The 232941-nt window shown below is 42.1% G+C and overlaps 20 protein-coding genes across 24 annotated transcripts; 16 read left to right on the forward strand and 4 right to left on the reverse strand.

Moving 5' to 3' along the window:
- Positions 1-20219: 20219 nt before the first annotated feature.
- On the reverse strand, positions 20220-21199 carry ccl20a.3 (chemokine (C-C motif) ligand 20a, duplicate 3). The gene is made up of 4 exons (XM_079284312.1): positions 21066-21199; positions 20806-20914; positions 20625-20699; positions 20220-20507 (listed from the first exon to the last, which is right to left on the reverse strand). The coding sequence occupies exons 1-4, from the start codon at positions 21136-21138 to the stop codon at positions 20459-20461; spliced, it is 306 nt and encodes a 101-aa protein (XP_079140438.1). The 5' UTR covers positions 21139-21199; the 3' UTR covers positions 20220-20458.
- A 2964-nt stretch (positions 21200-24163) lies between these two features.
- LOC306789623 (eotaxin-like) lies at positions 24164-24952 on the forward strand. Its single transcript, XM_079285651.1, has 4 exons — positions 24164-24271; positions 24443-24548; positions 24657-24737; positions 24865-24952. The coding sequence occupies exons 1-4, from the start codon at positions 24208-24210 to the stop codon at positions 24872-24874; spliced, it is 261 nt and encodes an 86-aa protein (XP_079141777.1). The 5' UTR covers positions 24164-24207; the 3' UTR covers positions 24875-24952.
- A 1039-nt stretch (positions 24953-25991) lies between these two features.
- capn10 (calpain 10) lies at positions 25992-33006 on the forward strand. The gene is made up of 13 exons (XM_079284743.1): positions 25992-26141; positions 26640-26879; positions 27285-27416; positions 27575-27771; positions 27881-28107; positions 28191-28332; positions 28635-28801; positions 28890-29146; positions 29231-29433; positions 30686-30941; positions 31261-31454; positions 31557-31602; positions 31978-33006. Exons 2-13 carry the CDS (start codon positions 26736-26738, stop codon positions 32005-32007), a joined length of 1995 nt encoding a protein of 664 aa, XP_079140869.1. The 5' UTR covers positions 25992-26141; positions 26640-26735; the 3' UTR covers positions 32008-33006.
- A 166-nt stretch (positions 33007-33172) lies between these two features.
- eif4e2 (eukaryotic translation initiation factor 4E family member 2) lies at positions 33173-37178 on the forward strand. 5 transcript variants are annotated; one of them, XM_079284971.1, is made up of 8 exons: positions 33173-33302; positions 34059-34161; positions 34258-34413; positions 34700-34804; positions 34903-35055; positions 35160-35300; positions 35877-35952; positions 36053-37178. In XM_079284971.1, exons 1-7 carry the CDS (start codon positions 33283-33285, stop codon positions 35910-35912), a joined length of 714 nt encoding a protein of 237 aa, XP_079141097.1. In that variant the 5' UTR covers positions 33173-33282; the 3' UTR covers positions 35913-35952; positions 36053-37178. The 5 variants fall into 5 exon arrangements, with proteins under 5 accessions (XP_079141097.1, XP_079141096.1, XP_079141099.1 ...); XM_079284970.1 differs by having other exon boundaries at positions 35160-35296; XM_079284973.1 differs by having other exon boundaries at positions 34279-34413; positions 35160-35296.
- A 180-nt stretch (positions 37179-37358) lies between these two features.
- Positions 37359-40372, reverse strand: LOC306789479 (phospholipid scramblase family member 5; the record flags this gene model as incomplete). Its single annotated transcript, XM_079285446.1, has 7 exons — positions 37359-37385; positions 37580-37638; positions 37865-37964; positions 38049-38160; positions 39547-39739; positions 39846-39923; positions 40024-40372. 7 exons carry the CDS (start codon positions 40370-40372, stop codon positions 37359-37361), a joined length of 918 nt encoding a protein of 305 aa, XP_079141572.1.
- Positions 40373-42426: 2054 nt separating this feature from the next.
- On the reverse strand, positions 42427-47728 carry chrng (cholinergic receptor, nicotinic, gamma; the record flags this gene model as incomplete). Its single annotated transcript, XM_079285898.1, has 12 exons — positions 47639-47728; positions 46594-46730; positions 46468-46512; positions 46260-46384; positions 45975-46130; positions 44692-44789; positions 44382-44582; positions 43560-43674; positions 43355-43469; positions 42964-43225; positions 42742-42875; positions 42427-42648 (listed from the first exon to the last, which is right to left on the reverse strand). Exons 1-12 carry the CDS (start codon positions 47700-47702, stop codon positions 42427-42429), a joined length of 1674 nt encoding a protein of 557 aa, XP_079142024.1. The 5' UTR covers positions 47703-47728.
- Positions 47729-61717: 13989 nt separating this feature from the next.
- vwa5b2 (von Willebrand factor A domain containing 5B2) lies at positions 61718-81800 on the forward strand (the record flags this gene model as incomplete). The annotated part of the gene is made up of 22 exons (XM_079284486.1): positions 61718-61837; positions 63734-63923; positions 64473-64688; positions 65576-65801; positions 65916-66073; positions 66308-66439; positions 66515-66639; positions 66728-66904; positions 67018-67128; positions 67754-67956; positions 68989-69103; positions 69630-69815; positions 69897-70113; positions 70201-70538; positions 78397-78634; positions 78720-79079; positions 79165-79302; positions 79806-79928; positions 80006-80056; positions 80518-80629; positions 80817-80940; positions 81039-81800. 22 exons carry the CDS (start codon positions 61718-61720, stop codon positions 81798-81800), a joined length of 4422 nt encoding a protein of 1473 aa, XP_079140612.1.
- A 549-nt stretch (positions 81801-82349) lies between these two features.
- On the reverse strand, positions 82350-86543 carry alg3 (ALG3 alpha-1,3- mannosyltransferase). The gene is made up of 9 exons (XM_079285757.1): positions 86339-86543; positions 85200-85299; positions 84958-85105; positions 84538-84698; positions 84244-84364; positions 83932-84137; positions 83667-83744; positions 83356-83499; positions 82350-83230 (listed from the first exon to the last, which is right to left on the reverse strand). Exons 1-9 carry the CDS (start codon positions 86517-86519, stop codon positions 83050-83052), a joined length of 1320 nt encoding a protein of 439 aa, XP_079141883.1. The 5' UTR covers positions 86520-86543; the 3' UTR covers positions 82350-83049.
- Positions 86544-86619: 76 nt separating this feature from the next.
- On the forward strand, positions 86620-90660 carry LOC306788721 (mitochondrial ubiquitin ligase activator of nfkb 1-A-like). Its single transcript, XM_079284328.1, has 6 exons — positions 86620-86691; positions 87924-88068; positions 88316-88403; positions 88495-88615; positions 89591-89822; positions 89961-90660. Exons 2-6 carry the CDS (start codon positions 87952-87954, stop codon positions 90474-90476), a joined length of 1074 nt encoding a protein of 357 aa, XP_079140454.1. The 5' UTR covers positions 86620-86691; positions 87924-87951; the 3' UTR covers positions 90477-90660.
- A 5586-nt stretch (positions 90661-96246) lies between these two features.
- Positions 96247-97649, forward strand: LOC306789833 (mitochondrial ubiquitin ligase activator of nfkb 1-A-like; the record flags this gene model as incomplete). The annotated part of the gene is made up of 3 exons (XM_079285900.1): positions 96247-96251; positions 96896-97127; positions 97266-97649. The coding sequence occupies 3 exons, from the start codon at positions 96247-96249 to the stop codon at positions 97647-97649; spliced, it is 621 nt and encodes a 206-aa protein (XP_079142026.1).
- An 890-nt stretch (positions 97650-98539) lies between these two features.
- LOC306788722 (mitochondrial ubiquitin ligase activator of nfkb 1-A-like) lies at positions 98540-118576 on the forward strand (the record flags this gene model as incomplete). Its single annotated transcript, XM_079284329.1, has 5 exons — positions 98540-98656; positions 116268-116355; positions 116447-116567; positions 117543-117774; positions 117913-118576. The coding sequence occupies 5 exons, from the start codon at positions 98540-98542 to the stop codon at positions 118426-118428; spliced, it is 1074 nt and encodes a 357-aa protein (XP_079140455.1). The 3' UTR covers positions 118429-118576.
- Positions 98763-115013, forward strand: LOC306789697 (mitochondrial ubiquitin ligase activator of nfkb 1-A-like; the record flags this gene model as incomplete). The annotated part of the gene is made up of 5 exons (XM_079285777.1): positions 98763-98774; positions 98906-98993; positions 99085-99205; positions 114260-114491; positions 114630-115013. 5 exons carry the CDS (start codon positions 98763-98765, stop codon positions 115011-115013), a joined length of 837 nt encoding a protein of 278 aa, XP_079141903.1.
- Positions 118577-123277: 4701 nt separating the features above from the next.
- Positions 123278-123987, forward strand: LOC306789834 (mitochondrial ubiquitin ligase activator of nfkb 1-A-like; the record flags this gene model as incomplete). The annotated part of the gene is made up of 2 exons (XM_079285901.1): positions 123278-123465; positions 123604-123987. Exons 1-2 carry the CDS (start codon positions 123349-123351, stop codon positions 123985-123987), a joined length of 501 nt encoding a protein of 166 aa, XP_079142027.1. The 5' UTR covers positions 123278-123348.
- Positions 123988-124876: 889 nt separating this feature from the next.
- Positions 124877-208837, forward strand: LOC306789835 (mitochondrial ubiquitin ligase activator of nfkb 1-A-like; the record flags this gene model as incomplete). The annotated part of the gene is made up of 5 exons (XM_079285902.1): positions 124877-124993; positions 197638-197725; positions 197817-197937; positions 208084-208315; positions 208454-208837. 5 exons carry the CDS (start codon positions 124877-124879, stop codon positions 208835-208837), a joined length of 942 nt encoding a protein of 313 aa, XP_079142028.1.
- On the forward strand, positions 125100-126842 carry LOC306789698 (mitochondrial ubiquitin ligase activator of nfkb 1-A-like; the record flags this gene model as incomplete). The annotated part of the gene is made up of 4 exons (XM_079285778.1): positions 125100-125111; positions 125243-125330; positions 125422-125542; positions 126518-126842. The coding sequence occupies 4 exons, from the start codon at positions 125100-125102 to the stop codon at positions 126840-126842; spliced, it is 546 nt and encodes a 181-aa protein (XP_079141904.1).
- On the forward strand, positions 167039-175245 carry LOC306789699 (mitochondrial ubiquitin ligase activator of nfkb 1-A-like; the record flags this gene model as incomplete). The annotated part of the gene is made up of 5 exons (XM_079285779.1): positions 167039-167155; positions 167405-167492; positions 167584-167704; positions 174492-174723; positions 174862-175245. 5 exons carry the CDS (start codon positions 167039-167041, stop codon positions 175243-175245), a joined length of 942 nt encoding a protein of 313 aa, XP_079141905.1.
- On the forward strand, positions 176136-180460 carry LOC306789077 (mitochondrial ubiquitin ligase activator of nfkb 1-A-like; the record flags this gene model as incomplete). Its single annotated transcript, XM_079284857.1, has 5 exons — positions 176136-176252; positions 176502-176589; positions 176681-176801; positions 179427-179658; positions 179797-180460. 5 exons carry the CDS (start codon positions 176136-176138, stop codon positions 180310-180312), a joined length of 1074 nt encoding a protein of 357 aa, XP_079140983.1. The 3' UTR covers positions 180313-180460.
- Positions 185143-185852, forward strand: LOC306789700 (mitochondrial ubiquitin ligase activator of nfkb 1-A-like; the record flags this gene model as incomplete). Its single annotated transcript, XM_079285780.1, has 2 exons — positions 185143-185330; positions 185469-185852. The coding sequence occupies exons 1-2, from the start codon at positions 185214-185216 to the stop codon at positions 185850-185852; spliced, it is 501 nt and encodes a 166-aa protein (XP_079141906.1). The 5' UTR covers positions 185143-185213.
- On the forward strand, positions 186743-196381 carry LOC306789701 (mitochondrial ubiquitin ligase activator of nfkb 1-A-like; the record flags this gene model as incomplete). Its single annotated transcript, XM_079285781.1, has 8 exons — positions 186743-186859; positions 187767-187854; positions 187946-188066; positions 190692-190923; positions 191062-191427; positions 194152-194257; positions 195684-195859; positions 195998-196381. The coding sequence occupies 8 exons, from the start codon at positions 186743-186745 to the stop codon at positions 196379-196381; spliced, it is 1590 nt and encodes a 529-aa protein (XP_079141907.1).
- An 889-nt stretch (positions 208838-209726) lies between the features above and the next one.
- LOC306789836 (mitochondrial ubiquitin ligase activator of nfkb 1-A-like) lies at positions 209727-216088 on the forward strand (the record flags this gene model as incomplete). The annotated part of the gene is made up of 6 exons (XM_079285903.1): positions 209727-209843; positions 210093-210180; positions 210272-210392; positions 211368-211542; positions 213141-213265; positions 215764-216088. 6 exons carry the CDS (start codon positions 209727-209729, stop codon positions 216086-216088), a joined length of 951 nt encoding a protein of 316 aa, XP_079142029.1.
- Positions 216089-232941: the final 16853 nt, after the last annotated feature.

Consider the following 232941-nt stretch of genomic DNA (forward strand, 5'->3'; position numbering starts at 1 on the left):
TGGTATATGTATGTAGTGCATATACAGGATAAAACATCACCATTCAGTTGAGCTATATAGCACATACCACCAAGACCGTAGCTTTCTTTTTTTAAACATAACCCCAACTAAGGGACTGTGTGGAAATCATTAGAGGACAAGTGGGTGGGGGAGGTCTGAAAAGGGTTTGACTGAAAGGACGGTAGTAATGGCATTTTTATATAACTATAACAAGGGGTGTAGTTATTGGGGTTTGGGACTGTTGGTTTGGTGGGATATGAATACATCTGCGTTTTTCTATTTCCCTCAGTATCATACCTAAACCACAGAGATTCTACCGCACGGAAAGGCTGAGCAGCTTTCACCACACATTTTGTCACTGCTCTGTGACATTCACAAACTCATGTTTCCTTTTGCTGCAAGGGGAAAACAGCGGTTGTTCCTCGCTGGGGGGCTGTGCTACATCTGCAGAAGACATAAAAGCAAATACGAAAAGAACGCAGTGGAAATAATATAAATTCTACTTTACCATTCACCAAATATTGACTAGATATGTCGCAGATCTTTCTGCATGCACGATGCACTTAACGTTAACGTGAAATGGTCGTTGCCCCGGATCAGATGGGTCACAGAATACGGTGTAACACTGGCACTTGCCATTCTCGGGTTATCAAAAATGCAACACGCTCTTACTTGGAGGACTGCAGATGAATATTTCAGCACAAGATTTTAGTCGGCCCCCCTGGTGTTGTGCGTGCCCTCCAGAAAATATTGCATTTAACAGTTGTTTTGTTGACTTTGGCGAAGTGTGTCCACATGTTTAAGTTAGAGCGGTGTGCCATATTCAGGCAGCCAGTGTTGTTAACAACCCTTTGTTGAGTTATCATGTGCAGGTGTTTTTGCAGATACCTGTGGTGTCAGAAAGAGACAAAAAGGACCATCTAAGAGAGCTTGTGGGAGGTGGGATTCGTTAACCACGGATTTTACCAACCTGGAACCAGATCCAAAATGGAGCCAGAACCCATCCGACGGACAATCAGACATACAACTCAATTTATACATAAATTACAACATCATCTGATCAAACTGACATTTATTCTTTATATCTGAAATCTGGTGTGGGGTTAAAAGCATTATAGCGTGATGTATAAATAAATTGGAAGTTTTCAATGGGGTACACAATTAAACAAGTTGTACTGACTCAATGCGGCTCTGTATTGTTTTTTTTTAGGTATTGGGGAGAAGGGTGTTGCAGTTTTTGAAGTTAAAGAAAGGGTGCAAAACAATACTTATTTTTCAAAAAAGTGGAGCATAAGATACAGATCCTTCCCCACACCAGTAACTTTCGTACGGCCCCTAACATGAAAGCACTCGGGAAAAAAAACCCAACAACACACACATTCACACAGCCTCAGGATCATCCTCAGTTAGTTACATAACGGACTGCCAAACGTCCGTCTTTATTGAGGTCAGCTCCTCTAACAAGGAACACGCTCTCCCAGCAGCTGTGTTAGTCAGCATGGCGGTAAATTTGCCTTCACCTCGAAGCAAAAAGTGAGAGGCTCTGTCAGTTCGGCAGATCGTGACTTTGGACAGCTTCCGTAATGGTGTTTGGCGCAAATGCATTCTGACCTCAGCTTGTTTTAGAAGTTGAAACATTCCGTTGTTTCAACTCAAACACGTGCAACTTCACGTGGCTTATTACCATTGAACTAGAATGCACAGATGTGGGTGTCTGTGCGTTTGTGTGTGTGGTTTTCTGGCCGTGGGAGAGAGCCCCGAGGGAGACACAGAGGGGTCACATATAAGAGGCTTTAGGGCACACAAGTGAAAAAGAGGCCCTTTCTTGGACAGAGACCCACGGATTAGGATGAAAGACGTATATCAGTGGGGGATGCTCTCTCCTTTTTGTATCTGTCTCACAGGCTTGCAGCATCTCTCTCCCACATTCTGCGTGATATCTATTAAATAAAGAAGCAGATACAAAGACAGACACGGCGGAAGATGCAAAGAGGATGATACAAAGCCATATAGATATGATAGGGAGATAGGCGCAGAGCAAAATTTGAATTGAGACCTTGACAGATCGATAGCCTCTTTAGAATTCAGTTGGTGAGAGGCCGAGAGAGGCCATAAAGCACGCTGCTCTTTTCCCAGCCACTTGATTCGTCACACATGCTGAGAGAATTTAACACGCTCGCTTCTGGCGGGCAAATATATACGCTCCACACACATGTACATGTGAAGACACACACAGATACAAGGCCATGCACTCATTCAATCGAACATCCACGTGCACTCGCGGTCTGGCCTCTACTGAACCACTGAATGAAACACCTGCACTACAGCCACGACTGCACTCGGCAGAGAAGTTTCGCATTTCCCCCGCATTCTCTGCAGTTTTGCTGAGAAAATACAAAGCAGCATACAGCTTTAAAGTCTCACGCAACAGCGCGCTTTGTTCAGATTACGTTATGGATGGTTGCAGCTTTAGGTTTGGCCCACATACATTGAGGCAAACTCAGCCCATGCGTGTGCTGTGTATCAAAGCCAAAATAATGCCTGCGATCACACACTGAGGCTAGTTTATGTTGTTGACAAAGCGGGCCAACAGATCTGAGTTAATGTGACAGTTAACTAGCATTAATTCAGGAGCAAAGGTAAATGAAGCGGGCCTGCGGACACGACAGGGGAATGCGGTGGGGCTGGGAAGACGTGTGTACTGTACCACACTGGACCATGCTTGGGTGAGCATGTAGGCCATGCCAACAACAATGCATAATACAGCCTCTGGTGATGGATATGCACACACACAACACCCCCACCTCACACACACACAGACATGCACTCGTACCATCACACACACACACACACACACACAGAAGCGCACACGCATGCACAGACATTGACGGTGATGGGGCATGGAGCAGTTTATGCTCATATCAAGAGAAAGTCTTTGATCAGTGTGACAGGAAGGGCACTCGCCCCAGAGCAATTAGCTAACTCTTGCCTTGCAAAAGAACATCCACAATAAAGCTGGCATGTTTGCATTTGCAACAGAGAATGTCTGATATTTAGCCTCATTAATATGCTAAATGTATGAATGTGATTTGTTCCAGCTCAACGTCCAGAGTAGCATGTCCAAGAGTGGCATGATAACCTGATAACCCTAAAGAGAAGAATGTGCAGAAATCCAGGTTGCGTGTATAATCCTCTGAGTTTAATAGGTTGTTAAGCTGCACAAGCAATTTACATTTGGCTTTTAAATACCCACAACCACCCGTTTTATTTCTCCTGTAGAAAATATAAAATAACACAATAACAGCTTCTGACTGTAACGAATTCAACGCATTGTTTATTTTTGCCTTTGGAGTCTGAAGCTGCAGTGCTTTCTCAAGGATACAGTTAGAATAAATGCTTAGTGGCACCTGGAAGTGCCTCAACATTTTTCCTGGTCCATAGTCTTTACTTCAGTTTACATTCGGCCTGATATTCTTCAAGGCATTATGTTTAATATTTACACAATGTATAGTTGTAATCTAATTTCATTGAATTAATAATTTGACATTGTTTGGAAATACGCTTATTCGTCTTCTTGCAGAGAAGATGGTTACCACTATCGGCATGTTAAATATAAGACTACAGCTTGCAGCTGGTTAGCATATAGCTTAGCATAAAGACTGGAAACAGGGGAAAACAGCTAGCCTGGCTCCATAGTAGCAGACCTAACCTGCCGAAAAACACAAATTGACATTTTTACTCAAAATATTACGTAAGTAAAGAAGATCTTAAATATCTTGCCGGCATTAAGTAAAAAGGCAATTACAAACTGTTGGCTTCTACATCTTCAAGAAGAGATGACCTACTCCATACAACTAGAACATTGGTGGGAAACATGGTGTGCTTATTAAGGCAAGGAGACAGATCTTTCATCATGTTGGTATGTTTGGTATGTGTGCAGTATTATATTTTAAACCTTTTTTCACTCATCAGCCCATATTTGTTTGCTTTCTTGTTTCGTATTTCTGTGAATCTGGGCTATATAGATTAAATTGTCTTGATTTGACTTTGACTTTGTAAATTGTATATCGTTTTGGCCAGTGAGAAAGGTTGATGAGGTTTTTTAAGTCGTCCACCCGTTCATAGATTTGCAAAGCAGAGGAGAAAAGAAGTGACAGAATTCGGAAGAGCGTGGCGCAGAAGAGGAGAGGAATTAAAACCAGCATTGTATCAGAAATGAACAGAACTAAAAGAATAAATGGACCCAATCTGGCAGCACTTGCCGTTAGAATAGCTGCCCGTCCAAAAGCCTGTGCCCAATCCCCCATGTCACTTTTGTCCATCTCCAAACCCTGCGGATGCTCCGCTTGTATAGCAGATGCACATAACCAAAGGATGTGAGGCATGAAAGCAATGGGAAATTCATTACATATTCCTACCCCCCTCCGTTCCCCATAATCACCACAATTAGCAGACATCTGCAGTGACTCCAAAGCTGGGAATGTATTCAGTCAATCAGAGCAGCTTCACCGACAGCACTGACTGCAGCCCCCTCGTGATGGGCCTCATCCTGAAGGGAAGCATTCCATTAGAAACTCAGTGATTAATTGAGACAGAGAATTTGCTCCTGGCGTCGAGCAAGAATGAGACCCGACAGGAGGCATCCGTGATGGCAGAGTTGTACGCGGGGTTGGTGGAGGTGGTCCGGGGGTTGCCGGGGACTGTGCCACACTGTTGATGATGTGAGATAAGGTGCTCACGCCGTGGTTTCGCAATTAGCTGCATGAGAACAGTTACCAGACAACGGCTGTATGAAAATGTTCTGACCCATTAAGTAAACAAAACCTGTGTGTATCTGTGATGATCCAGTTTTATAGCTATTTGCGTTTGTTGGCAAAAAAAGCGATTGGTGTTGATTGCTATTCCTTATATCCCGTTATCTATTTGAAAACAGTTGACATTTGGATTCCCAAATTACCCAAAGCACTATATAGCCCTGAATGGTGGCCATGTGCGCTTAGCTTGTAGATAAATGTAACTCATGTGTACGGTTTAACTGCTGAAACTTTGTAGGAATAGTTTGACATTTTTGAAAATGTGTTTGTGAAGATTGATAATGTGAAGCTACAGCCAGCAGCCGGTTAGCTTAGCGTAGCATAAAAGCTGGAAACAGGGAAACAGCTCTGTCCTAATGTAGCAAAAAACTTAGCACCAGCTAAGCTAACTGGCTTTAGCTTCATATTTACCATAACGTCTCTGGAGTCGTGTCAATGTGGCCTACTGTACAGCATGTGCTCCATCTGTAGAGGATGACAGCATGTTAGACAGCTCATTACTGAAGCAGTTGGAGATGTCCCTCTTACTACGCACAGTGTGGAACAGCCATGGTTTTAAGCCCCAGCTTAATATGTGCTCATAGTGATCAGCAGTAGCATATCGGACACTTTCCATTAGTGTTGAGTCCAGCGTCGACTTGTCTCTGGATCACACACACACATGACAGAAGAGTAAATATGCACATCATGCAAAGGCATAGCTGCACATGGGCCTTATGCTAAGCAGACCTAGACTAAGCAGTTTATTAAATCTATTTAGAGAAGATTTGGCCACAAGTGGCAATTACATGATGGTAGCCAACTCTTGACCTACGACCAGCTACTGGAAACACTACGTTTTGCGGCGCCTGGTTAGAGCGTGCAGGAGGCCGGACATTACGCAAGAAACACAGAGGTCACATAGCCGGTTCGTTATTTGTTCTTAAACAACCGACATATGGCCGTTTCTTGGATTTAACGACTAAATGCCGGCCCTAACAAACAGAAATCCCTGAATCTGGTAGTCTCTCTAGTTAGACACTTTCATTGCTGTCTTTGTGTAAATGACCCCTCTTCTTCACCCTTGGATGTTCTTCTGGTTTTGCGCCAGTCGCATGCAAACGCCTTTAACACGCCCACTCACTCGCTGTGAGTTCTCCAGACAATGAATTCACACATGGGCTCGATCGGACATTACATGGACTTTGTAGCAAGGAGCTGGCAGTCCATTTAATGTCCGGTCCAACATCCGTCCAGTTAAGTTCAGGCTTGCAGTGTGTGTGAATGTGTGAAAGGGACTCTGTTGCTCTAAAGATATCGAAATGACTGAAAGCAAGTGAAATGGGAACAAAAGCGGGAAAACTCCAACATGGTGTGGTACACTTCATTTACTTCATGTATGACTTTTGAGGTAAAACTCTTGAAATCTTGATCTGCAACATGCCTAAACAAACATAGTGTGTCCAGCACAAGTAGAGAGGAGTCATGAAGTCAGCAGGCTGACTCAGTAATATCACAACACGGCATAAAGTTTGTTGACAATAAATAACATTAGGGAAAGGGTGAGGAATGAATGCGATGTTTCATTTTTATGTTATTACTCTTTCAACAGTATTGTTTTGGTTGATAGCATTTGTTAATAATCCTTTATAGACCAGTTATAAGCTGCAATATAAACAACTTTTGTATTGACAGGTTGTGCAAATTCCCTTTGACTGGTGTTTGTCCTTTCTTCTTGGTAATATTGCAGTTACAAATGTTAGTAATTAATAAATGATTGTGGTTACTTTACTTTGCTTATAACTGAAATAAAATGTATAGATCTGTTATAAAGGCTCCCTATCAGAAAGTGGTGCCACAATCTTAAACCTGTGAAGAACCATATGACCCTTCAGCTAAAAAGTATGAATTTAGCAGAATTATAAGGGTTTCACATAATGGCGGTCACAAGCAAAAACTCCACTTAGATTTGTGAAACAGCTGTGATTGAAGCTGAAGCTAAATTAAGAGAAAAGAGAGATTCGAAACTTAAAGGAAATTAAGCCACAGCTGTTATTCTCGTTGGGATGTTTGAAATTAGACTGAATAAATCGAGGTGCTTTACTTCTGAGAGCATCATTCCCACCAGTTATGCAAATTAGCCTTCAGATCAGCACAATAATCAGATTACGTGCTGCTTTGTTGAGATTTGAGCGTGCTATTTTATCGGTTTAATGGAGACAAGAGCGAAGCGTCTTCCAAAAAAAGAGCTAATTTGCGGCGGACAGCCTCTTGACCGTTATAAGAAATTGTAGAGTCATAATGAAATGGGTGTGATTCTCCACTTGGTGCTTCCTTCCTTCCAGTCCAAGGGTCTGGGCCTAATAAAGGCCTGCGTGGTGCAACACAGACTCACCGCCTTTCTTGCTGTGTGGAGAAATGTGTTCAATCACCATGGCTACCGGTCAGAGAAGAGCCCCCGCTGTGGTTATTAGGATTTCTCTGTCTGCTCACAAACTGGCTCAGTATGCAGGTTAATAACCCACAGTCTGTATTGTGGATGTGAATCTGTGTGTGTGTGTGTGTGTGTGTGTGTGTGTGTGTGTGTGTGTGTGTGTGTGTGTGTGTGTGTGTGTGTGCGCAGGAGGCCTGTAGGTCAAGGGTGATTTAGCATCGTACAGGAAATATCCCTTCTCCAGACGGAGTGGTGGCATTTTTAAAATATTTAAATAAGCATCTAGAAAACGCCTAACATGGACTCTGCCTCCCTCCAGTAGCACTGATGTGAGAGTGAGAACACGAGAAAGCTTTGAGCAGTATTGATTCAGCTGAGTACTCTCGGAGCGAGTACCAGAGGATCTGAAGAGAGAATTATCCATGCACCATTTCCTCCCCTACTCCTGTGTGGAAAATTCTGCAGTTCCAGCTGTCTCCTAGCCTACATACAGCAGAAACACACTCTCACACACACACACACACACACACACACACACACACACACACACACACACACACACACACACACACACACACACACACAGAGTGAGAAAGTCACATGCACACACGGCTATTATAGTTGTTCCCTTCCGTCTGGTTAGTCCAGCATATTTAATTATAATATTAAAACAAACATAGAAAGAACAGCTAAAAAGAGAAGTACACTGATGTAATGGTGTACATCTTATTATGTAATATACCATTTTTTCCCCTATGTGAAATTGCCATTATGGGTTTGTAACAGTGATCCCAGAGCCGATATTAAGAAATCTGAGGTCATTACAAACATGAATATAGCTACCACAAACACTCTCGGGTTAAAGTAAGTGCTCCAGTTTGCCTGTTAGTCCACGAGGAGATTATTAGAAGCCATAAACGGTGGTGGATAAGTCCACCAATGAAATCTGACATTTCTGAGACAGGGCATTGTCTGCATATGCCACTTTTGCCCCGAGAATCCTCCTCTTCCACTCCCCACCCGGTTTCTCCTGAATAATACACGACAGCGGCTCCCCCCCCCCCCCCTATACCCCCACCCCACGCGTGCCCCTCCGTCCAATGGCAGGCGCGCATTTTATCAAGCTATCTCCTCTGAGCCAATCCCGGTCCTCCCGGTGATCCCTGTAAACCGGATGCCCTCCCTCCTGCCTCTCAAACAGACGTAATCGGTGGATCAGAGGAGCAGGCGCTCAGTCGGTGGAGAGTTGGTCTCGGACGGAAGTGATGAGTGAAAATACCCACTGTGGCACACTTGAAGAAATCCTCATCGGTCCAGCTCGACGGGACCGCGCATCCTGTTGTTTTACAAGCAGCGGGTGAAGGGAAATGTTGTGAGTATGCCGTCATGTAAAATGCATAAACTATAACCTGAACATAGAGACGCGTTGTTTTTGTTAAATCCAGCAGTGTGTAGCGGACATGTATAAATATATGCCGTCGTTGTGAGAAATTATGCGTCCTAAAAAAAGAAGAAAAAAAATAGTCAGAAGAAATGATGCGTAATCTGCTGAAGGAATGTGAAAGCGTGATAACATGTGACGGGTCTGAGGTTTGGCGCTCCGTGGGCTACTAATGAAGCGGCTTCACGTCTCCAAAAACGAGCGCAAGTGAAACATGCCAGCGGACAGAAAAGCGTGTCTTTCATCGCTCATTTTCACAACGCATCCGTGTGACTCGAGAAAGAAAGAAACCCCCCCCCCCCCCGTGATTTCCGATTGGTCTTTGCAGACCCCCTTTTTTTTCCTGCACACTTGAACTTTTGCAATGCTCCTCAAGACGCATCGATGGTACACGATGTACAGATCCCAAACGCTGTTTCCACTGCTTGGAAAGTTTGACCGATATGTTTAAACAGCTGGTGCAGCCCAAAGGAATCCCGGTGGGAGCCTCCCAAACAATATAACTTTGATTCATTTCACTCACCAGACAGATCTGCTGTTCCTATTGCGCCTGAAAGTCGGCGAACACTGATAGATGGTGGCTATTATTTTTCTGCTGAACAATGCGCGCCGGCTTTTGTGTGGACCATCTGTCATTGTGTCGACGTTACAGCAGCCCTCCTGGCCCCCAAAACAATCCCAGCGAGACACCTGAAGAGCAGAAAGCAGACACCAGCCGCCACCCCGTCTCTCGCCTCAGTCCGTGACTCATGATGTGATCGGTGCGGAACGTAGCCAGAAAAAAAAAGAAATACGCACTGAAAATGTGTCATGTTTTCGTGCAAAAGGCGCGGTGCAACATAATGCATGCACGACTGTTTTGTGTGCCAAACGCGGAGAGACGTTGGAATAGTGCAAGTAGACTGCAAGCGTGGCTTTTGCGCATCCTGAATTCGCGGAAACATTGTGTGCGCATCTGACTTCCCTCCCGGAATTTGGGCCTCCAGCACATGGCAAAAAAAACAGCCAGACTGCCATTTTCAGAATGGGCACAGTTGAGTGGATGCACTGACCAGATAAACACACCTCATCAGAGCGTTCCACACTTTTGGGTCGAATTGGCCACTGGGCTGTTTGACTCTGCAGGTAATTTAAAGCAGCTGAGACCATCTTTCTTTAAGGAGGCTTTAGAAGCTGCTGTGCTCAGTCTCTCAGCATGCTGTGCCAAGCACTAATATGCCTTAAGGTTAATGAGGCAGTCTCCATAAATTCGTCTGCCGTTTGGATAGGTCTAGACGCTTAGTGCAGCACTACATTTTACTGGCTATGTATCGTACACAGCGTGCTTTAATGAAAAATGCATGGCTTTTTATTGAAAACAATATTTTCCGAATACTGACGTTTAACGGCTTGTACTTACATTTCTTGTACAGTTTCTGTCATGTCAATGGAGAAATGCAGAATGGCTGAGCAGTACTATAGGTGCTGATGTGCTGTGATAGCCTCACTTCCGTCCCTCTCAGGGCTGAGTTACACATAATTCACTTTGTCCCTTTGTGAAGAGGAAAAGCAGCATCCTGCTGCTCCCTCCCAGCAAAGAGCAGCGAGTGTCCGCGTGCGTATCTCATGTGGGGCTTTAATTCAGTTTGGAGTTGCTCTCAGAGAGTTGTCGGTGTGTGAGTGGAGCATCGTCACGTGTGATCAGCTTCATCAGCTGCATCCTGCCATCGGAGTGGAGCGACTCGCGACCACAGATCCCTGTTCCTCCATTACTCCCCGGCTCCTTCTGGACGGCATTCATCGAGCAATTCAAATGAGAAAAATAATGTTCCTGTTGTTTTTTGAAGACGTCGTGTCGTTAACAACAGGGGGTCCCATCTCGCGTCTTCAACCATGACTCCCAGCAGACACCCGGTTTTCTTCCCCCGCTGCCATAAAACATTCAGCACACAAATAATGAGGAACAAAATGCCCCCCCCCCCCCACACCCCCTTTTTTTTTTCAAACATTAAAATACAATCTGCAAACTTTTTTATTTCTTATTTCTGAGGCATCTGGAAGACATAAAAAGCGCAGAATTGTTTTTTTTCTTCTTTTTTTTTTTTACTTGTTCCAGCTCAGACTTGATTGTACATTTGTGGATCCAAAGCATAAGATCTGAGAGCAGCTGTTTACCACATACACTTTGTGTTTATGCATTACAGGTAAATGAAGTCAAAGGGGGAATGAGTTCATAACGGCAGGAACATGTGTGTGTGTGTGCTTCTCTTGGGTGTGCGGGTGCATTGTTGGGTAAATGGAAAGGTTAGGTGGTGGAGACCTCCGCACTCCGTCATGCAGCCTCTGGCATCTCAACATTCTGCCTATCTAGTTGAGTGGATGACCTCTGACCTCTTCTCTAGCCAAAGGCTCGGGTCAAGGTGGCTTTCAAGAGCATATTGGCACGTTTATGAGCATGGGATATTTGAGCTTTTTTTTTCAGGACCAAAGGTGTTCTTTGGTTAATTAAGAAACTCTTATGGCTTGTGTGAGACTGCGTGTACTTCTGTGTGTGTGTGTGTGTATTGATATTAGAGGGAAGGTTTTGGATAACAAAACACAATAATAGGTGAGGGAAACATGTTCCATTTTAAACACTCCTCTATGCTTAATAAAGTCAGACACTTGTCCAAACAGTTTGATGCTTCATGAGCTCCTTTTCCCTCGAGGCGCAGACCTAAATGTCTCATATGAGAAATAACGGATCTCCTGGTGAGTTGTCAAGGACCGATTCAGGTCCGCCATTAGACTTCACTCTCAGCTCATTTATCCGAAGTCACAGCTGTTGCGTGGCTTGCTTTAATCATGAAGTACGCGACATGTAAGACAAAAACATTGCATTCGTCCCGATCTTGTCACGGCTGGAGAGAAACAGCCTGCCTCAAGTCTGTCACAACACGCTCTCTATTTCATCGCCGTGCAAGAAACTCCTCATGGAAATTTTGGAATCTTTCCCCATTGTTCCTGAAGGAACGGGGGGCTTTCATATGGAAGTGGGGAACGCCAGGAAATGACAGGCATTCTTTGTGAACTATTTTCAAATAAACTTGTGGGTGCTCGCTTCCCTCTCGACAGCGAAGCAAAAACTAGAAATAAGAAGAGAGGATTATGGTCTTAAAAATCCCTCAATGGCTTTTTTTACTTTCTTATGTTTCCTGCTGAAATTTGTCCACAAAGTATATTTTCTTATTTTGGCGCACTGGAGACATGCCATCAGAGTTTCAGCTAAAGAGCTTTTGTCATGGGCTTTTCACTCTTTTCTCGACAGTCTCTTGAATGGGTGCATTCTTATTTTCCTCCTCATTTTGCCTTATCTTTGCCCCTGGCTTTAAACACAACCCGCTGCTTGAGCTCTGCTTTATGAGGTGTGACAGTGAGGTCTGGTTGCTGAGGCAGTCCGTGTGGACTGGAACTTAAGGCTTTACAGTCAGCCGGCTGCGGTCGGGGTTTTGGAGAGGACTTAAACTCTCTTCACCCCTATACAGTTCCTCGTATACAGGAACTGCTTTCATTCTGCTGAGCTGGCATAAAAGTGCAGATTGGAAGGAGAAAAAAAAAAAAAAACCCAGACCTGCCTTCCTTCAACCTCTGCCCTTAATTGCATACACACAGTTGCTACCTTTTTAATGATAAAAAGGATGAAAGAGGAAGAAAAGTAAAAACAGGTGGTCATAAGCTTCCAAAATCTTCAGTTTCAACAAGTCTAAAATCATTTTTAAAGTGTAGTTTGGCATCAGGTGTTCATAGCTCAACTTCGTCCTCGGTCCTTTCGAGATTTAATAACCGGTTTTATTTAACCCCCCCCGTCTCTCCTCCTCTTGTTGTTTTCCCACCGGGCCAGTGGTAGTTCCCAGGTATTTGTCCGGTGTAGCGTGGTCGGGAGGCTGGTTCTGGCCTGTGAGAGACAAAGGCTGCGCGCCTCAAGGAGAGGGATGAAAGGAAACGGGGCTGTGCAGCCACTCCTTTTTACAATGGGGGAACCTCCTTAGTGAGGTTGTAGAGCAAATAACCACCTTCTCTCTTCCTTTTTTTTAACAGGCACTGAGAGTGTGTATCTTTTTGCAGTAGGCAGAGTGCTGTGTGTGAACATATAGATGTGTGCGCAAAGAGGAACGGGTATCCTTTATGTCTGCGTAAAACGTTTTTTTTAGGCTTTCTCTTACTTCCACCTGCTTAGTTTGGGGCGACAGATGGTGCCTCTCGTTGAAGATGTTTCCGGTATTACGGTTTGTTTTGGTTGTGGTTTAAAAAGTTACACATTAAGGAAAGTAGCACAAAAGAAAGCTTTTAATGATTTAAATGACATTTTTGAATTTAAATTATTGATTATAATGGTATTCAAATATTTTGCTGATGCAAGAGTGGCAATATCACAATTCAGCATTTATTGCTTTCTTCATTTACCAGTGGATAGTTCATGTTGTCACGGTCATGTATGAAGTACCACAGGATGAAAATATTAAAATGAAAGTGCTAGCACCTCAAAAATGTATTCATGTACGGTACTTGAGTGAAACTATGTTGTTACTTTCCAGCTCCAGTTTTATCAAGGATTTATTATTCCATGTCGCATTTTGTCTCTCAGTCGATAACAATATTTTGCCACATTGTTACGGATCAGTTGAATTATACAAAAACATCTCTGGCTGCTCAAACCCGCTGGCGCTCGGTCTGGTGTTGTCATCTCGGGAGGTAGTCAGGGGGAGGGAGGAGAAGCCGCAGGAGTCTTTTATGGCTCCGGCTCCAGAGACAACCTGTTCTCAGCCACTTCTCTTCTGGCTCCTTTTTATGACATCATAAATTCCTCCATTTCCTCTGGATATAAAGGACATACCTGGCCAGTAATTGTCTGTCTGGCCCTCTCATCCGTCAGTCTCCATCTACTACCGGTGACTTCCTCTAGAGCCAGACTCTCTGACTGTCTGAAGATGCTCAGATACTCTTAGATCTGGACGGTGGACCAATAAAAAGTGGTGAGCGAAGGGGAAAAGAAGTTGTTACTGCATCTTTGTTGATCATTTAGGTCAGCGAGGAGAGCTAGCCTGGCACCCGTGTTAGTGGCTTCTCTGCATGCATGTGCACTTTAGACCGACAACAGCGGCCAACTCTTAGACCTGGTGATACCTTGTTGTTTGTTGAAGACTGAGGATAAAGAGCAGAAAAGAACGGATCAGGGGACGAAAAAGGAGTTTCTTTTGGGGGGTGGAAACAAGAAGCCCTCAGCGCCCACATTCATCTGATACACTGCTGGGGCTCCTTAGGGAGGCTGAAACAATACACGCACCAGCACGACAACATTCCTCAGGGTTAAAAAGGTCAAGGGTCACCAAACGACCCCACCCTGCCAATCCGTCCCAGGGCATTAACTTTGTGCCTTTTTGTTTTTGGCTCATGTCCTGCCACTTGTAGAACAGACTCTGCACCTTGTGTTACAATGTGCCCTTTACTCTCTGATAGACTGGGTTGACACAGGGCACTTTCACGCTTTCATAATGTTTGTTAAGTCCCCGTTGGCTCAGGTAGAGATAGTTTAATTGTACAATGTGCCAGTTCTGCTACACAGGAGAAGACAATCAATTTGCTAGAAGCGGCACAGGCCTTCAAATTAAGTTTTTTTTTATTTTTTTAGATTCTTTGGCCAAGTTACACAATATACTTTTTTAGAATTATGTCTGCAGCTCCCAGCCAGATGTTGGGCAAGCCCAGCTCTGTAAATGTTTGAAAAGGAACCACCACAAAGCAGTCAAACTGCAATTATCCACAGTTTGAATAGATTTAAATGGCCACTTCATATAATGAACTCATCAGGGTCAAATATTGGGGCCGCGGGCATTGTAGGTCCTCAGTCATGTTTGCACTCCCTTCTGAAAAATCCTGGTTCGGTTTTAGTTTTTTTTTCCTTCTTTTTGTCTGAACACCACAGCGCACTTCAAATAAAGTCTGAAGTCCGCCATTAAAGTGGAGCGTAGGCATGGAGTGGTGTGTGAGGCCCCCAAACAGGCAGGTCTGTTAGTCATTACGGGTGAATGTACAGTATACACCGGAGTGGACATGCAGCTACATTAAAGTCTCGCCCACGGCCACGTCGGACCACCCCAGAGACGCACCACGGGCACTTCCTTCACCCGCTGCCATCGCTCAGCCTGGAGGGGAAGCTTGTTTTGGGATTTCCGGACATTAATTATCTGTTGATTAGGAAACTTACTACTTGAAATCAGATTCATTGTGAATTTATATAATAGATCGTCAAGATACCCAGAAAAGCTTTCTTCCGTTGTTTCCGTACACTGTAAAAAACCAGACATGGCCTCCTCACCGTTTTGTCTTTGTCTGCTTTTGTCTTCTGCCTCCAGGTTTTCACATTGTGCCTCCTGCTTGTGACTCCATGAAGATCATTTCCATCAGGTGTGTGTGTGTATATATGTATGTATATATATATATATATATATATATATATGTATATGTATATGTGTATATATATATATATATATACCGCACACCATCATTAAAACGGCTTCATGAAATCCTTAAGTTTCTCCATTCCTGAATATCCACCATGTGTCACATTATTTTGTCCTCTTTCTTAGAGGAGAGGCATCACAGAAAGATGACTATAAAGCTCCCTGAATTTTATATCCTGCACACTAAATCTGCTTACAGTCGAGGAAGGAGACATCGCTCTCTATTAGTCCGCACTTAGAAATGAAAGCCTATCTGGCTGCAGCTGTGGCGGAGCTCCAAAGATGGGGACGTTTATTGTCGGGAACAAACGGAGGCCTTTTCATTTTGTCAAGCAGCTGACGCCTCTCCCCTCTCACTCTTCCAAAAAAAAAAAAAAACACTTTTCTCGGTAATGTCGAGCTGCCTGCTCACGCAAGAGCAGGAGACGGCGAGAGTTTCATCGCAGGAAAAAAGATAAAGTGCAGAGTCTGTTGGTGATGGGCTCAGAGAGAGGAAAGGCCCGGCTGTTTGCCAAAGGATGTAATTATCCGCCATTTCAAACGATGATCTCGCTCCATCAATATGGTGTTTAAGTGTGTGTGTGTGAGTGTGTGTGTGAGAGTTTCTGTGTGATTTGATCTCTGGGTAGTACCCCCGGTGTAATGTTGAGACTCTGGCCTGCAGCTTGGCCCCATATTTAAGCTGGGTTAGCTATGATCTCTCCCCCCCCACACTCTAACCCCAATCCCTCCCCCCTGCGTGATCCCACCCTCCCGCACACGCATACACACACATACACTCTCTTCACACAAAAGAAATATTCAGCTGTAGAGAGAGGGGGTCTCTCAGAGGGCGCGACATTGAATTGGGGGGGGGGGATTAAGAAGAAATGGCTGGCTGACACTGGGGTTGCCATGGCAAAGCCCCCCCCCCCTTCTCTCCCTCAACCCTCCGCATATTTATCGTTTTAGGTCTCATTGTGGGGTGAGGCGTGTGTGTGTGTGCGCGTGTGACTGATAGAGAAGGGGAGATGTAATATGGCTTATGAATTGAGTCTCTTATCTGAGCTGCTTCACCGTGAGAGAACAGAGACTTCTAGTTCACAGGCTGCAGTTCAGACACAAGAGGGAAAAAAACCAAAAAGTCACCAAAAACTTTGTGTTTCATGTTATTTACTAAGTGGCACACTATTCATTATTTGGCTACATTTATTTTTATTTTTTTAATGCTCATCCAAATAAATAAATGTAGATTTTTACATATTCATGAAGGAAAGCACGCGGTGAAAGAATGCGGAGGCGATAATTCAAAGACGCAGACAAAAAGCGAACTGTCTGTTCCATGACCTTCTGAATTCTAGCTGCCACACCGCGGTGCATTACTCATTCATTGTAACCGGTGCGTGTGATCATGCTAGCCTGACGTCTGCCTCGCTCAGCAGAGTAATGGATGCAGGTCTCGCCTGCTCAATGACATCAGCGCACTAAGCCGATGAAACAGTGCGATGAATGGCCGTAGATCAGCGTTTACCCTCCTGACGTCAGCCCCCCGGTCTGCGCAGGAGCGCGGTAACACTGTCGGGGAGTTGTTCCCCGGCTCTGCCCTGCGTCTGACAATGGGAGCTCTCAGCCTGTGGTCGGGCGATGGCTGGGGTCTGAAAAGCTTGGCTGCACAGTGGGACATCGCAGCATTGTTCTCCGGACTAGAGAGTGCAGCGTCTATTTATTCTGTTTATTCAAAATATTTATTTCTTTGTGAACCGTCTCTGATTAAAGCGTCGGGTCACTCGAATTTCAAAAACTGAAGCCTGGTGTCATATATATATATATATATATATATATATATATATATATAATGAACGCAAATATTTTTGGTTTAATTTTTCTTGATCACCCCAAAACAATGAAGGTGATTTGAATTTGATCTGCGTAGTTTATTGCATTGAAACATTACTTTTATAAGGCCCTGTGATTATTTAGAGTGGTTGGGACTTTGTTTCTGGAAAGAAACGTGTTTGAATCCTAACATGTTTTCTTAATGCTGTTCCCTTCACCTCTCTTATGGGGTAACAGCAGAAATCCCAGAGACGGATATCTGAAAACCTGAGCAAAAGAAAACCAAATATGTTATGTAGCTGCTGTATCTGCATTTTTTTACAGACAAAAAAAAAAAAATGCCGTGCAACATCAGTGCTAGCATCTTCCTCTTCATCTGTGTTTCAGATGCTGTTCCGGACAATTTTGAAGTGAAGATGAAAGAAGGACCTGCGATTAATGAGGTGGTGGTGATGCAGTAAAGCACATCCTCTCAGTTTATGTTCCAGCTTCAACACGCATGCTCATGTATAACATAACCAGAACCACGTTTGCCTCGTGGACAGTGGACTCATTCTGTCGGTGTCCTGTTGCATTACATCCCTCTGCTGTGCGACCTGGCCTCTGGGGTTTGAATCACGTCCTCGGCTCTGTCCCTGTCCCCTGCCTGTCTGACTTGTCTGTTCTCCCCCCCCCCCCCCGCTACACCCTGCCTCGTCTTGTCAGCTCGGCTCACGGTCACAGTCCTGCTTGCCTCGGTGAACATTCAACGCTGTCGGTGAGTTTTGGTATGGATCACATAAAAACCATCGACCGTTGACTGTGCCCCGAGGCTTGCCTCTGACGACGTCGGGAATGAGCAAAAAGAAAAAAAAAAAGAACAAAAGGGCATGTGGGCGCATGCAGAATCTAGAGAAGAAGACGCACACACACAAACGTGACACTCTGTTTCCGCTGCACCCAAAGACCAAAGGTCACAATCAACATTCATTGCTGTCGCTGGGTTGGACTGTGTAGAAAAGCTCGCTGAACAATGAGTGCAACTGTGGCCCAGATCTGCCTGACTCGCATCTCAGCCAATCAGCCGACCGGATGTGAAACACCGATTTTTTTTATTTATTTATATGCTTCTTGTTTTTCACTTCTATTTTCTCCTCTCCTTCTCCCTCCCCAGCGCTGGATGGTCTTCGGGGGGTGAAAGAGAGAGAGAGAGAGAGAGAGCGCGCGATAGAGATAGATAGAGACACAAATAGACTCCTGGTGGCTTGCATGTCCTCATCCTCCTCTCCTCTAATTGGTGGTTATGTGTGCAGCAAGGGGGAAGGAAGCGGAGTGAATGTGTAATCATTTGGAGTCTCTTCTCCTTCAGATGTTTCATCCCTCTTTTTTGTTTGTCTAATTATATACAGAGCTCGGATAACTGAACTGTGCCGGCAAGAATGAGCGAGTGACAAAGAGAGAGGGAGGACAAAGGGGAAGCAAAAAAGGTGGAAAAATTACAGCACCAGTCAAATTATTATCTCGTTTTTAGTACATTTATTCCAATATTCTCCCTGTTGTTGCCGCTGCAAATGTGCCGGTATACAAGCAATTTGAAAAGCAAGGTTGTTTTCACCGCTCTGACTGAGGATGTCTCATTATCTTTGTTTGAGCTTCATGAGAGACTGTCTGGTTTGTGTGTGTGTGTGTGATGATAGAAGACCTGTCTGCTGATCTCAGAGTGCAATATGTTATTTTCTTTCGATACCAGAGCAGCCTGCTCCCTCATGGGAAAACACAGGTCTATAACCTTGTCCTCCTCCAGACGTCGGGGAGCGGCCATGCTGCTGCCATTTCCCACTGTACCCATCTGTAACAACTCTGCCACACTGTGTCCTTTATCAGTAATTCACGTGATGTAAACACACACGTCGTGTAGGAATGTGTTTGGCAAAGTGTGACTGATTAATTCATTAATAAAGCAGAATCAGAATCCATGCGTTAGTGTCTGATGTGATTATTTACGGTGGGGATTCTTCGTATAACTCATATTCGGTGACTCCAGAATGTGCTTCTGACTCCCATCTTTCCATCTAACAGGATGTACTCCCGCTGTCGTTTAGTAACCCATGTCCCGCTCTCCCCAGTCTCTCTGTATTATTCATAGAAAAGCACTCTGCACGCTGGTGCAGAAGAGTGGAGGTGATGTAATAGTGGCTGCGAGCGTGGCTCCAGACTGTCATTTGGGATGGATTCATGCGACAGGAGAAAACGCTCATTTGTTCGGCTTTGTTGGTGTTGCAAACTCCTACGCCAACAGCTGATGGCCAATGATCGGACACGAAGCACATCCATGACAGAATTATATCTATCTTTTAGCAGTTTAAATACAGAAAGTCACATTTCAAAGACTTGAAACTCTCCCAAAATGTGCAAGTGTTCAGATGTTGAAAGAGAAGAAAGAAAGAGAGCGGGGATGCTGCTGAAAGTCGACATCATTGATTGACGCAGCACTGAACAGCGTCGTGCTGTGGGGTGAACTATGTTTACTGACAAATGGCACTGAAACCGCTAAACTTGATAAAAGTGTTGCTGAGAAATTTCATTTTTTTTATCATTTTACACGACTTCTTCTTTGAAGTGATAGTACCACCACCTAGTGGTCAAAGAGTTTATTACATAACTTCATGCACACGCGGATCTTTGACTCTGTACTTTGGAAGTTACATGAGAAAAGTTTACAGGTCATTAATTTTCACAGTATAACTTATTCTGTTTTATGATTTTAACTGGATCTACGATGTATTTTCTACTTCTTTGATTAAAAAAAACAACTTATACATACATATACTGTGTATGTGAATGTATATATGTATATACATTTGTATATATGCACTACTGTTTACAACAGAAACTCCTATAATGAAACACCAGCAGCATTTCACTTCCTCACAGCTGATGTCAGCGTTTAATTAATACCTGTTCTGCTGCTTCAAATAAACTGCTGTCACTACTTCCTCATGCTGATGTCACAGGTTTTCCACTGCGTGTTTAACTATTTGCTATGTTTTGATTACAGGACACAAAATCTCCGGAGCTGGAATTTTTCACGGCGACAAAATAAACAAGGAAGTTAAGACAAAAGAAATGAGGCAAGAGTGCACCTGTGTTCATTTCAGTTCGGTGTAAAGTTTCAAGAATACATACACAGAGTAGTGTTTCCATTAAGAGACCTGTCACAACTTATTTGGGGTTTTTTTCAACTTTAATGATTTTATATTTAAAAAAAGCATGTGCAAATACAACATTTTACAACAGCAAACAATATGAAAATGTTAAAATAATATGATACAATGCTCTTACAACTGAGCTGATGCCTGTATTAAAATGCTTTTTTTAATTATTATCAGCAGTTTTGTTGTACTAACTTCAACCCGGAGTTCACTGAATGATAAACTGTGGAACATCACTGGTTACTGGATAACAGGCAGATAAACAGTTTGGGCTCCACCATCCATCTTCAAAAAGCAGAACAACTCTACTGCTGCGCTTTTGACGTCTTGTTGTGAACCATTCGGGCTTTATTTCTGCAATGACAATTGAACAAGTTATAATTTCAGCCATTCTCTTGTGTAAATACATTTCACGGCAGAATTAAGCTGTTTCTTTGTTCTATTGCACAATTTCTTTGCTAAAAATCTTACCCCAAACGGTTGATGTACTGCATCACCCAGTTGAGAGCAGGATTCATGCACGCTTTACCCTTCTTTGTGTGGAAACTATATAAAAGGTAAGAAACAAAATGAACATGAGTACACTTTCAATGAATAATGGTGCTGTGTCTTGTGCTATTTATGTTCTGGTTGAGAAGTAGGAGATACTCACATGATGGCATTGATATGACATGTTTCTGTGATGGTCTGGACCGAGTACCCCTTGATCTTAAGAAATGGTATTTTGGCTGTCATGTAACTTCGACAACATCCGTAATGCCCTGTGAAACAAGGAAAAAGATGATTAGATGCGGGAAAAGAAAGAGAAAAGTTAAGAGAACTTTTTCTGTCTATGGCCAGATATCTGAGCATGACATTAGATAATACACCAATGAGTAAAAACAATGGAAAAGAAAGAAACACAGAACATACCAGATGCATTTGTTATCATCAGACAAGCGGAGAGGAGTGTGAGCACCGCCACTGTAGCTTTGATTGACGCCATGTCTTCCTCTGTGTTGGCAGCAGTGACTCTGAGCTGAGCTGTTGTCTCGTCTGTCCTCAGGTGGAGTTGTTAGAGAGCTGGTGGTGACTGAGCTATTGATCCTCCTTTTATATTTTTCAGAGGAACAGGGAACTTCCGCTGAGATCAGTTGAGATCTACACACATCAAGTATTACACCATCATAGAAAACCCCCCCTCACTTTCCCCAATGAAAGAAAATAGGGGAAGATGTGGGGAGGAATACATCACACGCACACACACACACACACACACACACACACACACACACACACACACACACACACACACACACACACACACACACACACAGCAGTATTGCCATTGTGAATAAGATAGTGTTGTGATGATTATTTGTGTGGACATTACCAAATAGATCACATCAATTTGGAAAAATTCCCAAGTAGGAAGGACTGTTATGTTGTTGAACATTTTACGGTGTTTAATTAAAGGTAAAGTTGCAGGGGAAGAAATAAAAAACAACTAATATGAACATTCAGTGTTGGAATTTTCGGGATTTTACCGTCAATATGAATGAATTAATATCACTCGCATGTTGAGTCGACCAAATGTGAATATATAAATAATAGAACATCTGATTATACATGCGTGCACGTACTATTTCAGGTAGAATATTATTTGATCAAAGAAAACAATCGGAGATTTAACATTTAGAGAGGATGAAGAGATGAAGCTCCACTGGAGACCTCGTTGTGCACCGCCTAGATGTGGACCTCCATAAGTAGGTTGCTTTGAGGTTCTTTTCTAGGTCAGAGGAACACGTATTTCTCAAGCAGCATGCATCAAAGTGAAATAGGTCATGCAACACTTTTAATAGCTGTGTAATTGTGCATCACAAACTTTCCAGCAAAACCACACCATGATTGCAGTACACTAATTTCCTGCATCGTGCATTTTTAAAGCATTGAAACTCAACTGTAGTATTGTCTCTGATGTACTTTAGCAGTGAGACAGAGCTTACACGTGATACTCACATGTACATATGTACATAAAGATGTATTGGTCACTGTAATCGCTCCTCCTGTTCAGACTAGACGTGAAGTGTTTCCTTTCCAGTGCGACTCAAATGTGGGTGACGGTGGACAAAATCCAAATTTCTCATTCAGCTGAAGTTAATATAAGGCATCAGAAGTTTGTTAGTGAAATGAAGTGTTCCGCTTTTAAAATAAAAGCTCTGTGAATGTACCTATGAGCAGATGGGGAGTTTTGCTTTAAGACGGGCTTTAAAAAAGTAAAACACAACTTTAAAAAAATCATTCCATTAATGTATGGGATATTTTAGGAATCCAGGTTTCTGTGAGAACAAGACATCAAAAGACACCTACTCACAGAAAGAAGAAGAGGGTTTCAGCCCACAGCTCCGCTGTGATCTTTCAGTGTGTCTTCTCACAGCCCACTCCAAACCAGTCAGAGGAGCTGAGACAAAACACAAATCTGCCAGTGAATGAACCAAAGCAGTTTGAAATGACCAAAGATTCCTTTAGGGCCCTTTTGCTAATAATACGAAGTTGATTGAGCAGACGTTTTGACTTGTCACAGCAGGAAAAAGCACATCTGTCACTCATAACATGAACGATTGTTCTGTCCTGTTGTCCCAGTAAAGCCGTGACAGTGAACCAGGACCCTGAAACTAAAGGAGCTAAAACGATCCAGTCACTCATTTTATACCCACTGAGATGTGTCAAGATGTCTTTTTCTTGATGTAATCATGTCCTTAAATGAATGTTTTGCACACTGAAAAATAAACCACAGTGTTTCGATGAAAGAGAAGATATTTTCCAGTATGTTTGGACCTTTTGTCATACGTGTGTTTGATTTGACTCTGACTTGCTTGCCACTACATTCACTTGGTAATCATATCTGCATCATCTCAACGTTTACAAATTTGTGTGAGCGATGGCGACGTGTTATATTAACCAGTAGTATATTATATTAACTGACACGTTATAAAAATCGCTATAAATGGTAATTTGATATAAGGACAATAAATACAATGAAAATGACGGTCATCATTGCAAACAATGTATTTTTTTATATACGCTGCCTCATCATGTTGTTGGCGTGCGGAAAAAAGGTCAGCAGGATGTTGTGCTGCGAGGTAGGGGTTTGGGGTTCCTGTCAACCTTTGCTATTGCACGTTGAATAATTCTGGTTCCAAGTTCTCTCTTGAGCAATAGATACCGATCTCAATGAGTCCACCATGTTAACAGTTCTGTAAGAAGTATATAGATATTGTACTTGGCAATACCAACGTAAAAATACTGTATTCTAAGTAAAACTATTCTAAAAGTATCATCAGCATATACAGTAAAAACATCAAGAGCAAAAGTACGCAGAACCGCTCCTCACAGAGTCATGCTATTGTTACAGTCAAAATGAACCGCGTCATATACAGTTGGGCAGTTTTAACTGTGGAAATATGTCATATCGTATAAAATGATCACCTGTATTGTGTGACATTTGAACCTGCAAAATAGTGGAGAAGAATAAAGTAGCATAAGATTGAGGGTAAACAAGTACAAATACCTCAAATTTGTAGGGATATTTGAGTACAGTACTTAATGAGTACGTAGTTACATTCCACGTCTGCTTATTACATAAAGTTGTAAAATAATGCAATTTGAAAGGAACTGATTTAATAGTGTTTACATTCAAAGGAATGAACACCGTTTATTGTTCTGTACAACCTTTTTTGTAATATTAATCAAGTCAACATAACAACATGCAGGTATCTTTAAAAAAAGAAAGTGTTTCACATGTACAGTACACTTCATCTCTTAATTGTTCTCTTGTGACCCAGAGAAAAGGGGGTTTTGTACCACTCTTGTGGTTAAAAGTACGCAATGCCCACTCTTCCTTGACCCAGATACATTGCAGCATCGGTATTTCCAATACTTTCTTGCTCTGTGGTGGGACATTACCTTTGGCATTTGAGTATTTAAACTTCACTGAGACTAATGCTATCAGCTCATTCCGTCTGAGAATCCAGATCAGAAAACCGATATCCTGCTGAAGAAGAGCTGCGTGAGGATGGCCAAGCTTACTGTGTGCGTCTCTGTTCTACTGGTGCTGCTGGTGGTGCTGAGTGACAGCAGTAAGTGACTTCAGCAACGATTCACTGCACATGATACATTTCACTTATTTATTTAGGAAATTACCAGCTGTTGCCTGTATTTCTCTAGATTATGCACTGTTTTCACATTAAAGTGTCTCTTTTAATCTTGCCTCTTTTATGCTGAAATGTTTGCAATGTCTTTCTTTGAAGGTCCCATTTGCTGCAGACAGTACCAAGAAAAAGCAATCCCTGTGAAATTTCTGAAATACTACAAAATCCAGAAGGACACAGATCACTGCAACATCAAGGCAATAATGTAAGAAAGATTAACCAGTGCTTCAGAAGAAACACACACGACTATAACAAACAGAGATGTTGGCTCTGCCATTGTAATGCCTTAACTTCTTCTGTTGTCTTAATACAGTTTCAGGACTTTGAAAAACAGACCTCTCTGCGCTGATCCTGAAAGAGAATGGGTGAAAGATGCCATGAAGTCTGTACCAGAGTAAGTTCATCTCGGTATTCAACAAATTTCTGAACTAAAACACAGAACAGGCATCAATATTGAGTCAAGATGCAACAATCTGTGAATAGACTCAATGTGACGTTTTCCTTTTTGTCTCTCCAACTAGAAAACATTGAACAGCATTTTAACTCGTGGGGATCACCTGAGCCAATCAGCTAAAAGACACAAAGACATACAAGAAGAATTAAATGTATTGTTTTCGTACTGTGTGTACAAGAGGTGAAAGCCAATAAAAACTATATTTTTGCATTCACTTTTTCTGTGTTCATCTAAGTACCTGAATCTGATGTTTTAAATAGAAATGATGAAAAACCACAGTACAATTTCTGTATGACCATAGAACAATTACATTTTTTTGCTGAAATGAACAAGCATTAGGAGTACTCAGGGATCCAAAGTAAAAGCCCTTTCTGATCGGCTGAAGGAGGAAAGGAAGGAAAGAATGACGAAAAGAGAAGAAGAAATAATTGAAGGACTGAATACACTGATAGAAAAAAGGGAAAACACAAGAAAGACATGAAAGACAGAAAGAACGATGGGGAGAAAACAGGGAAGTAAAATTGCCAGTAATACGAAGGACAGTGCTTCAGTTTACATATCCTCAGTTGCCACTTAACTATATTGCAGTCTACAACAACAACCCTGCAACAAACCCCAACTTCATGGAGGTTCGCTTCTTAAAACTGTGTTTAATTGCTGCATTTACTGTATTTCTCATATTTAGTCTACACTCACTGATAATAAAAACAACAGGAGGACAGCATATTGGAAGCGTCCCTTTGTATAACGCAATGAAATTCACAACAGCATCACAAACTACATCCTCCAACATCACCATGGAATTCAATTTTTACATTATCATCATTATTAAGGTAGGATTTATTGCAGGGTTGTTATATTATAATATGATATATATAGATAGATATATATATCTATCTATATATACAAAATATATAATTAGGCTGCATTAGTTTTAGCCAGATGTGTCTGATAATAACAATATATTTTCATCCGTACAAACGGCAGTCGACCGTGTGTAATTCCCGATACCGACAGGAGGTGGCGGGCGTGTTCAGCTGCACAGGAAGGATTCACTTTATGAATGAACTCCTGGACGTCCAGGCGGAAGAGACTTTTACGTGTATTTATACTCAGAAAGAATCACGCGCCTTGTTTGTATGTATAACTGTTGATCATAATGACGTCTCTCGTGCTTTTGGGTGAAATAAAACTCGATGTAATCGTGGTTGTGGCTGTGAAACCACGATAAGATGGAGCGATACGGAGATACGATGCTACTACATGTGTGCAGGTTAAGCTAGCTGGAGCTAACGGTTAGCTGCTGTGTTGTGATGAAGAACGAATGCTTCAAAGAGGAGAAAGGTGAGAAACAGAAACACAGGTGCTCCACACAGTTACCTGCAATTACCTGCAATATTACAGTTTGGTTTGGAGACATATTCATACAGCTTTTCTTTATATATCACTGTTATTACGGTTCTGGGTAACATTTAATATTTGTCTTTTATCACTTAAGCTAGGCGAATAACCAAAGTATGTTTCCCCCTAAAACTACATGCATACAATGTTGTTACAATACATATTCATTGTAACATTTTATTATACACATATTTGTGGATTATGAGGGAAGGTGAACTGATATTGTTTGATTTGTTTCCGTCATAAATCAAATACGCATAACACACTTGTTGAAGTATTCACTAACAAAAATAAAGACACACACACAGTCGCTTTATGGTCACAGATAAATACAGTTAAACTACCTATATCTACAGCAGGTTGCATCTTTCTGTTGGTGATATTTGCACCAAACCACAAATAAACAAAATCTCATTCATATTTAATGTAACTTTGTTTTAGTTTTCAGGTGTAATGCATGTGTGAAGTGTACAAAGAGGCCGTGAGGATGGTCACAGCTGGCTGAGGTTCCATCCAGGTTGAAAAGAAGCAGGAGGCATGAAAGAAGCAGGTGGAGCACAGTGTGGAGGCGAGGCTCTGTTTGAGGACCAGGACTTCCCCTCGGACGACGCCTCCCTGTTCTCTGACAGCTCCACGCCCATCGCCCGGCTGCAGGGTGAAATCACCTGGAGACGCCCGCAGGTCAGACACAGTGCTAAGAGGAAGTGGGAAATGCCGTCGTGTTTTCCTTGTGCGTCTTGTTTTGTCAGAGATTGAATGTTGCATCACAGGTTGATCTGTTCAACCACAGAATGATTCCCCTCATCAGGTGGTTGATTGGGTTATGAAAGAGTGCTTACAGGTTACAAAAAGCAAATATATGGAGTAAAAGACATGTGTTTTTGATTTAATTGTTTATTATCTTGCAACCCGAAGAAACTGATTGGGTGACAACCAATATGTATGAGCCCCTGGCCTTCATGTTGACATCTTCTGTTCACTCATTTCTGCACCTCATCTTTTTTTTCAACTCCCCAAATGCCAGAGTTATTGCAAGTCTTCTTTATGTGTGTTTTTCTCAATTTCTGTCTTCTTTTACACCTCCAGGAGATCTGCCAGTCGCCAGCTCTCTTCCCTGACAACGTCAGCCTGGGTCATGCAAAACAAGGCTTATTGGGAGACTGCTGGTTTCTCTGTGCCTGCACCTTCCTGCTCAAGAACAAACAGCTGCTGAACAAGGTAGAGCAACGACTGTATTGTCATTTCGACTTGAATAGATGTGAATGATCTACGGCTCTGGCCCAGTGATTAGACTCGGTTGCATTGACTGTGTAGGTCATGAGCATGTTGTCTGCTGTGTGTCCTTTACTGCTGTGTTGATCTGTGACTCTCTGCAGGTGTTTCCTCCAGAGCAGCCCCAGTGGGACGACAGCAGGTACAGGGGCTCCTTCCACTTTTGTTTTTGGCAGCAGGGACACTGGACAGAAGTGACCATCGACGATTGCCTGCCCTGTATCAATTCCACTCTCTGCTTCTCAGGCTGCCTCTCCCCCACTGCCTTTTGGGTTGCCCTGTTGGAGAAAGCCTACGCCAAGTAAGTAACGCGTGGAATCTCCCATCTTATCTCTCAGTTTAAACCTACTTTGAACAACACTATGAACCAACTACGTGTTTGGTGAAGTTCTCCCTTCCTTCCTCTTCAGGCTTCATGGCTCATATGAGCGACTGTGGGCAGGGCAGGTGTCCGAGGCCCTGGTGGATTTTACCGGGGGCCTGGCTGAACGCTGGAGCTTGGGAGAGGCAGAGGAGGAGCAGCAGAGACCAGAACAAGACAGCGACCAGGTCAGGGGGAGAATCCTGGACCTGAACCTTCTGCTTCCAGTGAAAGACGAGTGTGCGGTTAGCTGCTCCACTCACAGCAGCCCAGGAGGTCAGAAAGAAGTTGTGTTCTTGCAGATAGAAGCGATGTTGATCCTGTGTCACATCGCCTGATGACCTCGATGACTGTTGCAGGTGCCAGTGAGCTGGGTCAGTACCATGCGATGACTGTGATGGAGTGGTTGGATGTCCAGATGGTGTCAGGGAGCAAAGTACTGCTGCTCAGGGTCAGAAACCCCTGGGGAAGATGCTGCTGGGGAGGGGCCTGGATAGGGAGGTAGGCATGTGTGTCATAGTTAAGATTAAAAGATGAGCCTTCAGACCACAGTCATTGCCTTGTGTATGACCTATGCGTTGACAATGTAACTATATCTCAGTGTTATTGAATGATGATGTATGAATGGTTTATCTGATCAAGTCTGCACTAAGGCTCAGCACTCTGAAAGTCTGTAGAAAGTCCAGAGAAAATGCTCTGAAGCACCTTGCAGACATGATTCTACGCACCTTCTAAAATCCACAAGTCTGCCATTTAGGTTCAGCCCCAGTCTGCAGTCACTCGGTCTTCCTCTGTGTCTGCAGGGATTTGGGTTGGAGTTCAGTCGACCCCGTTTCTGCGTTGGACCTACAAGCCAGGGTAGCGGAGGGCGAGTTCTGGTTGGATGAAACCGAATTTCTGTCCCAGTTTGATGATGTCACAGTGGGCTACCCCATCAGTGACGAGGGGCACCTGAAGAGCATCTATACTGGTGATTCCCTTAATTCGCTCAAGACTGTTTTAAACTGACTTTGACCTCCTCGTCGGCCCTTTTTAAACAACGTTCCTCTCTCCGACAGGAAATCTGCTGACACACAACCATCAGCTGGCGGGCCGGTGGATGAAAGGGCACTCGGCCGGGGGCAGCCGAAACAGCAGCAGCTACGGCAGCAACCCAAAGTTCTGGCTCAAAGTGTGTGAGAGAGGAGAGGTGCTGGTGTCCCTGCTACAGCATAGAAAACAGAGACACACAGAGCAACGCGCACAAACGGCACTCGAGGATAGCAACAACACAACACACCAGCACTACCAGGCTATTGCTCTACACATGTGGAAGGTCTGTGCTGTCACTTCTAGGAAAAAAATACCTCGTAAATGTTCGTGTCTTTCCATCGTGTCACTCACATGTTTCTGTCAATAGGTGGAGAAGAGGCGTTTTAATCTGAGCCGGATGTTGAACAAACCTCCCTGTGCTTCTACTCACTGCCATGCCTACGAGAGAGAGGTGGTCCTCCGTGAGCAGCTGGAGCCTGGACACTACCTGCTGATCCCCAGCACCTACCAGCCAGGAGCCGAGGCCCGCTTCCTCATCAGGGCCTTTTCCTCCTCTTCCACGTCCCTCAGGTAAGGACCAGTTGGAGAAAGGCAACAAGCTCGTCTTATCTCTGGAAACATTATGGGGAAACATGCAGCGCATCCAGGTTATGTTTGTTTTTCATAATAAAGTTTGAACTTACAGATCAAAGAGATTTCTTTCCATCTTTAAAAAGTTACGGTACTTTTAGAGATATGTGTAACGTTGTTTCTTTGGAGCCCAAAGGGTGTCATAGAGAGGGGGGGACTAATTGGTTTGCAAAAAATTATTAATTCAATATCTCAAATCAGTAAAATTGGATGCACAAATGAACGGAACTGAACAGAAATTGTGAAACAATAAAAAAATAACACAATATCTGCTTTCATTCGTTGTGTTGTGTTATCTTTAACATCCCGTACATGTACTCGATACAGAATTCAGAGCATATCTATTGGCCAGCAGCGAGCCAATGGCTCACGCTCTCGTGCACTTACATGGGTTAAAAGGCACGCTCAGCCATGTAAACAAAACACAGAGAAGCTCCGATTACATTATTATTATTATTATTATTATTATTATTAACATCATTATTATTGCATCATTACTATATCTTTAAATGGCAAATAGTTGTTTGCTTGACTAATGCTTTGAATATCATGTAGCACCCTTACACATATGTTATCAACACCATTGTTAAATGTCTTCTTTATATTTGTGTGCATGATTTATTCATTTGAGATCACGGTTTATGCTTCACTAGTGCACTGCCGGTTCAACACGTGACTGCTCAGAGAACAGGCCTCCTGTAACCGCTCATACAAACATCCCACGCTGCGCTTCCTTCCGTAGGTAGATCTCTAGTCTCTCAGGTCTGTCTTTACTTCAGCGATTCTTGAATGTGCCGTAGTGAGCGACGGAGAGTGAGCTATACCCAGAATGCTTTTGGGTGGTCCCCTCTCGTTACACCACGCAGTGTGTACATATTGCACTTCTACTACATTTGTCCCGTAGATCTCAAGAGCTCACACTTGACACTTGTACTTTCTTGGGTCCTCAGCAAAACACCCGCCGAGTGTGAACTCCATCGGACGAACGGTTGATCAAATCAAATGACACAGACACAGACTTTCTGTGGTCGTGATGTCCCTTACAAATGAATGACAGCAAGTAAACAGTGACATCTGCTGGTTCATTTCTCTTTTTTTTAAAATGTATTTTCCTACTTCCGTGCTTTGCCACGTGAAGTGCTGTGATTCAATGGAAGTTTTCCTGACATGACAATGTTGGTGTCCTCCTCAGTGCCCTGAAAAGCCCAGCACCTACACTGCCATTGACAACAGATGGAGAGTGGGAGAGCAGCTACTTCCGGGGTTCGTGGGCGGAGGGAAGCACAGCCGGAGGAAGCAGGAATTTCCTGTCTCACTGGCAGAACCCCTGCTTCCCTTTTACAGTGTGCGACGAGTCAGCAGTGACGTCAGGAGTTAATATCAGGATTAACCTGCACCAGAGCCGCCCTGACACGGATCTCCACCCTATTGGCTTTCACATATACAAGGTCAGTGAAACATTCAGGGAGAGTACCAGCATCAGTTAGAAGCACGGGGCCATTCACCTCTGTGAACATTCAACCTCAGCCGTTCAGCGACGTTTAAATAAACATCAATGTGAAAGTGCCAGGGTTAGCTCAGCAAATCATTTGCATTTGTAGTTCTGACACAATTATAAACTGACTTTTAAGATATCTGTATTATTATAATTATGTGCTGTAAAGAAAAACATATGAAATATAAACAATATTCTTAATACACTATATGTTACAATAAAATAGCTAATGGATGTAATTATACAGCATTTGATCGTCACTGTGCATCCAGTTTCCAGAAGGGGAGTCTGAGCAGACGTTACCGAGGGACGAGGATCCGGCAGCCAGTTGTGTCCCTCACTGCTACACCCAGGATGTGAGTCTGGCCTGCTGTCTTTCTCCCGGAGACTACACCATCGTGCCGTCGACCTATCAGCCCGACTGCTCGGCAAACTTCACCCTCAGCCTGGCTCGCAGAATACACAGGTGGGCTCTCTTCTTGTCATTAGAACGGGATTACACAGCTAATAGCAGCTTATAATATTGTTGTTGTTGTCAGAAATAATAATGGACGTGTGTCTGTTTCAGGAAGGTGGTGAAGAGCCAGGAGAGACTGGGAAGAGCCATTCAGGAGGTCAGTCCATTGAAGTAACTTATTATTGTGCAGCGCTAAATGTGGGAAAGACAACACGAGCTGATGAGTCTTCTTCATTTCACCAAATGCTTCATCATTGTGATTTACAGGCTCTGTAAAAACACAACCTATATTGTATACCACAATAAAGCAGAATCTTCATCAGTCACCCATTGACAGATAGACACATAGAGAGCTAAAGGATGCTGCACATTTAATCGACAACAAATTCAAACCATTAATCAAAAACATTCAATCAATCTATCGCTGAATGCTACCTTTTTAAAGCCACATTTTAAAGTCTGTGATTGTGCGCAGAGGATGGCAGCACTGAATAATCGCTCTGTCTTGCTTTTGTCTCTTTCTGGGCGGCAGATCTCTCACATCTCTGTGATGCAAAGCTAGTTCTCTGGGACTGTTGCTGCTCCACTGACGGCTCACCTCCCGGTGCCTCTTGGCCCATGATGAAAGAACCAGTTCTCCCATCCACCCTCACCACGGAGGCTGTGTGTGTGTGTGTGTGTGTGTGTGTGTGCATGTATGTGTATTTATTTGTACCACTAGTGGCTGAGAAGGCAGGCAGGCTGATTTAGTGGGAATCCTGGAAACCTCTTTATTCTGAACCGCTGAGGCTCAGGGCCGATGGGCAGCCACACACTCATCGGCGATTAGGGCATCAGAGGTTGTCGGTGGGCTGGGCTGCTAATGAAGTATGACGGGACTTGGTGGTGTAAACAAACAGCCGCAATTGAAGAGGGCCGCCGCTGCTCTTGCTCATTCACTCACTGGTACGCCTGCCGGCCTGGAACAAAGGGTCCTCTCATGAAGGTCCTCACAGAGGCACAGGGGCGAGGGGTTGGTCACTGACAGCAGAGCCAACCAAACCACACCACACCATAACGTGCCATACCATGCCAGAGCCATCCTCCCGTCCCTCACCCCCAAAACGCTCTACTCCTTACCTAGCCTCTATGGTTTGTCTCAAGACACAGACAGTTTCTTTTTCAGTCTCACCAGACCCAAAGAAGTCCACTTTGTTCCTGACTCCATCCTCCCCCCCCTCCAGCTCCCTGTTTGTCCCCCCAGACTCGGTCCACAGCTCTGCCTGGACCTGAACAGAGCCATGGTTTGAAGTTGCCGCAAGAACAGATGACAAGCAGATGGATGGAAGTGATGAAACGAGGGATGCGGCACATCAGAGGAGGCCGCTTCATGAAAAGAGGCCGCCGGCCCTTGTGTCGAGGCTGCGTATGTGTGTTGGTGTGTCTGCCTGCTCGTAGCCATGTCTGCGTCGAAGTCACAGGGTTTTCTGATGATTCATTAGACCCAGTGTTAACAGAGACTTTTACTAAGCTACAATTAACTGATTAGAGTGGTACAGTGATATGTATTTATTATGGTTGGGAGTTAGACGTGATGAATAAAATGTTGAAAGATAATTTGGTGCTTATATTTCCCATATTTTTTTAATGTGATTTTGGCTTCATATTTGTGTATATTTGGATTTCCAGTGAGTGTAAATGAATTAATTGGGTCAAAACGCTATGTGTCACCCCCACGTTCATCACAACGACTACCGGTAATACACTGCGTGCACGTGAGTCTGCTCTGCTCGCTGCTGTTCCTGCGGAATTCAGGAGACTGTGGTCGGACTCCGAAAGGCTTCCTACCTAGAAAATAATGAACAACAAATTTGACGCGTGAGTAATCAAAAGTTTCCGTGGGATATCTGCCAGAGAGTGGGCCCCCGTCGTGACTGTACATTTACGTGGGAGAATAACGCTAATGAAAGCTGCTGCGTGTAAAAAGAGGTGTGTCAGCTTTAATTGCGTGGTCCTGCATGCTCTGTGTGCTACGTTAGGCTTATAAACCCCCCATGAGAGCGAGGTCCACACATACACACACACAAGTGCGTTTAAAACGAAGGGAAGTAACAACAAAGAGTACATAGTATTGTATAAATGGGGATGTGCTCTGTTGTTAGCTGTAGCTTAGCATTGCGGAAGGCGGACAGGCCCTGAATCCCCGGTGTGGCAGTTGTCGAGAGGCGGTGAGACGAGCGCGCAGTCTCTGTTCAAACTAGACTCCCATGGCCCTAAAGTACGGGCTGACAGCTAACCGTGTGTCGTAGAATATTCACGAGCAGGGTAGATTAAGTACAGGTGTGTACGTGTGCATCACAAACAGTCAACATTGTTTAAGTGTTTCCCATTGTTATACTAATGAGGGCACACTGAATATCATGAATACCTTTGACTAAAACACAACACACTTCAACAGCACCACAAACTTAACACCAGAAACTGACCTGTCTTTCTGTTGCTTTAGACAGCATTGTATTAAGCCAGGTAACGTTGTACCGAATTACTTGTCAACAGAGTTGTAAGTCATTCTTACTTTAAAAGAAGTTGGTGCATGACACAAACATTATTGTTTTTGCTGCTCATCAATTCCAGTCTGAAAGATGATGACAGTGGAGACCACGACCAGGACCAAGGCTCACCGAAAGACGGTGAGAAGGAAAAAACTGAAGACGAGGACCAGAACATCAAGAAAAAGGTATTATTAAAGCTAGAGAATGACTGGTGTGTGTGTGTGTGTGTGTGTGTGTGTGTGTGTGTGTTTTGCAGCTTTAAGGTTAATTGTGTGTCTCAGTCACTTTCTGATGTTCTGCAGATGGTGGTGCCAGGGGCAGGAGAGCACCCTCTTCAATACAACTACACCTTCTGGTACTCCAGACGCACCCCAGGGAGACCAGCCAGTACTCAGAGCTACGAGCAGAACATTAAACAGATTGGCATCTTCGCCTCGGTAAGTCGCTCCACGTGACTTCTTTTAGATGGGGCATACCGGTGTGCGAACTACACGGGAGACCCTCTGAATAAAAAACCCTCAAAAGCAAAATTTGTCACTTGCAATTGTCCCTAAAATGTCTTTTCATTGTGAATACAGAAATGTTTCCACTTATATTGAATACCCAGTTGTTTCTGGTAAGGCCTTCTTACATGGGTGGTGCTGTTGTATTTAGTCTGCAATGAAAATGTAGTTTATCCTGACTGGCTCATTTTGATACAAACATTGTTTCGTCCTTCCCAAGGTGGAGCAGTTCTGGCGTTTCTATAGTCACATGATCCGGCCCGGTGATCTGACGGGCCACAGTGACTTCCACCTCTTCAAGGAGGGTATTAAACCTATGTGGGAGGTGAGTACTGCTGTACTTAAGACCGTATCTTGTAATGAATCGTACATTTGGTTTTATACATGAAAAGCCCTCTTTGAAACCCTGCCTCTTGCTTTTAGGATGATGCCAATAAGATGGGTGGGAAGTGGATTATCCGTCTGAGGAAAGGCCTGGCATCTCGTTGCTGGGAGAACCTGATCCTGGCCATGCTCGGGGAGCAGTTCATGGTCGGAGAGGAGATCTGCGGGGCCGTGGTGTCGGTACGCTTCCAGGTAAACCCACAAACGGACACGCGCGCCTGTTTGTACCAACTGTTTGTACCAACGCTGCCTACTTCGGTTTACTCAGACATGCCTTCTCTGCTTCTTTTCTCCAGGAGGACATCATCTCCATTTGGAACAAGACCGCTGGGGACCAGGCGACCACCGCCCGTATCAGAGACACCCTGCGCAGAGTCCTCAACCTGCCCCCCAACACCATCATGGAGTACAAGACTCACAATGACAGCATCAAGTATGTATGTCTCATCGTTCAATTATTTTCTCTCTCTCTCTCTCTCTCTCTCTCTCTCTCACATAGATGTATACATACTCACAAATTGCACTCTTACTGACTTGCTATAATGCAGTAGTGTGGCTTCAATGATATAAAACAGAGCTAATGTTTCTCACAAAGACAGAAGATTGTGGTGATTTCTTGTTTTTGCTTGTTCCAGCTGTTTTAAATGTGAAGATTCGCTGCTTCTAATTTAAATATTTTTTTGGTTTCAGACTATTGGTTGAAAACTATTGGTTGGGCTCTGGAAACTGATGATTTGGTTTACAGTTTTCTGACATTTTGTAAATTGTACATTGAAGTTAAAAAGTCAACAATATAACCAATAAATCTGTTTTTCTATGATTTGTTGTTGTATGTTATGAAAAGACTATCAAGTAAAATACAACCTTGTCTGTAACTTCAACATGTTTCACGTGCTTTTGATCTAAATTCACTGGTGTCGTGATTATAGTTGTGATTCTCTTTTTGAAAAGACCTAAATATCCAAACGGTTTGTTTATTTTGAATGATGATGTGCTGCATCCTTTGTTGGCAGAGCATGGGAAGACTTCCATGGACTGGTGAATCCTAGTGGTGGACTTTAGCCTCTCACACAGACCACCTCTGCAAGAGTAAGAGCTGCTGCTACGTTGGTGGTTCGGAGTGCAATAAATCGTCTCTCATGTACTTTGTCTCTCGCTAATGTTGTTTGTCTCTGTTCGTGCTGCGTAGGCGTGTGTGTATATGTGATGTGCTGGAGGATGACTGGTCCGGGGAAGGATACTTCTACGTGAATTGGCGCTGTGTAACATGAAGCCGGAGCAAAAGTCAGGAACAGAGGCAAGAACACCACCGTTCCTTCTTTGCGTCAAATTGGAAATGAACAGAGAGGCCTGTCACGGGACACCGAACCAAGCCGAAGAGAGAAACGTGCGTTATTTTTAATCAACCAGAGAACAACAAAGCCTCCAATTTAATTTAATTTTTTTAATGCAAGATGTAACATCTGTCAACTTGCCACCAGAGGGAGGCCATGTGACTGGTGTTTGCTGATCTGGTTACTAGCTGTTGACAAAGTGTACTTGACAAAATACAACAAAACCAATCTGTTATAGTACCACATCTGATTTTATTGCTTAACATCACACCTCCTGCTGTTTCAAATGAATCTCTGTTAACCTGTTTCATTGGGACTCAAACAGGGTGGCAGGTAGATGTTATTTTATTACAGTGCTGTATTTTAACTACAATTTCTCTGGTCATTTCGAGCTAGAATGCCAACTGTTATTGTGTACGATATGTTTGTAAATACAGTCCACTTCAAAGATCACTTTACTGGATCCGCAATGATTCTCCATCTTTTGACTTGGAAGTTGATTCCCAAAGGATGAGGCCCATCCTGTGTTGGGCAGAAGTTTGTATAACTGGCATCTTAAGAATGGACTGCCAAGCTGCCTAAATCACTGTGCCTGGCCTCGAGCCTGACCCTGAACCAGTTTCCCCTTCTGTCTGTTTTGTCTTCATCCCGCCTTGAAAGAATCCAGGGGATGGGCTCTGCTTTAATGTCCTCAACAAATGTGTGTAGGAGTCCTGAAACACTGACCGTCACTCCTTTTGCCATTTTGTATTAAAAAAGAAATGAGACTGGGCCCACGGTCAGGGTCTGTTACAGTTTCTATCAATTCCTTGGGAGCATTTTTTTTGATCATGTCAAGAAAGCGCCTATAGTTTGTTGAAAAACTGTAATGCTGCCCGTGTTTGGTGGTGCGATGATGGGGGCAGGTGTGCGTCGGCAGTGAAGAGACACTATTGGATCTACACCTGATGGATTATAGCAATAAATGTCAAATATGCATCTGCTGCTAAAGCTGGTTTCATGTCATTTTATTTCATAAATTGGAAGTTGTGACCGAACGTTTCAATGGTTGTCTTACAAACACAATTCAACGATGCAGTTTCTTGTACCATGCACTGACTCGGCGGGTGCGCCTCATTTTTGTCGACCACTTTCACCGATGTCCGGTTTACCCTCGATTGATCAGCTCATTTCAAAGAACATGTAATTCTGTAGAGGAAACATGAATTATGTAGACCCTTTTTCACAGCAGACATTAACCACACACACAACACCACAACCCTGAAACTGAAGCAGCTAAATGGGATTAGCCATCTTTAGTTTCACTATTTATACCTCTGCTGTTTCTTTGGCCTATTTTAACACAACACAGGAGCGAGAGTGATGATAATTCACATACTTACCAACAAGAACGTCGCCGCCAGCAGCAGCAGTTTAGTATGTGATTCCATATTGAGTGGAACTAAAAAAGTGACATTAAAATTATATTTACAATATGTTACGACGGTGGTTCCAAACTATGCGGTCTCATGATTACAGAGGATTTGAGAAACCCTCAATGTTCACATGCTACTTTTCATTTGCACTAAAGAAATGACATCCAATTCAACTCTGCTTTGTTTTGATCTTTGGACATGTCGGGAGTAGTTTTGGGACCACTTCATGAGGAATTAGAAAATCATTCTCACCCTCCAACCCAAAATGTTCATGATCCATGTTGTGTTCCACATTAAAGCCGGGCCATTTCTTCCATATTGTGCCCATTTTCTCACCAATGTTGGAGACAATCTAGTGTATAAACAAAAAGCCAGAAATACTGATTGAAACACACTTGTAGAAACACATTATTTTGCATTTCTTAAATGTTTCTACCTGGAATTGCTGGTTGGAGAAGCAGCGGCATGGACAGCAGGAGCCCTGGATTCTGATGGCCGATTCTCCTTCTGACCCACGCACCTCCAGGAGAGGGGTGAACATGCTCCACCTGCAAACACAGTCGGCCATCACACCAACACATCTCCTTACGTAATCATGCAATAAGCAACCTGGGAGATGCACTGGCTAGTACTTCACACACTGGCACAGCCCAGCCTCGATGCTTGGTTGATCACATTTTCAGCTGTCATGATTCTGAAGCACCAAAAACCATTGTTTGCTTGGTTCCACAAGGGTTCAAACTGGGGCATGTTTTATTCAAGCACAGCTGAGAGAATATTTATAAAGTAGGTATCTGGTCACCGAAACCTCTGCCAGATTCATCTTAATTGGGGACAAGTTCATCGAGTGCTGCTTCTTGAAAACTCTAATTTTGACACACAAAGGCACCCCAGCTAAATGAAGACGGAAGTATTTTGGTTTGACTGCGAGAGACTTGTTTCTATTTCATCCATCAGCCAACACTCCCATGAGGGAGGATTCCTTCCCAGCACAGGGCGGCTCTGTAGATGTGTCTCTGTGCAAGCAGCTGTTTTGTGCATTAAGTCTCCCAGGTTTAGACTACACCCCGGCTTGAGTGGAACAGTAAAAGCTCTCACGGCTATTTACAGACGGGCCAGGGCATCTACAGTGGTTTAGGGTGGCCAGAGGCTGGGAGTGACATGGAAAAAGGCTCACATAACAAGCTGTTCAGTCTGAGAATGTGAAGTATCAAGATTGCTGGTATTCTGATGGTAGGGGTCAAAGGGTTACAAAGTAAAAACACAAGTCACATAAAAGGTCCTGATAAACTGCGTGAGAATGAGCAGAAGAAAGGAGTTGAATCAGAGAAGAAGCTGCAGGTGTTTCTGCAGCCACAAGAGGGCAGAGCTCTGCGTTCACGAGTCAACAGTGATGGCACTCAGAGAGATGACACCCTACAAATGTTTGCGCTCACGCGCCGGCTCTAGCCCTTCAAGCATAATCCAATTAAGATCACATATGGGGCGTGGCTGCAATCAGCAGTTCACCTCGGCATGGTTGCACCGCCTGGCCAGAGCGCTACAGGCTGCCTACAGTGGGGGCACGCTGGGTCAGGCTACATGCTAAATGCTAACATGCGCTTCCTGACTTCTGCATTCACTGAGGAAACTTCAGTGAGGTGTTTGAGGACTTCCTGCTGTTTGAGACCGTGGATCCCTGATGTGACAGTAGAGCACACGTGTGCCTATACCACATTGTCTGCTTTGAAAGTGTTTTTTGTTGATTGTAAAAGAAGTTTACATAGAATGTGGATGTCTGAAGTTGCATTGAATAAAATAGGCCTACTATACATGTATTTAAGTAGTGTACTGATATGTATTTAAGTAGTGTACTTGATCAGCAGTACTCGTTTACTTTTCACCACTGTTCAAGCGAGACAAGGGCAATAAAAACGGATATGAGACCATCCTACCTCTGACATACAGTGCCAATTAGATGTTTTTGAGGCGTGTAGGCCCTCATCTCCATCAGGCAGCAGCCAAGGCAGCAGGCGTCCACCCTGAGGGGCCTTTCAAAATAAAAAACCTGCCGACCCTGACAATCAAAGCCCTGCAAGGAACAGGCCCGAGCAGGACCGCAACACTGGAGGCAAACACAGGAGCTCTCTGACAAGAGGAAGAGATCAAGGAGAGACTGAGAATACCTTGAAAAAACATTATAACTCACTCTTTATGAAAGATGGATGTGAATGTTCTCAGATAGGACACGTACCTTCCACAGCCACAAGTAACTGTGACCTGCTGCTTCCTGTGGTGATGCTGTAGATCCTCTGAGGAACACACTGTGGACCTACAATGACGAAGCATCAGTCTTTTAAAACAAACAAATCTCTGCAGTGCAAGAGTTCCCTTTTACACACAAATACACAAACGTAATCCCTCATACTGGCCTTGCAGCTCTGGTCTGGCAGTGATATGTATTTGACTGACTGTTTCCAGCGCAGACATAAAGGGGGATCCTGCTGCACCTCCATGGCACTGCTCCTCCGCTCCTGGACCGCTCACTTCACCTGGTGGCTGTGTGTAGCCGTCCTCCATCTTCCTCTCAGGAGCCAGACCCGGCAGTTGCTCATCAGATTCCCAGTCATGAGGATTTTGCTGTGTTTTTGGTCCAAGTGACTGAGTGTGGCACTCGCACGAAGGCCCACAGCTGTTGTGGAAAGCGCTGAAGATCATCTGGATGTGCTTCTCTCGCTCCAGTTCTCCAAAGGGAAGAGGCTGATTGGTCACTACTGACATGGTGTAAAACTGAAAATATATGTGGAACTCAGCAATGACATAACAATGACAAACAGTCAGACAAACAGTCATCTTGTGTCACAGGTGTGTATGAGACCAAGGTCAGATGTCACTTGTTTGTTTGGATGTAATTATTTAGGTTCCAGAATGGTGCGACACAATTCACCAGGATGTTTTCAGTTATAGAAAAATGTATTGTAAATTGACAGTATTTGTTCTCATTAATAACTAACTCTATTTAATTATATGCCCAAAATTAATTGAGTATCTCTGCAACTACAAGATCTATTTGAATCGGAAAGAAACATCGGAGGCGCTTTGGTTTCCGTTTGTAGTCAGAGTAGCATGGACCAATGATGTTCGAGCAGGCTTTGGTTGGAACAGGTAAAGTTTAAACAGTCTGTGTGGAGAGCAAAAGAAGCAGAAGGTAGTGACCGAAGTAGAATCTTGGTTGGCTATTGACTGTAAACAATGAGCAGTGCACGGAAAAGGAAGTCTTGGCCCTTGCCCCCAGAGGATCAACATCCGATGGATTCCGAGATTGGTATGTATATATGTAAATGATGATGGAACACAGGATCAGTAAAAGATTTCATTTCGGCCTGACAAACCTGTACACACACCACACCACAACTAAATAAAAAAGCGTATATTCCCATTCTAAGATAACTATAACCAGTGCCTTAATGATGAGTGCAGTACCACAATTCATCCACTAGATGGTGTTTTCACAAGGGAGGCTGCGGATAGTCTGTACGATGCTAGAAGGAAGAATGCAGTCGCTTCTTCATGACATGTAAATGAATAACGACGACTGGAAATTGGGGTCGCCATTAGCAGTGATGATGTGCCCTCGAACACTACTAAGTTAAGACATCATTTATTTATAGAAATTCAGCAAAGTTTGGAGGGAAAAATAATATAATTTTGTGTTGCAGAATATTGTTTTGAAGAAGAAAATCCAGAAATATCTCAAGACCCCTTACATTCATCTCGTGGACTCTTATGTTTCTTTTTAAATGAAGACTTACAGTTAAAAAAATGTAATTAACTCTTTGCAAGGACACACAATGTTCCTTAGAACAGGACAGCAGGTTTAGAAAGTTGTCTGGCACCAATATCAACGTTCTTGCCTTAAAGGGATTTCATCACAGCAGCCAGCCTGAGCCTCCTTTTTATTCACATCACGCACAGTTTGTTTCCTTAGCTGCATGCAACACTGCGCATTATCCTCCACAACAAAGTACCATAATGAAGCCCTATGTCCTGCATATAGGCAGTGAAGAGTACAACAGGTGCCCAACATCTTCTACAGCCTTATTATCTCAAGCTTAAGGAATGCAAAGATGTGAAATAGCACAATTGAGCATAAGAAGTCTCTTACTTACCATCTGTAGTCAACCTCCTGGTACCGACTGACTCTAAGTGTGACGGGGTAGAGACCAGGAAAACGTCCATGAGTCGTCATGATCAGGAGGGGTGAAGCACAAACCTCCTTACCACCTCTGTGTGTTTGTGTGAATATTCACGTATTAATGTTTGGCTTTGTGAGTGTGTGTGTATGTGTGTGTGTCTCCTGTCTCACCCCCTGACCATGTTTCCATCCCAACCAGCCGGATCCGTCTTTTGTTGGGTTAGAAAGGCACCACTCAGCCATGTAATTGAAATCCTGCTTCCAGAGGTGGGGGGGGGGGGGGGGGGGGGGTGTCAGTGCTCTCTATGTGCCTCAAAGAAGGCGTCAAACACTTGATTATGAAATGTCTGAGATTGAGCTATCACAACATTACAGTTGTACCTTTATTGATAAAAAGCATTTATGTGGCAAAAGTAAACTTGCATCAAACACTGAGCTGGTAACAGGAAGAGCAAAAACAACATGCTCTTTTTATTCATTTTTATCACCATGAACAAGATTGTTTCTCTTTGTGATAGTCATCATACCCGACATCTTCTTCATTCTCTCTGTGCCCCAGTCATTAGTGAAAGACCACTGATGGACACCGTCAGATTTCCACTTCGATTAAAGGAATCAAATCTGTAGACTTTCTCCTGATTCACCCAAAGAAGTTTGCTCCGATCCCATATTCAATTAGATCTGTGAGATTGTTTATTGGAGGGAGATACTTCTTGGGATCCCCAAGGAAAGGTGAGGATGGAGGCTGGTTGAAATGGCCCATCAGGAAGATCCCAATCGTGCCGATAAAAAACACAGACACCATGACAATAAAGCAGACCCTGTCGATCACCCTGGCGACCAGGAACCACTCTTCATTTTCCTAGGGGTTGGAAGAAAAAATTGGAGATTATAACTGATGTTGATTGATGTTGAAACCTGAGAAGATAAGCAGATATAAACATGTCAATCTTACATTCTGGAAGTTGTTCTGTTGCCTTGCAGTCTCAGCTATGTGTTTGCAAGAGGACACACACTGCTTTAGCTGTGGAGAGGCCTTCACCAGGCTGGCACTGAGCTGCTCAGCTGTGGCCCCCTCCAGCCCATCATCTGTGTACAAAACACACCAGTAAGTCATGACGGGGGGAACACAAACTTTCATGTATACTTTAACATGGAAACTCATTCAAATACCTACTTAGCTTCTCTAGTACTGATTTCATCAGTCCGTTTCTTTCTTTGAGTCTGGCAAACATGAGTTCAGACCGGGCTGTTTTCGTTGCATATTCCTCTGCCTTGGTAATGAGGGTCATGGAGCTGCGGCGTCGGCAGGGGACCAGGAACACACCGTTCCTGTCTGGAGCCAGAGTTTCTCCATTTCTATTGTCTGCGGTGTCCCCGTTTGGTGTCCAGGGTCGCATCTGCATCCTCAGCAGCCGAGGCAGGATGTTTAGGAGGACCTGGGGAGGTCGCAGGGTCAGAGGGTAATCCAGTGGCAAATAGACCCGTGTTTACTTCACGGCACACGGTATGTTCATTCAGTAGCTTCTTAATGGAAATAAAAGGGTTTGCTCTGGCCGCAGTCTCACCTTTCGGACTTTATCTGTCATTATGTGAGTGTTTGGGGTTCTCAGGGAAACGTTGAGGACTATCACACAGTTCATCACCACCATGGTGGTCACTGACATCACAAACATCAAATACCTGCAGTCAAAGGTTCACAAATCACATATTTTTCTCTCTTCAGATCAGCTGTAGTTGAACCGAAATCTGAATGTGATCACACAAACTTACTTTCCAATAAGAGGCACTGCCCTCGAAGTCTCTGGAACCTTCTTGGCGATAAGGAAGAGGAACACAGTCTGGCCCAGAAGAGTGGCAATCGACATGGTGCACTTCTGACCACCCGCTGTAAAACTCAAACCAAGATTCAGAAAGAGTGGTGAGGTTTTGTGTTGATTGAAATGGATATTAACTATACAGACCATCTTGCGAAGGGATCACACCAGCCAAGATGCCAAATTGGGCCAAGGGCGTTAAGTGGGGGGCCCCTACCCCCCTACCTACCCCCCCTACTTCCAGCGCTCTTGCTTGGACAATGCTCATCTTTAAACTCGATACTAAATCTGTCCTACACACCTGTAACGTTTTGTGACTGCATCTTGCACAGTTGTGTCACAATGGCGGTGACTAAATCTGTCCAGATACATGAACAACTAGCAAAGTGCTTAAAACCGCTTCTTTGGCAGTTCCCTCTATAGTATGTGTCTTTATTAGCGCTGCACTAATAACTGAATATTAATAGCGATCACGATTTTGGATTCCCACAATTAAATGAACATGATCAACTGCGAGATTGACTGTTTAAAATGTGTGCTCCACTCATAGAAAAATCGGCTGCAGGTCAAATTAAGCCAAGACCAAGAGCGGTTCACTGACCCTAGGGATCAATGAAAAGTCAATTTGAATACAGTAGTTCAACTTATGACAATACCCCAAGCAATGTTATACCTTTTCTCGTATCTCTTTGCTTTCCCTCAGACTTGGGTGAGGTTAACGTGACAGAGGTCTGACTACCTAAGGTTAGGTTGAGATACACATAGAGAGGAAAAAGACCTTTGGCAGGTAAGAAGTAGACAAGAAGGCCGAGGGAGGAAAAGAGCACACAGGGAGCGATGATGTTGATGACGTAGAAGAGGGGCTTTCTCTGGATGATGAGGAAGAAGACCACCTCCTGGTATTCCAGCTCATCCTTAGTGTACCGAGTGTTGATCACCTTCTTAGCCGGCCTGTGTTTGATGGCCCACTCTCCATTTTCTAACAAAATTAGATTGCAGAAGGACATTTTGCTACACATTAGATAATGGTCGTGCTTCGTTTTATTTTGACTAGATGTTCAAACTCTATCATTTACATGTTGCTATACCTGTAAAAGCCTCCGGGTCAATATCCACCCATTCCAATGTGTGGTTCTCCTCCTCTTTGAGAACCAGTTTGATCTCGTTGGCACTGTAAGTCTGGGAGCTGAACACAGGGAGAAGACATACGGTCTGTTACCACAACAAACACAGCCATCGATCCACTTTACAAGACAGCACGGTGAAAAGGGATCACGAATCAAGGAATCATTGTTCCTGGTTTGGACACAAGTGAACGGGAGAGTCCCATGTTTCCACACTGCCACCCTACCCAATGAGACATTTTACTTTTGTTTCCCCTGATTTGATGAATCTATTTAATTTAACAAATTTACTTATTTGTCTTAAATTACATTTTCTCTAAATTTTACCTCACATGATGGTTTGAACACATGGTCTGAATTTAATTTCAAATTCATCTCTATACTAGATCCTTCTACCAAATCAAATGTAATGTTTTACCTAAACTGTCAAATTTTAAAATGTCTTTTTTTTTATTTTTTAAAATGACTTGAATTAACTTTTAAACTCAACTATGTGTAATTTGTTGATGCGGTTAAAATGTCCTCCACAAATTGTTAAAATCCCCAAATTCCGAGAAACCATTGGGGACAGGACCTCTGTGTTCTCAGTGCTCTGTGAACATGTGAGGATATTTATTTCTAAAATAAGGAAAATAAGTTATTTAGAAATTATATCTGTAACAAGCATTTTACTACAATACACCTGCACCGTCTCCTCCATTATACTGTATGTTACCAGTTTTATATATTACTATTGGAGTAGTAACATATCTTTAACACTATTTTCGACATATTACATATATCACGATATAACAACAATAAAATGACCATTATATAGTTAATATTGCTCTCTAATGTTATTATATTATGTATTATCTTTGATTTCTATTATATATATATGTCATAGTATTTTATTATTGCGGTATAATGCAATATAATTAATTATAAATGTATTATATAATTCTCATTTTACAATCTAATTCAGAGTTCTTTATCTTTTGCCGAAACCCTACCTATCTGTGTGCTGCTGTAACACGTGAATTTCCCTTAAAAGATCAACATCTTATCTGAAATCTGTCTCAGTGACTGCACATTGATTGATTGATTGATGGATTTGTGAGTGACAAGACAACTTGAGAGATGCATGGTGAATCTGAGGCGTTTTAACTTCTTAATAGAGGGATCTAGCTTTTTATTTGTGTATAAAGTTACATGTACTGCTCATTGGCCAGTCATCAAATCCCTACAGATCTCGTCTCTATACTCACCGGAAGACCATGGTGCAGTTCTGCCAGTCAAAGGGAAAGTAGTTGACGGTGATGGCACAAGCACTGCGGTAGATGGCAGGAGGCAGCCAGTACACACAACCGTTAGGAGACACCAGTGCATTGCAGTAAAGTGCCACCTCAAATTGTCCATCCACGCTGTTAACAGAGGGAAAGACACAAAGACACATTTCTTCTACATTGTATATATACTGTATTTATTGTAAGTATACAGTATACATAATACCAACATTTACTATGTGAAAATGTGACGGTTGTTGCACGCACTTGTTCTCCAGTATGACGTCGGGCAGCCAGATGCTCTTGGAGGGAACCCGCAGCTGAGAGGTGATGTTCCCATACAGAGCCCATCTGGGCGGTTGGTCCCATCTGAGCCTGTAGTCGCACCATTGCTACATACAGAAATACTGAGGGTTTCACATCAACGCAAAGCAGCAACAAAAACATCCAGCAGTGGAGATGTGTGTACGGTTACCATTTCTATCCAGACGCTTGTTGTCAGAGCCTCCTGCTTTACATTCTAAGGAGAGACAGTTTGGTAAGTGACGTGAACCATCAGGCCCGAGCAGCCACTGGCAGTCTTCAAAATCACTGAACTCACCAGAGAGATGAGGTTGGTGAGCGTCATCTTGATGTCGACCTGAGTGACGTCACCACTGTTGTCCGTGGGCCGGACGTTCTTGTTGTAGCCTTTCATCAAATCCTTGAACAGTTCCCCTTCAAGGTTGATTGCTGATGCTGCAGACGAACCACACGGGGCAGGGCGAGAACATATGAGACACTAAAACAAGTGATAAGGGACTAATTTAAAGGAGCACTTCCATCAATTCTATAGACTTAAAGTCAGGATATCTCAGCTTCTGCTACTTCACTTCTGACCAATTTTTGTTTAATCTGCCTGTAAGTGCAGCATGAAATTACTGGAGTACCATGTTGAAATGATATTTTCTCTCATCTTTAATCTTCATGAGTAGATGACCCTTTTTATATAATGGTCCCAGCTTACTTTCCAGGAGAAACTTTGTTGGAATACAAACGCATCATGACAGAAATAAAGAAACATTATTTCTTTCTTCCTTTCATTCTTTCTGTGTCATGACATTAAAACAAATGTCTTCATGTAATTGGAAGGAAGCCTACTTTATTACTCTATTTTATAGATTAACAATTAACACACAGTGTTGGTATGGTGCAGCACTACACATTAAGTCCGATTTTTGCAACTTTTTATACATGCCCTGTCAAATAATGCACTACGATTCAGTAACAAAGTATGTTTATCACAAAAGTGGATCCTTGTTTTATCAGCCATTTCCTACTGAACCTGTCACAGTTTGGTGAACGGCAAAGCTTTGTAATGACAATTGTCTCGGGGGTGTAACCACATATAGTTTGAATGTAAGAATGCAAGCTTAATGAATAAAAAAGAAAGCAATATTTGAACTGTTCAAGTATGTTTAAAATAATTAAATGTTACAGTTGGTTGAGCAAGAAGTTGATGAGGTGCCTCCTTTTGTACCCTTTGTCGAAGTGATTTATGTTGCACTTAAGTCAACATAAATCTGACTTTTTAAATTCAAATCTCTCGAGACTAACAAGATACTGTATCATTTTTCACAAATGTGGCGGCGGGTTGAGTAGCCTACCTGTGGCAGAAATCATAAACACCCTCAGGAGGAGTGACGGAGCGAGCGGAGGTCCAGAATCCATTAGTGTGTCTGTTTGTGCTGCGCTGTCCGAGACAAAGCTATGATCACTAATCTGATACACATGAACACTACTTGATGGAGTTGCTGGCACTTAGACTGTGTGTGTGTGTGTGTGTGTGTGTGTGTGTGTGTGTGTGTGCGTGTGTGTGTGTGTGTGTGTGTGTGTGTGTGTGCGTGTTTCCCAGCAAAAGTCGGGGCTTAGCCAGATGGGATGGGTTGAGGTTTAGAGGAATGGTTGGGAGTTGATGATTGTTTGGATTGAATCCAAGAGTTTATTTCTAGTACTGCAAAGCCAGCTGTCACAACGCCCACACACACTGATGGCATGACATGCATCATCAAATTGCACTCTGTATCTTAGCTCTGTTCGGTGCACCTGGCTGTTGTCATTCAGACGTCCTCATGAACAAAGTAAAATAACTTGTGGATTCTGTGAGGGCAAATTTAGCACATCAGCGATCTATAAAAAACTATTTTTTTCCACCAGCAGCCATGGTTAAATGTGTTCTCTACAATACAAAGATCAAAAGATTAGACAATAAAGAGAGAGGGAGGCAGCAGCAACACTGTGCCTGTCTGCAAGCCAGAAAGTTTAAAAAAAGAAGCCGCACAGTGGATCAGAGAACAGGTGATACGTTTTGTCCATTTACAGCACACCCACTGTGATGACTGGCCAGGCTCTGTGTGTGTGTGTGTGTGCGTCACAAAAATACTCGTTCCTGCCATGATTTGGCACACTGCCCACATACACATAAACACACCAGCCAGAGGCAAGAGTGTTGCAGCAGAAGTATGTGTGAGTGTTTACTCAGCTGTTCCCCTCATATCCCTGTATATCCCTCTTTTAGCATTTGGACTGGGCAGAAAACTAGCACAGATTAGTGGGCACATATTAGTTGTGAAGTTGCTTTGTTTTTTTCTGGGTGTCATTCAGCCTCTCATCACCGTGCTCAAACAGTGGCCAAGACTTGGCAACCACAGCGAGGAGGACAAAAGTCAACACACAGCAATGACGAGGCTTGTCTACAAGTCGAGAGTGTCACTTCCTCGAGCAACAGTTGTCTTCACTCACAATGCTCGGACTCATTACAGACAATACCAGAACCTAAAGCTCAGCATAGATATGTGTCCTGTTACAATTTTCCATCCTGGAAATAAGGCATGAAGACGGGGAGGATGTGGGAAGTACTGGTCACCGCAGCACAGCAGCTGCCGTGTTGATGGGAACGCTTACCCTCAAAGGGTCGGAGGACTGAGGTCAACACGGGGTCACAAAAGTAAACCGATCGGCATTGACACCTGTCTGGAGAGAATATGTTTGGGTGTCAGCTGAACTGCTTCACCAGCAGCAAAATACTGTCGGATTAGCAGCATGACTGTCAGTCAATTTGAATATCTCATATCTGAAGTTGAATTTGGAATTACATAAGTACAGATCACCCCAACACTCAACACAACAAGCCATAGTATTAATAACAATTTTATTTATGTATAGTTTTTTACAAAAATACAAATGCTTTTCTCTATATACAAATAAATATGGTAAGAATAAGAATAATATATACAGTCTGTGTGCTTCACAAGAGGCTCAACCTTTGCAAAAGACAATACGAATAACTTATCATTTTATACAGATTCATAAGTTAGACAAGGCTGCGTCTCCAACCCCATAAAATAACCCTGTGGCGTGATGGGTGGCGATAGTTGGATTGATACATTCATGGTTGTGTTTTCATTCAGAGCCAAAGTCAGGTTGTCCGACAGGGGAAACAAAAAAAATGCTTTTCTCAGGAGATGGCAGAATAAGTAAAGTTTGAGTGACTCTCTGTCCCACGACGAGGCTTTTCTGGTGCAAACACGTCTTTTTGAAAGTCTTTGTGCCATCACTTCTCATTTGAGTCTGTCTTTTGTTTTTCATGTCGTCTTGCTTGTTTTTGTTGCGATAAAGTTAAGTCTTGAGTGCCTCCAGTCCCAACGCGATGATCCTCGGCACGCTGCGGTAGAACGACTCATTCTCTAGGCCCACAAGACTGTAGAAGGTTAAAGGTCGTCCTCCCACTACTGCTCTGACTCGTGCCTGATAAAGTCCTCGATCGTTTTTGGAGCTCAGATCAACTAACACCTGAACAAAGAAAGAAACCCAAATGAAGCAAAGAGAGACAAATAAAAGAAATATGAACTGTTTCTTTCTGCTGCTCTTAACTTCTCCATCTAAATTCATAATTTACCTCTTGGAAGTTCATGCGTAGGTTCTTGCTTGGGATGCTTAAGACCCAGCTGTAGGAGTCTCTCACTTGGCTAACTTGCTGCGAGGACTCTCGCACTCCAGGACAAACTACAGGAACAAACAAAAGCATTTCATTTGAGAAACATAAAAGACATGACATGGAATACATTGTGATGGTGTTTTATGAAAGTTTTGTCTGAACTACGTGCTGTACCTACTTTTCCCACTGGCCCCAGGAATCTGCCTCTTGCGAAGAAGGCTCCTGTATTTTCTGTGTGGACTGAAAGTCTTTCCAGCTTGTCTGGGGTCAGCGGTCGTCTCTGCGTGAGCACCCTCAGTGAGCGACTGAACGACAGATGTTGACTGCATTAGAGGCGCTGAGGATTTTAATTCTGTTCTTTCTTCATTCTCAACAAAAGTAAAATCCTCCGACGTTGTGCTCCATTTTTCATCAGGAGAAGCGTTTCTATTGGACGAGGTTTCACTTTGTGACGCATCTTCTGTCACAATCTCATCCTGTGTGCTTGATTTCTGAAATTCATGCATCAGGGCAGTTAGAAGTGAGCAAGGCTCCTGTGATTCCTGGGAGGAGGAGGGACCGCTGTGGAGAGGTGCTCCAGTGGAAGAAGTAGTTAAAGGGTGAGTGTTGGAAGAATCCTCCTGGAGGTAAAACGTGTCCAAGTGCAGGCTGGGAGGAGCAGATCTAGAGTCCAATTTGGAGCGCAGAGCTGAGATAACAGATTGAAATTCTCCATCCAGCTGATGTATTGAGGAGTCCTGTGTCTGGAGATGACATGTAAAAAATACATTTGGCTATTAAGTTTCGAAGTAACGTCAAAATAAATCCACACTTAAATTATTGTTATGTTTAATTGCGATGTCTAGTTCAATCACTGGCATTCTACAATTCAAAGATTGCCGTTCAAAGCCAGAAGTCCTGCACCTTTGGACATTTTAGAAATCTACCTGTAGGAAAAGCTTGTTCTCCTGTGTTGTTGGTGTGGTGGACGTGTCTGTGGACTTGTCAGTGTGTTGTTTGTCCAGGTCCTCAGCCATGCCTCTCAAGTACTTCTCCCAGTCATCCACTGAGGGTCCCACCTCTCTGAATAAGGCTGGGGGAACTGGAGAAGGACCCTGCTCTGTTGGCACCACAGCTCCACCTAGCTGTTCTGCAAGCAACAAACGTGTGTTAGAATCGTGACCGGCAACACAATTTACCAATGCACCAGAGCAAGACAGAGAAAATGTAATATTTGCGTTATCTGTTATCTGTAAGACAGAAGATGAAATAACAAGTTGTCAATCCCGTACCTTTAATCTGTGTGAGACCATGGCTCAGGCCCAGGTCCCTCCTCTCTCTGGTGTGAGTGAAAGCTGTGCTGTAGATGTGCTCCACCAGCTGAGGCAGAGTCTGGGTGAAGAAAGTCAAGTCCACTTTGTCCCGTATGTAGTCCTCGGCCTTCTGGAGCAAGTCCAGCAGTGTTTGTAGGAACGAATGCAACTCTGAATGGCAGAGAGGGAGAAGCTGATCAGAAACCTATAAACCTCAAAGCAACATAAATACATAAATGATAATGAGTGGCTGAGCTTTTTAACAAGAGTACTCACGACATTTCTTAAAGCGGGTGAGGCACTTGTCTTCGGCCATTCGGTTGCAAGTGCTGGCAGACTGACCAGGGGGGCAGGTCAGGGTGTAGAATCGACAGAGCGAGCTGAACTCCGACCTCTGCTCCTCCGCTGTCATTTCTGTTGTCTTCAGAAGCTCCGAACACGTTGGCTCCCTGCTTCCAAACGACTCTAAAAAAAATACAAGCATAGATTGTAGTATTGGAGGGAGTATTTCAATATTTTGAGGTATGTAGTGAGGCAGAATATTTGAGTTTCCGTGGTGTTTTATTGTTGCTTGAAACTCACTCTGTATCTCAGCTTGAATCCAGTCAGAGAAAGCAGACACCCGTGTGTAGACTCCAGGCTTGCCCTTCTCCCCGCAGCCGTCTCCCCACGAGGTAATGCCGTGGAGCTGGAACCGACCTGAAATTCGGTCCTGGTATATCAAGGGGCCTCCAGAATCTCCCTACAGATGACAGAAAGTCCCCCAAAAGTTTAAAAAAAAAAAAGCATATTTATAGTACGTTAACGGAAAAAACGGTTTGGCTGTTGCTTAAACATTTCAAAACAGAAAGGGCTCAAAACTTTACAGAGAATTCAGTCACTGAATTACCAAATCAGACCGAAAAGATCTGAAAGAAATGTGCATTAACAGAAAAATGTTGTTCTGCCCACCTGACAGGAGTCGATGCCTCCGGAGAGATAGCCGGCACACAGCATTGTATTGGTGACAAGTTCTTTGCCGAGGGTACTCTTACAGGTGCTGTGTGGCAGCAGGGGCACCTTGGCCTCCATCACCACCTTGGCAGATGGGCCGTCTGTCGAGATAAATACACACAGAAATGCACCATGTTGACTACATAAATATTCAGACAACTTTGCTGACTTGCAGTCTTCATCAACAGCAGATATTCTCACAAAAAGAAAGCATTTAAGCTTGCTCACAGAAAACTAAGCTATATATAGCTCTGAAGTGAAAATCCATGCCAATTATCTCCCACTCACCCTCATAGAGGGAGCCCCAGCCTGCCACCAGACATGGACTGCCAGTAGGGGGCTCCATGCCAGAGGGGAGACACACCGGAGTGACACGGCTGGACAGGACCACGGGGGATGTCAGCTCCACCAGGGCTATGTCGTTGTTAAATGTCTTTGGATTGAACTGTGGGAGAAGGAGAAAGTTTGATCGATTGAGTTGAAGAATGACAAACTGAGCTGGCTGTTTGACTGTTTGACCAATGAGGTGTGATGGGAGAGATACCATTATATTATGCCGATTACAATCCTATGTACTGTATCCTGCGCTTTGGATTGTTACCTTAGGATGAGGGATGATGCGATTCACTTTGAGAACCTGCTCATCGGGGTCAGTCTTCGTGATGTCAAACTCCCCCACCACGGCTGTCCAGTAGCTCTCACTTCGGCTGCTACAGAGGTCAGAACAATCAGAGAAAGTGAGGGAGAGTGGAAAAAAAATAATAATCTCAACAAATCAAAGATCTTATCATAGTTGCAAAAAAGCAGTGATGCACACTCACCCAGCAAAACAATGAGCAGCAGTGACCACCCAGGAGCTGTCCACCAGGACCCCTCCACACATCAGGCCGCCGTCTAGCTGGAGGTTGACCAGCCAGGGCCAGCTACCTAGAGGCGCCGGCGAGCCGCCCACGATCCGTGAGCGAGGCTGCGTGATGTTTTGCACCGTGGACGACCTCTGACCGCACACTGCTGCTGGGACAGAGAGACGCTGAGGGTCAGAAACTGCAGCAAAATCAACATTGAATGCTTGGAGTTCAGCAAATGAGCCTCACTCCTCTTCAGTGACAGACGCAATCTCTATGAATGCATCTTTTGTGAACACATGTATCACGCTCACCCTGTGCACGCGTCTGTGTAGCAGGTTCCAGGTTCTGCATTGTGTTAAGCAGGCTGCACTGGAGGACACGGGCGCTGCAACTCTCACCCATGATCCGTATGCAGCTCTCTTTGTCCAGTTCTCCAGACGGGCAGCGATGCTGATAGTATGCACAGGCCTGACTCAGAGCCCAACTCCGCTCAGCTTCATCTTGAAGCTTCTGGGCCTTACTGATGACATCACAGCTGGGCTCTGATAAGGCATTGGCAGGAGACACTGTTTGGAGAGAGGGGGGAGTTATGGACGTACTAAGAAAGCTATTCATTGGTAATACAGGACATGACTCGAGATGCTCAAGAATGAAAACGGGCAAGAAGAGTAATATTTTACTTACAACAGGACCCGGAGAGCTGTCCACAGTCCTGAAACAAACAGGGAACACAGCCCCGACAGCCTGCTTCAGCCCGACTTCTCTCAGATGATGCGCGCTCGAGAGAGGACAGGGCACTAGTCATGGCCGCCTCCAGAACCACAGTGCCACGATCAGACAGAGCTGCAGGAGAGGACGGGATGACAGAGAAAAGAGAGAACAATGTGAGACAAGCTAGGGAAGAAGAAGAAGAAGAAGAAGAAGAGGAGGTATGATGAGAGAGTGAGAAGAAAACACATGAGCCACGGCAATATTTTGGTCAGGCAGATATATTGCATCATGCATATGTTGGCCAATTTATGACAAGAACTGGCAGTACAATGGCAACGTTTGTGGTATTGCCTGCATTATAACTGTCCTTGTCAGTATATGTATGGTAACAACTGCTTTATGAACAAATTTAAGGAATTCTTATACAAATCTGTATGAAATTAAAATGGACAGTAGCGGCCTGGTCGGGCTCCCGGGCATAATGTTCTGATACCTTATTTTTTAGGGTACTAGATTTTTGATGAATGCATGTACATTTACTGAATTCTGACAAAATAGGAAGGACATCTAGGTCGTTAGGATGGAAGACTGTCGTTTGCTGTGGGAACATTATGTGTATGTGTGTGTGTGTGTGTGAGCGTTAGTATAAAGTGGTGCAGCTTTCTGTGTGAGTAGCCCCCTTTTTCTCATGCTGATCTTTGAGCTCATTGGCACCGCGTTAGGGAAGCTAGCTCACGCTCAGCACACTGGTGAGGCTTCTGCAGACACACATCAATCGGGCCGCCGACCCTGCAGCCCCCCCTCTGTGCCGGACCACATGACAGGATAGGTCACTAACAACAACAATGCTGATTGAAGACTTCATTAGAAGGCCAGGGCTGAGCTGGCAGAGGCAGGCAGCCCTGGGGTGGCTCGGACCCAGAGTCCCTTGTTCTAAACACTCCAAACACACATTGCCATCACCAGCCGTTTGTATGAAGGCTGTGCTGCATTCAGAACTTCAACCAGAGAAGGCCAGAGGTTCCTCCCTACGGTGCTTTATTGCAGGATTTAAGTTTCTCTGCAGTGACTGTCTGACGAGCCTGCCCGAGAATGTGCAAAAATGACACAAATGTAGGCTGAAGGTAAAAACGCAGGACGAGTGCAGAAATGCACAGTCTGATGAAATGTGTTGTATTCCTTCTTTTAAGGTGCTCATCAGTAACACACTAAAGCATACTGCATGTATCCAATAATATTAGCAATCCTCCAAATCAAATAACAAAGTATGCCCACAGCAACATTTGTACATTTTTTTCATTCTTCTTTGTACATGTGTCAGCTGTTTTGCCAAAAAGCATCAACTTGCACCCGACATTGGGTATGACACTCACGTTTAAGCTGTTAATATTGGGCTATCTTCACGGTCACCAGATAGAGAGATTGTAATGCTTTTGAAGCATCACAGCATCTCCAGTGTTTGAGGACTCACTATGGTGCATTGAATGAAAAATATCAAGAATTGTCTATAAGACAGAGTGAAGTACTTTATTTATGTATATATATTCATATCTAATTGGTTGGCTCCACCACTGAGGATGCAGAAATCAAATTTAAAATTCAAGTCATGGCTGTTGTCACTACTCTTAACACATATTAGTGCCATACTTGAGAGACAAGTTTAGTAAAATGACCTTTAAGTGCGCTCTGGGGCATCCTGTAGACCTCTCGACCTGTCGGGGCTCCCAGCAAGCAGTCGAGTCCCATAAGCAGCAGTGATGTCAGCAGCAGCATGGTGTCAGAGCATCAGACCTCAACGCCACAGTGACAACAAGCACACACAGGCAGGAGACACGCGGAACGGCTGAAGAGGATGCAGAGGTGATGTTTTAGCCTGCAGCGTTTCCAGGTCCTTGTTGCCTGGTTGCTCTCTGCAATCCTGAACTGTCTCCCTCCTCCTGACTCGTTGGGCTCTCTCCCACACTGTGGTGCAGGGCATCTGTCTGTAAGTTTACTTAGAGGAACAATAGGTGCCTGGAGTGGTCTCTGGTATATATAGAGTCCCCAGGGGAACACCAGTAAGAGGGAGGTAGAGAGAGAGGGAGGGGGGAGAAATGCTCCCATGGCCAATACACAAACAGATGAATTCATTAAGACTGTGACAGCAAATCGGGTGCAACTTGCCAAGGCTGGACATTACAAAGAGGTTTGGTTCTATGAAAAGAGACAGAGGGAGGGAAAGAGAGCTGCAGATAGGGAGGGAGGGGGGAGAAGGGGAAGGTGGAGTGATCGGCTGGGCGGCAGGAAAGGGGGTGTTATGCTAATTATTGAATGTGAGAGGAAGAGGGAGAAAGTTATGCAGATAAGGATATGGGCTGATGTGACGCTGGCGTAGAGGAATATAGAGCGAGAGAGGCGTCCACGGGCGTCTGAACCAGGAGTCGCTGCGGGAGCGGAGCGAGCAGGAGATGGAGGGAGGTTGAGTAACAGAGTGTGAGAGAGAAAGAGGGAAGTGTCTGCCATTCTGCATGCCAGGACAATGCCCTCAAAGAGGGCATTGTCCCTCGGCGTCCCTCTGAGGATGCCCACATCAAAGCCGTCCCCCGGGCATCACTTGGCGGCCGCCTCCATTGATCACTTACAGTCTTTTATCCCCTCCATTAAAATATTGTCAGTTCACATCACTTTTGTCTTTCTCTGCTGAACTCTGCTTTTGTTACATAAAGATACAGTAAAAAAAGGCCTCAAGAACATGATGTGTTTTTAAAGTCGCCCCAAAAAAATCATCTGAACAAATTAACATTCCTTTGTTTCAACGTCTTGCATTTATTGTCAACGTTTTGGTCGTGTCTTGTCACTGGACCTGCTGAAACATCAGTAAAACAGACACTTTCAGGCAAAAATGTTTATTGAATCAGGAAGATATGGTGACATCCTTCTGATTAGATAACACACATTTATATTGTATCGATAGAAAAGTGAAAATGCCAGAGAACACATGAGCTGATTTGTCTCAATCATTACATCTAAAAAATGATTAAAGTGTGTCGTTACTGTAGCTTGTCAGCTTTTTACAGCTCAAACAATAATATTACATGAGATACATCAACCTGTGCAAATAATGTCACCGTCAATGTGTAAAGCATGATGACCACCCACTGTTTTAATAATGCTGAATGTAACTTAAACCCTGTCAATGTCCCCACATTCATTTTTATGTTTGTGGAGAAATGGAGATGTACTGTAGGAGGAGAGTAAAGTACAACGTATGTGCCTTCAGAGTGCCATTCAGCATTGAATGATCTCAGATTTGTCATAGTGTATAGTCACTGTGTTGAAGTAAAAAAGTGGTTTCTGTGTGTGCTGGAGGACACAATATGTTAATATGTAATGTGTCAAAATCAGCTAGTTTGCTTAGATCCCGTCACTGTAACTCTGTGTCAAAGCATCTCCATATTTAAGGACATATCTTTCTCTCCCACGACACAAAAGCCAGCTGTGATTCAAATGAGAAAGGCTGAGATTGTGTGACTGTGTTTATGTTTCACTCAACAAGCTTCAGAGACTAAATACAGAGGAGGAAGAGTCAGAGTTTGAGTGAGACTAGATAGAAAAATGCCAAGTCTTCCTTTTGAAGCCTTGGTTTCAGACATTTGTTGTGTGCATTGTGCCCCAGCCCCCCCCCCCCCCCCCCCCCCCCCCCCTCCATACGCACGTGCGGCACAAGGGCCCTGAGATCTGAGAGCAGGCTCAGGCGGAGCGGAGCGGGGACAAACGGGCGGCACTCTTTCATTCCTTTGCTCCCTTCAATCCATTTGCCTTTGATGTCTTTTGATTAATTTGCCTTCTGCTCACTCTTCCTTCATCTTTCCACCAAGCATGGCGCACTGTGGCTCTCATTTCTCCTCCGCCTGCCTGTCTCCATCTCCACAGGCGGTGATGTTTTACCTTTCTCTCGTCCAGCGGTGGCTACACTCAATCATTAACACTGCGAGTCAAAAGATGTGTTCGATGAGCTAAACTTAATGCAACCTGATGCGTTAATGATCAAGTAATGACTTATTTGACTGGACTACGGTACATACATTCATTCTTTTCTGTGCCCCGGCCTTTAATAGAGTACTAAATTAGGTACATCATGTACCCATGAAGGTTGTTTAAAACAATCTCAATTCATAAATACATGTCTGATCTACTTGATGAATATATTCACAGCAGGTCTCTTAGATCATCAGGAAGAACTTAAATCAACTCTACATCTAAATGAAATCATCTGCTGATCTCCTGTGATTTTGATTGATTCATTTATCTACTGTGCTTTTATTTTCCTATTATCTTACAACTGCATTTCTGGTCTTTGATCTTATTTAATTTAATTTCTGTGTTTCATTTCATTCTATTTATTGTGTTTGGAAATGTTTTTCGAATGTATTTCTTTGTCTTATGTTTAAATTGCCCTTTAAAGTTGCCTAAACTGAAAAGTTACACGAGCCAGCAAGACAATTGCATTGCTTAACAGTAAACGAAAAGTTTTTTTTTGTCTGTCTAAGCATTGTGCACAGATTGATCCTCTAAATTAAGTTTGCCGCCGTGAGATTTGACAGCTGTGTGAGATTTGTAAGGTCATGTGGGAAGTGTGTTTGTGTTTGACACAGCAATGATTGGACTAGCTGGGCTGCATGAATTCATCTGTTGAGCCGTCTAGAAGTGATCTACTGTGGGTTGCACCGTCCCGTCGCTGGCTGCTTGAGCAGGTTACATAAAGAAAACACACAATGCTCCGCACAAACTCACACCACAATGAGAACTTTAACAACAGTCGTGTTGAATAACACCCAGGTATTGTGTTCAGTTACGAAACCATTTGTCCCATTGTCTCAGGCAGAAAACAATTGAAATCTAGGTCAGTGGGGTACGCAGCGAGAAGAGGTTCCCAACAATTCAGCACAGACACTTGAAGCTCGTGACAATAGTCAAGCAGAAGCAGCTCGTCTGCTCGGGCCTGTATTGGGTCATTGTTAGGCATGTCGTTAATTAGATCTATTATGACCTCAACAATCACATTAACTGCCATTAAATGCACATTAACCACCAACTGTTCAATAATTAAGTATCCGCTTTATCTAAATGGAGTGATAATGAAGATGTGGTTGATTAAGTTTATGTGGAATCACTGCTTAGATTTTTTTTCCCCGATGATAATTAAACAACACAATCCCTTTGTCTTGTGATACAATGTCATATTTTTATTGACTAATAGTACTTGCTAAAATGTAATTTACGAGTAGCTTGACGAAATACATTTTTTATTTCATGATTCAATTAAACATACATTTGATTCTGTTTGTGAATGTTTATTTATGGAAAACCAAAGGGTCCTTTGTCTTCTCAGCCCAGCCGTAACATGGGGTTACGAGAATGATGCTTTGATGGTCGGTGATACCGAGGCTGTATCTTTGACATCTGGGCTAAATGTGAGGGGTGAAAACCTGCAGTTAATCCCCTAACTGGCCACGTGTCCTTCTGTCCTTACGAGTCCACGAGTCCAGGCTAAGATGTGCCTCTCAGTGTGCCTTAGTGGTTTTGAGCTGGCCTGTTTGCACTTATTGACTCTGTCCACCTGCTGGTGGTTAAGACACAGCCTCACACTCTTTCCACCCAAAGCCACAATGAACAGAAACAGAATGAGCTTGTTATACCGATGCAATTAATCAACTGTTCAACACTGTTGAATTGCCAACTAAAATGGTCTATTGTTAGAAACCAGTGCTCCTGATTCTGTGATCCAGTGGGTTCCCTCTGGTGCAGTGTTCCTGCTACGACAGCATGCCCAGTTATTGCTTTCACCAGCTTCCATGTGCATACACAAACCTGCTCATCAATTCACTCAGCTTCCCTCAGCTCCATCTTTGTATTAGATGCATTAGACAGATGAGGATGGAGAATTTGTAAGTCTGGCCGTATGAAAGCAAAACTGGAAAGAATTTTAAGTGTGAAAACTGTGAACTAAACTTATGCACTATGTGCCATTGACAAAACTACACGTTGACGATAGCTCCTCTTTGGAGCACCAGACAGCTAGAAATGGAGAAAAAGGCTGACATCTAGTGTCACAGTATGGAACTTCTTTTAATAGAGTTCCAGTCCAGTCTGGCAGAGTTATTACCCTCTGCTGGACCTGCTATGCTCTGCATGATTTATTTGAGGTAACACTAGCAGACCCTTGAATGCATGGATATATAACAGAGTGAAAAGAGTGAGTTTTATAGGATCACACATTTGATTACTTGATTCCGGCTTATCTTCTGCTAGATCAGTAATGCCTTTATTAGCTCTTTGCACAGTCAGCAGAATATTGACAGCGAGAGACAGCGAGAGAGAGAGTGTGTGAGAGTGAGAGAGAGAGAGCTTATGTCTTCATATGCAGTCTATGGTGCAAACCCAGTCTTAACTGAACTAGCCAAAAGAGCATTATTTAAAAAGCGAAGATTTTAATTGACTTGAATTCCTTCTCCAGGGACTAAAGACAATAATAGAAATAGAGAAAATGTAAAAGGCCACATGGAGGCAGTATGAGACACAGATTGAAAATACTGACTAACTCTCTCTCCCTCACTCCCTCACTCACTCACTTACTCACGCACTCTCACTCACTCAGTCACTCACTCGCTCACTCACACTAAGAGAGGATTTCAGTGTTATGTCACAACATGAACATCAAAACAGACTTCCAGATGAAATATCAAAAGGAGGAATTACACATCTCCGACCCTAGCTGTCCTTTTCTTTCTCTTTGTCTTCCTGTCGCTTGCACACACACACACACACACACACACACACGCACACACACACACACACACACACACACACACACACACACACACACACACACACACACACACACGCGCACACACACACACACACACACACCTGCAAACCAACCATGTGCCATATAATAAAATAAAGAAATAATCAGAAAAACAAACAATCTTGTGTATTCTGGTTTTAGTGGCCCTTTAATGGGGTAAACTTTTGAATATATTATAATTACCAGTTACTAAAAGCAATATAATAATGATTTACTGCCCTTTTAGATGAGGCAGTTATTTTGGTACTCCTTATGCTAATCTTCTGTTTTACCAGTCAAACAAAAGTAGGCCTTTAACCTCATTGTCTGTCTTGATGTTGAATGGTACCTTCATCCTGGGGCGTACTAAATCAAAGTAATGGAAACTTCCACCGTAAAAAAAGAAATGTTTGGGCAAAATGAAGGAAAATTAAATTAGATATAGCAATAACACATTTAATGGATTTTACACTTCTGCACACATTAACAAGAAATTATTAATTAACAAAAGACAAGTTATGACTGCTTATTCAATTGAAAAGCAATTGCTACAATGATTAATGCAAACAATGATTAATGTAAAGATAGCAGTTAAACTGGCAAACAAAATGTTGATTTTTAATCACAGTACAAGTCCGCCTGATCACTTATGTGTCATATGGGAATTAATGGGAAAAAAATGCTTTTGCTATTCTGTTACATTTAAATATATATATATATATCATAAATAATATATAATAAAGACTATATACAGTATGTTAAATGAGAAATAACAATGATGCTTTGATTACGTTTAGATTCATAAATAAAAGAAGACAAAAAGCAACACACAGTAACAATAGTTATTCATGGTCATATGTCGATTACTTGCTTGCCATTCCATGTGTTTTTTTTTTTCCTTTTTCAAGTTTGTAGCATTGGACCCACTAAACTGGAGAATAGGGGACAAACAGCAGCTTCTTCTTTGGTCTCACCTACACATGCCTGCTGCTGCTCTCTGACTGACCTGCTGGGAGAGGAAGAACACACAACCCCCCCCCCCCCCCTCATCTTTCTGGCCAAGCCATTAGCCATGAATTATGGTGCTGCTACCATCACAGCCAATTGTCTGGATGAGAAGCAGGCTCTGCCTCACTTACCGTTGTGTGTTAGCTTGTAACCGAACAGCAGCTTCAGGATCATACTTTCTGATCAGCTCTGTGGTTCAGGTCCGAGTCGGTAAGCAGAGGACATTTCACTTATAAAATAATGACATTTCCATGCTTTCCAAAACTGGCATTTTAGTATGTATATACTGGTTGCCTGATACTGAAAATATATGTTACATTTACTCCAGTTTTGGCTTTGATGTCTCATACCAGGTTAGACCAGCAATGGTCTTTTAGTGCATGCTAATTATATTCATATTTAGTAACTGTTTTGTACCATATTTGTAAAATCATATTTCTGAATATATGACTCTCTGTGAAATGATTGTTGTCCTTGTAGGGAAAACTGGTGGAATGAGAGAGAGAGAGAGAGAGGGAGAGAGAGAGAGAGAGGGAGAGGGAGAGAGAGAGAGGGAGAGAGAGGGAGAGGAGAGAGCAGTATCTGTTACCAGGAAAACTCCTACCGTTGTGTCACTGGGAGCAGATGTGATGGTGGAGTGATGCAGACACTGGACACAGAGGCAGATTATCAGACCCTGAACAGTAAGTGTTCCTGTATGATTCTTTTGCTTGTTATCTGAAGCTTGTACCATAACATAAGGGGACTGCAGTGTTGCCCAGAGCTAACTCTTGGCCAGCTATGATACTGCAAACACCCAGACAGAATAATTGAAGCTCAGAAATGCAAAAGGTTTTTTGATCTTGATTTACTTTGAATGTTTTACTTCTATTGATAACAGCTGCTATACTTACATTGCAATTTATCAAAAATGTGTTACTGATTGTTGTTTTTTGGTAGATATTTGCATTTGAATTTCAGGCAGAACTTCATGATGTTATAAGGTGCATGTGTACTGTTTACATCGTTCATTCTGCACCATGTGTTGACATACTTTAAGTAAAACCACACACACAACCAACTAATAATGTTTAAAGAAGTCATTATCTGCTTTTTTTGTCTCACTGATGAAGCTGAGCACACTGTCTGGCTTATTCATCAGCTTTGCCAAAGCTGTAAGTCTCAGCAGTCTACAGGGGGGTGTGATGTTGTACTTACTTTAGTGTGTATAGTGACAGCATCAGTTTGTCCTTCTTTAACCAACCAGGCATTTATTATTTGCCTGTTATGAGCTGAGAGCACAGTAGCCAGATGGAGGCTGTTGATCTTGTTAAAAAGGTAGATGTGAAAAAGCCATTACCTGGACCACAGCAAACACACACACACACACACGCACACATGCACATGCACGAACAACTACACGCGTGTGTGCGCGCACACAAATGCACACACACAGTTTTGTGCAGTCTACCATTCGCTAAGCTGCAATCTGCACACTGGTCTTTGCACCTGCTGCACTTAAAGTTATTAAGTGGTCAGTCATGAAGAATTATTGCGTACAGCTTGAGTTGTACGAATGGAAACTCCAAAGGAAATTGGGTCTAGTTGGTGGTTTGTTTTGTTACAAAATTTCCGTTAAAGATCAGAAGAGTATAGTCGATAGTTTATTACTTTCTAGGTTCTTGCAGTTAACTAAGAGTGCAGTTAAGTAAGAGTTAGATGGGAGACGTAAGTTTACATACATTTGCATACAGCTCGGCCACTGATCGCATATGATAGGCATGATGCGTAGTGGAGTAAGTGCTGACCTGCAAAGTTAATGATTGACGAAGCCTCTTGCACTGAAACTATCACAGTTGGTTGCTAAGAGCCTTAGGAGAGGAGATAGCTTGGTTACATGTCCAACAGCTGATGTGTACATACATTATAGCTATCTGGCAGGCGTATGCAGTTTACATACAAAATGTGAAACCAATGGACATTTTAATTAATGCAGCAAATATCAGGTCTGATTTACAAAGATTACTGCTCTGTGAATGGAAAAATGAGAGAATTTAAATGCACACTCACATATTCCTCTTCCTGCCTGCTCAGACCATTTCCCTTAGCTGTGTTCTCGTGCAACCAGCAGAATAGAGGCGTGTTGCTGCCCTGGGAAGATGGTGGGACTGAGAAACTGCTCTACATGGGAACCATTGCTACTCAAGGCCTCCTGCATCAAGTCCTGTGCCAACGGCTGCTCCCTGGGCATCACTGCACACCTTACCTATGCTAATGCTGACATGGAGTCTGTAGAAGGTACATGATTCACTCTTAACTCTCAAGTAATAATCAATAACAATAAACAACTGTATTTTGAATGGAATTGCATTTGTATTTGACTCCATATGTCATCAAATCAGAAAAAGGAAGAAGTTGAGATGGGTTTGAGTTGGAAGAAAAGTAAACTGTTTACTTTAGTCAAGCTTCAAAACAGAAGTACAGGATGTTGTCGGTGTGAGGCAACAAAATGCATTATTGCAATAGAAGAGGCATGAGGATTGATCCTTGAGGAACACCACAAATAACACCAAGAACGGTTGCATTAGAGAATTCAAACATTTATTATATCAAGAGCAAAACAATTAAAGTCAATCTAAGCTGAAAAGTTGTCAAAAGTTGCATTTAAATGTAACCATCCAAAATTGGTCAGACACCAAACACGTTAAGCAAACAGTCAGCAACAGTCAATATTTATCATGCCCGTATAAGATATATTGTACTTATATGTTATGTAGTTTGATTGCTTTCTAAATTAATGCAAAAGGCTGACATTATTTTTTTTGTGTGTCATTTCTGGTCATCTAGGTGTTTTTGTGTACCCTCTCGGGGAAAAGGAGGTTGTGGTCGGCTTTGAGGCTGTGATTGCGGGCCGGTTGGTGGGGGTCCAGATACAGAGCCGAGGGAAGCTTAAGGACTGCTGTTCGGATTGCTTCCCTGGATCTGGTCTTGAAGGCCACTGTGGGAATGGCCGGGAGTGGGGCTGCTGTGGGAGCTCCAGCCTTGACATGCAATGCACCAACGGTGAGGATGGGAGGACACTCCCGGTATTTTCTTTGTAGATAAAAATGGTCATTTGTACGACAATGTAATGTGGACCATGGTCTACTGCTGTAATGATCTGGTGTCTGCATGAATACAAATATAGCCACAGTCCCTTTTCTGTCCTGTTTTATCCGCTCTTAGGACAGACAGTTGAGGGAGGCAAATAGATTTGGCTGCCTGCCTAATGGTGATAGGGCGTTCACTTAGTACAAACGTATATCAACTTGAAGTGGGGAGTATTTTATTGGAAACGGTGATATCATGTGCATGGAATATATTCTCTAATACAGCCAACACAACACAGATTCAAGTAACCCTTTTGCAATCTTAGATTATTTATTTCATTTCAAGGCATGAGTGATTTTATATTTGTCACTGTACAAAATTCTTAGGGGTTCAGTTTGTTTGTTCTTTTTTTGAAGGGAAGGTAGTCAGAAAAATGTGTCTTTTTAATGTTCTTGTCCCAGCGGTACATTTCATTTGATTCATCTCTTGTGGGATTGATTTAATAAAATATCTTGACATGCATGTCAGTGAGTACTGGACTTTAATTTACAAGTAATTAACAAGATAATTAATACATATTTTGTCATTTAACGGTGTGCTCTTTGGAGGTACTGCCGAAATGTCTTTTGATATTTTTATTGTGATATATGTTGTTGATGTGTTTGCCATAAATACATTATTTTGAGATATTGAGAGAGGGCACTGTAGTGTCAAAATAAGGATCTAAAAAATAAAGATGATGGGAGGGCCTTTTATTTTTTTTATAAAATAAAGAAAAGATGAGATTCAGCCCCGCCTCTGTCCACTATGTCTTTTTGAGTTGTTGTATGATCTGAGTAACTGCTGTATTTGACCTTTAGGACATCTCATCCTGGACGAAGACCTTGAAAGAACCACCTTCATCGTGAGCACAGGCGTCATTGGCCCCATGGATATAGTGTCCGTTATCATAAGCACCACACTCGAACTCCCCACATTAGAAAATGGAGCAATCAGCATTGTCTACCCCACATTGCTGACACCAATCGTCACTGGCCAGATGACTCCAAGCAAGAGTGAAAACGGGGGGAAATCTGAAGAAACTGGGTATTTATGTCAAAAAAACACAATTGTACTGAACATTATCCTTTTAAATGAATTAAATGTAACTGACCACTGTATTTTGTTTTCCAAAATACTTTACATTTCTCTCCTTCTCAGACCAACCAGCTGCTTTGGTGCCACCTCAGGAAAACAGGACCGGGCCCTAGACTCTGAGCAGCAGTGTGCCTATTCCATCTTCACCAGTCCAGCTGCCAACCTGGCACCTTATGAACTGAACTTCCAGCTACTGGTCAGAGGGGCCTGCCTACTGGCCGGTACGGTTGACTGAGTCATTGTGATGTGTTAGAATGGTGGGCAATCTCATTACAAAATAAAATGAACGGTTTACAGACAGGGCCTGAATCCAAGCACAGCCAGAACACAAAATCCAAAGGATAGACTGAGGACTCAATCTCCTCCTACAGTAAAAAAAAGAGTAATCATTACTGATCATAAATGCATATAACAATGATTAGCTTTTCTTTATTTCTTCCTAAACTGGTTTATAGGACTGGAGAGCCCCACTCACGCTCTGAGGGCAGATGCAGACCCCAGTGCCCAAAGTGCCTCAGCGACCTACATCACCTTGGCACAGGAGCATCCGTTTGACAGACACATAGAGATCATTCTGCACCTCAGTGGTGAGTAGAAAAGTGTACCCACTTCCCCCCCCCCAATACCTGAATATGACTTCAATTAACAAACGTCCTCCACAGAACCTCACAGCCCATTGGTCATATTAGAGCGAGGCAGGCTTTCGTTCAGCCAGTATGAACAGCAGATCTACTCCCGTCGGGATTTCATTCGCTGCATTCGCAAAGATTCCCAACCTGAGAGGAAGGTTAGTGATTACTCATGATGTGTCCCTATTCATGTACTCTGACGGTGTTACTGCATAAACACATGCTGCTGTTCCACTTGGCCTGCAGCTGGAGTTTGTGAGGAAGCGATACCACAAGGACATTCTGAGCAGCCCCGTCTTGATGCTCAACTTCTGTCCCGACTTGCTGCGTGAACCTCTGGAGCTGCACAAAGCCACCAGAGAGCTGTTGTTCCTTATTGATCGCAGCGGCAGCATGAGTGGCACCAACATCCACCATGTAAAGGTGAGCTGCTGCAGGCAGGATGAAAACATACCACTGGACCAGATTTTAGTCTTGACATTAAGAGACGTATGTTGATCTGGCTCCATCCTGTCTGTCCCTTCATGTTTCCGCAGGATGCCATGGTGGTGGCATTGAAGAGTCTCCCGTCTGGCACCATGCTCAACGTTCTGGGCTTTGGAACCACCATCAAGCCTCTGTTCACCTCCAGCAAGCTCTGCACTGATGTCAGTTTTATGCAGTAACCTTATAGATTGGATAATTATCTGTATCTGTCTTGTTTACAGGATTTTCAGTGAAACAAATCATGTTATTGTTAATTACGTATGAATTATTTTCAGTGAAAGACAATACATGCAGCATTTGGATCATGTTCATGGAAAGCGGATGTTTTTCGCCCATTTTGGACAATCTGTTCTATTTTGTCGAGCTTCTAATCAGGCAATATGCGTTGCCTTAGTAGCAGAGTATCAGGTTTTTTCCAGACCAGGGGCTGCAAGGACAAACAGTCGTTCCACATATTACTGAGCATATGGTGACCTTTCGTGCATTTTCACTAAGGCACGAGATGTCCTTCCATCTCCTCGCCTGTCGGGCATGTTTGTCCAAAGTGTGATTCGAGGTGGTGTGAAGGCAGGTGCTAATGCATGTGTGTTTGCTCTCTCTTTATTAGAGATTTGCCGATTCAATTCTTTGCCACCCTCACAGGCTAATTGGGGAATCTTGACAACATGGGTGATGTTTGCACAGGCAGCGTCTCGCAGTTGGACAGATGCTGTTGGTTGATGCTTGCTTTTCCCACCTTTACTGTAGGTCTGATGGCATCTTTGCTTTTCTTCTTCTCTGCCTCAGGTCACTCTAATGCAGGCATTAGAGTACACCCAGAGGATGAGAGCTGACATGCGAGGCACCAACCTGCTGGGGGCGCTGTCCTGGGTGTACCAGCAGCCAATGCAGCGCTCATATCCTCGCCAGGTCTTCATCATCACAGATGGATCCATCAGCAATGTGGCTAAAGTGCTGGAGCTGGTCCGAAGAAACACGTGCGCTGGCAGGTAATGAGCTAAAACCTATCTGCAGTTAGATATTTGACCCATCATGTGTGAGGAAAGGTACAGCGAGGCACAAGGTGGATATCCAATCTGAGGCAAAAAAACACACAAAATGGACATTAAGTCGAACAACTAGTTACCAAAGATTTATTCTATGGCTGGCATGTGACAAGGAAGCAGAGAGGGATGGAGTGCAGTGAGTGCAGGCAGAATGAGGTGATACATATGAAAGAGACACCATCTGGAGGAGGAAGGAGAGGAAGAGACAAGCAAACAGTGATCTTGATCTTGAAGAACTGAGCCCAAAGCACTGTGAAAGAAAGAAAAGAAAGGGCTGAGGTATTTTTCTGCCCCGCCCAGTAATCCCGTTAAGTGCTCTCCTCTGCAGTAAGAGACACGCCCCTCAGGGTTGTCCTGAGGCCCTTCAGCAATGCACAATAACTCCATTTATCTCTCATTAGTATTCTCCTGGTCGGCTGTCTTTCTCCACTGTGTTTTGGCTGTCCCTTCGCATACTATGTAAATCTTTCGTTATTCTCAATACATTTCATTTCAATGAAGAACTGTTACATGTCACAAAAATAGGCCTTGTATTTAAATCATTGTGTTTTTCTGTCTTGTTGTTCAGTTAGTGCTAACAGTATCTGGCCAACAGACTGACTTGCTGTTTTTAGAGACAGCACACAAGCAGGATCTCAGCCCTTTCAATTATTCTGTCACCTGCTCTTTTCAAACTCCCAATTAGCCAAATGGTTTGTGATCCCTCTGAGTACCAAAATAACAGTTCTTTGTGTTTAATGGCTCCAAATGTTCTCTTTTCTTAGACACATGGAAGCCTTTGTATGCTATTAGGGTTTCACAAATAGATACTGAGTTGCTGCAAAAGGCTCGTAGTGGATTTGTTGACATGGAAACACAAGTCCAGAGCACATTGTACATGTTAGTGCAGGCAGTGCATCAAAGACCACGCTGTAACACAATAACTGAAATTAAATTTAAAAAATGTAAAAATGGAGAACTGTATCATCGATGCAGATGCTTTGGCCTGGGCCTTGGTCCTCGAGCCTGCAGGAGACTCTTGCAGGGCGTTGCCAAACTGACAGGAGGGACGACAGAGTTCTTGGATGATGAGGAGAGACTTCAGCCCAAGGTCAGCAGCAATGCAACACTGCCACTTATTGGAAGAAATATGAATTGCAGAACAATTATAAGCATGAGCTTACATACGAGATAAATACATACAGATTTAGTTCTTCACATTTGCCTTTTTGCGTATCACAAGCCATCAGCAGTGAAGAGTAAAGTACATTTTCTCAAGTACCCTTCTTAAGTATACTTTTCTACTTCACTTACTTACTACTACACAAAGTAGTTAAAGTGGCTACACCTTCAACATCTACAGCAATAAATTACTACTTTTAGTCCACAATGAGGAATCAGTTTTACTACTAATAATGAAATACCACATGGGCAAAAAAAGTACTGAGATTTTGATACTTTCAGTACATTTTGCTGATGATACTTATGTATTTTTACTTGAGTACAATTTTGAATGCAACACTGGAGTATTTCACATGAATGTTTTGGTACTCTTGCACCACTGGACACTATTCAGTTGTAAAAATGAATTGTAAAGCCTTCAATTTAGAAATAATGTGCTCAATCTATCTCCTCAGTTAATAAAGTCTCTGAAAAAGGCCTTTGAACCTGTGCTGACTGACGTACGGATTGACTGGTATCTGCCAGAAAACATGGAAGCTTTTCTTTCACCCAATGAAATCCCTCCGCTCTACCCTGGGAATCGTCTAATTGGATATTGCACTCTATATGATATGACGTATTTCAAAGCAAAAAGGACAGAGGTATACGTAACTACATTCTTTAAAAGTACGTCTGTGTGTGTCTGCATAGGAAAGCAGATATCTAATCTAACTTTTGTATAGTCTCAAGGACGGGGCTATAAAGGTGTACACCGAGGCTCCACGGGTTCAGTCTTTGGACAGTCAAATGATGAGCTTTCACCTTCCCCTGCCGCCGAGTTAATGCCTGTGGTGACATGTGCCAATGGCGCCAACCTGGAGGAGGCGCTGAGGGAGATTTCCAGGGAAATCTCCTCCGAGTTCTCCTGCGCCAAAAACACAGATCCTGGAACCAGCCCAGGTCAGTCACTCATCAGTCGATCTTGTAGTGAGTATAAATCAAGACCTCATACCATTGTGGTTCGTGTTGGGCTTTTATCCACTCTAGGTGTGGGGCTAGACTGGTCCAGTGACGTGAGGAGGAGGATCCAGGAGAGCTCATATATCCAGGAGCAGTACGTCCTTACTCGCTGCTCCCTCAGTAGTGAGCGGAGTCTTCAAACACAGTCCCACTCACACATGCACGCCTCGTCCAACTCTGACTCTGCAGGCGGGGTCTTTCTCCCGGACCCTCACTCCTCTGGTTCAGTGCTGGATACTGGGTCTCTACCCCAAGGCCTTGAAAAGATGCCCCCTCCAGAACAGAGGTCGTCCCTGTCTCGCTGGGCAGACTCTGCATGGCAGCAAAACCTCTCAGCAGAAACCCCCGATAACGGGGTAGAAAAGGTGCAATTGATATTGTATACACATCATAGAAGTACTGTAATGTACAAAATATCACAACTAGATACAGTACAAACAGATAACCCGAACATATTTTAAATTTAGACGTATGTGGTTGCAAGGAAAAATATAATAGCAGTGTAGTGGCCATTTGTCGGCTAAATCAAACTTAAACAAATAATAATCAAACGCCACTGATGCACCGTGGTCGGTATCTTTACGCAGCCAGAAGAGAGTAAAATGTCCAAGCAGGATTCAATTTTGGTGTATTTATTAAATAAAGCAAATAAAACAAGCAAACAAACTAATTAACAAACTCCTGTCGTGCTGTCTCTCCTGTCCTGTGTAGCTGGTAAAAACTATACGCCCACCCCGGTGCATGCTGGTCCTACCTTGCCACTCGTTTAAATAGCAACAGGTGCCCACAGTAATTACCCAAAAAATAATAGAAACAAACAAATTACTATTAAAGAGAAAAATAATCTTAACATATGAAACATCTACAATAATTAAACAATACTACTTATAAATGAAATAACAAAATACAATATCAAATAAATAGCTCCAACATTCCGGCCCCTAATTGTGCATAATATCACAATTATTATTCTCAAACGAGCTATTCCTATAATAAACATGACCTAAAGTTAATCTTCTTCTTGACTCCTACAACAAAAAGAAAGATTAGAGAGAGAGAAAATAGAGGTCGAGAAAACATCAGTCCATGATGTTTAGTCTGCTGCTTCCAAAAGCAGACAGAGCTTCGTCACCGGCCTCTCCAGAATGCTGGTCCTGGTTTGAAGTCGCACAGACCGCACCAGCCCCTTTGTATCTGGTCTTGCCTCCAAAACTTTTCCCATCATCCAAGATCCTCTTGGAGCTGTAGAGTCCGCAACAAGGACAATGTCTCCAGCAGTGAGGCTTCTTCTTGGCCTTGTCCACTTTTGTCTCTCTTGCATTATAGGCAGGTACTCAGAGATCCATCTCTTCCAGAAGAGTTCAGCCATGTACTGTACTTGCTTCCACCTTTTCTTGATGTACAGATCACTTTGAATGAATAGTCCTGGTGGCATGATTGGTTTGCCTTTTAACATTAGAATGTGGTTTGGTGTGAGAGCTTCAAGGTCATCTGGGTCATCTGAGACTTTTGTGATGGGTCTGTCATTTAGAATTGCTTCAACCTCACAGAAAATAGTCTGGAGCCCTTCATCGTCCAGAATTTGCTGTTGCAGAACTGAGGTGAGAACACCTTTCACTGAACGAATCAGGCGCTCCCAGATGCCGCCTTGATGGGAAGCTGCTGGGGTGTTAAAGTTCCATTTTATGCCATCCTGGACCAAAGCCCTTTGAATTTTGTCATGATTCAGAACAGCCAGACTTTCCTTCAGCTCCCGGTTGGCTCCAACAAAGTTTGTGCCATTATCCGACCTGATAGTGGAGACTGCACCTCGTCTACAGATGAACCTTCGTACTGCATTTATACAGGAGTCTGTGTCTAGTGTATATGCCACTTCCAAATGCACAGCACGACTGGTAAGACAGGTGAAAAGCACTCCATATCTCTTCAGAAGACTTCTTCCTCTTTTAACATTGATGGGCCCAAAATAGTCAACTCCAACATTTGTAAAAGGAGCTTTATCAGGCAACACTCTCTCCTCCGGCAAGTCTGCCATCTTCTGTTCACCAAGCTTTCCTCTGTTGCGTCTACAAACAACACAGTCAGATATGACTTTCCTGGCAGCGGAATTTGCATTGATGATCCAGTACTTTTGCCGTGACCTTGACAGCATGTGATTTCTTCCAGCATGTCCCAGCTGATGATGGATATGGCGCAAAATCAGCGTGGATACATGCAGGTCTTTGGACAAAATAACTGGATGTTTGGATTCTGCTGGCAGTGCTGCTTTACTCAGCCGACCACCAACTCTGAGAATTTCATCATCCATTACTGGGTCTAGTTTGTACAGCGGACTTTCTTTGTGGATGTTTTTAAAGCATCCTTTCAGTGAGGCAATTTCAGCTTTGAACTTGTGTCGTTGTACATATTGAATGATTGACTGCTCTGCCTTAGCAAGATCTTCAGGTATTATTCTTTGTCCTTTGAGTGTGGCTTTAAAGCTTTGAACTTTTCTTTGCACTTCATGCTCCCGATTCTTCAGATCGTCCTTTCTGAGGCCTGCAGAAGCACAAAACTCCTTTCTCTTCTGTCCCAATAACAAGAGACGTTCCTTGACCTTCAGAAACCAAGCCACAGATGTTTTTAGTCTAGTCCAAGATGAAAAATAGTAGATCAGGTGGTTGGTGGCATTTTCCAAATCCTTGATGATAGCATTTACCATTAAGTCCCTTTTGACCTCTGGGTCATCTGCAGAAATCACCTCAAGATTCCCATCAAGTTTAGGCCACTCCTTCTTTGACTGATAGAGAAACTCAGGTCCACTTATCCATCTCCTGCCTTTCAGGAAATCCTCAGCTCTCATTCCTCTTGATGCTTCATCTGCTGGATTATCCTTGGAACCCACATATCTCCACTGATCTACATCTGCTGCTTCTCTGATGAAAGAGGTTCTGTTTGCCACAAAAGTGTGGAATCGTCTGGTTTCACTAGAGATATACTTAAGGACTGTTGTACTGTCCGTCCAGAAGACTGACTTCTCCAGCTTGAGTTGCAACTCCTTCCGAAGCATTTTATCCACACGAACTGCAAGAACTGCGGCTGTGAGTTCCAGTCGAGGAATTGTGGTCTGCTTTAGTGGGGCAACTCTGGCCTTTCCCAAGAGAAATGCAACATGTACTTTATCATCAGTTTCCAATCTCACGTAAGACACAGTTCCATAGCCAACTTGACTGGCATCAGAAAAGTGGTGAAGTTGTGCTGTAGCAGGTTCTCCAAAGTCTCTGGGCTTAATACAGCGGTCCACTTTGAACTCAGACATCCTTTGCAGGTCCTCAAGCCAATTAGACCATTGTTCAGCGAAAGAGTGGGAAATAGTGTCATCCCAACCCAAGTTTCTCCTACAAAGCTCCTGCAGTAACAGCTTGGCTGGCATGCTGAATGGGGCTAGAAATCCCAAAGGGTCATAAAGTGAGCTGACCACTGACAAAATGCCTCTTCTGGTGTTTGGCTGTTGTTGTAGTGATGTCCTGAACTTGAACTTGTCAGTTTCAATGCACCACTCTAGTCCTAATGCTCGCTCCATTGGAAGTTGGTCTGTATCCAAATCCAGTTCCACCATTTCTTTTGGTCTTTTGTCCTCAGCGATTGACAGCAGCACTGTGCGGCTGTTGCTGATCCATCTTGAAAGATTGAATCCTCCTTTATGACAGAGCGCATTCAAATCTTTGATTATTTGCAGTGCCTCCTCCTCTGACGCCATGGATTTCAGGCAGTCATCCACATAAAAATTATGTTTGACTGTATTTGTCACTTCTGGAGGGAAATGTTGGACATTATCATCTGCAGTTCTCCTCAAAGCATAATTTGCACAACTTGGTGAGGATACAGCTCCAAACAGATGTACTTTCATCCGATACTCCAGTGGAGACTGCGCAGTGTCACCATCAGACCACCAGAGGAAGCGGAGAAAGTTGATGTGCTTTTCTGAGACACGAACTTGATGAAACATGGCTTGGATGTCGGCCATTACTGCAACGGGCTCTTGCCTAAATCGGACGAGGACTCCAATAAGAGTGTTAGTGAGATCAGGTCCCTGCAAGAGCTGGCAGTTCAGTGATGTCCCTTTAAAAGTTGCTCCACAATCAAAAACAACTCTTAGTTTGCCTTTTCTGGGATGATAGACTCCATGATGAGGGATATACCACACCTTTCCATCACTTTGTTCGAGTTGATCAGCAGGTACCATCTCAGCATATCCTTGAGTTATCATGTTGTTTAGGAATGCGGTATATTCCTCCTTAAATGGAACATTCTTGACAAATTTTCTTTTCAGGCTTCGGAGGCGCTGTTCTGCAACACAGCGATTGTTAGGCAAGACAGAATTTTCCTGTCTGAAAGGTAAGTCAATACAGTAATGGTTTCCAGTTAATACTGTTGTGTTGCTCATAACATTCATGAACTTGATGTCTTCTCTGGACATTTCAATCTGCTCCTCTGATGATCTCTCATTAAAGTCATGGTTATACTGTTTAACCAGCATTCCTTGCAGATGTTCCACAGAGATTCGGTTGGCTGTTACAGCAGGGCAGCCACTCTTACTCCTACTGCCGCGAAGTGGACCATTAATGACCCAACCAACTCTGGTTCTGACCGCATAAGGCCCTTCATCCTGGCTGTTTATCAGCTCCCAAGGCTCCATCACTTTGGGAGCATCAGTTCCAATTAGTAGCTCAACACCTGCGTCAATGTCGTGGAGCTTAACATCCTTGAGGTAAGACCATTGATCAAGATCCTCCTCTCGTGGGACGTTGAGTGCAGAAACAGGCATGCTTCTTTGAGTTAAAACATCAGGTAACTCAATGAAATCGTTTGTGCTCATACCAGACACTTCAAGGCCTGACAGAATATGTGCATTTACGATCTTCTTTTGATTCATTGTTCTCAGCAGAATACTAGTCCTTTTACCCTTCAAGTTCAGTTTTCTTGCCAAGTCCTCTGTACAGAATGTGCCGGAACTCCCTGGATCCAAGAAGGCATATGTCTGCACCGTTTTGTTACCTCTCTGGCTCTTGACTTTGACTGCGACAATAGAAAAGATGGAATTATCTTCATAACCAGCCCCGATATGGCCGCAGGTTTGAGACATGGTGGTTGAGACACTTGGAGGGCTCACAGACTGTTGGGCTTGTTGAAAGGTTGTTCTTTTGTCTTGCCACTCTATGTGAAGGACTCCTGGGTGCTTTTGGTGACACACATTGCAATCCAAGCGACTCCTACAGTCTTTGCTTGTGTGGCCTACTTTCAGGCAACCAAAACAAATACCCTGTTCTTTGATAAAATTAATTTTATCACGATGTCCTTTAACTTTAAACTGTGAGCATTTATCCAATGAGTGACGACTTTGTTTACAAAACAGACAGTTGTGAAGAGAGGAAGACGTCTTGTTTCCTGTGTACTGAGTGATGACTCCTTCTTTCACTGCAGTAACGTTGGTGGCAAAGCTGCTTCCTTTTTTCCTTTGCTTCAAGTAACTAACGTTGGAGACCTTCAAGTTGGTAGGTTGTGAGTCCTGAATGTTGCCAAAAAGTGGATCTGAGGCAATTCTGACTTGTTTTTCAATGAAAGCAACAAGATCCTCAAACAGTGCTCTCTGGCCACGTCGCTCTTGCAGATCACAAGCAACATTTCTCCACCGTTCCCTTAACTTATAAGGAAGTTTCAAGATGATGCTCCTCATATTAGATGGTAGGTCCAGTTCCTTCATATGCATCATTTGCTCTGTTAGATTTGAGCATCCTCGAAGAAACAGGGAAAATGATTGCAATGCTTTAAGATCTTCACTTTTAACAGTCGTCCAGCTGAGAAGCTTTTCCATATACGTAGATGCAATTTTGTATTCGTTTCCAAAGTGCTCTGCGAGAAGACTTTTGGCTCTGTGGTATCCCTGATCTGAAGGTAGATGTTGACAACTGCACACCAAGTCTCTTGGCTGCCCCCTGGTGTATTGTTCGAGAAAGTGCAAACAGTCACTCCAATTAGTTGTCTTCTCCTCCACTCCATTTTCAAAAGCTCTGATAAAAGACCTGTACTGAAGAGGGTCTCCATCAAACACAGGAATGTTTCTTACAGGCAGGACAGAGCACAGATTTTGCTGGACCAGCAGAGCAGCGATGTCATTTTGTCTTTGCATCACATTTACAATGTCATTCTGATGGGGTTGAGGTTGCACAAGTCCTGCTTGACTTTCATTCACAGTTTGTGTCGTTTGACCTGGAGAATCAGTCTTTACGAGCATCTCATCAATTGGTGTGTTTGACCTTTGTTTAGGCCTAACAACCTGTGGTTGCATTATGGGATCAGACACAGAAATAACATCCTTTTCAACAGGAACAAAGGTGTAGGCATGGGGATTTAATAGTCTTGCTTCTTTGAACTTGTTCCTTTCAACATAAGAGTTCATTCCGTCTGAACATTTTGAGCCACGCTGGGATGAATTTATTTCCAAGACATGAAGCTTTGCACTTGTAGCTGCCAATTCCGTTTCAAGTTCCAATTGTTCCTTTTCTTTCTTCAACTTTTCCTTTTCCCTCTCCAACTTTTCCTTTTCCCTCTCCAACTTTTCCTCCTGAGCTTCGATTAGATGTTTCCTTTTTAGAGCAGCAACGCGCTCCATCAGAGCTGCCTTGTCAGCCTCAGCGCTAATGCGTGCAGATGATGTTGATGAAATCCGTGATAGCTGGGAATGTGTCTTTACCGAGTTCATCTTTACACTTAACACATTAGAAGCACTATCCTCAGGGTTTATTTCATCTGCAACACCTTGGTGGTCGAGATAATCTTTATATGGCTGCACATATGGGTGACCCATTTCAGACAGCCAGCCTTTTACCTTTTCAGTGAAGTCATAGAACATTGTCATTTTTTCTTTGAAGTACAGATTTTGCCTTGTAACTTCATCTTGAGGTAAAGGTAAGCTCACAAAAGATGTATGCATGTCATTTGCATCTTGGTAACACTTGATGAATGTAAAAAGCTCAGCATTCACTGAATTTACATTTTTATTGGAAGTCATTAAATCACTTATGTTTCTCAAACACTTTTTGGCTTGTTTGCATTGTGCGGTCCTCTTTTGCTGGTACATTTCCGTGTAGAACTCCAAGCCTTTAGAAGTCATTTTAATGTCTCTTCTTGCTGACGGCCTTTCAACATCCGTCGCCTGAACGTCAGACATTTTGAACACTTCTTCCAAACTGCTTGTCACACATCAATCAAATCCGTCGGACGTGAATGCAGGTAAAGTGCAGCAACAAACAGCAAAGGCGCTTACAGGCCGCTCCTCCAATTCACCACACACACACACTGAAGTCGGGCTTTTTAATGAATGAAAGCCGCCGATAGTGGTGCGCGGGTGTTGCGCAATGTCCATTTGTAGCGATTCAACGCAGTCAGGCTTAAACATCCAGAAGCACGTACATCACTGTGAATACAGACTTTTAAACTCCACTCGTTTCACCGTCTTCCTATACGGCAGTCGTATCACGTACCCGTTTCTTCTGAGATGTTTCAGCGCTGTGTTGATCCGGTCCAAAGCAGTTGTCCCGCTGATATTGAATCCAAGAGTGATGAATGAAACAATCCTCTTTGATCATCCATACGAAATCCAAAAACGATCCAACCCGTTGTGGCTGTGGTGGGATCGGTCCTTTGAGTCCAAGAGCTAAGCTTTTACTTTAGTCCTAGGGCGTAGTTTTTACTTTATGTAGTGGCCATTTGTCGGCTAAATCAAACTTAAACAAATAATAATCAAACGCCACTGATGCACCGTGGTCGGTATCTTTACGCAGCCAGAAGAGAGTAAAATGTCCAAGCAGGATTCAATTTTGGTGTATTTATTAAATAAAGCAAATAAAACAAGCAAACAAACTAATTAACAAACTCCTGTCGTGCTGTCTCTCCTGTCCTGTGTAGCTGGTAAAAACTATACGCCCACCCCGGTGCATGCTGGTCCTACCTTGCCACTCGTTTAAATAGCAACAGGTGCCCACAGTAATTACCCAAAAAATAATAGAAACAAACAAATTACTATTAAAGAGAAAAATAATCTTAACATATGAAACATCTACAATAATTAAACAATACTACTTATAAATGAAATAACAAAATACAATATCAAATAAATAGCTCCAACAAGCAGTCTAAACTACTTTTTTTGAACCCAGTTGCTTTTCCCTCTTATACAACCAGAGTGAGCGTCTGGATGGAGGAGAGGAGTCTCGTAGGAGACATAAAGTACTGGCCCGTTCAACCATGGCAGCACGGAGTTTCTCGTCCCCCCAGGGCGAGCTGGAGATGCATCGCCTGAGGAGAGCTCTGGAGAGGGTCTCCTTCGACCAAACGCTGGGAGGGAGACTGGACGAAAGCGATGGGGAGACAAAGCCCCCATCGAGAGGCACACTGTCCCGCCGAAGCCTCACTGACTCTAGTACGCTATAGTTCTAAGAAAAGCAGGATTGCTATTTTGCCTCCAACACATTTTTCATCTTATTCTTTCTCGCTCCGACCCTCAGATGGACTCCTGTTCCCTGCTTCTCCTCTGGACTGGGACAGCTTCACAGACCCAGAGTACCTCTTCACTGCTGCACCACCGGAGGATCCTCCACCAGGTCAATGCCGCTCGCTCATTCACGGCCTGCTGAGCGGCAGACCCGTGTCCTGGGAGGTCACCATGGACCTGGGGCACCTCTGGACCCCTGAGGTCCAGGAGTCACCAGGAGTTGAGGGATGTGGAGAAGGAGGAGGAGGAGGAGGAGGAGGGGAAGAAGGAAAAGGAGGGGAAACATGGGATGAGATCATTCACCAACTGACTGCTCGCTCAGTTATTCGGGACTTTGAGAAGATGGCAGAGAAGGAGAGCGACTGTGGACACGGTGAGGCTTAACTACTTCAAACGTTTATCTCACGTTACCTTAAGTTATTTGGTATACGCTCTGTCTACCCCTTACTGTTTCTTAGGTTCAGCAAAGCGATACCGCATGAAGGCTATCCAGACCAGTAAGCATTGTAACATCATCTGCATGTACACAGCCTTCACTATCACTGATAGCAACCCCAACAAAGGCTTGCAGGACAGCACGGACGTCCAAAACACAGGTGTGGCTTACTACCAATCAATTTTTAACTGAAAGCCTATGTTCAGAACTTGGTACGTGCAGTTTGAAAGATGTTGGCATTAATTAGGCAGCAAGGGTCTGTTTAAAGATGCTTCAGTGTTGCATTATGGGAATTTTAGGATGAAGTGTTTTTTTGTTTTTGAGCCTGGATTATAAATCAGGATATAATTTAGCCACCGCTTCTTAGTTTTGGACCATTCCTTTATTTATGCGTTTCTCGTGAGTTCCCATCTTAATGATACTAATGCTCACTGGAGTGCACCTTTAATATTTATTTTTGTAAGTACATAGTTTCAACCAGCACCACATAAATCATAACCTTCATAGTCTAAAATCATTTGCAACGCCTGTTGCACAATGTTAAAATGATGAGGAAAATACTGATTTGATCTCTTACACCAGGGTAAAGATATGTGAACCTATTTACCCTTTCAAGAACACAATTTTGTCTGTGTGTCTGTGTCTGTGTGTGTGTGTGTGTAGGGATGCATTTGGGGAACAGTTCCCAATCAGGTAGTCGTAAGCAGAGGGCGTATTCTGTTGGTTTAGGCAGACGGCGGACCAGCAGAGACAGTGAAGAGGTTGAGGACGCCTGGAACTCTACAGGTAGACAGACTGAATGATACCAGCACCCATTTCTGTTTTCAAGACTTTAGGTCATCAACAATCTTTGTATCTCTCAGACAGAGATGACACCCCTGCCTCACCCTGTAGCCTTACATCCTGGGACTCTAGTAAGTATTGTCGACTCGATCAGTGAAAAAACATTGTCGTGCGAGTGTAGTCTCGAGGTTAGAGGTGTCTTATCAGAAAGTTCATTCAAATCTCAAGGTGAGTCTTTACTGAAGGAGAAAAATCTGAACCGCTCTCTCCTGACTTGATTATGCGCACCCGCAACCCCTGAGGTAGTCCTTAAAGGATCAATTTACCCAAATTAGAACAAAAAAAGATATCCGTCTTCACCCCAATGCAAAGGAAGCCGATGGATCTTTAAACTTGCATTGAAAAACTTTAATAGCAACATTTTCTCCCAGAAAAAAAATAGCCCAAAATGTTGAGAGCAAGACAAAAATGTTTTTTAGGTCTATGTCATGTAAAGGGTGAATTGAGCCTTTAAATACAACCACAAACATCACGTTATCACTGCGCTGATGACACAATACTGTTTGTGTTTTATCCCACACTGCTTTCTCAGATGTAGGGGGCAGCGCGTACTCTGCCACAGCGCCAGCAATGACAGGTGCCTCATGCACTCGTTCACAGCGATCTATCGAGAGCAAGTCAATGGAAAGCTTCTTTGGCGCCAGGTAAAAGTTTCACTCCAAATTATAATTCTTGTGAATGTGGCATTACAGTGTGAAGGGGACTTCATAGCAGTGCTTGTGCTCCAGTTACGTCAGAGAGGAAACTTTCTGGTTGGGGTGTGTATTATGTCTACATCCAAATGTATGGATGTTCAAAGGCCAAAAATCCAACCTCTTCTGTATATTCCAGATTTCCATTGGGCAGACTCAGGTCCTCCATCTCATCAGGGAAGCAGGTTCCTCTCAAGTCCCACTGTCTGTCCGCAGAGACTGAGAAGCAACCTGAAACTGAAGCTCCAGACTACCTGCCCTTGGTGAGCTGTGCAGACACGGATAACACCTACACTTAATAAATACACACACAAGTGTGCAAAGACATTTATTAATCTGTGTCTGAATGGTCTTTAATCAGGTGCATCTGCAGCTGGCATCGGGAGCTTTTCTTCTGACAGAGATCTACTCTGACTGTGTCCAGATCCCCCTGGACCGCCTGAAAAGGGCTTCACCTTACAGCCTCCACCGCCGCAGTCTCAGCCCGCCATTCCGCTGCACATCTCCCAGTGCTCCATCTTTATCCGCCTCCAACAAGCCTTCTGGGGCTCCTACCAGCCACCATGTAACATTTTCTCCTTCTTCTTGCTCCCTTGCCAAACCAACTGCCCCTCCTTTCCACCACACTCCAGACGACACTCCCCTGATGCTGGAACCAAGGCTACGCCGAAGACACCCGTCTGACCGAGACCCTGTCTCCTCGCCCCTTGACCTCCCCAGCTCTGAGGAGGGCTCCTTGGAGCTATCCGTCGGACCCTCTCAGAGCCTGAGCCACGGCCAGGCAGATAGCGGTCGTGGATCAGAGACGGATGTATGTGAAGGCTCCTCAATAGAGCCAGCTGATCTCCAAGGGAGCAGCCAGTTGGCTCAAGAGGACCTGGAGGGCTCGAGCTGGGCCACAGCTGTGGCTCTAGCCTGGCTCGAGCACCGCTGTGCCGGCTACTTCATGGAGTGGGAGCTGGTGGCAGCAAAAGCAGACTTCTGGCTTCGCTGTCAGGAGCTGCCCGAGGGAGTGGACCCGGCAGGGCTGAAGGGAGCTGCCAGACAGCTGTTCCTGCTGCTGCGCCACTGGGACGAGAACATCAAGCTCAACATGTTGTGTTATAACCCCAATAACATGTGAGACAATCATATCTGAGGAAACCGAGTCCGATCTACAGATTAGCATAATCATTTGTTTCCGATAATAACGACTCCTAAAAAGGGACGTCTCTACATAGACGAGGAATCCTGTATTTTATCTGCAGGATCAACTAATACTGTAACCTAGTGCCAAATTCATTCAAATATTAAGTTGCACATTCCTTTAAAAAAAAAAAAAAAATCAATTTAAGACTTTATATTTATGTTGAAAGAATAATCTCAAATGACAGACCAAGTGGCCTTTGATCCTAAATCTGTATATTGCTTTATGCAATCACAACAATGCCTTGACCACCTGAATGGGCTTTTTCTAGTCTATATGTAGTCAGCTACTTTGCCAAACGTATAATCACAGTCAGTGTTGAATGAGTATCATTTTGATTACGATTATTTGATAAACTAATGAAATCTTACTTTAAATAATGAATGTTGGGAAAATAAAATAAAAAAAACAGTGGAATTCATACAATTGTTGTAATATGTAACAAAAACATACATAAAAGAAGAAGAAGAAACTTCAAGGTAAAGTGGCATCTCTGTTTAATATAAAATGTCATGTGTTTGCGGTCTCAGTCTATACTGCCAACTGTTCACATTAAATGTGCTGAGTGAAGTGAGCCACTTACAACAGAAGATGAATCAATTATGTAACAGATCAGACAAATAGCCATGATGGTCTACGGCTTAGTTTTACACATTTGTGTAAATTATTAACTGCTAACTACTGGATAATATTTTTGGCCTTGTACTGAAGAATACTGCAACAAGTGGAAATGCTGCAGCCTACTGACCGATTGCAATGAATTTAAAGCTTTTGGTGCTACGTTCAAATTCTGTAACATATCAATGATGTCTTTATATTTTTTTATAATATCAAGTAGAGGAAAAATGACTTGGCCTGTTGAAAGTCACAATCTCCTCTTAGCACTCTACTCCACTCTTGAATCTGAACATGAAACCTGAGAATCACTATTTTCTTTCTCGTTTCATATCTTTAAACTGCAAGGGGACTACTTCATCATGTCGGCATCTCTCTGCCGACCGCACCCACACATGATCTTCCTTCACTTTAATAGCTGAGATGTGAAGCATTAAACGGCTCCTTGTATTCCCTTACAAAACAGTCTATCCCAGTGACCTCACTCTGCACCGGTGTGAGGATCAGAGGAGGGTGGTGGAGGCTGTTCAGCAGCTGATTAGACTTAAATATTGACCAATCGGGCTGTGGCTCACTGGCGCTTGTCCTTGACGGGTGTGTGTTCTTGTGTTTCTGCTGGGGCGGAAGGCAGCGGCGGAGCCAGCCACAGACAGAGGAGGATGATGAGATGACAGACGTGGAGGGCGGCGGAGCTGCTGTTTGTAGAGGGGTAGGTGTTCCACGAAAGCTCGATCAGACCCAGGATAAGAACCCTGAACGCAAGGAGAAAACAATATAGCATTAAACATTTGATCGAGCGTTTGGTGATGTGCTATGCTGTAGGTCTAAAACTAATCAAAAATATAACTTGTAGCTTAGTATATAGACGCCCTCTTACCTGAGCAGGTGGGCCAGCTTCTTGACTCCTCCGCTCCAGAGCAGGTAAGGCAGCGTGTGGAAGTACCAGACGTAGAACTGGTAGTGCAACGAACGACTGAAGCACATGCCAATGAAGTTAGAGCTGAACAGAATCAGCACCATCTGTGATTTTCTGTTAAGGTCTGATACATAAGCCAGGGAATACTAAAAAATATCATTTACTCTCTGACCAATATCATGCAGACACCCAGCAGTAAAAGCTATAATGACAATGCTGATTTGTCCTTTGAGGAACAACACAGGAGTAGATTCAAATGGAACAAAAGGATATGATCAACAGGGATCTTCTGAGCAGGTGTTTTCCTCTTGCTTGGCTCCTTGAGCAGTTCGAAGATGCTTTCTCCTGGCCTTGTAAGAGAAAATAGTTACTTTCAACAGAAAAGAAAATTGTAATTACACCTCAGATAAACTACTGACTGCTGTGTCGTGGAACAAAAACTGGCATGACTTTCATGACATTAACTCCTGATTTATTACAGCTCAAGTCAAACTAGAAGGCCAACGGTAACCTCGGCACAGCCAAAGTCTCTCTCACCTCTTCCAACGGCGGAAAGCAAAGAGCAGCAGGGCTAGCAGGTGGACAGTCAGCAGGAGCAAGTGGAAGTACCGATTCAAGAAGAACCACTCTGGCAGGAAGCGCCAGTTGACCGTCCACTTGAACATGAACTGACGGCCCAGGTCAAAGGCCTGGCTCATGTAACCCATGGGATTCTCCAGGAGGAAAGGCAGACCTAGCAGAAGCTGTGATTTTCAGAGATTTAGAGATGATGCTTGACCATACTGGACATTGTTCATGAAATATGCCAGTTAAACCATCGCTAGTTTTATGTCATAGGTCATCTTTTACCTGTATACCTGCACACAGACAAAGTTTGGGAATTGTCCGGATTAGACCAAACTCAGACAGGAGGAGCAAAAGTAGTCCCGGAGCAAAAAGGAGCACATTCATTTTCACAGACACTGCTAAACTGTCAGAAAGAGAGGAAGATTAGGTTGTTATTACATTATGCAACGCATGGCAAAACAAATAACTGTATGTTTGAATATTTACATCGATACATTACACAGCAGATAACTATTTCCTCCACAGAAAGCCATCACATGAAAAGCTGCATTGTGCTGTTAAGGAGTTCACACTTGCCTGTAAAGGCCGCAGCCCAGAGTCCAGTATCCATCCATGAAGAGGTTGACGGCTGCAAACAGCAGCATCATGGCCACAGGGTCATTAAAGAGACGCAGCACAAAGATGGAGTGTATCCGATAAGAAGCACAGCACACAAAGAAGAACACATAGGGAGGAACCTGGGAAAATTCAAAGAAATAAAGAAATATACAATTATGGCAATAAAAAGGGGAACTACACTTATTGTTGTTTCAACAAGAAATTGGGTATTGGCATATATTATAGACATATATACAGAATATTGAAGTTAAAAAGTACAGAGAAATAGTTTAATGCTAACTCAATGGCCTCACAAGCACAACACTACAGTTTAGTGATGTATCGCAGCAAATTGTATAAGGCCACATGGTAACTGAGGCTTTAGTTACACAGACTGACCTTCTTAGTGCGGTGGTACACCCTGAAGACGAGCAGCAGTGTGATGAGGTAGAAAGCAGCAAATATGTACTGGGCCAGACGGATGTTCACCCCACGGCTGGTAATGTAGTAGAGCGCTGTGAAGATGTAGACAAAGCCAGCCGGGTACCTGCAACAACGAGGTGCTGATTTATCCTGCACTGAAAACCACATGTAACTACAGGGTAGCGAGACCTACATCACATGAAACCTTTGAAACTCACACTAACGGGCCGGTGTCTCCTTTGAGCTCGGTGTAGTCGTAGGTACCATTGATGACTCCCTCTACTTCATCCATGTAGGCTTTCCAGTCTATTTCGGTGTCTGCAGTAAAGAGCAGGAATTGGGGATTGTGAGCGATGGGGAAGGTTACCGTCAGTGCTGTGTTGTTTTATATATATATATATATATATATACATATATATACATATACACACACTGTACCAACATCATCGTTTTTTTCTCTACTGAATATAATACATTTTCTTTGGCTATACTTTTTTTTAAATATGACAAATGCCAATCAAATATCTTGGTCCAAAGTCCTATAACAAATTATTTGACATCCAAAAACCCAAAGTCTTCATCTTTTGATATGGAACCTCCATATCAATAAAACCAGCTCGTTGCATTTGTGAAGCTGCAAATTGGTGGTTCATAATTGACAAAAACACTTCATCAATATCATATCATAAACTCTGTCAGCATGACTAGTGCTGTCAACTAGTGCTGAAATGGTTAGTTCATTGATCAGTGAGCCATATTGTGTGTGAAATATCATTTTAGTTAGTTAACAAGTAGAAAATGTCAAACATTCACTGGCTCCAGCTTCCCAACTGTGAACATTTGCAGTTTTTTTATTTATTTAATAGCTTTAGATTCTGGACTGTTGATGGGACGAACCAAGAAAACAGAAGTTTTGATCACAATTGACATTTTAAAGAATTTATTGATTGATCCAAATGAATTGATGAGATTAATTAACAAATCAATTATTATTAATTGTGAGAGCCTTATATCAGACAAATAAGTACATTTGTCAAAATAAACTATGACATAATCATGCTTGGAATACACGAGTTAACGTATGTTGTCAGTGGGCGGTACCATGCTTCTGCAAATTCACGATTAACGTTGTTGTCATTAAAAGTAGCTTGTTTAGCTGCATGTTTTTGAAAAATAATAAATGGCGTTCAGCACTGTAACAGAACAGACGATCGTATGTGTTCATGGAAGGGCAGAAAATTCCCTTTGACAGGTGGCTGACTAAGTTAGTTTGCTAATGCTAGCTACTTAGCGTTCAGATACGTTCAGAACAATGACAAAGCACCATAGCATGTTAACTAGCCGCGCAGCTACTTACATGCTACTTTCTGTATGACCCACACATTGATCCCGATCTCTAGGAACCACAACACTGAGACGACCAGTAACGTGTATTCCGTCTTGAACAGGACCATATGTTTGTCCTGCCACAGCGTGTGAAGTTTCCCCCACAGTGCGGACGGGGAACCCGGAGATTTTCTCCGCACACCTCCTACCATCTCGGCGGCGTATGAAGCGACCACAGTGGCTGCGACGGAGAGAGAGAGAGACTGCAACGGACATGCGCAGTAATACGGAGTCCTGCAACGTCATCATCTACGTCACGTGACATGGCAACAACACCGGTCAACCGAATATGTCAACTTGAGAGCAGCTTGGTTTCTCTGACAGGTACAAAAACTAATTTATAATTAATCGTACTAGACAGTGAAGACATTTATACACCATGTACTGTTGCTCACATGGTTGAATAACGCTAATGTCATAAAAAGTGGTTCGAGGTCACTACTTCTTCCCCTGTCTCATTGTAGCGTTGGTTGCTAGCAGCTAACTTTAGCGAACCAATATTTTAATTAGTATTCTCACTGAAATACTCGATGTGACAAGCGGTACGCTCACATGATATACAATGTGCCATGTTTTCAAAAGTTCAAAGTTTGCTTTATTGTCAATTCCACAATGTACAGGGGACATACAGGGGAGTTGAAAAGACGTTTCTCTCTAGTCCAACATGAACATATAAAGTGAATACAGTGCAATAGATTAAAAAACATTTAGACAATAAATATAACGTTATATAATAAGAGAAAAAAAAAAAGCTATCAATCTGTATTCAGCAGCAGTTGGACATGGGGAGTCTTAAAAGAGAGGAGGGAGAGATTTTAGAGAGTTCAGCTTCCTAACAGCCTGGTGGACGAAGCTGTTTGAGAGTCTGGTGGTGCGAGCACGGAGGCTCCGGTATCTTCTCCCAGAGGGCAGGAGGCTGAAGAGACTGTGTGAGGGGTGGCTGGAGTCGCGCACAATCATGGTCACTTTGCGGATGAGGCGAGTGTCATATATGTCCTGCAGGGAGGTTTTAATGGCACTTTTAACAAAGGCAGTATCGTTGACTTTACGTTGGGACTGCTGCAAATACCAAGCTAGTTAGCGTAACATAGGTACATTTAATTGCAAAACATGTGGTTGCTATTCCTTGTCAACTGACATATTTTGAATGTCAACACCAAGAAGCTACACCACACTAAACAGCTGACAAATTCATTAATGCAAGGGGTAAATTCAAATTCCATGATACCCAAGTGTAAAGTTTGACATGTATAATTTTCCTTTATTTATTTCTAGCTCTGTTTGCAACTTTGCAATAATTATTGAAGTGTCTGATTCCATTGCTCATCACTTTCCATCAGTAGGACTTGATGCTGTCTGCATGTTCCTCACATGACAGCTTACATGTGCTACATTTGGGGTTGATGATGACCAACTTAGAGCACTATGAGGTGCTTTATAGACTTATACACTGCATTGAGTCCCTTTTAAAAATGCGCAGCAACATGCACTTTTTTGTCATCATTGATAGGACATAAAGCCATCTTTTTTTTCTTTTTTTTTTTACCTTTGTACAGGTTGGCAGCGACAGGAGGTTCAGAGGGAATGGATGGATTTCCTATGGAGGTTACAGAGGCAGTGTGTCTTGGGGCCAGCCTTGCCCTCTCAGGCATCTGTTACTATCTCTATAGGAAGAGCCGGACGACACTAGATAAACTTGACGTAAGTTGTTTTTCATGTGTAATCAATATGATCTTACATGCGTTTTTATTGTTTTATTTTGAAAGTTTAAGTTTGTGTTTTCATGTTGTTCAAGCCATCGGGAGGAATGGGATTAGTTGTGAAACCATGTAAACAATCTTTAGCTTTCACACACTGCTTGAAATCCTTTCTGTCACTACAGTATGTGCACTACATATACAGTTTGTGTACTACATATACAGTGTGTACATGTGCGTTATGTTCTCAGGATGCTCCACACTTCACCATAGATGGAAAACTCAAAGACATCTTGAAAGTTACTCCAGGAGCGTGTCTGCAGTATGCTGTCATTGAAGGTAAACAGGGTGTCACAGATTTATTTACATTGAAAAATGTGTATGGTGTCCTTGTCTCTTATTATCTATCATGTGTATATGCATACTGTAGGTGCTGTGCAACCAGCAGGTGAGCCTCTGACAAGCCACTTCCAAAAAGAATTTGTCGGAGTGTTGCAGAAATTCCTGTTGAGAGAACACAGGCTGGTGTGGAACAGCCTATCACGCACTTGGTGAGAAATCTATCAAGACAAAAATACCAAGCATTGTTATGATAGCATACGTGATACTTCCTCTTTACCTTTACGTGACAGTGGACAGTTTAACGTTAACTATCACAGTGTGAAATAAAGTTGAATTGACGATCGTCCGCTGACAATAATCTGTAAAATATGCGATCAGGACATCGTCATTCATGCTTTTCTAGTCCCAGATCTTTGATAATGTTACATAGTAAACAACTAATCTGTGTTTAAATTCACAAGATGAGAACAAAGGTTCCGGTCAGTTAGATTATGATGCGTTCAGGCGCTGTTCAGTGAAAATTTGTGTTGGACGAAGGTAAATTATAACGTCATCATGATGTATTCACATGTCATCTCGTAAAATGTAGTGTTGCTGAGAAACTTGAAGAAATCCAGTTGTTTGAAGGAGACGTTTTCACAACAATATCAATAGATATTAAAGATGAATTATGAGCTGTTTAACTTCCTAACACTAGCTCTAAGCAGCTTATACATCATTAAAACTACGAATGACAGAATTAGTTTTAATCAATAAAAATACAATCTTTTATTTCTCTTGTCTTTTAATAAAAAAAAAAAAAATTAGAATAATAATACATTTTTAAAATGCGTTAACGCACGATAAAATAATTGTCGGCGTTAATTAATGAATGCGTTAACGCGAAAATAACGCATTAACTTGCCAGCATTAATTATTTTGCCTTTTTTGGCACTTTCGTAAACTGGATATTTTGGAGCTCTCAGAAATATCTGAGCTTCTATGGTTATCCCATATAAGATGACTTGGCTTTGGACTCTTCTGTTTGGATCTGATAATAGTCAAATGATGCTACTTAGTTTCCTCCAATTGTTTGTATATTTATGTTGCAATGAGGCAACCCCAAATTTCCAATGTATATTTTGTCTTTGTCATCGTATGTGTAGACTAAAAAGACCTCATGTTCCTCCCTCTACATGTCGCAGGACGGACAGTGAACGAGTCTTGCACCACAGAGTGAATGCAGTGCCCTTTGTGTTAGTGGGATCAAATGAGACCACCGTCAGAGTCCTGTGCCCTCTGCAGGCCTCCGGACTCTACATGGAGACTACACACGAGAAGTTCCACCAAGTCAACTACGGCTTGGGTGACATCATAGGACAATACCTCAGCGGGGAGAAGCTTAAAGGGCAACTGGAGACCGAGGAAATGCTCAAAGTAAGTTGTTAGATGAGATACTAACGTTGTTAATATCTATAACTCGTATCTATAACTTTTTTTGCTAATCACAAGGGCAGATATGAATAAAAACGGATCTTAATGATACATTCCACGAATATTCCCCTCTTTTTCCAGGTGGGCACAACTCTTACCGCCGTGGGTGAGTTGATACTGGAAATGGACGGGACTCTGAATCTCCGACCCCCTTCAAATGGCTCACAGTACTTTTTGAGCAATACGGACTTTGACACCCTGGTGGGAGAGCAAGTGAGCACGGCTCTGCGGTGGAAGGCGCTGGCCATCGCCTCTGCTTTGGCAGGGGCAGCATTACTCCTCTGGGTCGGCCGACGCTACTACTATCACCTAAAAGTTGGCTGGGAGAGGGAGCAGGAGAGGAGGGAATTTGAGAGACTGCAAAATGAAGGCCCGAGAGCACGTGCTTCAGGACCGGGCCCTGAGACTCCTCAAGATGGGGAAGAGGAACACATAGAAAATGCCTGTGTGATTTGCCTCAGTCAGCCACGTAACTGTATTCTGTTGGACTGTGGGCATGTGTGCTGCTGCCACAGCTGCTACCAGGCTTTTCCACACCGCCGATGCCCCATATGTAGAGAAAGCGTCACGCGAGTGGTGCCTCTTTACCATGTCTGAGGCACCTGTGTGATCACATGGCCTCAGTGGAGCGTCACCACGACACAAACTGTACTACGGCTTTACACCTCAAAGGTCTAAAGTGCTGCACTTAAACCTTAAAAAGGCCAACGGTAACTTTTTGAAAAAATGATTACTGTAAAACAAAAAAAACCCACAATGAAGTTTTTTTTTAAAATATTGTGCAAACACTTTGTCCACTGCAGAGTTTCAGTGAGGTATTTTATCTGTAATTGTATATGAGGAATAAAGGTGTAATTGAAAATGTTGCAGAAATGTTCACTCTCCTCTACATGTCTGTTCTGTGCCTTATTCTGGTCATGTATGTGGCTGCTGCCATGAAGACTGAAGTGTATGAATCTAAATAACTTAAGCCTGGTCAGAGTAAGCTACGCTTTTGTTTCATCCACTTTCAGTCAAATAGTGGACGACCGAGGAGGTCAACGATCAGACTCACCTGCGTCAGGCGGCTCCGACAGATGGTCAGTCTGGCGCAGGCTCGGTCAAGTCTTGCGGGAAATAGCCGTGGCGTTGCCCTTGGCCAACATCGTGGCCCGTAGGAGTGGAGGCGGGCCCTGCGGGCCGCAGCGCTCCCGGAGGCATGGTGCCTGGGAGTGTGTCACTATACACCATGCATAATTTTGGCCTATTTCTTGGCGGCCGGTGGCTAGTTGGTTCTGGAGGCCGCAGTAGCCTTATGGATGGAAGAGGGAAGACCCGAGCGCTCCTCTGCGCTTTACGGTCACCTGTCGAGAGGCTTCTTTAGCTGTTGTAGGAAGTTTTCCACGAGTTTGAACGAGTCTTGCACCACAGAGTGAATGCAGCGCTGGCCATCGCCTCTGCTTTGGCAGGGGCAGCAGTACTCCTCTGGGTCGGCCGACGCTACTACCATCGTCTAAAAGTTGGCTGGGAGCAGGAGAGGAGGGAGTTAGAAAGACTGCAAAATGAAAATGCCTGTGTGATTTGCCTCAGTCAGCCACGTAACTGTGTTCTGTTGGACTGTGGGCATGTGTGCTGCTGCCGCAGCTGCTTCCAGGCTTTGCCACACCGCCGATGTCCCATATGTCGACAAAGAATCACACAAGTGGTGCCTATTTTCCATGCCTGAGGCACCCATGTGATCACATGGCCACCAGTAGCATTTGATTTGTTTAATTTAATTATTGGGAGAATGCAAAGACAGAACAGCAAAAGAGTGAATAATCTCACACGGGCCTTTGGAGAGAGTGAATGCTACTAAAATGCTGTAAATCTGGACCCAGCTCACATCTCGTGATGGGTACCGAAACCACATAAATGTGCACCGGTGCCAAATTATAAAAAAATGTAATATTGATCATCTCAGACGTTTTATCTGTACTTTTTAATGTCAGTGATCATCTGCTCTCTGTGTCGCTCCTCCACACACACTGAGCAAAGTCATCTTACAGCAGATGGTTGAAGATTACTGGAGTTAACGACAGTTACTGTAATGCAATAAAACCTTTGTGAGTAAAAAGCAAATACTTTATCAATACACCTGTTATTTTAATCTGCTCTGTCTCACAGCCTCGATGTTGAAGCACAGCATGCTAGGTCGGCTAATAACAAATTTGTTGAGGATTTAATGTTCTAACTGGAGCCACAATCCACCAGGAAACAAGGCTACAATCACTTGTGCTGATTATTTAACCAGGAAGTTATTTAAAGTTGATTGCTGATGATTGCCACGGTTCTAAACAAAGAAAGAAAGAGATTACAACATCTTGCTCAAATCATAAAGTAGGCCTTTAAATCATGCCACATTAAAGTAACATAAATATGGTCTATGAATATAATTATTACCTTAACTTAACTACTACTTCATCATATATTACAAAACAAATTAGATGAAAGATGATACGTTAATCATCTGAAATACGTATAAACCTAATAATAGAAACAACTGAAGTTAGCCCGCAATTAGCTTGTTGACAAAAACGAGTGGCCATACCATTATAATTCGGCCTTTTTTAATAAACTAATTACAACTACCAACAGTCATGCCTTCAATGACCTTAATGTATTGTCATATAATGTCAAATAACGACAAATAAAGGCTAAACTACGGCGGAATCCGCTCCGAAAGAGTGGCAGCTGCCACAAGATGCTAGTGGCAGCAGTCGCAAACAGTGAAAACGGTCGCGAAAAGTAGTGGCAGGTACCATAAAACAGTGGTAACTGTTGCAACAACTTGTGGCACACTGTATATATATCTATATACTGCGTGTATATATCCAAGTCAATAGGTTATATGGATTGCTATCACTCTAAACAGTACAATGCATATCCATCCAAATTTATAATTTGCATTCCTTTAGTCTGCAGCGTGAAAGTGTTTATCGTTGCCATGGGCAACAGGTATCAACTGAAGTTAGCCCGCAATTAGCTTGTTGACAAAAACGAGTGGCCATACCATTATAATTCAGCCTTTTTTTAATAAACTAATTACAACTACCAACAGTCATGCCTTCAATGACCTTAATGTATTGTCATATAATGTCAAATAACGACAAATAAAGGCTAAACTACGGCGGAATCCGCTCCGAAAGAGTGGCAGCTGCCACAAGATGCTAGTGGCAGCAGTCGCAAACAGTGAAAACGGTCGCGAAAAGTAGTGGCAGGTACCACAAAACGGTGGTAACTGTTGCAACAACTTGTGGCACACTGTATATATATCTATATAATGCGTGTATATATCCAAGTCAATAGGTTATATGGATTGCTATCACTCTAAACAGTACAATGCATATCCATCCATATTTATAATTTGCATTCCTTTAGTCTGCAGCGTGAAAGTGTTTATCGTTGCCATGGGCAACAGGTATCAACTGAAGTTAGCCCGCAATTAGCTTGTTGACAAAAACGAGTGGCCATACCATTATAATTCGGCCTTTTTTAATAAACTAATTACAACTACCAACAGTCATGTCTTCAATGACCTTAATGTATTGTCACATAATGTCAAATAACGATAAATAAAGGCTAAACTACCGCGGAATCCGCTCCGAAATGCTGGCAGCTGCAACAAGATGCTAGTGGCAGCTGCCACATACAGTGGCAATCACTTCCTGTTGCAAGCTCAGCTGCCACGGAAAGTCGTGGCAGCTGAGCTTGCAACAGGAAGTGCCTGTACTAGCTGCCGCTGCCACGATTTGAGCTTGCCCTTTCTCCCGTTTCGGACAAACTCCGCACAGTGTGTTGTTGTAGAGTGTGTTGTTCTTGTTGTTGTTAATGTTGTTGCTGGATGTGCCTATTTTTAAAATGTCTTGTTGTGGCTGAATCTGCTATCTGCTGATCTTTTAATACACAAGTTGACCTACTATGCTACCATAGGCTGTAAAAAAACAAACAAAAACAAATGTGACCCCCCCCCCAAAGCAACGTAAGGCCCCCCCGCAAATCAGTGCCTGGAGCCGGGCCTGCATACCATAACGCTTTGTCCACCACCCTCATCCGTCATTATACGTTACAGGGAAGACAAAGTGTTCCCAAACTTGCGACTGAAATGACGCCGCGGCTTCTGACGTTCCTCCGCTCGCCATGACTTCACCGTTAAATGCTTCTAAGCTGCTCCGGTCACGTGAACACACTACTGCTTTATATCTGTTCACTGACACTCTGCACTGATATTCGGGGACTTGTTACTTGAAAAGGAACAGCAGCAGTAGAACTTTATTACACACTATGATGATTACGCTGTAAAAAAAGAAAAAAAATACTCGATTGATCCGCGGTTCACAAGTGATCCGAACCGTGAGGGTTGATCCGAACCGTGAGGGCTGATCCGAACCGTGAGGGCTGATCCGAACGGATCACGTATCGATCCGTGACACCACTAGTTTTAATCAATAAAAATACAATCTTTTATTTCCTTATCATTTGAATTGTAAATTGTTATGAAGAACAAAAAACATTACAAATTACTACAACAAAGTAAAGGATAGCATGTAACATTTCTGATGGTTTAAACTGACTTCAGAGCGGTTTAAATGATTTTTGGGGCGGTGGCAAAAAAACATAGTCTGGAGCCTCGTAGACCAGCTGCTATAATCAAACAAAGGGATCTGTATCTGCTGATTTGGATCTTCAATGATCGGCAAAAAAACGTAAACAAGGATCTCTAAAAGTTATATTTGCTTCTTTTTTTCTTTTGTGCTGATCCGATTTTTAGACTAGTTACTTAATAACTAGTGCTGGGCAAGTTAACGCGTTATTATCGCGTTAAAGCATTAATTAATTAACGCCGACAATTATATTATCGCGCGTTAACGCGGTTTTTTTAAAATTTATTATTAAGCAACATTTTTAACAAACGAACCAGGCAGCAAGCAGTGAACAGCTGTGTTCATGTGGTGTCACTTCCTTATTCCTTAAAATTATAATAATAATACATTAAAAAAATGCGTTAACGCACGATAAAATAATTGTCGGCGTTAATTACTGAATGCGTTAACGCGAAAATAACGCGTTAACTTGCCCAGCACTGATTATTTTGCACTTTCGTAAACTGGATATTTTGGAGCTCTCAGAAATATCTGAGCTTCTATGGTTATCCCATATAAGATGACTTGGCTTTGGACTCTTCTGTTTGGATCTGATAATAGTCAAATGATGCCACTTAGTTTCCTCCAATTGTTTGTATATTTATGTTACAATGAGGCAACCCCAAATTTCTAATGTATATTTTGTCTTTGTCATCGTATGTGTAGACTAAAAAGAACTCATGTTCCTCCCTCTACATGTCGCAGGACGGACAGTGAACGAGTCTTGCACCACAGAGTGAATGCAGCGCTGGCCATCGCCTCTGCTTTGGCAGGGGCAGCAGTACTCCTCTGGGTCGGCCGACGCTACTACGATCACCTAAAAGATGGCTGGGAGCAGGAGAGGAGGGAATTAGAAAGACTGCAAAATGAAAATGCCTGTGTGATTTGCCTCAGTCAGCCACGTAACTGTGTTCTGTTGGACTGTGGGCATGTGTGCTGCTGCCGCAGCTGCTTCCAGGCTTTGCAACAACGCCGATGTCCCATGTGTAGAGAAAGAATCACACAAGTGGTGCCTATTTTCCATGCCTGAGGCACCTGTGTGATCACACAGGTGAAAATATTCCTTTATGTTCATGTTTCCTTTATGAAACAAAGTAACTGATAGATATAGCTGATCTGTATTATAGCATCAGCAAATTAAGTCATGTTACTGTACTGCATTTGATTCACAACGTACAACACAAGAAGACTGAAGGTTTGACCATTTTCACAGTAGACGACGGTGAGACACATGGCTACCTCTACACTGCCCCTCGACCCTCCTAACCCAAAATCATTTAGATCCGAGATGTTTATTGAAGCCAATCTGTCATTGAAGCCTGTTCAGTGTGTCCGAGTTTGGTTGGTGCAGAATACAAGTACTGTATATCAATACATATATATCTACACCTTAATGTATAATAGTGAATGTATGATGAATTGAAAGCCAATGTATTTTCAAAGCTGCCCAAAAGGATTTTGCAGATGTCCGTCTTTGTGCGTGAAATGAAACTCCTTTATTTCCCCTCACCATTCCGTTTGCCATTTCATCCTCATGCATTTGAAAATCTAGCCTATTTTTTTATACAAGAGTTGAACTGAAACTGCCAAAAAAAAAAAAAAAGAATGTATGCAAAACATTCTGTAATACTTTCTGTTCAATTCACGGCCGGACAGCCATGTTAACCTATGATAAACTGATGTACAACTTTTCCTATTTATGGACCATGTCGTCAGACATCGCTTCTATTCATTTTGAGTGACTGCTCTTTTTGTACTTTGTCCATTTATAAAAATTGTTTAAAATGTTTATACTTGATTTTCAAACTGCCTTTTTTGTACATTTAACTTTATAATCAAACAAGTGCAAGCTTTCCCCATGGTGTCTTGACGACCATATTGTTGTAAAGTCTGCAATTGTGTGCTAGCTTTATGATAAGAAATATCAGCCTATATTGATGGTTACAAATTATTGTGTGGGTGTGCATGTGCAATCCCTTAAAATGATAATAATAATACATTAAAAAAATGCGTTAACGCACGATAAAATAATTGTCGGCGTTAATTAATGAATGCGTTAACGCGAAAATAACGCGTTAACTTGCCCAGCACTGATTATTTTGCACTTTCGTAAACTGGATATTTTGGAGCTCTCAGAAATATCTGAGCTTCTATGGTTATCCCATATAAGATGACTTGGCTTTGGACTCTTCTGTTTGGATCTGATAATAGTCAAATGATGCCACTTAGTTTCCTCCAATTGTTTGTATATTTATGTTACAATGAGGCAACCCCAAATTTCCAATGTATATTTTGTCTTTGTCATCGTATGTGTAGACTAAAAAGAACTCATGTTCCTCCCTCTACATGTCGCAGGACGGACAGTGAACGAGTCTTGCACCACAGAGTGAATGCAGTGCCCTTTGTGTTAGTGGGATCAAATGAGACCACCGTCAGAGTCCTGTGCCCTCTGCAGGCCTCCGGACTCTACATGGAGACTACACACGAGAAGTTCCACCAAGTCAACTACGGCTTGGGTGACATCATAGGACAATACCTCAGCGGGGAGAAGCTTAAAGGGCAACTGGAGACCGAGGAAATGCTCAAAGTAAGTTGTTAGATGAGATACTAACGTTGTTAATATCTATAACTCGTATCTATAACTTTTTTTGCTAATCACAAGGGCAGATATGAATAAAAACGGATCTTAATGATACATTCCACGAATATTCCCCTCTTTTTCCAGGTGGGCACAACTCTTACCGCCGTGGGTGAGTTGATACTGGAAATGGACGGGACTCTGAATCTCCGACCCCCTTCAAATGGCTCACAGTACTTTTTGAGCAATACGGACTTTGACACCCTGGTGGGAGAGCAAGTGAGCACGGCTCTGCGGTGGAAGGCGCTGGCCATCGCCTCTGCTTTGGCAGGGGCAGCATTACTCCTCTGGGTCGGCCGACGCTACTACTATCACCTAAAAGTTGGCTGGGAGAGGGAGCAGGAGAGGAGGGAATTTGAGAGACTGCAAAATGAAGGCCCGAGAGCACGTGCTTCAGGACCGGGCCCTGAGACTCCTCAAGATGGGGAAGAGGAACACATAGAAAATGCCTGTGTGAATACAGTGCAATAGATTAAAAAACATTTAGACAATAAATATAACGTTATATAATAAGAGAGAAAAAAAAAAAGCTATCAATCTGTATTCAGCAGCAGTTGGACATGGGGAGTCTTAAAAGAGAGGAGGGATAGATTTTAGAGAGTTCAGCTTCCTAACAGCCTGGTGGACGAAGCTGTTTGAGAGTCTGGTGGTGCGAGCACGGAGGCTCCGGTATCTTCTCCCAGAGGGCAGGAGGCTGAAGAGACTGTGTGAGGGGTGGCTGGAGTCGCGCACAATCATGGTCACTTTGCGGATGAGGCGAGTGTCATATATGTCCTGCAGGGAGGTTTTAATGGCACTTTTAACAAAGGCAGTATCGTTGACTTTACGTTGGGACTGCTGCAAATACCAAGCTAGTTAGCGTAACATAGGTACATTTAATTGCAAAACATGTGGTTGCTATTCCTTGTCAACTGACATATTTTGAATGTCAACACCAAGAAGCTACACCACACTAAACAGCTGACAAATTCATTAATGCAAGGGGTAAATTCAAATTCCATGATACCCAAGTGTAAAGTTTGACATGTATAATTTTCCTTTATTTATTTCTAGCTCTGTTTGCAACTTTGCAATAATTATTGAAGTGTCTGATTCCATTGCTCATCACTTTCCATCAGTAGGACTTGATGCTGTCTGCATGTTCCTCACATGACAGCTTACATGTGCTACATTTGGGGTTGATGATGACCAACTTAGAGCACTATGAGGTGCTTTATAGACTTATACACTGCATTGAGTCCCTTTTAAAAATGCGCAGCAACATGCACCTTTTTGTCATCATTGATAGGACATAAAGCCATCTTTTCTTTTTTTTTTTTTTACCTTTGTACAGGTTGGCAGCGACAGGAGGTTCAGAGGGAATGGATGGATTTCCTATGGAGGTTACAGAGGCAGTGTGTCTTGGGGCCAGCCTTGCCCTCTCAGGCATCTGTTACTATCTCTATAGGAAGAGCCGGACGACACTAGATAAACTTGACGTAAGTTGTTTTTCATGTGTAATCAATATGATCTTACATGCGTTTTTATTGTTTTATTTTGAAAGTTTAAGTTTGTGTTTTCATGTTGTTCAAGCCATCGGGAGGAATGGGATTAGTTGTGAAACCATGTAAACAATCTTTAGCTTTCACACACTGCTTGAAATCCTCTTTCTGTCACTACAGTATGTGCACTACATATACAGTTTGTGTACTACATATACAGTGTGTACATGTGCGTTATGTTCTCAGGATGCTCCACACTTCACCATAGATGGAAAACTCAAAGACATCTTGAAAGTTACTCCAGGAGCGTGTCTGCAGTATGCTGTCATTGAAGGTAAACAGGGTGTCACAGATTTATTTACATTGAAAAATGTGTATGGTGTCCTTGTCTCTTATTATCTATCATGTGTATATGCATACTGTAGGTGCTGTGCAACCAGCAGGTGAGCCTCTGACAAGCCACTTCCAAAAAGAATTTGTCGGAGTGTTGCAGAAATTCCTGTTGAGAGAACACAGGCTGGTGTGGAACAGCCTATCACGCACTTGGTGAGAAATCTATCAAGACAAAAATACCAAGCATTGTTATGATAGCATACGTGATACTTCCTCTTTACCTTTACGTGACAGTGGACAGTTTAACGTTAACTATCACAGTGTGAAATAAAGTTGAATTGACGATCGTCCGCTGCCAATAATCTGTAAAATATGCGATCAGGACATCGTCATTCATGCTTTTCTAGTCCCAGATCTTTGATAATGTTACATAGTAAACAACTAATCTGTGTTTAAATTCACAAGATGAGAACAAAGGTTCCGGTCAGTTAGATTATGATGCGTTCAGGCGCTGTTCAGTGAAAATTTGTGTTGGACGAAGGTAAATTATAACGTCATCATGATGTATTCACATGTCATCTCGTAAAATGTAGTGTTGCTGAGAAACTTGAAGAAATCCAGTTGTTTGAAGGAGACGTTTTCACAACAATATCAATAGATATTAAAGATGAATTATGAGCTGTTTAACTTCCTAACACTAGCTCTAAGCAGCTTATACATCATTAAAACTACGAATGACAGAATTAGTTTTAATCAATAAAAATACAATCTTTTATTTCTCTTGTCTTTTAATAAAAATAAAAAAAATTAGAATAATAATACATTTTTAAAATGCGTTAACGCACGATAAAATAATTGTCGGCGTTAATTAATGAATGCGTTAACGCGAAAATAACGCATTAACTTGCCAGCATTAATTATTTTGCCTTTTTTGGCACTTTCGTAAACTGGATATTTTGGAGCTCTCAGAAATATCTGAGCTTCTATGGTTATCCCATATAAGATGACTTGGCTTTGGACTCTTCTGTTTGGATCTGATAATAGTCAAATGATGCCACTTAGTTTCCTCCAATTGTTTGTATATTTATGTTACAATGAGGCAACCCCAAATTTCTAATGTATATTTTGTCTTTGTCATCGTATGTGTAGACTAAAAAGAACTCATGTTCCTCCCTCTACATGTCGCAGGACGGACAGTGAACGAGTCTTGCACCACAGAGTGAATGCAGCGCTGGCCATCGCCTCTGCTTTGGCAGGGGCAGCAGTACTCCTCTGGGTCGGCCGACGCTACTACGATCACCTAAAAGATGGCTGGGAGCAGGAGAGGAGGGAATTAGAAAGACTGCAAAATGAAAATGCCTGTGTGATTTGCCTCAGTCAGCCACGTAACTGTGTTCTGTTGGACTGTGGGCATGTGTGCTGCTGCCGCAGCTGCTTCCAGGCTTTGCAACAACGCCGATGTCCCATGTGTAGAGAAAGAATCACACAAGTGGTGCCTATTTTCCATGCCTGAGGCACCTGTGTGATCACACAGGTGAAAATATTCCTTTATGTTCATGTTTCCTTTATGAAACAAAGTAACTGATAGATATAGCTGATCTGTATTATAGCATCAGCAAATTAAGTCATGTTACTGTACTGCATTTGATTCACAACGTACAACACAAGAAGACTGAAGGTTTGACCATTTTCACAGTAGACGACGGTGAGACACATGGCTACCTCTACACTGCCCCTCGACCCTCCTAACCCAAAATCATTTAGATCCGAGATGTTTATTGAAGCCAATCTGTCATTGAAGCCTGTTCAGTGTGTCCGAGTTTGGTTGGTGCAGAATACAAGTACTGTATATCAATACATATATATCTACACTTTAATGTATAATAGTGAATGTATGATGAATTGAAAGCCAATGTATTTTCAAAGCTGCCCAAAAGGATTTTGCAGATGTCCGTCTTTGTGCGTGAAATGAAACTCCTTTATTTCCCCTCACCATTCTGTTTGCCATTTCATCCTCATGCATTTGAAAATCTAGCCTATTTTTTTATACAAGAGTTGAACTGAAACTGCCAAAAAAAAAAAAAAAGAATGTATGCAAAACATTCTGTAATACTTTCTGTTCAATTCACGGCCGGACAGCCATGTTAACCTATGATAAACTGATGTACAACTTTTCCTATTTATGGACCATGTCGTCAGACATCGCTTCTATTCATTTTGAGTGACTGCTCTTTTTGTACTTTGTCCATTTATAAAAATTGTTTAAAATGTTTATACTTGATTTTCAAACTGCCTTTTTTGTACATTTAACTTTATAATCAAACAAGTGCAAGCTTTCCCCATGGTGTCTTGAAGACCATATTGTTGTAAAGTCTGCAATTGTGTGCTAGCTTTATGATAAGAAATATCAGCCTATATTGATGGTTACAAATTATTGTGTGGGTGTGCATGTGCAATCCCTTAAAATGATAATAATAATACATTAAAAAAATGCGTTAACGCACGATAAAATAATTGTCGGCGTTAATTAATGAATGCGTTAACGCGAAAATAACGCGTTAACTTGCCCAGCACTGATTATTTTGCACTTTCGTAAACTGGATATTTTGGAGCTCTCAGAAATATCCCATGTGATCACATGGCCACCAGTAGCATTTGATTTGTTTAATTTAATTATTGGGAGAATGCAAAGACAGAACAGCAAAAGAGTGAATAATCTCACACGGGCCTTTGGAGAGAGTGAATGCTACTAAAATGCTGTAAATCTGGACCCAGCTCACATCTCGTGATGGGTACCGAAACCACATAAATGTGCACCGGTGCCAAATTATAAAAAAATGTAATATTGATCATCTCAGACGTTTTATCTGTACTTTTTAATGTCAGTGATCATCTGCTCTCTGTGTCGCTCCTCCACACACACTGAGCAAAGTCATCTTACAGCAGATGGTTGAAGATTACTGGAGTTAACGACAGTTACTGTAATGCAATAAAACCTTTGTGAGTAAAAAGCAAATACTTTATCAATACACCTGTTATTTTAATCTGCTCTGTCTCACAGCCTCGATGTTGAAGCACAGCATGCTAGGTCGGCTAATAACAAATTTGTTGAGGATTTAATGTTCTAACTGGAGCCACAATCCACCAGGAAACAAGGCTACAATCACTTGTGCTGATTATTTAACCAGGAAGTTATTTAAAGTTGATTGCTGATGATTGCCACGGTTCTAAACAAAGAAAGAAAGAGATTACAACATCTTGCTCAAATCATAAAGTAGGCCTTTAAATCATGCCACATTAAAGTAACATAAATATGGTCTATGAATATAATTATTACCTTAACTTAACTACTACTTCATCATATATTACAAAACAAATTAGATGAAAGATGATACGTTAATCATCTGAAATACGTATAAACCTAATAATAGAAACAACTGAAGTTAGCCCGCAATTAGCTTGTTGACAAAAACGAGTGGCCATACCATTATAATTCGGCCTTTTTTAATAAACTAATTACAACTACCAACAGTCATGTCTTCAATGACCTTAATGTATTGTCACATAATGTAAAATAACGACAAATAAAGGCTAAACTACCGCGGAATCCGCTCCGAAATGCTGGCAGCTGCCACAAGATGCTAGTGGCAGCTGCCACATACAGTGGCAATCACTTCCTGTTGCAAGCTCAGCTGCCACGGAAAGTCGTGGCAGCTGAGCTTGCAACAGGAAGTGCCTGTACTAGCTGCCGCTGCCACGATTTGAGCTTGCCCTTCCTCCCGTTTCGGACAAACTCCGCACAGTGTGTTGTTGTAGAGTGTGTTGTTCTTGTTGTTAATGTTGTTGCTGGATGTGCCTATTTTTAAAATGTCTTGTTGTGGCTGAATCTGCTATCTGCTGATCTTTTAATACACAAGTTGACCTACTATGCTACCATAGGCTGTAAAAAAAAAAAAAAAAAAATGTGACCCCCCCCAAAGCAACGTAAGGCCCCCCCGCAAATCAGTGCCTGGAGCCGGGCCTGCATACCGTAACACTTTGTCCACCACCCTCATCCGTCATTATACGTTACAGGGAAGACAAAATGTTCCCAAACTTGCGACTGAAATGACGCCGCGGCTTCTGACGTTCCTCCGCTCGCCATGACTTCACCGTTAAATGCTTCTAAGCTGCTCCGGTCACGTGAACACACTACTGCTTTATATCTGTTCACTGACACTCTGCACTGATATTCGGGGACTTGTTACTTGAAAAGGAACAGCAGCAGTAGAACTTTATTACACACTATGATGATTACGCTGTAAAAAAAGAAAAAAAATACTCGATTGATCCGCGGTTCACAAGTGATCCGAACCGTGAGGGTTGATCCGAACCGTGAGGGCTGATCCGAACGGATCACGTATCGATCCGTGACACCACTAGTTTTAATCAATAAAAATACAATCTTTTATTTCCTTATCATTTGAATTGTAAATTGTTATGAAGAACAAAAAACATTACAAATTACTACAACAAAGTAAAGGATAGCATGTAACATTTCTGATGGTTTAAACTGACTTCAGAGCGGTTTAAATGATTTTTGGGGCGGTGGCAAAAAAACATAGTCTGGAGCCTCGTAGACCAGCTGCTATAATCAAACAAAGGGATCTGTATCTGCTGATTTGGATCTTCAATGATCGGCAAAAAAACGTAAACAAGGATCTCTAAAAGTTATATTTGCTTCTTTTTTTCTTTTGTGCTGATCCGATTTTTAGACTAGTTACTTAATAACTAGTGCTGGGCAAGTTAACGCGTTATTATCGCGTTAAAGCATTAATTAATTAACGCCGACAATTATATTATCGCGCGTTAACGCGTTTTTTTTTAAATTTATTATTAAGCAACATTTTTAACAAACGAACCAGGCAGCAAGCAGTGAACAGCTGTGTTCATGTGGTGTCACTTCCTTATTCCTTAAAATTATAATAATAATACATTAAAAAAATGCGTTAACGCACGATAAAATAATTGTCGGCGTTAATTACTGAATGCGTTAACGCGAAAATAACGCGTTAACTTGCCCAGCACTGATTATTTTGCACTTTCGTAAACTGGATATTTTGGAGCTCTCAGAAATATCTGAGCTTCTATGGTTATCCCATATAAGATGACTTGGCTTTGGACTCTTCTGTTTGGATCTGATAATAGTCAAATGATGCCACTTAGTTTCCTCCAATTGTTTGTATATTTATGTTACAATGAGGCAACCCCAAATTTCTAATGTATATTTTGTCTTTGTCATCGTATGTGTAGACTAAAAATAACTCATGTTCCTCCCTCTACATGTCGCAGGACGGACAGTGAACGAGTCTTGCACCACAGAGTGAATGCAGCGCTGGCCATCGCCTCTGCTTTGGCAGGGGCAGCAGTACTCCTCTGGGTCGGCCGACGCTACTACGATCACCTAAAAGATGGCTGGGAGCAGGAGAGGAGGGAATTAGAAAGACTGCAAAATGAAAATGCCTGTGTGATTTGCCTCAGTCAGCCACGTAACTGTGTTCTGTTGGACTGTGGGCATGTGTGCTGCTGCCGCAGCTGCTTCCAGGCTTTGCAACAACGCCGATGTCCCATATGTAGAGAAAGAATCACACAAGTGGTGCCTATTTTCCATGCCTGAGGCACCTGTGTGATCACACAGGTGAAAATATTCCTTTATGTTCATGTTTCCTTTATGAAACAAAGTAACTGATAGATATAGCTGATCTGTATTATAGCATCAGCAAATTAAGTCATGTTACTGTACTGCATTTGATTCACAACGTACAACACAAGAAGACTGAAGGTTTGACCATTTTCACAGTAGACGACGGTGAGACACATGGCTACCTCTACACTGCCCCTCGACCCTCCTAACCCAAAATCATTTAGATCCGAGATGTTTATTGAAGCCAATCTGTCATTGAAGCCTGTTCAGTGTGTCCGAGTTTGGTTGGTGCAGAATACAAGTACTGTATATCAATACATATATATCTACACCTTAATGTATAATAGTGAATGTATGATGAATTGAAAGCCAATGTATTTTCAAAGCTGCCCAAAAGGATTTTGCAGATGTCCGTCTTTGTGCGTGAAATGAAACTCCTTTATTTCCCCTCACCATTCCGTTTGCCATTTCATCCTCATGCATTTGAAAATCTAGCCTATTTTTTTATACAAGAGTTGAACTGAAACTGCCAAAAAAAAAAAAAAAGAATGTATGCAAAACATTCTGTAATACTTTCTGTTCAATTCACGGCCGGACAGCCATGTTAACCTATGATAAACTGATGTACAACTTTTCCTATTTATGGACCATGTCGTCAGACATCGCTTCTATTCATTTTGAGTGACTGCTCTTTTTGTACTTTGTCCATTTATAAAAATTGTTTAAAATGTTTATACTTGATTTTCAAACTGACTTTTTTGTACATTTAACTTTATAATCAAACAAGTGCAAGCTTTCCCCATGGTGTCTTGAAGACCATATTGTTGTAAAGTCTGCAATTGTGTGCTAGCTTTATGATAAGAAATATCAGCCTATATTGATGGTTACAAATTATTGTGTGGGTGTGCATGTGCAATCCCTTAAAATGATAATAATAATACATTAAAAAAATGCGTTAACGCACGATAAAATAATTGTCGGCATTAATTAATGAATGCGTTAACGCGAAAATAACGCGTTAACTTGCCCAGCACTGATTATTTTGCACTTTCGTAAACTGGATATTTTGGAGCTCTCAGAAATATCCCATGTGATCACATGGCCACCAGTAGCATTTGATTTGTTTAATTTAATTATTGGGAGAATGCAAAGACAGAACAGCAAAAGAGTGAATAATCTCACACGGGCCTTTGGAGAGAGTGAATGCTACTAAAATGCTGTAAATCTGGACCCAGCTCACATCTCGTGATGGGTACCGAAACCACATAAATGTGCACCGGTGCCAAATTATAAAAAAATGTAATATTGATCATCTCAGACGTTTTATCTGTACTTTTTAATGTCAGTGATCATCTGCTCTCTGTGTCGCTCCTCCACACACACTGAGCAAAGTCATCTTACAGCAGATGGTTGAAGATTACTGGAGTTAACGACAGTTACTGTAATGCAATAAAACCTTTGTGAGTAAAAAGCAAATACTTTATCAATACACCTGTTATTTTAATCTGCTCTGTCTCACAGCCTCGATGTTGAAGCACAGCATGCTAGGTCGGCTAATAACAAATTTGTTGAGGATTTAATGTTCTAACTGGAGCCACAATCCACCAGGAAACAAGGCTACAATCACTTGTGCTGATTATTTAACCAGGAAGTTATTTAAAGTTGATTGCTGATGATTGCCACGGTTCTAAACAAAGAAAGAAAGAGATTACAACATCTTGCTCAAATCATAAAGTAGGCCTTTAAATCATGCCACATTAAAGTAACATAAATATGGTCTATGAATATAATTATTACCTTAACTTAACTACTACTTCATCATATATTACAAAACAAATTAGATGAAAGATGATACGTTAATCATCTGAAATACGTATAAACCTAATAATAGAAACAACTGAAGTTAGCCCGCAATTAGCTTGTTGACAAAAACGAGTGGCCATACCATTATAATTCGGCCTTTTTTAATAAACTAATTACAACTACCAACAGTCATGTCTTCAATGACCTTAATGTATTGTCACATAATGTAAAATAACGACAAATAAAGGCTAAACTACCGCGGAATCCGCTCCGAAATGCTGGCAGCTGCCACAAGATGCTAGTGGCAGCTGCCACATACAGTGGCAATCACTTCCTGTTGCAAGCTCAGCTGCCACGGAAAGTCGTGGCAGCTGAGCTTGCAACAGGAAGTGCCTGTACTAGCTGCCGCTGCCACGATTTGAGCTTGCCCTTCCTCCCGTTTCGGACAAACTCCGCACAGTGTGTTGTTGTAGAGTGTGTTGTTCTTGTTGTTAATGTTGTTGCTGGATGTGCCTATTTTTAAAATGTCTTGTTGTGGCTGAATCTGCTATCTGCTGATCTTTTAATACACAAGTTGACCTACTATGCTACCATAGGCTGTAAAAAAAAAAAAAAAAAAATGTGACCCCCCCCAAAGCAACGTAAGGCCCCCCCGCAAATCAGTGCCTGGAGCCGGGCCTGCATACCGTAACACTTTGTCCACCACCCTCATCCGTCATTATACGTTACAGGGAAGACAAAATGTTCCCAAACTTGCGACTGAAATGACGCCGCGGCTTCTGACGTTCCTCCGCTCGCCATGACTTCACCGTTAAATGCTTCTAAGCTGCTCCGGTCACGTGAACACACTACTGCTTTATATCTGTTCACTGACACTCTGCACTGATATTCGGGGACTTGTTACTTGAAAAGGAACAGCAGCAGTAGAACTTTATTACACACTATGATGATTACGCTGTAAAAAAAGAAAAAAAATACTCGATTGATCCGCGGTTCACAAGTGATCCGAACCGTGAGGGTTGATCCGAACCGTGAGGGCTGATCCGAACGGATCACGTATCGATCCGTGACACCACTAGTTTTAATCAATAAAAATACAATCTTTTATTTCCTTATCATTTGAATTGTAAATTGTTATGAAGAACAAAAAACATTACAAATTACTACAACAAAGTAAAGGATAGCATGTAACATTTCTGATGGTTTAAACTGACTTCAGAGCGGTTTAAATGATTTTTGGGGCGGTGGCAAAAAAACATAGTCTGGAGCCTCGTAGACCAGCTGCTATAATCAAACAAAGGGATCTGTATCTGCTGATTTGGATCTTCAATGATCGGCAAAAAAACGTAAACAAGGATCTCTAAAAGTTATATTTGCTTCTTTTTTTCTTTTGTGCTGATCCGATTTTTAGACTAGTTACTTAATAACTAGTGCTGGGCAAGTTAACGCGTTATTATCGCGTTAAAGCATTAATTAATTAACGCCGACAATTATATTATCGCGCGTTAACGCGTTTTTTTTTAAATTTATTATTAAGCAACATTTTTAACAAACGAACCAGGCAGCAAGCAGTGAACAGCTGTGTTCATGTGGTGTCACTTCCTTATTCCTTAAAATTATAATAATAATACATTAAAAAAATGCGTTAACGCACGATAAAATAATTGTCGGCGTTAATTACTGAATGCGTTAACGCGAAAATAACGCGTTAACTTGCCCAGCACTGATTATTTTGCACTTTCGTAAACTGGATATTTTGGAGCTCTCAGAAATATCTGAGCTTCTATGGTTATCCCATATAAGATGACTTGGCTTTGGACTCTTCTGTTTGGATCTGATAATAGTCAAATGATGCCACTTAGTTTCCTCCAATTGTTTGTATATTTATGTTACAATGAGGCAACCCCAAATTTCTAATGTATATTTTGTCTTTGTCATCGTATGTGTAGACTAAAAATAACTCATGTTCCTCCCTCTACATGTCGCAGGACGGACAGTGAACGAGTCTTGCACCACAGAGTGAATGCAGCGCTGGCCATCGCCTCTGCTTTGGCAGGGGCAGCAGTACTCCTCTGGGTCGGCCGACGCTACTACGATCACCTAAAAGATGGCTGGGAGCAGGAGAGGAGGGAATTAGAAAGACTGCAAAATGAAAATGCCTGTGTGATTTGCCTCAGTCAGCCACGTAACTGTGTTCTGTTGGACTGTGGGCATGTGTGCTGCTGCCGCAGCTGCTTCCAGGCTTTGCAACAACGCCGATGTCCCATATGTAGAGAAAGAATCACACAAGTGGTGCCTATTTTCCATGCCTGAGGCACCTGTGTGATCACACAGGTGAAAATATTCCTTTATGTTCATGTTTCCTTTATGAAACAAAGTAACTGATAGATATAGCTGATCTGTATTATAGCATCAGCAAATTAAGTCATGTTACTGTACTGCATTTGATTCACAACGTACAACACAAGAAGACTGAAGGTTTGACCATTTTCACAGTAGACGACGGTGAGACACATGGCTACCTCTACACTGCCCCTCGACCCTCCTAACCCAAAATCATTTAGATCCGAGATGTTTATTGAAGCCAATCTGTCATTGAAGCCTGTTCAGTGTGTCCGAGTTTGGTTGGTGCAGAATACAAGTACTGTATATCAATACATATATATCTACACCTTAATGTATAATAGTGAATGTATGATGAATTGAAAGCCAATGTATTTTCAAAGCTGCCCAAAAGGATTTTGCAGATGTCCGTCTTTGTGCGTGAAATGAAACTCCTTTATTTCCCCTCACCATTCCGTTTGCCATTTCATCCTCATGCATTTGAAAATCTAGCCTATTTTTTTATACAAGAGTTGAACTGAAACTGCCAAAAAAAAAAAAAAAGAATGTATGCAAAACATTCTGTAATACTTTCTGTTCAATTCACGGCCGGACAGCCATGTTAACCTATGATAAACTGATGTACAACTTTTCCTATTTATGGACCATGTCGTCAGACATCGCTTCTATTCATTTTGAGTGACTGCTCTTTTTGTACTTTGTCCATTTATAAAAATTGTTTAAAATGTTTATACTTGATTTTCAAACTGACTTTTTTGTACATTTAACTTTATAATCAAACAAGTGCAAGCTTTCCCCATGGTGTCTTGAAGACCATATTGTTGTAAAGTCTGCAATTGTGTGCTAGCTTTATGATAAGAAATATCAGCCTATATTGATGGTTACAAATTATTGTGTGGGTGTGCATGTGCAATCCCTTAAAATGATAATAATAATACATTAAAAAAATGCGTTAACGCACGATAAAATAATTGTCGGCATTAATTAATGAATGCGTTAACGCGAAAATAACGCGTTAACTTGCCCAGCACTGATTATTTTGCACTTTCGTAAACTGGATATTTTGGAGCTCTCAGAAATATCCCATGTGATCACATGGCCACCAGTAGCATTTGATTTGTTTAATTTAATTATTGGGAGAATGCAAAGACAGAACAGCAAAAGAGTGAATAATCTCACACGGGCCTTTGGAGAGAGTGAATGCTACTAAAATGCTGTAAATCTGGACCCAGCTCACATCTCGTGATGGGTACCGAAACCACATAAATGTGCACCGGTGCCAAATTATAAAAAAATGTAATATTGATCATCTCAGACGTTTTATCTGTACTTTTTAATGTCAGTGATCATCTGCTCTCTGTGTCGCTCCTCCACACACACTGAGCAAAGTCATCTTACAGCAGATGGTTGAAGATTACTGGAGTTAACGACAGTTACTGTAATGCAATAAAACCTTTGTGAGTAAAAAGCAAATACTTTATCAATACACCTGTTATTTTAATCTGCTCTGTCTCACAGCCTCGATGTTGAAGCACAGCATGCTAGGTCGGCTAATAACAAATTTGTTGAGGATTTAATGTTCTAACTGGAGCCACAATCCACCAGGAAACAAGGCTACAATCACTTGTGCTGATTATTTAACCAGGAAGTTATTTAAAGTTGATTGCTGATGATTGCCACGGTTCTAAACAAAGAAAGAAAGAGATTACAACATCTTGCTCAAATCATAAAGTAGGCCTTTAAATCATGCCACATTAAAGTAACATAAATATGGTCTATGAATATAATTATTACCTTAACTTAACTACTACTTCATCATATATTACAAAACAAATTAGATGAAAGATGATACGTTAATCATCTGAAATACGTATAAACCTAATAATAGAAACAACTGAAGTTAGCCCGCAATTAGCTTGTTGACAAAAACGAGTGGCCATACCATTATAATTCGGCCTTTTTTAATAAACTAATTACAACTACCAACAGTCATGTCTTCAATGACCTTAATGTATTGTCACATAATGTCAAATAACGACAAATAAAGGCTAAACTACCGCGGAATCCGCTCCGAAATGCTGGCAGCTGCCACAAGATGCTAGTGGCAGCTGCCACATACAGTGGCAATCACTTCCTGTTGCAAGCTCAGCTGCCACGGAAAGTCGTGGCAGCTGAGCTTGCAACAGGAAGTGCCTGTACTAGCTGCCGCTGCCACGATTTGAGCTTGCCCTTCCTCCCGTTTCGGACAAACTCCGCACAGTGTGTTGTTGTAGAGTGTGTTGTTCTTGTTGTTAATGTTGTTGCTGGATGTGCCTATTTTTAAAATGTCTTGTTGTGGCTGAATCTGCTATCTGCTGATCTTTTAATACACAAGTTGACCTACTATGCTACCATAGGCTGTAAAAAAAAAAAAAAAAAAATGTGACCCCCCCCAAAGCAACGTAAGGCCCCCCCGCAAATCAGTGCCTGGAGCCGGGCCTGCATACCGTAACACTTTGTCCACCACCCTCATCCGTCATTATACGTTACAGGGAAGACAAAATGTTCCCAAACTTGCGACTGAAATGACGCCGCGGCTTCTGACGTTCCTCCGCTCGCCATGACTTCACCGTTAAATGCTTCTAAGCTGCTCCGGTCACGTGAACACACTACTGCTTTATATCTGTTCACTGACACTCTGCACTGATATTCGGGGACTTGTTACTTGAAAAGGAACAGCAGCAGTAGAACTTTATTACACACTATGATGATTACGCTGTAAAAAAAGAAAAAAAATACTCGATTGATCCGCGGTTCACAAGTGATCCGAACCGTGAGGGTTGATCCGAACCGTGAGGGCTGATCCGAACGGATCACGTATCGATCCGTGACACCACTAGTTTTAATCAATAAAAATACAATCTTTTATTTCCTTATCATTTGAATTGTAAATTGTTATGAAGAACAAAAAACATTACAAATTACTACAACAAAGTAAAGGATAGCATGTAACATTTCTGATGGTTTAAACTGACTTCAGAGCGGTTTAAATGATTTTTGGGGCGGTGGCAAAAAAACATAGTCTGGAGCCTCGTAGACCAGCTGCTATAATCAAACAAAGGGATCTGTATCTGCTGATTTGGATCTTCAATGATCGGCAAAAAAACGTAAACAAGGATCTCTAAAAGTTATATTTGCTTCTTTTTTTCTTTTGTGCTGATCCGATTTTTAGACTAGTTACTTAATAACTAGTGCTGGGCAAGTTAACGCGTTATTATCGCGTTAAAGCATTAATTAATTAACGCCGACAATTATATTATCGCGCGTTAACGCGTTTTTTTTTAAATTTATTATTAAGCAACATTTTTAACAAACGAACCAGGCAGCAAGCAGTGAACAGCTGTGTTCATGTGGTGTCACTTCCTTATTCCTTAAAATTATAATAATAATACATTAAAAAAATGCGTTAACGCACGATAAAATAATTGTCGGCGTTAATTACTGAATGCGTTAACGCGAAAATAACGCGTTAACTTGCCCAGCACTGATTATTTTGCACTTTCGTAAACTGGATATTTTGGAGCTCTCAGAAATATCTGAGCTTCTATGGTTATCCCATATAAGATGACTTGGCTTTGGACTCTTCTGTTTGGATCTGATAATAGTCAAATGATGCCACTTAGTTTCCTCCAATTGTTTGTATATTTATGTTACAATGAGGCAACCCCAAATTTCTAATGTATATTTTGTCTTTGTCATCGTATGTGTAGACTAAAAATAACTCATGTTCCTCCCTCTACATGTCGCAGGACGGACAGTGAACGAGTCTTGCACCACAGAGTGAATGCAGCGCTGGCCATCGCCTCTGCTTTGGCAGGGGCAGCAGTACTCCTCTGGGTCGGCCGACGCTACTACGATCACCTAAAAGATGGCTGGGAGCAGGAGAGGAGGGAATTAGAAAGACTGCAAAATGAAAATGCCTGTGTGATTTGCCTCAGTCAGCCACGTAACTGTGTTCTGTTGGACTGTGGGCATGTGTGCTGCTGCCGCAGCTGCTTCCAGGCTTTGCAACAACGCCGATGTCCCATATGTAGAGAAAGAATCACACAAGTGGTGCCTATTTTCCATGCCTGAGGCACCTGTGTGATCACACAGGTGAAAATATTCCTTTATGTTCATGTTTCCTTTATGAAACAAAGTAACTGATAGATATAGCTGATCTGTATTATAGCATCAGCAAATTAAGTCATGTTACTGTACTGCATTTGATTCACAACGTACAACACAAGAAGACTGAAGGTTTGACCATTTTCACAGTAGACGACGGTGAGACACATGGCTACCTCTACACTGCCCCTCGACCCTCCTAACCCAAAATCATTTAGATCCGAGATGTTTATTGAAGCCAATCTGTCATTGAAGCCTGTTCAGTGTGTCCGAGTTTGGTTGGTGCAGAATACAAGTACTGTATATCAATACATATATATCTACACCTTAATGTATAATAGTGAATGTATGATGAATTGAAAGCCAATGTATTTTCAAAGCTGCCCAAAAGGATTTTGCAGATGTCCGTCTTTGTGCGTGAAATGAAACTCCTTTATTTCCCCTCACCATTCCGTTTGCCATTTCATCCTCATGCATTTGAAAATCTAGCCTATTTTTTTATACAAGAGTTGAACTGAAACTGCCAAAAAAAAAAAAAAAGAATGTATGCAAAACATTCTGTAATACTTTCTGTTCAATTCACGGCCGGACAGCCATGTTAACCTATGATAAACTGATGTACAACTTTTCCTATTTATGGACCATGTCGTCAGACATCGCTTCTATTCATTTTGAGTGACTGCTCTTTTTGTACTTTGTCCATTTATAAAAATTGTTTAAAATGTTTATACTTGATTTTCAAACTGCCTTTTTTGTACATTTAACTTTATAATCAAACAAGTGCAAGCTTTCCCCATGGTGTCTTGAAGACCATATTGTTGTAAAGTCTGCAATTGTGTGCTAGCTTTATGATAAGAAATATCAGCCTATATTGATGGTTACAAATTATTGTGTGGGTGTGCATGTGCAATCCCTTAAAATGATAATAATAATACATTAAAAAAATGCGTTAACGCACGATAAAATAATTGTCGGCGTTAATTAATGAATGCGTTAACGCGAAAATAACGCGTTAACTTGCCCAGCACTGATTATTTTGCACTTTCGTAAACTGGATATTTTGGAGCTCTCAGAAATATCTGAGCTTCTATGGTTATCCCATATAAGATGACTTGGCTTTGGACTCTTCTGTTTGGATCTGATAATAGTCAAATGATGCCACTTAGTTTCCTCCAATTGTTTGTATATTTATGTTACAATGAGGCAACCCCAAATTTCCAATGTATATTTTGTCTTTGTCATCGTATGTGTAGACTAAAAAGAACTCATGTTCCTCCCTCTACATGTCGCAGGACGGACAGTGAACGAGTCTTGCACCACAGAGTGAATGCAGTGCCCTTTGTGTTAGTGGGATCAAATGAGACCACCGTCAGAGTCCTGTGCCCTCTGCAGGCCTCCGGACTCTACATGGAGACTACACACGAGAAGTTCCACCAAGTCAACTACGGCTTGGGTGACATCATAGGACAATACCTCAGCGGGGAGAAGCTTAAAGGGCAACTGGAGACCGAGGAAATGTTCAAAGTAAGTTGTTAGATGAGATACTAACGTTGTTAATATCTATAACTCGTATCTATAACTTTTTTTGCTAATCACAAGGGCAGATATGAATAAAAACGGATCTTAATGATACATTCCACGAATATTCCCCTCTTTTTCCAGGTGGGCACAACTCTTACCGCCGTGGGTGAGTTGATACTGGAAATGGACGGGACTCTGAATCTCCGACCCCCTTCAAATGGCTCACAGTACTTTTTGAGCAATACGGACTTTGACACCCTGGTGGGAGAGCAAGTGAGCACGGCTCTGCGGTGGAAGGCGCTGGCCATCGCCTCTGCTTTGGCAGGGGCAGCATTACTCCTCTGGGTCGGCCGACGCTACTACTATCACCTAAAAGTTGGCTGGGAGAGGGAGCAGGAGAGGAGGGAATTTGAGAGACTGCAAAATGAAGGCCCGAGAGCACGTGCTTCAGGACCGGGCCCTGAGACTCCTCAAGATGGGGAAGAGGAACACATAGAAAATGCCTGTGTGAATACAGTGCAATAGATTAAAAAACATTTAGACAATAAATATAACGTTATATAATAAGAGAAAAAAAAAAAAGCTATCAATCTGTATTCAGCAGCAGTTGGACATGGGGAGTCTTAAAAGAGAGGAGGGAGAGATTTTAGAGAGTTCAGCTTCCTAACAGCCTGGTGGACGAAGCTGTTTGAGAGTCTGGTGGTGCGAGCACGGAGGCTCCGGTATCTTCTCCCAGAGGGCAGGAGGCTGAAGAGACTGTGTGAGGGGTGGCTGGAGTCGCGCACAATCATGGTCACTTTGCGGATGAGGCGAGTGTCATATATGTCCTGCAGGGAGGTTTTAATGGCACTTTTAACAAAGGCAGTATCGTTGACTTTACGTTGGGACTGCTGCAAATACCAAGCTAGTTAGCGTAACATAGGTACATTTAATTGCAAAACATGTGGTTGCTATTCCTTGTCAACTGACATATTTTGAATGTCAACACCAAGAAGCTACACCACACTAAACAGCTGACAAATTCATTAATGCAAGGGGTAAATTCAAATTCCATGATACCCAAGTGTAAAGTTTGACATGTATAATTTTCCTTTATTTATTTCTAGCTCTGTTTGCAACTTTGCAATAATTATTGAAGTGTCTGATTCCATTGCTCATCACTTTCCATCAGTAGGACTTGATGCTGTCTGCATGTTCCTCACATGACAGCTTACATGTGCTACATTTGGGGTTGATGATGACCAACTTAGAGCACTATGAGGTGCTTTATAGACTTATACACTGCATTGAGTCCCTTTTAAAAATGCGCAGCAACATGCACTTTTTTGTCATCATTGATAGGACATAAAGCCATCTTTTCTTTTTTTTTTTTTACCTTTGTACAGGTTGGCAGCGACAGGAGGTTCAGAGGGAATGGATGGATTTCCTATGGAGGTTACAGAGACAGTGTGTCTTGGGGCCAGCCTTGCCCTCTCAGGCATCTGTTACTATCTCTATAGGAAGAGCCGGACGACACTAGATAAACTTGACGTAAGTTGTTTTTCATGTGTAATCAATATGATCTTACATGCGTTTTTATTGTTTTATTTTGAAATTTTAAGTTTGTGTTTTCATGTTGTTCAAGCCATCGGGAGGAATGGGATTAGTTGTGAAACCATGTAAACAATCTTTAGCTTTCACACACTGCTTGAAATCCTCTTTCTGTCACTACAGTATGTGCACTACATATACAGTTTGTGTACTACATATACAGTGTGTACATGTGCGTTATGTTCTCAGGATGCTCCACACTTCACCATAGATGGAAAACTCAAAGACATCTTGAAAGTTACTCCAGGAGCGTGTCTGCAGTATGCTGTCATTGAAGGTAAACAGGGTGTCACAGATTTATTTACATTGAAAAATGTGTATGGTGTCCTTGTCTCTTATTATCTATCATGTGTATATGCATACTGTAGGTGCTGTGCAACCAGCAGGTGAGCCTCTGACAAGCCACTTCCAAAAAGAATTTGTCGGAGTGTTGCAGAAATTCCTGTTGAGAGAACACAGGCTGGTGTGGAACAGCCTATCACGCACTTGGTGAGAAATCTATCAAGACAAAAATACCAAGCATTGTTATGATAGCATACGTGATACTTCCTCTTTACCTTTACGTGACAGTGGACAGTTTAACGTTAACTATCACAGTGTGAAATAAAGTTGAATTGACGATCGTCCGCTGCCAATAATCTGTAAAATATGCGATCAGGACATCGTCATTCATGCTTTTCTAGTCCCAGATCTTTGATAATGTTACATAGTAAACAACTAATCTGTGTTTAAATTCACAAGATGAGAACAAAGGTTCCGGTCAGTTAGATTATGATGCGTTCAGGCGCTGTTCAGTGAAAATTTGTGTTGGACGAAGGTAAATTATAACGTCATCATGATGTATTCACATGTCATCTCGTAAAATGTAGTGTTGCTGAGAAACTTGAAGAAATCCAGTTGTTTGAAGGAGACGTTTTCACAACAATATCAATAGATATTAAAGATGAATTATGAGCTGTTTAACTTCCTAACACTAGCTCTAAGCAGCTTATACATCATTAAAACTACGAATGACAGAATTAGTTTTAATCAATAAAAATACAATCTTTTATTTCTCTTGTCTTTTAATAAAAATAAAAAAAATTAGAATAATAATACATTTTTAAAATGCGTTAACGCACGATAAAATAATTGTCGGCGTTAATTAATGAATGCGTTAACGCGAAAATAACGCATTAACTTGCCAGCATTAATTATTTTGCCTTTTTTGGCACTTTCGTAAACTGGATATTTTGGAGCTCTCAGAAATATCTGAGCTTCTATGGTTATCCCATATAAGATGACTTGGCTTTGGACTCTTCTGTTTGGATCTGATAATAGTCAAATGATGCCACTTAGTTTCCTCCAATTGTTTGTATATTTATGTTACAATGAGGCAACCCCAAATTTCCAATGTATATTTTGTCTTTGTCATCGTATGTGTGGACTAAAAAGACCTCATGTTCCTCCCTCTACATGTCGCAGGACGGACAGTGAACGAGTCTTGCACCACAGAGTGAATGCAGTGCCCTTTGTGTTAGTGGGATCAAATGAGACCACCGTCAGAGTCCTGTGCCCTCTGCAGGCCTCCGGACTCTACATGGAGACTACACACGAGAAGTTCCACCAAGTCAACTACGGCTTGGGTGACATCATAGGACAATACCTCAGCGGGGAGAAGCTTAAAGGGCAACTGGAGACCGAGGAAATGCTCAAAGTAAGTTGTTAGATGAGATACTAACGTTGTTAATATCTATAACTCGTATCTATAACTTTTTTTGCTAATCACAAGGGCAGATATGAATAAAAACGGATCTTAATGATACATTCCACGAATATTCCCCTCTTTTTCCAGGTGGGCACAACTCTTACCGCCGTGGGTGAGTTGATACTGGAAATGGACGGGACTCTGAATCTCCGACCCCCTTCAAATGGCTCACAGTACTTTTTGAGCAATACGGACTTTGACACCCTGGTGGGAGAGCAAGTGAGCACGGCTCTGCGGTGGAAGGCGCTGGCCATCGCCTCTGCTTTGGCAGGGGCAGCATTACTCCTCTGGGTCGGCCGACGCTACTACTATCACCTAAAAGTTGGCTGGGAGAGGGAGCAGGAGAGGAGGGAATTTGAGAGACTGCAAAATGAAGGCCCGAGAGCACGTGCTTCAGGACCGGGCCCTGAGACTCCTCAAGATGGGGAAGAGGAACACATAGAAAATGCCTGTGTGATTTGCCTCAGTCAGCCACGTAACTGTATTCTGTTGGACTGTGGGCATGTGTGCTGCTGCCACAGCTGCTACCAGGCTTTTCCACACCGCCGATGCCCCATATGTAGAGAAAGCGTCACGCGAGTGGTGCCTCTTTACCATGTCTGAGGCACCTGTGTGATCACATGGCCTCAGTGGAGCGTCACCACGACACAAACTGTACTACGGCTTTACACCTCAAAGGTCTAAAGTGCTGCACTTAAACCTTAAAAAGGCCAACGGTAACTTTTTGAAAAAATGATTACTGTAAAACAAAAAAAACCCACAATGAAGTTTTTTTTTTAAATATTGTGCAAACACTTTGTCCACTGCAGAGTTTCAGTGAGGTATTTTATCTGTAATTGTATATGAGGAATAAAGGTGTAATTGAAAATGTTGCAGAAATGTTCACTCTCCTCTACATGTCTGTTCTGTGCCTTATTCTGGTCATGTATGTGGCTGCTGCCATGAAGACTGAAGTGTATGAATCTAAATAACTTAAGCCTGGTCAGAGTAAGCTACGCTTTTGTTTCATCCACTTTCAGTCAAATAGTGGACGACCGAGGAGGTCAACGATCAGACTCACCTGCGTCAGGCGGCTCCGACAGATGGTCAGTCTGGCGCAGGCTCGGTCAAGTCTTGCGGGAAATAGCCGTGGCGTTGCCCTTGGCCAACATCGTGGCCCGTAGGAGTGGAGGCGGGCCCTGCGGGCCGCAGCGCTCCCGGAGGCATGGTGCCTGGGAGTGTGTCACTATACACCATGCATAATTTTGGCCTATTTCTTGGCGGCCGGTGGCTAGTTGGTTCTGGAGGCCGCAGTAGCCTTATGGATGGAAGAGGGAAGACCCGAGCGCTCCTCTGCGCTTTACGGTCACCTGTCGAGAGGCTTCTTTAGCTGTTGTAGGAAGTTTTCCACGAGTTTGAACGAGTCTTGCACCACAGAGTGAATGCAGCGCTGGCCATCGCCTCTGCTTTGGCAGGGGCAGCAGTACTCCTCTGGGTCGGCCGACGCTACTACCATCGTCTAAAAGTTGGCTGGGAGCAGGAGAGGAGGGAGTTAGAAAGACTGCAAAATGAAAATGCCTGTGTGATTTGCCTCAGTCAGCCACGTAACTGTGTTCTGTTGGACTGTGGGCATGTGTGCTGCTGCCGCAGCTGCTTCCAGGCTTTGCCACACCGCCGATGTCCCATATGTCGACAAAGAATCACACAAGTGGTGCCTATTTTCCATGCCTGAGGCACCCATGTGATCACATGGCCACCAGTAGCATTTGATTTGTTTAATTTAATTATTGGGAGAATGCAAAGACAGAACAGCAAAAGAGTGAATAATCTCACACGGGCCTTTGGAGAGAGTGAATGCTACTAAAATGCTGTAAATCTGGACCCAGCTCACATCTCGTGATGGGTACCGAAACCACATAAATGTGCACCGGTGCCAAATTATAAAAAAATGTAATATTGATCATCTCAGACGTTTTATCTGTACTTTTTAATGTCAGTGATCATCTGCTCTCTGTGTCGCTCCTCCACACACACTGAGCAAAGTCATCTTACAGCAGATGGTTGAAGATTACTGGAGTTAACGACAGTTACTGTAATGCAATAAAACCTTTGTGAGTAAAAAGCAAATACTTTATCAATACACCTGTTATTTTAATCTGCTCTGTCTCACAGCCTCGATGTTGAAGCACAGCATGCTAGGTCGGCTAATAACAAATTTGTTGAGGATTTAATGTTCTAACTGGAGCCACAATCCACCAGGAAACAAGGCTACAATCACTTGTGCTGATTATTTAACCAGGAAGTTATTTAAAGTTGATTGCTGATGATTGCCACGGTTCTAAACAAAGAAAGAAAGAGATTACAACATCTTGCTCAAATCATAAAGTAGGCCTTTAAATCATGCCACATTAAAGTAACATAAATATGGTCTATGAATATAATTATTACCTTAACTTAACTACTACTTCATCATATATTACAAAACAAATTAGATGAAAGATGATACGTTAATCATCTGAAATACGTATAAACCTAATAATAGAAACAACTGAAGTTAGCCCGCAATTAGCTTGTTGACAAAAACGAGTGGCCATACCATTATAATTCGGCCTTTTTTAATAAACTAATTACAACTACCAACAGTCATGCCTTCAATGACCTTAATGTATTGTCATATAATGTCAAATAACGACAAATAAAGGCTAAACTACGGCGGAATCCGCTCCGAAAGAGTGGCAGCTGCCACAAGATGCTAGTGGCAGCAGTCGCAAACAGTGAAAACGGTCGCGAAAAGTAGTGGCAGGTACCACAAAACAGTGGTAACTGTTGCAACAACTTGTGGCACACTGTATATATATCTATATACTGCGTGTATATATCCAAGTCAATAGGTTATATGGATTGCTATCACTCTAAACAGTACAATGCATATCCATCCAAATTTATAATTTGCATTCCTTTAGTCTGCAGCGTGAAAGTGTTTATCGTTGCCATGGGCAACAGGTATCAACTGAAGTTAGCCCGCAATTAGCTTGTTGACAAAAACGAGTGGCCATACCATTATAATTCAGCCTTTTTTTAATAAACTAATTACAACTACCAACAGTCATGCCTTCAATGACCTTAATGTATTGTCATATAATGTCAAATAACGACAAATAAAGGCTAAACTACGGCGGAATCCGCTCCGAAAGAGTGGCAGCTGCCACAAGATGCTAGTGGCAGCAGTCGCAAACAGTGAAAACGGTCGCGAAAAGTAGTGGCAGGTACCACAAAACGGTGGTAACTGTTGCAACAACTTGTGGCACACTGTATATATATCTATATAATGCGTGTATATATCCAAGTCAATAGGTTATATGGATTGCTATCACTCTAAACAGTACAATGCATATCCATCCATATTTATAATTTGCATTCCTTTAGTCTGCAGCGTGAAAGTGTTTATCGTTGCCATGGGCAACAGGTATCAACTGAAGTTAGCCCGCAATTAGCTTGTTGACAAAAACGAGTGGCCATACCATTATAATTCGGCCTTTTTTAATAAACTAATTACAACTACCAACAGTCATGTCTTCAATGACCTTAATGTATTGTCACATAATGTCAAATAACGACAAATAAAGGCTAAACTACCGCGGAATCCGCTCCGAAATGCTGGCAGCTGCCACAAGATGCTAGTGGCAGCTGCCACATACAGTGGCAATCACTTCCTGTTGCAAGCTCAGCTGCCACGGAAAGTCGTGGCAGCTGAGCTTGCAACAGGAAGTGCCTGTACTAGCTGCCGCTGCCACGATTTGAGCTTGCCCTTTCTCCCGTTTCGGACAAACTCCGCACAGTGTGTTGTTGTAGAGTGTGTTGTTCTTGTTGTTGTTAATGTTGTTGCTGGATGTGCCTATTTTTAAAATGTCTTGTTGTGGCTGAATCTGCTATCTGCTGATCTTTTAATACACAAGTTGACCTACTATGCTACCATAGGCTGTAAAAAAACAAACAAAAACAAATGTGACCCCCCCCAAAGCAACGTAAGGCCCCCCCGCAAATCAGTGCCTGGAGCCGGGGCTGCATACCGTAACGCTTTGTCCACCACCCTCATCCGTCATTATACGTTACAGGGAAGACAAAGTGTTCCCAAACTTGCGACTGAAATGACGCCGCGGCTTCTGACGTTCCTCCGCTCGCCATGACTTCACCGTTAAATGCTTCTAAGCTGCTCCGGTCACGTGAACACACTACTGCTTTATATCTGTTCACTGACACTCTGCACTGATATTCGGGGACTTGTTACTTGAAAAGGAACAGCAGCAGTAGAACTTTATTACACACTATGATGATTACGCTGTAAAAAAAGAAAAAAAATACTCGATTGATCCGCGGTTCACAAGTGATCCGAACCGTGAGGGTTGATCCGAACCGTGAGGGTTGATCCGAACCGTGAGGGTTGATCCGAACCGTGAGGGCTGATCCGAACCGTGAGGGCTGATCCGAACGGATCACGTATCGATCCGTGACACCACTAGTTTTAATCAATAAAAATACAATCTTTTATTTCCTTATCATTTGAATTGTAAATTGTTATGAAGAACAAAAAACATTACAAATTACTACAACAAAGTAAAGGATAGCATGTAACATTTCTGATGGTTTAAACTGACTTCAGAGCGGTTTAAATGATTTTTGGGGCGGTGGCAAAAAAACATAGTCTGGAGCCTCGTAGACCAGCTGCTATAATCAAACAAAGGGATCTGTATCTGCTGATTTGGATCTTCAATGATCGGCAAAAAAACGTAAACAAGGATCTCTAAAAGTTATATTTGCTTCTTTTTTTCTTTTGTGCTGATCCGATTTTTAGACTAGTTACTTAATAACTAGTGCTGGGCAAGTTAATGCGTTATTATCGCGTTAAAGCATTAATTAATTAACGCCGACAATTATATTATCGCGCGTTAACGCGTTTTTTTATTTATTTATTATTAAGCAACATTTTTAACAAACGAACCAGGCAGCAAGCAGTGAACAGCTGTGTTCATGTGGTGTCACTTCCTTATTCCTTAAAATTATAATAATAATACATTAAAAAAATGCGTTAACGCACGATAAAATAATTGTCGGCGTTAATTAATGAATGCGTTAACGCGAAAATAACGCGTTAACTTGCCCAGCACTGATTATTTTGCACTTTCGTAAACTGGATATTTTGGAGCTCTCAGAAATATCTGAGCTTCTATGGTTATCCCATATAAGATGACTTGGCTTTGGACTCTTCTGTTTGGATCTGATAATAGTCAAATGATGCCACTTAGTTTCCTCCAATTGTTTGTATATTTATGTTACAATGAGGCAACCCCAAATTTCCAATGTATATTTTGTCTTTGTCATCGTATGTGTAGACTAAAAAGAACTCATGTTCCTCCCTCTACATGTCGCAGGACGGACAGTGAACGAGTCTTGCACCACAGAGTGAATGCAGTGCCCTTTGTGTTAGTGGGATCAAATGAGACCACCGTCAGAGTCCTGTGCCCTCTGCAGGCCTCCGGACTCTACATGGAGACTACACACGAGAAGTTCCACCAAGTCAACTACGGCTTGGGTGACATCATAGGACAATACCTCAGCGGGGAGAAGCTTAAAGGGCAACTGGAGACCGAGGAAATGCTCAAAGTAAGTTGTTAGATGAGATACTAACGTTGTTAATATCTATAACTCGTATCTATAACTTTTTTTGCTAATCACAAGGGCAGATATGAATAAAAACGGATCTTAATGATACATTCCACGAATATTCCCCTCTTTTTCCAGGTGGGCACAACTCTTACCGCCGTGGGTGAGTTGATACTGGAAATGGACGGGACTCTGAATCTCCGACCCCCTTCAAATGGCTCACAGTACTTTTTGAGCAATACGGACTTTGACACCCTGGTGGGAGAGCAAGTGAGCACGGCTCTGCGGTGGAAGGCGCTGGCCATCGCCTCTGCTTTGGCAGGGGCAGCATTACTCCTCTGGGTCGGCCGACGCTACTACTATCACCTAAAAGTTGGCTGGGAGAGGGAGCAGGAGAGGAGGGAATTTGAGAGACTGCAAAATGAAGGCCCGAGAGCACGTGCTTCAGGACCGGGCCCTGAGACTCCTCAAGATGGGGAAGAGGAACACATAGAAAATGCCTGTGTGAATACAGTGCAATAGATTAAAAAACATTTTGACAATAAATATAACGTTATATAATAAGAGAGAAAAAAAAAAGCTATCAATCTGTATTCAGCAGCAGTTGGACATGGGGAGTCTTAAAAGAGAGGAGGGAGAGATTTTAGAGAGTTCAGCTTCCTAACAGCCTGGTGGACGAAGCTGTTTGAGAGTCTGGTGGTGCGAGCACGGAGGCTCCGGTATCTTCTCCCAGAGGGCAGGAGGCTGAAGAGACTGTGTGAGGGGTGGCTGGAGTCGCGCACAATCATGGTCACTTTGCGGATGAGGCGAGTGTCATATATGTCCTGCAGGGAGGTTTTAATGGCACTTTTAACAAAGGCAGTATCGTTGACTTTACGTTGGGACTGCTGCAAATACCAAGCTAGTTAGCGTAACATAGGTACATTTAATTGCAAAACATGTGGTTGCTATTCCTTGTCAACTGACATATTTTGAATGTCAACACCAAGAAGCTACACCACACTAAACAGCTGACAAATTCATTAATGCAAGGGGTAAATTCAAATTCCATGATACCCAAGTGTAAAGTTTGACATGTATAATTTTCCTTTATTTATTTCTAGCTCTGTTTGCAACTTTGCAATAATTATTGAAGTGTCTGATTCCATTGCTCATCACTTTCCATCAGTAGGACTTGATGCTGTCTGCATGTTCCTCACATGACAGCTTACATGTGCTACATTTGGGGTTGATGATGACCAACTTAGAGCACTATGAGGTGCTTTATAGACTTATACACTGCATTGAGTCCCTTTTAAAAATGCGCAGCAACATGCACCTTTTTGTCATCATTGATAGGACATAAAGCCATCTTTTCTTTTTTTTTTTTTTACCTTTGTACAGGTTGGCAGCGACAGGAGGTTCAGAGGGAATGGATGGATTTCCTATGGAGGTTACAGAGGCAGTGTGTCTTGGGGCCAGCCTTGCCCTCTCAGGCATCTGTTACTATCTCTATAGGAAGAGCCGGACGACACTAGATAAACTTGACGTAAGTTGTTTTTCATGTGTAATCAATATGATCTTACATGCGTTTTTATTGTTTTATTTTGAAAGTTTAAGTTTGTGTTTTCATGTTGTTCAAGCCATCGGGAGGAATGGGATTAGTTGTGAAACCATGTAAACAATCTTTAGCTTTCACACACTGCTTGAAATCCTCTTTCTGTCACTACAGTATGTGCACTACATATACAGTTTGTGTACTACATATACAGTGTGTACATGTGCGTTATGTTCTCAGGATGCTCCACACTTCACCATAGATGGAAAACTCAAAGACATCTTGAAAGTTACTCCAGGAGCGTGTCTGCAGTATGCTGTCATTGAAGGTAAACAGGGTGTCACAGATTTATTTACATTGAAAAATGTGTATGGTGTCCTTGTCTCTTATTATCTATCATGTGTATATGCATACTGTAGGTGCTGTGCAACCAGCAGGTGAGCCTCTGACAAGCCACTTCCAAAAAGAATTTGTCGGAGTGTTGCAGAAATTCCTGTTGAGAGAACACAGGCTGGTGTGGAACAGCCTATCACGCACTTGGTGAGAAATCTATCAAGACAAAAATACCAAGCATTGTTATGATAGCATACGTGATACTTCCTCTTTACCTTTACGTGACAGTGGACAGTTTAACGTTAACTATCACAGTGTGAAATAAAGTTGAATTGACGATCGTCCGCTGACAATAATCTGTAAAATATGCGATCAGGACATCGTCATTCATGCTTTTCTAGTCCCAGATCTTTGATAATGTTACATAGTAAACAACTAATCTGTGTTTAAATTCACAAGATGAGAACAAAGGTTCCGGTCAGTTAGATTATGATGCGTTCAGGCGCTGTTCAGTGAAAATTTGTGTTGGACGAAGGTAAATTATAACGTCATCATGATGTATTCACATGTCATCTCGTAAAATGTAGTGTTGCTGAGAAACTTGAAGAAATCCAGTTGTTTGAAGGAGACGTTTTCACAACAATATCAATAGATATTAAAGATGAATTATGAGCTGTTTAACTTCCTAACACTAGCTCTAAGCAGCTTATACATCATTAAAACTACGAATGACAGAATTAGTTTTAATCAATAAAAATACAATCTTTTATTTCTCTTGTCTTTTAATAAAAATAAAAAAAATTAGAATAATAATACATTTTTAAAATGCGTTAACGCACGATAAAATAATTGTCGGCGTTAATTAATGAATGCGTTAACGCGAAAATAACGCATTAACTTGCCAGCATTAATTATTTTGCCTTTTTTGGCACTTTCGTAAACTGGATATTTTGGAGCTCTCAGAAATATCTGAGCTTCTATGGTTATCCCATATAAGATGACTTGGCTTTGGACTCTTCTGTTTGGATCTGATAATAGTCAAATGATGCCACTTAGTTTCCTCCAATTGTTTGTATATTTATGTTACAATGAGGCAACCCCAAATTTCTAATGTATATTTTGTCTTTGTCATCGTATGTGTAGACTAAAAAGAACTCATGTTCCTCCCTCTACATGTCGCAGGACGGACAGTGAACGAGTCTTGCACCACAGAGTGAATGCAGCGCTGGCCATCGCCTCTGCTTTGGCAGGGGCAGCAGTACTCCTCTGGGTCGGCCGACGCTACTACGATCACCTAAAAGATGGCTGGGAGCAGGAGAGGAGGGAATTAGAAAGACTGCAAAATGAAAATGCCTGTGTGATTTGCCTCAGTCAGCCACGTAACTGTGTTCTGTTGGACTGTGGGCATGTGTGCTGCTGCCGCAGCTGCTTCCAGGCTTTGCAACAACGCCGATGTCCCATGTGTAGAGAAAGAATCACACAAGTGGTGCCTATTTTCCATGCCTGAGGCACCTGTGTGATCACACAGGTGAAAATATTCCTTTATGTTCATGTTTCCTTTATGAAACAAAGTAACTGATAGATATAGCTGATCTGTATTATAGCATCAGCAAATTAAGTCATGTTACTGTACTGCATTTGATTCACAACGTACAACACAAGAAGACTGAAGGTTTGACCATTTTCACAGTAGACGACGGTGAGACACATGGCTACCTCTACACTGCCCCTCGACCCTCCTAACCCAAAATTATTTAGATCCGAGATGTTTATTGAAGCCAATCTGTCATTGAAGCCTGTTCAGTGTGTCCGAGTTTGGTTGGTGCAGAATACAAGTACTGTATATCAATACATATATATCTACACCTTAATGTATAATAGTGAATGTATGATGAATTGAAAGCCAATGTATTTTCAAAGCTGCCCAAAAGGATTTTGCAGATGTCCGTCTTTGTGCGTGAAATGAAACTCCTTTATTTCCCCTCACCATTCCGTTTGCCATTTCATCCTCATGCATTTGAAAATCTAGCCTATTTTTTTATACAAGAGTTGAACTGAAACTGCCAAAAAAAAAAAAAAAGAATGTATGCAAAACATTCTGTAATACTTTCTGTTCAATTCACGGCCGGACAGCCATGTTAACCTATGATAAACTGATGTACAACTTTTCCTATTTATGGACCATGTCGTCAGACATCGCTTCTATTCATTTTGAGTGACTGCTCTTTTTGTACTTTGTCCATTTATAAAAATTGTTTAAAATGTTTATACTTGATTTTCAAACTGCCTTTTTTGTACATTTAACTTTATAATCAAACAAGTGCAAGCTTTCCCCATGGTGTCTTGAAGACCATATTGTTGTAAAGTCTGCAATTGTGTGCTAGCTTTATGATAAGAAATATCAGCCTATATTGATGGTTACAAATTATTGTGTGGGTGTGCATGTGCAATCCCTTAAAATGATAATAATAATACATTAAAAAAATGCGTTAACGCACGATAAAATAATTGTCGGCGTTAATTAATGAATGCGTTAACGCGAAAATAACGCGTTAACTTGCCCAGCACTGATTATTTTGCACTTTCGTAAACTGGATATTTTGGAGCTCTCAGAAATATCCCATGTGATCACATGGCCACCAGTAGCATTTGATTTGTTTAATTTAATTATTGGGAGAATGCAAAGACAGAACAGCAAAAGAGTGAATAATCTCACACGGGCCTTTGGAGAGAGTGAATGCTACTAAAATGCTGTAAATCTGGACCCAGCTCACATCTCGTGATGGGTACCGAAACCACATAAATGTGCACCGGTGCCAAATTATAAAAAAATGTAATATTGATCATCTCAGACGTTTTATCTGTACTTTTTAATGTCAGTGATCATCTGCTCTCTGTGTCGCTCCTCCACACACACTGAGCAAAGTCATCTTACAGCAGATGGTTGAAGATTACTGGAGTTAACGACAGTTACTGTAATGCAATAAAACCTTTGTGAGTAAAAAGCAAATACTTTATCAATACACCTGTTATTTTAATCTGCTCTGTCTCACAGCCTCGATGTTGAAGCACAGCATGCTAGGTCGGCTAATAACAAATTTGTTGAGGATTTAATGTTCTAACTGGAGCCACAATCCACCAGGAAACAAGGCTACAATCACTTGTGCTGATTATTTAACCAGGAAGTTATTTAAAGTTGATTGCTGATGATTGCCACGGTTCTAAACAAAGAAAGAAAGAGATTACAACATCTTGCTCAAATCATAAAGTAGGCCTTTAAATCATGCCACATTAAAGTAACATAAATATGGTCTATGAATATAATTATTACCTTAACTTAACTACTACTTCATCATATATTACAAAACAAATTAGATGAAAGATGATACGTTAATCATCTGAAATACGTATAAACCTAATAATAGAAACAACTGAAGTTAGCCCGCAATTAGCTTGTTGACAAAAACGAGTGGCCATACCATTATAATTCGGCCTTTTTTAATAAACTAATTACAACTACCAACAGTCATGTCTTCAATGACCTTAATGTATTGTCACATAATGTCAAATAACGACAAATAAAGGCTAAACTACCGCGGAATCCGCTCCGAAATGCTGGCAGCTGCCACAAGATGCTAGTGGCAGCTGCCACATACAGTGGCAATCACTTCCTGTTGCAAGCTCAGCTGCCACGGAAAGTCGTGGCAGCTGAGCTTGCAACAGGAAGTGCCTGTACTAGCTGCCGCTGCCACGATTTGAGCTTGCCCTTCCTCCCGTTTCGGACAAACTCCGCACAGTGTGTTGTTGTAGAGTGTGTTGTTCTTGTTGTTAATGTTGTTGCTGGATGTGCCTATTTTTAAAATGTCTTGTTGTGGCTGAATCTGCTATCTGCTGATCTTTTAATACACAAGTTGACCTACTATGCTACCATAGGCTGTAAAAAAATAAAAATAAAAATGTGACGCCCCCCCAAAGCAACGTAAGGCCCCCCCGCAAATCAGTGCCTGGAGCCGGGCCTGCATACCGTAACACTTTGTCCACCACCCTCATCCGTCATTATACGTTACAGGGAAGACAAAATGTTCCCAAACTTGCGACTGAAATGACGCCGCGGCTTCTGACGTTCCTCCGCTCGCCATGACTTCACCGTTAAATGCTTCTGAGCTGCTCCGGTCACGTGAACACACTACTGCTTTATATCTGTTCACTGACACTCTGCACTGATATTCGGGGACTTGTTACTTGAAAAGGAACAGCAGCAGTAGAACTTTATTACACACTATGATGATTACGCTGTAAAAAAAGAAAAAAAATACTCGATTGATCCGCGGTTCACAAGTGATCCGAACCGTGAGGGTTGATCCGAACCGTGAGGGCTGATCCGAACCGTGAGGGCTGATCCGAACGGATCACGTATCGATCCGTGACACCACTAGTTTTAATCAATAAAAATACAATCTTTTATTTCCTTATCATTTGAATTGTAAATTGTTATGAAGAACAAAAAACATTACAAATTACTACAACAAAGTAAAGGATAGCATGTAACATTTCTGATGGTTTAAACTGACTTCAGAGCGGTTTAAATGATTTTTGGGGCGGTGGCAAAAAAACATAGTCTGGAGCCTCGTAGACCAGCTGCTATAATCAAACAAAGGGATCTGTATCTGCTGATTTGGATCTTCAATGATCGGCAAAAAAACGTAAACAAGGATCTCTAAAAGTTATATTTGCTTCTTTTTTTCTTTTGTGCTGATCCGATTTTTAGACTAGTTACTTAATAACTAGTGCTGGGCAAGTTAACGCGTTATTATCGCGTTAAAGCATTAATTAATTAACGCCGACAATTATATTATCGCGCGTTAACGCGTTTTTTTTTAAATTTATTATTAAGCAACATTTTTAACAAACGAACCAGGCAGCAAGCAGTGAACAGCTGTGTTCATGTGGTGTCACTTCCTTATTCCTTAAAATTATAATAATAATACATTAAAAAAATGCGTTAACTGTAAGAAATTTGAGTAAAAAACTGTAGTTAGTAGATATAATAAAAGTGTTTAATAATTCATAATTAATAATTCATAGTTAGTCATAATCATAAGGGTTTTGAGAATGCATAATTAAGATAAACATAAGCATGAAACTTCTGCCAAGTGCAGAAGTATAACTTTTATTTTGAAGGATTATTATAGAAGGGTTTAAAACGTAACTGACAGTCATTGAATGTGATGATGAACTCAGAGCCAGACAGTAGAATACACTCCTGGAGGATAGCCAATAGGAATCGAGATAAATGGAGAGGAGGTGTTATCGAACAGATGTGGGAGGTTTAATTTAAGCCTTTTTCCTCTCTCGTGTCATGGCTCTCGGAGGACGGACGTGTTTTTCACCTGAGAAGCTGAGTTGAGGTTTTTTGCAAATGGGGTTTTATTGTTTTAATATTTCATAGGAGTATGTACTCCAATGTGTAACTGTAATCGTGCTTACATCAGTGGAATTAAATTCCTTATAATTGTAAACCAGTTTTGGTAGCGTTATTGATGCAGCGTGTCGACGGCACAAAGCCGGCCACATGGCTGGCTCCGGCCTCCCCTTTGTTATGAGGTAAAAATACTACCGTAACAAATTTGGCGAACCCCAGATGGGACAGTCTTGCCGGCCTCGCTGTGTGTGCTGACGGCGGCGGTAGTCAAGCAGACAATCCTGGGCCCACAATATCGGTCGGCAGAGCCGTTTCATGAAATCTGTGAGTTAGCTATTAGGATCTTAGGGGAATCTCTGCTTGGCTAAGCGCTGCTAACGGCTAACGCTACGTTGCCGGTGGGTACGTTCCGACGAGGGAGGCCATGTTGTTCCACTGAGGTAAGTACGATTTACTGTCTGAAGTATGATGAACTTAAGGGATTAGTCAAGAGTATAAGGATCCTAAGAATTAATTAAAGACGGACAGCGCTGTGTAAGTAATTAAATCATCACATTGGTACCAAGCAGTTGATTAGCTAGAGCGGGCTAGCTTTGCATCGCTCTGAGATCCTCCAGCTCTGGGGTGCATGGCTGGGTTTGTGCTGACAACTGTTCAAAAGCAGGTATGTAACTTGGCGGACTGAAATATTGTGACATTCCGGCTTTGGCTTGCAAACCTTGGCGGGTCTCGTGCATGAATTTTCGGGTCTTGAAAACATACGCTGTGTAGAGAGCTAAGCTAGCGGGAGTTAGCTTCTGAGGCTGTGGTTTCAGGAAAGACACACTCGCTTGTTTTGGCTGTGAATGTATAATTAGAGGGTCGTGTGGATGATTCAGAATACGTAGAATAAAGACTTTTGGCGGTACTAGGCGGACTGGGTGAGTAGTTTTGGCGTTGGCAGTGAATAACTCGCGTTTCATATACGTAACAATGACCTCGGGTCTGGAGAAGCTAAAAGCCTGTTAACTGGAGGTTTAAGGGAAAAAAACCGGACGATAAGTCCGATAATACGTGTGACTAGTCTGTGTTTTAGCAGCGTGGAAATACGTTTAAACTGATGACTAAATAAGTCCAATAATACGTGTGACTAGTCTGTGTTTTAGCAGCGTGGAAATACGTTTAAAATGATTGATATTGCATGACCGCGCTGTGGGGAGCTAACGCTAGCTACGTGTAGCTCCGGCGTTGCGGCACTCTGTATGTAAAATAAGTGCTTATAAAATAAAATAACGGCTGGATTGAGAGAGGAGACAGAAGGCGTATGAGTGGAATTAAAGTGTGGGATTTTGGTGATACTTGTGTGTGCGTACGCTTTATCAGAAGCTCCGTTTTTTCGTTAGCATTGCGGATAGCATATCTGTAAAAAAGCCGGTTTCATGACAACTTCCGGTTTGGCGCAGAACAACTTCCGGTCCGGCGCAGACGGCAAGGCAAGTTTATTTGTATAGCACAGCTCAAAGTGCTTCACATAAAACCATTAAAAGCATCAAAACATAAGGCAAAAGAAAAGGAGATTTAAAAACAATTAAACAGAAGAAGGAGTAACTGCTAGTTAATGATAATAATAATATTAAACCTAGTGTTTTGAATCTGTCATTACATTAGTACTAAAAGAGACTGACCTCTGGTGACTTAGAGAGACAATCACAGCATAGTTTTATGCCACCCAGTGGCTTCCTAGATAAATTACACAAAACAGTCTTAGAAATTCATTGTCTATGACCTTTGTGCTTACATCCTGACTTTAGTTTTAATTAAGCATTATAACTTTAGTTGTTGACTTTGGTTTTAATTCAGCATTTTAACAAAGATTAATGGTTTCAGTTGTGTTTCTTCAATTCTTGAACTTAATTGTGACTCAGTATTGTGCAGACCAGAGTGTAAGTGCAGTTCAACAGTTTGACTTACATTGGTATTTCTGGTTGAATATCTTTGAACACAGTTATTGATTTTTAAAGTTGAATTTAATATTTAATTGATTAATTATTCATTGTTTTTTAATTTCATTTTACTTCCAATTTTAAACCTTTCGAATTCTGATTTGGAACTGGATTGTGATCGTGATTCTGATTTAGATGTTGAGTTTGATTTCGGAATTCTAGCTTCAATTTTGGATTCGAGATTCCTTCACATATCCAGTATTGACTAATTTTGGTACATTTACTAATTTACACAGTTCCTAAGAATCAATTTTGACACGGACGGCGCAACATATTTGAGAGATCGTTGACCTCTCTTACACTACAGACGTATGCTAACATTTACTGCTGAACTTTTGGCAGTTCTGTGTTTGTTTCAGTCAAGGTGCGTGGTTGAGCGGATCCCAGTTTTGGAGTCAGCGGCCACACGCCATACAGCACAGAGGGTGAGTTGACTTTGATTCAGGTGATGACAAGCATGCACATTTAATACACACATTTGAATACTCCTAGGCTGCATAATGTTTACATTAAAGAAGCAGAGTAAGGAAGTAGGAGCACTGGTAAGAAGACTAAAATGTGAAGTAACAGAAGTAGAACGCATTAGAAAAGATTTGCAACAGCAGATAGAGGAAAGACGAGCAGAAAGTAAAGAAGACGAGGATATAAAGAGAATGCAGCGGCGACTGCTGAAACTGCAAGTAGCAGAGGTCGACAGAGAAGTAAATAGAAAAGTTCAGGCCAAGAAACAGATGATAGCAGCAGAAGCCCAGCAGCAACAAAATCTAGCAGTACCAGCCCCCACGGTGGTGTACAATCAGCCCCCACCACGATGCAGAAGTGGTGCATCCAACAGAGGGAGAGGTAACGATAAAGGGGGGCGTGGGGGTCTTGTAAGTAAAGGAGTGTGCTACGTATGTGGGAGAGAAGGTCATTGGGTAAGAGATTGCCCACATAAAAGGAGAGGAAGACAGATCAGTGCAGCACCACAACATGCTCCGTTCCCACCACAACATCAGCAGCACCTACGACCAGGTCCAGCTGGACCTCCTCCCATGAGACATCAACAGATGCCCATGCTGTCACCAGGACCATGGGGAGGTTCAGGGTGTAGCCAAGATACATAGATGGTTGCCATGTGATCCCTTACAGCAGAGATATCGAGGTGAAGGGGGAATATGGTAAGGTGTCAAACATTTATGGTAAGGTGTCAAACATTTTTTGTAGATCCACATTTAGAATCGTTTTCAGTAAAGGTGCTACTCATAAATTTTGAGATTTAATAACGTCATGATAAACCACAACTAGACTTGCTAACTCTAGAAATTGAGAAATATACGGGAGCTCTAACTAACATGAGCCGAGTGTTGTTTTCTCAGGTGACAAACGCAGAAGCAGCAGCTGACGAAAGGAAGCAGGCTGATGTGTCACCAGGCAGTCTGGTGTGGATAAAAGTCCACAAACGCAAGTGGAGTGAACCAAGGTGGACCGGTCCATGGGAGGTAGTATTGGCAACCTCACATGACACCACCTCACTCACTGTGCAGCAGCGAAGGTAACGAGTAAGACACTCGCAGAGACAGGATTGAACATCAGACAGGAAAATTTGAAGCCAAAGACACCTCAAAAGAGGGGTTTAGACAGTACTGAAGATGACGTTTTCCCCACAGTTTAAGCGAGGGCGTCCATTAGGAGACTCTAGGGTCAGTGGGTTATGGAAGTCTCTAATTACTTTCTCCCTGAGTTCAGTAGCTTCCCTCTTAGTATGTGGAATTAACCACAGACAGGAACCAGATCACATGCATGACTACATCAGGATTCGACATTTAGCCTCAGTAGCTAATCAAACCGATCTTAGACCACGTAGAGAGGCTTATCTGACGACACTCACCTATGAAAATGTAACTCTCACTCTTACGTTCAAAGAAGGTACAACATCAACGGTCCAGGTCGACTTCTGTGAAGTCGTTTCCGGTCCCAGGTATGAACACATCTACGGGTGGATGTCCAAAACCTTGTGCATCATAACTGACGAGTGTGGGCCCGCCACAAATAAGTATGGTAAGCTGTTATCGTATCATAACTGTGATTGTGAAGATTGGGGATGGGCAACGATGAATACAGGTGGCGAGGGTTTAGGAAAAGACCCCAACCCAGGTCTTAAAGACCGACTAAAGATGTTAAATGCCCCAGCTTCTTATCACGTGTAGAAAAGGGGTGGGTAGATGTAATCCTTTAAGACTTACCTTAACAGACCCAAAATTGACTGACGGAGGACTTTACGTAGTACAGGGAAAGGCTACTGATAGTCCTGCCCCACAAGGGCTCATTAGGATTATTGTTAAGCCTGTAAAAAGACCAGGTTCGACATACGACTGACGCAGAGAATGAGGTAAGGGGTGGAAACCGGAATGGCAGATGGGAATTTATGGTGGGTACAATATACGGCTTCAAGCCAGTAGTACAGATTGTATTGTGTGTTTAGGATCTAGACCCCTAGCAACACCAGTTCCTTCAAGATTCAGACTCCTAAGTCCTGAATTAGTTGTATTTTAACTCTGTTTACTGATGACACTTTGCCCCTCCAACACACTTGTCAGAGGCTGCACTGGCATTACCCACCTGTAGAATATAATACCCCACCTCTGTTCAAAGTTACAGAGGGTCCATTTGATTGTATAGTCTCAGATACCGCTAAGGGCCCAATGTAGGTAGTATTATTGCAAATTAAAGCAAATTGTAGCAACAGTCACCTATATCTTGCCTGTCACTGATGCAACTTATGGAGAACTCATCTCTCCACGCCCACATGCTAACAGAAGATCCAAAAGAGATGCCGGCGGCCCGAAGGGGGCCTTTGATGACCAAGTGTACATAAGATGTCATAAGACTGCCAAGGGGGGTGTCTAATGACTTTCAAGCCAGAAATCAAATAGCAGCAGATTTAGAATCTGTTTTCTCTCAGAGGGTGATGATTAATAAAAATGTCGATTGGATCAACTACATTTACTATAACCAACAGCGTTTTGTAAACTTCACCAGTGACGCCATATCAGGACTGCATGCACAGCTGGCGAAGACTAGTTTAATGACCTTGCAGAACAGAATGGCATTAGAGATGATTTAGCAGAGAAAAGTGGCGTGTGCCAGATGTTTGGGTCTGCGTGCTGCACTTTCATTCCGAATAACACAGCTCCTGATGGATCGGTGACCAGGGAGCTGGAGGGACTGACAGCACTCAGCCAAGAGCTAGCAGACAACTCTGGTGTCACTGATCCGTTCACCGACTGGTTGGGAAGTATGCTTAGCCAGTGAAAACATACATTTTTGGCAATCGTAATTATTCTGTGTGCTGTCATCATAAGCCTCCGAGTTGTCTGTGGATGGGGGTTCCCGTGCATCCGTGGACCTCTACAGGGGTTTATTGTTTCACCGATGAGCCAGACACCAGTCCAGGGCAACCAATTATGTGTCGGGGATGAGGGAGAATTGGAGCTTCTGATGGCCACAGTCTAGATGAGGCCACCAGCGGTGCCATAGCGGAACTTCACAAGCGGTTCCTGACCATCCTCTCGGAGATCCTGAAGGACCTGATAAAGGCCCAGATGGACTTCTAACACATCCGGTGAGATATTGGAAATTTGGGAAATAGACTGATTGTTCTGGATGAGTAATTTGAGATTTTATTTTAATTAATGGGTTATAATGGGATTTTAGGGTGTAAAGATTAAGAAATGTAATTTTGACAGGTGTAAAAGAACAGTCAAGGCTTCTCAGTATGTGTTCTCTAGCCTACAGGCTGTATCCTGATCCTGCCAGCCCCAAGACATGGAAGGCAGTGATTTTCAACGCAGTCGATCTTTTCCTTTGTTACGGATTCTATCTTTCCCTTTTTAAATTTTCCTTTTTGTCTTCCTTTTACGGACTCAATTTTTCCCTTTTTTACGGATTAAATTTTCCTTTTTCGTCTTCCTTCTACGGACTCAATTTTGAAACGAACTGAACAGAAATACTTGAAATGATATCTGTGTGCATGAATTGTTTGCCTCTGTTTAGATAGATAGGAAGCCTCTCCCTGGATTGAGTAGGGGGGAGGTCTCCAGGGACATTTGAAAAACTAACTACATTCGAGTAGCTAACTCACAGTGAACTGTGAGTTAGGGGGGAATTGTAAGAAATTTGAGTAAAAAACTGTAGTTAGTAGATATAATAAAAGTGTTTAATAATTCATAATTAATAATTCATAGTTAGTCATAATCATAAGGGTTTTGAGAATGCATAATTAAGATAAACATAAGCATGAAACTTCTGCCAAGTGCAGAAGTATAACTTTTATTTTGAAGGATTATTATAGAAGGGTTTAAAACGTAACTGACAGTCATTGAATGTGATGATGAACTCAGAGCCAGACAGTAGAATACACTCCTGGAGGATAGCCAATAGGAATCGAGATAAATGGAGAGGAGGTGTTATCGAACAGATGTGGGAGGTTTAATTTAAGCCTTTTTCCTCTCTCGTGTCATGGCTCTCGGAGGACGGACGTGTTTTTCACCTGAGAAGCTGAGTTGAGGTTTTTTGCAAATGGGGTTTTATTGTTTTAATATTTCATAGGAGTATGTACTCCAATGTGTAACTGTAATCGTGCTTACATCAGTGGAATTAAATTCCTTATAATTGTAAACCAGTTTTGGTAGCGTTATTGATGCAGCGTGTCGACGGCACAAAGCCGGCCACATGGCTGGCTCCGGCCTCCCCTTTGTTATGAGGTAAAAATACTACCGTAACAAAACGCACGATAAAATAATTGTCGGCGTTAATTACTGAATGCGTTAACGCGAAAATAACGCGTTAACTTGCCCAGCACTGATTATTTTGCACTTTCGTAAACTGGATATTTTGGAGCTCTCAGAAATATCTGAGCTTCTATGGTTATCCCATATAAGATGACTTGGCTTTGGACTCTTCTGTTTGGATCTGATAATAGTCAAATGATGCCACTTAGTTTCCTCCAATTGTTTGTATATTTATGTTACAATGAGGCAACCCCAAATTTCTAATGTATATTTTGTCTTTGTCATCGTATGTGTAGACTAAAAAGAACTCATGTTCCTCCCTCTACATGTCGCAGGACGGACAGTGAACGAGTCTTGCACCACAGAGTGAATGCAGCGCTGGCCATCGCCTCTGCTTTGGCAGGGGCAGCAGTACTCCTCTGGGTCGGCCGACGCTACTACGATCACCTAAAAGATGGCTGGGAGCAGGAGAGGAGGGAATTAGAAAGACTGCAAAATGAAAATGCCTGTGTGATTTGCCTCAGTCAGCCACGTAACTGTGTTCTGTTGGACTGTGGGCATGTGTGCTGCTGCCGCAGCTGCTTCCAGGCTTTGCAACAACGCCGATGTCCCATGTGTAGAGAAAGAATCACACAAGTGGTGCCTATTTTCCATGCCTGAGGCACCTGTGTGATCACACAGGTGAAAATATTCCTTTATGTTCATGTTTCCTTTATGAAACAAAGTAACTGATAGATATAGCTGATCTGTATTATAGCATCAGCAAATTAAGTCATGTTACTGTACTGCATTTGATTCACAACGTACAACACAAGAAGACTGAAGGTTTGACCATTTTCACAGTAGACGACGGTGAGACACATGGCTACCTCTACACTGCCCCTCGACCCTCCTAACCCAAAATCATTTAGATCCGAGATGTTTATTGAAGCCAATCTGTCATTGAAGCCTGTTCAGTGTGTCCGAGTTTGGTTGGTGCAGAATACAAGTACTGTATATCAATACATATATATCTACACCTTAATGTATAATAGTGAATGTATGATGAATTGAAAGCCAATGTATTTTCAAAGCTGCCCAAAAGGATTTTGCAGATGTCCGTCTTTGTGCGTGAAATGAAACTCCTTTATTTCCCCTCACCATTCCGTTTGCCATTTCATCCTCATGCATTTGAAAATCTAGCCTATTTTTTTATACAAGAGTTGAACTGAAACTGCCAAAAAAAAAAAAAAAGAATGTATGCAAAACATTCTGTAATACTTTCTGTTCAATTCACGGCCGGACAGCCATGTTAACCTATGATAAACTGATGTACAACTTTTCCTATTTATGGACCATGTCGTCAGACATCGCTTCTATTCATTTTGAGTGACTGCTCTTTTTGTACTTTGTCCATTTATAAAAATTGTTTAAAATGTTTATACTTGATTTTCAAACTGCCTTTTTTGTACATTTAACTTTATAATCAAACAAGTGCAAGCTTTCCCCATGGTGTCTTGAAGACCATATTGTTGTAAAGTCTGCAATTGTGTGCTAGCTTTATGATAAGAAATATCAGCCTATATTGATGGTTACAAATTATTGTGTGGGTGTGCATGTGCAATCCCTTAAAATGATAATAATAATACATTAAAAAAATGCGTTAACGCACGATAAAATAATTGTCGGCGTTAATTAATGAATGCGTTAACGCGAAAATAACGCGTTAACTTGCCCAGCACTGATTATTTTGCACTTTCGTAAACTGGATATTTTGGAGCTCTCAGAAATATCCCATGTGATCACATGGCCACCAGTAGCATTTGATTTGTTTAATTTAATTATTGGGAGAATGCAAAGACAGAACAGCAAAAGAGTGAATAATCTCACACGGGCCTTTGGAGAGAGTGAATGCTACTAAAATGCTGTAAATCTGGACCCAGCTCACATCTCGTGATGGGTACCGAAACCACATAAATGTGCACCGGTGCCAAATTATAAAAAAATGTAATATTGATCATCTCAGACGTTTTATCTGTACTTTTTAATGTCAGTGATCATCTGCTCTCTGTGTCGCTCCTCCACACACACTGAGCAAAGTCATCTTACAGCAGATGGTTGAAGATTACTGGAGTTAACGACAGTTACTGTAATGCAATAAAACCTTTGTGAGTAAAAAGCAAATACTTTATCAATACACCTGTTATTTTAATCTGCTCTGTCTCACAGCCTCGATGTTGAAGCACAGCATGCTAGGTCGGCTAATAACAAATTTGTTGAGGATTTAATGTTCTAACTGGAGCCACAATCCACCAGGAAACAAGGCTACAATCACTTGTGCTGATTATTTAACCAGGAAGTTATTTAAAGTTGATTGCTGATGATTGCCACGGTTCTAAACAAAGAAAGAAAGAGATTACAACATCTTGCTCAAATCATAAAGTAGGCCTTTAAATCATGCCACATTAAAGTAACATAAATATGGTCTATGAATATAATTATTACCTTAACTTAACTACTACTTCATCATATATTACAAAACAAATTAGATGAAAGATGATACGTTAATCATCTGAAATACGTATAAACCTAATAATAGAAACAACTGAAGTTAGCCCGCAATTAGCTTGTTGACAAAAACGAGTGGCCATACCATTATAATTCTGCCTTTTTTAATAAACTAATTACAACTACCAACAGTCATGTCTTCAATGACCTTAATGTATTGTCACATAATGTCAAATAACGACAAATAAAGGCTAAACTACCGCGGAATCCGCTCCGAAATGCTGGCAGCTGCCACAAGATGCTAGTGGCAGCTGCCACATACAGTGGCAATCACTTCCTGTTGCAAGCTCAGCTGCCACGGAAAGTCGTGGCAGCTGAGCTTGCAACAGGAAGTGCCTGTACTAGCTGCCGCTGCCACGATTTGAGCTTGCCCTTCCTCCCGTTTCGGACAAACTCCGCACAGTGTGTTGTTGTAGAGTGTGTTGTTCTTGTTGTTAATGTTGTTGCTGGATGTGCCTATTTTTAAAATGTCTTGTTGTGGCTGAATCTGCTATCTGCTGATCTTTTAATACACAAGTTGACCTACTATGCTACCATAGGCTGTAAAAAAAAAAAAAAAAAAATGTGACCCCCCCCAAAGCAACGTAAGGCCCCCCCGCAAATCAGTGCCTGGAGCCGGGCCTGCATACCGTAACACTTTGTCCACCACCCTCATCCGTCATTATACGTTACAGGGAAGACAAAATGTTCCCAAACTTGCGACTGAAATGACGCCGCGGCTTCTGACGTTCCTCCGCTCGCCATGACTTCACCGTTAAATGCTTCTAAGCTGCTCCGGTCACGTGAACACACTACTGCTTTATATCTGTTCACTGACACTCTGCACTGATATTCGGGGACTTGTTACTTGAAAAGGAACAGCAGCAGTAGAACTTTATTACACACTATGATGATTACGCTGTAAAAAAAGAAAAAAAATACTCGATTGATCCGCGGTTCACAAGTGATCCGAACCGTGAGGGTTGATCCGAACCGTGAGGGCTGATCCGAACGGATCACGTATCGATCCGTGACACCACTAGTTTTAATCAATAAAAATACAATCTTTTATTTCCTTATCATTTGAATTGTAAATTGTTATGAAGAACAAAAAACATTACAAATTACTACAACAAAGTAAAGGATAGCATGTAACATTTCTGATGGTTTAAACTGACTTCAGAGCGGTTTAAATGATTTTTGGGGCGGTGGCAAAAAAACATAGTCTGGAGCCTCGTAGACCAGCTGCTATAATCAAACAAAGGGATCTGTATCTGCTGATTTGGATCTTCAATGATCGGCAAAAAAACGTAAACAAGGATCTCTAAAAGTTATATTTGCTTCTTTTTTTCTTTTGTGCTGATCCGATTTTTAGACTAGTTACTTAATAACTAGTGCTGGGCAAGTTAACGCGTTATTATCGCGTTAAAGCATTAATTAATTAACGCCGACAATTATATTATCGCGCGTTAACGCGTTATTTTTTAAATTTATTATTAAGCAACATTTTTAACAAACGAACCAGGCAGCAAGCAGTGAACAGCTGTGTTCATGTGGTGTCACTTCCTTATTCCTTAAAATTATAATAATAATACATTAAAAAAATGCGTTAACGCACGATAAAATAATTGTCGGCGTTAATTACTGAATGCGTTAACGCGAAAATAACGCGTTAACTTGCCCAGCACTGATTATTTTGCACTTTCGTAAACTGGATATTTTGGAGCTCTCAGAAATATCTGAGCTTCTATGGTTATCCCATATAAGATGACTTGGCTTTGGACTCTTCTGTTTGGATCTGATAATAGTCAAATGATGCCACTTAGTTTCCTCCAATTGTTTGTATATTTATGTTACAATGAGGCAACCCCAAATTTCTAATGTATATTTTGTCTTTGTCATCGTATGTGTAGACTAAAAAGAACTCATGTTCCTCCCTCTACATGTCGCAGGACGGACAGTGAACGAGTCTTGCACCACAGAGTGAATGCAGCGCTGGCCATCGCCTCTGCTTTGGCAGGGGCAGCAGTACTCCTCTGGGTCGGCCGACGCTACTACGATCACCTAAAAGATGGCTGGGAGCAGGAGAGGAGGGAATTAGAAAGACTGCAAAATGAAAATGCCTGTGTGATTTGCCTCAGTCAGCCACGTAACTGTGTTCTGTTGGACTGTGGGCATGTGTGCTGCTGCCGCAGCTGCTTCCAGGCTTTGCAACAACGCCGATGTCCCATGTGTAGAGAAAGAATCACACAAGTGGTGCCTATTTTCCATGCCTGAGGCACCTGTGTGATCACACAGGTGAAAATATTCCTTTATGTTCATGTTTCCTTTATGAAACAAAGTAACTGATAGATATAGCTGATCTGTATTATAGCATCAGCAAATTAAGTCATGTTACTGTACTGCATTTGATTCACAACGTACAACACAAGAAGACTGAAGGTTTGACCATTTTCACAGTAGACGACGGTGAGACACATGGCTACCTCTACACTGCCCCTCGACCCTCCTAACCCAAAATCATTTAGATCCGAGATGTTTATTGAAGCCAATCTGTCATTGAAGCCTGTTCAGTGTGTCCGAGTTTGGTTGGTGCAGAATACAAGTACTGTATATCAATACATATATATCTACACCTTAATGTATAATAGTGAATGTATGATGAATTGAAAGCCAATGTATTTTCAAAGCTGCCCAAAAGGATTTTGCAGATGTCCGTCTTTGTGCGTGAAATGAAACTCCTTTATTTCCCCTCACCATTCCGTTTGCCATTTCATCCTCATGCATTTGAAAATCTAGCCTATTTTTTTATACAAGAGTTGAACTGAAACTGCCAAAAAAAAAAAAAAAGAATGTATGCAAAACATTCTGTAATACTTTCTGTTCAATTCACGGCCGGACAGCCATGTTAACCTATGATAAACTGATGTACAACTTTTCCTATTTATGGACCATGTCGTCAGACATCGCTTCTATTCATTTTGAGTGACTGCTCTTTTTGTACTTTGTCCATTTATAAAAATTGTTTAAAATGTTTATACTTGATTTTCAAACTGCCTTTTTTGTACATTTAACTTTATAATCAAACAAGTGCAAGCTTTCCCCATGGTGTCTTGAAGACCATATTGTTGTAAAGTCTGCAATTGTGTGCTAGCTTTATGATAAGAAATATCAGCCTATATTGATGGTTACAAATGATTGTGTGGGTGTGCATGTGCAATCCCTTAAAATGATAATAATAATACATTAAAAAAATGCGTTAACGCACGATAAAATAATTGTCGGCGTTAATTAATGAATGCGTTAACGCGAAAATAACGCGTTAACTTGCCCAGCACTGATTATTTTGCACTTTCGTAAACTGGATATTTTGGAGCTCTCAGAAATATCTGAGCTTCTATGGTTATCCCATATAAGATGACTTGGCTTTGGACTCTTCTGTTTGGATCTGATAATAGTCAAATGATGCCACTTAGTTTCCTCCAATTGTTTGTATATTTATGTTACAATGAGGCAACCCCAAATTTCCAATGTATATTTTGTCTTTGTCATCGTATGTGTAGACTAAAAAGAACTCATGTTCCTCCCTCTACATGTCGCAGGACGGACAGTGAACGAGTCTTGCACCACAGAGTGAATGCAGTGCCCTTTGTGTTAGTGGGATCAAATGAGACCACCGTCAGAGTCCTGTGCCCTCTGCAGGCCTCCGGACTCTACATGGAGACTACACACGAGAAGTTCCACCAAGTCAACTACGGCTTGGGTGACATCATAGGACAATACCTCAGCGGGGAGAAGCTTAAAGGGCAACTGGAGACCGAGGAAATGCTCAAAGTAAGTTGTTAGATGAGATACTAACGTTGTTAATATCTATAACTCGTATCTATAACTTTTTTTGCTAATCACAAGGGCAGATATGAATAAAAACGGATCTTAATGATACATTCCACGAATATTCCCCTCTTTTTCCAGGTGGGCACAACTCTTACCGCCGTGGGTGAGTTGATACTGGAAATGGACGGGACTCTGAATCTCCGACCCCCTTCAAATGGCTCACAGTACTTTTTGAGCAATACGGACTTTGACACCCTGGTGGGAGAGCAAGTGAGCACGGCTCTGCGGTGGAAGGCGCTGGCCATCGCCTCTGCTTTGGCAGGGGCAGCATTACTCCTCTGGGTCGGCCGACGCTACTACTATCACCTAAAAGTTGGCTGGGAGAGGGAGCAGGAGAGGAGGGAATTTGAGAGACTGCAAAATGAAGGCCCGAGAGCACGTGCTTCAGGACCGGGCCCTGAGACTCCTCAAGATGGGGAAGAGGAACACATAGAAAATGCCTGTGTGAATACAGTGCAATAGATTAAAAAACATTTAGACAATAAATATAACGTTATATAATAAGAGAAAAAAAAAAAAGCTATCAATCTGTATTCAGCAGCAGTTGGACATGGGGAGTCTTAAAAGAGAGGAGGGAGAGATTTTAGAGAGTTCAGCTTCCTAACAGCCTGGTGGACGAAGCTGTTTGAGAGTCTGGTGGTGCGAGCACGGAGGCTCCGGTATCTTCTCCCAGAGGGCAGGAGGCTGAAGAGACTGTGTGAGGGGTGGCTGGAGTCGCGCACAATCATGGTCACTTTGCGGATGAGGCGAGTGTCATATATGTCCTGCAGGGAGGTTTTAATGGCACTTTTAACAAAGGCAGTATCGTTGACTTTACGTTGGGACTGCTGCAAATACCAAGCTAGTTAGCGTAACATAGGTACATTTAATTGCAAAACATGTGGTTGCTATTCCTTGTCAACTGACATATTTTGAATGTCAACACCAAGAAGCTACACCACACTAAACAGCTGACAAATTCATTAATGCAAGGGGTAAATTCAAATTCCATGATACCCAAGTGTAAAGTTTGACATGTATAATTTTCCTTTATTTATTTCTAGCTCTGTTTGCAACTTTGCAATAATTATTGAAGTGTCTGATTCCATTGCTCATCACTTTCCATCAGTAGGACTTGATGCTGTCTGCATGTTCCTCACATGACAGCTTACATGTGCTACATTTGGGGTTGATGATGACCAACTTAGAGCACTATGAGGTGCTTTATAGACTTATACACTGCATTGAGTCCCTTTTAAAAATGCGCAGCAACATGCACTTTTTTGTCATCATTGATAGGACATAAAGCCATCTTTTCTTTTTTTTTTTTTTACCTTTGTACAGGTTGGCAGCGACAGGAGGTTCAGAGGGAATGGATGGATTTCCTATGGAGGTTACAGAGACAGTGTGTCTTGGGGCCAGCCTTGCCCTCTCAGGCATCTGTTACTATCTCTATAGGAAGAGCCGGACGACACTAGATAAACTTGACGTAAGTTGTTTTTCATGTGTAATCAATATGATCTTACATGCGTTTTTATTGTTTTATTTTGAAAGTTTAAGTTTGTGTTTTCATGTTGTTCAAGCCATCGGGAGGAATGGGATTAGTTGTGAAACCATGTAAACAATCTTTAGCTTTCACACACTGCTTGAAATCCTCTTTCTGTCACTACAGTATGTGCACTACATATACAGTTTGTGTACTACATATACAGTGTGTACATGTGCGTTATGTTCTCAGGATGCTCCACACTTCACCATAGATGGAAAACTCAAAGACATCTTGAAAGTTACTCCAGGAGCGTGTCTGCAGTATGCTGTCATTGAAGGTAAACAGGGTGTCACAGATTTATTTACATTGAAAAATGTGCATGGTGTCCTTGTCTCTTATTATCTATCATGTGTATATGCATACTGTAGGTGCTGTGCAACCAGCAGGTGAGCCTCTGACAAGCCACTTCCAAAAAGAATTTGTCGGAGTGTTGCAGAAATTCCTGTTGAGAGAACACAGGCTGGTGTGGAACAGCCTATCACGCACTTGGTGAGAAATCTATCAAGACAAAAATACCAAGCATTGTTATGATAGCATACGTGATACTTCCTCTTTACCTTTACGTGACAGTGGACAGTTTAACGTTAACTATCACAGTGTGAAATAAAGTTGAATTGACGATCGTCCGCTGCCAATAATCTGTAAAATATGCGATCAGGACATCGTCATTCATGCTTTTCTAGTCCCAGATCTTTGATAATGTTACATAGTAAACAACTAATCTGTGTTTAAATTCACAAGATGAGAACAAAGGTTCCGGTCAGTTCGATTATGATGCGTTCAGGCGCTGTTCAGTGAAAATTTGTGTTGGACGAAGGTAAATTATAACGTCATCATGATGTATTCACATGTCATCTCGTAAAATGTAGTGTTGCTGAGAAACTTGAAGAAATCCAGTTGTTTGAAGGAGACGTTTTCACAACAATATCAATAGATATTAAAGATGAATTATGAGCTGTTTAACTTCCTAACACTAGCTCTAAGCAGCTTATACATCATTAAAACTACGAATGACAGAATTAGTTTTAATCAATAAAAATACAATCTTTTATTTCTCTTGTCTTTTAATAAAAATAAAAAAAATTAGAATAATAATACATTTTTAAAATGCGTTAACGCACGATAAAATAATTGTCGGCGTTAATTAATGAATGCGTTAACGCGAAAATAACGCATTAACTTGCCAGCATTAATTATTTTGCCTTTTTTGGCACTTTCGTAAACTGGATATTTTGGAGCTCTCAGAAATATCTGAGCTTCTATGGTTATCCCATATAAGATGACTTGGCTTTGGACTCTTCTGTTTGGATCTGATAATAGTCAAATGATGCCACTTAGTTTCCTCCAATTGTTTGTATATTTATGTTACAATGAGGCAACCCCAAATTTCTAATGTATATTTTGTCTTTGTCATCGTATGTGTAGACTAAAAAGAACTTATGTTCCTCCCTCTACATGTCGCAGGACGGACAGTGAACGAGTCTTGCACCACAGAGTGAATGCAGCGCTGGCCATCGCCTCTGCTTTGGCAGGGGCAGCAGTACTCCTCTGGGTCGGCCGACGCTACTACGATCACCTAAAAGATGGCTGGGAGCAGGAGAGGAGGGAATTAGAAAGACTGCAAAATGAAAATGCCTGTGTGATTTGCCTCAGTCAGCCACGTAACTGTGTTCTGTTGGACTGTGGGCATGTGTGCTGCTGCCGCAGCTGCTTCCAGGCTTTGCAACAACGCCGATGTCCCATGTGTAGAGAAAGAATCACACAAGTGGTGCCTATTTTCCATGCCTGAGGCACCTGTGTGATCACACAGGTGAAAATATTCCTTTATGTTCATGTTTCCTTTATGAAACAAAGTAACTGATAGATATAGCTGATCTGTATTATAGCATCAGCAAATTAAGTCATGTTACTGTACTGCATTTGATTCACAACGTACAACACAAGAAGACTGAAGGTTTGACCATTTTCACAGTAGACGACGGTGAGACACATGGCTACCTCTACACTGCCCCTCGACCCTCCTAACCCAAAATCATTTAGATCCGAGATGTTTATTGAAGCCAATCTGTCATTGAAGCCTGTTCAGTGTGTCCGAGTTTGGTTGGTGCAGAATACAAGTACTGTATATCAATACATATATATCTACACCTTAATGTATAATAGTGAATGTATGATGAATTGAAAGCCAATGTATTTTCAAAGCTGCCCAAAAGGATTTTGCAGATGTCCGTCTTTGTGCGTGAAATGAAACTCCTTTATTTCCCCTCACCATTCCGTTTGCCATTTCATCCTCATGCATTTGAAAATCTAGCCTATTTTTTTATACAAGAGTTGAACTGAAACTGCCAAAAAAAATAAAAAAGAATGTATGCAAAACATTCTGTAATACTTTCTGTTCAATTCACGACCGGACAGCCATGTTAACCTATGATAAACTGATGTACAACTTTTCCTATTTATGGACCATGTCGTCAGACATCGCTTCTATTCATTTTGAGTGACTGCTCTTTTTGTACTTTGTCCATTTATAAAAATTGTTTAAAATGTTTATACTTGATTTTCAAACTGCCTTTTTTGTACATTTAACTTTATAATCAAACAAGTGCAAGCTTTCCCCATGGTGTCTTGAAGACCATATTGTTGTAAAGTCTGCAATTGTGTGCTAGCTTTATGATAAGAAATATCAGCCTATATTGATGGTTACAAATTATTGTGTGGGTGTGCATGTGCAATCCCTTAAAATGATAATAATAATACATTAAAAAAATGCGTTAACGCACGATAAAATAATTGTCGGCGTTAATTAATGAATGCGTTAACGCGAAAATAACGCGTTAACTTGCCCAGCACTGATTATTTTGCACTTTCGTAAACTGGATATTTTGGAGCTCTCAGAAATATCCCATGTGATCACATGGCCACCAGTAGCATTTGATTTGTTTAATTTAATTATTGGGAGAATGCAAAGACAGAACAGCAAAAGAGTGAATAATCTCACACGGGCCTTTGGAGAGAGTGAATGCTACTAAAATGCTGTAAATCTGGACCCAGCTCACATCTCGTGATGGGTACCGAAACCACATAAATGTGCACCGGTGCCAAATTATAAAAAAAATGTAATATTGATCATCTCAGACGTTTTATCTGTACTTTTTAATGTCAGTGATCATCTGCTCTCTGTGTCGCTCCTCCACACACACTGAGCAAAGTCATCTTACAGCAGATGGTTGAAGATTACTGGAGTTAACGACAGTTACTGTAATGCAATAAAACCTTTGTGAGTAAAAAGCAAATACTTTATCAATACACCTGTTATTTTAATCTGCTCTGTCTCACAGCCTCGATGTTGAAGCACAGCATGCTAGGTCGGCTAATAACAAATTTGTTGAGGATTTAATGTTCTAACTGGAGCCACAATCCACCAGGAAACAAGGCTACAATCACTTGTGCTGATTATTTAACCAGGAAGTTATTTAAAGTTGATTGCTGATGATTGCCACGGTTCTAAACAAAGAAAGAAAGAGATTACAACATCTTGCTCAAATCATAAAGTAGGCCTTTAAATCATGCCACATTAAAGTAACATAAATATGGTCTATGAATATAATTATTACCTTAACTTAACTACTACTTCATCATATATTACAAAACAAATTAGATGAAAGATGATACGTTAATCATCTGAAATACGTATAAACCTAATAATAGAAACAACTGAAGTTAGCCCGCAATTAGCTTGTTGACAAAAACGAGTGGCCATACCATTATAATTCGGCCTTTTTTAATAAACTAATTACAACTACCAACAGTCATGTCTTCAATGACCTTAATGTATTGTCACATAATGTCAAATAACGACAAATAAAGGCTAAACTACCGCGGAATCCGCTCCGAAATGCTGGCAGCTGCCACAAGATGCTAGTGGCAGCTGCCACATACAGTGGCAATCACTTCCTGTTGCAAGCTCAGCTGCCACGGAAAGTCGTGGCAGCTGAGCTTGCAACAGGAAGTGCCTGTACTAGCTGCCGCTGCCACGATTTGAGCTTGCCCTTCCTCCCGTTTCGGACAAACTCCGCACAGTGTGTTGTTGTAGAGTGTGTTGTTCTTGTTGTTAATGTTGTTGCTGGATGTGCCTATTTTTAAAATGTCTTGTTGTGGCTGAATCTGCTATCTGCTGATCTTTTAATACACAAGTTGACCTACTATGCTACCACAGGCTGTAAAAAAACAAAAAAAAAAAATGTGACCCCCCCCAAAGCAACGTAAGGCCCCCCCGCAAATCAGTGCCTGGAGCCGGGCCTGCATACCGTAACACTTTGTCCACCACCCTCATCCGTCATTATACGTTACAGGGAAGACAAAATGTTCCCAAACTTGCGACTGAAATGACGCCGCGGCTTCTGACGTTCCTCCGCTCGCCATGACTTCACCGTTAAATGCTTCTAAGCTGCTCCGGTCACGTGAACACACTACTGCTTTATATCTGTTCACTGACACTCTGCACTGATATTCGGGGACTTGTTACTTGAAAAGGAACAGCAGCAGTAGAACTTTATTACACACTATGATGATTACGCTGTAAAAAAAGAAAAAAAATACTCGATTGATCCGCGGTTCACAAGTGATCCGAACCGTGAGGGTTGATCCGAACCGTGAGGGCTGATCCGAACCGTGAGGGCTGATCCGAACGGATCACGTATCGATCCGTGACACCACTAGTTTTAATCAATAAAAATACAATCTTTTATTTCCTTATCATTTGAATTGTAAATTGTTATGAAGAACAAAAAACATTACAAATTACTACAACAAAGTAAAGGATAGCATGTAACATTTCTGATGGTTTAAACTGACTTCAGAGCGGTTTAAATGATTTTTGGGGCGGTGGCAAAAAAACATAGTCTGGAGCCTCGTAGACCAGCTGCTATAATCAAACAAAGGGATCTGTATCTGCTGATTTGGATCTTCAATGATCGGCAAAAAAACGTAAACAAGGATCTCTAAAAGTTATATTTGCTTCTTTTTTTCTTTTGTGCTGATCCGATTTTTAGACTAGTTACTTAATAACTAGTGCTGGGCAAGTTAACGCGTTATTATCGCGTTAAAGCATTAATTAATTAACGCCGACAATTATATTATCGCGCGTTAACGCGGTTTTTTTTAAATTTATTATTAAGCAACATTTTTAACAAACGAACCAGGCAGCAAGCAGTGAACAGCTGTGTTCATGTGGTGTCACTTCCTTATTCCTTAAAATTATAATAATAATACATTAAAAAAATGCGTTAACGCACGATAAAATAATTGTCGGCGTTAATTACTGAATGCGTTAACGCGAAAATAACGCGTTAACTTGCCCAGCACTGATTATTTTGCACTTTCGTAAACTGGATATTTTGGAGCTCTCAGAAATATCTGAGCTTCTATGGTTATCCCATATAAGATGACTTGGCTTTGGACTCTTCTGTTTGGATCTGATAATAGTCAAATGATGCCACTTAGTTTCCTCCAATTGTTTGTATATTTATGTTACAATGAGGCAACCCCAAATTTCTAATGTATATTTTGTCTTTGTCATCGTATGTGTAGACTAAAAATAACTCATGTTCCTCCCTCTACATGTCGCAGGACGGACAGTGAACGAGTCTTGCACCACAGAGTGAATGCAGCGCTGGCCATCGCCTCTGCTTTGGCAGGGGCAGCAGTACTCCTCTGGGTCGGCCGACGCTACTACGATCACCTAAAAGATGGCTGGGAGCAGGAGAGGAGGGAATTAGAAAGACTGCAAAATGAAAATGCCTGTGTGATTTGCCTCAGTCAGCCACGTAACTGTGTTCTGTTGGACTGTGGGCATGTGTGCTGCTGCCGCAGCTGCTTCCAGGCTTTGCAACAACGCCGATGTCCCATGTGTAGAGAAAGAATCACACAAGTGGTGCCTATTTTCCATGCCTGAGGCACCTGTGTGATCACACAGGTGAAAATATTCCTTTATGTTCATGTTTCCTTTATGAAACAAAGTAACTGATAGATATAGCTGATCTGTATTATAGCATCAGCAAATTAAGTCATGTTACTGTACTGCATTTGATTCACAACGTACAACACAAGAAGACTGAAGGTTTGACCATTTTCACAGTAGACGACGGTGAGACACATGGCTACCTCTACACTGCCCCTCGACCCTCCTAACCCAAAATCATTTAGATCCGAGATGTTTATTGAAGCCAATCTGTCATTGAAGCCTGTTCAGTGTGTCCGAGTTTGGTTGGTGCAGAATACAAGTACTGTATATCAATACATATATATCTACACCTTAATGTATAATAGTGAATGTATGATGAATTGAAAGCCAATGTATTTTCAAAGCTGCCCAAAAGGATTTTGCAGATGTCCGTCTTTGTGCGTGAAATGAAACTCCTTTATTTCCCCTCACCATTCCGTTTGCCATTTCATCCTCATGCATTTGAAAATCTAGCCTATTTTTTTATACAAGAGTTGAACTGAAACTGCCAAAAAAAAAAAAAAAGAATGTATGCAAAACATTCTGTAATACTTTCTGTTCAATTCACGGCCGGACAGCCATGTTAACCTATGATAAACTGATGTACAACTTTTCCTATTTATGGACCATGTCGTCAGACATCGCTTCTATTCATTTTGAGTGACTGCTCTTTTTGTACTTTGTCCATTTATAAAAATTGTTTAAAATGTTTATACTTGATTTTCAAACTGCCTTTTTTGTACATTTAACTTTATAATCAAACAAGTGCAAGCTTTCCCCATGGTGTCTTGAAGACCATATTGTTGTAAAGTCTGCAATTGTGTGCTAGCTTTATGATAAGAAATATCAGCCTATATTGATGGTTACAAATTATTGTGTGGGTGTGCATGTGCAATCCCTTAAAATTATAATAATAATACATTAAAAAAATGCGTTAACGCACGATAAAATAATTGTCGGCGTTAATTAATGAATGCGTTAACGCGAAAATAACGCGTTAACTTGCCCAGCACTGATTATTTTGCACTTTCGTAAACTGGATATTTTGGAGCTCTCAGAAATATCTGAGCTTCTATGGTTATCCCATATAAGATGACTTGGCTTTGGACTCTTCTGTTTGGATCTGATAATAGTCAAATGATGCCACTTAGTTTCCTCCAATTGTTTGTATATTTATGTTACAATGAGGCAACCCCAAATTTCCAATGTATATTTTGTCTTTGTCATCGTATGTGTAGACTAAAAAGAACTCATGTTCCTCCCTCTACATGTCGCAGGACGGACAGTGAACGAGTCTTGCACCACAGAGTGAATGCAGTGCCCTTTGTGTTAGTGGGATCAAATGAGACCACCGTCAGAGTCCTGTGCCCTCTGCAGGCCTCCGGACTCTACATGGAGACTACACACGAGAAGTTCCACCAAGTCAACTACGGCTTGGGTGACATCATAGGACAATACCTCAGCGGGGAGAAGCTTAAAGGGCAACTGGAGACCGAGGAAATGCTCAAAGTAAGTTGTTAGATGAGATACTAACGTTGTTAATATCTATAACTCGTATCTATAACTTTTTTTGCTAATCACAAGGGCAGATATGAATAAAAACGGATCTTAATGATACATTCCACGAATATTCCCCTCTTTTTCCAGGTGGGCACAACTCTTACCGCCGTGGGTGAGTTGATACTGGAAATGGACGGGACTCTGAATCTCCGACCCCCTTCAAATGGCTCACAGTACTTTTTGAGCAATACGGACTTTGACACCCTGGTGGGAGAGCAAGTGAGCACGGCTCTGCGGTGGAAGGCGCTGGCCATCGCCTCTGCTTTGGCAGGGGCAGCATTACTCCTCTGGGTCGGCCGACGCTACTACTATCACCTAAAAGTTGGCTGGGAGAGGGAGCAGGAGAGGAGGGAATTTGAGAGACTGCAAAATGAAGGCCCGAGAGCACGTGCTTCAGGACCGGGCCCTGAGACTCCTCAAGATGGGGAAGAGGAACACATAGAAAATGCCTGTGTGAATACAGTGCAATAGATTAAAAAACATTTAGACAATAAATATAACGTTATATAATAAGAGAGAAAAAAAAAAAGCTATCAATCTGTATTCAGCAGCAGTTGGACATGGGGAGTCTTAAAAGAGAGGAGGGAGAGATTTTAGAGAGTTCAGCTTCCTAACAGCCTGGTGGACGAAGCTGTTTGAGAGTCTGGTGGTGCGAGCACGGAGGCTCCGGTATCTTCTCCCAGAGGGCAGGAGGCTGAAGAGACTGTGTGAGGGGTGGCTGGAGTCGCGCACAATCATGGTCACTTTGCGGATGAGGCGAGTGTCATATATGTCCTGCAGGGAGGTTTTAATGGCACTTTTAACAAAGGCAGTATCGTTGACTTTACGTTGGGACTGCTGCAAATACCAAGCTAGTTAGCGTAACATAGGTACATTTAATTGCAAAACATGTGGTTGCTATTCCTTGTCAACTGACATATTTTGAATGTCAACACCAAGAAGCTACACCACACTAAACAGCTGACAAATTCATTAATGCAAGGGGTAAATTCAAATTCCATGATACCCAAGTGTAAAGTTTGACATGTATAATTTTCCTTTATTTATTTCTAGCTCTGTTTGCAACTTTGCAATAATTATTGAAGTGTCTGATTCCATTGCTCATCACTTTCCATCAGTAGGACTTGATGCTGTCTGCATGTTCCTCACATGACAGCTTACATGTGCTACATTTGGGGTTGATGATGACCAACTTAGAGCACTATGAGGTGCTTTATAGACTTATACACTGCATTGAGTCCCTTTTAAAAATGCGCAGCAACGTGCACCTTTTTGTCATCATTGATAGGACATAAAGCCATCTTTTCTTTTTTTTTTTTTTTTACCTTTGTACAGGTTGGCAGCGACAGGAGGTTCAGAGGGAATGGATGGATTTCCTATGGAGGTTACAGAGACAGTGTGTCTTGGGGCCAGCCTTGCCCTCTCAGGCATCTGTTACTATCTCTATAGGAAGAGCCGGACGACACTAGATAAACTTGACGTAAGTTGTTTTTCATGTGTAATCAATATGATCTTACATGCGTTTTTATTGTTTTATTTTGAAAGTTTAAGTTTGTGTTTTCATGTTGTTCAAGCCATCGGGAGGAATGGGATTAGTTGTGAAACCATGTAAACAATCTTTAGCTTTCACACACTGCTTGAAATCCTCTTTCTGTCACTACAGTATGTGCACTACATATACAGTTTGTGTACTACATATACAGTGTGTACATGTGCGTTATGTTCTCAGGATGCTCCACACTTCACCATAGATGGAAAACTCAAAGACATCTTGAAAGTTACTCCAGGAGCGTGTCTGCAGTATGCTGTCATTGAAGGTAAACAGGGTGTCACAGATTTATTTACATTGAAAAATGTGTATGGTGTCCTTGTCTCTTATTATCTATCATGTGTATATGCATACTGTAGGTGCTGTGCAACCAGCAGGTGAGCCTCTGACAAGCCACTTCCAAAAAGAATTTGTCGGAGTGTTGCAGAAATTCCTGTTGAGAGAACACAGGCTGGTGTGGAACAGCCTATCACGCACTTGGTGAGAAATCTATCAAGACAAAAATACCAAGCATTGTTATGATAGCATACGTGATACTTCCTCTTTACCTTTACGTGACAGTGGACAGTTTAACGTTAACTATCACAGTGTGAAATAAAGTTGAATTGACGATCGTCCGCTGCCAATAATCTGTAAAATATGCGATCAGGACATCGTCATTCATGCTTTTCTAGTCCCAGATCTTTGATAATGTTACATAGTAAACAACTAATCTGTGTTTAAATTCACAAGATGAGAACAAAGGTTCCGGTCAGTTAGATTATGATGCGTTCAGGCGCTGTTCAGTGAAAATTTGTGTTGGACGAAGGTAAATTATAACGTCATCATGATGTATTCACATGTCATCTCGTAAAATGTAGTGTTGCTGAGAAACTTGAAGAAATCCAGTTGTTTGAAGGAGACGTTTTCACAACAATACCAATAGATATTAAAGATGAATTATGAGCTGTTTAACTTCCTAACACTAGCTCTAAGCAGCTTATACATCATTAAAACTACGAATGACAGAATTAGTTTTAATCAATAAAAATACAATCTTTTATTTCTCTTGTCTTTTAATAAAAAAAAAAAAAATTAGAATAATAATACATTTTTAAAATGCGTTAACGCACGATAAAATAATTGTCGGCGTTAATTAATGAATGCGTTAACGCGAAAATAACACATTAACTTGCCAGCATTAATTATTTTGCCTTTTTTGGCACTTTCGTAAACTGGATATTTTGGAGCTCTCAGAAATATCTGAGCTTCTATGGTTATCCCATATAAGATGACTTGGCTTTGGACTCTTCTGTTTGGATCTGATAATAGTCAAATGATGCCACTTAGTTTCCTCCAATTGTTTGTATATTTATGTTACAATGAGGCAACCCCAAATTTCTAATGTATATTTTGTCTTTGTCATCGTATGTGTAGACTAAAAAGAACTCATGTTCCTCCCTCTACATGTCGCAGGACGGACAGTGAACGAGTCTTGCACCACAGAGTGAATGCAGCGCTGGCCATCGCCTCTGCTTTGGCAGGGGCAGCAGTACTCCTCTGGGTCGGCCGACGCTACTACGATCACCTAAAAGATGGCTGGGAGCAGGAGAGGAGGGAATTAGAAAGACTGCAAAATGAAAATGCCTGTGTGATTTGCCTCAGTCAGCCACGTAACTGTGTTCTGTTGGACTGTGGGCATGTGTGCTGCTGCCGCAGCTGCTTCCAGGCTTTGCAACAACGCCGATGTCCCATATGTAGAGAAAGAATCACACAAGTGGTGCCTATTTTCCATGCCTGAGGCACCTGTGTGATCACACAGGTGAAAATATTCCTTTATGTTCATGTTTCCTTTATGAAACAAAGTAACTGATAGATATAGCTGATCTGTATTATAGCATCAGCAAATTAAGTCATGTTACTGTACTGCATTTGATTCACAACGTACAACACAAGAAGACTGAAGGTTTGACCATTTTCACAGTAGACGACGGTGAGACACATGGCTACCTCTACACTGCCCCTCGACCCTCCTAACCCAAAATCATTTAGATCCGAGATGTTTATTGAAGCCAATCTGTCATTGAAGCCTGTTCAGTGTGTCCGAGTTTGGTTGGTGCAGAATACAAGTACTGTATATCAATACATATATATCTACACCTTAATGTATAATAGTGAATGTATGATGAATTGAAAGCCAATGTATTTTCAAAGCTGCCCAAAAGGATTTTGCAGATGTCCGTCTTTGTGCGTGAAATGAAACTCCTTTATTTCCCCTCACCATTCCGTTTGCCATTTCATCCTCATGCATTTGAAAATCTAGCCTATTTTTTTATACAAGAGTTGAACTGAAACTGCCAAAAAAAAAAAAAAAGAATGTATGCAAAACATTCTGTAATACTTTCTGTTCAATTCACGGCCGGACAGCCATGTTAACCTATGATAAACTGATGTACAACTTTTCCTATTTATGGACCATGTCGTCAGACATCGCTTCTATTCATTTTGAGTGACTGCTCTTTTTGTACTTTGTCCATTTATAAAAATTGTTTAAAATGTTTATACTTGATTTTCAAACTGCCTTTTTTGTACATTTAACTTTATAATCAAACAAGTGCAAGCTTTCCCCATGGTGTCTTGAAGACCATATTGTTGTAAAGTCTGCAATTGTGTGCTAGCTTTATGATAAGAAATATCAGCCTATATTGATGGTTACAAATTATTGTGTGGGTGTGCATGTGCAATCCCTTAAAATGATAATAATAATACATTAAAAAAATGCGTTAACGCACGATAAAATAATTGTCGGCGTTAATTAATGAATGCGTTAACGCGAAAATAACGCGTTAACTTGCCCAGCACTGATTATTTTGCACTTTCGTAAACTGGATATTTTGGAGCTCTCAGAAATATCTGAGCTTCTATGGTTATCCCATATAAGATGACTTGGCTTTGGACTCTTCTGTTTGGATCTGATAATAGTCAAATGATGCCACTTAGTTTCCTCCAATTGTTTGTATATTTATGTTACAATGAGGCAACCCCAAATTTCCAATGTATATTTTGTCTTTGTCATCGTATGTGTAGACTAAAAAGACCTCATGTTCCTCCCTCTACATGTCTTGGAGCAGCAGCGACCTCCAGTCCCGGCCGCCGCCGTCGCAGTGCAGCAGCGACCTCCAGTCCCGGCCGTCGCAGTCGCAGTGCAGCAGCGACCTCCAGTTCCCGCCGCCACCGTCCCGGAGCAGCAGCAACCGCCAGGTCCCGCCGCTGCCGTCCCGGAGCAGCAGCGACCTCCAGTTTCCGCCGCTGCCGTCCCGGAGCAGCAGCAACCTCCCGGTCCCGCCGCTGCCGTCGCAGTGCAGCAGCGACCTCCAGCTCCCGCCGCTGCCGTCCCAGATCAGCAGCGACCTCCAGTTCCCGCCGCTGTCATCCCGGAGCAGCAGCGACCTCCAGTTCCCGCCGCTGTCATCCCGGAGCAGCAGCGACCTCCAGGTCCTGCCGCTGCCGTCCCGGAGCAGCAGCGACCTCCAGTCCCAGCTGTGGTCTCGGAGCCGCAGCTATCCCCGGACCTCGCGGCCGCGGAGCCAGAGCCGCTCGCTGGTCCTGCCGCCGCAGCTCCAGTTCCTGCCGCCGCAGCTCCAGTTCCTGCCGCCGCAGCTCCAGTTCCTGCCGCCGCAGGGCCAGCGCCAGTTCCTGCCGCCGCAGCTCCAGTTCCTGCCGCCGCAGCTCCAGTTCCTGCCGCCGCAGGGCCAGCTCCAGTTCCTGCCGCCGCAGCTCCAGTTCCTGCCGCCGCAGCTCCAGTTCCTGCCGCCGCAGGGCCAGCTCCAGTTCCTGCCGCCGCAGCGCCAGTTCCTGCCGCCGCAGCTCCAGTTCCTGCCGCCGCAGTCCCAGTTCCCGCCGCAGCGCCAGCTCCAGTTCCTGCCGCGGCCGCCTCTACGCCAGTTCCTGCCGCCGCAGCGCCAGCTCCAGTTGCTGCCGCCTCTACGCCGCAGCCCGCTCCAGTTCCTGCCGCCGCAGCGCCAGCTCTAGTTCCTGCCGCTGCCACCTCTACGCCGCAGCCCGCTTCAGTTCCTGCCGCCTCAGCGCCGCAGCCCGCTCCAGTTCCTGCCGCCTCAGCGCCGCAGTCCGCTCCAGTTCCTGTCGCCGCCTCCGTGCCGCAGCCTCTCCCACACCCGGCCGCCGTCCCAGAGGCGCAACGACCTCCAGTTGCCGTCTCTGAGCGGCAGCGACCTCCAGTGCCCGCTGCCGTCTCTGAGCAGCAGCGACCTCCAGTGCCCGCTGCCGTCTCTGAGCAGCAGCGGCCTCCAGTGCCCGCTGCCGTCGCGGAGCAGCAGAGACCTCCAGTACCTGCCACTGCGGCACCAGCATCCTATTCTCCAGAGCCCTTCCGCCCGCCCGGCCGCCCGCCGGAGCACCCGGGGCCGGAGCCCTTCTGCCCTCCCGGCCGTCCGCCGGAGCACCCGTGTCCGGAGCCCTTCTGCCCTCCCGGCCGTCCGCCGGAGCACCGGGGGCCGACGCTCTTCGGCGGCCCCGTGGCGGGTCAGATCCTGTCACCCCTCCTCCGGACCCCCGCCGCCCACCCTAGTCGGCCTTCTAGCTGTGGGGACACCCCTCCTCCGGACCCCCTCCACCCGCCCTGTGTTGGGTCTTGTGTTACGTCTGGAATCCGTGCCTTAAGGGGGGGGTACTGTCAGGATCCAGGATTCCCCTGTCTGTTGTGGTGTGCCATGTGCTCTGTTTGTCCTCTGCCTTCAGACACCTCCCAGGGCCGCACCCTTAATCGTGCACGGCTGAGGACACTCAAGCTGATCACCTCCTGCAGCCTGACACACCAGACTCAGGGCCCCTTAATGAGTAGCCTGCCACTATATAAACTCTGGTCCTGCAGTCTGGGAGTGTCAGGTCGTACCGTCTTCTCCCGCTGAAACCCCGTGGTTCCTCTGCCCGCCTTGTGTCTGTGGATTACACTCCGCTCCTCTGCCCTCCTTGTGTCTGTGGATTACACTTCGCCGCTCTGCCCTCCTTGTGTTTTGTGGATGCGCTCCGCCGCTCTGCTCTCGTTGTGGTCTACGGATTACACTCTGTCGACTCCAGTATCGAGCCACGGGACTTCACGCCGTCAACTCACCAGCCCTCCAGTGTCGAGCCACGGGACTCACACCGTCGATCTGTCAACTCTCCAGTGTCGAGCCACGGGACATCACACTGTCGATCTGCCACTCGGGTGTCGGACCACGGGCTCCACACCTGCACCCACCTGTCTATAAATAAAGCCTGTTTAACATTCACTTCTGTCTCCTGTGGTCTTGCGTTTGGGTCCTATCTGTGAACTCCCGTGACAATAACTAGTGCTGGGCAAGTTAATGCGTTATTATCGCGTTAAAGCATTAATTAATTAACGCCGACAATTATATTATCGCGCGTTAACGCGTTTTTTTATTTATTTATTATTAAGCAACATTTTTAACAAACGAACCAGGCAGCAAGCAGTGAACAGCTGTGTTCATGTGGTGTCACTTCCTTATTCCTTAAAATTATAATAATAATACATTAAAAAAATGCGTTAACGCACGATAAAATAATTGTCGGCGTTAATTAATGAATGCGTTAACGCGAAAATAACGCGTTAACTTGCCCAGCACTGATTATTTTGCACTTTCGTAAACTGGATATTTTGGAGCTCTCAGAAATATCTGAGCTTCTATGGTTATCCCATATAAGATGACTTGGCTTTGGACTCTTCTGTTTGGATCTGATAATAGTCAAATGATGCCACTTAGTTTCCTCCAATTGTTTGTATATTTATGTTACAATGAGGCAACCCCAAATTTCCAATGTATATTTTGTCTTTGTCATCGTATGTGTAGACTAAAAAGAACTCATGTTCCTCCCTCTACATGTCGCAGGACGGACAGTGAACGAGTCTTGCACCACAGAGTGAATGCAGTGCCCTTTGTGTTAGTGGGATCAAATGAGACCACCGTCAGAGTCCTGTGCCCTCTGCAGGCCTCCGGACTCTACATGTAGACTACACACGAGAAGTTCCACCAAGTCAACTACGGCTTGGGTGACATCATAGGACAATACCTCAGCGGGGAGAAGCTTAAAGGGCAACTGGAGACCGAGGAAATGCTCAAAGTAAGTTGTTAGATGAGATACTAACGTTGTTAATATCTATAACTCGTATCTATAACTTTTTTTGCTAATCACAAGGGCAGATATGAATAAAAACGGATCTTAATGATACATTCCACGAATATTCCCCTCTTTTTCCAGGTGGGCACAACTCTTACCGCCGTGGGTGAGTTGATACTGGAAATGGACGGGACTCTGAATCTCCGACCCCCTTCAAATGGCTCACAGTACTTTTTGAGCAATACGGACTTTGACACCCTGGTGGGAGAGCAAGTGAGCACGGCTCTGCGGTGGAAGGCGCTGGCCATCGCCTCTGCTTTGGCAGGGGCAGCATTACTCCTCTGGGTCGGCCGACGCTACTACTATCACCTAAAAGTTGGCTGGGAGAGGGAGCAGGAGAGGAGGGAATTTGAGAGACTGCAAAATGAAGGCCCGAGAGCACGTGCTTCAGGACCGGGCCCTGAGACTCCTCAAGATGGGGAAGAGGAACACATAGAAAATGCCTGTGTGAATACAGTGCAATAGATTAAAAAACATTTAGACAATAAATATAACGTTATATAATAAGAGAGAAAAAAAAAAAGCTATCAATCTGTATTCAGCAGCAGTTGGACATGGGGAGTCTTAAAAGAGAGGAGGGAGAGATTTTAGAGAGTTCAGCTTCCTAACAGCCTGGTGGACGAAGCTGTTTGAGAGTCTGGTGGTGCGAGCACGGAGGCTCCGGTATCTTCTCCCAGAGGGCAGGAGGCTGAAGAGACTGTGTGAGGGGTGGCTGGAGTCGCGCACAATCATGGTCACTTTGCGGATGAGGCGAGTGTCATATATGTCCTGCAGGGAGGTTTTAATGGCACTTTTAACAAAGGCAGTATCGTTGACTTTACGTTGGGACTGCTGCAAATACCAAGCTAGTTAGCGTAACATAGGTACATTTAATTGCAAAACATGTGGTTGCTATTCCTTGTCAACTGACATATTTTGAATGTCAACACCAAGAAGCTACACCACACTAAACAGCTGACAAATTCATTAATGCAAGGGGTAAATTCAAATTCCATGATACCCAAGTGTAAAGTTTGACATGTATAATTTTCCTTTATTTATTTCTAGCTCTGTTTGCAACTTTGCAATAATTATTGAAGTGTCTGATTCCATTGCTCATCACTTTCCATCAGTAGGACTTGATGCTGTCTGCATGTTCCTCACATGACAGCTTACATGTGCTACATTTGGGGTTGATGATGACCAACTTAGAGCACTATGAGGTGCTTTATAGACTTATACACTGCATTGAGTCCCTTTTAAAAATGCGCAGCAACATGCACCTTTTTGTCATCATTGATAGGACATAAAGCCATCTTTTCTTTTTTTCTTTTTTTTACCTTTGTACAGGTTGGCAGCGACAGGAGGTTCAGAGGGAATGGATGGATTTCCTATGGAGGTTACAGAGACAGTGTGTCTTGGGGCCAGCCTTGCCCTCTCAGGCATCTGTTACTATCTCTATAGGAAGAGCCGGACGACACTAGATAAACTTGACGTAAGTTGTTTTTCATGTGTAATCAATATGATCTTACATGCGTTTTTATTGTTTTATTTTGAAAGTTTAAGTTTGTGTTTTCATGTTGTTCAAGCCATCGGGAGGAATGGGATTAGTTGTGAAACCATGTAAACAATCTTTAGCTTTCACACACTGCTTGAAATCCTCTTTCTGTCACTAGAGTATGTGCACTACATATACAGTTTGTGTACTACATATACAGTGTGTACATGTGCGTTATGTTCTCAGGATGCTCCACACTTCACCATAGATGGAAAACTCAAAGACATCTTGAAAGTTACTCCAGGAGCGTGTCTGCAGTATGCTGTCATTGAAGGTAAACAGGGTGTCACAGATTTATTTACATTGAAAAATGTGTATGGTGTCCTTGTCTCTTATTATCTATCATGTGTATATGCATACTGTAGGTGCTGTGCAACCAGCAGGTGAGCCTCTGACAAGCCACTTCCAAAAAGAATTTGTCGGAGTGTTGCAGAAATTCCTGTTGAGAGAACACAGGCTGGTGTGGAACAGCCTATCACGCACTTGGTGAGAAATCTATCAAGACAAAAATACCAAGCATTGTTATGATAGCATACGTGATACTTCCTCTTTACCTTTACGTGACAGTGGACAGTTTAACGTTAACTATCACAGTGTGAAATAAAGTTGAATTGACGATCGTCCGCTGCCAATAATCTGTAAAATATGCGATCAGGACATCGTCATTCATGCTTTTCTAGTCCCAGATCTTTGATAATGTTACATAGTAAACAACTAATCTGTGTTTAAATTCACAAGATGAGAACAAAGGTTCCGGTCAGTTAGATTATGATGCGTTCAGGCGCTGTTCAGTGAAAATTTGTGTTGGACGAAGGTAAATTATAACGTCATCATGATGTATTCACATGTCATCTCGTAAAATGTAGTGTTGCTGAGAAACTTGAAGAAATCCAGTTGTTTGAAGGAGACGTTTTCACAACAATATCAATAGATATTAAAGATGAATTATGAGCTGTTTAACTTCCTAACACTAGCTCTAAGCAGCTTATACATCATTAAAACTACGAATGACAGAATTAGTTTTAATCAATAAAAATACAATCTTTTATTTCTCTTGTCTTTTAATAAAAATAAAAAAAATTAGAATAATAATACATTTTTAAAATGCGTTAACGCACGATAAAATAATTGTCGGCGTTAATTAATGAATGCGTTAACGCGAAAATAACGCATTAACTTGCCAGCATTAATTATTTTGCCTTTTTTGGCACTTTCGTAAACTGGATATTTTGGAGCTCTCAGAAATATCTGAGCTTCTATGGTTATCCCATATAAGATGACTTGGCTTTGGACTCTTCTGTTTGGATCTGATAATAGTCAAATGATGCCACTTAGTTTCCTCCAATTGTTTGTATATTTATGTTACAATGAGGCAACCCCAAATTTCTAATGTATATTTTGTCTTTGTCATCGTATGTGTAGACTAAAAAGAACTCATGTTCCTCCCTCTACATGTCGCAGGACGGACAGTGAACGAGTCTTGCACCACAGAGTGAATGCAGCGCTGGCCATCGCCTCTGCTTTGGCAGGGGCAGCAGTACTCCTCTGGGTCGGCTGACGCTACTACGATCACCTAAAAGATGGCTGGGAGCAGGAGAGGAGGGAATTAGAAAGACTGCAAAATGAAAATGCCTGTGTGATTTGCCTCAGTCAGCCACGTAACTGTGTTCTGTTGGACTGTGGGCATGTGTGCTGCTGCCGCAGCTGCTTCCAGGCTTTGCAACAACGCCGATGTCCCATGTGTAGAGAAAGAATCACACAAGTGGTGCCTATTTTCCATGCCTGAGGCACCTGTGTGATCACACAGGTGAAAATATTCCTTTATGTTCATGTTTCCTTTATGAAACAAAGTAACTGATAGATATAGCTGATCTGTATTATAGCATCAGCAAATTAAGTCATGTTACTGTACTGCATTTGATTCACAACGTACAACACAAGAAGACTGAAGGTTTGACCATTTTCACAGTAGACGACGGTGAGACACATGGCTACCTCTACACTGCCCCTCGACCCTCCTAACCCAAAATCATTTAGATCCGAGATGTTTATTGAAGCCAATCTGTCATTGAAGCCTGTTCAGTGTGTCCGAGTTTGGTTGGTGCAGAATACAAGTACTGTATATCAATACATATATATCTACACCTTAATGTATAATAGTGAATGTATGATGAATTGAAAGCCAATGTATTTTCAAAGCTGCCCAAAAGGATTTTGCAGATGTCCGTCTTTGTGCGTGAAATGAAACTCCTTTATTTCCCCTCACCATTCCGTTTGCCATTTCATCCTCATGCATTTGAAAATCTAGCCTATTTTTTTATACAAGAGTTGAACTGAAACTGCCAAAAAAAAAAAAAAAGAATGTATGCAAAACATTCTGTAATACTTTCTGTTCAATTCACGGCCGGACAGCCATGTTAACCTATGATAAACTGATGTACAACTTTTCCTATTTATGGACCATGTCGTCAGACATCGCTTCTATTCATTTTGAGTGACTGCTCTTTTTGTACTTTGTCCATTTATAAAAATTGTTTAAAATGTTTATACTTGATTTTCAAACTGCCTTTTTTGTACATTTAACTTTATAATCAAACAAGTGCAAGCTTTCCCCATGGTGTCTTGAAGACCATATTGTTGTAAAGTCTGCAATTGTGTGCTAGCTTTATGATAAGAAATATCAGCCTATATTGATGGTTACAAATTATTGTGTGGGTGTGCATGTGCAATCCCTTAAAATTATAATAATAATACATTAAAAAAATGCGTTAACGCACGATAAAATAATTGTCGGCGTTAATTAATGAATGCGTTAACGCGAAAATAACGCGTTAACTTGCCCAGCACTGATTATTTTGCACTTTCGTAAACTGGATATTTTGGAGCTCTCAGAAATATCTGAGCTTCTATGGTTATCCCATATAAGATGACTTGGCTTTGGACTCTTCTGTTTGGATCTGATAATAGTCAAATGATGCCACTTAGTTTCCTCCAATTGTTTGTATATTTATGTTACAATGAGGCAACCCCAAATTTCCAATGTATATTTTGTCTTTGTCATCGTATGTGTAGACTAAAAAGAACTCATGTTCCTCCCTCTACATGTCGCAGGACGGACAGTGAACGAGTCTTGCACCACAGAGTGAATGCAGTGCCCTTTGTGTTAGTGGGATCAAATGAGACCACCGTCAGAGTCCTGTGCCCTCTGCAGGCCTCCGGACTCTACATGGAGACTACACACGAGAAGTTCCACCAAGTCAACTACGGCTTGGGTGACATCATAGGACAATACCTCAGCGGGGAGAAGCTTAAAGGGCAACTGGAGACCGAGGAAATGCTCAAAGTAAGTTGTTAGATGAGATACTAACGTTGTTAATATCTATAACTCGTATCTATAACTTTTTTTGCTAATCACAAGGGCAGATATGAATAAAAACGGATCTTAATGATACATTCCACGAATATTCCCCTCTTTTTCCAGGTGGGCACAACTCTTACCGCCGTGGGTGAGTTGATACTGGAAATGGACGGGACTCTGAATCTCCGACCCCCTTCAAATGGCTCACAGTACTTTTTGAGCAATACGGACTTTGACACCCTGGTGGGAGAGCAAGTGAGCACGGCTCTGCGGTGGAAGGCGCTGGCCATCGCCTCTGCTTTGGCAGGGGCAGCATTACTCCTCTGGGTCGGCCGACGCTACTACTATCACCTAAAAGTTGGCTGGGAGAGGGAGCAGGAGAGGAGGGAATTTGAGAGACTGCAAAATGAAGGCCCGAGAGCACGTGCTTCAGGACCGGGCCCTGAGACTCCTCAAGATGGGGAAGAGGAACACATAGAAAATGCCTGTGTGAATACAGTGCAATAGATTAAAAAACATTTAGACAATAAATATAACGTTATATAATAAGAGAGAAAAAAAAAAAGCTATCAATCTGTATTCAGCAGCAGTTGGACATGGGGAGTCTTAAAAGAGAGGAGGGAGAGATTTTAGAGAGTTCAGCTTCCTAACAGCCTGGTGGACGAAGCTGTTTGAGAGTCTGGTGGTGCGAGCACGGAGGCTCCGGTATCTTCTCCCAGAGGGCAGGAGGCTGAAGAGACTGTGTGAGGGGTGGCTGGAGTCGCGCACAATCATGGTCACTTTGCGGATGAGGCGAGTGTCATATATGTCCTGCAGGGAGGTTTTAATGGCACTTTTAACAAAGGCAGTATCGTTGACTTTACGTTGGGACTGCTGCAAATACCAAGCTAGTTAGCGTAACATAGGTACATTTAATTGCAAAACATGTGGTTGCTATTCCTTGTCAACTGACATATTTTGAATGTCAACACCAAGAAGCTACACCACACTAAACAGCTGACAAATTCATTAATGCAAGGGGTAAATTCAAATTCCATGATACCCAAGTGTAAAGTTTGACATGTATAATTTTCCTTTATTTATTTCTAGCTCTGTTTGCAACTTTGCAATAATTATTGAAGTGTCTGATTCCATTGCTCATCACTTTCCATCAGTAGGACTTGATGCTGTCTGCATGTTCCTCACATGACAGCTTACATGTGCTACATTTGGGGTTGATGATGACCAACTTAGAGCACTATGAGGTGCTTTATAGACTTATACACTGCATTGAGTCCCTTTTAAAAATGCGCAGCAACATGCACCTTTTTGTCATCATTGATAGGACATAAAGCCATCTTTTCTTTTTTTTTTTTTTACCTTTGTACAGGTTGGCAGCGACAGGAGGTTCAGAGGGAATGGATGGATTTCCTATGGAGGTTACAGAGACAGTGTGTCTTGGGGCCAGCCTTGCCCTCTCAGGCATCTGTTACTATCTCTATAGGAAGAGCCGGACGACACTAGATAAACTTGACGTAAGTTGTTTTTCATGTGTAATCAATATGATCTTACATGCGTTTTTATTGTTTTATTTTGAAAGTTTAAGTTTGTGTTTTCATGTTGTTCAAGCCATCGGGAGGAATGGGATTAGTTGTGAAACCATGTAAACAATCTTTAGCTTTCACACACTGCTTGAAATCCTCTTTCTGTCACTAGAGTATGTGCACTACATATACAGTTTGTGTACTACATATACAGTGTGTACATGTGCGTTATGTTCTCAGGATGCTCCACACTTCACCATAGATGGAAAACTCAAAGACATCTTGAAAGTTACTCCAGGAGCGTGTCTGCAGTATGCTGTCATTGAAGGTAAACAGGGTGTCACAGATTTATTTACATTGAAAAATGTGTATGGTGTCCTTGTCTCTTATTATCTATCATGTGTATATGCATACTGTAGGTGCTGTGCAACCAGCAGGTGAGCCTCTGACAAGCCACTTCCAAAAAGAATTTGTCGGAGTGTTGCAGAAATTCCTGTTGAGAGAACACAGGCTGGTGTGGAACAGCCTATCACGCACTTGGTGAGAAATCTATCAAGACAAAAATACCAAGCATTGTTATGATAGCATACGTGATACTTCCTCTTTACCTTTACGTGACAGTGGACAGTTTAACGTTAACTATCACAGTGTGAAATAAAGTTGAATTGACGATCGTCCGCTGCCAATAATCTGTAAAATATGCGATCAGGACATCGTCATTCATGCTTTTCTAGTCCCAGATCTTTGATAATGTTACATAGTAAACAACTAATCTGTGTTTAAATTCACAAGATGAGAACAAAGGTTCCGGTCAGTTAGATTATGATGCGTTCAGGCGCTGTTCAGTGAAAATTTGTGTTGGACGAAGGTAAATTATAACGTCATCATGATGTATTCACATGTCATCTCGTAAAATGTAGTGTTGCTGAGAAACTTGAAGAAATCCAGTTGTTTGAAGGAGACGTTTTCACAACAATATCAATAGATATTAAAGATGAATTATGAGCTGTTTAACTTCCTAACACTAGCTCTAAGCAGCTTATACATCATTAAAACTACGAATGACAGAATTAGTTTTAATCAATAAAAATACAATCTTTTATTTCTCTTGTCTTTTAATAAAAATAAAAAAAATTAGAATAATAATACATTTTTAAAATGCGTTAACGCACGATAAAATAATTGTCGGCGTTAATTAATGAATGCGTTAACGCGAAAATAACGCATTAACTTGCCAGCATTAATTATTTTGCCTTTTTTGGCACTTTCGTAAACTGGATATTTTGGAGCTCTCAGAAATATCTGAGCTTCTATGGTTATCCCATATAAGATGACTTGGCTTTGGACTCTTCTGTTTGGATCTGATAATAGTCAAATGATGCCACTTAGTTTCCTCCAATTGTTTGTATATTTATGTTACAATGAGGCAACCCCAAATTTCTAATGTATATTTTGTCTTTGTCATCGTATGTGTAGACTAAAAAGAACTCATGTTCCTCCCTCTACATGTCGCAGGACGGACAGTGAACGAGTCTTGCACCACAGAGTGAATGCAGCGCTGGCCATCGCCTCTGCTTTGGCAGGGGCAGCAGTACTCCTCTGGGTCGGCCGACGCTACTACGATCACCTAAAAGATGGCTGGGAGCAGGAGAGGAGGGAATTAGAAAGACTGCAAAATGAAAATGCCTGTGTGATTTGCCTCAGTCAGCCACGTAACTGTGTTCTGTTGGACTGTGGGCATGTGTGCTGCTGCCGCAGCTGCTTCCAGGCTTTGCAACAACGCCGATGTCCCATGTGTAGAGAAAGAATCACACAAGTGGTGCCTATTTTCCATGCCTGAGGCACCTGTGTGATCACACAGGTGAAAATATTCCTTTATGTTCATGTTTCCTTTATGAAACAAAGTAACTGATAGATATAGCTGATCTGTATTATAGCATCAGCAAATTAAGTCATGTTACTGTACTGCATTTGATTCACAACGTACAACACAAGAAGACTGAAGGTTTGACCATTTTCACAGTAGACGACGGTGAGACACATGGCTACCTCTACACTGCCCCTCGACCCTCCTAACCCAAAATCATTTAGATCCGAGATGTTTATTGAAGCCAATCTGTCATTGAAGCCTGTTCAGTGTGTCCGAGTTTGGTTGGTGCAGAATACAAGTACTGTATATCAATACATATATATCTACACCTTAATGTATAATAGTGAATGTATGATGAATTGAAAGCCAATGTATTTTCAAAGCTGCCCAAAAGGATTTTGCAGATGTCCGTCTTTGTGCGTGAAATGAAACTCCTTTATTTCCCCTCACCATTCCGTTTGCCATTTCATCCTCATGCATTTGAAAATCTAGCCTATTTTTTTATACAAGAGTTGAACTGAAACTGCCAAAAAAAAAAAAAAAGAATGTATGCAAAACATTCTGTAATACTTTCTGTTCAATTCACGGCCGGACAGCCATGTTAACCTATGATAAACTGATGTACAACTTTTCCTATTTATGGACCATGTCGTCAGACATCGCTTCTATTCATTTTGAGTGACTGCTCTTTTTGTACTTTGTCCATTTATAAAAATTGTTTAAAATGTTTATACTTGATTTTCAAACTGCCTTTTTTGTACATTTAACTTTATAATCAAACAAGTGCAAGCTTTCCCCATGGTGTCTTGAAGACCATATTGTTGTAAAGTCTGCAATTGTGTGCTAGCTTTATGATAAGAAATATCAGCCTATATTGATGGTTACAAATTATTGTGTGGGTGTGCATGTGCAATCCCTTAAAATGATAATAATAATACATTAAAAAAATGCGTTAACGCACGATAAAATAATTGTCGGCGTTAATTAATGAATGCGTTAACGCGAAAATAACGCGTTAACTTGCCCAGCACTGATTATTTTGCACTTTCGTAAACTGGATATTTTGGAGCTCTCAGAAATATCCCATGTGATCACATGGCCACCAGTAGCATTTGATTTGTTTAATTTAATTATTGGGAGAATGCAAAGACAGAACAGCAAAAGAGTGAATAATCTCACACGGGCCTTTGGAGAGAGTGAATGCTACTAAAATGCTGTAAATCTGGACCCAGCTCACATCTCGTGATGGGTACCGAAACCACATAAATGTGCACCAGTGCCAAATTATAAAAAAATGTAATATTGATCATCTCAGACGTTTTATCTGTACTTTTTAATGTCAGTGATCATCTGCTCTCTGTGTCGCTCCTCCACACACACTGAGCAAAGTCATCTTACAGCAGATGGTTGAAGATTACTGGAGTTAACGACAGTTACTGTAATGCAATAAAACCTTTGTGAGTAAAAAGCAAATACTTTATCAATACACCTGTTATTTTAATCTGCTCTGTCTCACAGCCTCGATGTTGAAGCACAGCATGCTAGGTCGGCTAATAACAAATTTGTTGAGGATTTAATGTTCTAACTGGAGCCACAATCCACCAGGAAACAAGGCTACAATCACTTGTGCTGATTATTTAACCAGGAAGTTATTTAAAGTTGATTGCTGATGATTGCCACGGTTCTAAACAAAGAAAGAAAGAGATTACAACATCTTGCTCAAATCATAAAGTAGGCCTTTAAATCATGCCACATTAAAGTAACATAAATATGGTCTATGAATATAATTATTACCTTAACTTAACTACTACTTCATCATATATTACAAAACAAATTAGATGAAAGATGATACGTTAATCATCTGAAATACGTATAAACCTAATAATAGAAACAACTGAAGTTAGCCCGCAATTAGCTTGTTGACAAAAACGAGTGGCCATACCATTATAATTCGGCCTTTTTTAATAAACTAATTACAACTACCAACAGTCATGTCTTCAATGACCTTAATGTATTGTCACATAATGTCAAATAACGACAAATAAAGGCTAAACTACCGCGGAATCCGCTCCGAAATGCTGGCAGCTGCCACAAGATGCTAGTGGCAGCTGCCACATACAGTGGCAATCACTTCCTGTTGCAAGCTCAGCTGCCACGGAAAGTCGTGGCAGCTGAGCTTGCAACAGGAAGTGCCTGTACTAGCTGCCGCTGCCACGATTTGAGCTTGCCCTTCCTCCCGTTTCGGACAAACTCCGCACAGTGTGTTGTTGTAGAGTGTGTTGTTCTTGTTGTTAATGTTGTTGCTGGATGTGCCTATTTTTAAAATGTCTTGTTGTGGCTGAATCTGCTATCTGCTGATCTTTTAATACACAAGTTGACCTACTATGCTACCATAGGCTGTAAAAAAAAAAAAAAAAAAAATGTGACCCCCCCCAAAGCAACGTAAGGCCCCCCCGCAAATCAGTGCCTGGAGCCGGGCCTGCATACCGTAACACTTTGTCCACCACCCTCATCCGTCATTATACGTTACAGGGAAGACAAAATGTTCCCAAACTTGCGACTGAAATGACGCCGCGGCTTCTGACGTTCCTCCGCTCGCCATGACTTCACCGTTAAATGCTTCTAAGCTGCTCCGGTCACGTGAACACACTACTGCTTTATATCTGTTCACTGACACTCTGCACTGATATTCGGGGACTTGTTACTTGAAAAGGAACAGCAGCAGTAGAACTTTATTACACACTATGATGATTACGCTGTAAAAAAAGAAAAAAAATACTCGATTGATCCGCGGTTCACAAGTGATCCGAACCGTGAGGGTTGATCCGAACCGTGAGGGCTGATCCGAACCGTGAGGGCTGATCCGAACGGATCACGTATCGATCCGTGACACCACTAGTTTTAATCAATAAAAATACAATCTTTTATTTCCTTATCATTTGAATTGTAAATTGTTATGAAGAACAAAAAACATTACAAATTACTACAACAAAGTAAAGGATAGCATGTAACATTTCTGATGGTTTAAACTGACTTCAGAGCGGTTTAAATGATTTTTGGGGCGGTGGCAAAAAAACATAGTCTGGAGCCTCGTAGACCAGCTGCTATAATCAAACAAAGGGATCTGTATCTGCTGATTTGGATCTTCAATGATCGGCAAAAAAACGTAAACAAGGATCTCTAAAAGTTATATTTGCTTCTTTTTTTCTTTTGTGCTGATCCGATTTTTAGACTAGTTACTTAATAACTAGTGCTGGGCAAGTTAACGCGTTATTATCGCGTTAAAGCATTAATTAATTAACGCCGACAATTATATTATCGCGCGTTAACGCGGTTTTTTTTAAATTTATTATTAAGCAACATTTTTAACAAACGAACCAGGCAGCAAGCAGTGAACAGCTGTGTTCATGTGGTGTCACTTCCTTATTCCTTAAAATTATAATAATAATACATAAAAAAATGCGTTAACGCACGATAAAATAATTGTCGGCGTTAATTACTGAATGCGTTAACGCGAAAATAACGCGTTAACTTGCCCAGCACTGATTATTTTGCACTTTCGTAAACTGGATATTTTGGAGCTCTCAGAAATATCTGAGCTTCTATGGTTATCCCATATAAGATGACTTGGCTTTGGACTCTTCTGTTTGGATCTGATAATAGTCAAATGATGCCACTTAGTTTCCTCCAATTGTTTGTATATTTATGTTACAATGAGGCAACCCCAAATTTCTAATGTATATTTTGTCTTTGTCATCGTATGTGTAGACTAAAAATAACTCATGTTCCTCCCTCTACATGTCGCAGGACGGACAGTGAACGAGTCTTGCACCACAGAGTGAATGCAGCGCTGGCCATCGCCTCTGCTTTGGCAGGGGCAGCAGTACTCCTCTGGGTCGGCCGACGCTACTACGATCACCTAAAAGATGGCTGGGAGCAGGAGAGGAGGGAATTAGAAAGACTGCAAAATGAAAATGCCTGTGTGATTTGCCTCAGTCAGCCACGTAACTGTGTTCTGTTGGACTGTGGGCATGTGTGCTGCTGCCGCAGCTGCTTCCAGGCTTTGCAACAACGCCGATGTCCCATGTGTAGAGAAAGAATCACACAAGTGGTGCCTATTTTCCATGCCTGAGGCACCTGTGTGATCACACAGGTGAAAATATTCCTTTATGTTCATGTTTCCTTTATGAAACAAAGTAACTGATAGATATAGCTGATCTGTATTATAGCATCAGCAAATTAAGTCATGTTACTGTACTGCATTTGATTCACAACGTACAACACAAGAAGACTGAAGGTTTGACCATTTTCACAGTAGACGACGGTGAGACACATGGCTACCTCTACACTGCCCCTCGACCCTCCTAACCCAAAATCATTTAGATCCGAGATGTTTATTGAAGCCAATCTGTCATTGAAGCCTGTTCAGTGTGTCCGAGTTTGGTTGGTGCAGAATACAAGTACTGTATATCAATACATATATATCTACACCTTAATGTATAATAGTGAATGTATGATGAATTGAAAGCCAATGTATTTTCAAAGCTGCCCAAAAGGATTTTGCAGATGTCCGTCTTTGTGCGTGAAATGAAACTCCTTTATTTCCCCTCACCATTCCGTTTGCCATTTCATCCTCATGCATTTGAAAATCTAGCCTATTTTTTTATACAAGAGTTGAACTGAAACTGCCAAAAAAAAAAAAAAAGAATGTATGCAAAACATTCTGTAATACTTTCTGTTCAATTCACGGCCGGACAGCCATGTTAACCTATGATAAACTGATGTACAACTTTTCCTATTTATGGACCATGTCGTCAGACATCGCTTCTATTCATTTTGAGTGACTGCTCTTTTTGTACTTTGTCCATTTATAAAAATTGTTTAAAATGTTTATACTTGATTTTCAAACTGCCTTTTTTGTACATTTAACTTTATAATCAAACAAGTGCAAGCTTTCCCCATGGTGTCTTGAAGACCATATTGTTGTAAAGTCTGCAATTGTGTGCTAGCTTTATGATAAGAAATATCAGCCTATATTGATGGTTACAAATTATTGTGTGGGTGTGCATGTGCAATCCCTTAAAATGATAATAATAATACATTAAAAAAATGCGTTAACGCACGATAAAATAATTGTCGGCGTTAATTAATGAATGCGTTAACGCGAAAATAACGCGTTAACTTGCCCAGCACTGATTATTTTGCACTTTCGTAAACTGGATATTTTGGAGCTCTCAGAAATATCTGAGCTTCTATGGTTATCCCATATAAGATGACTTGGCTTTGGACTCTTCTGTTTGGATCTGATAATAGTCAAATGATGCCACTTAGTTTCCTCCAATTGTTTGTATATTTATGTTACAATGAGGCAACCCCAAATTTCCAATGTATATTTTGTCTTTGTCATCGTATGTGTAGACTAAAAAGAACTCATGTTCCTCCCTCTACATGTCGCAGGACGGACAGTGAACGAGTCTTGCACCACAGAGTGAATGCAGTGCCCTTTGTGTTAGTGGGATCAAATGAGACCACCGTCAGAGTCCTGTGCCCTCTGCAGGCCTCCGGACTCTACATGGAGACTACACACGAGAAGTTCCACCAAGTCAACTACGGCTTGGGTGACATCATAGGACAATACCTCAGCGGGGAGAAGCTTAAAGGGCAACTGGAGACCGAGGAAATGCTCAAAGTAAGTTGTTAGATGAGATACTAACGTTGTTAATATCTATAACTCGTATCTATAACTTTTTTTGCTAATCACAAGGGCAGATATGAATAAAAACGGATCTTAATGATACATTCCACGAATATTCCCCTCTTTTTCCAGGTGGGCACAACTCTTACCGCCGTGGGTGAGTTGATACTGGAAATGGACGGGACTCTGAATCTCCGACCCCCTTCAAATGGCTCACAGTACTTTTTGAGCAATACGGACTTTGACACCCTGGTGGGAGAGCAAGTGAGCACGGCTCTGCGGTGGAAGGCGCTGGCCATCGCCTCTGCTTTGGCAGGGGCAGCATTACTCCTCTGGGTCGGCCGACGCTACTACTATCACCTAAAAGTTGGCTGGGAGAGGGAGCAGGAGAGGAGGGAATTTGAGAGACTGCAAAATGAAGGCCCGAGAGCACGTGCTTCAGGACCGGGCCCTGAGACTCCTCAAGATGGGGAAGAGGAACACATAGAAAATGCCTGTGTGAATACAGTGCAATAGATTAAAAAACATTTAGACAATAAATATAACGTTATATAATAAGAGAGAAAAAAAAAAAGCTATCAATCTGTATTCAGCAGCAGTTGGACATGGGGAGTCTTAAAAGAGAGGAGGGAGAGATTTTAGAGAGTTCAGCTTCCTAACAGCCTGGTGGACGAAGCTGTTTGAGAGTCTGGTGGTGCGAGCACGGAGGCTCCGGTATCTTCTCCCAGAGGGCAGGAGGCTGAAGAGACTGTGTGAGGGGTGGCTGGAGTCGCGCACAATCATGGTCACTTTGCGGATGAGGCGAGTGTCATATATGTCCTGCAGGGAGGTTTTAATGGCACTTTTAACAAAGGCAGTATCGTTGACTTTACGTTGGGACTGCTGCAAATACCAAGCTAGTTAGCGTAACATAGGTACATTTAATTGCAAAACATGTGGTTGCTATTCCTTGTCAACTGACATATTTTGAATGTCAACACCAAGAAGCTACACCACACTAAACAGCTGACAAATTCATTAATGCAAGGGGTAAATTCAAATTCCATGATACCCAAGTGTAAAGTTTGACATGTATAATTTTCCTTTATTTATTTCTAGCTCTGTTTGCAACTTTGCAATAATTATTGAAGTGTCTGATTCCATTGCTCATCACTTTCCATCAGTAGGACTTGATGCTGTCTGCATGTTCCTCACATGACAGCTTACATGTGCTACATTTGGGGTTGATGATGACCAACTTAGAGCACTATGAGGTGCTTTATAGACTTATACACTGCATTGAGTCCCTTTTAAAAATGCGCAGCAACGTGCACCTTTTTGTCATCATTGATAGGACATAAAGCCATCTTTTCTTTTTTTTTTTTTTACCTTTGTACAGGTTGGCAGCGACAGGAGGTTCAGAGGGAATGGATGGATTTCCTATGGAGGTTACAGAGACAGTGTGTCTTGGGGCCAGCCTTGCCCTCTCAGGCATCTGTTACTATCTCTATAGGAAGAGCCGGACGACACTAGATAAACTTGACGTAAGTTGTTTTTCATGTGTAATCAATATGATCTTACATGCGTTTTTATTGTTTTATTTTGAAAGTTTAAGTTTGTGTTTTCATGTTGTTCAAGCCATCGGGAGGAATGGGATTAGTTGTGAAACCATGTAAACAATCTTTAGCTTTCACACACTGCTTGAAATCCTCTTTCTGTCACTACAGTATGTGCACTACATATACAGTTTGTGTACTACATATACAGTGTGTACATGTGCGTTATGTTCTCAGGATGCTCCACACTTCACCATAGATGGAAAACTCAAAGACATCTTGAAAGTTACTCCAGGAGCGTGTCTGCAGTATGCTGTCATTGAAGGTAAACAGGGTGTCACAGATTTATTTACATTGAAAAATGTGTATGGTGTCCTTGTCTCTTATTATCTATCATGTGTATATGCATACTGTAGGTGCTGTGCAACCAGCAGGTGAGCCTCTGACAAGCCACTTCCAAAAAGAATTTGTCGGAGTGTTGCAGAAATTCCTGTTGAGAGAACACAGGCTGGTGTGGAACAGCCTATCACGCACTTGGTGAGAAATCTATCAAGACAAAAATACCAAGCATTGTTATGATAGCATACGTGATACTTCCTCTTTACCTTTACGTGACAGTGGACAGTTTAACGTTAACTATCACAGTGTGAAATAAAGTTGAATTGACGATCGTCCGCTGCCAATAATCTGTAAAATATGCGATCAGGACATCGTCATTCATGCTTTTCTAGTCCCAGATCTTTGATAATGTTACATAGTAAACAACTAATCTGTGTTTAAATTCACAAGATGAGAACAAAGGTTCCGGTCAGTTAGATTATGATGCGTTCAGGCGCTGTTCAGTGAAAATTTGTGTTGGACGAAGGTAAATTATAACGTCATCATGATGTATTCACATGTCATCTCGTAAAATGTAGTGTTGCTGAGAAACTTGAAGAAATCCAGTTGTTTGAAGGAGACGTTTTCACAACAATACCAATAGATATTAAAGATGAATTATGAGCTGTTTAACTTCCTAACACTAGCTCTAAGCAGCTTATACATCATTAAAACTACGAATGACAGAATTAGTTTTAATCAATAAAAATACAATCTTTTATTTCTCTTGTCTTTTAATAAAAATAAAAAAAATTAGAATAATAATACATTTTTAAAATGCGTTAACGCACGATAAAATAATTGTCGGCGTTAATTAATGAATGCGTTAACGCGAAAATAACGCATTAACTTGCCAGCATTAATTATTTTGCCTTTTTTGGCACTTTCGTAAACTGGATATTTTGGAGCTCTCAGAAATATCTGAGCTTCTATGGTTATCCCATATAAGATGACTTGGCTTTGGACTCTTCTGTTTGGATCTGATAATAGTCAAATGATGCCACTTAGTTTCCTCCAATTGTTTGTATATTTATGTTACAATGAGGCAACCCCAAATTTCTAATGTATATTTTGTCTTTGTCATCGTATGTGTAGACTAAAAAGAACTCATGTTCCTCCCTCTACATGTCGCAGGACGGACAGTGAACGAGTCTTGCACCACAGAGTGAATGCAGCGCTGGCCATCGCCTCTGCTTTGGCAGGGGCAGCAGTACTCCTCTGGGTCGGCCGACGCTACTACGATCACCTAAAAGATGGCTGGGAGCAGGAGAGGAGGGAATTAGAAAGACTGCAAAATGAAAATGCCTGTGTGATTTGCCTCAGTCAGCCACGTAACTGTGTTCTGTTGGACTGTGGGCATGTGTGCTGCTGCCGCAGCTGCTTCCAGGCTTTGCAACAACGCCGATGTCCCATGTGTAGAGAAAGAATCACACAAGTGGTGCCTATTTTCCATGCCTGAGGCACCTGTGTGATCACACAGGTGAAAATATTCCTTTATGTTCATGTTTCCTTTATGAAACAAAGTAACTGATAGATATAGCTGATCTGTATTATACCATCAGCAAATTAAGTCATGTTACTGTACTGCATTTGATTCACAACGTACAACACAAGAAGACTGAAGGTTTGACCATTTTCACAGTAGACGACGGTGAGACACATGGCTACCTCTACACTGCCCCTCGACCCTCCTAACCCAAAATCATTTAGATCCGAGATGTTTATTGAAGCCAATCTGTCATTGAAGCCTGTTCAGTGTGTCCGAGTTTGGTTGGTGCAGAATACAAGTACTGTATATCAATACATATATATCTACACCTTAATGTATAATAGTGAATGTATGATGAATTGAAAGCCAATGTATTTTCAAAGCTGCCCAAAAGGATTTTGCAGATGTCCGTCTTTGTGCGTGAAATGAAACTCCTTTATTTCCCCTCACCATTCCGTTTGCCATTTCATCCTCATGCATTTGAAAATCTTGCCTATTTTTTTATACAAGAGTTGAACTGAAACTGCCAAAAAAAAAAAAAAAGAATGTATGCAAAACATTCTGTAATACTTTCTGTTCAATTCACGGCCGGACAGCCATGTTAACCTATGATAAACTGATGTACAACTTTTCCTATTTATGGACCATGTCGTCAGACATCGCTTCTATTCATTTTGAGTGACTGCTCTTTTTGTACTTTGTCCATTTATAAAAATTGTTTAAAATGTTTATACTTGATTTTCAAACTGCCTTTTTTGTACATTTAACTTTATAATCAAACAAGTGCAAGCTTTCCCCATGGTGTCTTGAAGACCATATTGTTGTAAAGTCTGCAATTGTGTGCTAGCTTTATGATAAGAAATATCAGCCTATATTGATGGTTACAAATTATTGTGTGGGTGTGCATGTGCAATCCCTTAAAATGATAATAATAATACATAAAAAAAATGCGTTAACGCACGATAAAATAATTGTCGGCGTTAATTAATGAATGCGTTAACGCGAAAATAACGCGTTAACTTGCCCAGCACTGATTATTTTGCACTTTCGTAAACTGGATATTTTGGAGCTCTCAGAAATATCTGAGCTTCTATGGTTATCCCATATAAGATGACTTGGCTTTGGACTCTTCTGTTTGGATCTGATAATAGTCAAATGATGCCACTTAGTTTCCTCCAATTGTTTGTATATTTATGTTACAATGAGGCAACCCCAAATTTCCAATGTATATTTTGTCTTTGTCATCGTATGTGTAGACTAAAAAGACCTCATGTTCCTCCCTCTACATGTCGCAGGACGGACAGTGAACGAGTCTTGCACCACAGAGTGAATGCAGTGCCCTTTGTGTTAGTGGGATCAAATGAGACCACCGTCAGAGTCCTGTGCCCTCTGCAGGCCTCCGGACTCTACATGGAGACTACACACGAGAAGTTCCACCAAGTCAACTACGGCTTGGGTGACATCATAGGACAATACCTCAGCGGGGAGAAGCTTAAAGGGCAACTGGAGACCGAGGAAATGCTCAAAGTAAGTTGTTAGATGAGATACTAACGTTGTTAATATCTATAACTCGTATCTATAACTTTTTTTGCTAATCACAAGGGCAGATATGAATAAAAACGGATCTTAATGATACATTCCACGAATATTCCCCTCTTTTTCCAGGTGGGCACAACTCTTACCGCCGTGGGTGAGTTGATACTGGAAATGGACGGGACTCTGAATCTCCGACCCCCTTCAAATGGCTCACAGTACTTTTTGAGCAATACGGACTTTGACACCCTGGTGGGAGAGCAAGTGAGCACGGCTCTGCGGTGGAAGGCGCTGGCCATCGCCTCTGCTTTGGCAGGGGCAGCATTACTCCTCTGGGTCGGCCGACGCTACTACTATCACCTAAAAGTTGGCTGGGAGAGGGAGCAGGAGAGGAGGGAATTTGAGAGACTGCAAAATGAAGGCCCGAGAGCACGTGCTTCAGGACCGGGCCCTGAGACTCCTCAAGATGGGGAAGAGGAACACATAGAAAATGCCTGTGTGATTTGCCTCAGTCAGCCACGTAACTGTATTCTGTTGGACTGTGGGCATGTGTGCTGCTGCCACAGCTGCTACCAGGCTTTTCCACACCGCCGATGCCCCATATGTAGAGAAAGCGTCACGCGAGTGGTGCCTCTTTACCATGTCTGAGGCACCTGTGTGATCACATGGCCTCAGTGGAGCGTCACCACGACACAAACTGTACTACGGCTTTACACCTCAAAGGTCTAAAGTGCTGCACTTAAACCTTAAAAAGGCCAACGGTAACTTTTTGAAAAAATGATTACTGTAAAACAAAAAAAACCCACAATGAAGTTTTTTTTTTAAATATTGTGCAAACACTTTGTCCACTGCAGAGTTTCAGTGAGGTATTTTATCTGTAATTGTATATGAGGAATAAAGGTGTAATTGAAAATGTTGCAGAAATGTTCACTCTCCTCTACATGTCTGTTCTGTGCCTTATTCTGGTCATGTATGTGGCTGCTGCCATGAAGACTGAAGTGTATGAATCTAAATAACTTAAGCCTGGTCAGAGTAAGCTACGCTTTTGTTTCATCCACTTTCAGTCAAATAGTGGACGACCGAGGAGGTCAACGATCAGACTCACCTGCGTCAGGCGGCTCCGACAGATGGTCAGTCTGGCGCAGGCTCGGTCAAGTCTTGCGGGAAATAGCCGTGGCGTTGCCCTTGGCCAACATCGTGGCCCGTAGGAGTGGAGGCGGGCCCTGCGGGCCGCAGCGCTCCCGGAGGCATGGTGCCTGGGAGTGTGTCACTATACACCATGCATAATTTTGGCCTATTTCTTGGCGGCCGGTGGCTAGTTGGTTCTGGAGGCCGCAGTAGCCTTATGGATGGAAGAGGGAAGACCCGAGCGCTCCTCTGCGCTTTACGGTCACCTGTCGAGAGGCTTCTTTAGCTGTTGTAGGAAGTTTTCCACGAGTTTGAACGAGTCTTGCACCACAGAGTGAATGCAGCGCTGGCCATCGCCTCTGCTTTGGCAGGGGCAGCAGTACTCCTCTGGGTCGGCCGACGCTACTACCATCGTCTAAAAGTTGGCTGGGAGCAGGAGAGGAGGGAGTTAGAAAGACTGCAAAATGAAAATGCCTGTGTGATTTGCCTCAGTCAGCCACGTAACTGTGTTCTGTTGGACTGTGGGCATGTGTGCTGCTGCCGCAGCTGCTTCCAGGCTTTGCCACACCGCCGATGTCCCATATGTCGACAAAGAATCACACAAGTGGTGCCTATTTTCCATGCCTGAGGCACCCATGTGATCACATGGCCACCAGTAGCATTTGATTTGTTTAATTTAATTATTGGGAGAATGCAAAGACAGAACAGCAAAAGAGTGAATAATCTCACACGGGCCTTTGGAGAGAGTGAATGCTACTAAAATGCTGTAAATCTGGACCCAGCTCACATCTCGTGATGGGTACCGAAACCACATAAATGTGCACCGGTGCCAAATTATAAAAAAATGTAATATTGATCATCTCAGACGTTTTATCTGTACTTTTTAATGTCAGTGATCATCTGCTCTCTGTGTCGCTCCTCCACACACACTGAGCAAAGTCATCTTACAGCAGATGGTTGAAGATTACTGGAGTTAACGACAGTTACTGTAATGCAATAAAACCTTTGTGAGTAAAAAGCAAATACTTTATCAATACACCTGTTATTTTAATCTGCTCTGTCTCACAGCCTCGATGTTGAAGCACAGCATGCTAGGTCGGCTAATAACAAATTTGTTGAGGATTTAATGTTCTAACTGGAGCCACAATCCACCAGGAAACAAGGCTACAATCACTTGTGCTGATTATTTAACCAGGAAGTTATTTAAAGTTGATTGCTGATGATTGCCACGGTTCTAAACAAAGAAAGAAAGAGATTACAACATCTTGCTCAAATCATAAAGTAGGCCTTTAAATCATGCCACATTAAAGTAACATAAATATGGTCTATGAATATAATTATTACCTTAACTTAACTACTACTTCATCATATATTACAAAACAAATTAGATGAAAGATGATACGTTAATCATCTGAAATACGTATAAACCTAATAATAGAAACAACTGAAGTTAGCCCGCAATTAGCTTGTTGACAAAAACGAGTGGCCATACCATTATAATTCGGCCTTTTTTAATAAACTAATTACAACTACCAACAGTCATGCCTTCAATGACCTTAATGTATTGTCATATAATGTCAAATAACGACAAATAAAGGCTAAACTACGGCGGAATCCGCTCCGAAAGAGTGGCAGCTGCCACAAGATGCTAGTGGCAGCAGTCGCAAACAGTGAAAACGGTCGCGAAAAGTAGTGGCAGGTACCACAAAACAGTGGTAACTGTTGCAACAACTTGTGGCACACTGTATATATATCTATATACTGCGTGTATATATCCAAGTCAATAGGTTATATGGATTGCTATCACTCTAAACAGTACAATGCATATCCATCCAAATTTATAATTTGCATTCCTTTAGTCTGCAGCGTGAAAGTGTTTATCGTTGCCATGGGCAACAGCTATCAACTGAAGTTAGCCCGCAATTAGCTTGTTGACAAAAACGAGTGGCCATACCATTATAATTCAGCCTTTTTTTAATAAACTAATTACAACTACCAACAGTCATGCCTTCAATGACCTTAATGTATTGTCATATAATGTCAAATAACGACAAATAAAGGCTAAACTACGGCGGAATCCGCTCCGAAAGAGTGGCAGCTGCCACAAGATGCTAGTGGCAGCAGTCGCAAACAGTGAAAACGGTCGCGAAAAGTAGTGGCAGGTACCACAAAACGGTGGTAACTGTTGCAACAACTTGTGGCACACTGTATATATATCTATATAATGCGTGTATATATCCAAGTCAATAGGTTATATGGATTGCTATCACTCTAAACAGTACAATGCATATCCATCCATATTTATAATTTGCATTCCTTTAGTCTGCAGCGTGAAAGTGTTTATCGTTGCCATGGGCAACAGGTATCAACTGAAGTTAGCCCGCAATTAGCTTGTTGACAAAAACGAGTGGCCATACCATTATAATTCGGCCTTTTTTAATAAACTAATTACAACTACCAACAGTCATGTCTTCAATGACCTTAATGTATTGTCACATAATGTCAAATAACGACAAATAAAGGCTAAACTACCGCGGAATCCGCTCCGAAATGCTGGCAGCTGCCACAAGATGCTAGTGGCAGCTGCCACATACAGTGGCAATCACTTCCTGTTGCAAGCTCAGCTGCCACGGAAAGTCGTGGCAGCTGAGCTTGCAACAGGAAGTGCCTGTACTAGCTGCCGCTGCCACGATTTGAGCTTGCCCTTTCTCCCGTTTCGGACAAACTCCGCACAGTGTGTTGTTGTAGAGTGTGTTGTTCTTGTTGTTGTTAATGTTGTTGCTGGATGTGCCTATTTTTAAAATGTCTTGTTGTGGCTGAATCTGCTATCTGCTGATCTTTTAATACACAAGTTGATCTACTATGCTACCATAGGCTGTAAAAAAACAAACAAAAACAAATGTGACCCCCCCCAAAGCAACGTAAGGCCCCCCCGCAAATCAGTGCCTGGAGCCGGGCCTGCATACCGTAACGCTTTGTCCACCACCCTCATCCGTCATTATACGTTACAGGGAAGACAAAGTGTTCCCAAACTTGCGACTGAAATGACGCCGCGGCTTCTGACGTTCCTCCGCTCGCCATGACTTCACCGTTAAATGCTTCTAAGCTGCTCCGGTCACGTGAACACACTACTGCTTTATATCTGTTCACTGACACTCTGCACTGATATTCGGGGACTTGTTACTTGAAAAGGAACAGCAGCAGTAGAACTTTATTACACACTATGATGATTACGCTGTAAAAAAAGAAAAAAAATACTCGATTGATCCGCGGTTCACAAGTGATCCGAACCGTGAGGGTTGATCCGAACCGTGAGGGTTGATCCGAACCGTGAGGGCTGATCCGAACCGTGAGGGCTGATCCGAACGGATCACGTATCGATCCGTGACACCACTAGTTTTAATCAATAAAAATACAATCTTTTATTTCCTTATCATTTGAATTGTAAATTGTTATGAAGAACAAAAAACATTACAAATTACTACAACAAAGTAAAGGATAGCATGTAACATTTCTGATGGTTTAAACTGACTTCAGAGCGGTTTAAATGATTTTTGGGGCGGTGGCAAAAAAACATAGTCTGGAGCCTCGTAGACCAGCTGCTATAATCAAACAAAGGGATCTGTATCTGCTGATTTGGATCTTCAATGATCGGCAAAAAAACGTAAACAAGGATCTCTAAAAGTTATATTTGCTTCTTTTTTTCTTTTGTGCTGATCCGATTTTTAGACTAGTTACTTAATAACTAGTGCTGGGCAAGTTAATGCGTTATTATCGCGTTAAAGCATTAATTAATTAACGCCGACAATTATATTATCGCGCGTTAACGCGTTTTTTTATTTATTTATTATTAAGCAACATTTTTAACAAACGAACCAGGCAGCAAGCAGTGAACAGCTGTGTTCATGTGGTGTCACTTCCTTATTCCTTAAAATTATAATAATAATACATTAAAAAAATGCGTTAACGCACGATAAAATAATTGTCGGCGTTAATTAATGAATGCGTTAACGCGAAAATAACGCGTTAACTTGCCCAGCACTGATTATTTTGCACTTTCGTAAACTGGATATTTTGGAGCTCTCAGAAATATCTGAGCTTCTATGGTTATCCCATATAAGATGACTTGGCTTTGGACTCTTCTGTTTGGATCTGATAATAGTCAAATGATGCCACTTAGTTTCCTCCAATTGTTTGTATATTTATGTTACAATGAGGCAACCCCAAATTTCCAATGTATATTTTGTCTTTGTCATCGTATGTGTAGACTAAAAAGAACTCATGTTCCTCCCTCTACATGTCGCAGGACGGACAGTGAACGAGTCTTGCACCACAGAGTGAATGCAGTGCCCTTTGTGTTAGTGGGATCAAATGAGACCACCGTCAGAGTCCTGTGCCCTCTGCAGGCCTCCGGACTCTACATGGAGACTACACACGAGAAGTTCCACCAAGTCAACTACGGCTTGGGTGACATCATAGGACAATACCTCAGCGGGGAGAAGCTTAAAGGGCAACTGGAGACCGAGGAAATGCTCAAAGTAAGTTGTTAGATGAGATACTAACGTTGTTAATATCTATAACTCGTATCTATAACTTTTTTTGCTAATCACAAGGGCAGATATGAATAAAAACGGATCTTAATGATACATTCCACGAATATTCCCCTCTTTTTCCAGGTGGGCACAACTCTTACCGCCGTGGGTGAGTTGATACTGGAAATGGACGGGACTCTGAATCTCCGACCCCCTTCAAATGGCTCACAGTACTTTTTGAGCAATACGGACTTTGACACCCTGGTGGGAGAGCAAGTGAGCACGGCTCTGCGGTGGAAGGCGCTGGCCATCGCCTCTGCTTTGGCAGGGGCAGCATTACTCCTCTGGGTCGGCCGACGCTACTACTATCACCTAAAAGTTGGCTGGGAGAGGGAGCAGGAGAGGAGGGAATTTGAGAGACTGCAAAATGAAGGCCCGAGAGCACGTGCTTCAGGACCGGGCCCTGAGACTCCTCAAGATGGGGAAGAGGAACACATAGAAAATGCCTGTGTGAATACAGTGCAATAGATTAAAAAACATTTAGACAATAAATATAACGTTATATAATAAGAGAGAAAAAAAAAAAGCTATCAATCTGTATTCAGCAGCAGTTGGACATGGGGAGTCTTAAAAGAGAGGAGGGAGAGATTTTAGAGAGTTCAGCTTCCTAACAGCCTGGTGGACGAAGCTGTTTGAGAGTCTGGTGGTGCGAGCACGGAGGCTCCGGTATCTTCTCCCAGAGGGCAGGAGGCTGAAGAGACTGTGTGAGGGGTGGCTGGAGTCGCGCACAATCATGGTCACTTTGCGGATGAGGCGAGTGTCATATATGTCCTGCAGGGAGGTTTTAATGGCACTTTTAACAAAGGCAGTATCGTTGACTTTACGTTGGGACTGCTGCAAATACCAAGCTAGTTAGCGTAACATAGGTACATTTAATTGCAAAACATGTGGTTGCTATTCCTTGTCAACTGACATATTTTGAATGTCAACACCAAGAAGCTACACCACACTAAACAGCTGACAAATTCATTAATGCAAGGGGTAAATTCAAATTCCATGATACCCAAGTGTAAAGTTTGACATGTATAATTTTCCTTTATTTATTTCTAGCTCTGTTTGCAACTTTGCAATAATTATTGAAGTGTCTGATTCCATTGCTCATCACTTTCCATCAGTAGGACTTGATGCTGTCTGCATGTTCCTCACATGACAGCTTACATGTGCTACATTTGGGGTTGATGATGACCAACTTAGAGCACTATGAGGTGCTTTATAGACTTATACACTGCATTGAGTCCCTTTTAAAAATGCGCAGCAACATGCACCTTTTTGTCATCATTGATAGGACATAAAGCCATCTTTTCTTTTTTTTTTTTTTACCTTTGTACAGGTTGGCAGCGACAGGAGGTTCAGAGGGAATGGATGGATTTCCTATGGAGGTTACAGAGACAGTGTGTCTTGGGGCCAGCCTTGCCCTCTCAGGCATCTGTTACTATCTCTATAGGAAGAGCCGGACGACACTAGATAAACTTGACGTAAGTTGTTTTTCATGTGTAATCAATATGATCTTACATGCGTTTTTATTGTTTTATTTTGAAAGTTTAAGTTTGTGTTTTCATGTTGTTCAAGCCATCGGGAGGAATGGGATTAGTTGTGAAACCATGTAATGTCACGGGAGTTCACAGATAGGACCCAAACGCAAGACCACAGGAGACAGAAGTGAATGTTAAACAGGCTTTATTTATAGACAGGTGGGTGCAGGTGTGGAGCCCGTGGTCCGACACCCGAGTGGCAGATCGACAGTGTGATGTCCCGTGGCTCGACACTGGAGAGTTGACAGATCGACGGTGTGAGTCCCGTGGCTCGACACTGGAGGGCTGGTGAGTTGACGGCGTGAAGTCCCGTGGCTCGATACTGGAGTCGACAGAGTGTAATCCGTAGACCACAACGAGAGCAGAGCGGCAGAGCGCATCCACAAAACACAAGGAGGGCAGAGCGGCGAAGTGTAATCCACAGACACAAGGAGGGCAGAGGAGCGGAGTGTAATCCACAGACACAAGGCGGGCAGAGGAACCACGGGGTTTCAGCGGGAGAAGACGGTACGACCTGACACTCCCAGACTGCAGGACCAGAGTTTATATAGTGGCAGGCTACTCATTAAGGGGCCCTGAGTCTGGTGTGTCAGGCTGCAGGAGGTGATCAGCTTGAGTGTCCTCAGCCGTGCACGATTAAGGGTGCGGCCCTGGGAGGTGTCTGCAGGCAGAGGACAAACAGAGCACATGGCACACCACAACAGACAGGGGAATCCTGGATCCTGACATGTAAACAATCTTTAGCTTTCACACACTGCTTGAAATCCTCTTTCTGTCACTAGAGTATGTGCACTACATATACAGTTTGTGTACTACATATACAGTGTGTACATGTGCGTTATGTTCTCAGGATGCTCCACACTTCACCATAGATGGAAAACTCAAAGACATCTTGAAAGTTACTCCAGGAGCGTGTCTGCAGTATGCTGTCATTGAAGGTAAACAGGGTGTCACAGATTTATTTACATTGAAAAATGTGTATGGTGTCCTTGTCTCTTATTATCTATCATGTGTATATGCATACTGTAGGTGCTGTGCAACCAGCAGGTGAGCCTCTGACAAGCCACTTCCAAAAAGAATTTGTCGGAGTGTTGCAGAAATTCCTGTTGAGAGAACACAGGCTGGTGTGGAACAGCCTATCACGCACTTGGTGAGAAATCTATCAAGACAAAAATACCAAGCATTGTTATGATAGCATACGTGATACTTCCTCTTTACCTTTACGTGACAGTGGACAGTTTAACGTTAACTATCACAGTGTGAAATAAAGTTGAATTGACGATCGTCCGCTGCCAATAATCTGTAAAATATGCGATCAGGACATCGTCATTCATGCTTTTCTAGTCCCAGATCTTTGATAATGTTACATAGTAAACAACTAATCTGTGTTTAAATTCACAAGATGAGAACAAAGGTTCCGGTCAGTTAGATTATGATGCGTTCAGGCGCTGTTCAGTGAAAATTTGTGTTGGACGAAGGTAAATTATAACGTCATCATGATGTATTCACATGTCATCTCGTAAAATGTAGTGTTGCTGAGAAACTTGAAGAAATCCAGTTGTTTGAAGGAGACGTTTTCACAACAATATCAATAGATATTAAAGATGAATTATGAGCTGTTTAACTTCCTAACACTAGCTCTAAGCAGCTTATACATCATTAAAACTACGAATGACAGAATTAGTTTTAATCAATAAAAATACAATCTTTTATTTCTCTTGTCTTTTAATAAAAATAAAAAAAATTAGAATAATAATACATTTTTAAAATGCGTTAACGCACGATAAAATAATTGTCGGCGTTAATTAATGAATGCGTTAACGCGAAAATAACGCATTAACTTGCCAGCATTAATTATTTTGCCTTTTTTGGCACTTTCGTAAACTGGATATTTTGGAGCTCTCAGAAATATCTGAGCTTCTATGGTTATCCCATATAAGATGACTTGGCTTTGGACTCTTCTGTTTGGATCTGATAATAGTCAAATGATGCCACTTAGTTTCCTCCAATTGTTTGTATATTTATGTTACAATGAGGCAACCCCAAATTTCTAATGTATATTTTGTCTTTGTCATCGTATGTGTAGACTAAAAAGAACTCATGTTCCTCCCTCTACATGTCGCAGGACGGACAGTGAACGAGTCTTGCACCACAGAGTGAATGCAGCGCTGGCCATCGCCTCTGCTTTGGCAGGGGCAGCAGTACTCCTCTGGGTCGGCCGACGCTACTACGATCACCTAAAAGATGGCTGGGAGCAGGAGAGGAGGGAATTAGAAAGACTGCAAAATGAAAATGCCTGTGTGATTTGCCTCAGTCAGCCACGTAACTGTGTTCTGTTGGACTGTGGGCATGTGTGCTGCTGCCGCAGCTGCTTCCAGGCTTTGCAACAACGCCGATGTCCCATGTGTAGAGAAAGAATCACACAAGTGGTGCCTATTTTCCATGCCTGAGGCACCTGTGTGATCACACAGGTGAAAATATTCCTTTATGTTCATGTTTCCTTTATGAAACAAAGTAACTGATAGATATAGCTGATCTGTATTATACCATCAGCAAATTAAGTCATGTTACTGTACTGCATTTGATTCACAACGTACAACACAAGAAGACTGAAGGTTTGACCATTTTCACAGTAGACGACGGTGAGACACATGGCTACCTCTACACTGCCCCTCGACCCTCCTAACCCAAAATCATTTAGATCCGAGATGTTTATTGAAGCCAATCTGTCATTGAAGCCTGTTCAGTGTGTCCGAGTTTGGTTGGTGCAGAATACAAGTACTGTATATCAATACATATATATCTACACCTTAATGTATAATAGTGAATGTATGATGAATTGAAAGCCAATGTATTTTCAAAGCTGCCCAAAAGGATTTTGCAGATGTCCGTCTTTGTGCGTGAAATGAAACTCCTTTATTTCCACTCACCATTCCGTTTGCCATTTCATCCTCATGCATTTGAAAATCTAGCCAATTTTTTTATACAAGAGTTGAACTGAAACTGCCAAAAAAAAAAAAAAAGAATGTATGCAAAACATTCTGTAATACTTTCTGTTCAATTCACGGCCGGACAGCCATGTTAACCTATGATAAACTGATGTACAACTTTTCCTATTTATGGACCATGTCGTCAGACATCGCTTCTATTCATTTTGAGTGACTGCTCTTTTTGTACTTTGTCCATTTATAAAAATTGTTTAAAATGTTTATACTTGATTTTCAAACTGCCTTTTTTGTACATTTAACTTTATAATCAAACAAGTGCAAGCTTTCCCCATGGTGTCTTGAAGACCATATTGTTGTAAAGTCTGCAATTGTGTGCTAGCTTTATGATAAGAAATATCAGCCTATATTGATGGTTACAAATTATTGTGTGGGTGTGCATGTGCAATCCCTTAAAATGATAATAATAATACATTAAAAAAATGCGTTAACGCACGATAAAATAATTGTCGGCGTTAATTAATGAATGCGTTAACGCGAAAATAACGCGTTAACTTGCCCAGCACTGATTATTTTGCACTTTCGTAAACTGGATATTTTGGAGCTCTCAGAAATATCTGAGCTTCTATGGTTATCCCATATAAGATGACTTGGCTTTGGACTCTTCTGTTTGGATCTGATAATAGTCAAATGATGCCACTTAGTTTCCTCCAATTGTTTGTATATTTATGTTACAATGAGGCAACCCCAAATTTCCAATGTATATTTTGTCTTTGTCATCGTATGTGTAGACTAAAAAGAACTCATGTTCCTCCCTCTACATGTCGCAGGACGGACAGTGAACGAGTCTTGCACCACAGAGTGAATGCAGTGCCCTTTGTGTTAGTGGGATCAAATGAGACCACCGTCAGAGTCCTGTGCCCTCTGCAGGCCTCCGGACTCTACATGGAGACTACACACGAGAAGTTCCACCAAGTCAACTACGGCTTGGGTGACATCATAGGACAATACCTCAGCGGGGAGAAGCTTAAAGGGCAACTGGAGACCGAGGAAATGCTCAAAGTAAGTTGTTAGATGAGATACTAACGTTGTTAATATCTATAACTCGTATCTATAACTTTTTTTGCTAATCACAAGGGCAGATATGAATAAAAACGGATCTTAATGATACATTCCACGAATATTCCCCTCTTTTTCCAGGTGGGCACAACTCTTACCGCCGTGGGTGAGTTGATACTGGAAATGGACGGGACTCTGAATCTCCGACCCCCTTCAAATGGCTCACAGTACTTTTTGAGCAATACGGACTTTGACACCCTGGTGGGAGAGCAAGTGAGCACGGCTCTGCGGTGGAAGGCGCTGGCCATCGCCTCTGCTTTGGCAGGGGCAGCATTACTCCTCTGGGTCGGCCGACGCTACTACTATCACCTAAAAGTTGGCTGGGAGAGGGAGCAGGAGAGGAGGGAATTTGAGAGACTGCAAAATGAAGGCCCGAGAGCACGTGCTTCAGGACCGGGCCCTGAGACTCCTCAAGATGGGGAAGAGGAACACATAGAAAATGCCTGTGTGAATACAGTGCAATAGATTAAAAAACATTTAGACAATAAATATAACGTTATATAATAAGAGAAAAAAAAAAAAAGCTATCAATCTGTATTCAGCAGCAGTTGGACATGGGGAGTCTTAAAAGAGAGGAGGGAGAGATTTTAGAGAGTTCAGCTTCCTAACAGCCTGGTGGACGAAGCTGTTTGAGAGTCTGGTGGTGCGAGCACGGAGGCTCCGGTATCTTCTCCCAGAGGGCAGGAGGCTGAAGAGACTGTGTGAGGGGTGGCTGGAGTCGCGCACAATCATGGTCACTTTGCGGATGAGGCGAGTGTCATATATGTCCTGCAGGGAGGTTTTAATGGCACTTTTAACAAAGGCAGTATCGTTGACTTTACGTTGGGACTGCTGCAAATACCAAGCTAGTTAGCGTAACATAGGTACATTTAATTGCAAAACATGTGGTTGCTATTCCTTGTCAACTGACATATTTTGAATGTCAACACCAAGAAGCTACACCACACTAAACAGCTGACAAATTCATTAATGCAAGGGGTAAATTCAAATTCCATGATACCCAAGTGTAAAGTTTGACATGTATAATTTTCCTTTATTTATTTCTAGCTCTGTTTGCAACTTTGCAATAATTATTGAAGTGTCTGATTCCATTGCTCATCACTTTCCATCAGTAGGACTTGATGCTGTCTGCATGTTCCTCACATGACAGCTTACATGTGCTACATTTGGGGTTGATGATGACCAACTTAGAGCACTATGAGGTGCTTTATAGACTTATACACTGCATTGAGTCCCTTTTAAAAATGCGCAGCAACATGCACCTTTTTGTCATCATTGATAGGACATAAAGCCATCTTTTCTTTTTTTTTTTTTTACCTTTGTACAGGTTGGCAGCGACAGGAGGTTCAGAGGGAATGGATGGATTTCCTATGGAGGTTACAGAGACAGTGTGTCTTGGGGCCAGCCTTGCCCTCTCAGGCATCTGTTACTATCTCTATAGGAAGAGCCGGACGACACTAGATAAACTTGACGTAAGTTGTTTTTCATGTGTAATCAATATGATCTTACATGCGTTTTTATTGTTTTATTTTGAAAGTTTAAGTTTGTGTTTTCATGTTGTTCAAGCCATCGGGAGGAATGGGATTAGTTGTGAAACCATGTAAACAATCTTTAGCTTTCACACACTGCTTGAAATCCTCTTTCTGTCACTAGAGTATGTGCACTACATATACAGTTTGTGTACTACATATACAGTGTGTACATGTGCGTTATGTTCTCAGGATGCTCCACACTTCACCATAGATGGAAAACTCAAAGACATCTTGAAAGTTACTCCAGGAGCGTGTCTGCAGTATGCTGTCATTGAAGGTAAACAGGGTGTCACAGATTTATTTACATTGAAAAATGTGTATGGTGTCCTTGTCTCTTATTATCTATCATGTGTATATGCATACTGTAGGTGCTGTGCAACCAGCAGGTGAGCCTCTGACAAGCCACTTCCAAAAAGAATTTGTCGGAGTGTTGCAGAAATTCCTGTTGAGAGAACACAGGCTGGTGTGGAACAGCCTATCACGCACTTGGTGAGAAATCTATCAAGACAAAAATACCAAGCATTGTTATGATAGCATACGTGATACTTCCTCTTTACCTTTACGTGACAGTGGACAGTTTAACGTTAACTATCACAGTGTGAAATAAAGTTGAATTGACGATCGTCCGCTGCCAATAATCTGTAAAATATGCGATCAGGACATCGTCATTCATGCTTTTCTAGTCCCAGATCTTTGATAATGTTACATAGTAAACAACTAATCTGTGTTTAAATTCACAAGATGAGAACAAAGGTTCCGGTCAGTTAGATTATGATGCGTTCAGGCGCTGTTCAGTGAAAATTTGTGTTGGACGAAGGTAAATTATAACGTCATCATGATGTATTCACATGTCATCTCGTAAAATGTAGTGTTGCTGAGAAACTTGAAGAAATCCAGTTGTTTGAAGGAGACGTTTTCACAACAATATCAATAGATATTAAAGATGAATTATGAGCTGTTTAACTTCCTAACACTAGCTCTAAGCAGCTTATACATCATTAAAACTACGAATGACAGAATTAGTTTTAATCAATAAAAATACAATCTTTTATTTCTCTTGTCTTTTAATAAAAATAAAAAAAATTAGAATAATAATACATTTTTAAAATGCGTTAACGCACGATAAAATAATTGTCGGCGTTAATTAATGAATGCGTTAACGCGAAAATAACGCATTAACTTGCCAGCATTAATTATTTTGCCTTTTTTGGCACTTTCGTAAACTGGATATTTTGGAGCTCTCAGAAATATCTGAGCTTCTATGGTTATCCCATATAAGATGACTTGGCTTTGGACTCTTCTGTTTGGATCTGATAATAGTCAAATGATGCCACTTAGTTTCCTCCAATTGTTTGTATATTTATGTTACAATGAGGCAACCCCAAATTTCTAATGTATATTTTGTCTTTGTCATCGTATGTGTAGACTAAAAAGAACTCATGTTCCTCCCTCTACATGTCGCAGGACGGACAGTGAACGAGTCTTGCACCACAGAGTGAATGCAGCGCTGGCCATCGCCTCTGCTTTGGCAGGGGCAGCAGTACTCCTCTGGGTCGGCCGACGCTACTACGATCACCTAAAAGATGGCTGGGAGCAGGAGAGGAGGGAATTAGAAAGACTGCAAAATGAAAATGCCTGTGTGATTTGCCTCAGTCAGCCACGTAACTGTGTTCTGTTGGACTGTGGGCATGTGTGCTGCTGCCGCAGCTGCTTCCAGGCTTTGCAACAACGCCGATGTCCCATGTGTAGAGAAAGAATCACACAAGTGGTGCCTATTTTCCATGCCTGAGGCACCTGTGTGATCACACAGGTGAAAATATTCCTTTATGTTCATGTTTCCTTTATGAAACAAAGTAACTGATAGATATAGCTGATCTGTATTATAGCATCAGCAAATTAAGTCATGTTACTGTACTGCATTTGATTCACAACGTACAACACAAGAAGACTGAAGGTTTGACCATTTTCACAGTAGACGACGGTGAGACACATGGCTACCTCTACACTGCCCCTCGACCCTCCTAACCCAAAATCATTTAGATCCGAGATGTTTATTGAAGCCAATCTGTCATTGAAGCCTGTTCAGTGTGTCCGAGTTTGGTTGGTGCAGAATACAAGTACTGTATATCAATACATATATATCTACACCTTAATGTATAATAGTGAATGTATGATGAATTGAAAGCCAATGTATTTTCAAAGCTGCCCAAAAGGATTTTGCAGATGTCCGTCTTTGTGCGTGAAATGAAACTCCTTTATTTCCCCTCACCATTCCGTTTGCCATTTCATCCTCATGCATTTGAAAATCTAGCCTATTTTTTTTATACAAGAGTTGAACTGAAACTGCCAAAAAAAAAAAAAAAGAATGTATGCAAAACATTCTGTAATACTTTCTGTTCAATTCACGGCCGGACAGCCATGTTAACCTATGATAAACTGATGTACAACTTTTCCTATTTATGGACCATGTCGTCAGACATCGCTTCTATTCATTTTGAGTGACTGCTCTTTTTGTACTTTGTCCATTTATAAAAATTGTTTAAAATGTTTATACTTGATTTTCAAACTGCCTTTTTTGTACATTTAACTTTATAATCAAACAAGTGCAAGCTTTCCCCATGGTGTCTTGAAGACCATATTGTTGTAAAGTCTGCAATTGTGTGCTAGCTTTATGATAAGAAATATCAGCCTATATTGATGGTTACAAATTATTGTGTGGGTGTGCATGTGCAATCCCTTAAAATGATAATAATAATACATTAAAAAAATGCGTTAACGCACGATAAAATAATTGTCGGCGTTAATTAATGAATGCGTTAACGCGAAAATAACGCGTTAACTTGCCCAGCACTGATTATTTTGCACTTTCGTAAACTGGATATTTTGGAGCTCTCAGAAATATCTGAGCTTCTATGGTTATCCCATATAAGATGACTTGGCTTTGGACTCTTCTGTTTGGATCTGATAATAGTCAAATGATGCCACTTAGTTTCCTCCAATTGTTTGTATATTTATGTTACAATGAGGCAACCCCAAATTTCCAATGTATATTTTGTCTTTGTCATCGTATGTGTAGACTAAAAAGAACTCATGTTCCTCCCTCTACATGTCGCAGGACGGACAGTGAACGAGTCTTGCACCACAGAGTGAATGCAGTGCCCTTTGTGTTAGTGGGATCAAATGAGACCACCGTCAGAGTCCTGTGCCCTCTGCAGGCCTCCGGACTCTACATGGAGACTACACACGAGAAGTTCCACCAAGTCAACTACGGCTTGGGTGACATCATAGGACAATACCTCAGCGGGGAGAAGCTTAAAGGGCAACTGGAGACCGAGGAAATGCTCAAAGTAAGTTGTTAGATGAGATACTAACGTTGTTAATATCTATAACTCGTATCTATAACTTTTTTTGCTAATCACAAGGGCAGATATGAATAAAAACGGATCTTAATGATACATTCCACGAATATTCCCCTCTTTTTCCAGGTGGGCACAACTCTTACCGCCGTGGGTGAGTTGATACTGGAAATGGACGGGACTCTGAATCTCCGACCCCCTTCAAATGGCTCACAGTACTTTTTGAGCAATACGGACTTTGACACCCTGGTGGGAGAGCAAGTGAGCACGGCTCTGCGGTGGAAGGCGCTGGCCATCGCCTCTGCTTTGGCAGGGGCAGCATTACTCCTCTGGGTCGGCCGACGCTACTACTATCACCTAAAAGTTGGCTGGGAGAGGGAGCAGGAGAGGAGGGAATTTGAGAGACTGCAAAATGAAGGCCCGAGAGCACGTGCTTCAGGACCGGGCCCTGAGACTCCTCAAGATGGGGAAGAGGAACACATAGAAAATGCCTGTGTGAATACAGTGCAATAGATTAAAAAACATTTAGACAATAAATATAACGTTATATAATAAGAGAAAAAAAAAAAAGCTATCAATCTGTATTCAGCAGCAGTTGGACATGGGGAGTCTTAAAAGAGAGGAGGGAGAGATTTTAGAGAGTTCAGCTTCCTAACAGCCTGGTGGACGAAGCTGTTTGAGAGTCTGGTGGTGCGAGCACGGAGGCTCCGGTATCTTCTCCCAGAGGGCAGGAGGCTGAAGAGACTGTGTGAGGGGTGGCTGGAGTCGCGCACAATCATGGTCACTTTGCGGATGAGGCGAGTGTCATATATGTCCTGCAGGGAGGTTTTAATGGCACTTTTAACAAAGGCAGTATCGTTGACTTTACGTTGGGACTGCTGCAAATACCAAGCTAGTTAGCGTAACATAGGTACATTTAATTGCAAAACATGTGGTTGCTATTCCTTGTCAACTGACATATTTTGAATGTCAACACCAAGAAGCTACACCACACTAAACAGCTGACAAATTCATTAATGCAAGGGGTAAATTCAAATTCCATGATACCCAAGTGTAAAGTTTGACATGTATAATTTTCCTTTATTTATTTCTAGCTCTGTTTGCAACTTTGCAATAATTATTGAAGTGTCTGATTCCATTGCTCATCACTTTCCATCAGTAGGACTTGATGCTGTCTGCATGTTCCTCACATGACAGCTTACATGTGCTACATTTGGGGTTGATGATGACCAACTTAGAGCACTATGAGGTGCTTTATAGACTTATACACTGCATTGAGTCCCTTTTAAAAATGCGCAGCAACATGCACCTTTTTGTCATCATTGATAGGACATAAAGCCATCTTTTTTTTTCTTTTTTTTTTACCTTTGTACAGGTTGGCAGCGACAGGAGGTTCAGAGGGAATGGATGGATTTCCTATGGAGGTTACAGAGACAGTGTGTCTTGGGGCCAGCCTTGCCCTCTCAGGCATCTGTTACTATCTCTATAGGAAGAGCCGGACGACACTAGATAAACTTGACGTAAGTTGTTTTTCATGTGTAATCAATATGATCTTACATGCGTTTTTATTGTTTTATTTTGAAAGTTTAAGTTTGTGTTTTCATGTTGTTCAAGCCATCGGGAGGAATGGGATTAGTTGTGAAACCATGTAAACAATCTTTAGCTTTCACACACTGCTTGAAATCCTCTTTCTGTCACTACAGTATGTGCACTACATATACAGTTTGTGTACTACATATACAGTGTGTACATGTGCGTTATGTTCTCAGGATGCTCCACACTTCACCATAGATGGAAAACTCAAAGACATCTTGAAAGTTACTCCAGGAGCGTGTCTGCAGTATGCTGTCATTGAAGGTAAACAGGGTGTCACAGATTTATTTACATTGAAAAATGTGTATGGTGTCCTTGTCTCTTATTATCTATCATGTGTATATGCATACTGTAGGTGCTGTGCAACCAGCAGGTGAGCCTCTGACAAGCCACTTCCAAAAAGAATTTGTCGGAGTGTTGCAGAAATTCCTGTTGAGAGAACACAGGCTGGTGTGGAACAGCCTATCACGCACTTGGTGAGAAATCTATCAAGACAAAAATACCAAGCATTGTTATGATAGCATACGTGATACTTCCTCTTTACCTTTACGTGACAGTGGACAGTTTAACGTTAACTATCACAGTGTGAAATAAAGTTGAATTGACGATCGTCCGCTGCCAATAATCTGTAAAATATGCGATCAGGACATCGTCATTCATGCTTTTCTAGTCCCAGATCTTTGATAATGTTACATAGTAAACAACTAATCTGTGTTTAAATTCACAAGATGAGAACAAAGGTTCCGGTCAGTTAGATTATGATGCGTTCAGGCGCTGTTCAGTGAAAATTTGTGTTGGACGAAGGTAAATTATAACGTCATCATGATGTATTCACATGTCATCTCGTAAAATGTAGTGTTGCTGAGAAACTTGAAGAAATCCAGTTGTTTGAAGGAGACGTTTTCACAACAATATCAATAGATATTAAAGATGAATTATGAGCTGTTTAACTTCCTAACACTAGCTCTAAGCAGCTTATACATCATTAAAACTACGAATGACAGAATTAGTTTTAATCAATAAAAATACAATCTTTTATTTCTCTTGTCTTTTAATAAAAATAAAAAAAATTAGAATAATAATACATTTTTAAAATGCGTTAACGCACGATAAAATAATTGTCGGCGTTAATTAATGAATGCGTTAACGCGAAAATAACGCATTAACTTGCCAGCATTAATTATTTTGCCTTTTTTGGCACTTTCGTAAACTGGATATTTTGGAGCTCTCAGAAATATCTGAGCTTCTATGGTTATCCCATATAAGATGACTTGGCTTTGGACTCTTCTGTTTGGATCTGATAATAGTCAAATGATGCCACTTAGTTTCCTCCAATTGTTTGTATATTTATGTTACAATGAGGCAACCCCAAATTTCTAATGTATATTTTGTCTTTGTCATCGTATGTGTAGACTAAAAAGAACTCATGTTCCTCCCTCTACATGTCGCAGGACGGACAGTGAACGAGTCTTGCACCACAGAGTGAATGCAGCGCTGGCCATCGCCTCTGCTTTGGCAGGGGCAGCAGTACTCCTCTGGGTCGGCCGACGCTACTACGATCACCTAAAAGATGGCTGGGAGCAGGAGAGGAGGGAATTAGAAAGACTGCAAAATGAAAATGCCTGTGTGATTTGCCTCAGTCAGCCACGTAACTGTGTTCTGTTGGACTGTGGGCATGTGTGCTGCTGCCGCAGCTGCTTCCAGGCTTTGCAACAACGCCGATGTCCCATGTGTAGAGAAAGAATCACACAAGTGGTGCCTATTTTCCATGCCTGAGGCACCTGTGTGATCACACAGGTGAAATATTCCTTTATGTTCATGTTTCCTTTATGAAACAAAGTAACTGATAGATATAGCTGATCTGTATTATACCATCAGCAAATTAAGTCATGTTACTGTACTGCATTTGATTCACAACGTACAACACAAGAAGACTGAAGGTTTGACCATTTTCACAGTAGACGACGGTGAGACACATGGCTACCTCTACACTGCCCCTCGACCCTCCTAACCCAAAATCATTTAGATCCGAGATGTTTATTGAAGCCAATCTGTCATTGAAGCCTGTTCAGTGTGTCCGAGTTTGGTTGGTGCAGAATACAAGTACTGTATATCAATACATATATATCTACACCTTAATGTATAATAGTGAATGTATGATGAATTGAAAGCCAATGTATTTTCAAAGCTGCCCAAAAGGATTTTGCAGATGTCCGTCTTTGTGCGTGAAATGAAACTCCTTTATTTCCCCTCACCATTCCATTTGCAATTTCATCCTCATGCATTTGAAAATCTAGCCTATTTTTTTATACAAGAGTTGAACTGAAACTGCCAAAAAAAAAAAAAAAGAATGTATGCAAAACATTCTGTAATACTTTCTGTTCAATTCACGGCCGGACAGCCATGTTTGTCACGTGCAACTTGAAGGTACTGAGTGTAGATACAAAACGCCGAGTTCAGGAGCCAAAAAGAGATAGAATTTAATAAGATATCCCACAGAGGGAAAACACAGGAACAGACGTGTCAAGAAAACATGAGGCTCGAACGAAGGGCAAGGTACAGACACGCCTTAAATACACTTGAGGCAATTACACAGGTGAACCCACTTAAGGTGAGCCAAGTCCAATCAGTCCACAAAACCTAATTAAGGCGCACTCTGCCACCATCTGCTGGATGTCCTGGGGTCCTACGGCGCAGTCCTGACAGTACCCCCCACCCGACGGCCACCTCCAGGTGGGCCAGGCTGGAGAGGGTGTGCACGGTGAAAGGCACGGATGAGACCTGTCAGGGATTTTTGACACAGTGTGACCTGTGTTTTGTCATGCAGCCTGATCAGTTCCCCTCAGAAAAAGCTAAGGTCGCTTTTATGATTTCGCTGCTAACCAGTAGAGCTCTAGTATGGGCTACTGCCCTATGGGAGGCAAATTCCCCACTTTGTGCTAATGCAGTAGAGTTCTCCAAGACACTACGCCAGGTTTTTAACCACCCAGTGAGTGGCAGAGAAGCAGCACGCCGCATCAGCTCGCTCCGCCAAGGAGCTAGACCTGTGTCTGAATATGCCATAGAATTCCGCACCTTGGCAGCTGAGTGCAAATGGAACAATGAAGCACTTTTGACCACTTTTTACAATGGCCTGTCTGAGGCGGTCAAAGATGATTTGGCTAGTCGGGAGTGGGGGGTCACTGTAGATGAGCTCATAACCACCTCTATCTGCCTCGATCAGCGCATACGCGAAAGGAGGCGTGAGCGCAGGCTTCCCAATTCGGCACCTCCCCAAGCGCATTCACCGCTGGGCGCGTCGGGCCCCACTGCTCAGCCCGCTCAAGCGGAGGCAATGGAGGTAGGCAGGTACCGCATTACACCTGCAGAACGAGAGCGACGCCGCAGAGAGAGATGCTGCCTTTACTGTGGAGGAGCTGGACATTACCGGGACCAATGTCCCCAGCGGCAGGGAAACGAGGATGCTCATTAGGAGGAGGGGACAGCGTAGTGAGCAATTTTGTCCAATCTCAGTACCCCAACCCAGTTAAGCGCCTCTGCCTGAGGGCTCGACTCACCTGGACCCCAGAGAACCCGGAGAACATCCCTATCACGGTGCTGATCGATTCAGGCTCAGAGGAAAACCTGATGGACTCTGCTCTGGCCACACGCCTCGGTCTACCTACCAAGGCCCTTCCCAATCCTGTGAGAATCCAGGCGCTCGACGGACGACCCCTAGGCTCCGGTAAAATTGACTTCATGACACACCCCTTACTACTGCAGATTGGGTCACATACAGAGACTGTTTCTTTGGCTTTAGTCCAATCCCAACATGATAGAGTAGTACTAGGGTTTCCCTGGCTTCAGAAACACAATCCCCAGTTCAACTGGTCCACTGGCGAATTGTTATCATGGAGCCCAGAGTGTATCTCAGCCAAACATGTTACACCTGTGATGAAGTGTTCTGTTGCCTGTTCATCCTCTGAGCTCTCTTCAGTCCCTGCAGAGTATCATGACCTAGCTGAAGTATTTAGTAAGACTAGAGCTACAGCACTTCCTCCTCACAGACCTTTTGACTGTGCCATTGACCTGTTGCCTAACACTATTCCCCCCCGGGGACGACTATACCCTCTCTCCAGCCCCGAGACTCAGGCCATGGAGGACTACATTAGCGAGTCTCTTAAGAACGGGCTTATTACACCTTCGACTTCACCAGTGTCAGCAGGATTCTTTTTTGTACCCAAGAAAGATGGTGGTCTACGACCATGCATAGATTACCGAGCACTGAACAACATCACAGTAAAGAACAAATATCCGTTGCCACTCATGTCTTCCGCTTTTGATCTTCTTGGAGGAGCTACAGTGTTCACTAAACTAGACCTGCGGAATGCTTACCATCTGGTCCGCATCAGAGAGGATGATGAGTGGAAGACTGCTTTTAGCACCCCCAGTGGACATTATGAATACCGGGTAATGCCATTTGGTCTGACCAATGCTCCTGCTGTGTTCCAAGCCTTTGTCAATGAAGTGCTCAGGGAGTTCCTCAACCGCAGTGTGTTCGTTTACCTCGATGATGTGCTAATTTTTTCCACGTCCCTCACAGAACATCGCCAGCACGTCCGGCAGGTCCTCCAGCGGTTGCTGGACAACCAGCTCTTCGTCAAACTGGAGAAGTGTGAGTTCCACGTTACCCGCACCTCCTTTTTGGGGTATGTCATCTCCCCCGATGGAGTAATCATGGATGGATCCAGGGTGCAGGCTGTACTGGACTGGCCGGTTCCCGCCACTCTCAAGCAGGTACAGCGTTTTGTGGGGTTTGCTAACTTTTATCGCCGTTTCATTCGAGGCTTCAGCTCCATAGTAGCACCTATCACAGCAGTGGCCCGGGGAGCCCCAACCAGACTCAGATGGACCCCGGAGGCGCAAGCGGGGTTCGAGCCTACTGTCACGTGCAACTTGAAGGTACTGAGTGTAGATACAAAACGCCGAGTTCAGGAGCCAAAAAGAGATAGAATTTAATAAGATATCCCACAGAGGGAAAACACAGGAACAGACGTGTCAAGAAAACATGAGGCTCGAACGAAGGGCAAGGTACAGACACGCCTTAAATACACTTGAGGCAATTACACAGGTGAACCCACTTAAGGTGAGCCAAGTCCAATCAGTCCACAAAACCTAATTAAGGCGCACTCTGCCACCATCTGCTGGATGTCCTGGGGTCCTACGGCGCAGTCCTGACAATGTTAACCTATGATAAACTGATGTACAACTTTTCCTATTTATGGACCATGTCGTCAGACATCGCTTCTATTCATTTTGAGTGACTGCTCTTTTTGTACTTTGTCCATTTATAAAAATTGTTTAAAATGTTTATACTTGATTTTCAAACTGCCTTTTTTGTACATTTAACTTTATAATCAAACAAGTGCAAGCTTTCCCCATGGTGTCTTGAAGACCATATTGTTGTAAAGTCTGCAATTGTGTGCTAGCTTTATGATAAGAAATATCAGCCTATATTGATGGTTACAAATTATTGTGTGGGTGTGCATGTGCAATCCCTTAAAATGATAATAATAATACATTAAAAAAATGCGTTAACGCACGATAAAATAATTGTCGGCGTTAATTAATGAATGCGTTAACGCGAAAATAACGCGTTAACTTGCCCAGCACTGATTATTTTGCACTTTCGTAAACTGGATATTTTGGAGCTCTCAGAAATATCTGAGCTTCTATGGTTATCCCATATAAGATGACTTGGCTTTGGACTCTTCTGTTTGGATCTGATAATAGTCAAATGATGCCACTTAGTTTCCTCCAATTGTTTGTATATTTATGTTACAATGAGGCAACCCCAAATTTCCAATGTATATTTTGTCTTTGTCATCGTATGTGTAGACTAAAAAGAACTCATGTTCCTCCCTCTACATGTCGCAGGACGGACAGTGAACGAGTCTTGCACCACAGAGTGAATGCAGCGCTGGCCATCGCCTCTGCTTTGGCAGGGGCAGCAGTACTCCTCTGGGTCGGCCGACGCTACTACCATCGTCTAAAAGTTGGCTGGGAGCAGGAGAGGAGGGAGTTAGAAAGACTGCAAAATGAAAATGCCTGTGTGATTTGCCTCAGTCAGCCACGTAACTGTGTTCTGTTGGACTGTGGGCATGTGTGCTGCTGCCGCAGCTGCTTCCAGGCTTTGCCACACCGCCGATGTCCCATATGTCGACAAAGAATCACACAAGTGGTGCCTATTTTCCATGCCTGAGGCACCCATGTGATCACATGGCCACCAGTAGCATTTGATTTGTTTAATTTAATTATTGGGAGAATGCAAAGACAGAACAGCAAAAGAGTGAATAATCTCACACGGGCCTTTGGAGAGAGTGAATGCTACTAAAATGCTGTAAATCTGGACCCAGCTCACATCTCGTGATGGGTACCGAAACCACATAAATGTGCACCGGTGCCAAATTATAAAAAAATGTAATATTGATCATCTCAGACGTTTTATCTGTACCTTTTAATGTCAGTGATCATCTGCTCTCTGTGTCGCTCCTCCACACACACTGAGCAAAGTCATCTTACAGCAGATGGTTGAAGATTACTGGAGTTAACGACAGTTACTGTAATGCAATAAAACCTTTGTGAGTAAAAAGCAAATACTTTATCAATACACCTGTTATTTTAATCTGCTCTGTCTCACAGCCTCGATGTTGAAGCACAGCATGCTAGGTCGGCTAATAACAAATTTGTTGAGGATTTAATGTTCTAACTGGAGCCACAATCCACCAGGAAACAAGGCTACAATCACTTGTGCTGATTATTTAACCAGGAAGTTATTTAAAGTTGATTGCTGATGATTGCCACGGTTCTAAACAAAGAAAGAAAGAGATTACAACATCTTGCTCAAATCATAAAGTAGGCCTTTAAATCATGCCACATTAAAGTAACATAAATATGGTCTATGAATATAATTATTACCTTAACTTAACTACTACTTCATCATATATTACAAAACAAATTAGATGAAAGATGATACGTTAATCATCTGAAATACGTATAAACCTAATAATAGAAACAACTGAAGTTAGCCCGCAATTAGCTTGTTGACAAAAACAAGTGGCCATACCATTATAATTCGGCCTTTTTTAATAAACTAATTACAACTACCAACAGTCATGTCTTCAATGACCTTAATGTATTGTCACATAATGTCAAATAACGACAAATAAAGGCTAAACTACCGCGGAATCCGCTCCGAAATGCTGGCAGCTGCCACAAGATGCTAGTGGCAGCTGCCACATACAGTGGCAATCACTTCCTGTTGCAAGCTCAGCTGCCACGGAAAGTCGTGGCAGCTGAGCTTGCAACAGGAAGTGCCTGTACTAGCTGCCGCTGCCACGATTTGAGCTTGCCCTTCCTCCCGTTTCGGACAAACTCCGCACAGTGTGTTGTTGTAGAGTGTGTTGTTCTTGTTGTTAATGTTGTTGCTGGATGTGCCTATTTTTAAAATGTCTTGTTGTGGCTGAATCTGCTATCTGCTGATCTTTTAATACACAAGTTGACCTACTATGCTACCATAGGCTGTAAAAAAACAAACAAAAAAAAATGTGACCCCCCCCAAAGCAACGTAAGGCCCCCCCGCAAATCAGTGCCTGGAGCCGGGCCTGCATACCGTAACACTTTGTCCACCACCCTCATCCGTCATTATACGTTACAGGGAAGACAAAATGTTCCCAAACTTGCGACTGAAATGACGCCGCGGCTTCTGACGTTCCTCCGCTCGCCATGACTTCACCGTTAAATGCTTCTAAGCTGCTCCGGTCACGTGAACACACTACTGCTTTATATCTGTTCACTGACACTCTGCACTGATATTCGGGGACTTGTTACTTGAAAAGGAACAGCAGCAGTAGAACTTTATTACACACTATGATGATTACGCTGTAAAAAAAGAAAAAAAATACTCGATTGATCCGCGGTTCACAAGTGATCCGAACCGTGAGGGTTGATCCGAACCGTGAGGGCTGATCCGAACCGTGAGGGCTGATCCGAACGGATCACGTATCGATCCGTGACACCACTAGTTTTAATCAATAAAAATACAATCTTTTATTTCCTTATCATTTGAATTGTAAATTGTTATGAAGAACAAAAAACATTACAAATTACTACAACAAAGTAAAGGATAGCATGTAACATTTCTGATGGTTTAAACTGACTTCAGAGCGGTTTAAATGATTTTTGGGGCGGTGGCAAAAAAACATAGTCTGGAGCCTCGTAGACCAGCTGCTATAATCAAACAAAGGGATCTGTATCTGCTGATTTGGATCTTCAATGATCGGCAAAAAAACGTAAACAAGGATCTCTAAAAGTTATATTTGCTTCTTTTTTTCTTTTGTGCTGATCCGATTTTTAGACTAGTTACTTAATAACTAGTGCTGGGCAAGTTAACGCGTTATTATCGCGTTAAAGCATTAATTAATTAACGCCGACAATTATATTATCGCGCGTTAACGCGGTTTTTTTTAAATTTATTATTAAGCAACATTTTTAACAAACGAACCAGGCAGCAAGCAGTGAACAGCTGTGTTCATGTGGTGTCACTTCCTTATTCCTTAAAATTATAATAATAATACATTAAAAAAATGCGTTAACGCACGATAAAATAATTGTCGGCGTTAATTACTGAATGCGTTAACGCGAAAATAACGCGTTAACTTGCCCAGCACTGATTATTTTGCACTTTCGTAAACTGGATATTTTGGAGCTCTCAGAAATATCTGAGCTTCTATGGTTATCCCATATAAGATGACTTGGCTTTGGACTCTTCTGTTTGGATCTGATAATAGTCAAATGATGCCACTTAGTTTCCTCCAATTGTTTGTATATTTATGTTACAATGAGGCAACCCCAAATTTCTAATGTATATTTTGTCTTTGTCATCGTATGTGTAGACTAAAAAGAACTCATGTTCCTCCCTCTACATGTCGCAGGACGGACAGTGAACGAGTCTTGCACCACAGAGTGAATGCAGCGCTGGCCATCGCCTCTGCTTTGGCAGGGGCAGCAGTACTCCTCTGGGTCGGCCGACGCTACTACGATCACCTAAAAGATGGCTGGGAGCAGGAGAGGAGGGAATTAGAAAGACTGCAAAATGAAAATGCCTGTGTGATTTGCCTCAGTCAGCCACGTAACTGTGTTCTGTTGGACTGTGGGCATGTGTGCTGCTGCCGCAGCTGCTTCCAGGCTTTGCAACAACGCCGATGTCCCATGTGTAGAGAAAGAATCACACAAGTGGTGCCTATTTTCCATGCCTGAGGCACCTGTGTGATCACACAGGTGAAAATATTCCTTTATGTTCATGTTTCCTTTATGAAACAAAGTAACTGATAGATATAGCTGATCTGTATTATAGCATCAGCAAATTAAGTCATGTTACTGTACTGCATTTGATTCACAACGTACAACACAAGAAGACTGAAGGTTTGACCATTTTCACAGTAGACGACGGTGAGACACATGGCTACCTCTACACTGCCCCTCGACCCTCCTAACCCAAAATCATTTAGATCCGAGATGTTTATTGAAGCCAATCTGTCATTGAAGCCTGTTCAGTGTGTCCGAGTTTGGTTGGTGCAGAATACAAGTACTGTATATCAATACATATATATCTACACCTTAATGTATAATAGTGAATGTATGATGAATTGAAAGCCAATGTATTTTCAAAGCTGCCCAAAAGGATTTTGCAGATGTCCGTCTTTGTGCGTGAAATGAAACTCCTTTATTTCCCCTCACCATTCCGTTTGCCATTTCATCCTCATGCATTTGAAAATCTAGCCTATTTTTTTATACAAGAGTTGAACTGAAACTGCCAAAAAAAAAAAAAAAGAATGTATGCAAAACATTCTGTAATACTTTCTGTTCAATTCACGGCCGGACAGCCATGTTAACCTATGATAAACTGATGTACAACTTTTCCTATTTATGGACCATGTCGTCAGACATCGCTTCTATTCATTTTGAGTGACTGCTCTTTTTGTACTTTGTCCATTTATAAAAATTGTTTAAAATGTTTATACTTGATTTTCAAACTGCCTTTTTTGTACATTTAACTTTATAATCAAACAAGTGCAAGCTTTCCCCATGGTGTCTTGAAGACCATATTGTTGTAAAGTCTGCAATTGTGTGCTAGCTTTATGATAAGAAATATCAGCCTATATTGATGGTTACAAATTATTGTGTGGGTGTGCATGTGCAATCCCTTAAAATGATAATAATAATACATTAAAAAAATGCGTTAACGCACGATAAAATAATTGTCGGCGTTAATTAATGAATGCGTTAACGCGAAAATAACGCGTTAACTTGCCCAGCACTGATTATTTTGCACTTTCGTAAACTGGATATTTTGGAGCTCTCAGAAATATCTGAGCTTCTATGGTTATCCCATATAAGATGACTTGGCTTTGGACTCTTCTGTTTGGATCTGATAATAGTCAAATGATGCCACTTAGTTTCCTCCAATTGTTTGTATATTTATGTTACAATGAGGCAACCCCAAATTTCCAATGTATATTTTGTCTTTGTCATCGTATGTGTAGACTAAAAAGAACTCATGTTCCTCCCTCTACATGTCGCAGGACGGACAGTGAACGAGTCTTGCACCACAGAGTGAATGCAGTGCCCTTTGTGTTAGTGGGATCAAATGAGACCACCGTCAGAGTCCTGTGCCCTCTGCAGGCCTCCGGACTCTACATGGAGACTACACACGAGAAGTTCCACCAAGTCAACTACGGCTTGGGTGACATCATAGGACAATACCTCAGCGGGGAGAAGCTTAAAGGGCAACTGGAGACCGAGGAAATGCTCAAAGTAAGTTGTTAGATGAGATACTAACGTTGTTAATATCTATAACTCGTATCTATAACTTTTTTTGCTAATCACAAGGGCAGATATGAATAAAAACGGATCTTAATGATACATTCCACGAATATTCCCCTCTTTTTCCAGGTGGGCACAACTCTTACCGCCGTGGGTGAGTTGATACTGGAAATGGACGGGACTCTGAATCTCCGACCCCCTTCAAATGGCTCACAGTACTTTTTGAGCAATACGGACTTTGACACCCTGGTGGGAGAGCAAGTGAGCACGGCTCTGCGGTGGAAGGCGCTGGCCATCGCCTCTGCTTTGGCAGGGGCAGCATTACTCCTCTGGGTCGGCCGACGCTACTACTATCACCTAAAAGTTGGCTGGGAGAGGGAGCAGGAGAGGAGGGAATTTGAGAGACTGCAAAATGAAGGCCCGAGAGCACGTGCTTCAGGACCGGGCCCTGAGACTCCTCAAGATGGGGAAGAGGAACACATAGAAAATGCCTGTGTGAATACAGTGCAATAGATTAAAAAACATTTAGACAATAAATATAACGTTATATAATAAGAGAAAAAAAAAAAAGCTATCAATCTGTATTCAGCAGCAGTTGGACATGGGGAGTCTTAAAAGAGAGGAGGGAGAGATTTTAGAGAGTTCAGCTTCCTAACAGCCTGGTGGACGAAGCTGTTTGAGAGTCTGGTGGTGCGAGCACGGAGGCTCCGGTATCTTCTCCCAGAGGGCAGGAGGCTGAAGAGACTGTGTGAGGGGTGGCTGGAGTCGCGCACAATCATGGTCACTTTGCGGATGAGGCGAGTGTCATATATGTCCTGCAGGGAGGTTTTAATGGCACTTTTAACAAAGGCAGTATCGTTGACTTTACGTTGGGACTGCTGCAAATACCAAGCTAGTTAGCGTAACATAGGTACATTTAATTGCAAAACATGTGGTTGCTATTCCTTGTCAACTGACATATTTTGAATGTCAACACCAAGAAGCTACACCACACTAAACAGCTGACAAATTCATTAATGCAAGGGGTAAATTCAAATTCCATGATACCCAAGTGTAAAGTTTGACATGTATAATTTTCCTTTATTTATTTCTAGCTCTGTTTGCAACTTTGCAATAATTATTGAAGTGTCTGATTCCATTGCTCATCACTTTCCATCAGTAGGACTTGATGCTGTCTGCATGTTCCTCACATGACAGCTTACATGTGCTACATTTGGGGTTGATGATGACCAACTTAGAGCACTATGAGGTGCTTTATAGACTTATACACTGCATTGAGTCCCTTTTAAAAATGCGCAGCAACATGCACCTTTTTGTCATCATTGATAGGACATAAAGCCATCTTTTTTTTTTTTTTTTTTTACCTTTGTACAGGTTGGCAGCGACAGGAGGTTCAGAGGGAATGGATGGATTTCCTATGGAGGTTACAGAGACAGTGTGTCTTGGGGCCAGCCTTGCCCTCTCAGGCATCTGTTACTATCTCTATAGGAAGAGCCGGACGACACTAGATAAACTTGACGTAAGTTGTTTTTCATGTGTAATCAATATGATCTTACATGCGTTTTTATTGTTTTATTTTGAAAGTTTAAGTTTGTGTTTTCATGTTGTTCAAGCCATCGGGAGGAATGGGATTAGTTGTGAAACCATGTAAACAATCTTTAGCTTTCACACACTGCTTGAAATCCTCTTTCTGTCACTACAGTATGTGCACTACATATACAGTTTGTGTACTACATATACAGTGTGTACATGTGCGTTATGTTCTCAGGATGCTCCACACTTCACCATAGATGGAAAACTCAAAGACATCTTGAAAGTTACTCCAGGAGCGTGTCTGCAGTATGCTGTCATTGAAGGTAAACAGGGTGTCACAGATTTATTTACATTGAAAAATGTGTATGGTGTCCTTGTCTCTTATTATCTATCATGTGTATATGCATACTGTAGGTGCTGTGCAACCAGCAGGTGAGCCTCTGACAAGCCACTTCCAAAAAGAATTTGTCGGAGTGTTGCAGAAATTCCTGTTGAGAGAACACAGGCTGGTGTGGAACAGCCTATCACGCACTTGGTGAGAAATCTATCAAGACAAAAATACCAAGCATTGTTATGATAGCATACGTGATACTTCCTCTTTACCTTTACGTGACAGTGGACAGTTTAACGTTAACTATCACAGTGTGAAATAAAGTTGAATTGACGATCGTCCGCTGCCAATAATCTGTAAAATATGCGATCAGGACATCGTCATTCATGCTTTTCTAGTCCCAGATCTTTGATAATGTTACATAGTAAACAACTAATCTGTGTTTAAATTCACAAGATGAGAACAAAGGTTCCGGTCAGTTAGATTATGATGCGTTCAGGCGCTGTTCAGTGAAAATTTGTGTTGGACGAAGGTAAATTATAACGTCATCATGATGTATTCACATGTCATCTCGTAAAATGTAGTGTTGCTGAGAAACTTGAAGAAATCCAGTTGTTTGAAGGAGACGTTTTCACAACAATATCAATAGATATTAAAGATGAATTATGAGCTGTTTAACTTCCTAACACTAGCTCTAAGCAGCTTATACATCATTAAAACTACGAATGACAGAATTAGTTTTAATCAATAAAAATACAATCTTTTATTTCTCTTGTCTTTTAATAAAAATAAAAAAAATTAGAATAATAATACATTTTTAAAATGCGTTAACGCACGATAAAATAATTGTCGGCGTTAATTAATGAATGCGTTAACGCGAAAATAACGCATTAACTTGCCAGCATTAATTATTTTGCCTTTTTTGGCACTTTCGTAAACTGGATATTTTGGAGCTCTCAGAAATATCTGAGCTTCTATGGTTATCCCATATAAGATGACTTGGCTTTGGACTCTTCTGTTTGGATCTGATAATAGTCAAATGATGCCACTTAGTTTCCTCCAATTGTTTGTATATTTATGTTACAATGAGGCAACCCCAAATTTCTAATGTATATTTTGTCTTTGTCATCGTATGTGTAGACTAAAAAGAACTCATGTTCCTCCCTCTACATGTCGCAGGACGGACAGTGAACGAGTCTTGCACCACAGAGTGAATGCAGCGCTGGCCATCGCCTCTGCTTTGGCAGGGGCAGCAGTACTCCTCTGGGTCGGCCGACGCTACTACGATCACCTAAAAGATGGCTGGGAGCAGGAGAGGAGGGAATTAGAAAGACTGCAAAATGAAAATGCCTGTGTGATTTGCCTCAGTCAGCCACGTAACTGTGTTCTGTTGGACTGTGGGCATGTGTGCTGCTGCCGCAGCTGCTTCCAGGCTTTGCAACAACGCCGATGTCCCATGTGTAGAGAAAGAATCACACAAGTGGTGCCTATTTTCCATGCCTGAGGCACCTGTGTGATCACACAGGTGAAAATATTCCTTTATGTTCATGTTTCCTTTATGAAACAAAGTAACTGATAGATATAGCTGATCTGTATTATACCATCAGCAAATTAAGTCATGTTACTGTACTGCATTTGATTCACAACGTACAACACAAGAAGACTGAAGGTTTGACCATTTTCACAGTAGACGACGGTGAGACACATGGCTACCTCTACACTGCCCCTCGACCCTCCTAACCCAAAATCATTTAGATCCGAGATGTTTATTGAAGCCAATCTGTCATTGAAGCCTGTTCAGTGTGTCCGAGTTTGGTTGGTGCAGAATACAAGTACTGTATATCAATACATATATATCTACACCTTAATGTATAATAGTGAATGTATGATGAATTGAAAGCCAATGTATTTTCAAAGCTGCCCAAAAGGATTTTGCAGATGTCCGTCTTTGTGCGTGAAATGAAACTCCTTTATTTCCCCTCACCATTCCATTTGCAATTTCATCCTCATGCATTTGAAAATCTAGCCTATTTTTTTATACAAGAGTTGAACTGAAACTGCCAAAAAAAAAAAAAAAGAATGTATGCAAAACATTCTGTAATACTTTCTGTTCAATTCACGGCCGGACAGCCATGTTTGTCACGTGCAACTTGAAGGTACTGAGTGTAGATACAAAACGCCGAGTTCAGGAGCCAAAAAGAGATAGAATTTAATAAGATATCCCACAGAGGGAAAACACAGGAACAGACGTGTCAAGAAAACATGAGGCTCGAACGAAGGGCAAGGTACAGACACGCCTTAAATACACTTGAGGCAATTACACAGGTGAACCCACTTAAGGTGAGCCAAGTCCAATCAGTCCACAAAACCTAATTAAGGCGCACTCTGCCACCATCTGCTGGATGTCCTGGGGTCCTACGGCGCAGTCCTGACAGTACCCCCCACCCGACGGCCACCTCCAGGTGGGCCAGGCTGGAGAGGGTGTGCACGGTGAAAGGCACGGATGAGACCTGTCAGGGATTTTTGACACAGTGTGACCTGTGTTTTGTCATGCAGCCTGATCAGTTCCCCTCAGAAAAAGCTAAGGTCGCTTTTATGATTTCGCTGCTAACCAGTAGAGCTCTAGTATGGGCTACTGCCCTATGGGAGGCAAATTCCCCACTTTGTGCTAATGCAGTAGAGTTCTCCAAGACACTACGCCAGGTTTTTAACCACCCAGTGAGTGGCAGAGAAGCAGCACGCCGCATCAGCTCGCTCCGCCAAGGAGCTAGACCTGTGTCTGAATATGCCATAGAATTCCGCACCTTGGCAGCTGAGTGCAAATGGAACAATGAAGCACTTTTGACCACTTTTTACAATGGCCTGTCTGAGGCGGTCAAAGATGATTTGGCTAGTCGGGAGTGGGGGGTCACTGTAGATGAGCTCATAACCACCTCTATCTGCCTCGATCAGCGCATACGCGAAAGGAGGCGTGAGCGCAGGCTTCCCAATTCGGCACCTCCCCAAGCGCATTCACCGCTGGGCGCGTCGGGCCCCACTGCTCAGCCCGCTCAAGCGGAGGCAATGGAGGTAGGCAGGTACCGCATTACACCTGCAGAACGAGAGCGACGCCGCAGAGAGAGATGCTGCCTTTACTGTGGAGGAGCTGGACATTACCGGGACCAATGTCCCCAGCGGCAGGGAAACGAGGATGCTCATTAGGAGGAGGGGACAGCGTAGTGAGCAATTTTGTCCAATCTCAGTACCCCAACCCAGTTAAGCGCCTCTGCCTGAGGGCTCGACTCACCTGGACCCCAGAGAACCCGGAGAACATCCCTATCACGGTGCTGATCGATTCAGGCTCAGAGGAAAACCTGATGGACTCTGCTCTGGCCACACGCCTCGGTCTACCTACCAAGGCCCTTCCCAATCCTGTGAGAATCCAGGCGCTCGACGGACGACCCCTAGGCTCCGGTAAAATTGACTTCATGACACACCCCTTACTACTGCAGATTGGGTCACATACAGAGACTGTTTCTTTGGCTTTAGTCCAATCCCAACATGATAGAGTAGTACTAGGGTTTCCCTGGCTTCAGAAACACAATCCCCAGTTCAACTGGTCCACTGGCGAATTGTTATCATGGAGCCCAGAGTGTATCTCAGCCAAACATGTTACACCTGTGATGAAGTGTTCTGTTGCCTGTTCATCCTCTGAGCTCTCTTCAGTCCCTGCAGAGTATCATGACCTAGCTGAAGTATTTAGTAAGACTAGAGCTACAGCACTTCCTCCTCACAGACCTTTTGACTGTGCCATTGACCTGTTGCCTAACACTATTCCCCCCCGGGGACGACTATACCCTCTCTCCAGCCCCGAGACTCAGGCCATGGAGGACTACATTAGCGAGTCTCTTAAGAACGGGCTTATTACACCTTCGACTTCACCAGTGTCAGCAGGATTCTTTTTTGTACCCAAGAAAGATGGTGGTCTACGACCATGCATAGATTACCGAGCACTGAACAACATCACAGTAAAGAACAAATATCCGTTGCCACTCATGTCTTCCGCTTTTGATCTTCTTGGAGGAGCTACAGTGTTCACTAAACTAGACCTGCGGAATGCTTACCATCTGGTCCGCATCAGAGAGGATGATGAGTGGAAGACTGCTTTTAGCACCCCCAGTGGACATTATGAATACCGGGTAATGCCATTTGGTCTGACCAATGCTCCTGCTGTGTTCCAAGCCTTTGTCAATGAAGTGCTCAGGGAGTTCCTCAACCGCAGTGTGTCCTCCAGCGGTTGCTGGACAACCAGCTCTTCGTCAAACTGGAGAAGTGTGAGTTCCACGTTACCCGCACCTCCTTTTTGGGGTATGTCATCTCCCCCGATGGAGTAATCATGGATGGATCCAGGGTGCAGGCTGTACTGGACTGGCCGGTTCCCGCCACTCTCAAGCAGGTACAGCGTTTTGTGGGGTTTGCTAACTTTTATCGCCGTTTCATTCGAGGCTTCAGCTCCATAGTAGCACCTATCACAGCAGTGGCCCGGGGAGCCCCAACCAGACTCAGATGGACCCCGGAGGCGCAAGCGGGGTTCGAGCCTACTGTCACGTGCAACTTGAAGGTACTGAGTGTAGATACAAAACGCCGAGTTCAGGAGCCAAAAAGAGATAGAATTTAATAAGATATCCCACAGAGGGAAAACACAGGAACAGACGTGTCAAGAAAACATGAGGCTCGAACGAAGGGCAAGGTACAGACACGCCTTAAATACACTTGAGGCAATTACACAGGTGAACCCACTTAAGGTGAGCCAAGTCCAATCAGTCCACAAAACCTAATTAAGGCGCACTCTGCCACCATCTGCTGGATGTCCTGGGGTCCTACGGCGCAGTCCTGACAATGTTAACCTATGATAAACTGATGTACAACTTTTCCTATTTATGGACCATGTCGTCAGACATCGCTTCTATTCATTTTGAGTGACTGCTCTTTTTGTACTTTGTCCATTTATAAAAATTGTTTAAAATGTTTATACTTGATTTTCAAACTGCCTTTTTTGTACATTTAACTTTATAATCAAACAAGTGCAAGCTTTCCCCATGGTGTCTTGAAGACCATATTGTTGTAAAGTCTGCAATTGTGTGCTAGCTTTATGATAAGAAATATCAGCCTATATTGATGGTTACAAATTATTGTGTGGGTGTGCATGTGCAATCCCTTAAAATGATAATAATAATACATTAAAAAAATGCGTTAACGCACGATAAAATAATTGTCGGCGTTAATTAATGAATGCGTTAACGCGAAAATAACGCGTTAACTTGCCCAGCACTGATTATTTTGCACTTTCGTAAACTGGATATTTTGGAGCTCTCAGAAATATCTGAGCTTCTATGGTTATCCCATATAAGATGACTTGGCTTTGGACTCTTCTGTTTGGATCTGATAATAGTCAAATGATGCCACTTAGTTTCCTCCAATTGTTTGTATATTTATGTTACAATGAGGCAACCCCAAATTTCCAATGTATATTTTGTCTTTGTCATCGTATGTGTAGACTAAAAAGAACTCATGTTCCTCCCTCTACATGTCGCAGGACGGACAGTGAACGAGTCTTGCACCACAGAGTGAATGCAGCGCTGGCCATCGCCTCTGCTTTGGCAGGGGCAGCAGTACTCCTCTGGGTCGGCCGACGCTACTACCATCGTCTAAAAGTTGGCTGGGAGCAGGAGAGGAGGGAGTTAGAAAGACTGCAAAATGAAAATGCCTGTGTGATTTGCCTCAGTCAGCCACGTAACTGTGTTCTGTTGGACTGTGGGCATGTGTGCTGCTGCCGCAGCTGCTTCCAGGCTTTGCCACACCGCCGATGTCCCATATGTCGACAAAGAATCACACAAGTGGTGCCTATTTTCCATGCCTGAGGCACCCATGTGATCACATGGCCACCAGTAGCATTTGATTTGTTTAATTTAATTATTGGGAGAATGCAAAGACAGAACAGCAAAAGAGTGAATAATCTCACACGGGCCTTTGGAGAGAGTGAATGCTACTAAAATGCTGTAAATCTGGACCCAGCTCACATCTCGTGATGGGTACCGAAACCACATAAATGTGCACCGGTGCCAAATTATAAAAAAATGTAATATTGATCATCTCAGACGTTTTATCTGTACCTTTTAATGTCAGTGATCATCTGCTCTCTGTGTCGCTCCTCCACACACACTGAGCAAAGTCATCTTACAGCAGATGGTTGAAGATTACTGGAGTTAACGACAGTTACTGTAATGCAATAAAACCTTTGTGAGTAAAAAGCAAATACTTTATCAATACACCTGTTATTTTAATCTGCTCTGTCTCACAGCCTCGATGTTGAAGCACAGCATGCTAGGTCGGCTAATAACAAATTTGTTGAGGATTTAATGTTCTAACTGGAGCCACAATCCACCAGGAAACAAGGCTACAATCACTTGTGCTGATTATTTAACCAGGAAGTTATTTAAAGTTGATTGCTGATGATTGCCACGGTTCTAAACAAAGAAAGAAAGAGATTACAACATCTTGCTCAAATCATAAAGTAGGCCTTTAAATCATGCCACATTAAAGTAACATAAATATGGTCTATGAATATAATTATTACCTTAACTTAACTACTACTTCATCATATATTACAAAACAAATTAGATGAAAGATGATACGTTAATCATCTGAAATACGTATAAACCTAATAATAGAAACAACTGAAGTTAGCCCGCAATTAGCTTGTTGACAAAAACGAGTGGCCATACCATTATAATTCGGCCTTTTTTAATAAACTAATTACAACTACCAACAGTCATGTCTTCAATGACCTTAATGTATTGTCACATAATGTCAAATAACGACAAATAAAGGCTAAACTACCGCGGAATCCGCTCCGAAATGCTGGCAGCTGCCACAAGATGCTAGTGGCAGCTGCCACATACAGTGGCAATCACTTCCTGTTGCAAGCTCAGCTGCCACGGAAAGTCGTGGCAGCTGAGCTTGCAACAGGAAGTGCCTGTACTAGCTGCCGCTGCCACGATTTGAGCTTGCCCTTTCTCCCGTTTCGGACAAACTCCGCACAGTGTGTTGTTGTAGAGTGTGTTGTTCTTGTTGTTAATGTTGTTGCTGGATGTGCCTATTTTTAAAATGTCTTGTTGTGGCTGAATCTGCTATCTGCTGATCTTTTAATACACAAGTTGACCTACTATGCTACCATAGGCTGTAAAAAAACAAACAAAAAAAAATGTGACCCCCCCCAAAGCAACGTAAGGCCCCCCCGCAAATCAGTGCCTGGAGCCGGGCCTGCATACCGTAACGCTTTGTCCACCACCCTCATCCGTCATTATACGTTACAGGGAAGACAAAATGTTCCCAAACTTGCGACTGAAATGACGCCGCGGCTTCTGACGTTCCTCCGCTCGCCATGACTTCACCGTTAAATGCTTCTAAGCTGCTCCGGTCACGTGAACACACTACTGCTTTATATCTGTTCACTGACACTCTGCACTGATATTCGGGGACTTGTTACTTGAAAAGGAACAGCAGCAGTAGAACTTTATTACACACTATGATGATTACGCTGTAAAAAAAGAAAAAAAATACTCGATTGATCCGCGGTTCACAAGTGATCCGAACCGTGAGGGTTGATCCGAACCGTGAGGGCTGATCCGAACCGTGAGGGCTGATCCGAACCGTGAGGGCTGATCCGAACGGATCACGTATCGATCCGTGACACCACTAGTTTTAATCAATAAAAATACAATCTTTTATTTCCTTATCATTTGAATTGTAAATTGTTATGAAGAACAAAAAACATTACAAATTACTACAACAAAGTAAAGGATAGCATGGAACATTTCTGATGGTTTAAACTGACTTCAGAGCGGTTTAAATGATTTTTGGGGCGGTGGCAAAAAAACATAGTCTGGAGCCTCGTAGACCAGCTGCTATAATCAAACAAAGGGATCTGTATCTGCTGATTTGGATCTTCAATGATCGGCAAAAAAACGTAAACAAGGATCTCTAAAAGTTATATTTGCTTCTTTTTTTCTTTTGTGCTGATCCGATTTTTAGACTAGTTACTTAATAACTAGTGCAGGGCAAGTTAACGCGTTATTATCGCGTTAAAGCATTAATTAATTAACGCCGACAATTATATTATCGCGCGTTAACGCGTTTTTTATTTATTTATTATTAAGCAACATTTTTAACAAACGAACCAGGCAGCAAGCAGTGAACAGCTGTGTTCATGTGGTGTCACTTCCTTATTCCTTAAAATTATAATAATAATACATTAAAAAAATGCGTTAACGCACGATAAAATAATTGTCGGCGTTAATTAATGAATGCGTTAACGCGAAAATAACGCGTTAACTTGCCCAGCACTGATTATTTTGCACTTTCGTAAACTGGATATTTTGGAGCTCTCAGAAATATCTGAGCTTCTATGGTTATCCCATATAAGATGACTTGGCTTTGGACTCTTCTGTTTGGATCTGATAATAGTCAAATGATGCCACTTAGTTTCCTCCAATTGTTTGTATATTTATGTTACAATGAGGCAACCCCAAATTTCTAATGTATATTTTGTCTTTGTCATCGTATGTGTAGACTAAAAAGAACTCATGTTCCTCCCTCTACATGTCGCAGGACGGACAGTGAACGAGTCTTGCACCACAGAGTGAATGCAGCGCTGGCCATCGCCTCTGCTTTGGCAGGGGCAGCAGTACTCCTCTGGGTCGGCCGACGCTACTACGATCACCTAAAAGATGGCTGGGAGCAGGAGAGGAGGGAATTAGAAAGACTGCAAAATGAAAATGCCTGTGTGATTTGCCTCAGTCAGCCACGTAACTGTGTTCTGTTGGACTGTGGGCATGTGTGCTGCTGCCGCAGCTGCTTCCAGGCTTTGCAACAACGCCGATGTCCCATGTGTAGAGAAAGAATCACACAAGTGGTGCCTATTTTCCATGCCTGAGGCACCTGTGTGATCACACAGGTGAAAATATTCCTTTATGTTCATGTTTCCTTTATGAAACAAAGTAACTGATAGATATAGCTGATCTGTATTATAGCATCAGCAAATTAAGTCATGTTACTGTACTGCATTTGATTCACAACGTACAACACAAGAAGACTGAAGGTTTGACCATTTTCACAGTAGACGACGGTGAGACACATGGCTACCTCTACACTGCCCCTCGACCCTCCTAACCCAAAATCATTTAGATCCGAGATGTTTATTGAAGCCAATCTGTCATTGAAGCCTGTTCAGTGTGTCCGAGTTTGGTTGGTGCAGAATACAAGTACTGTATATCAATACATATATATCTACACCTTAATGTATAATAGTGAATGTATGATGAATTGAAAGCCAATGTATTTTCAAAGCTGCCCAAAAGGATTTTGCAGATGTCCGTCTTTGTGCGTGAAATGAAACTCCTTTATTTCCCCTCACCATTCCATTTGCAATTTCATCCTCATGCATTTGAAAATCTAGCCTATTTTTTTATACAAGAGTTGAACTGAAACTGCCAAAAAAAAAAAAAAAGAATGTATGCAAAACATTCTGTAATACTTTCTGTTCAATTCACGGCCGGACAGCCATGTTAACCTATGATAAACTGATGTACAACTTTTCCTATTTATGGACCATGTCGTCAGACATCGCTTCTATTCATTTTGAGTGACTGCTCTTTTTGTACTTTGTCCATTTATAAAAATTGTTTAAAATGTTTATACTTGATTTTCAAACTGCCTTTTTTGTACATTTAACTTTATAATCAAACAAGTGCAAGCTTTCCCCATGGTGTCTTGAAGACCATATTGTTGTAAAGTCTGCAATTGTGTGCTAGCTTTATGATAAGAAATATCAGCCTATATTGATGGTTACAAATTATTGTGTGGGTGTGCATGTGCAATCTTTTCTTTTTTTTTTAAAACCTAAATAAATTTGATATTTTGTAATGTTTGCATGGGTGATTCAACTTGACAAATTGACAAATTGACATAACACAAACAAATCTTTATTAGAACCATTTATTACAGCCATAATAGTTCCTAGACGTTAACCCATAAGAACCTTATTACTAACACAAATGTGATATTTTAGCATGCTTGCACTCCCAACTGTGGAGGACAGCCATTAACACAGATGATCCACAAATCACCAGGAAACACTCGGCGAAATACAGGTAAAAAAAAAATTATATTTTAATTACTCAAAAGACAACAGCAACTTGTAATTAAGTTATAAGTGAATACAACAAGGACATTGTAGAAATGAAAATGAAACATTTCCCACTTCAGGACCAGCGTGGATAACTCGGAACAAGTCAATTGTGACATTACTCTGAACATTCATCTACTTTAGTGCATTTTTAACAGCAGACAGGGTGCATTGTTTTACCATATATGCAACAGTAGTTTTTGGTCCCTGATTTGAGTCTGTAGTCAGACCTCTCAAACTGCATAACTCAATACACAAAGGCTATACAACTAAAAATACAACTTACCTTTGGCAAAACTTAACTTAAGAGAACTTTCTTCAATAAAGTTTACATATACAGTTTTTAACATGGCAACTCAAGAGTCAGAGTCAAACAAACCGCTCGTCATCCTACAGGTAGAAGAGGAGGTCATCCAGTTTCATGCTGGGCTCCCTGTGGATGCTTTGACCCACAAGAAAAGCCAGCTTGTGGGCATACTGGCAGGGAGCGGGCACTCTGATGATCCCCTGAAGCACAGAAAAATAAACCACAATTTTGATTCCCAAAAACACTGACCTTTGCTCATGCTATTAACGATGAAAACCTTACTCGTAATGTACCTTGATGTCTTCACTGTCTAGTACGATTAATTATAAATTAGTTTTTGTACCTGTCAGAGAAACCAAGCTGCTCTCAAGTTGACATATTCGGTTGACCGGTGTTGTTGCGTGATGTCACGTGATGATGAAGTTGCAGGACTCCGTAATACTGCGCATGTCCGTTGCAGATGATCACTGACATTAAAAAGTACAGATAAAACGTCTGAGATTATCAATATTACATTTTTTAATACTTTGGCACCGGTGTGGTTTCGGTACCCATTACGAGATGTGAGCTGGGTCCAGATTGACTTGTCATTCGGTCCGGATGTATTACAGCATTTTAGTTGCATTCACTCTCTCCAAAGGCCCGTGTGACATTATTCACTCTTTTGCTGTTCTCACTCTGCGTCACTCTCTGGCAGCTTGTGTCACCTACTGACATACATATACATATAAGCAGAGGAAGAGTGAAGATATTTTCAAACATGTATTTTTGGATTGGACATTTTATGTCTTTTAATTTTAATATATACTTTTAAATGATTATAAAACGGATGATTTATTTTCATTGTTTTAGCCGATTGTTGTAAATGACTATAAAAGTAATAATTTGGAAAGTGTATTATGTTCCATTTTGTTGCAAAACCAGCAAAATCATACTTAAATAAAATGAATGAGAAACAAAAAAGTACAACGTACTTACTCTAAGGATGCATACAGAGAACAGGGGGCTCCGGTGACTCAACTAAAATCATAAAACTGATTTATGGAAGCTGATCTGTCGTAACAACAATGGGTGTTCTCAGGAAATGTGGCTCCGCCCCCTCAGCTCCGCAGCTTCTTGACGATTGCCGAACTATGCTCGCCTGCCACAGCTGAATCTTTCCGCTGAACTGACAGACTGACGCTGAGTGCCACAGACTGACGCTGAGTGACGCAGAGGTGCCAGTGCCACAAGAAGGATCTCGGCCCTGCACTAAAAGTGGATGGTACTCGAGACCCAACAGGAAGAGAAAACATCTCAATAGTTGTGCACTTTATTGATGAGTTGTATGAGCCAACCGAACGTCTTCTGACAATTGCCACAGCTGACCAAGGGGATGCGGCTACACTGACTGATACGATCGTGGAGGAATTGTCTAAGATCTAAGATCACAGACAGTCGATGCTCCACAAACAAAAGGCCAACCTGATTATGCTAGCTTTCGAGAAGGACTTAACAAAGAAGTTCAGGAGTGAATGGAGGGACACTGTCCTACGCAGATTTCACTCGGTGGCCAATCGCCGTCTCCCGCTTTACTAATGGTGAGTTATCTGGTTTTATCCAGCCTCCTGGCCCTATGGACTAGGCTAAATGATGTGTTTGTTCTTTCTTGGAAAAACAAACAAACATGTAATGCAAAGCAATGTTTTCTTAATTTCTGTTGTAGGCTAGCTGTTGGTAGGCCCTTTTCGTTGTTGCTGCGCTGCTGTGCTCCGCTCCGTTTCGCAGTAGGAGCTGGCTCAAATCGTGGCAGCGGCAGCTAGTACAGGCACTTCCTGTTGCAAGCTCAGCTGCCACGACTTTCCGTGGCAGCTGGGCCTGCAACAGGAAGTGATTGCCACTGTATGTGGCAGCTGCCACTAGCATCTTGTGGCAGCTGCCAGCATTTCGGAGCGGATTCCGCGGTAGTTTAGCCTTTATTTGTCGTTATTTGACATTATATGACAATACATTAAGGTCATTGAAGGCATGACTGTTGGTAGTTGTAATTAGTTTATTAAAAAAAGGCAGAATTATAATGGTATGGCCACTCGTTTTTGTCAACAAGCTAATTGCGGGCTAACTTCAATTGGTACTTGTTGCCCAAAAAAAAGTCATGTTTGTTCCAGCGAGCAACTGGGACAACCAGGTATGTGCAACATGAGAGGCAACTCAACTCTATTTTATTTATATAGCACTTCACACACAACACAGTGAAAAGTTCAGTTTTATGTAAGTAACTTATGATTCGAGGGAAAATACATTTTGGAATATTTGCAATTGACGAACCTGATGAAATGATTGTGGAATATTGGAAGTTGTCCCACCTCTGTTTTTTCATAGGGTTTTCCATGACCACATAAAGAACTACCAATGGGTTCAATGCTCAACTTGCAAAAATTGGCTGCATTTTGAGTGTGCTGGTGTGGAAGGTGACTGGACATCAAAGGATTTCTTTTGTGGATGCAACATTGTCCCAGATGTGTAAGAATCATCTCATTCATTCGTTGATTGATATAAAAGTGACAATTGTTTTAGTTGCGTTTGATATAAATTAGGGAAGAATTTCCCTTAGTGTCTCCAATAATTTTCAGTTTTATGTTCTATATTAAAGTGTCATATATTTAACATAATTCATGGATCACTGGAGTTAACACATAATAACATTGTAAAATTAACAAATAAATAAATAGACAACGTAAAAAAGACTGTTAATGACAAAGAAATATACGATTACCCAAACAACATTCATAGCCTTTAGCGATTTACAGTATATACTGGCAACAAGCTAGTTATATATACAGTATAACCAATGTAAAATTTGATACATGGTAATTAAAGGTGTATGTTGTAAAACTACAACATGTAAAGATTTTCGTCAAATTCAGGCAATGCTTCTGTCTTAAACAGAGACAACATCTTGGAGTCTGTTAAAGCAGAAGAAATTCTTAAGGATGAAGAAATAAAGGTAATAACATACATCGTACATTTTCTCCAGTGAGCTGTACAAAGGTTTTTCACATAAAAATGGTATTCACTAATTATACATAACACTGAATCTACAACTACATATACATCTTATATTTCAGGACTTGGAAAGAAATCTGCAGAGTGGGCATTTTCTCTCCAACAGAATGTATCTGTGGAAACACAGAGGATTGGATGCAGCCCTTCGAAAATATTACAGTGAACATTTCACTTTATTCAGTGACATGAAGGTAGAGTGTGCTCTTTTTGTCTTATTTGTACACACAGCATTTTAGGCAGAGGAGGGGAAAAGGTAGGAATAGATTGATAGAGAAATGTTACCGTGACATTTTCTTGTTCTCCTCTTTCTGGATGGTATACAAAAAGTGTTTTATTTGTTTCTTATTTACTTGTTTTCCCAGACAGAACAGATTATCCAACGTCTGGAAAGACTACTGTCAGTGCCTGGAACTGTAGCTGAGAAGCAGCTATTCATCACAGAGGTCATTTTGCCAGAGGTGAGCTATTGAGGATGTGTACCAAATTAACAATTACCGGTAGTTTAAGAATTACGTTTACAGCAGAAAATTTGTGAGTTATTAATGGCATAGGCCTCTGAGAGATACAAGTGTCAATAGACATTTGAGAACACCATTTGGAGAATATAAACTAAAACTACAACTGGAAGAATAACTTAGTATCAATGTGCTAACTTAATTGGGTAACCTGGTACAAGTAAGTATCAATTTAAATGAAATATAAATGTGTGTATGTAATGACTGACAATTAACATTTGGTAAAAACTGTCAAATTGATTTAACATACTTTATAATTATTATTATCGATACATTTTTGTAGGTTGTGATTCAGTGGTTGCAAAGGACCAGCAACATGTGCAGATACCAGGCAGAATCTGTGCTGCTGGAGAACACATATAAAGAGAAAAGGTAGACCACATGACTTGTGTTTGAATTGTGGGTGAGCATGCATATGTGTAACATCACGAAATCCATTATGCCAATCCTGGCTAAGAGTGGTTTTGCATGTGAAGTTGACATAACTAATGACTGAATGTGGCAGTGGTTCATTTACAGATAATATATATATTTTCAGTGCTCCAGAGTTGTCAACAAGTGACAGAGAAAGCACAGAAGAGGTAAGAAATGTTAAAATCTTTGCAGTCAGAGACACAGATGCTGGTGCGTAGTTTGATTTACAGTGACTTTATTACTGCATTAAACAACAAAGCAGAGTATATTTGATTTACCGTAATCCACAAGACAAATTCTATTTTTTGCTGAAATAACTTTTAACGGATTCATGTGCTCAAGGGCGACACCTGATGGCGGAAACCATGCAGCACATTCACAAACATCAGAACTTCATATTATGTAGTGCATGCATGTACAGGAATAACAATTAAGCTGAATATAAACCGATTAGATGAATGAAGTAGAATCCAAAAATAAGAAATAATAGATTTTGGGCTGCCTGATAAACAATAAAAAAATGGATTAGCATGAAATACTAAAACTGTAAATATAAATGAATGTCATTTAGCCTTTCACATAAGATCCATCATGAAGGTATTGTCTGTTGCATGATCATAAGACAATATATTACATTACAGTCATTACAGCAATTTTGGGGTTAAGTGTCTTGCTCAAGGACACATTGACATGCGACTAGCAGAACCGGAGCCAGGGATTGAACCGCCGACCCTCTGATTGAAAGACGCCCCTGCTATCCCCTTAGCCACAGGCGCCCTATATAGAATCACTTCACTACTTAAATTAAGCAGCTTTTGTGAACTCACAGGATATCTAATAAGATTGGTGCTTAATTATGTGCATGGATTAAGCTCTGGCTAGAATTGGTTTGCAACTATTTATTGTCAGCATTAATTTACATAAATAAATACAGGTAAATCTTATTATATACTGCCATTCAATTTGAAAGGCTCTCGATGGAACCCATCCAGCATTACTGTTTGTTCTTTGTTGCTTATTTCTCTAAATAGAGATTTGACTTTTAGATGTTGAATGACACATATGTTGACAAAGACAACATTTGTTGTTACAAAACATCTATTTGTTAATTAGGTACTGTAAATGCTGTACAAGTTTGAAGTATTCATTGGTTACAACACCAATATACAATAAATACTTTGAGTACACTTTATTCTTTACTGCAGGTAAATGTTCTTCTGAGAGACAGCCTGGCTGCAGCTGACTGGTGTCGCAAGACACAATTCGATGGAGGGTTTAAAGTTCCCGCTGTCCTTTCCATGGATGAAAAGGAACAACAGGAAGCCCTCCAGGAGCTGCACAACTGCGAAGATGACCCACGTGAAGAGTCTCCAGCAGAGCTTTTCACTTTTGTTTTTGATAAACAGAAGGACTATGACAAATTCTGCACAGAGCTTATTGATAAAAACAATTTAAAAGTGTTTTCGAGGTTTGAGGAGAAATAATTATTCTACATGTGCTTTACAAGTATTGTAACTCACTAACCTTTCACTGTCAATGTATGTTCGTTTAAATGTCTGTATTTTGCTGTTATTATTGACAATATGTCAAATTGTTATTGTTTGTTGTTCAATACATTTTTTTTTAAATAAACCATCGACCAAACAGCCGTGTCACCTTTCCCAAAACTTGTGACAACCCACACGTTATATGGGTTGCCATCATTCTAAACAGTACAATGCATATCCATCCATATTTATAATTTGCATTCCTTTAGTCTGCAGCGTGAAAGTGTTTATCGTTGCCATGGGCAACAGGTATCAACTGAAGTTAGCCCGCAATTAGCTTGTTGACAAAAACGAGTGGCCATACCATTATAATTCGGCCTTTTTTTAATAAAGTAATTACAACTACCAACAGTCATGCCTTCAATGACCTTAATGTATTGTCATATAATGTCAAATAACGACAAATAAAGGCTAAACTACGGCGGAATCCGCTCCGAAAGAGTGGCAGCTGCCACAAGATGCTAGTGGCAGCAGTCGCAAACAGTGAAAACGGTCGCGAAAAGTAGTGGCAGGTACCACAAAACGGTGGTAACTGTTGCAACAACTTGTGGCACACTGTATATATATCTATATACTGCGTGTATATATCCAAGTCAATAGGTTATATGGATTGCTATCACTCTAAACAGTACAATGCATATCCATCCATATTTATAATTTGCATTCCTTTAGTCTGCAGCGTGAAAGTGTTTATCGTTGCCATGGGCAACAGGTATCAACTGAAGTTAGCCCGCAATTAGCTTGTTGACAAAAACGAGTGGCCATACCATTATAATTCGGCCTTTTTTTAATAAACTAATTACAACTACCAACAGTCATGTCTTCAATGACCTTAATGTATTGTCACATAATGTCAAATAACGACAAATAAAGGCTAAACTACCGCGGAATCCGCTCCGAAATGCTGGCAGCTGCCACAAGATGCTAGTGGCAGCTGCCACATACAGTGGCAATCACTTCCTGTTGCAAGCTCAGCTGCCACGGAAAGTCGTGGCAGCTGAGCTTGCAACAGGAAGTGCCTGTACTAGCTGCCGCTGCCACGATTTGAGCTTGCCCTTTCTCCCGTTTCGGACAAACTCTGCACAGTGTGTTGTTGTAGAGTGTGTTGTTCTTGTTGTTGTTAATGTTGTTGCTGGATGTGCCTATTTTTAAAATGTCTTGTTGTGGCTGAATCTGCTATCTGCTGATCTTTCAATACACAAGTTGACCTACTATGCTACCATAGGCTGTAAAAAAACAAACAAAAAAAAATGTGACCCCCCCCCAAAGCAACGTAAGGCCCCCCCGCAAATCAGTGCCTGGAGCCGGGCCTGCATACCGTAACACTTTGTCCACCACCCTCATCCGTCATTATACGTTACAGGGAAGACAAAATGTTCCCAAACTTGCGACTTAAATGACTCCGCGGCTTCTGACGTTCCTCCGCTCGCCATGACTTCACCGTTAAATGCTTCTAAGCTGCTCCGGTCACGTGAACACACTACTGCTTTATATCTGTTCACTGACACTCTGCATTGATATTCGGGGACTTGTTACTTGAAAAGGAACAGCAGCAGTAGAACTTTATTACACACTATGATGATTAAGCTGTAAAAATAAAATACTCGATTGATCCGCGGTTCACAAGTGATCCGAACCGTGAGGGTTGATCCGAACGGATCACGGATCGATTCGTGACACCACTACTTTCCATGCAGACCACGACTTGAGCGCTGCTGTCTGCAAGGTAACCCAACCCCGCTGCAGCCCTCCGGAGGGGCGCAGACAGCTCGGAAGCACTCGATGATGCCAAGTTTAGTGACGGTAGAGTTGGATATGTTTGGTGAGCATTGCGAGAACAGCTAACATCAACCACTTTGATGTTTAAATGAACTAGAGTGGCTTGTAAGCACAGTGCACTTTGGCACAGTTGGCCACCCTTCCAATGACTGACAGAACTTCATTTATCTATTGCTTGTGTGTGAATGTAGCGGTCAGTTATTCAGGGATTCTGCTAGAAGTATCCACGGGTTAGAGCTACAAACCTGCTTGATTTGAGCTGAAATAACACCCTTTCTGGCAGATAGCCTTTAAGGGAAACTTCTCCCGTGTGCGCTGTCAGTAGCTCCAACTGTGCTGCCGTCATCAGAAAAAGACGTCGCTTCACGTGACGCAACTGAGAAAATGAAGTCCCATGTCTCTTCAAACATAATTCCTCGTTTCCTCTCTCCTCGCTTGGTTTCCTCCATGCATCCCTGGTGGGTGGGACTAAGACGCAAGTGAGGGAAACGGGGATGCAATCAAGAGACTTGGGATGTACCCATAGGGACAGCCTCGTCGCAGCCGCGGTGACGCATTCGGTCTCCAAACGGAGCCTCCCGCTGGATTGGGACACAGCGCATAGAATGGCATGACGTCACACAAAGATCAGAGACGCAATGATTCGTCAAGATCAAAGGCAAAGCGTTCCAAATGACGTCAGTTCAGAAACTATAGAATGCCATGACGTCATACAAAGATCAGAGACAGAATCAGTTGTCCAGATAAATACTCTATACCCCACTTTACTTCTCCAAACTAGTCATTACAGACTTTCAAGAGACACCAGTAGACCTACAATGGAAGGAATAGAGATAAATATGTATCAGGCCCAAATTGATGACCTTGAGCAGCGTATGGAGCAGCTTCAACAGACGGCTCAGCATGACAATCATGTAAAGTCAGGAAAAAATTTTGTTCTTGAGCAGCTTCTAAAGAAGGCTAAGAATGAGAATATTTACAATTCGTCCCGTTCAAATTACTATAAGATGCATCTCGAGAAGGTCCAGCGTGACAATGATGTCAAGTCGGATGAAATTGATGACCTTGGGCAGCGTCTAATGGTGTTGCAGCGTGACAGTGATCACATGTCGGACGAAATTAATATCCTTAGGCAGCTTCTACATGAGAAGAAATGTGACAATTCTTTCAAGTCGCAAACAATTATTGACCTTGAGCATCGTCTAAAGGCAATCCAGAATGAGTATGATGTCAAGTGGGACAAGCTGTCGGCTCCAGCTCCTGAGACCAGGAGTTGGTGGTTTCGCTGTGGCAAAGGTCTACTGACAGCAGGAGTGTTTGTTGGTGTCTTTGTCGCTGCAGTGGGATTAGCGAGAAATTTGTGACTGGATAGTGCAACCCACAAGTGATGAAATTGTGATTAGCACAAAGATAACATGTTGTGAGTGTGATGCCCACCAATGTGTTGTCACATGTGTGTTATGTATTTTCTTTTCATTGTACTGTACTCCAGAGGAAGCTAGAGGGACGTGAAGAGCGAAGCAGGATGTGAAATCCTACTGTTCGAGTGACTGCGTTCAGGAGAGAACTGCAAGGCGAATAACGTTTAGCATTTTAAGACCATCCTACAGTTATAGATTCTGTTATCCTTCATTTTCGAGAACATTCAATGTGCGTGTACTGCACCGAAAATAATGTTTATTTTCGTTGTTCAGTGCTGTATGGAATTGGTGTCCATCTGCACTACATGTGCATTTGATCTAGCACAAAGATAACATGTTGTGAGTGTGATGCAAACCAATGGTGTTGTCACATGTGTGTTATGTATTTTGTTTTCATGAACAGCCAATATGTTTTAAAAGCAGCGCACTTGTTGATTCCAGCAATAGTTTTATAAGTGACTGACCTAGTGGGAACAATGATGTTGCCACTAAAGCCACTAAGGCACTGTACTCCAGAGGAAGCTAGAGGGACGTGAAGAGCGAAGCAGGATGTGAAATCCTACTTTTCGAGTGACTGCGTTCAGGAGAGAACTGCAAGGCGAATAACGTTTAGCATTTTAAGACTCTGGAGTCTTTTCAGCAGGATGCTGCTGATTTGGATTCCCTCGCTGAAGAGCTCCGTGGAGTCGAAGTGGATTTAAATCGTCTCCGGTTCAGGAGTCATGGTTCAGATCATTTTTCGGATCAACAAAGAAAAGGGGAGGAGACAAATATAACTTTGCTTTCCATTTATTAATTAAAGAACTTCAAGAACACTTAAAGCAAAGAACTTTGGCCTATAGTCTTACATGAAAACAAAAATATTGAATATGTCCAATTTGAAACAAAATGAAATAAATAAATGAAAATAAAACATTCAAGAATACTCAATTCTGATATCCTCGTCCTTTCATCATTGAAAGAAAGAAACAGCCAGTGAGCTAGCTTCCACTGTTTACACTGAACTGAACTGCTCAGCAACAACTTGGGTCTATGTTTACTTCCTGTCAGGTCATTCAAATACACAACAATGTTTACCATTACTGTGACATTATTTTCAAAAAGATGAGAATATCTCCATTGTCTGGGGAGACGGTCGACCTTTCTGTGGTGACTGGAATATTATTGGGCCTGTCTAGCTTCACTCTGATACTTCTGTCAGCACCTGAACCAGGTGTGTGTGTGTGTGTGCGTGACTCTCACAGAGGGGGCGTGTCTACAGCGCCGTACTAAGAATCACTCCGCCGTGGTGAAAGCAGTCTCTGCAGTCTTTTCCTTCTCATAGAGGCCTGGAACAGCTTCACACTGAAGTGGGTGCGTGAGTGGATTTCGTAGCGTGGCTGAAGCATTTTAACCAGATTTAGAAATCCTTTGTTTTCTACACCGGAGTGTCCCCGTCGCTGACAGACGGGATGGTGTCTCTTCATATGTGTGGACATGCCGATGTTTTGCCGTTGTCGTGTCTTTCTCTTTAAATAACGCCTACATACCGTAACACTTTGTCCACCACCCTCATCCGTCATTATACGTTACAGGGAAGACAAAATGTTCCCAAACTTGCGACTGAAATGACGCCGCGGCTTCTGACGTTCCTCCGCTCGCCATGACTTCACCGTTAAATGCTTCTAAGCTGCTCCGGTCACGTGAACACACTACTGCTTTATATCTGTTCACTGACACTCTGCACTGATATTCGGGGACTTGTTACTTGAAAAGGAACAGCAGCAGTAGAACTTTATTACACACTATGATGATTACGCTGTAAAAAAAGAAAAAAAATACTCGATTGATCCGCGGTTCACAAGTGATCCGAACCGTGAGGGTTGATCCGAACCGTGAGGGCTGATCCGAACCGTGAGGGCTGATCCGAACGGATCACGTATCGATCCGTGACACCACTAGTTTTAATCAATAAAAATACAATCTTTTATTTCCTTATCATTTGAATTGTAAATTGTTATGAAGAACAAAAAACATTACAAATTACTACAACAAAGTAAAGGATAGCATGTAACATTTCTGATGGTTTAAACTGACTTCAGAGCGGTTTAAATGATTTTTGGGGCGGTGGCAAAAAAACATAGTCTGGAGCCTCGTAGACCAGCTGCTATAATCAAACAAAGGGATCTGTATCTGCTGATTTGGATCTTCAATGATCGGCAAAAAAACGTAAACAAGGATCTCTAAAAGTTATATTTGCTTCTTTTTTTCTTTTGTGCTGATCCGATTTTTAGACTAGTTACTTAATAACTAGTGCTGGGCAAGTTAACGCGTTATTATCGCGTTAAAGCATTAATTAATTAACGCCGACAATTATATTATCGCGCGTTAACGCGGTTTTTTATTTATTTATTATTAAGCAACATTTTTAACAAACGAACCAGGCAGCAAGCAGTGAACAGCTGTGTTCATGTGGTGTCACTTCCTTATTCCTTAAAATTATAATAATAATACATTAAAAAAATGCGTTAACGCACGATAAAATAATTGTCAGCGTTAATTAATGAATGCGTTAACGCGAAAATAACGCGTTAACTTGCCCAGCACTGATTATTTTGCACTTTCGTAAACTGGATATTTTGGAGCTCTCAGAAATATCTGAGCTTCTATGGTTATCCCATATAAGATGACTTGGCTTTGGACTCTTCTGTTTGGATCTGATAATAGTCAAATGATGCCACTTCGTTTCCTCCAATTCTTTGTCTATTTATGTTACAATGAGGCAACCCCAAATTTCCAATGTATATTTTGTCTTTGTCATCGTATGTGTAGACTAAAAAGAACTCATGTTCCTCCCTCTACATGTCGCAGGACGGACAGTGAACGAGTCTTGCACCACAGAGTGAATGCAGCGCTGGCCATCGCCTCTGCTTTGGCAGGGGCAGCAGTACTCCTCTGGGTCGGCCGACGCTACTACCATCGTCTAAAAGTTGGCTGGGAGCAGGAGAGGAGGGAGTTAGAAAGACTGCAAAATGAAAATGCCTGTGTGATTTGCCTCAGTCAGCCACGTAACTGTGTTCTGTTGGACTGTGGGCATGTGTGCTGCTGCCGCAGCTGCTTCCAGGCTTTGCCACACCGCCGATGTCCCATATGTCGACAAAGAATCACACAAGTGGTGCCTATTTTCCATGCCTGAGGCACCCATGTGATCACATGGCCACCAGTAGCATTTGATTTGTTTAATTTAATTATTGGGAGAATGCAAAGACAGAACAGCAAAAGAGTGAATAATCTCACACGGGCCTTTGGAGAGAGTGAATGCTACTAAAATGCTGTAAATCTGGACCCAGCTCACATCTCGTGATGGGTACCGAAACCACATAAATGTGCACCGGTGCCAAATTATAAAAAAATGTAATATTGATCATCTCAGACGTTTTATCTGTACTTTTTAATGTCAGTGATCATCTGCTCTCTGTGTCGCTCCTCCACACACACTGAGCAAAGTCATCTTACAGCAG

Source organism: Melanostigma gelatinosum (genome assembly GCF_949748355.1).
Source record: "Melanostigma gelatinosum genome assembly, chromosome: 15".
In the NCBI taxonomy this organism is placed as follows: Eukaryota; Metazoa; Chordata; class Actinopteri; order Perciformes; family Zoarcidae; genus Melanostigma; species Melanostigma gelatinosum.

Excerpts from the sequence above, each read along its gene's own strand:
- alg3 (XM_079285757.1), bottom strand. The coding sequence starts at position 86,519 with ATGGTAGGAGGTGTGCGGAGAAAATCTCCGGGTTCCCCGTCCGCACTG. Across the intron at positions 85,300-86,338 it reads GGTCATACAGAAAGTAGCAT|ACACCGAAATAGACTGGAAA; the intron begins GTAAGTAGCTGC and ends TCTTTACTGCAG. Across the intron at positions 84,699-84,957 it reads TGTACCACCGCACTAAGAAG|GTTCCTCCCTATGTGTTCTT; the intron begins GTCAGTCTGTGT and ends GAATTTTCCCAG.
- ccl20a.3 (XM_079284312.1), bottom strand. The coding sequence starts at position 21,138 with ATGGCGTCAATCAAAGCTACAGTGGCGGTGCTCACACTCCTCTCCGCT. Across the intron at positions 20,700-20,805 it reads TGTCATATCAATGCCATCAT|TTTCCACACAAAGAAGGGTA; the intron begins GTGAGTATCTCC and ends CCTTTTATATAG. Across the intron at positions 20,508-20,624 it reads CAGTACATCAACCGTTTGGG|AAATAAAGCCCGAATGGTTC; the intron begins GTAAGATTTTTA and ends TTGTCATTGCAG.
- capn10 (XM_079284743.1), top strand. The coding sequence starts at position 26,736 with ATGAAAGAAGCAGGTGGAGCACAGTGTGGAGGCGAGGCTCTGTTTGAG. Across the intron at positions 28,108-28,190 it reads CACTCACAGCAGCCCAGGAG|GTGCCAGTGAGCTGGGTCAG; the intron begins GTCAGAAAGAAG and ends TGACTGTTGCAG. Across the intron at positions 31,455-31,556 it reads CTGGCTCGCAGAATACACAG|GAAGGTGGTGAAGAGCCAGG; the intron begins GTGGGCTCTCTT and ends TGTCTGTTTCAG.
- LOC306789623 (XM_079285651.1), top strand. The coding sequence starts at position 24,208 with ATGGCCAAGCTTACTGTGTGCGTCTCTGTTCTACTGGTGCTGCTGGTG. Across the intron at positions 24,272-24,442 it reads GGTGGTGCTGAGTGACAGCA|GTCCCATTTGCTGCAGACAG; the intron begins GTAAGTGACTTC and ends CTTTCTTTGAAG. Across the intron at positions 24,549-24,656 it reads TGCAACATCAAGGCAATAAT|TTTCAGGACTTTGAAAAACA; the intron begins GTAAGAAAGATT and ends GTCTTAATACAG.
- eif4e2 (XM_079284970.1), top strand. The coding sequence starts at position 33,283 with ATGAACAACAAATTTGACGC. Across the intron at positions 34,162-34,257 it reads ACCAGAACATCAAGAAAAAG|TCACTTTCTGATGTTCTGCA; the intron begins GTATTATTAAAG and ends TGTGTGTCTCAG. Across the intron at positions 35,297-35,876 it reads ACTCACAATGACAGCATCAA|AGCATGGGAAGACTTCCATG; the intron begins GTATGTATGTCT and ends CTTTGTTGGCAG.
- LOC306788721 (XM_079284328.1), top strand. The coding sequence starts at position 87,952 with ATGGATGGATTTCCTATGGAGGTTACAGAGGCAGTGTGTCTTGGGGCC. Across the intron at positions 88,069-88,315 it reads CGACACTAGATAAACTTGAC|GATGCTCCACACTTCACCAT; the intron begins GTAAGTTGTTTT and ends TTATGTTCTCAG. Across the intron at positions 88,616-89,590 it reads AACAGCCTATCACGCACTTG|GACGGACAGTGAACGAGTCT; the intron begins GTGAGAAATCTA and ends TACATGTCGCAG.